The sequence below is a fragment of the Prunus avium genome, chromosome 1 (genome assembly GCF_965620075.1).
Source record: "Prunus avium chromosome 1, drPruAviu1.hap1.1, whole genome shotgun sequence".
In the NCBI taxonomy this organism is placed as follows: domain Eukaryota; kingdom Viridiplantae; phylum Streptophyta; class Magnoliopsida; order Rosales; family Rosaceae; genus Prunus; species Prunus avium.
Genome location: NC_142284.1, coordinates 8376850 through 8591844, shown reverse-complemented (window position 1 = coordinate 8591844; position 214995 = coordinate 8376850). Strand labels below are relative to the sequence as shown.

At 36.4% G+C, this 214995-nt stretch overlaps 21 protein-coding genes, 2 long non-coding RNA genes and 2 pseudogenes across 31 annotated transcripts; 12 read left to right on the top strand and 13 right to left on the bottom strand.

Moving 5' to 3' along the window:
- The first annotated feature begins 10278 nt into the window (after window positions 1-10278).
- On the top strand, window positions 10279-19661 carry LOC110763480 (autophagy-like protein). The gene is made up of 5 exons (XM_088245777.1): window positions 10279-12203; window positions 13923-15600; window positions 17901-18121; window positions 18478-18691; window positions 18998-19661. Exons 1-5 carry the CDS (start codon window positions 11260-11262, stop codon window positions 19385-19387), a joined length of 3447 nt encoding a protein of 1148 aa, XP_088101903.1. The 5' UTR covers window positions 10279-11259; the 3' UTR covers window positions 19388-19661.
- A 9910-nt stretch (window positions 19662-29571) lies between these two features.
- Window positions 29572-34450, bottom strand: LOC110763940 (ATP-dependent DNA helicase). The gene is made up of 6 exons (XM_021966840.1): window positions 34027-34450; window positions 33096-33377; window positions 32828-33001; window positions 32606-32712; window positions 31655-31986; window positions 29572-30555 (listed from the first exon to the last, which is right to left on the bottom strand). The coding sequence occupies exons 1-6, from the start codon at window positions 34168-34170 to the stop codon at window positions 29939-29941; spliced, it is 1656 nt and encodes a 551-aa protein (XP_021822532.1). The 5' UTR covers window positions 34171-34450; the 3' UTR covers window positions 29572-29938.
- Window positions 34451-39675: 5225 nt separating this feature from the next.
- On the bottom strand, window positions 39676-42045 carry PRPL35 (Ribosomal protein L35). Its single transcript, XM_021966091.2, has 3 exons — window positions 41674-42045; window positions 41010-41126; window positions 39676-39966 (listed from the first exon to the last, which is right to left on the bottom strand). The coding sequence occupies exons 1-3, from the start codon at window positions 41935-41937 to the stop codon at window positions 39889-39891; spliced, it is 459 nt and encodes a 152-aa protein (XP_021821783.1). The 5' UTR covers window positions 41938-42045; the 3' UTR covers window positions 39676-39888.
- Window positions 42046-42632: 587 nt separating this feature from the next.
- Window positions 42633-45900, bottom strand: LOC110763890 (Transducin/WD40 repeat-like superfamily protein). The gene is made up of 5 exons (XM_021966777.2): window positions 45269-45900; window positions 44181-44250; window positions 43390-43621; window positions 43168-43241; window positions 42633-43008 (listed from the first exon to the last, which is right to left on the bottom strand). The coding sequence occupies exons 1-5, from the start codon at window positions 45898-45900 to the stop codon at window positions 42955-42957; spliced, it is 1062 nt and encodes a 353-aa protein (XP_021822469.1). The 3' UTR covers window positions 42633-42954.
- A 219-nt stretch (window positions 45901-46119) lies between these two features.
- Window positions 46120-46719, top strand: LOC110763899 (DNA-directed RNA polymerase subunit beta). The gene is made up of 2 exons (XM_021966790.2): window positions 46120-46367; window positions 46460-46719. The coding sequence occupies exons 1-2, from the start codon at window positions 46120-46122 to the stop codon at window positions 46590-46592; spliced, it is 381 nt and encodes a 126-aa protein (XP_021822482.1). The 3' UTR covers window positions 46593-46719.
- A 6160-nt stretch (window positions 46720-52879) lies between these two features.
- Window positions 52880-65805, top strand: LOC110763961 (Tetratricopeptide repeat (TPR)-like superfamily protein). Its single transcript, XM_021966856.2, has 23 exons — window positions 52880-53631; window positions 53828-53889; window positions 54635-54727; window positions 55000-55072; window positions 56201-56533; window positions 56616-56680; window positions 56769-56900; window positions 56990-57031; window positions 57149-57673; window positions 57760-57917; window positions 58090-58594; window positions 58795-58857; window positions 58960-59061; window positions 59394-59708; window positions 59797-59889; window positions 59990-60091; window positions 60181-60285; window positions 60613-60746; window positions 61357-61540; window positions 62227-62358; window positions 62483-62595; window positions 63036-63114; window positions 63218-65805. The coding sequence occupies exons 1-23, from the start codon at window positions 53562-53564 to the stop codon at window positions 65315-65317; spliced, it is 5580 nt and encodes a 1859-aa protein (XP_021822548.1). The 5' UTR covers window positions 52880-53561; the 3' UTR covers window positions 65318-65805.
- Window positions 65806-65915: 110 nt separating this feature from the next.
- On the bottom strand, window positions 65916-68202 carry LOC110763968 (heptahelical transmembrane protein 2-like). 3 transcript variants are annotated; one of them, XM_021966865.2, is made up of 4 exons: window positions 67822-68202; window positions 67662-67754; window positions 67476-67551; window positions 65916-66834 (listed from the first exon to the last, which is right to left on the bottom strand). In XM_021966865.2, exons 1-4 carry the CDS (start codon window positions 68040-68042, stop codon window positions 66154-66156), a joined length of 1071 nt encoding a protein of 356 aa, XP_021822557.1. In that variant the 5' UTR covers window positions 68043-68202; the 3' UTR covers window positions 65916-66153. The 3 variants fall into 3 exon arrangements, with proteins under 3 accessions (XP_021822557.1, XP_021822564.1, XP_021822554.1); XM_021966872.2 differs by having other exon boundaries at window positions 67458-67551; window positions 67894-68202; XM_021966862.2 differs by having other exon boundaries at window positions 67458-67551; window positions 67822-68200.
- A 5989-nt stretch (window positions 68203-74191) lies between these two features.
- LOC148297230 (uncharacterized) lies at window positions 74192-75028 on the top strand (annotated as a pseudogene).
- Window positions 75029-81739: 6711 nt separating this feature from the next.
- Window positions 81740-84493, top strand: LOC110763992 (AP2-like ethylene-responsive transcription factor At1g16060). Its single transcript, XM_021966888.2, has 8 exons — window positions 81740-82170; window positions 82298-82380; window positions 82520-82528; window positions 82634-82722; window positions 82847-82920; window positions 83013-83063; window positions 83199-83275; window positions 83698-84493. The coding sequence occupies exons 1-8, from the start codon at window positions 82010-82012 to the stop codon at window positions 84222-84224; spliced, it is 1071 nt and encodes a 356-aa protein (XP_021822580.1). The 5' UTR covers window positions 81740-82009; the 3' UTR covers window positions 84225-84493.
- Window positions 84494-87692: 3199 nt separating this feature from the next.
- On the bottom strand, window positions 87693-91889 carry LOC110764134 (uncharacterized). Its single transcript, XR_002527858.2, has 2 exons — window positions 90720-91889; window positions 87693-89499 (listed from the first exon to the last, which is right to left on the bottom strand). It is a non-coding gene; the product is annotated as an uncharacterized LOC110764134 (long non-coding RNA).
- A 3413-nt stretch (window positions 91890-95302) lies between these two features.
- SDG4 (SET domain group 4) lies at window positions 95303-103004 on the top strand. Of its 3 annotated transcripts, none has more exons than XM_021966173.2 (11): window positions 95303-95790; window positions 96353-96499; window positions 97192-97356; window positions 98814-98840; window positions 99364-99478; window positions 99703-99796; window positions 100052-100145; window positions 100294-100372; window positions 101110-101281; window positions 101949-102029; window positions 102543-103004. In XM_021966173.2, the coding sequence occupies exons 1-11, from the start codon at window positions 95443-95445 to the stop codon at window positions 102697-102699; spliced, it is 1479 nt and encodes a 492-aa protein (XP_021821865.1). In that variant the 5' UTR covers window positions 95303-95442; the 3' UTR covers window positions 102700-103004. The 3 variants fall into 3 exon arrangements, with proteins under 3 accessions (XP_021821865.1, XP_021821873.1, XP_088108743.1); XM_021966181.2 differs by having other exon boundaries at window positions 95333-95790; window positions 99715-99796; XM_088252617.1 differs by lacking the exon at window positions 99364-99478 and having other exon boundaries at window positions 95333-95790; window positions 99699-99796.
- A 780-nt stretch (window positions 103005-103784) lies between these two features.
- On the bottom strand, window positions 103785-105428 carry LOC110764109 (gamma-glutamyl peptidase 5-like). The gene is made up of 2 exons (XM_021967030.2): window positions 104612-105428; window positions 103785-104416 (listed from the first exon to the last, which is right to left on the bottom strand). The coding sequence occupies exons 1-2, from the start codon at window positions 104927-104929 to the stop codon at window positions 103985-103987; spliced, it is 750 nt and encodes a 249-aa protein (XP_021822722.1). The 5' UTR covers window positions 104930-105428; the 3' UTR covers window positions 103785-103984.
- A 10827-nt stretch (window positions 105429-116255) lies between these two features.
- On the bottom strand, window positions 116256-116774 carry LOC110763688 (uncharacterized). The gene has a single exon (XM_021966531.1). The coding sequence runs from the start codon at window positions 116772-116774 to the stop codon at window positions 116256-116258; it is 519 nt and encodes a 172-aa protein (XP_021822223.1).
- A 9642-nt stretch (window positions 116775-126416) lies between these two features.
- Window positions 126417-128170, top strand: LOC110763367 (small ribosomal subunit protein mS33). The gene is made up of 2 exons (XM_021966139.2): window positions 126417-127420; window positions 127914-128170. Exons 1-2 carry the CDS (start codon window positions 127203-127205, stop codon window positions 128005-128007), a joined length of 312 nt encoding a protein of 103 aa, XP_021821831.2. The 5' UTR covers window positions 126417-127202; the 3' UTR covers window positions 128008-128170.
- A 314-nt stretch (window positions 128171-128484) lies between these two features.
- Window positions 128485-131505, bottom strand: OTP84 (Tetratricopeptide repeat (TPR)-like superfamily protein). Its single transcript, XM_021966130.2, has one exon. It carries the CDS (start codon window positions 131373-131375, stop codon window positions 128670-128672), a length of 2706 nt encoding a protein of 901 aa, XP_021821822.2. The 5' UTR covers window positions 131376-131505; the 3' UTR covers window positions 128485-128669.
- Window positions 131506-132486: 981 nt separating this feature from the next.
- On the top strand, window positions 132487-135670 carry LOC110763696 (Molybdenum cofactor sulfurase family protein). The gene is made up of 8 exons (XM_021966544.2): window positions 132487-132790; window positions 133284-133433; window positions 133927-134103; window positions 134234-134322; window positions 134410-134474; window positions 134698-134800; window positions 135045-135155; window positions 135252-135670. The coding sequence occupies exons 1-8, from the start codon at window positions 132676-132678 to the stop codon at window positions 135375-135377; spliced, it is 936 nt and encodes a 311-aa protein (XP_021822236.2). The 5' UTR covers window positions 132487-132675; the 3' UTR covers window positions 135378-135670.
- Window positions 135671-136387: 717 nt separating this feature from the next.
- LOC110763378 (uncharacterized) lies at window positions 136388-139286 on the top strand. Its single transcript, XR_002527718.2, has 2 exons — window positions 136388-136760; window positions 138762-139286. It is a non-coding gene; the product is annotated as an uncharacterized LOC110763378 (long non-coding RNA).
- A 7262-nt stretch (window positions 139287-146548) lies between these two features.
- On the bottom strand, window positions 146549-148113 carry LOC110763904 (GDP-L-fucose synthase 1). The gene is made up of 2 exons (XM_021966802.2): window positions 147883-148113; window positions 146549-147679 (listed from the first exon to the last, which is right to left on the bottom strand). The coding sequence occupies exons 1-2, from the start codon at window positions 147899-147901 to the stop codon at window positions 146724-146726; spliced, it is 975 nt and encodes a 324-aa protein (XP_021822494.2). The 5' UTR covers window positions 147902-148113; the 3' UTR covers window positions 146549-146723.
- Window positions 148114-165622: 17509 nt separating this feature from the next.
- On the top strand, window positions 165623-170561 carry LOC110760852 (protein CLAVATA3 INSENSITIVE RECEPTOR KINASE 2). The gene is made up of 11 exons (XM_021963193.2): window positions 165623-165971; window positions 166067-166199; window positions 166355-166426; window positions 166739-166882; window positions 167160-167231; window positions 167402-167461; window positions 167555-167655; window positions 167770-167901; window positions 167991-168335; window positions 168982-169361; window positions 169787-170561. Exons 1-11 carry the CDS (start codon window positions 165878-165880, stop codon window positions 170183-170185), a joined length of 1932 nt encoding a protein of 643 aa, XP_021818885.1. The 5' UTR covers window positions 165623-165877; the 3' UTR covers window positions 170186-170561.
- A 2487-nt stretch (window positions 170562-173048) lies between these two features.
- On the top strand, window positions 173049-178454 carry ATG18B (autophagy 18 B-like protein). 2 transcript variants are annotated; one of them, XM_021963195.2, is made up of 11 exons: window positions 173049-173192; window positions 173276-173349; window positions 173536-173609; window positions 173685-173794; window positions 174375-174466; window positions 174576-174688; window positions 175268-175387; window positions 175639-175784; window positions 176324-176437; window positions 177304-177369; window positions 177936-178454. In XM_021963195.2, exons 1-11 carry the CDS (start codon window positions 173131-173133, stop codon window positions 178075-178077), a joined length of 1113 nt encoding a protein of 370 aa, XP_021818887.1. In that variant the 5' UTR covers window positions 173049-173130; the 3' UTR covers window positions 178078-178454. The 2 variants fall into 2 exon arrangements, with proteins under 2 accessions (XP_021818887.1, XP_021818886.1); XM_021963194.2 differs by having other exon boundaries at window positions 176321-176437.
- Window positions 178455-187789: 9335 nt separating this feature from the next.
- On the bottom strand, window positions 187790-189199 carry LOC110760861 (uncharacterized). The gene is made up of 5 exons (XM_088255645.1): window positions 188868-189199; window positions 188287-188644; window positions 188141-188191; window positions 187959-188051; window positions 187790-187882 (listed from the first exon to the last, which is right to left on the bottom strand). The coding sequence occupies exons 1-5, from the start codon at window positions 189197-189199 to the stop codon at window positions 187790-187792; spliced, it is 927 nt and encodes a 308-aa protein (XP_088111771.1).
- A 4248-nt stretch (window positions 189200-193447) lies between these two features.
- LOC148297229 (uncharacterized) lies at window positions 193448-194628 on the bottom strand (annotated as a pseudogene). The gene is made up of 3 exons (XR_015833060.1): window positions 194095-194628; window positions 193876-194024; window positions 193448-193740 (listed from the first exon to the last, which is right to left on the bottom strand). The product of XR_015833060.1 is annotated as an uncharacterized LOC148297229 (transcript).
- A 6597-nt stretch (window positions 194629-201225) lies between these two features.
- Window positions 201226-205258, bottom strand: LOC110760835 (uncharacterized). 3 transcript variants are annotated; one of them, XM_021963167.2, is made up of 6 exons: window positions 205119-205258; window positions 203313-203414; window positions 203021-203214; window positions 202344-202428; window positions 201685-201750; window positions 201226-201599 (listed from the first exon to the last, which is right to left on the bottom strand). In XM_021963167.2, exons 2-6 carry the CDS (start codon window positions 203394-203396, stop codon window positions 201507-201509), a joined length of 522 nt encoding a protein of 173 aa, XP_021818859.1. In that variant the 5' UTR covers window positions 203397-203414; window positions 205119-205258; the 3' UTR covers window positions 201226-201506. The 3 variants fall into 3 exon arrangements, with proteins under 3 accessions (XP_021818859.1, XP_021818858.1, XP_021818860.1); XM_021963166.2 differs by having other exon boundaries at window positions 203313-203434; window positions 205119-205255; XM_021963168.2 differs by having other exon boundaries at window positions 203313-203426; window positions 205119-205246.
- Window positions 205259-205433: 175 nt separating this feature from the next.
- Window positions 205434-207661, top strand: EMB2394 (Ribosomal protein L6 family). The gene is made up of 3 exons (XM_021963165.2): window positions 205434-205605; window positions 206257-206565; window positions 207201-207661. The coding sequence occupies exons 1-3, from the start codon at window positions 205571-205573 to the stop codon at window positions 207535-207537; spliced, it is 681 nt and encodes a 226-aa protein (XP_021818857.1). The 5' UTR covers window positions 205434-205570; the 3' UTR covers window positions 207538-207661.
- Window positions 207662-208697: 1036 nt separating this feature from the next.
- On the bottom strand, window positions 208698-212858 carry LOC110760836 (protein AE7). The gene is made up of 6 exons (XM_021963169.2): window positions 212584-212858; window positions 211638-211769; window positions 211341-211446; window positions 211144-211243; window positions 209322-209367; window positions 208698-209179 (listed from the first exon to the last, which is right to left on the bottom strand). The coding sequence occupies exons 2-6, from the start codon at window positions 211762-211764 to the stop codon at window positions 209079-209081; spliced, it is 480 nt and encodes a 159-aa protein (XP_021818861.1). The 5' UTR covers window positions 211765-211769; window positions 212584-212858; the 3' UTR covers window positions 208698-209078.
- Between the last annotated feature and the right edge of the window lie 2137 nt (window positions 212859-214995).

Genomic DNA, 214995 nt, shown 5'->3' with positions numbered 1-214995 from the left:
GTCTTCAAAGATATCTTGTAGAATTACAAGCCTTTTCTTCTCTGGGAATTTATATGATGATCAATTGGTACTTGTGCATGAATTTCCTTTTGGATATTGGTTATAGATCACTAGTTTGCAAATGGTAGTTTATAACGATTATAAACTATAATGATCACCCAGGCCAAACAAAATATGATGACCTCATTATTCCAAATGACAGAAATAGATGCTGATATTTGAAGATGAAAGTACATAATCAGTTAATATGAAATTGCTGACATCTTACTTTCTAAAGGTAAATATTATGGGTGTTCTTATATGTCTCAGTTGCATGAAATTGCCTCATCATCAGTAGTCTCTTGTGCTATTGATGATGAGGCTTCTACAATACATGATCTGGATTTTTCTTCGTTGCGCTCCCAGTTAGGTCTTCTAGCTGCAGTAAGTGCTTAGAGTGTTAAGTCTATATCGAGCTCCTTCACAGTGGATTGCTGCAGGCACCTGATGGTGACGGTGGAGCAAGAGACTATGTGAGATTGATAGTGATACTGAGTCAGAAGTTGATGACATTGTTGGTAGCAGCAGTGTTTCAACAGCTTTACCAGACTCCAGTGGGCAAGATGGTGCAGCTACTGAACCTTGGGATGATTCTTCAAAATCTGACGTTGCGGAGCTTGACACTTCAGTTTTCCTTACTTTTGATTCGAGAAATGAAGAACCGTATGAGAAAGTCGTACAACGGTATTGTAGTTCGGTCTTGTTTCAAAATTCATTCAAATGGACAATTACTTGATCACTTCTTCAGTTGACTTCTATTGTTATCTTCTTTCGGTGTTCTGTATGAATGTTTGCTATACATTCTGGCATATTTACTTTGAATTCTAGGGTGGGACTCACATTGCTAAGTCAGTTTTTCGAATTGTACGATCAACTAAGATACATACTCAGAGATCTTCCACTAGAAATAAAGCTTGATCGTATGACTGGTTCTAGTGCTGAAAAAGCAATGGACTGACAGAAGACTTCTAAAAAATAAGGAAATTTATGAGAAAAATACTTTAGTTTCTATGGACTTTTATGCATAAATTATCTGGTTTTGGAGAGCATATTTATCTGGAATTGCCTCTTTTTTTTCTATTTTTTTTTAAGGGAAGGGAGGGTGTGTTATTGGCTGCAATTTTGTTCTTCTCTTGTTTGCTTTCCAGATAATTTTGTCATCATGCTTACAATTGAAGGTGGCATTCCTATTTCCAGTCACTGATTGCAGTCATTTAACAGATTGATAGATGAAGGAAAACTCATGGACGCTCTTGCACTTTCTGATCGCTTACGTAATGGAGCTTCAGATCAGTTACTCCTGCTAATCATTGAATGGTTAATTGACCAACCTCCGTCAAATCCAGCAGAGAGTATAATTAAGTCAGGAACCAAAATGTGGTCCCGAACTGCAAAATAGTCTGCGTCCCCACCCAGACCATTTTCCCTGGGGACATTAATGTTGTAACATGCTCCTGATCCTTCTCCAATCATAGTACAGAAACCGTCATCAATAGCTGGATAAAAGGCTTCCAAACTCATGCCCGAAAGTAGCACAGCTCCATACGGTCATCATCACTAGAACTTTGATCTTATGTGAGACAAGTCAAGCAAGCAAGTTACAAGCTAGAAGTTGATCTAATGAGAAAAGCTTTTGATAGAATGCAAAAACTTAGAAATTGTTGTCACAATAAAGAGTCTCTCAGTCGACTACAACCAAATTTTGATACCGTAGGCCAGAGATGGCTGCTTCCATGACATGGTGCGGGCCAACTTCCCCATCATTATCCAAGGACTTGAACAAATTATGGCCACCCGTGGTCGCTGATGACAACACACAGGCACCGTCTCGTAGGGGTCGAGATGCCAAAACACAATATGTGGCATTGCATCACCTTAGCCTTTCTCCTTAAGATTTTTTTGTAATGCCCCATAATCCGACTCCCAGCAACTACCACCAGCCCTATCAAAGTTTTCCAAACGGGTGAGCACAAACACCTTCTTGTCCATCTGATCCGGCCTCAAATTCCCATCCACAGCCACTTGGAGAATCATATCAAACACTTGGAGAAAATCAATTTCCATGCCGCAGACCATCCTCCCCACAGTGGTGCACTTGGACATAAGAGCAACATTGTTAATGTCATCCCCCAAATTATGCAGCTCAGGCTCTGCTCTGCTCAATGTCATGGGGATTGTGGATCCAACTTCCCCATGACATGGTGATGGCCAACTTCCCCATCGTTATCCAAGAAGGACTTGAACAAATTATTGGAGAAGGGCAACATAATTATGTTAGTTGCATCACCACATAACTCAAATATCAAAACCATGCAACCAGAAGACAGAAAAGAGCTCTCAATGTTTTCATCAGGAAAAAGTAAAGGGCAACATCTTCAAGGACGGGTCATCGTCTTGGAAGATCTCAGCCCAAAGATTGGATCGAGGAAACCAGTTAGCATTGAGGATGAGAGGCATTTTTTTTGTGAAAATGCATAGGCTTTAGGATGGACCTTACATGAAGGTCGTGCTTGGAACCCACCAATGAATTCTCCAGGTGTGGCTGCATCAAGGATGAAGCCTCCCCTAAAGAAAGAAACATCAATGAAGCTTTTGAGAGCACTTAATTAACTTGATATATGCAAATATGTAAAACAGCAGCCATGACGAAACAGTGCATTCAGAACATCAACATAGGATGCAAAAGCGATCCCACTAGAAGATTTAGTTGAAAAAAAAAAAAAAAAACCACACATATTCTCAAGCAACATTTTTCTGATGTTCTTCTAATACCAAACAATATATTAACTCTAATTCAAAATATTCACGAGATCTCTTTCTTCACTATCTGCATGATTATGTTCAACAACACAAGTGTTACCACATAAAGGAAGGAAGGTAGGTTCAATAAATGACAAGGCAACAAAATTACCAACCACAGTCACAACAGTGCTACAATTACGATGTTGCGAAGATATATACTCTTAACTTGTTAGGAAAGAATTGGACACCCAAAAATAACACCTAAATACATTACAAATTTTATTAAACTTAAAAGAAGACTTAAAGTATAACCAATAATGCAGTTCCAAAATAAATAAAATAATAATTTGTAAGTCATATCCCTTGCCTGGACTGGAAATAGGTGATGAGTGCCTCATTGTTGGACCTGTGCGTGGCTCCTTTACTATTTTGGACTCCATCTTCTTATAAGAAGTTTCGCCAATTAACTAAGACATCTGATAATTGCTTCTCCCCAATATGCTCATTTCCAGAAGCTACGGAAGTCTTTGTTTCTCCTATCACTGAGACAAGAAATCATAAGCATTGCACATATAGCATCCATTTACCATAGGAATAAATTGCTGTCTTCACACTTTAAATAACACATCCAAAATATTTTGAACAAAAAAAGCTGAGTAGATACAACAAGTCTGTCTCAACACATTTACTAACCAAATTCTATTGCATGAACTCTACAATAAGAGCAATTTATAATTTTTCTGATGATTTGACTTCAGTAGCAGGCAATGTTGCATCTACTAGATGGTCACTGGAACCGTATTCCTTTGAATTCTGCTAACCAAGAGGAGCCTTTGGTTCTAACGAAGACATAAGAGCATATCAAAACGCAAAAACTTTCACTATCTAGCATGTACTCAATCATCCATCTATACAAGGGGAGAATGGAGATGATGTGGCTCATAGAATCAAAGCACGATAGGTAAAATGGAGGGTTTTGTTAAGCATATATATAGTGTGATCATCATATTTTGCTAGAATTGAAAGCTAAGTTTATAGAACATCTGTTAGACCAGCCATGCTATATGGGACTGAATGCTGGACAGTTAGAAAACAGACATATTCATAGTTCCTGTAGGTACATATTAGCCAAATGTTACAACCAGCACAGTGATATGCACACCTCTATCTCTGTTTCTCTAACGGCATATTAACCAGTATTAGACACAAAATCTTAAGAGATCAGATTAAAATATTTGTCACCTTTTGAATCCTTCAAAATTGGAGATGTTTGCTGAATAATCTTTGCTACCCTTCAAAATTGAAGGGTCATTGCCTCAACCTCAAAAACCTGGTTGGGAGAGAGCCTAGAGAGAAGAGAATAAGGCGGGAAACAGGGAGAAGAATGGAATTAGATGAATTAAGAGTCTCATGATCTCTTCTTCTATGGACCTGACTTGTGCTTGCTTCGGCTTCCCAATCTCAATCTCAAGCTCAAATTTGCAACTAAACTTTTTCAATTTCGGGTTCAGACTTTCAGTCAATCGCAGTGTTCGAAAAATGGGCCTAGGCGGGCTGCAAGGCGGCTAGGCGGGCTGCTAGGCGGCTAGGCGGGTTGGGTCTTTTTTCGGTGCTGAACAGGGAGGACGAAGCAGCTGAAACCTTTTGAGTTGATGGAGAAGCGAAATGGCTGCGACTGCGTCTGCAAGCTCCGTCCTCTGCGAGTGCAAGCTTTGGGTTCGTTTCGAGTATATTTAACACGTATAGCCGTGCGGCTATACTATTAAAATATTCGAATATATTATATTTAACGAGTATAGCCGAACGGCTATACGTTTAAAATATCCGAATGTATTTAGAAAGTACAGCCGTGCGGCTATACGTTTTAAATATACAATTTTTTCATATCAATTTAGTGTTTAGGGCTAAAATACCACTTTAGCCCATTGGGCTAGAGTTATTTCTTCAATTATTTTATTTATAAAAGCGATATTAGGGAATGAGAATTTAAATTCTTTCTGATACCTCCCATTCTAATGATTTCGGCTATTTGCCCATTGGGCAAGAATAAAAAATAAAATTTTATTTATAACAAATAATACAGGTTAAACCCATAAATACCAACAACAACAAAAAAGATAAGGACCTGTCAACATTTTGTGGATCAGAGAATGTTGAATTTCATAGTATAAAATTACTTGTATAAGAATTTACTTTCTAAAATGTATCCATTGTAATTATGAACTAAACCCAATTACAACATTTTTTCTCATTCCACTTGACAACCATGCTCCTCTGCTATTAGAGATATTAGTTCATACGGTATTCTATGTAGATGAAAAATTGGATACAAAATAGTCTAACGAGACAACAAAGAGAAGTTTGCAACTATGTTTTGAAATTAATTGAAGGTATCATAGGTCATATGACATTGATATATGAATTATTCTAAATAAGAATTCAAATATGTGTTAGATGAGAAGTAGCATCTCATTCTTAAATATATAACATATTATTTCATTTGTCTACTGGTTGTGCCTGTTGTTAAGCTAGTGCAACCAACATTCTTTCACCAAGAAATTTTCAACCTCGAAGAAATTTAGCTAGGAAAACCTTTGGTGGGAAGGGAAAGTTAAGATCGATAGAAATAGAGGCAGAGGCAAGGTTGAAGAACAATCGCGAGCACATGTGATATTACAGAAAATGTAGCGAAGGAATTTAGAATGGCCATTTTCCAAATGAAGCACACATCTTATAATGAAATCGAGATAGGAACTTATAACAAGCCCTCATTGGACTACAATGTCCAAAAGCACAAGATGAACACCACACCACACCACACTCAACACACATAATTGCTCATTAGTGTTGTAAATATAAAAAAAAGATGAGATATCGCTTAATACAATCAAATAGTTCTTCATTCCTCGTCGCCCAAATCATTGAACGCATCGCGCAAATCATTGAGCATTTCATCCCATGTCTCCTCCACATGCAGATGAAATGAGTATCCATCAACCAGAACAAAATTGTCCATTCCACGAAGAAATTCAAGAAATTCAGAACCCTCGCACATAAATTTACTAATATGAGAAGCAAGCTTTGATATTTCATCGTCGTTCTCCTCAAAACCAGAACAATCTCTAGTGTCCAACATCACCAGATCTTTGCATCCGCGCAGCAACGTGACAAGACCATCCCGATTAACTTTTGCACCCTTCACCACTTAGCATTAGAACTATAACAGGCACGCTCAGCCTATCTTTTGGGTTATGTACACTGCACACATGAATTAATCTCACAACTTCATGTGGATCACCCAAGTCCCATATTGATGTATCAAGCACTTCAATGGACCTGCCTTCTGTGTATGGCATCCATGCCTAAAAGAATTTATCAAAAGTTCAAAACCATTGTGCTTATTTAAAAGCAGAAACAAAAACAAGCAATGATTAAATCCTATATTTCTCTTTCCCACTCACTATCTCTAGCACCAACACACCAAAATCATAGACATCGGATTTTATCGAGTAGAACCAATCAATTGCATATTCTGGGGACGTGTAACCACTGCATATTCTCGGCTATACTTGTTTTCACACGTGGGAACCTATGCGCCATGCCGGTCCTCTTTTGGTTTTTTTTTAAAAATAAATATTATAGCCGCGCGGCTATACACGAGCAATTTTTTTATTTAAAAAATAGTATAGCCGGCCGGCTATATGGGTTTTTTTTTTTTAACTCGGTAAAATATATTTGTTTTTTAAAAGCAAACATACAATACTTCTATTGTACACATACGTACGTATTTTTCATATTTAATACACATTGTTTTACAAAATTTTCAATAATACACACATAATTCATATACACATAATTTTCACATATTATTGCAAACATGTTTGAGTTGAAATTAGTCACACATTGGAAGTTGGAACACTAGAGTTCCTTGGAGGTCTTTATAAGACTTATCCTTGGAAATAGAATAGTTTGGATTGGCTGTGCAAGTGGCACAATTGAGTAGCTTATGGGTATGGCGTTTGGGTCAATGGTTAATTAATATATATTTAATTAATCAAAAGATGGGCCTTGGAACAGGTATCAGCCACTCTATTTAAACACAAATTTCGCCAGAAATCAAAGCCCTAGCGCAAGGACTTTAATTTAGATAGTTGTATCCTGGTGGGGCAAACACCTGCAGAACTACAAGCACTGAGTAGGGGTAAAATTTTGTTTCAAGGACATTGCAATTCTGCAAGCCTCTATCTGCAGGAACAGTCAGTTTTAATTCACTGCCATATTTAATTTCATTATTATATTTATTGTTTAATTAAATTATTAGAATAATATTGATTGTTGTTCCTCCAACAAGTTTCACTCGAGAGAACGAGTTAGACCAAATGCAAACATTTCCAAAAAAAGAATAAGAAAAAATTGAACTCTCACATTGATTTACTGTGAAATTTCTCTCTTCAATATCCACTTTGGATATGTTGAAACTAGGCCATTAATATCAATAAAGTATAAACTAATGCAACTAGAAGGGTTATTATTATTATTTTTTTAATAAACGGTATAGCCACCCGGCTATACTACGGTTTTTTTTTTACCGCGCGGGATTACTACAGTAATTTTTTTTATACAAAAATAGTATAGCCGCGCGGCTATACCCGGCTATACTTATTTTGACATGTAGGCTCCCAGCGCTAGGCTCTTTTTTTATGTTTAATAAATAGTATAGCCACGCGTCGATACTCTCGGGAATTTTTCAAAATAGTATAGCCGCAAGGCTATATGCGGGTATTTTTTATTTTTTAAAAATAGTATAGCCGGACGGCATGTAGAAGTATTTGGGTTAGCATAAATACCATAAGTAATTTATGAAAAATGAAAACTAAGCAGCAACATCAATTGGTTAGTTAATAGATAGGTGAATAAGAGGCTACACATTGGATTACTAGTGGTGAATTCATTGTCCGAATGCTTTCATTCATTTGAATTTATTTTCTTTGTGTGCTTTGATTTTTCTACTCATTTTGTCTTTTAATTTCGTTGTTTTAGTTTATGAAATCACTTGTTCAAATACTCCATATGTGTTTACGTGAGTATGATGCATGTTTAATTTATCGTTTAAATTAATTAGATTAGTTAAAGTGTTTTGTGAAGTAAATTTGGTTAAATTAATTCAAAGTTAAACCCAATCTTAGTGGGAAGGACCTCGTATTTGTCAAGCTAAATTACAATTGACCTTGTGCCCTTGTGAGTATAATTTGTTTTTGGAATAAAATATGTTTTCATGTTATCTCAAATTTACAATAGTCTATTGTTCTGTTAAGGTGGTTAAAGCTTTGGCTTCCGCCCATTTGTGAAGTAGTTAACATCTATGATGGCATGCTTTACTCCTCCATTTCCCTTAATTTAGGGCCTGATCAGATCGATCCCCTACTGGGCGAATGGCCAGGGCATGTTGATCGTCGTGAGTGGTTTGGGAGGTTAATAACGAACTGTCGCCACGATCTGGCATTTGTTGCACTTTCGGACAAATTCTTTAGCGTTGGTTTTCATGGTTGCCTAGAAGTGTCGTTGCCTTAAGGCTCAGTGCACAAGCGACCTTGCCCCTGAGTGCAATGCACATAGACCTTTGTGTAGCTCCTTTACGACCAAGTCTCCTATGCTAGGTGTTAAACATCTCTTAAATGGCGATAAGTACCCTCGCTTAGGTGGGATATTTAACCAAAGTAAGGGGCAAACTGACTCGGCCCATGGGTGTAGACTCTTTTCCTGTGAGTTCGACTAGAGTGGTAGCAACAAGCTTCATTACACTACTAAGGCCGTGCATATATGCTCATAAGCCTGGTAGAAGAGTAGGTTCAATGAGTTGCCGGTGTCAACGAGAATATGGCTAACATCGTAGTTTCCGATGGTCGTTGTGATGACCAAGGGATCATCATGTAGAGTTACTGCATCTCTTGCTTCCTCCTCTGTGAAGGTTATGGTTCCCTAACGTCGCTTTAGGTTTACAGGCAATGCCCTCTCCTAAGTATAAGACTTCTAACACTTGGTGCATGTCGTGGGCATATTTTCGCGCTCTATTGGAGTCCCCTACAAGGGTGTGGCCGCTAGAAATGGGTAGGATTGGGGCACCCGTTATGTTTATGGAGGTCAACCCTACCGTTGGTGGATCGATCCATTGTTGGGGGATTTATGCAAAATGGGAAATCTTGGGTTTCCCTTGGCAAACAAGTTGTTTGGAGGTCTTTCTCAACTCTTAGCATTCTTTTGTGGTGTGACCACTGTCACGGTGGTAAAAATAGAATTTCTTAGGATCTTTGGATTTTGTCCTCATGGGGAAGAGGTGGGAGTTCATTTTGCACTGCCAGAAACACTTCAACTCACAGGGTCAAACCCATTAGGCTTTCATTAAGATATGAATTTTATTTTGGTTTGATTTTATGATATGGGAAACTACACATTCCAATATTTCTAAAGCTATAAATTAAAGGGAAATAAGTTTATTTTTTTATTTTTTATTATTATTAAATATAAACTTCAACAATACAATCAAAGACATCAATAAGCCATTGAAAGTACCAATCCACAGAGAGCAACAAACTAACATGTTAAAAACAAAACTAAAGCAGACAAAAGTCGCACTAAAACTACAAACCCACATAACCACAATTAACCATAAGCCCAAACAAAGCCCACATAACCAACATAACCGAAACCCTAAACCAATCGATGAGCCTAAACGAACCTTGCCACCACCACTTGAAGAAGCGTCGTCGCTGCCACACCCACCACTGCATTCGTAATAGATTTTGGGAAAATATGGTTTACATCGATCTACCTGCGCATAAGAGCGAACAAATAAACGAAAACAACAATCTTGAAAAAGAACAATTGGGTGATTTTGCAGCAACCTCAATCAAAGACGATATAGATCTAAATTTAGAGAACATGAGCAATGTTAGAGAATGAGTGTTGGGAGAAGGATTTGTTTGAGAACGCCTAAAAGGGGTGATGGAGAACTTCAATCTAAGCATTACTCATAAGAAATCACCACATGGGGGCTTCTTATTCAAAACGCTCATCTCTGGAGTTTTTCTTTAGGACTCACAAAAGGAGAGAACGACTAGGATTTTTTTGTTCGTGTAATTTTAGGGAAATAAGTTAGGTTGTGGATGTAGGTTGTTATGATTGTTCAAAGATGAACGTGGCAATTTTCGTTGTTGATTTTAGTAAACGACTCATGTAATGATTTCCAATTGACCTAAAATTTGAGTATGTTGGATTTGTACATATCTAGTATTCAAATCACCCTCCCTAAATATCAACTTACTGAATGAATACACCATCTTAATACTCGAATATCACTTGTATTTAAAAGAAAAATAAAAAATTCAACGGAATACACCCCCTTAATAATTTCTATGGGATCGCTCTAAAAAAGAGAGAAATAAAAAAAACTCAATTCCTACGGGATATAAAACTGCTGTCTTTGCTTTTCTGTACTTCCATACTTATTGTGGAGAAGGAGAGAGCGACAGACATAGATAGAGAGAGAAAAAGAGAGAGTTAAGCTTACGCGGTGGTTACTTCCCGCAGAAGGTTCTCTGCGTTTGGTTATAAATAAATATTAGATATATTACAAAGAAAAGAGTTTTTAAAAAAATAAAAATTGCTGAAGAAGGAAGAGGGGGAGAAAACGTAGACGGCAGACTGCTATAATAATGAACGAAAAAATATATATCGCAAGGGGTTTCGTGGAAACCTTGTGCTGAGGCTACAGTATTCAAAAGCGCCTTTCTTGACGAAATCCCTTTCGATTACCTATCTTGGCCTCTCAGTTCAAGCTTTTCGCTTTAGCTCTTTTGTCAAAGTCGTCGAATCTTTAGTTGCTCGATATTTGGTTTGGGTTTTGGTTTCTGCTTGCGCGGACCGGTGGTGATCGTGAAGGATTTGAGGGCTTTCTCGAGAAGACTTCTGCTGGGATTTGGGCTGCTGTTGATGAATTTGGTGGTACGTCGGTGAAGAATTTGGGGTCTAATTTTTTGCGTGGGACACTTGGAATCGGGGCAATTTTGAGGAATTCATTATGGGTTCGTACTGATTAGGGTTTTGTAAGGATTGAAGTTGAGTGGTCGGTATTGCTGATGTAAAGTCTGCGTTTTACGTTGTCAATGCTGGGTACAATCATTGATTTTAATTTTTTTCCCGATAAAATCTTTTGTGGGTTGTTCAGAATTGGTCAAATTTGGAGGTGGGTTTGTGATAATTTGGGGTTTTATCGAGGCTTAAGATCTAAAAATTGGGAATTTCCACTTGGTTGCAGGTTATTTTGGAATAGTAGCTGAATTCAAACTCTTGGGGGTGTTTCATATCTGGTGGTGAGCTCTTATTCAACCATTTGGGCTTAGAAATTACTTGTGTGTATAAGGTGGTGTTGATTGTGTTGCTTGGGGCTTTGTGGTTGAGAGTCATTACTTTCTGGATAAGATGAGTTCTACTATCACTGAAGGTTCGGTTAATCTGGGCAAGCTTTTGGTGCATATTGCTGAGAATGGGCACTCATTTGAGCTCGATTGTGAGGACACCACACCGGTAGAGGCAGTTATGCGGTATATTGAATCTGTGGTGGGGATTAATCTCAATGACCAGCTTGTTCTGTGTTTGGATATGAAGCTTGAGCCACACCGGCCACTTTCAGATTATAAGCTTCCAGCTGATGATCGGGAAGTGTTTATATTCAATAAAGCAAGACTGCAAACTAATTCATCCCTCCCTTCGCCTGAGCAAGTTGATATTCTTGAGATTGCCGAACCCCAATCACCATCGGCTTCACATGACCCTCACCCTTTGGATGATGCTTTGGACCCTGCTTTGAAAGCTTTGCCTTCTTATGAAAGGCAATTTAGGTACCACTACCACAAGGGTCATGCAATTTACACTAGTACCCAATTGAAATATGAGAACTGCGAGCGGCTCTGGAGGGAGCAAAAGGTTCAAGAAAGGGCAGTGGAGGTTGCAAGGGGCAATTTGGATCAATACTATAGGATGATAAACCAAAACTACACAGAATTCATGAAGCGTTATTCTCAACAACATAGGATTCATTCTGATCTTTTGGTGAATCTTGGGAGGGATGTAGAAAAACTGAGATCCATCAAGCTTCACCCTGCATTACAGACTGCCACCCGTAAGTGCTTATCGGATTTTGTCAAGGAAGAGAACTTGAGGAAAGCGGGAGAGAGTTGTAGCAGTTCCCACAGGCAGTTTGAGAATAAGGTTTCACAGTTCAAGCTGATATTTGGTGAGGTGAAGCGAAAAGTCGAGGAATTGTTTTCTAATAGGGCTTCTTTGCCTATTAAGAATTTGGATCTGACGATTCAGGAGCACCAGCGATATATTACTGAACAAAAGAGTATAATGCAGTCTTTGAGGTTAGATTCCTTTCATTTGTTGTCATATTCATGTACAGTATATATATCTTGTTTGTTTGTCTGTCCAATTTCCTTTGCCTGAGTCCTTCTGGAATGGTTTGGAGTTTCCTTCTGAATGGGCTCATTTTATTTTTTACAACGAAAAGATGAAATTATTTTCCAGAAATTGGAATTCTTGGTGTGAAGCCCTTGGAGTGATTCCACACCTATCTTTATTGTTCTATTTTCTGTTTTTCATTGTTTTGCTACTTTAGCCTACAATTCACTCATATCCTACACCACTTAGCTTGAGTGCCCATATTTTTGGGGTATACAGTACCGGTAGATGGAGTTGAAAAGAAGGGAGTTAGTGTAAACGCTCATGCCGAGGAGCGGAAAATAAACTTGCGAGCATTTGTGTTTTTCTTTTTTCTTTAAGCAAACAATTGCCACTTAGGTAAGTGCTTAATGTAATTGAACTAGATGAATTAGGTTCCAAGTCATAAGTTTTCACAAGATAAACTTCCTTTTATACTTTAGCTTCAAAACTTTCTAAAGACTTACTGACAAGATTCCATCTGTTTTGTTTTCAATGTATGAACTACGTACATCAACCTACAAATAGGGATAGGAAAGTTGTGAAGATATGAGAGGAACTTTTTATTATTAGTGACTATCCTTTTGAGTATCATAACATTCAGGAAGTGATTATTCTTGTAAATTTTTATATGCTTGAACTTCTTTTTGGTGAGGACATTTGATGTGATGGTTTTAGCAATCTGAGGTAGTTGTTCACCTGTAACAGTGGAGCCCTATCATAATAGATAAGAAGTATACCAGTTCCTAAACCTCCAAGACTATTTAAAGTTTTCTGAATGTTGTGGTCTTTGGAACCAAGCTTCTCATTATGCTTGAGTTAAGCCAGTTGGTGATGTAGGATATGGGTGAATTGTAGGCTTAAGTAGAGTAGCGGAAGCAAAACAATGAAAAACAGAAAATAGAACAATAAAGATAGGTCTGGAATCACTCCAGGGGCTTCACACCAAGAATTCCAATCTCTGGAAAATAAACTTTTCTCATAACTCAACAACTCTAAACTCCATAATGAATTACATAGTAGGGGTATTTATAATAATCTAACCTTAGAGTGAAAAGGAAAATTAAACTTATTCTAGGAAAGAAATCCTAATCTAAATAAAATAGGAAACTTGGAAATCTTGAAAAATGAGAAATCCTACTGAAATCTGGAAACTTAGAAAACAAGTTAGAAACTAATCGCATGAATAAAAAATACAAATTTATAAATAAACCCAATCCTAGACATGTATTTATAAAAAAACCCAAACACTATTTAAACATAGAAACACACCCAAAATCAACAATTGTATATTTTTTGGGTGTGTTTATAAATGGGTTTTGAGTGTGTGTAATGATGGGTTTTGGGTGTTGGGTTTTTTTTATAATTTCAGCCCCCATTTTGGGTGTTTTAGTGAAACTCCCAATAAAAAATGGCCAGATTTAAAGACCAAATTAAATGATTTCCTCTTCCATCTCTTTCTTTTGTAAACCCTAATGGGTTTGACAAAGATGTCCTCATCAGTTGGAATACATGAGATTCTGGATAACACTTGTGTTTTATCTGCTGCACTTAGATATGTAATTTGCTGCCTTGAATTGTTGCATTAGTTATATTATTTTTAGAATATTACTAATGCAATCAACTGATTATAATTTATGCAGCAAAGATGTAAATACTGTCAAGAAACTCGTGGATGATTGCTTGTCTTGCCAATTGTCTTCGTCACTTCGTCCTCACGATGCAGTTTCAGCCTTGGGCCCTATGTATGATGTCCATGACAAAAATCATCTGCCTAGGATGCAGGATTGTGATCGTGCAATTTCCAAGCTGCTGGACTTCTGCAAGGATAAAAAGAATGAAATGAACATCTTTGTCCATAATTATATGCAAAAGATAACATATATTTCTTACATCATCAAAGATGCAAAGTTACAGTTTCCTGTTTTTAGAGAGGCAATGGTGCGTCAGGAGGATCTATTTTTGGACTTAAAGTTGGTTCGGGGGATCGGCCCTGCATATAGAGCCTGCTTAGCAGAAATAGTAAGAAGAAAGGCTTCCCTGAAGCTTTATATGGGGATGGCTGGACAGTTGGCTGAAAGGCTTGCGACAAAGAGGGAGGCTGAGGTTAGGAGACGGGAGGGGTTTCTGAAAGCTCACAGTTCGTACATACCCAGGGATGTATTAGCATCCATGGGATTATATGATACCCCCAATCAGTGTGATGTCAATATAGCTCCTTTTGATACTGGCTTGCTTGATATTGACATTTCAGACCTGGACCGTTATGCACCTGAGTTCTTGGCAGGATTGTCTTCCAAGGGTTCGTTTAGAGGTTCATATTCTATGTCTAATGAAAGTTGTCATTCAGCAGAGGTTGGGGAGATTGCATTGGATAACCTTGAGAAATATGACTCTGAGGAGCTACTTGAAGGCTGTGAGTTGGTAGAGATTGCTGGAACTAGTAAGATGGAAGTTGAGAATGCAAAATTGAAAGCCGAACTGGCTTCTGCAATAGCTGTGATTTGTTCATTCTGGCCTGAAGTAGACTTTGAATCATTGGATGATAGTAAAATGGATATTTTATTGAAGGATGCTGCAGAGAAGACAGCTGAAGCCTTGCACCTGAAAGATGAATATGGAAAGCATCTGCAATCTATGCTTAGGATGAAGCAGATGCAGTGTCTTTCATATGAGAAACGCATCCAAGAACTGGAACAGAGATTGTCTGATCAGTATTTGCAAGGCCAGAAGCTTTCAAATGATAAGGATGCCTCTGAATTTGCCCTTTTGTCTGATAAGGTTGATGATTGCAAGCAAGAAATGTTAGGTGGTAGAGAAGTCCATATGCCTTGCTTATCTAATACTGAGCCCATGGATGAGGTTTCTTGCATCTCAAATTCTCTGGATACAAAATTGGGTCTGTTCAATGCACAACCAGGAAAAATGCGAGATGGGGTAGATGAAAATATGATGGATTCTTCTGCAGTACAAAATCATCAAATGGATTCATCAATGCAAGAGCTACATCGTGAAGAACTGCTAGCCAGGGGTAAAGATGTGAAAGATAAGATGGTGGGGCAGCTGGGCATGTCACTGACAAACAGTTCTACTGCTGAAAGCATGCCTGAACCTCTGAATGTCTTACCATGTGAAACAGCAATTGAGCCAGGCTTGGACACCAAAGTCAGTACTGAACTGTTGTTGGAATTGGAAGGTGCACTTGCAGATAAGTCAAACCAGTTGAGTGAAACAGAAATTAAGCTTAAAGCTGCTGTGGAGGATGTTGCGATGCTTAAGAGGGAATTGGACACAAATCGGAAACTACTTGATGAATCTCAGGTACTAGTGGATCAACCAGATTTATTTTTTGGAGTGCTGCTATTTCCACCCACCTGTCCTATTCTCCATCCACTTTATTATCTCACCCTCTATTTAACTTCAAAACATTTTATAATCTCTTTTCACTCCCCATTATTTTGATAATACCCTTGAACCCCAAATAAAAAATAATGATAATTAAAGAAACAGTTTGTTAATCTTGAATGGCTACTACCCCATGACGTCATTCATGCCCAGGTTGTCATCCTTGATAGCGCTCCCATTTGAGGTTTTGCAACCTTGTGCTTTAATTTCTTCCTACAAAATCTGATATGGTTATGTGATGTTATGTGAAGAGTTCAAAGTCCCATTATTGTATCTTGTCCCTTGCAGCCATGAATTTCTTCAAGATCTCATACTTCTACAAATAGCCAGTTTCATAATTCTCAGCATCGAGTTATGCGCAATCATCTTCCCTTGCTTTTAAGGATATATCCTACCCTACAATTATGCGCAATCTACTAGCTGTAATATCTTAAGGGGTTGTCTTTTGATCGAGTGTTTTGGGTTTCTATGTTGAGTGGCCTTGTGTTTGTTTCACTGGCTAGTGCTTCTTTCTTGTTGTCTATGTTCTAAATGTCCTCTTTTTGGTCCTTTCAAATTTTGAATAAAAAGTGTTTCTATTCAAAAATAATAATAATTAGAACCTTTTTCAGTTGGGAGATCATATGACAACTATTGTTGAAAAGTGTTCTTTACAGTCTTTTCATCCTTTGTTGTCAATATTGGTTTTCATTCTCTGGTGCACCCGTCTATGGCAGCCTGCAGATCCCTATCCTTTTTTTTTCTTTCTTTAATTCTGAATAGTTCTTTTTTCAAAGACAAAATAAAAATGCGTAGATATGTCTATTTAAGTAATTTTATACAATGATAATATTGTAAATAAAATAAAATTAAAAAGGGGGTAGAAACAGTGTTCCTCTTTTTTTTTTATGTCTTACTTTCCAAGCCATTTGTCAGAAATTTTTAATTCATGCATCCAGCTATTCTTCATTTCTTTCCTTTACAAATTTGTTCTCTCTCTCTCTCTCTCTCTCTCACACACGTGTATCCATGTGTGGCACATATTCTGTAGCTGATGATGTGTGTTAAATCTCATGGCTTCTCTTCTTTAATATTTATATTTAGTTATTCTTAATCATTTGGGAACTTTAATGAAGTTTTTTTTTTTTTTTTTCCAATTAGCTTTGCTGGTTAGTTTGAATTACTTTTGAGGGATAAAGTATATTTTCATTTTTGTTATTCTTGATAGAAGTTAGTATTTAAAAATGCTAGATTATGATCCCTTGGCCTTTTGTTTTCCTTTCCTTACGAAGAATGGTTGGCTTTCATCCCCCTAGGGCTTTCTTCCTTTTTATTTAATTGTACGCAAATTTTTTATTTATTATGATTATGCTGTTTTCCCTATAAATCGGCACTAAACGAGAACGTTGTGATAGATATCAAATGCAACAATAGAAGAATGTCATCTGATTTATATTTTGGCTGACAAGATCTCACTAGGGTTTTAAGAGCATTTAATGTACTAGAATGATACAAAATCCTTAGAGTGTATGTTAGGGTTATGACCAGTAGGTTATCCATATATATTTATTGTAGCCCCCATATAAATATTTCAATTTATTTGGAATCTGTTTAACCCAGAATTGGACCAGCAGGGGCCCTAGCCCCCACTTTTTTGTTTTCTCTTTTTCGGCGGGCCGAGAGGGGGTTTGTTGTGGGGTGGTGGTTTATCTTTTTATATACATAGCTTTCTCATGACTTCTACCATTCTCTATTGTATAATATTCTTTTTATACCTCTCTTGTAGATGCTCTTTGCAGGTTGCTTCAATGTTGCTTTTATGTTTAGGGTTATGTAGTTTTACAATTTTTGGTCTTGTCAGTTAGCTGTTTAATGAAGCAACCTTCAAAAGTCAAGTTCTGGTATTGTCACTGTTAGAAGGGTTTATAGGGGTAAAAATAAAATAGTTGGCCAAAAAAGTGAAAAGAATTATTTATCATGATACGTCAATTCCTTGATGGTATCGTGAAAATTGTAGCCATTCGAGAAACTCAATAGTACTGCAGACATGAAAGTGTTTTAAAATCTCCAGTTCAACAGAAATGCAAGATAAATTGTGACTGACAGTGTCTCATCGAGTGACTGATGGCTGCATTAATTAAGCACTTCCACAGAACTGTGATTAGAGCATATATTTTGTTTTATTATTTGTTGACTTCTCTGTATTCTGATTGTATATTATGTTTTGTCCTTGCCAGATGAATTGTGCTCACTTGGAGAATTGTTTGCATGAAGCAAGAGAGGAAGCTCAAACCCATCTTTGTGCGTCTGATCGCAGGGCCTCAGAGTATAGTGCTCTGCGTGCTTCTGCTGTGAAAATGCGTGGCCATTTCGAAAGACTTCGGAGCTGTGTTTATGCTCAGGGTGGGGTGGCTAGTTTTGCTGAATCACTACGTACCTTAGCACAATCTCTGGGAAAGTAAGTTTGTTACGCCAGTCTTTGTTTTATCTGCCTTTACCAAAGTTTATTATTCTCATCGATGCTATATTTCCCACACTACATCTCGTGCAACCTTGATATCCTTTTAAAAGTTTGTTTTACATCAGTAGGACATTTCAATAAAATAACTAAAAGATTAACAAATGCATTGGAAAATAAAACTAATAAACATTATAATGGAGGGAAGGTTATCTATGTTTAGCGGATATTTTTATGGATACTTCCATCTCATGAATATTTGGTTACACTCACGTCAAAAGGGAAAACAAAACAGAGTATTTAGTTCTATTGTTGTTAATGGAGATGATAGTAGTTTTGGCTTTGATTTGTTTCAGTTCTATTAACGACAATGAAGATGATGGTACTGTTGAGTTTCGCAAATGCATTCGGGTCCTCGCTGATAGAGTTGGTTTCTTGTCAAGACACCGTGAAGAGCTACTGGACAAGTATCCGAAGGTTGAAGCTGCCAATGAACAACTTAGAAAAGAATTGGAAGATAAGAAGGATCTGGTTAAGACTTTGTATACAAAGCATCAACTTGAGAAGCAGGTAATTGATATTGGGATTTTTCGTTCAAAATATATATATTTGTTAGTAGTTTTCTTGACTTACCTGTTGTACAAGACACCTGTGCTTGTATCTTATTATGCTCTGTTGCATAATGGTCTTAATCTTTACCGGCAGATCTGGTAGTGAACACCTTAATGACTTAATTACTGTAAGATTTTGGATTTACAATTTTTCATCTGTTAACGGTTTAGTGAGTAGTGAACTTAGGCATCAACCATGACTGAATTCTGTTCTGGTTGAATGATCAATTAATAGGTTGTTATTGTACTTTAAATTTTGCTGCAGGCAAACAAGGAGAAGATATCTTTCGGCCGCTTGGAAGTTCACGAGATTGCCGCCTTTGTTCTTAACACAGCTGGGCATTACGAGGCAATCAATCGGAATTGCTCAAACTACTACCTCTCTGCTGAATCTGTGGCCTTGTTTACGGATCATCTCCCACATCAACCTAACTACATTGTTGGACAAATTGTGCATATCGAACGCCAGACTGTGAAGCCATTGGCTCCTACTTCAACCCGGTCTGAGCACGAGCTAACCTCTGACACAGGGACCGACCGATTGGCCTTGAATTCAGGATCGAACCCCTTTGGTCTCCCTTTTGGCTGTGAATTCTTCGTAGTGACAGTAGCAATGTTACCTGATACCACCATTCATTCACCACCTCCTTCCTGATCCCTGCTTTAGGCAGATTGACGTGATGGAAGAATTCCAAGTGTACATACGGATATTACTTTAAACAGTTATAATCCTTCTCGTGGGAGAATGGAACTTGATTTGCTCTCTGTACAGCTGATGATGCAATAGAATTTAATCTTCTCCTCCCACTGTGGGCTTTCTGTATATAATAGCCATTTCTATGAATATGTAAAAAATGTGAATATTAGTTCTCCTTTTTTTATTTTTTTGTTTATAGGGGTCTTTATCTACAAGTATGCTCGTTGGTTCACCCGGCTTCAAATCCAAAGCATTATTCAAGATAAGGTTATTTTCGGGGGCACGGCAAAGATGAAGTGTGTATATTTTCTTTTCTTTTTCTTTTTATATAATTTTAAGTGACGTCGTTTAGTTTCTCCACCTACTTTTCTACAAAATTACTTAAAAGGCCATACAACTTTCACTGTAAACATATGTTCACAGCTTTCTTAAAAGGGTTTTTGGCCCGAGGGGTTTTCTCACATATTGGTGTCGTAGGTGTTCGAATTTGAGACTACTAGTCTACATGTTAAGGCCCGTGTTGGCTTTTTTAAAGAGTTAATTACTCTGAAATTTTCACCGCATTAACACATTAGTATTTGAGTTTACAAATTTAAAATTTATAGAAAATCACCGAAATACCCCTTGAACTTGTACCCCAATTGAACTTAACTCCCTAAACTAAAAAATCAGCCAATTTACCCCTTGAACAAATTTATATCGCCAATTTTGCACTTGCCGTTAGATTTTGTGAGATTTCATCCAATCTCCCGTTAAACATGACCACGTATGAGATATTTCGTCCTTTTAAGCCCTTTCTCTCCCAAACCTCGTCCACCCTATTTCACACTTTTAGAAAACCCAAGAAGAAAAAGAAGAAGACGAAGAAGTGGGTCATCTCCTCAGTTGAAGGGCGACAAGAAGGAGACGAAGGAGAAGCTCCGGGAGATGGAGTTGGAGATCGAACGGAATGAGGCTCCAACAAGACTTGATCTCAGCGATGGTCGAAGGGGAGGAGGTGAATAACGAAGTTGCAAAGTTGAAAGCGTGTTTTGTATATAATTATTCTCATGCATAAAAGCAATACTAGTAATTTCTGAAATTTGAATGTTTGTATGAGGCTACACATCATCATGCCCAAATACATACGTGAATAAATTCTTTCATACAATTAATTGCAAAAGTTCTGATGAGGTTGTACTATAATGAGTTTTTTTAAGTTATTATTTTGGTCTTAAATAAGTATTGGAATACGTACAAATTAATACAAATATATTTTGATAATTTTATTTATGAAAAAATGGGTTGGTCAAAATATACGAGGACACATAATTTTTTATATACTCATGTACGTTCCACTGTGTTTCTTGGGTTTAACAGGACACTACATAAAATTCGTTAACACTGTGTTTGGATGAGGTACTTAGAAATGGGAAGTTCCATATGGTCAAACTAACCTGTTTCACAAATGTTTTTTGTTTTAGCAGAGATTCACATACGTTGACAGCAAAAGATGTTGGAATTTTAAAAGGTTTTAAAAATTTAACCGTTTTATTTAATTAATTATTTTGGCTGTTTTATTTGATTTATTGTGGGGGTTATAAATATTTAATATTCATGTTTTATTTCTGGTTGGTGAATGCCTTAATTTTTGGTTGGTGAACTTTTATGGTTGGTGAAGGTTACTTGTTTGGATGCCTATAAAAGGCCACTCCTCCTTCACATTTGAAACACACACATTACACCATCAGAATATCACATACCACAATCACCACCATAAACTGATTCTCTCCTTTTCTACTTTTATATATATTCTCTACTTTATATTATTATTTTGGCAATGGTTCTGTGACTTGGATACCCATATCCGTCTATGAACGTGCTCATAGCGGATCTTGAGTTTGTGTACAAGGGGTCGTATCTTGGAGTCTTGTAGACCGTCAGTACCTGCACGTAGGGAGGCTACAAAGGCTTTAGGACAGCGTCTTTGACGTGCTTCACCGTACCAAACTCACCTTCTTACTTATTATTTATTTTCCTTTTACTTACCTATTATTTTGTTTTCTTCAATTTCATTATACCTTAAAAGCTTTCCTATTTATTTATATGTTATTTATAATATAATTTTTTTTGTGTTTGGCTTTACGGAAAAGGAAAACTATATTTTGTATATTTTTTATAACAATCTAAAGCCTTTGTAGATTAAAACTACTTTTTTTCCGTACTGTTGTGAAGCCTCAATTGAATACTTGATTGATGAGATTACCACTTGCTGCTTGGTTCAAACTGTAGTAAACAAAGTATTATCTTACATGTATTTCGAATAAATCATATTTGTTAGGTTGTGTCTTTATCATAGCATAAGTTTGATTATATATGTGAAACCATATGTCTATTAAACCTTTGTATGTTAAAATCATTTTCTTTCCGTACTGCTATAGGTTCTTTGTAGTTTACAATTGTTGCAATTCAATATCTATATTTATAATATATATGTAAGCTCTGCACAGTTTAATTTTACAAAATATTTAAGTGTGTTTGGTAAAAGGCGTGCTGGTTTGAAAATATTAGTGTGATGATTTGAATTTATTGTTTGAACAACCAAATATGTTCTCAACCTTTTGCTCAAAGACTTGTTTATCCATAAGTTTCAAAGTTCTATCAAAATGTATTTTTATCAGTTTGTTGGTTAAACATAATTATTGGTTTGTATAATTTTGAGGAAAAATTATTTGTTTTGTTGCATCTTTGTCATGCTATATATATATTGCACAGTTCATTTTGTATACTTGAAACTTTGCACAGTTCATTCTGTTGTTTGGGTTTCGGCCTTTTTCAAAATTAAAAATTAAAACGCATTTGGCCGATTTATATCATACGATGCTATATACTTTGAATTATTGAAATTGTGACTCTTATGATTATGCTATTATTCCTCTAAATTTTTATTCAGACATTATTCCTCTGTATAAATTTTAGTTATATATTTAATTTGTGATTTGCAGTTGTAAGTTATTCAAAGAACACTTGTATTTTGAAATTGAGAGTTTGCCTTGATAAAATTTAAGAGCCTATTAATATATTTTCTTTAATTAATAATTTACATTACACTGACCATTCATTTGGATTGACTAATTGATATTTTGTAAAGTTCTGCAACTTATTTTATTAATATGTCTAATTAATGACCTTATTTCAATAGCGTTGGTATATTAATCATATTATTGCTGATTTTGGATATCAATTATCTTTAGTTTTTGGAAAATGGATCAAATTACGTTATGTGTGGTGTCTTTCGAGTATTTTATATAAATGTACATATATATTGCACTAACGATTGTGTTCAAGGTTTATCTTATTTATGGGAATAGAGATTTGCGTTATTTTCAATTTGGAGTTATGATGGAATCGGTATCAGGGGTCCAATATCATGTACCACAAGATAAGTTCTACCAATTAATACTTTATCTTATGCAAGTGTGAGCATTGCTATAAATTTATGTGATTCGAAGAAATTAACTTAGTTTGAATTTTGTGAATAAGACAATACAGAAACTTATCATTTGGCACTTGTTTAGTTTTGTCCAATTTTAAATAAATAACCTGAAATGGAAATGGAAAATGGAAATCTATTTCATGATCTTATCTACATGGTCCCTTTGTTCTTTACAAATCAGAGTGTGTATTGTGTTTGTTTATTGTTTTACTTAATCTAGAAACGCCAATCCATGAGAATACTTCTTCTTGATTGCATACACTTATACCTTTTCTTTTTTCTATGGAATTTCTTTATATTGGTGTGAATGCCCAATTTTGTCAAACCTTAATTTAGTGAGTTTTCTATGATTACTTGTTTTGAAACCAACTTCAATTTATTGAGAATTAGAATTTTTACATTTATGGAGAAATTAATTTTGACTATTCTATTTTGTGCATATGCATATGTTTTCAAAATTTTCATTACTCCCATATAATGTGCTATATTGAAATCTTAAATGTGGAACAATTTATTTTGGACGTTAGCTTTTGAGATCCATTGTTGTCATTAACCTTAATTAGAAGCTTTGCAACGGCCATTTCATTTATATAATTGTTTTGTACTTTGGTATTGCTTTAAATCATTATTTTAGTGGCTTCATTTCAATTGCTCTTTCAAATATGGGAATTTCTTAATGTGGTGATTATTTTGATTTGTTGAAAGTTGATTACAATTTTTTTTACTGAAGCAATCAAAGTTTTTTTTCTCCAACCGTGTAATATTCCAAGGAAATTCTTCATTCAACAAAATCTAATTGTTTCTGGTGAAGGAATTAATGGATTTTAATGGTGCTTCTCCATTACTTTTGTAAACATATAATTATACAATATTTCAGTGAGTATGAATTAGCATGCCTTCTTTATTTTGTCGAATTGAAAAGGCGTGCATGCATAATTAAATTTTTCCTAAATTCTTTTCTTTCTTAATTGTTATATTAATTCTTTTGTATTCAATTGCGTCAGTTTTGGTATTAATTGTTTGAATATAAAATCTAAGAGCCTTATTTTTGGCAGTTAAGTTGTTGATATTGTTAGGTGATTATTGCCTTTAATGTTCTGAACATTTATGCAATTAATTACATTTAGTTTAAACGTCTTGGATTCATTTTAAAGTTGCCAACGCCTATATGTTTCAATTGTGCAATCCTTCATATTAGTTACTTGAGTTAATCTTGATAAAATATATTAAGTGAACTAATGTTTTTTGAGTGTGAAGTCTTGATAGCTGCCACATTGAGTTAATTGCCAGGAAGTGTACTTTGTGAAACCTTCTGGAGAAAACTGACATAAATGATAAATTATATCACTGTAAGCGGCATTTAATTTTGAATTTTGGTGTAAGGTTTTCAACCCTTAAATCCTCTAAAGTATTTTGGCATATCTTATGAATTTAAAATTAAATATAAATTTAGTATAATCTTCATATATTTTGCAAATTCCCTTAAATTTGTGGGGGTTGAGTTTTCCTTAACTATGTAGGTATTTGTTGTAATTTTTGTGGGTATTTCAAATACAAAATTAATATCAATTTTTTTTTTTTATATAGATTTTGAGTGGTTTTAATTACCTCTTTAAAACTAAAGTTATGTTGTATACTTATTATAAAAGTTTTGCATTCTTAATTTATTTTATTTTAAAAACAGTGTAGACAATTTGTGCAAGTTGAACTTTTCTAAATGGGAACTTTATTGCTGTAATTTTATTTGTTACTATCATTAAGCAATTTTTGCTTTTATGCTGGAAAATATTAGATTCATTTATGTAGGCTTTCCTTTTCTCTTTCCCAAAATTTTGAGTGTGTTTTCAATCTTTATGCTCTCGTGGGAAAGATTCATTACATTCATTTAGTGACATAATAATTTTATATTTCCTTGGCAAACATGTTGTGTCCGTGTGAAATTTGTTTATATTATAAAATTTTATTATGAGACTAATTTGTCTTCAATTTTGATATGAAAATGTGTGCAACTAATGATTACCTTGGTATAAAATTTTGGTAGAGACTTCTTATTGTCTTATAGGTTCCTATTGAGAATCAAGAAGATACAATTTCAACCTGGATATGCGATCATGATTTCAGCCACTTTGAGTGCACAAAAGGGAGTAAGATGGTAGCAGGTGTACTCAAAGTTTCATGGACTTAAGAGGTACTCTTGATCATAAGATTTAATGTATGATGTTTTTTGTTATACTTAAATGTATACCAATCCGTATCTAATTTCCGATTATACTGAGGTGAAATCCACTAATCGTTTGTGTGCAAGATTGTGTAGGAAATATTTCCAATAACATGCAGGTTTAGAGCGCGCTAAAACGAAGAATAAAGATATGACCTACATTATATATGCCTTGTGAAGGCTAGTCTTGATATGCATGCCTCGTGGAGGAGGCTATTAATGCAAAATGTCGAGGGGGATGTGCTTAAGCCCATAAGGGAGTCACCTAGGGAGGTAACCCAACTTCTGTGATTGGAGATCCCATGAAGGAAGTTCAATGTGGTAGAAACAATCCATATTGCGTGACTCATATAGCACTCATAAAACTATGGAGATATCCTTGAGATATTCTTCTGCTCATCCCTAAGGCAAAAGTGCTATTTTATGTGACGTCAGGAAGGGATTTATCCCTGAATGAGTTTCGAGGCGGGCAAACTCCCGCAGGGTGCAGGTCACATGTACTCTTGGAGAACTCACCTAAGTGAGAGACGTCGTGAGGCCGCGACTATGAGAATTGGGCTATTCTCTAGTAACTCTCATGAGAATCAAGATGAGCGCATGGCCATAAATAGCGCTACCCCGCATCCAAGTCTCAACTAATACTATGTGTGGGATATGTTGAAGTTTGGTCAAAGGTGCCGAGTTCAATACTGTGTACACTCAGGTTCCTCAAATGGAGACTATCATCACTAAGTGAAGGTTCAAGCCCAGAAGGCACCTACACCTATTACATAGTATTATATTGCCATATATATTATATATTTTTCACTGTTTTTTTTGTCACGGTAAAATTTTAAAAACCTTGTGGGGGATTGTTGGAATTTTAAAAGGTTTTAAAAATTTAACCGTTTTATTTAATTAATTATTTTGGCTGTTTTATTTGATTTATTGTGGGGGTTATAAATATTTAATATTCATGTTTTATTTCTGGTTGGTGAATGCCTTAATTTTTGGTTGGTGAACTTTTATGGTTGGTGAAGGTTACTTGTTTGGATGCCTATAAAAGGCCACTCCTCCTTCACATTTGAAACACACACATTACACCATCAGAATATCACATACCACAATCACCACCATAAACTGATTCTCTCCTTTTCTACTTTTATATATATTCTCTACTTTATATTATTATTTTGGCAATGGTTCTGTGACTTGGATACCCATATCCGTCTATGAACGTGCTCATAGCGGATCTTGAGTTTGTGTACAAGGGGTCGTATCTTGGAGTCTTGTAGACCGTCAGTACCTGCACGTAGGGAGGCTACAAAGGCTTTAGGACAGCGTCTTTGACGTGCTTCACCGTACCAAACTCACCTTCTTACTTATTATTTATTTTCCTTTTACTTACCTATTATTTTGTTTTCTTCAATTTCATTATACCTTAAAAGCTTTCCTATTTATTTATATGTTATTTATAATATAATTTTTTTTGTGTTTGGCTTTACGGAAAAGGAAAACTATATTTTGTATATTTTTTATAACAAAAGAAACCACAATATAAGATTTATATCAAAGTTCATATATTAAGTTCAAGAATCGAACATATGATTAGCCCAAAAAAAAATTGAATAGACTATCTCCAAAGGAAAAAAAGAAGACAGAAACAGATGAAAAACGGGAGAGAGAAATTATATACTGAACAACAACAACAAAAAACTAATTTCATATTTATAAAAAATTACCCAATCAAATTTCATCAACAAAATAATTAGCCAAACAAGTGACTTTACTAATCCCATCACTTTGGAGTCTCCACACTTCAAAATCCCATTCAATTAGGATTTCAGAGTGTTTTGGTAGACTTTAATTAAACGATAAATTTTATGGATTTCTATATACTCATGTGCATTCCTCATGGACTTTGGAAGAATCCTATAGACTCCTACTACATTTTTTCATGGATTTGTATTGACTTTTTATTATAGACTTTGATGATTTTTTTTTACGTATAGGATGTGATGATTATGGTGGTGATAATAGTAGTGGTGGTGGTGGGGAGGGGCGGTGGTGGTGTTGGTGTTGGTTGTGGAGGTGGTAATTGGGAGGAGTGGTGGTGGTGGTGGTGGTGGTGGCTGGGCATTCAGACCGGTAACTTGGTCAAACCGCCCAAATCAAACCGATGGTATGGGTTGGTTTGATTTTTTTTCAATTTTTTTGGTCATTAGTTTGAATCCAAACCAAACTGAAATATATGGTTCGGTGTACGATTTGCAATATCCAAAACTACGGTTTAACCAAACCAAACCGATGGTATTAAAAATATATTATATATATATATAACACTCAACACACATGCATCTTGTCTTCCTTTTTTTTTTTCCCCTTTTCTTTTTCTTCTCTCTCCATCTCTCTGTCTGTCTTGTCTCCATCAGTCCCTCTCCCCATCTCCCTTTTTTTTTCCTTCTTATTCTTCTCTCTCTCTTCTTTTTCTCTTCTTCTTCTTCTTCTTCTTCTCTATCTCTCCCTATTTTTTTTCTTCTTGTCCTCTCCATCTCTCCCTCTCTCCATCGATTTTATTTCCTCTCTCTCTCTCTCTCTCTCTCTCTCTCTCTCTCTCTCTTAGAAAGCCAATAAAATCCAAACCAAACCAAACCAACCCACCAAGTTCGGTTAACCGAAGTGGTCGGTTTTCATCAATTATGATTTAGTTCTGGTTTCCAAAATAGCCAAACCGAGGCCTATAATTCAGTGTTCGAGTTGAGCCCAAAATCGAACCAACCCAAACCGAACCCACCACTAGTTGTGGTTGTGGTTGTGGTGGTGGGGAGTGGGGAGTGGTTGTGGGGGGAGGTTTGGCTTGAAATCCCTCTAAAGTCCACCATAATCTATTACTTTATGTACTTCGTTTATAGACTATTTAAAAATCCTAATTGAATACCCTGAATTTTTAAAAGAATTCCTTAAAGTCCAAATTGAATAAACCCCTGTAAAGTCAGCTGACTTCAAACTACCATCACTTTTGAAGTGAGGGGCCTCTTCCAAGGGTTTAGCGTGCAAAGTTCAAGTAAAGTCCAATGGACCTCCTCCTCAAGTTAAATTGGTCCATCCAAAATTATACATCAATTGGTTTGTCTTCTTTTGACACCAGAAAAGCCCAAATTCTCAAATGCTACAAAACCATTCCAAGGCCGAGTGGTACAAAACCACGTAAATTAAACCAACCAAACTGAGGACCTATGTCACATCTCGGGATCGGCTCCGCCGTAGAACGATATTGTCCATTTTGGGCCTCCCTCTCTGCCCTCGCGATTTTATTTTTGGAAGCTCACAAACAACTTCCCAGTGGGTCACCCATGCTAGGATTGCTCTAGCCCCAACTCGCTTAACTTCGGAGTTCCCATGACTCCGAAGCTAGTGAGCTCCCAAAAGGCCTCGTGCTAGATGGAGGCAGGCATGTACATATAAGGCACATCACCCCCTCTCCATTGGTCGATGTGGGATCTTACAACCTATGTCCGATTTACCCTAACCAAATTCACCCTCAAAAATTACAAATCTCCACCACAAAAAATCTCAAATCTTTCGAATTACGTTCGGATTGATCATGCCAAGGGTACATAGGCAATCTAGATGCAACCGCAAAAGCACAAAAACAAATTGAATCCCTAGTTCAACCACCTTCATCCAAATTCCATAATGGTGCATTTGGATAAGAGAAATAAACTTGGGATTTTGACAAAACTCAGAATTTTTAAATTGACATGAACCAATTCCCGTGTTTGGATTAAAAAAAACATAGAAATTTAGAAATTCCGCGTGGGAAAAAACATGGAATTTGGAGATCATAAATCCCAACTTTAAATTCTATCTAAAAGTTGTCATTTCTAAAATCCCAAGAGAAATTAAGTTTTTAAAAAAGACAACTTTACAAATAAAGGTTAAATTCCATGTTTTAAATCCATCACCCAAACAAAAAACTTTACAAATTCTAGAACATTAATTTCCGTCATTTTAAATTCCGTCATTTATGAAATCCTTTATACTTCTAAATTTCCTCATCAAAACGCACTGTAAATATTTTCCACACCACAAATTCTTTCAAGGAGTCATTCACTCCTTAAAAGTCCAATCAAATTCTCCAAAGAACTACGAGTGGCTTGATATCCCTCGAAAGGGATACATAGGCAACCTAGGGTACCTAGGAGCAGCCATAAACTTAAAAATACACATATACCTCAAATTAAATTTTGTCCATGTTGAAATCAAAGGGTGTTCTCTTCTTAATAAGATATTGTAATTTAGGGACACATTGTCTTGAATGAGTCGTACCTAAAATAATAAAACTCAAAGTTGTAAGGGACGAGAGTGAAATTATGTTGGGTGATGGTTCATACAAATAACTTATGCAATTTTTACCTGACATAATTCGCACAGGATAATCATATGATAATCATAAGAGAATACACTGAATAAGCACCAAAAGCGGCCACCTTAATTGGCATTTAATTGGTTAACAGAATTTACAAACAGAAATATATTTTACGCTGTTTATAGGTCATGGAGGGCAACAAACGAGTACAACACTACGCACAACACCTAATCGGTAGATTTTTACATTGGGCAGATTTTAGGATTCTTCATCAATATAAATTTCCGAATCCCGAAACTTCCCAAGATATAATGCAAAGCTTTGTGACAGCAAATAACATTAAACAGCCACCATATTTTCACCGCGGGTACATGTGCGAAAGACAGGGTTGAGAGAGGGAGGGAGAAGAAAAGTTCTCTATTCAGCTTGCTTGCTTGCTGCGGATTTCTGCAATGTTAACTAAGACATCTATCTGGCTTGGCTCTCGCAATCTTCTTCTGAAATGTTGAACAAGACTTTCGGAAGTGAGGGAAGCGAGGGAAGTGAGGCAATGCGAGGCAGATGAAACAGCAGTTCCCCAAAGGAGTCTTTCCTTGACATGCCTGTTGCCTTCTTCCCACCAGAAGCATCCTTCGTATCATCTTCAGGATCCCTTGTATTGGCTCCAGATTTATTATCAGGAGTATGATTAAGCTGAGCATCACTTCCACCATCTTGTCCTTCACCACTACTTTCCCCATCAACCATATTCTGAACTGAACCAGGGTCCTTCTGCAGAAGGCAACAAAGAGAATTGACCCTTGACATGACGGATTTCTCATCTGAGGCTGCTGTAAATTGATTGTCGTTGAGCAGGTATTGTGCAATGTCCTCAAGCATGTCCTGGTATTCTGACTGTTGGTCAGCAGAAGACGGATTTCCAGAAGTCATTTGTTCTGAAATACAGTTCCCAATGTGACTCATAAGATCACTCATCGACATCGATGGATGAAGCCCAGGCACTTTCATTTGTACACAATTTTTGGGCCCCCTGGAATCAACAGCTTCAGAACTTCCATTTCCTTCAATTGCACGAGCATCCATAACTAATATGAGAAAGCCAATCAGTGATTCAGTGATCAATGGGCAACAGTAAGTACCACATCTAGTCATACTTAAATCTGAAAAGAAAACTAATACCCCTCAAAGTACAAACATATTATAAAACAAAAGTTCATACTCGATGAACATAACATAATGATCCTTGAATTAGGGTTTACAAACCAAATCAGCTTGTAACCAAATTTCAAAGCAATGTTTGAATGAAAAACAACTTCACAACTCGAAAGGAAAAACTTTTTCCAAGTCTTGGTATTTCAAATTTAGATATCAAACTGAGTTTGAGTTGGTTATTGTCCTTTTATACACATTATACAGATTCTATTAACCTTCACACAATGTCCTCAGGAATTTCAGGCAATACAGATAATATACAAAGTGTGAGCTTAAGAATTTCACAATATAAACAACAAAGTAAGATACATTAAAATATTAAGCTGCATTAAAAAACGCAGGTCCTCAACAAACAAGTTTTCCGAAGACCTCTTTAAATTTGGCAACAATATTAACTGGTGTCAGTAATCATTCGGCCACACAGCTAATTGTAGCACTCATAGCCATGCAATGGATCTACTATGCAAATTACTTTGACTGCTGATGCCTCTAATGGCATACACTAGACATCAAAAATTTATATATGGACAATCATTTGAAAGATACGTATAACAAATCAAATAACCAGACTTTCATGGAAAACTATAGCCTGTAAATAGATGAGAAAATGAGCACGAAAAGAGTTGCTCCCTGCCTTATACTCATGAGTTTCCATTCTTCAAACAAGTTCCTTCGAGATTTAAGGGGTAATCTGGAAATCTAATACTTATGAATTCTACAATTTATGAATTAAAAGTGTCAACTAAGAAAGGGACATGCGTATGCTATTTAAGACATCCAATAAGCCTGCCCATTGTACCACTTAAGTCTAGATTTCCATCTCCGGGTGTCAAAAATAAAAAATAAAAACTCAGGTGCTGTTTAACATCATGGTACAAGAGGTGCAGAACAATTAAATTGAGAAGCAAATAAAACGAAAGGTGATCCTTATAATATTTTGCTAGAAATTAATGCCAAGTTCATTCATTATACCTGAGCTGGGGGAAGGCGCTTCTCTGGACTGATGTTCCAATGTCATAGAAGCTGTATCCTGCTGATCGATCTTCAAAGAAGATGATTGACTGGCAGATGGTGATGCTACATCTTGGAACCCAGAGATGGAGGAACCGTTACCATTTCCCAGTGGATCAAAACCATGGTCTTTGGATTCCGGATCTTCAAAAGAAGAAGACCGTGGTTCAAAACATGGTGATTCCAAAACAATTTCTGGCTGTCGGCTTAAGAAACACAGCCGCGTGTCGCACTGGATAAGCTTTTCAAAGTGTTTGTTTAACAGTCCTTGTGGACATTGCAGAAAATGTTGCCTATAAAACCACAATGCCAAAGTTTTTGCATAAATCTCACAGCATCAACTCAACATGCAGCTGATGCAGCTTCAAACAGATTGAAAACAAATGTCTCTTCACAACATGTCTCAAACATGCAATTTAATTATTTAAAAATCCATGTCAAGATAGAGTATTTTCAGTTACAACATCTCCCAGTTTAACAATTTAACAAGTATTTGGGAAAACATAGTTTATTTGTCAATAATAGGTGGAAAACCTGAGACATGAATAAAAACAGGGAAAAAAGTAACACAAAAGGCCAACGAATGCCAACGGCACTCAACAATTAGACACTAAAGAATATCACCAAGAAATCATTTCCTTTGTCTTCCCTAATTACTCCAAAAATGAGATAACCAACATCGCTGAGACCACTGACGGAAAAAAGAACATATCTGAGACCCAAAAAAATACATTTTTTAAAAAAAGTTTCAGGAGCAGGGGAGAAACAAAGTATGATTGCAAATGCATGACAAGAGAAAAGAAAAAAGGGTACTAAACTTTTAGCTTAACTATAAAATCAGTAAAACTAATATTCAGGCTTTCTTTCTAAAAGGAAATGTTAGAGTGATGGCAATCACCAATCGGATTTTACCTATGAATGCTCGCTTGTCCATCAGTAAAATCTGCTGTTGCCTGCCATAAGGTATGCTTTCTAGGCTGAGGGTTAGTCTCCCTGAAGAAAAGAGGTTGTCTAGCCAGCTGCAACACAGAAGGGGTCACCAGGTTGAAAACGTAGACACAACATAATCATGTTGCGAAACATACATACAAACATAAAAAAGACAAAATAGGAAAGCAAAGACATAGACATTACCACAACAGTCAAAGTACCAGGTCCATCATCCGGACAATTTGCTTTGAGAGCCATAATATCTGACCACTGGATTTCTATTTTACTCTTGAGACCACCTTCGAGAACTTCCCAAACAAGCTTATGCTTAGCAAAGTAACACTTCGCCACTAAATCTCCCTCATATCTTGATTTATACTGCCACCAAGTAAAGTAGTTTTAGAAACTTTTGGCACAAACATATTCACTCACAGTATCAAAATATAAATAACTTAAAAACTAGTGAAGATACCTCCCAACCCCCAATCCTTAAAAGTGAAGCTGGAAAATTTGAAGCCTTGAGCTTATCCGTAGTACCCACTGCAGCAGTTGCTTTACTTTCTTTTTTAACTGCAGAGCTAGCATTTTCACTTTGTACAGCTCCAGTTGTAGAAGCACCCCCCTGAGCGAGCTTCATTTGAATTAACTCCAATAGAGACGGGCTCTTTCTTAGCCTCAAACCCAAAGGGCTAGGCTCATCGAGTGGATTGTATTGTGAAGGTGGGACAGCAAATGCATTATCCCCAACACTCCTCTGCAGCTCAATCAACAAAACAAAGTAAGAGAAAATTTCAAAAAATAATCAAATTCAAAGTTATGCCCAAGTAAAACAATCCAACATTTCAACAAATGAAATTCCAAAATAATTGTAGTTCAAAACAAGCCGAATTCCTAATTATTCCAACCCAGTGCCAGAACAGGCAACACCCAAAAGTTAAGAGAACACACCTAATCTAAGGGAGCTCAAATTTGTATGTTAATAATATCCCATGTGATGGAAGCGAGATCTTAATAAACTTAATGAATAAATAAGTACAAGATCACAAATTTATACCCCTCCTCAAACCAAACAGACCGCAAATTTGTATGTCTTCAGAAACATTTTCAATCTTGAGTTATGACACAAAATCCAAAGATCTACTAAGCTATTGACAATCACATGAAAAAAAAAAAAAAAAAAAAAAAACCAAGATTAAATCTTCATTTCTCATCGAATAAATACATGCAAAATCAAAAAACAGAAAAAATTTCAAGCTGGTTCAGATTCCATAAGGAAATGACAAAAGCAAGAAAAATTTAATACGAAAATACGCTGTATCCAATTAAGTATTAGGTAATTTTTCTTTCCTAGCTATTTTCTCAGCAACCAAACGAAACAGAAAGAAAAGGACCGCAAACCGAACCTCTTGAAAAGCAGGGGAGGGTTTGGGACGCTTGTTGAGCGGGCCATGCTCGTCCTCCAAAGCGTCCTCCATCTCCAACTTCACCGGCACCTTTTCCGTACACGGCGTCGTTTGGAGATCTCCGGATTTCATCATATGCACCATCAATTCTTTTCCCCAAAACCCAAAAAAAAAAATCAGAGGAGAAATTCAAATTCCCAAAAGAAAATAAGGGGAATAAAATACAATAAATAAACTCCCTAGAAAATTAAGCGGTCTTTGATCTGAAGAAATCGGAAGATTGATTTCTGAAAACCCTAAGCAAGAAATCAGATTTTTGGAAAGTCTCAAGCTCTTAACGCTGTTAGGGACGAGAGGAGGAGGCAGGTCTTCGACGGCGATTCCCACGTGGTGTAATTAGGCTCGGCGCTACGTAGTTACTGAATTACCCTCGAAACATTTGCATATCTGGGTCTAGGAGTATGGGTATATTTATAATTTGGGTTGATGTTGTGCATGCGTGCGCTGGCAGACACGTATGAAATTAATGGATATAGTGCGGGGCCCACTCAACTTTAAATGACGGCGTTGGTTGTTTGTGTCCGATACGTGGCGGCAGATCCCGCTCTAGCTTGTCACACGCATGTTTCTTGTAGCCGACACGTAGACTGCTCTAATGGATTACGAATATGAAATAGAACTTCATTTTTGCTCATTTACTCCTCATGGTAACATCACCCACCTTCTCACAAGTTTGTCACGTGTGGATTACAATAACAAATTGTTTTTTTTTGCCAACAAATAACAAATTGATAACATCTTTTCAACAATTTATAAGCCATAGTTTAAAGGAGAACGTGCACGCGCACACTATTAATATATTATAGAAGTTCGAATTTAAAATAACTGGTTTGAAATCGATGTCTTTTTTTACTAGATTACATCTCATTCGCTAAATCTTTCACTTAATATCTTTAAAAAGTTTAATTTCTTAACTAGTACGTTACTCATTATTGCCGTTTACAATTTTCTTCTTTTGTCACTCGATTCAATTTCAATAATTGAAATTGCCCAATTCTATGAACACTGAAGAGAAAACTGCATGAAATGAAATACAAATGTACAACATCTTTTGTCTCATGAAAAATTCTTTCCTTGCACTGCTAAAGATTATGCCGCCAAATAGGACCCAACAAGCCTATTTCCCAATTCAATGTAATTAGACAAATTTCCAATCCCTGGAAAGTTTTCAATTTTCAGACCTACCAAACAAATAGGTAAAGTTCTTCTATAATCAATCCAGATGGATAGCCCAATGATTAAAGATATTTTTTTTTTACAAGCGATTGGAGGACGGGATTTACGCAAATACAAGATAGAGAGTTTCTCCGTCAATTGGAATATAGGTATTGCTTTTATAAATCTTTTTCACTAAGAATCGTAATCAAGGACTTCTTTGGACAAAACGTCTTGTCTTTATTATCCCAAATCAAAGAAATCTTCCTTGTCTTTATTATCCCAAATCAAAGACATCTTCCCCGTCCTTTCGACATTATTAGTACATTCGGTTGGGTACAATGATATCAAGACATTACGGAATGCATATCCTCCTCGTTGCAACTTGCTACTCTTAATATTGATTAGACTGACATATCAACTTACCTATTGACTAATCAACCTAATTTCGATATGGGGTAATATTTCACATCAACCCCTCGAGAAAACAATAAGACTTTCCACAAACAAAGGGGAATGCTAGCAACTTTCTCTCTAACCTTCTCCTTTGGACCTTCTCCATTTTTTACTTGACATGTGTCATTCTCTTTACACTTAAACACAATGTCATTAATATATTATACAAGCTAACTTTTGATTTCCAAATTTACCCTTATTAAATGTATTCAATTTATCCAAAAAAAATTCACAACTTTCTTACACCTCATTAATTTTTTTTACGTCAATTATTTTTTATTTAAAGAAAATGTCTACTTTAAAAAATAATTTAATTTAATTTAAAAAAAAAAAAAAAGGAAATGTCCTTTTTTTTTTTTAACACAAGGGGTTTAGATAGAAAAAAAAAGGTCTAAATTTGACGTTAAAAAAAAGGGACATCCTCTTTTTTTAAAAAGCATACATTTTCTTTTTAAAAAAAATAATTGAAGTTAAAAAAAAAATTAATAAGATGATAAGAAAGTTGTGAAATTTTTTTGGATAAATTGAATACATTTAATAAGGGTAAACTTGGAAAGCAAAAGTTAGCTTGTATAATATCTTAATTACATTGTTTTAAGTGTAAGGAGAATGACACATGTCAAGCAAAAAATGGAGAAGGTCTAAAGGAGAAGGTTAGAGAGAAGGTTGCTAGCATTCCCCTTCCACAAATAGGCTCATTCTAACATGATATATTATAAAATAAAATAGAAAAACACACCATTATAGGGCCTCTTTAGAGAAAAAGAAAAAAAGAAGGGAGATTCACTATTATATAGGAGCCTAAATTATGAAGAAAAAAAACCCTATATAAAATGGACTCTAGAAACACACTCAAAGCTCATTTACTACATAACAAAAAGACTTTTAACTTCTTTTAAATTACAAAACTGTCATTGATTTCTTAAAACAAACTCAGCCTCAAAACCTCATAAAAAAGCCCAAAACACTCAATAGGGCATCAAAGTAATTTAATAATCAAAATTAAATTCAATAGGGCCATCTGTCATTTTTTGGGTTTTTTTTTTTGTGTTTGTTTATAAAAATTAAATGGTGCAGGGTTTATCTATATTATTAGTGCTGAGAATAGGTATATGACTAAATATCTCAATAATAAAAATTAAAAAAAAACCAAAAACTAGCCACTTGTCATTTTCTAATTGATTCTTATAAAATTTTAACATACTAAGGGCTAGTTTGGCGTTGCTGTGCTTTAAAAAAAAATTTGTTTTTACTGTGTTGCGAAAATAATCAGCTGTGATAGGGATGGCAATAATACCCGTCGGGTCCCCGGCCCTAACGAGGGGAGTTTTCGGGGGGAATCGGGGCCGGGTATGGGCCAGGGATGGTATTGTTATCCCTGTCCCCGAACCTGGCCCGATAAGTAATATATTTATTTATAATTAATATAAAAAATATATATATTAATATAATATAATAAATGAATGATGATGATGATTTTGATATATTATGTTGGTGGAAATCCAATGGGATCAAATATCCTACTTTGCATGATATTGCTAGAGATATTTTGGCCATTCCTGTATCCACAGTTGCTTCAAAGTCTTGCTTTAGTACTAGTGGAAGGATTATAAGCCCTCATCGTAGCCGGCTTCATTCAAAAACAGTAGAGGCATTGATGTGCGCTCGTGATTAGTTATGGAGTGAGATAAGAGGTATTGAAATAATTTTGTAGTTATATTTTTCATATTTATTACTGTTTTCTGAATCTTTTTTTTTTTTTTTTTTTCTGTTAGCTTCAAGCTCTAATGAGAACGAAGCTAGAAGAGTCACCGTTCAAGATGAGGAAGTTGATAATGATGAGGAGGTAACATTCTTATATTTAATAGCTCTCTTTATTTTTTTAAATGGATTTTTCTTATACTGGCCAGTTTCTCATTTTCTTTTAAATAATTGTAATGTCTTTATCTTATTAAATTTTTTTTTTTTGTAGGAGTCTACCATTGAAACAGAGAACATCTCTTTGTTTTTTTATTAAAGCTATGAATGATGAAGCATAGGAGAGTTCATTGAAATTGTGAAGTTTTATTTGATGACATAATATTTCTTTGGTATTGGTTTTCTTATTTAAGACTAAATAGATTTGTTGTGCTTACTGAAAAAGTTTCTAAAGATTTGGATTGAGCAATTGTTGAGAAATTATTTTAACAAGAAATATCTTGTGGTGGCTCTTTTTAAAATTTTCACAATGATGTGATTGTGCTTTAGGAAATTATTTTAACAATAAATGTCTTATTAAAAACTGGGGATCGGGGAGGGTATGGGAGGCACTTCCCCGACGGGGACGAGGACGGGGATTTCCCGAAAAGCCTAAACCGGGGATGGGGAGTGGGGACGGGGATGGTATTGCCATACCCGGGCCCTAACCAGCCCGTTGCCATCCCTAACTGTGAAAAAAATCAATTGAGCATTTGGTAAACTATATTTGAAAAAGTGCTGTGAGTAATCAAAGAGTTTGGTAAATTTTTATCAAAAGTGCTTTTAGTGTGTATAATAACCAAAGAGGACATGATGATGGAATTATTTGTTTTTTTTCTTCATTCTTTTTCTACTTAAAAAAAACTTCGCTACATAATTTATTTATTTTTATTTATACAATACATGTGTTCCTCTCTTCTCAAAAAAGTAGATGCCTTTTGTTATCTATTCTATTGAATGCTAACCCAACGACACCAATTGGAAACCCAACACAACCCATCTCTCCACTTCAATTTTTCTCTTTCTACCATTTACAAGTTTCTTTCTTCATTCCTTCATCTAACCAAAAATATCTCATGTTTCCCCAGTTTTTTTTTTCTTTTAATATGTTTCCCCAATTGTTTTTAGTACTTTCGGGTAGGTGAGACTGAAAAAGGGAAAAATTGTATGTTGGGTTTATGTTTTGGTGTTCTTGCAATGGGAGATAACATAGTGGAGAAAGTAGCCATGGTGAAAATGCAGATTTCTGGGTTGCAGCCATGGAGATTTGAGATGGTTTATAGTGCTGTAGTGGGGGTAGTTGAGCCACCCCCTCCCCCCGGCGGGGAAGTTGGGACTACTGCATCAAGATCTTTCCACCCAAAACCAAGAACAAGAACAACAAACTTAGGTGGAACATGAAACTCATCACTCTCTTTGGTTTTCTCTCTTCTTCCTAAAACCTTCAACAAATAGAAAGCCCCAAGAAAAACCCCAAATTTGACAGAGAAAACCCTAGATGCAGAAAGTTTGAGAAATAGAAAACTGAAAAATCATAAATGTAATTAAGTTACTGATGAGTGGGCAACCTTCTTAGCAATTAATTTTCTCATGCGCACAATGAGAGTTCCAGCAGCAGCAGAGCAGAGAGTAAAGAAGAAAATGGAGTTCGTAGAATGGAGAAGAAAAAAGGGGTTTGTAAAATTGGAGGGACAAAAGACTATCAATTTGAAAAATAAGTGAAGGTATTAAGGGAAAGTCAAAAATTCATTAAAACCACCAGTTAAATTTTTTTTTGAAGCAGCTTTTAAAAGCTGGGTAGAGACAGCTTTGAAAAAACAGCGGTCATTGACCGCAATTTAAAAAAAAAACAGGATTCCTTATTGTTTACAAACACCCAACCCATGACAATTTTTTATTAAAGCTGCTTTTTAAAAAAATTAAGCACTACCAAACGCTACCTAAGAACCTATTAGACAATGACAAGTGGCTAGTTTTGGAGTTTTCTCTCCAAATAGGGTCTATGTGAGTTTTTGTATAATATATCATGCTAAGCAAACTCAAGGTCATACCTGGCTATCAGTTTCAATACCATTCTATTAGCAACTGGCAAGTATATCTCAAGTAGTTGAAATTTGACAGGGCAGCTCTTGTGCAATAGCCTGCTCCAAATTGAAGTAAATAAAATAAAATACATAACAAAATGTTATTGCCTGCAGTTTCTAGCATACTCAAGTTCAAGCATCTTCTGAAAGAGGAAACTGGTGGAAAATAAGTGCTGACATTATATATATCCGTACATTAGAAATTCCAGCGTAGGTAAATGTAATACCAACCACCCTCAATTGACTAGGAAACCAAAACAAAAAAACAAAAAATCATTGAAATTAATCAAGCACTTTCTTTCACAAAGATGTGAGAAATACAGGTGTGCATGTCAGAAACGCATTCTGCCTTCACGTTTAAAGATCACCTCTACTCTGCCTTTCTATTTACTTTCAGATATGGCAAGGCTCCAATCACATTGTTATAGTCACTTCGACTCACCTCATGCTGCACATAACAAAAGCCCAAAGTAACATAAGAAACCAAGGAGCAATACTAAATCTGAGAGATAAATAATAATATATCAGTATCTATGCATAAAGTTACGGGGACGTCTTGGCTTGAGATGTGAGCTGAGAGCTGGGTAACAGATGTGCTGCATGGGTTCTCCTTCACAGATTTTAAACAGTTCTCTCTTTCCAAATAGTAAAACTATTGACAAAAAGGGCAATTTATTGCCTTCTGGGATTGAGAATTATAACAGGCCAAATAAAAAAACAAAGCGCAATGAATAATGATAATTGCTATGTGTAGCTGAAGCAAACTACAAACGAGATAGCAAACTCAAATGGACAGTGGATGAGAACGCAATCAATTGTTTCTCTAGATAAAAAAACGTATCATAAATCCATTGAAAACTATCCACCACTTTTTTCACGCTATATTTGAGGAATTTATCTAGTTTATAGTGTCCAAGAAAAATGATATATTTGAGAAAAAAGACACAGCACAAATTCAATTAATCTGTACTGTATCAAGAGACTACAGACAGAACTTCAAGAACAAGGTGCTGAGAAGTGAGAAGAAGCCAATTTTTGCTCAAGTTTCACTTGAACCTCAGGTTTTAAAAGTAAGAAGCAAGTGTTTGGGTTCAGTATGAGCCCTTAAAAGCCTTCTTATTATTCAAAACAGCATGTAAAGAAGGACAAATATTCTTCACAATGCACTCATGGCAATATCAATATCATTAGATTCCAACCTCTTCCCATTATAAAATCCAACTCAAAAAACAAGTGCATCCACCATGCTTGTAGATCTGCCCCTAAAACAATTGTATCCAACCATACATTCCTAAACGGTAACTCACAGTCTGCATGTTTTAAACAGAATCATCCTATAACTTAACTATAGTAGATTGAAAACAGAAGGAAATACTGAATGGACATCTTTGATTCTCTAATATTGCTCCAAGTCCCTAATTAGAATGTCTTTTTTTGGACAGGAAAAGTTCATAGTTACTACAACTTGTAGATAAGGTTTAAGAAACGCACCATTTTGGATAGTCGAGTTCTCCTCTTGGCATTCTTCTTTACTAGTAAATGTTGCTTTCCAGCTCTCCTCCGAACTATTTTCCCTCTACCTGTCACCCTGAACCGCTTCGCCGAAGCCTATCAACACTTATTCAACATATAGTTAGATGATAAAACCAATAGGAGCTTATTTGAAGGCTAAAAATTAAATAACAGTAAATAAATGAAAAAGATTAGAACTGTCAAGTGTGTTCAATGGTCTACAATTGGATTTGATTGGGAATTCAAACTTCAAGCTTGTTTTTTTTTCCACAAAGTTCAAGCTTTCACTTAGGATTTTATTTTGTCAACTTAGAGTACATGATGTTAATTGCCATCACTCCATCATCTTGTTCAACTCCATCAAGCCTTAATCAACTCTACCAACCTCCATCAGTCTCCATTGCACTGTAATTTTGTTACTTGATTATGATTTATATTGTCTTTCATAAGTGTAATATATGCCTGTGCAACTCAATGAAAATATCAAACTATCATATTCCAATTACATCTCAAACAAATTAAAATTCAAAACTATTCCTTGTATGACCAATTTGGACCATTACCACATACTATTTCCCATTCTTTCTTTTCCAAAATTTTCTCAGTAACCAAACGGAAATAAACAAAACCCATGACGAAATACCTTGTGGGTCTTCATTTTGTAGCCTTTAGCAGAGACGATGGTGAGAGAGCGAGGCCTAAGAGGGCTTGAAGCAATAGTGCAGAGCCTGTGAGGAAGAAGCGAGGCCAACCCAGAAATGCTATGCGAGGAACTGAGTCTCAACGAGTTGGGCCTATTGAATTGAGCGAGTTGAACTGAGCCGCGAGAGAGCTGAGCCATGAAAGAGCATGATGGGGAATATCTCAGACCAAACGGAACCGCCGTGGCCATGGCTGCACAGGCCATTGTTAGTTTCTCTTCTTCTTCCGCTGAAAACTCACTCACTCAGAACAAGTTGTGGATAAAGTTTGAGCGCTTAATTGGAGTCCTCATATCCTTTTGCGTTGTTTACAATTACAGGCGAGGAAGGCGTGTGTCCATAGAGGGTGATGCGAACACAGCACATTTAATTGTTCGGCCCAGAAACAGTTAGGAGCCCAAGCCCAATTTGTGTTCTTGCTCCGGTACCACACTCATGCCCAGTGATGTAGAAGAGTTTGGAATTAGACTCAAATATTGCAGAAATTATTGTATGGTTTTGGAATATGGATCAAAAGGCGATAGTCAATTAAAGTAAGGTTGAAAAACTTAATGGTCGTCAAGACAGAGAATGAAGGCTAAACAGCATATTGAAAGAACTTTCTAAATGCTCTTATACAGCAAGTTTATTGATTTTATTTTTTTTCCGTCATTCACTAGGGAGGGGAAGGGAGAGGGAGAGGGAGGGAGAGGAAGAGGGGGAGTATTATATTCGGTTGCCTCAAGATTATCTCATACATGAATCAAATCCAGGTGCACTTGGGAATCCAAGATTCCGAATGTCATGTGATTTTGAAAACAATAATCAAATACAAGGATGATTTAATTGTTTGAAATGGTGAAATAACACCCTTTTTTTTTCTTGGTGAATGATAGAAAATACTTTAATCAATGTGAAAGGATGATTTAATTGTTGGCAGCCCCTCTTTTATCATTTGTGTATGCGGTTCAATGCTCGATGTTTTACAACAGATGCTGCTTAGAATGATTTTGTAGCCCTTAGTCCTACAATCTGGTTCATGCATGTTAAAGCATCAAACCTTATCAGGAAATGGGTCCGTACATCATTTTCGGGCATGAATTACAACTTCAGCACCAAGTGGTTTGGCGCCGTTCTATTTCTCAATTAACAGCTTCAGGAAATAGGTGAGTTTCAATTCGAAATTGAGCTCTGAACAAGATGGCTATGAATTGTCATGACCTTGTCAAGATGGCTATGAATTATCATGACCTTGTCAAGATGGCTATGGATTCCCACTCCAAACTACATATCACATCCTGTGCAACAAAATGTGGGGGCTGTTAAACAACAGGACTTTATGCTTCTTCAGGCATTCTTTTATACGATTAAACACATTAAAAAGTCACAGAAATCAGAAACATTTCATTTTGACTTTCACAGAGCACAAACTACAAATTGGTAGAATTTCTACTTACAGAAGGATATTGCCGGTCTATGTCAAAGCTGTTGATTGCACAAGGTTCAGCTAAGAGCTCAATGGGTTCTTCACCTAAACAGATTTGGACAATTTGAGATTCTTAATAAAGCATTTAAGTTTCAAGGATATTTTGTTTTACATATGCTCAGCCAATTAGCAAAAGAAACAGGCTACCAACCATGACAGTTGGCCATCGAAGAATTAGCAGAAAGGATCTTACCCTGTTCAACAACAGCAAGGATACCGTCTTCTGAACAGATCATAGTAGGTAAGATACGTGAAGAGACATTTCCCACATTTGAAGACTTTGCATAGTGGTCAAAGTGAACCTCCCAAACCTCACTTTCGCATGGTGAATGGGTTGTTTCACCTGCCCCAACACCAGAAAGAAGAATTGGTTGTTGTGGCCACCTAAGATCCCAGGCAAATACAGTACCTAAGGAGCCTCCTGCCTATAAGTACCAGAAATTTGTAAGAACAACATCAGATTCTTCTTTTTGAGTCTGTGACAACATAAGATTCAAGAAAACTAAAATCTGATCAATCAAGTGAGATATCTAACTCGTATATACTTAAAAGTCAAAATGGCAATATATTTTTTTATTTTACTTCACATTAGCATTACCGCATCTCCCGCAGCTTACAACATGCATAATGGAATAATATGTCAATACAATACTTAAAAAGTTGAAACAGGCTACTTGGCAAGGACTTTTAAGATGCTGAGAAATGCATAAGAAACAAAACAAAACAAAACAAAACAAAAACAAGACTAAGGAAGGGAGAGAGGACTAAGACGACAAGAAAACCAAATTCATGATTCAAGGTAAAGCTAAATTCAAATATTTCACAAACTGAAAGAAAAGAAAAGAAAATGGAATTTAACAATAAAACTGATGCTCTTATCTCTTTTATCAATTTCAAAACGACACACATAACAAATAGGTGAGTTGCAAAGATCACCAGTTAAATGCAAATCAAAGTATGGAATTTTTTACATATCAGCATTACCAGACAAGTGTGCTTTCGTGAAGGATGAATATCAATGGAATGTACGATCCCAGGAGTTGTTCTTTGAGACCTACAACATTTCCACCAAAAGCTCTGAAGATGAAATCACCAATATGCTGTGGAAATTCTTTTAAAGTTTAAGCAGTAATGAAAAAAAAAGCAAACAAATGGAAAGAGACAAATGATAAGCTCAAGGTCATTGAAAAGTTTCTGATTGTGCAATGCCTGCAAACGAAAAGCACGAATCAGACTCTAACACAAATGAAATATACGTTAGATTTAAACTCAGGATACCCACGTATCTCTGCAATTCATTGCTCGGATGTTATCGCCTCTGCCCCCACACGGGGCCTCACCCCTCCTACCTTTGCCTAGAAGATCACTCACATCCCATGGATTAGACTCTAACCAATCAACCTTTTAGTAGATCATGAGTGGGTCTGCCCGTCCTCCTAAAATCAATAGCATTTCGTTGGAATACATCCTGTCTCTACACCTTCCTAAAAGTAATATATTTCCTTACGGATGTATCGTGTCAATAGTTTGCAAATTTATTGTAGTTAATCCAAGTTTATTTATACCTAATATGAGCTAGGCATGTAATACATTTAAGCACATATGTATCTAGTTATGTATCCAAATACAAATTCCAGCTTCACAAGAAGCGTGTTCACGCCCTAAGAATGCACACTTCTTGAGCCTCTAACATCCTGCATTTCTAAGCTACCGAGTCTACATTTCTGGCATGTTAACGTCATTTACATCTTTTATTAGAGTTTTATTAAATTGCATGCAGTTCCAGCTCATAAATGAAAATTAATCATTCTGAAGAAGTCCTCTAACTAACAAATTCAAAATCAAACTATATTACATCCACCAAAGAATTTCTCTGAGCTATTTACTGATTTCATTAAGCAACAGTAAATTCTTAAACAATATGGAGATCAGTTATAACTCAGTTTATAGCAAGGAAATTGCAATATAGCATAATCACTGTAGCAAATAAGACAAAGATCAATGAAAGTTTATCATAAATTGAAGAATAAATTCAAACTTGAAAAGCAAAACAAATTCATATAAATGCTCACCAGCTACCCTTAAACTGAGACACCGCCGCACCAGGCTTTCTCTGATCCCACCACTGGAGACTAAATCCATATCCTCCAGTGGCAAACTCACTCGGGGAGGCCCATTTCGCCGTTGTAAACGAAACCAACCCGCTGCTATCGAAAATCCGTTGGTAGCTCAACTCAGACTCCCCAACAGACACCAAATTCACCCTCCCATCTTCCCCTACACTCACACACTCCACCCCACCATCCATTATATCCACACAAGAAATGGGTCCCTCATGCAATGCCTTTTCGGGCATCGAAAGCTCCGATTCGAGAGATGCCGGGTCCATCGAATCCCCAAACAAGATGTGAATGGAGCCCGCCAATGTTGCGGCGGCTACTAGGGGTTTGTGGTGGGATTGAGAGGTTTTGAGGGAGGAAATTCGTGAGGGCGAGAACCATTGAGATTGTTGAGTTAGATTTTCTGGGTCTGGAGCAAAAGAGTGGGTTTCTATGGCGGCAGAGTCGGAATCTGAGTCGAAAACAGCGATGACGGCCAAGCGGTCTAAGGCTGAGAGAGGAGGCAACCAGCGGACAGAGTCTATGTACTTGGATTGTCGGAGTCTGTGGATTTGGGGAGGTTCGGAGAGTGCCGTGATCGCCATTGTTTAGGGTTTAGGGTTTTACAGTGTTCTGCTCTCTCACTGGCTTGCTTGCTTTTGTTTCAATCAAAACTTTGAGGAAACTTTGAGGAAGAGGTTTTGGGGAAGGTGGGGATACGTTAGTAAAAAATGGGAATTTGCTCGGGTAAGTGTAGTAATATTGTGCATTGACTAATTTGCCCTCGTGATGGTCTAAGACTAAGACTGACATATGGAGAAGAAATGGAAGAGAAGGATGAGGGGAAAATGTTTGCCTCAGAAAAGAGCCTTATCTTTAACAAGCTCTCCCCTTATCTGTTTGTGAAGAAAAATGGCAGAGATTTTGGAACCATATCAGCTAAGAGGAGAGATTTACCTGAAGACCCTTCAACCCAGGAACAATTCATCTTCTCATTGAGGGTCAAAATTTCAAACCCAATTGTTGCTGGGTCTGTGGTTGCAGTGTTGGGATTAGGGTTCATTGATGCGGGGTAAGCTTTTTTTTGTTTTTTTGGGGGTCACTTCTCTTTCTGTTGCCATTTGATTTTGATCAGTTTAATGTGGAAAAATAATGAATTTTCAGGTACAGTGGAGACTGGTCAAGGATTGGAGTGATCTCAAAAGAGAGTGAGGACTTGCTAAAGGTTGCTGCCTTTGTAGTTGTTCCCTTGTGTGTTTTTCTCATAATTTCTTTTTTCAAAGAACAAGAAGATTGAATCTTGAGTTGGGCTATTTTATTGTATTTTGAATGTGATAATGATCAAATGAGGTCTGAATTGTAGAGTCTTTCATTCTTTAGTAATATTTTTTGGGTGGAAAGAAGAAGGTGAAGTTGTTGGGAAATTTTGAGAACTATTTTTACCCTACTTTGGATGAGGAAATTTAAAAATAACAAGGTATTCCAAAATGACGAAATTCAATCTCCAAAATGATTAAAACATGATGGATTTAAACATGCAGCTTAATATTTATTTCTTTAAGCATCAATCTATAAATGTGTGATGCTGTTGGTGGAACTGCTATTAGTAAGGTGATGGTGGCGGGGAAGATGTTGGTGATAGTCATGGCAAGGTGGTTTTAGTAGAGTTGGTAGTGGTGATGTTCTTTTCCTTAAAACTATCACTATTTTTTAATTTTTAAAATCACAACTATTTAGATAAAATTTAAAATTAGAATTTATAACTTTCAAATTATTTATAATAAAAAAATTCAAGTGAAAATTTTAAATTTCTTTGTTTATGAATTTAAACAAGGGAATTGATGCATGTGAATTTACAAATTTTGACTTTCATTCAACTTCTGAAGCATAGTTCGTTAAAATCTCTTTCCATTACAACTTTTCTCTTCCATGAAAATCGATAGGCTTAGAGAGAGCGAAGGAGAAATATGGAGAAAATAGAGAAGGAGAAATATGGAGAAAACAGAGAGGGAGAAAAAGAGATCTATAGTTGGCAGAAGGTGGCTGCCAAGGGTGCACCACACCTCAAAAATTTAGTGGCCCAATGGAAAAAAAAGTCTTGACTTGTAGACTAATGGTCTCAAGTTTGAACCTCCATGACACCTTGATAATGTGTGTGTGAGAAACCTTTCTCCTCTTGTAGTTTAGACTATCGCTTGTATTCAAAAAATTAGTTATTGGTTATTTTGAAAAAAATTATCATTGTCGTTAAAAAGCAAGAGTGCAAAACATTTAAAACTAGTCATTTTTTACCGTTAGTATTAAACAAATAATATTTAATGAGGTTCCAATGGCAATCATTGGATCAACATCGGTAATGTTGGCAGTGGTTGGATGAGGCGATACAGGCTTGCAAAAAAACATGTGTGGGGCTTGCATCGGTTTCATAGGCTGCAACTAGGGCTGGGTAATCCTTGGAACATGCTTTCAATCCTATTCAAATGTTCCACCAAAGTTGTTGAAGCTTGAATTGCTCTTGAAACCTCCACCTTGAAATGGCTTACCAAGTTACTAAAGAAAGTGACATTTAAGTCTCGTCACCAACAAGGTGTTTAGAACAAGATGGTGCGTTTTAGTGAGAAGATGGTGCTAGCAATCTCTCACCAAATGGACTAGATTTTTCTAAGAAAGATGGGAGAGCGAGGAACAAAGCCTAAACTCTCAACCTATCATCCAATTGCACAAAAACCTAAAGAGGTAAAGAGGCATAAGCTTCTTTAAATAGGAAACTCAAAAACAAGGGAGAGGGTGAGGCCTCTCCCTCCCATGCCATCCACCCTAGCATAGTGGGCCTCTTGGGCCTAAGTCACTTTAACTTATGTTATGAGCCCAATAGGCTTAGAATTCAAAATTCCATTTTAAGGCCCATTGTGACATCTCTTGTTCGTTAAATTAATTCCTTAAATAATTTTGACTTACCTATAATTAACTAAGCTTAATTAGTTTCCTTAATTCATCCTTAGAATTTCCCAAAAATCAAGTTTAATAGTGTGTGATCCATTAGGTTATAATTAGCACAACAACTCCTTTTTAATAAGGATCATTATGATTTATCCTTAGGGTTTCTACAAGCCTTGAGTGACTATGTCAAGGCTACCCAAGTTAAGTATAATAAGTAGAAAACTTATTCAATTGGAATTACAATGCAATCCGGTTCTTCTCTATTTCAATACTCTTAATCTCATTACAAGGGCATGGATAATTCATGTGAAGCCCCTAATGAGATTATCTTGTTTCCATATGATTTGTATTAGTATACTCAAACATATTTTCTAACTACTCTAATAAGAGATTTGCTTAATCATATCTTCCAAGCAATATGAAGGGAACACTTGGTCTAGGCAATTTCTAAAATCACATATAGGATAACAAGTTATCTAGCATGCATTTCAACTAAATACATATAAGCGGAAACATAATTTAAATTAGAAACTCATACAAATCATATTTAACCAAAGCATCTTTCTAGGCTTATGAAATGTTGCACCAAAGACTCTCTAAATCAACTATAAAGAGAGGGATTAGAGATGTAGTTACCCTTGGAGCAAATCTTGAACCCTAAGAAGGTGTTCAAGTATAGTACTTTTCTTCTTGCTTGATCCTCCACTATGGCTCTCCAATAGGTACAAAGGGATATACCTCACCAAAGCTCTTCACCAAGAAGGATGGAGATGAGAGAAAGGAAACTTGGGAGAGCACAAGAGTGATAGCCCTTGCGCTCCAAGTTGGTTGGTAGTGATTGAGAGAGAGGAGTGATGTTTTCTCTCCTCCAAATTCCCCACTTGAAAATCCTAAAATAAAATTGTGTTACGACATCAAATATATATAGACCCATATTGTGACACAAGTGGAGCTAAATCCACATGTGTGCCGCACTGTCCCCTTGGTAGTCTAATTTTGGGCCTTGTAGGTCCAATACATTTAACCTTTAATGTGTCACACAAGTCTAAAGTCATATGAGTCCTTTCTTAATTGTTTGAGTCATGTGGGACCTAACTAAGTTCTATAACTTTAATTGTTTAATTAAACTATTCTAATTAATTTAATGAGCTAATGACTTAAGTCATTAACTTGTTTTACAAGTATTGGTCCGAGTTAATTCTTGTTGACTATGTCAAGTGTCAAGTCAACAATTGACCTTTGACTTTGACTTTGGCCAAGGCGTAAAATCTTCCTCTCTTTTATTTCTCAATCCATTCTTTTGTCGTGTGCAATCTTTTAGGTTCTAACTAGTGAGGTATTGGGTAACTCTATTCCTCCTGAACCGAGCATGAATTGAATCCCATCATTCAATTCTCCTTATTGAAGAAAGCTAATTGTAATTAACCTTATAAGGCTTCCACAAGCCATGAGTGACACCTACCAGTATGTCATGGCTACTCAATCTAAATATAATTCATTGGAGAACCTATTTAGTTGTAATTGCAATGCAATCAGGTATTTCTCTAACAATACTCTATGTCACATTATTGGAATACAGTTAATTGTGTCAAATCCATAATGCGACATTACTAGGTTATATGATTCATATGGTTGAGATCAGGCACGGACCTTAGTGTAGCTTCACCTGGGCTACAGCCCGGGGGGCTTTAATTTTTTTACAGTCCAAAGTAAATTTTAGCCCGCCTACTCTTTAAAAAAATACCCACATGTCTTGGGCTAGGGCATAAATAGATAGGTTAAAGGAATAAAAAAATAACAAATGTTTGCCCTGGGCTTGGGCAGGCCGACACGCATGGGTAGTATAAAAATAAACAATACTATATATAATTGTTTGTTGGTAAAGAATACTTATATAATTTTATTATAACAGAGAACTAATGTTTTCGGTCAAAGCGAGAAATAGAGCTGATGAGAGAAAGTGTCTGTTTTTAATACTTTTTTTTTGTTTGTGTTGTATTTAGGCTTGTTTTTCTTTTTCATTTTTTGAAAAAAGGACGTTGCCTCTTCACAACAAATTTTTTTTAGTATTTAACATGTAAATTTTGCTTAGTTTAACATAAAATAAAATTAACTTATACCATTGAGTTGAACATAAATTTTTTTAATACCGTCGAGTTTAACATGTAAATTTTACTTACTCAACTTTCGACTCCAAGAGCCGTCATTGGTTTTGCTACTCCTGCAGACTCTGCTCCTCCTTCCTTGAAGATTTAGCCCGCCCTAATTTGAAATCCTATGTCCGTCCCTGGTTGAGATTGCAAACTTACTTTCACAAATCTATCTGCTACTTTGGCCAAAGATTTCACGAATTATATCTCTAGAGTATTCTACCTCTTTACTGAGAGTAAAGATTCATTGTTGTACATTCACATGCCTTTGTGAGCTTATCAAATATTTCAATGATCACCTTTGAGCCATATCTTTCAATACGACCGTATAGTATTCTCAAAGATAAACGACTCGTCCATAGGACAACTGTGATGTTTCAGGTCTAAGGACTAATTTGCATTATCGCAACTTAGAATTACTTATTTGACACTTGTGAATAAAACTACCATACAAGAATTCTTAGTCGATCGTGTTCAGTGAACTCTATCTCTATTAAGCACCTATAGACTTGTCTCAGTGTCTCTATATGAATGACTTGAGAGTAGTCATCCTGCCAATTGAGTAGACACAATGTGTGCTAGTCCTTATGGATCACCATTGTCCAATTAGTGATCCTATGACTATGAATAGTTTAGGATGAGATACGTCATAATGGAAAGGTCTCGTGAATGGAACATCTTTAGAGAGAATTTGGAGGTCATAAATTGAAGCTTTAAATTCTATCTAAATAGTTGTAATGTTTAAATCCCAAAAGAGAGAATTTTTAAAAAGAAAAACAACCATGTATGATGACACCACCAGCATATCTACTACCACCACATTGCCCTGGAAATGACACCACCATCATCCCTGTCGTTGCCACCATCTCCACCACCAACACTACCACCTTACCATGGTTATTTTCCCCACCCTCACTATCACTACATCCACCACCACCATCACCATCACCATCACCATCACCATCACTATCACTATCACCATCACCACATCACCGTAATTACCACCCTCACCACCTTCACCATCATCTTGATATGGGCCATCACCACCATCGCCGCCTCCACCACTTCGCCACCACCACCACCTCTATTATCACCACTTTTATGTGGCCATCAACACCATCACCGCCACAGCTACCATGTCGCCACCACCACCTGTACTACCACCATTTTTCCATGGCCATCACCACCACCACCATTTCCTCCCCCACCCTACTACCATTTGTACTATAACTGACAACCCCACCTCGCCACCACCCTACTATTAGCAACCCACCAAAATTTCACATATGATGGCACCACCACTGTGACTAGGCACGGACACCTGGGCTATAGCCCATGTTGAGTTTTTTTTAGGGAGATTCACTATTATATCCAATATAGGAGCCCAAATTATATAATAAAAAAGACCTATATGAAATGGACTTTAGAAACACACCCAAAGCTCATTTACAACATAACAAAAAGGCCTTTAACTTCTTCTAAATTACAAAACTACCATTGATTTCTTAAAACAAACCCAAACCCAAAACCTCATAAAAGAAACCCAAAACACTCAATAGAGCATCAAAGTAATTTAATAATCAAAATTAAATTCAGTAGGAACAACTGTCATTTTTCGGGTTTGTTTATAGAAATTAAATTGTGTAGAGTTTATCTATATTATTAGTGCTAAGAATGGGTATATGACTAATTATCTCCTTCTTCTATTTTCCTTATAGTTAGTGTTAATGTTAAGCCCATTTAGAGCATAAATATCAATTAAACTAATTGGATAATTGTAGTCTTACCTCTAGGTGCCGTGTGTCTATCCAACTCTATCTTTGTGATGATAAATTTTCATTTTTGAATTTTCTTTTCTCTTAATTCATTTTTGTTCATCATGGTAGACCTTAGCTGGCATTGTTGGTGTAAAATAGGCCTTTTAAACAAATAAAATAAAAATGATATGTTCTTAAATTAAAATTTTATATATATATGATCAATTCTGGGTTCGTCCCTGACTATGAGATAAATCTAGCCCACCCCATTTTGAAATCCTGGGTTCGTCCCTCTATGACAAGAAAATAAACTTAAATTCCGTGTTTAAACCTATTAGCCAAATATAAAAAACTTTACAAATTCTAGAACACCAATTTCCATCATTTATGGATTCCTTATTTAGTACTTTTAAATTTCCTCATCCAAACACAGAAGATATCTTGCTTGACAGTAAAATCCATTTACTTCTGACTTGCTAGTATCCACAGTAACAGATGGTAAACAATGTTTAGTCAGAAATTTTAATCCAATAGGGTCCAACCTAGGAAAAGTTGGGCCTTTGAATCTGCTGCTTCTTCAGGAAATCAGGGGAAGATGGACAGAGAGAGAAACAAAGAGAGGTGATGAGGTGTATGTAAATGGGGTAGAGGAGATAAATGAGAGGCCCGAAATCGCTAGCCTTACATTCTCTGTGTATGTGTTACGTGTGTATAAGGCACGACTTGGCTTACCTTATCCTATCCACCTCTCCCTCTCTCCCTCCTCCTCTCTCTATCTCTCTCTTTGTCACTTATATCTCCACTCTCTCTCTCTTCCTCTCTCTCTCTCTCTCTCATAATCTTAACCCTTCTTCTCATCTGTCCCCAGCTCTATATCACTTGTGCTAACAAATATCCCACTTCACTTCTTCAACCTCAATTCCCTCCCATTCTGCCATGTGAAGGCACCTTCTTAATTAGCGACCCTTCAAATCCCACACTCTCTAATTTTCCAGCAACCCATCATTTCTTTTTCAACCCAAAACAAAAAAACAAAAAAAAAGATGGGAAGAACATATAATTAAGCTCCAACTACAGCTATAGCTATTGACATTTCAATTTCTGTGCTCGGCAGATTAATTATGATTCTACTCAATGAAGCATTAACTTCTTCTGGGTCTATTTCATATTTTGTTATTTAATATTACCTTTGCAAGTTGGTTCTTAGCTTGAATTTCAGCTGATGATGCTGAGCTATATATATAAATATATATATTTCTGGTTACCCTACTTGTTAGTGTGTAAGTATTTGAGTTGATTGGTGGTGGTGGACGGAGATTTTGTGAAGTTTTGATTCGATACATTCAATTTTGAAGTCATAGTTATTATCGTTGAGATTAAAAAGAGCCTTTCAAAGCAGCCTGATAGTTTTGGTGCACAATGGCTCCCAAGACTGGGAAGGCGAAGCCACATAAAGCCAAGGGGGACAAGAAGAAAAAGGAAGAGAAAGGTTTTTTTCTTCTTCTTCTTCTTCTTCTTTATGTTATCTCTCTCCTGTGTGTAGCTTGTTTTGTTTGCTTGTTTGTTTTTGGTGTAACATTATCTCTGGTGTATAATTCAGCTGAAATCAGATGGCCATGGACATTACAATTTCTTAATTTTATGTTTGTGTTAATTAAATATTTAACTCCCATTACTAATTGCAGTTTTGCCTACCGTAATCGAGATTAGCATTGAAACACCAGAGGACTCGCAAGTCACCCTCAAGGTATGAATGAATTTGGTTTTTTCAGAAAGAAAAAAACTCAGTTTTTTTGCATATAATCTCATCGTATGCGGTTGTTTTTTCCATACATGCATGGTACAGTTTCAAAATTATCTAACATCTCTCTCTCTCTCTCTCTCTCTCTCTCTCAATGAGTAGTAGCAATGAATTTCCTTTTCCATCTTCCATATATCTGATTCGGATCGAAATGAGTCAAGAGATAATTGCATAAGTAGCAACGACATAGTGGTTGCTACTAATATAATCATATATACCCGCATTACTCATCTAATATAATGCATCAACTTGCTTGTAATTTTTATTTATTTATTTGTTATTCTAGTAATCAAGCTAATGACAAATATTCTCTAATGAGATATCAAGATGCAAGGGGCTTTGTAGAATCCGAGGTTCTAGTTTTGAATCCTCTCTTCCTTAATATCATTTGAATAAATTAAAAAAATATAATGAGACTGAAATCTAGAATATGAATTATTTTGTATGATCCAAATGTGCACTGGAAATAGAAAGCATTACTCTCAAATTTGAAGTTTTTTTAAAATTTTAGTCACAATAACCCATTTGATGATAAATATATTATTTCGTGTATGTTTGTTTATGTTATGAGACTATGAATTTGTTTTATTAATCAGAATGTGCGATTCAAATTCACATTGATTTGGGAATATAGCTCTTAATTTAATAATAGTAATGGTAATGGTGAATGGGACCTTCTCTTGCTATATAGGGTATCTCTACGGACAGGATCCTTGATGTGAGAAAGCTGCTGGCAGTGAACGTAGAGACATGTCATTTGACCAACTTCTCCTTATCGCACGAGGTAACCCTTTCCCGTCTGGGCGCCACTGGGCCCCAGCCCAATTCACCATGTTCCTCCATCTTCATTGATTGTGATTTGTGATTGTGATTTGTGATTTGTGATTTGTGAGATTTTAGGAGGAGCATAGCAGCAGCAGCATCATTTAATACCAGCCCACCTCTTTCATGCCTCTATATATTTTGATCATTAGTAGTGCCTAACTAAAACCATCTCTGCATCATGTGGTCCTCGTTTCGTCAATTGACATTTGATTTTGATGGGATCCTAATCAGGTACGGGGACCTAGACTCAAAGATTCCGTGGACATCCTCTCGCTCAAACCTTGCCACCTCACCATCGTCGAAGGTAAATGGTCCCAACTTAACTGCACCCAATTCTCCTCACCCTACACTCGTTGTACCGTATCACACCTTTTTTTTTTTTTTGTTGGTCTGAACCACAAGGTGGTTCTGGATGGGCCCCAACTATGGGTGGTACACAACCCAGACTAATCCCTGCTCATACCGGGTCGGCCCGTAAGGGGTAAAGTGCTGGGCAAAGTGGTGACTTCATACGAGAGTAGGGATTGAATCATTGACCTCTCTTAAGGAATGAGAGTGCCGAACCACTCACACCAACCACCTTGGTTATCACACATTTCATTTTTGGTCAATGTAGCTTCTTTTTTTTCTTTTTTTTTTTGATTCCGTACTTTAATTTTGTTAATTTTATCTGTGTGATTTTAAATCTCTTGTAATTCAAGGGCACGCTATAAGTTCCGTCAAGCTCCTTCCAATTCGGTCCAAAATAACCCATCCATGTCAGCAGGCATGTACATATTCTGTTGCAAAATTGGATGGAAATTTGGACGTGTTCTTGAATTATGAGAGCGTCAAACTGTATGATTAATTTTCCATAATTAAAATGACAAGGATTTATACATGGGCTTAGCCAAGTTAGCTACAGCAAATGTGCTCCGCACTTTGCACTCGAGTTCGAATCCCCCTTTTCGTAATTTAGATTATATTAAAACAGAATATCAATTGTATAAAAAATAATAATAATAACAACATGGACAAAAGTGAAAAGTCTATCCAACTATAGGCACAAAATTGACTTTTTGCCTTCTTTTTTTTGGGGGGAAATGTCACTTCTCATAGTTTGATGAAATTTTCACTTTCGTCCCTATGGTTTTAATTTTGGTAATTTAACTCCTATAATTTGATTGTATTGCAATTTAAAGACAAGTCTAAATTTCCGTCAAATTTCTTGACGGAATAAACACGTCTCTCTTACATGGAGGTGTATTTTGGAAGGAAATTTGCATGTGTCTTTGAATTGTTATAGAATCAAACTGTAGGGTTAAATTGATAAATTAAAATTAAAGGGACTAAAGTAGAAAAACCAGCAAACTATAGGGACCAAAGTAACTTTTTCCCTTCTTTTTTCATTAATTTTTAATTTTGTTAATTTGCTGGCACCGGGTACCGGCAGATGACTACACGGAAGAGCAAGCAGTGGTGCACATCCGGCGACTGGTGGACATCGTCGCCTGCACAACGTCGTTTGGCACTTCATCCGCTTCTTCACCCAAAACCCCCGGCTCCGGCCGGTCTAACTCCAAAGAATCCAGTTTAGAAGAGAGCGAGGCACCGCAGCCCCCAAACGTCGACGAGCCCAATGCCGATCCGAAGACCAAAGTTTCGGGTCCGGTTCCGATCGCCGGAGCTGACCCGGCTGCATCAACCGTGTCCATGTATCCTCCTCCGAAGCTCGGCCAGTTCTACGACTTCTTCTCCTTGTCTCACCTCACGCCTCCGCTCCACTGTACATTCTCTCTCTCTGTAGTTTCTACATTGAATTTGGTGATTCTGTATTGATGGTGGATTCAATTGGGGTGGTGTTGCAGACATTAGAAGATCTACTCGTCCGTTCCTGGAGGATAAGAAAGAAGACGACTTGTTTCAAATTGACGTACGTGACCCAAAAATATTGATTATTTATAAATGTATATAAATTCAATTGTTGCTTAAATTGATGTAAATGGTGTGTGTTTGTGCAGGTTCGGGTTTGTAGTGGGAAGCCGACGACAATCGTTGCTTCCAGAAAAGGGTTTTACCCTGCTGGAAAGCGTGGTCTTATCACTCACTCTTTGGTTGCTCTTCTTCAGCAGACTAGCAGGCCATTTGATGCTGTAAGTTCCAAACAATTTGTTTTCTTCTTTTCCCTTTTTCTGGTTTTTTTGCTTCTGTTATTAAAATCTTGCTTGCTTTCTGGATGCAGGCATACAATGCTGTTATGAAGGCTTTCACTGAGCACAATAAAGTAGGTGTTTAATTGTCACAATATATATACACACACACACACATACATATAGTCAAACTTAAATATGAATCAGACTAGACAATTTTACCAAACCATTTATTTTATAATTGATTTCAGTTTGGAAACCTTCCTTATGGTTTTCGGGCAAATACATGGGTTGTCCCTCCAGTAGTTGCTGATAACCCATCTGTTTTCCCACCACTTCCTCTGGAAGATGAAAACTGGGGAGGAAATGGAGGTGGCCAGGGAAGAGATGGTAAACATGATTACAGGCCATGGGCAAAAGAGTTTGCCATTCTGAAAGCAATGCCTTGCTCAACGGCAGAAGAGAGGCAAATTCGAGACCGAAATGCGTTTTTGCTTCACAGTTTATTTGTCGACATCTCAGTTCTTAAAGCTGTAGCAGCAGTTAAGCGTCTAGTTGAGAGCAATCAATGCTCCTTAAACGATCCCACTCTTTCTATTCTTCATGAGGAAAGAGTTGGAGATTTAATCATTAAGGTGACTAGAGATATGCCTGATGCAAGTATAAAGGTGGACTGCAAAAATGATGGCAGCCAAGTTCTTGGATTGTCGCAAGAAGAAGTTACTCAGAGAAACCTACTCAAAGGCATAACAGCTGACGAGAGTGCAACCGTTCATGTGAGTATATTCCTAGTTGCTTTATGGTCCTATAATTTGTTGACGCAGGAATAATCAACATATGAAAACAACTTTTGGTTTTGTAGGATACTGCTACTCTAGGTGTTGTAGTTGTTAGACATTGTGGGTTTACGGCTGTAGTGAAGGTTTCAAATGAGGTGAATTGGGAGGGGAAACATGTTCCTAAGGACATTGAAATCGAGGACCAGCCTGAAGGCGGTGCCAATGCATTGAATGTTAATAGGTAATGTCGTATATTTTGATTTTGGATTTTTTTTTTGAGGGGGATGGGTGAATGTCTTTTGATAAGTTATTGCCAGACTCTTAAGATATTACTATTTGGGCCAACATTTCTTTGTGCACAACTGAACCACAAGATACTAACAGATCTCTTTCCTTCAAAATTTTAATTGCAGCCTGAGACTGCTATTGCAACAGTCATCCCCGCCTCAGTCATCAAATACAGTTCCACGAACCCAGAGTACAGATTTTGAAAATTTGCGTTCTACTAGGTCTTTAGTAAAGAAAGTACTCGAAGAAAGTTTGTTAAGGTTGCAGGGAGGACCCACTAATCATACAAAGTCTATCAGATGGGAGCTAGGAGCATGTTGGGTGCAACATTTGCAAAATCAGGGTTCTGGGAAAACTGAGTCTAAGAAAACTGAAGAAGCTAAGACTGAGCCAGCTGTTAAGGGTCTTGGAAAGCAAGGTGGACTACTTAAGGAAATAAAGAAGAAAATGGATGTCAGAAGCAGCAAAACTGAACAGGGGAAGGAAGTGATTGGGACCAACAAAATTGACACCACTGGTCAGGAGGAATTAGAAAAGAGAGATGCAGAAAAGGAAATTATTTGGAGAAAGCTGCTTCCTGATGCATCATATTTGCGCCTCAAGGAATCAGATACTGGCCTTCACCTTCAGGTTTACCAGCTACTTTCCCTGATTGACTCTCAAATTTGACTTATGTAATTGTTTGGACTCGGGTAGCTAGGTCATATCATCACATAATAAGTTTCTGAGTACAGAGAGCCATCTTTCGTACATGCATTTTAAAATTTTCGTTGCCTGACATCATGTAGTCTTTATGTTTCATATTTGATAAACAATGCTCATGTTGGCAGTTACCCGATGAGTTGATTGAAATGGCACATAAATATTATGCAGACACTGCCCTTCCAAAACTGGTCAGTTTCTGAACTGTAGTTGTTCTCACCCTCTAATTCTACCCCTTTTCTTTTGTTTTGCTTAAGATATTTTGGTCTTAGTATCTTCTGTCATTGTACTAGGTGGCAGATTTTGGCTCCCTGGAGCTTTCACCAGTTGATGGAAGGACATTGACAGATTTTATGCATACCAGGGGTTTGCAAATGAATTCCCTAGGACGCGTGGTAATTTCTTTCTTCACAATGTTTTTGTACATGTCTGATTGGTTTTACTTGACTTTAATAGTTTGTAAATATTTGGCCCTAAAATAATATTATCCTTCTTAATCTTTGATTATAAAAATGGTGTTTATATTAGATGACAGTAATAGTCAAATGGAATGTAATTGCTGATTTTCATCCTAGATCAGATAGTGTTTAACTTGTCTCACTTTAGCAAATGGAATGTAATTACCTGTTTCACCTTTTTTTTCTTTTGCTTTTTCATTACGCTATGCAAAAGGTATAGCTGGTTTTGGAATATTTCGTAATTTCCTACTATCCTTTTGTTATGTTAGGTTGAACTTGCAGATAAGCTCCCTCATGTACAATCACTCTGTATCCATGAAATGGTTGTGCGAGCCTACAAACACATTCTTCAAGCTGTTGTAGCAGCAGTTGATAATGTTGCAGACTTGGCTGCATCTATAGCAGCATGTTTAAACATATTGCTAGGAACACCATCAACTGAAAATGGGGATGCCGACATTACTTATGATGATACATTAAAATGGAAGTGGGTGGAAACATTCCTTTTGAAGAGGTTTGGGTGGCAATGGAAACATGAAACTGTTATAAGGAAGTTTGCCATTCTTCGTGGATTGTCCCACAAGGTAATATGAGTTTACCTCTATCTGATGTCTTACTCTAAACTAAATACACTGCCTTTTCAATTTTTAAAACACAATCATCCTTCATCAGGTTGGACTTGAGCTTGTTCCTAGGGACTATGATATGGACACTGTATCTCCTTTTCGGAAATCTGATATAGTAAGCATGGTCCCTGTGTATAAGGTAAATACATATATACCTTCACTCTAGAAATTAAAAAACCGGACATCAGATTCCCTTGGGATTTTTTCAGTTTCCATGAATCTGTTTTTTCTTTGTACAGCATGTTGCATGCTCATCTGCTGATGGGCGTACACTGTTAGAATCATCCAAGACTTCCCTGGATAAGGGTAAACTGGAGGATGCTGTTAATTTTGGCACTAAGGTATGGAGCCACTTACCTTCTTTTGAAATAATTTCATGATTTTTCCGATAGCCACTAAACAATCCAAACTTTAATATCGGTTCCTGAAGGCACTTTCAAAACTTGTATCGGTATGTGGGCCTTATCATCGAATGACAGCAGGAGCATATAGTCTTCTTGCTGTAGTTTTGTACCACACTGGAGATTTTAACCAGGTATGTGCTTTAATATGCTTTCAAATGTTAAGTTTCTTTTTCTTGATGGCCACTGCACCAAGAATTGGGAAGTGCCACCAAGAAAAGGCAGACTACTAGAATAAACTCATGGATGACAAAACATAACTCAATTTTGAATTTTAAAACATTTCAAGTACATTATGAGTCAATAACATTTTATGCAGTGTAGTACCATCAGTTTTACATACTACATCATTGAATGCTATTTAAATTAACTTGGTAGTCAAAATTTGTCTATAGAATTTATGTTTGATGTATAATTTTTGTTAGTTATTTTAAAATACTGATCTTGTTTACTATACCCAGGCGACCATCTATCAGCAAAAAGCACTGGATATCAACGAGAGGGAGCTTGGACTTGATCATCCTGATACAATGAAAAGTTATGGGGATTTAGCTGTTTTCTATTATCGACTTCAACATACAGAGTTGGCCCTGAAGTATGCTTTTATCTTGACATGCCGATTCTTATATGATTAAATCATGATGGACATCCTTGAATTTATGCTTTGTGTGCTAATTTGATAATTTTATTTATGTAGTCACACTCTCCACTCTTGTTAAAACACCTGATGACCAGCTGTTTCAATTTCCCTTTAATAAATAAAAATATTGTTAAAGAAATAGGAAAACAATTCAGGGAAATTTAGACCGCTATATTTGGTTGTAGAGATGGGTTACAAATCTGAAATTTAGACCGCAATATTAAGTAATAATACAAACCCGTGGTGAGAATGTTCTTTCAGTACTTTCTCCCAAAGAGATTTGGTACATGAATCAATAGGTTACATATCTGGAGAGTGATAAGCTTGGTTGGGCCCAGAGTAGGGCAGTGATGTGTTGGTCTTTTCTTTCTTGTTTGGGCTTTGGCCCGCTTGTTAACAAAAAAAAAAGTTTAGTGGGGGAAAGCATTAGTCAATAGGTCACATAAAAATAGAGTCGAATCTGATTTACTAAACTATTTTCTTCAACTCTGAGGAATGCTGCAAATCCCAATAAGGCAATGACTAAAGTTGTATAGCTGATTTGTTTTCTTGTAACTTATTCTAGGTACGTCAATCGTGCACTCTATCTTTTGCACCTAACATGCGGACCGTCTCATCCAAACACGGCTGCCACCTATATTAATGTAGCAATGATGGAAGAAGGTTTGGGGAATGTCCATGTCGCTCTTCGGTACCTCCATGAAGCTCTAAAGTGCAATCAAAGGCTCCTTGGAGCTGATCATATACAGGTCTCTCTCTCTCTCTCTCTCTCTCTCTCATGTTCAACAAGATGAGATTATGTTGGTAGTTCTGTGATGTTTGCATGACCAGAAACAATGGAGTTAGACCACGATAGTAGGAAAACAATGGAGTTGGACCATGGCTTTAACAAGGAAAACAATGAGTAGAAACTGTTTTTTCCCTGCTGATTCATAGATTGTCCAGTTCACTATCTTATATACATTTGACACTGTGCTTATCTAACTTCGATGCTGTTATCTGATTTAAATTTTATTTTTGAGGCTTTTATTGACCAAACTAAAGTTGGTTAAGCATGTTGACCAAAAAAGAAAGTAGGTTAAACATTGGATTGGAGCTTGCACTAGAAGAAACTTGGGCAAGTCTCCAACCTTTCAAACCTTCATTGAACAATCTTAATAATCTGAGAAACTAAAATATGAAATTGCATGAAATTAGAGGGATTGTATCTCTCTCTCTCTCTCTCTCTCTCTCTCTCTCTCTCTCTCTCTCTCTCTCTCTCTCTCCTCAGTTCTTCAAGATATCTTCGATAATTGGTCAAACATTACCCAAGAGATTCATTGTTGTTCCATTCTGCTTCTACTTTGCGCATGAGTATCCTTGCTCACATTTGTTTGTATTTATAAACTTGCACTATGAAGAATTGGTGTTTAACTCATATTTCTCTTTACTTCAGACTGCTGCTAGCTATCATGCTATTGCTATCGCACTTTCTTTGATGGAAGCTTACACATTAAGCGTTCAGCATGAACAAACTACCTTACAGATACTGCAGGCAAAGCTTGGGTCCGAGGATCTACGCACACAGGTAATATTAGTTTTAATAGTTTTTAATTCAATCTCATATAATTTGGAGAACCTTTCTTTTTTACACACCTAGCCACACTATAATGTGATGATCCATATTTATTTTTGTATACTGAATATTTTAGGATGCGGCTGCATGGCTTGAGTATTTTGAGTCCAAGGCTTTGGAGCAGCAAGAAGCTGCACGTAATGGTACTCCAAAGCCAGATGCCTCAATCTCCAGCAAAGGTCATTTAAGGTAACTTTAAAAAATCAGAATCATACTACAAGTAATATTTTCACCTTTGGCGCTCTGGTTTAAGTATTGGTTTAAGTATTGAGGTCCATGCATTGCTGATTAGGACATACTTAATCCATAATTTTGTTTCATGGGTTCTTGTGTTTTTGTACTTTGTACTTGTGAAAAACTTGTATTTTTTTGATGTCGTCGTTGTCATTCCTTTGCTCCTTGTCATTCTTGTTTGTGAACCAAATACCTCTAAATGGGTATTACAAGTTAATCTGAGTTTCGTGTACAAGATTCGTTTGGTATAATTTGATAGCTTGTGTCTCTTAATTCCATAGAAGTTGGTCAGGGTTGCAAGTACAAGATTAATTTGGTATAATTTGATGGATTTTCTCTGAATTCCATGCGATATCAACATTTACACGCAATATGATTTTTCTTTCTTTGATCAGTGTATCAGACCTTTTGGATTATATAACACCAGATTCTGATATGAAAGCAAGGGAGGCCCAAAGGAAAGCTCGTGCAAAGGTCATAATTTCCTAACCTGCCTGGGGTTTTAGTCTCTTATGTTTGCTCTTTTTTCTTCTTCTCTTTTTCTTTTGTTTCCTGATAAGTTCTCTTTACAATGCAGGTCAAAGGAAAACCAGGACAAAACTGGGAGGTAGGCTCAGATGAGTACCAGAAGGATGAAATATTGTTACCAAGTCATCCTGTTGCAGAGAATTCAAGTGATAAAGAGAACCAGTCTGAACCACAATTTGCAGAACCTAGGAATGAGAAATCTGCTTCAAACCTACTGGATCAATCAATAATATTCAATACAAAAGATGATCTAGCAGAAGATGACACATCTGATGAAGGTTGGCAAGAAGCTGTTCCTAAAGGCCGTTTACCTATGGGTCGCAAATCTACTGTGTCGAGGAGGCCAAGCCTCGAAAAATTGAATACTAATTTTATAAATGCATCCCAGTCATCAAGATACCGAGGAAAGCCCAATAATTTCACATCCCCAAAAACGAGCCCAAATGAGGCTGCTGCTTCTACTGGACCTGCTCTTCCTATCTCAAAGAAATATGTCAAGAGTGCGAGCTTCAACCTTAAGCCAAACAACTCTAGCATATCAGCTAGTGGAGGACCAGAGAGACTGTCAAACCCAAAGTCAGCCCCAGCTACCCCAGCTTCTATTGATCAAGTTTCCAAGTCTGCTTCTGTGGCAAGTCCAATCAGTGTTCAGTCAGCTGGAAAACTTTTTTCCTACAAAGAAGTTGCGTTGGCTCCTCCTGGGACGATTGTGAAAGCAGTGGCAGAACAGTTACCAAAAGGAAGTCTCCCTATTGTACAAACTTCTCAGGTGGGACAGGAGACACCTGCTACAGATGTCACTATGGGTGAAGTGACAACAGTGAAAGATGTGGAGGAAGAGAAAAATCAGAAACGCACGGGAGAGAAACAGGTTTTGGCTTCTGAGAAAATCCCAGTTGATGTAGTACAAACAAAAGTGCAGAGTTCTGCGGTGAAGGAATCCCTGGAAGTTATAAAGCATGCTAGTGTTGGAGTACAAGTGGAAGCTGAGATCATAGAATGGAAAAACACTGTTTCTGAAGATGCTCAAGTAGAAAATGTAGCAGTTGCAAATTCGAAAGTTGAGAATTCTGATACTTCCCAAGGTCCAAATACTACTCTGGAAAGTGGGCGGTTGGAAGCACCAGTGCTACACAATTCCCTTGATTCAGAGCCTTCATCTGTTCTAGCTGAAAACACAGCTCAGTTGCTGGATAAAAATCCTATTAATTCGAAAATAAAGGTGGAAGGAGATAGAAAGTCAGATGATATACCCAATGATGACATAGTTAAGTCAGCGCCAACTGATGGAGAGAAGTTAGATGAACAAGAATCTGGGAAGGAGTCAACCAAGAAACTTTCTGCTGCCGCGCCTCCATTCAATCCATCCCTAATCCCAGTTTTTGGCTCAGTTCCAGTTGCAGGTTTCAAGGATCATGGAGGGATTTTGCCCCCGCCAGTAAATATTCCTCCTATGCTTGCAGTTAGTCCTGTCCGTAGATCACCTCATCAGTCAGCAACAGCAAGGGTTCCGTATGGTCCACGGTTGTCTGGTGGATATAACAGATCTGGAGGTCGGGTTTCACGCAATAAACATAACTTCCAAAATGGTGAACACACAGGGGATGGGAATCACTTCAGCCCTCCTAGAATCATGAACCCACATGCGGCGGAATTTGTACCTGGACAACCTTGGGTTCCCAATGGCTATCCAGTGTCTCCAAATGGTTCCCCAAATGGTTATCCCATGTCCCCAAATAGTATACCTGTATCACCAAATGGATATCCAGCATCACCGAATGATATTCCAGTGAATCAAAGCAGGTTTCCAACCTCTCCAATTAGTTCAGAAGATTCCTCGAATGTTGTAAATGCTGACCTTGGTGTTGAAACAAATATTGAAGGCGAAGCGAAGGAGAATGATGAGAATTCTTCAGTAGAAGTTGGCGCTGAGAAGAATAAAATCGATGGAGAGCTGCAGGAAGAACAGTCTGTAGATAATGTAAAGACTCATCCTGAAATTGAAGAAAATCCTATTTATACAGATACAGTTCCTGGTGGTATGGTTGTAGCAAAAGAGACTAGCAATTTAGTCGTCGAGGAAAACCCAAGCAAATGCTGGGGAGATTATAGTGACAGTGAAGCTGAGGTCATTGAGGTTGCTAGTTGAAGAAGGATCTTGAACTTTTCATATAAGAACTGGTCACAGCCTAGGGTTGGGGCTGAAGAAACAACAGAGTTGTGGTGGTCAGCTCTTGAGTGAATAAATTTTCCTGTGAAGCCTGTGGTATAACTAACTAAAATTCTGTAGAGTGTGAAGACTTTCTGATACAGTTGTCTTTGCTGCAGCTTGGAATGAGAATTTGACATTAGAATTGAGTTGATACACTGGCATGCGAAAGAAATATGCCATCACTGCGGAAGTATTTGTTGAGTAATTCATCGGTGGGTCATATTCTTTTCTTGTTCAATTATTACCTTTTTTTCCCTTCTGATATAACTGTTGTTAGCTGTCAAGTGAAAACAAACGAATAGAACCTTAGCTGTGAATTCTCATGCACTCTCAGGGGTGATGATTGCTTGGAAGTTCTAAGACAATAAAGTTCAAACTCTCCATTAATAATTTTGAGATATCTCAGATTTCCCGATTTTGACTTATTCATTCAATCTCATAACCTAGTTGCTGATATGAATGTTTTCTTTTGATGGTTATTTACTTGAAATTTTTACTCCATTGAAATCCAAACATCATGGAAACCAACTAGCGGTGATACGAAATGATATCACTAGTTCTTAATATGGTAGAATCAATTAAGGTGTAACTGACAGAAGTCTACAAATACAACATTTTCGGTACACATACGAAGACAAGCTTTTCATTTTAGGCAGAGTTTTACAACACAAGCTGAACAACAAGACAACGCAAAAACCCGGTGCCGGAATGATTGAAACCCTCACCAGTGTGATGCCTATGCTAACACTGCTAAACGTGTGATCGGAATGCGCCTAATACCCACAGGTTGGTGATCCCCGGCGAAAATCCATAACAACCAGTGTGGCAGCGCTGTGTGCAAGTGCTCCGAGGACAACAAAGACATGGAAGATCTGATGGCTGTGGCCTGCAAGATCAAATTTACCAGGCTTCCAGCGTTCTGGTATCCGACTAACGTAGAACGCAGCTCCTGAAGCATAAAAAATAGCCATGGCAAGCTCATATCCCAAAGCAACAAATATATGTTGATTACCCCAGTAGAGAACTAGGGCATGAACTGTCGGAATCACCCCAGAGAAGCCCATGGAGAGAAAAAGGGTAGCCCTGAATGACCGGAAACGGGGTGCAGAGAGACTAGGCGAAAGAAGGGTAATGATGGCAAGGATTCCAAGCACAGATATTGAAGAAAGATAGAAAAACCGAGAGTATGGATTGCAGGAGAAGCAATAGTAAATGGGAGCAAAGAAGGAACAGACTATCATAAGCGAAATCCCGGCATAGTCTAAGCGCCAGAAGAAAAAATTGAAGCGTTTGGAGTGACAAGCAAGGAGGTGGGAGAGGGAACTGCAAACTAAGCACCCCATAGCCCCACTTAAGAACACAAACCAAGGCCATCTTGGAATAGCATCATAAACATTTTCCTTGTTTGCATGAATTATTGATGATGCCTGTGAAATTTGCCTCAAATGTGAATCCTGCACACAAACATAGATATCAAGTTGCAAATCTTTTGTATTGGATGCAACAATCCATTCATAATTATCGATTAATAAACTTATTTTAGCTACTTGTTATATAATTACTACTGCCTTACAAATTAAAGATACTAAAAACAATGTCTGCATATGTTAATCCAAAATGTATTTCCTATTTATCAGGGAGAAGGAAAATATAGTCTTATTTTCATAAATATGTTGCCGTATCTGTCCAGAACCCTCTGTGATTGGGGTTGTCGCACGGAACTTGTAGCTCAAATGATAAAGAGCATTTATTCCTGATCCTAAAGGTCCATTTCCAGCCTCCGTATAAAAAGAAAATTTGTTTTAGTAAATATCCCGAAAATGGCTCTGTAAGCACGTGAATGACTGAATATATCCGGGACCCACCGGCCCCATTATAAATAGGTCAGGTGGCCCACCTAGCTAATTCGGCCCAAAATGTGTGGGACCCCACACGCAAAACCCATCCTCCTATTATTTATTTCATTCCGTCACCGCGTGACCGAAGGTGTAAATTCTATACTCCAAAATTTCAAATTAAAAAAATAAAAAGAAATAAAAAGGAATAAAAATATAAATTCGTAAAAATGTAAACTGACCGGAGGAGGAAATTGTACATTCTGAGTGGAGGAGACGTTGAGGTCCATCATCTTCATCGTGGTCATCGTCATCAACGGTCCAGAAACCGAAGCCCTACTTCCAGCGTTACACAAGCCAAGCAATAATGAGTCCAAAGTACGAAAATACCCACTAAGAAATACGTGAATGGCAAGCAAGTCCTAGTGTTTTCCTAGCCTTTTCACCTGGAGAAATTGCCGAGCAGACCTCCGAGCTCCGTGTCGTCCCTCAAGCTCATCACCGTTAGTCCCACAAATATCAAGAACCCCACCAAATGCCTGCACCGTTAATTGATTATCAATTAATTGAAGAAATGAGATTAAGGAGTTAATTAATCTCACTCACGTCCAGATGTTGAGGGTTTCGTTGTGCCAGGCGAAGACGCTGAAGACGACGTCATTCAATGGCCACTCGCACCTGTAATAGTCCAATATGAACTCGTTGTCCTTCATGTACTGCGGAAGGTCCTGGAACTTCATCAACGTCATCTTCTTCTTAACACTCTTCACCTTCTGTTGCTTCGTCGTCTTCGTCTCCGACTCCTCTCGCTTCCCGTGGTTGCACATCTCTCTTCGCGGTTCGCCGGAAAATTCCTTTCTCCGGCAAACCTTCCGGCAGATCTGGACCGTCCGAATTCCTGATCACTGATCAGACAAGTCTCTTTCTTTCTCCGTTTCCTTCCAATTTGTGGTCTCTCTGTTTTCTTATTTATTTATACACACACACCACGACGACGGCGTGTTTTTTCTTTTTAATTTTGAATTGTTAGCTACTGCCTTTTACACGTGTCGGTAATTCATTGGATGGAAAACTGAGAAAGCCAAAGGAAGGTGAGCTATGGAGATATGGAGGTGGGGGCACTGGAGTACTGCTCGCAGGACTCTTGGCTCATCTGGAATTTATTCCATTCAAAGATTCAAATTTGGCGTAAGGTGAGAAACGTAATTTAGGTGATGGGTATATATTCCCTTATTTAAGGATAAATTGGTCTTTTGGGTTTATTTTAACTCACCACTTTAACCCAAAGTGTACCTTCACCGTCCATCTCAACACTTGACACGTGTCCATTGACATAACCATAGTTAACTCTTGACTTTGTATTTATGCAACCGTGGTTATGTCAATAGACACGTATCAAATATTGAGATGGGTGGTGAGGGAATACCTTAGGTTAAAGTGGTAAGCAAAAATGCTCCATTAATCTTTCTAGCACAGTGGCCCACTTGTAGACCCATCTTTCTTGCATGTAATTGCTTTCTGGGTTTTTTTGGGGTTGGCAATGGGAGTTAACCTAAGTTAATTAGTAGTGGAGTTGTTGAGCAAGATCTCATCCGGTAGACGCAAGATAAATTTAGTTCATCCTTTAAGAAAACCACCATGACATTCCATCATTTGATGATATTGTGGCTTTCTTCACTAGTAGCATAATTATTACTTAAATGTGCATTGTCTTAACGAGACAAAATTCTTCTTAACGGTGAGAACATTGTCTTATCAAAATGACATTCCAAAAACAAGTGGTAAAGTACAAACACAACAAATGACGAAGCCACTCCTAGGCCTGGAGTGGCCCTAGCCCGCCATATTTTAATCTCTCCTCTATTATATTATATAAAACATATAGATTTTGTAATAAACAACTTATAATTTAAGTTATAGTTCCCTCTAAAATAAATTAGACATGACTAAATTATAAATATTTAATTCTAAACATGTAATTATTGAATACTTAGGTGTTTTATATATTTGTATTTTCTACTTCGGCCCCCCCTAACTTTACAATTCTAGCTCTGCCCTTGAACACAACTAAAACCTTTGTGAATTTCCAATTTGCATCAATGGTAAATTTGAATTTATTGATGGCAAATTTTTCAAAAAAAAAATATAAAGGTTAGTACAATAAATTGATAAGCATTGAAATAAAGAAGAGTTGTTCAGTCTCCTTGACCTATGTCAACTCCTCAAGCACACCACTTGAGAGTTGATTGAGTCTACTATGCTGAAAACTCCCCGCGAATGGAGTTCAAACCTTTACAGAGCTAGAGCCCACAACTCAATCTCACAAGGTGGATGACATCCTTCTCACCTCACAAGGCTCCACCAACCTTCTTTACAAGTTTGAATGAAGATTAAGAACAACAACTCTCTTTTATGAGAGAGAGATATGCAATTGAAGCTTCTCACACTATAACTCTTGCATGAATTGAACTAAAATAAGGTCAAGAGGAAGTGATAGTAAGCTGTTGGATTTGCGACTGTTTGTTTTGAAAAACCTGGTCAGATTAGTTGATATGCATCAGTTTTTCTATATGACCGTTTGAAATATATGATATGAATTTGAACTTCGAAGTTCTAGAACAGAATTGTATCTTTCAGGTTTGTGCTCAGACTACGTTTATTTCCATTGAAATTTTTGTAGTAAGGTGTAAATTTGGGATTTAAATTGTGGACTTGTTATTTGTTATTATTTTAAAGAATTAATTACATTTTACTCCCTGCAGACACTACTAAAAAAAGGCTCAAAAGGGACTGAGTGCTATCAGTGCCTTTTTGCTTCTTTAAGGACTGAAAACAGTGCCTATTGTAGTATTAGGGACTGATATATATCAGTGTCTTTTAAAGGGGTTCTATATTGATAAAATATCACTGATTATAAAAATCAGTGCCTAATGTTTGCAATGGGTCCCACATTCCTAGCACCCAATACACGTACATCAATTCCAAATACATCCGTGCCTAATATAATCAAAAGGCACAGAATGCCCATCAGTCCCTACTAAAATAGAAAAGCATTTTCATTATTTTGATATATTTATATTTATTTGGTGTTTTTTTTTTTATTATTTGTAATTTTCAATTTATCCACCATCCGTGCCTGTAAAATATATTCTTTTAAAAGTTTTCATATATTGAAATGGGCTCTGAAGTTTCAATTTTATCAATATGAGACCCAACCTTTTTAAATATGACCAACTTACGCACTCCATCAACTTCACCGTTTGATTTTCTGGTAGGCATGTAGGATAGTCACTTTTATGCTGATGTGTAAAAGAAAATAAAAAAGAAAATGGCAATGACGTGATTAATTTGACAACAATTTAATAGAAAATCAAATTGTGAAGTTGATGGAGTGCGTAACTCGGGCAATGGCCTAATAGTAATGGATAATACTCTAAACTACTTTTATTGATAAATGAAAATCAGGAAAAAATAATTATATATTTTTTTAAAAAAGATTGGAGTAGATATTTAAAGCGTATAGCAGCGCGGCTATACTCTTTTCAAAACAAAAACAAAAAACACATGCGCATCCTTTTAAGATATTTGAATAGTATAGCCGCCCGGCTATACTCGATAAATATTATTAATAGCTAAAACGTATAGCCGCGCGGCTATAGGCTTTAAATATTCAAATATATTTCAAAATTATTGCCGGCTATATTTTTGAAATATATTAATATCTAAAAAGTATTGCCAAACGGCTATACTCTTTAAATATATTTATTTATTTATTTATTCGAATATAAGTATTTTTATTTATTTACTTTTTTGAGTTTAATATTTATAATTAAGAAATAACTTAGCCTTATTTAATTACTTTATTTACTAATTATATTTCAATTATTATTTATTTAGTGAATAATTAGTATTTAAATATTTTAATTAATGTCATAAATAACTCAATATATAGTAATTCATTATTTTAATTTATTTTGTGGAATGTTTTTTAAATTGGACGTAACAATAAAATAAATTTGGAGATTTCATTTGATGCAATAATATATCTGCAGGCAGTGGTGGAGCCAGGATTGTATGTGTGGGAGGGCCAAACCGTAATACAAGTACAGAAAAAAAAAATTCAATCTTACATCAATAATATACAAATATATATATATATATATATATAAAAGAAAAAATGGACATTTTTTAGAACTTTGTACTCAATTTCATGTATCAAAACGGAAAAGTCTACTGATAAAATCTCATTTCCCTTTAAACTATTTATTTTCTATTCCCTTGGCTCATCAGTTTGATTATTAGAGGATTAATACTTCCTTTTTTTTTTTATGTCAGTTGTGTAATGGGCCCACAAACATTTTACATATAATTATAAATGAAGTTATTATGGATTGCAATTGGGGGGGCCATTAGAATGATTATATGGTTTGCATTGTTAAATATATGAACTAAAACCCAAGCTTTATTGTGTTAAGAACAAATTGTGGAGGGGCCAAGGCTACCTCAAGCCCTAGAGTACCTCCGCCCCTGTCTGCAAGGATACATAATAGTGCAAGTTCATCATTAGCAACTTGGTAACGCATGGAGTGTTAGATACTAGAGTAATTAGTTGAGAGGAGTGGGATGCAAGATTTTGTTGAATAAAAATAATGGATGAATGTAGCAAGTAAGAAACAACTTAAATAATGATCAATATCAAAGGGATATAATTCGAGAAGGTTATACATAAAGAAAGAAAAAGATATGACTTAAAGATATAATTTGAGAGGGATAGCCATGTGTCATGTGGACAACTTGTTTGTCTTTGAGAACACTATTCAGTTATACGAATAGATATGACTTAAAGGTGCTCATTGAGATATCCGACAAGTTCACAGAGGCATGTAAATGTACAACAAGGAATCTCTACTCTTAGTAAGAAGAGATAATACTCTAGAGATATGATTCGTTGAATCTTTGGCCAAAGTATAGGATGATAATTGAAACGAGAATGTTTGCAATCACATCCAAGTGAATCGTATAACCTAGAAATGTCGCATTAGGAATTTGACATGAGTTAACCGTATCCCAACAATGTGACATAAAGTATTGTATTAGAGAATGATTGAATGGAATTGCAATCACAAACTGACTAGGTTCTCCAATGAATTCTATTTAGCTTGGGTAGCCATGACATACTGCTAAGTGTCAATCATGGTTTTTGGAAGTCATGTAAGGCCTAATTATAATTAACCTTCACCAATAGGGAGAATAGTATGGAGAGATACAATTCATACTCGATTTAGAAGAAGTCGGACTTACCCACAACCTCGCTAATTAGAACCTATAAGATCGCACATCAAAAAGGGGTGGATTGAAATTTAGAAGAAAGAAAGAGATTTTGCGGCTTGGTCAAAGTCAAAGTCAAAGTCAAAGGTCAACTGTTGACTCGACACTTGACATGGTCAACTAAGGTTGACTGGGACCAATACTTTTTAGACAAGTTAGTGACTTAATTTATTAAGTCATTAACCAAATTAGAATAATTTAATTGTTTAATGTTGGATTCCCTTTATTATTTAATTAGATCAAATAATTGAATTAAGGATGATTATGGACTTAAGGCCCCAAAACCAAATTGAGCTATGTGATTGGCCATTATTCATTAGATGAATGGGTTTGATTGAATGGATGAGTTGTAACTAATTTTATTTTGAGGTTATTTAATTAGAAATTGCGCTTGTAAATTAAATATAGGCTTGTATGTCTATGCTCTCTTATTATCCAATGTAATTTATAACCCCCTTGAATTGTAATCCCCTCAAGGCCCATTGGGTTTTCAGTTTTCTATTCCAAATTAGTTAATGTAATTAGGAAGAGGGTGGCCTGAAGAAGAAGACAAAGGAGAAAGAAGATTAGTTAGGGATTCTAAGATTAGTATTGGGTCCAATGCCCACCAACCATGAATGTTTTAAAGTAGTTAAAACGCGTAAAAAAATCAATAACCAACTTAAGACCAACATCTTGGCTTGATGTTGAATTGAAAATTTTAAGTCCATAATCATCCATGAACCTATAGACAACTATATAACCATACTTAAGGAATGCAAAAGCATTTCGTTAATAGTAACACATATTCCCAATTTCAAAAGTAAAATAGTTTTATGAAATTGATTTAGTTTTTGAAACTAAATAGTGGGAGTATAGTGTAACTATTAATATGCTTTAAGGAGTAATAGTTGTCGTAGGACAATATGTTTTAATTTTAAATTGTTTAAACAAGATTAAAAGTTGAGACCTAAAACTCCCTCAATCAAAAGTGAATATTAAGTGTACAAACGAAAGACATTTTAATGTCCTTTGTGGGACCTTCCACCATAAGTAAAACTTCTAAATAAGTGTGACCAATGCATAAAGTCATGCACTTAGTTATGTGGGGCCCAAATCATAGGACGCTCACTTAAAAGAAGATTCACTTTATACATATGATGTTGCAATGGTAAATAACAAATATGGCCAATATTCTATTATGACAAGGCCATATTTGAAACTTAACACAAAGTAAGTATGGTGGGCTAAGACTTAACTAGTACAATGGTGTTTCACGATAACATTTGAAAGTTTACATTTGCTAGAGGCCCAATGAAACGGGTAATCACATCAAAATGTGAATAGGCAAAGCGCACCTTCTTTTTACTATCTCAGAAATCCCAAGAACCTATTATGGTGCGGTGATCCGATAACGGGGAGCCTCCCATCCCACTAAGAGTTTCAACCAAAACTCTCGGATTACATCTTGAGGGATATGAAATTTGCCAAAAATAGTAGGAGGTATTATTTGATTTAAAGACTTGAGTCAATAGTTAATCTAAAATCAACCTAACACTTAGCTATATATATTTGTAGATATGTCTAGAACAGCATTCGCCAATATCCTAGATAAGCATTGTCTAGAGGCCATAACTTTCCAACATGGTATCGCATTCTCAAGATATTTATGACTATTGATAAGATTGTGTACGTACTAGAGCAAGCTCCTGAAATAAAGCCCCCTACTGAGGACGCTTATGAGGAAGTGCGTGCTAAGTATGATAAGCAAGTTGATGATGATTGTCAGGCCAAGTACTACATTCTGGCCTCTATGAATGAGGAGCTTCAGAAACAACATGAGCATATGATCCATGTTTCTAACATAATATTCCATTTTCATTTGTGAGTGGGCTTTTGAAAACCAAGATGGTCAAGGGAGCACCAATTCACCAACATGGACTAAAGATGATTGGACTCATTGAGCAGCTAGAAAGTCTTAACATTTCATTTAACTGTAATTTGGCCACTAACATCTTCCTTGCTTCCCTTTCTGATTCCTTATCCCAGTTTGTCATGAACTACAATATGGGGAAGATGAAGCACACTTTCTCAGAGCTTCTGAATATGTGTGTGACTATTGAAAAGGACCTTCAAGAAAGAAGGAGAGAATGAGACGATAGCTGTATTTAAGAAGGGATCAACTTCTTCTACTAAGCCTAATCATAAAGGCAAAGGCAAATTCAAATCCAATGAGAAGAAGGGGAACCCTGCTCTTAAGCCCAAAGGAGGTGTAACAAAGAAATAGGAAGAAGATAAGGAGGCGAAGGGACCATGTTTCCATTGTGGCAAACCTTGACATTGAAAGAGGAACTGCCGGGCTTATTTGGCTAGCCCGAGAGGTGATAGAGCTGAAGGTACATATCACTTTGCTACTAAACTCTAAACAAATGATTATACTTTACTTGAGTCTAACAAACAATGATCTATTGTAGGTCATGTTTCTGTAGAGACTAGGAACAAGTAGGAAGCTCATGGGGGATGAATCATGCGAAGATTTGGATCATTAAGCATGTTTTCTTTTGTTCACTTCATGGAGGTATGTATAGTACCTATGAACTTATTTAGTTTATTTGGACATGTATAAAGTACTTATTTACTTTCTTCATGTTTTAGAAGATAGTCTTGTGTTTTGTATAACAAAACCACTAGATTGCTTTAATATATATGTGACTATTCGTATAGTGGTAATATGATGCTTAACTTATTTATGATTTATGAGATAAATGTATGAATATGTTCTTACATTAATTTTTGTGAATATTGATATGTAATTATATTAAGGATCAAAGTATTAGATAAATCTTATAATAAGATTGATTTCTAAAAGTTTAGACATCACAATCAAGACAATATTCATAGGGTAAACAATACATGGTTCTTTGAAAAGAAACTAATTCTTACCTATGAGTTGCATCTAAAGGTCGAGAAGTCCAAACATTTTAAGTTTAGAACTAGAATAGAAATCACAAACTTATATAAGATATATCTAAGCAATAATGGAATTGAATCCATTATATTTTCTATAGCATTCACCGATGATCGCTCTCGGTTAGACTAAACCAAGTTTGAAATCTGAAAGCTTTAGGATTTCAAGAAAGCAAAGAAAATGGGAAGATGTAGAGAGCATCAACACTCCTTGAAATGTTATGAGAGTTAATATTTGAATATAACATCTCAATGAATGAGCCTTATCACAAAAGATAATATAAGTATGATCTTTCATGATAAGTCATCCTCATGTCTTATGTCCAAGGAAAACAACATAAGTAAAGGATCTAAATGAACGGTAATAGGGTTGAAACTATTATCTCAAACATACGTTTATGACTTTATAGTTTGATAAACAATCTTGTGGGACATCCTAGATCACCTAAAGGATGTCACATCTATTAAAGATGTTAATAGATACTTGTTGGAAAACAATAAAAAGAAATGATTGAAAACCACAAGTGAATTGTCAAACAAAGTGACAGTCCAACCCCTTTTAACAACTCACCACATTTTAAGCTCCACAAAATTGATCATATATGGCATGTTACACCAACCATGTAATAATGATGAAAGTTAATAAGTAACTTTCTCGATCATAATAAGATCATATAATAATGATGATTCGAAATATGACTTTTGAGCATGGAGTTGGATTGTTCATATAAGATGAACTACATCCAAGATAATTGGTATTTTGAATAAGCATTTTAGAAATGGTTATATTCCAAAAGAAATATTGGAAGGCCGTTCACATTCAAAAGAAGAAATTCCCTTACCCAGTGAAATCTTCATAAGAAATCTAAAATATTATAAATGAAAAGTTCATGTGCTTATTAACAAGTAGACGATCATATATGATATGATCAAAGTACGGCAAAACAAGTTGCACTTAATATATGTGTATATATTAGGGACAACATTGTAACATCCCAGGATTGGAACCCTAGACAACTGATAAGTGTGCCCTTTTGAATTATAAAAACACAAATAGGCAAAAGGAAAAATAAGCAAAGAGAGTTATCTAGAGCAGCAGAGTGGAAACGTACACATGTATAAACTCTAATATGATCCTAATCACTGTGATATAGGACAAAATTCTAGAAATATGTTCTAGATAATCTTGGCTGTTGTGACACTAAGTAATCCACGACCAAAAACAATACATAGCTATGCAACATAAGTTGATATGTCAACTTTTTGGATGAGAAAGTAAATCTCCTTAACAAGAGTAGTTCCTACCATGAGTGATTAATGCTCTTAAAAGAAGAAAACACTTTTGGGGCAATAGCTCAAGCCAATGAACTTAGGACTCATCAGGTATCCAAAAGTTTTGAGAAGGCGTTACATAAATGAGCTGGTAACTCATGATGTCGATCGTCTCAAAGTTGCAAAGAAAGTTGATATAGCATTATTCACTAAAGCCTAGTATATGTCAGCTATGACTTGGTAAGCTTAACAAGTGCAAACACATTGTGTGGCTGATTGGCTTTACGTGCAAGTGAAAGATTGTTAAAAATATGCCGTAGAAGCCAATATATAAATGGAAATTCTTTTATTTATTTATTAAAAGCAACAGTAATTTTATTGATAACACATGAAAAAAGTACAAAGTAACCGCAATGCCAAATATGAGTACAACATCTCCAGTGACCAAACACAAAAATAAATTGGTTTGATCTGGATAGAATTACACATGCTAGAAAAATCTAAAACCTCTAATTCGGCAGACAAAAGCACCTGTACTCAGACCTACAATATAGATCCACCGTGCAACGGCAATAACGGCAAATCTGCATCGAAAAGTCGAACACTAAATACAAACATCAACAAACTCCTATTGAGTTTCTGCGAATTAATAGACTAAAATAAATACAGAAATAAGGACACTACACCACATCCTCTCCAACAAACCAAAGAGACTCGTAGCACCAAGCTAAACCTCCTATTTTGCAAAGGCAAAACCTAATCCCACACAAATCGGCAACAATCACTTTTCCAACTCCAAACACTGAACTGGAGCAAAATCCATGTGAGTGGACCAAAAGCGGCAACAAAATCATGGTGTCTACGGTGGATTGCAATACTTGCTTCAAAAACACAACGAAAAGCATAGAAAAAAGCTGGGTCGACAACACCACGCCGCAGCCATCCCAGTGACAGCAAGACACATCCAAGAACAACAAAAGTCACCAAGGACCTACAAACGAAAACACACAAACAAACAAACAAAAGACAAGATCTAGATAAATCTGGGCAAGAGGACCCAAATTCCAAATTAATCTAGGGAGAAAATAGGAGAGAGGAAGAAAACTAGGAAAGGAGAAAGGAAGATAAGGAGAGAGAGATGGAAGATGGGGAAGCCACCCACCCCAGGGGGGGGCAACTGCAGTGCAAGCTCACAGTTTCACCTTCAGAATAATAATGCATAACTATAATTAATAAGGTGTGAATGTTACTTTAGGAAACGTATATGCAAACATTAAAGTAACAAGTCCATGGATAATGATATAAATGGAAAGCCATCTAAGGATGTTAGATTCACGATACCTTTTCATAATGATATATCATATCCTAAAATATTCCTGGTTATAGGATCACCAATTGGACAATGGTGACCCGTAAATACTAGTACACATTGTGTATGCTCAATAGTGAGGATGACTAATCTCAAGTCATTCGTGTAGAGACATTGAGACATGTGTGTAAGTGCTCAATAGACTTTATGTTCACTGAACGCGATCAAACTACGAATTCTTGTATGGTAGTTTTATTCACAAGTGTCAAACAATTAATTCTAAGTTGCGATAATGCAAATTAGTCTTTAGACATGAGATATCACAGTTCTCTTATGCACGAGTTGTTTGTCTTTCAGAACACTATTCAGTCATATGAATAGATATGACTTAAAGGTGCTCATCGAGATATCCGACAAGTTCACAGAGGCATGTGAATGTACAACAAGGAATCTCTACTCTTAGTAAGAAGAGATAATACTCTAGAGATATGATTCGTTGAATCTTTGGCCAAAGTATAGGATGAGAATTGAAACAAGAATGTTTGCAATCACATCCAAGTGAATCGTTTAACCTAGAAATGTCGCATTAGGAATTTGACATGAGTTAACCGTATCCCAACAATGTGACATAGAATATTGTATTAGAGAAGGATCGAATTGCATTGCAATCACAAACTGACTAGGTTCTTCAATGAATTCTATTTAGCTTGGGCAGCCATGACATAATGCTAGGTGTCAATCATGGTTTGTGAAAGCCCTGTAAGGCCTAATTATAATTAGCCATGACATACTGCTAGGTGTCAATAGGGAGAATTGTATGGAGGGATACAATTCATACTCAATTTAGAAGAAGTAGGACTTACCCACGACCTCGCTAATTATAACCTATAAAATCGCACACCAAAAAGGGGTGGATTGAAATTAAGAAGAGAGAAAGATAATTTGCGGCTTGGTCAAAGTCAAAGTCAAAGGTCAACTGTTGACCCAACACGTGACACAGTCAACTAAGGTTGGTTGGGACCAATACTTGTTAGACAAGTTAGTGACTTAATTTATTAAGTCATTAAACAAATTAAACAAATTAGAATAGTTTAATTTATTCAATTAAAGTTATAGAACATTAATTGGGTCTCACATGATTTAAGAAATAGAGAACTGGATGATAGGACTTTAGAAACATGTGACACATTAAAGGATAAATGTGAAGGACTAAGATGGCCCAAAATTAGGCCACCAAGAGGGAGGTGCAGCACATATGTGGAAATAAGTCCACATGTGTTACATATGTGAGTCTATAAGATAGAAGCCATGACACCATTTTCTTTTAGGGTTTCAAGTTGGAAATTTAGAAGAGATGAAATATCAGACCTCTCCTTCAATAGCTCCTTGGTTGGCCACTTAGAGAACAAGGGCTAGCACTCTTGTGCTCTATGAAGTTATCTTTCTCTCATCTCAATCATCCTTGGCGAAGAGATTTGGGAAGGTGCACATCTTTGTACCTATTTGAAGAGTCATAGTGGAGAATCAACAAGAGAGAGACCAAGCACACTACTTTAACACCTTGTTAGGATTCAAGATTCACTTCAAGGGTAACCATATTTTTATCCCTCTTTTTAAAAGTAGATTAAAGAGTCAAAGGTTCAATTTTTGATAAACCTAAAAAGATTTGGGGCTAATAGGATGTGTATGAGTTTCTAGATTTTGTTTTTGCTTCCGCTACTTTAAATTTGAGATATGTTTATGCTAGATAATACATTATCCTATTTAAATGTATTTGAGAAATACCCAACACAAAGTTTTCCCTTTACAAACTTAATGATTTTCATAAATGGACGAACTTAGTCTTACCCGTTTATTAAATGGGCCTACTCTAAACGGTCGACAAGGCCCGTTTGACACTTCTAATTTAGCTTGCTTAATTCAGTGGCTCTGCCATGTGGGTCTTTTTAATGTTTCTTCTTCTTCACTATGATTATGATGGGTTCAAATCATTTTCCACACAGCTGTTAAAACGGGAAGGTCTCACTAGATATTTGTAATATTGTGTGTGTTTGTTGTCTCATCGGATCCTCTCTTCTTTTACATTCCAATCGTCGATCGGCAAAACAAGTGCCTTCAAATGGACACAAGGTTGCAGACTGTTGCTCTTGTTCACTCACATATATCATTTTCATGCTGCATTTTATATATCAAATATGTGATTTTGTCAAAACTCAAACACTCAAAAGTATGGCCACCAAAAAGTCGAGGACTAATTTGTCTCAAATATCCTCAAATTGTGATCCCAAAAGAGTACTCAGTAGAGGTGTTAAACGGACTAGGTAATTCGATTAAGTAAGTCCTGACATAGCACGATTCGTGTCTTTAGGCAGGCCAAGACAAGGTAATTCGGCCCATAGCCCATTTATAAAATTATATTTATTTTAGAGAAAAGTAATACATAATATTATTGTATTTATATATTCAATTCAAGTTTATTATTATTATTATTTTCTGATAATAGATTTTAAATTTTAAATTTTACTTTATTAATAAAATAATAATTTTAATTTTTAAAAGTTTAAAATTTTCAAACCCAAACAATAGTCTAGTCCTTTTGTATTTAAATGTACTTTAAATTTAATCATTGACCTATTTTTTAAACAAATAATAAATCTTGTTAGTATATACATAATTGTAACAATAGATTGAAATGAAATTGTTTATTAAAAAAAATATATATATACATAATTCAAGCTTGACTTAATGATTTTCATAAATGAAAAGACGCAAACCGTTTGAAAGCTCTACTTGTGATTAGGCAACAATTCTACAAATGTTAGGTACATTAATTAGTCCCCACCCGCCCACTTACCTGGGTTTATTTATTGGGTATGGAAACTGCCGCTATAATTCAACTGTTGGGCCCATGTAGTTGGACCAACACAGTATTTTTAGAGTACGGCAGCCTAAACCTAAAGGAAACGCTCCGATTTAGCCAGTTTCCGAAGGCCAAATCAAATCGAATCAAACTATTGCAATTTACTTTTTTTATTTTTTTATTTTATAAGAATTGCAATTTACTTTAGTTCGGTTCAATATTACACCTTTTCAATGTAAAGCAAAATTAAACCACTTAAATTGGTTTAGTTTAAATAATCGGAGAAATTATTGTATGGTACCAGAAAAAAGTCATGTGATATGGTATAATCTGTTCACTTATTATAACGTGGGTGGACGACATGATTAAAATTTCTCACTTTTATGATACAATATCAATAAATATATCAACTTAATATAACACATAAACAAGTTATACCACGTAGACGTCATAAACTTGTAGAATACTATAATCGGTTGAACTATTGGTGCAGTTTTTTGCCCACACCAAGTATTCTTGTTTCAACGTGCACTCCGCATTGGTAATTGGGTAATATAATATATATGCTAGAAATTCACCAAAAGAATAAGATCTTATATACATAATGTTAGAGAGAGAGAGAGAGAGAGAGGATTATCCTATTGATTAAGACAGAATTGTCTCCATCGTTTAGATTTTAATTAGTTAATATGATGGCAATAGAACATAACATATAAGTTAGGGGTAGGAGGGACAAGGTAGAAGATACGAGATAGGGCCGGTTAAAGACGGCCATAACAAACAATCTCCTCAGCCGGCAAACTCTGTGATGAATTGGCACAGCTCATCATCTCACTCCTCCAATCCGGCCCATCAATCTCTCTCTCTCTCTCTCTCTCTCTCTCTCTCTGCATGCTTATTTCCATTCCTTTATAACCCTCCTACTTTGAGGACTTAGTCATATCGACCCATCTCTCACTTTTAACTAATTGTCTCACCATTAATATTCCATTTCTCTCCTCCTACAGCTTTAGCTACCTCAAGATCTTCTCGTATTATTATTATTCTTTATTTTTCGACCGACGTGAAATACTGATTTCATGGCCAAGTTATCTAACCAGAAAAGCACTGCAAAAAATAACATTATTTCTAATGCTAATGCTGCTAATAACACCACAGTCACAAAGGTGAAACGAACCAGGAGAAGTGTCCCAAGAGACTCCCCTCCTCAACGTAGCTCGATTTATCGAGGGGTCACCAGGTGATTAATTAAGTACCTGCAGACAGCAAAAAATCAATTAAAACTGTTAATTTTATATGTGTGTTTTTGCTTAATTATTTGTATGTGTGTTTAATTTCTGGATCATTTTCTTTTTCCTTAAATTTAGGCATCGGTGGACCGGCCGATATGAGGCTCATTTGTGGGATAAGAATTGCTGGAATGAATCACAGAACAAGAAGGGCCGCCAAGGTTTACAATCTTCTCATCTATATTACTTCATTTATTTTCCATCTACTTGCAATTTACTGGTGTATATATCTGATACAATTTCTACTTTCCATCTCGGTTTTGTGCTGTGTGCTTGGAATGGAATTTTACTCAAATGCAGTTTACCTTGGTAAGTGTTTATTATTATTGCAACTAATTTTACGCGTGAATTTGAGAAAAATCATCATGTGTATATATACATAGATATATGTTAAAGCAAAATTTGGTATTTCAGGAGCATATGATGATGAAGAAGCTGCAGCACATGCTTATGACTTAGCAGCACTTAAATACTGGGGTCAAGATACCATTCTCAACTTTCCGGTAATTAATTTCTTTTGCTTAATGAAATTGTTCTGTTTTTGTAATTTTTTTTGTTGTTGTTGTTGAAGATCTTACAAAATGGAAATTAAGGAAGAAAGTAATTTTATCTACATAACGATTGTAGTTATCGACATATCCGAAAGAATTGAAAGAAATGGAGGGCCAGTCAAGAGAGGAATACATTGGATCATTGAGACGGTAAGTTTCTGCATCTTAAAAATTATTAAAATTAAGGAGAGAAAGAATTGGATTTATTGAGAATAAGATTAATTTGGTGATAAAATTTGCAGGAAGAGCAGTGGTTTTTCTCGGGGAGTTTCTAAATATAGAGGTGTTGCTAGGTATTTTTAGTCATCCCAATTTTGTTTCATTTTAAAGTACAAAATGTATGTATTTGTTTATGTAATATATGACGTGCATGTATAACTATAGCAAATTTCGGTTTCTAATTTTCTTTGTACTTCATCAATGAGCAGACATCATCACAATGGAAGATGGGAAGCTCGAATTGGACGAGTCTTCGGCAACAAGTATCTCTATCTCGGGACTTATGGTATGTTCAACAAAAATGGTTCAAATTAACCTTTTTATTCGCCCTAAACAATATCATATGCAATTTCGACATTACAAAAAATTAAATTACATATTTGCAACGTATTTATTGAGCACACATATATCGCAAGGGTCACAATCAAGTTGGTGTGGGATCTACACGTACACATAGAGTCTTGTCTTTATAAGAGGCGAAGTCAAGAACGGAGCCACCCTTAGATTAGAATAGGCTTTAACGTAAAATTAGGAATTTAATGTTAAATTTTAAGATATTCGCCTCTTATTTAGTGAAATATTATCGAGGCGAATTTCCTTAAAAGTTCAACCCTAATAGCAATTTGGTGGGCTAAATTCTTCCAAACTAACTACCACATGTTTTAATTGGACATTGTCCTTATTTAAAAATATCTTAAATTTTCTCAGCTACCCAAGAAGAAGCCGCAACAGCTTATGACATGGCGGCCATAGAGTACCGTGGGCTCAATGCTGTCACAAACTTCGACCTCAGCCGTTACATCAAATGGCTAAAGCCTAATGGCCCTAACAACGACATTTCTGGTCAGACTAACCCTAATGTGGAGGCTACATTGCCCAATGTGACCCAAAACCCTAATGATCAAGAACGTGGACTTGGTTTCTTCAACACCCTTGCATACAGCCCTGGAGAAACCATAGTGACCACTCAGCTGCCGAGACCAACAACTGCAACATCAGCCCTAGGCCTCCTGCTTCAGTCATCAAAGTTCAAGGAGATGATGGAAATGACGACGGCCACCGACACCATATCTTCGCAGCCGGAGCTGGACACACCGCAGTGCACGTTTCCCGATGACATACAGACGTACTTCGACTGCCAAGAATCGAGTAGCTACGGTGAGGGAGATGATCTTATCTTCAGTGAGCTCAATTCATTCATGCCAACCATGTTTCAGTGCGACTTCACCACTTAGAGGAGCATGTTTGGTGGTTTAATTTACTCTCTTTTGCAATCTTATTCACATTAGGGTTCTTCTTTTTAAAAATTTTTTTTCATGTGAATACGCATGGAAGGGACGTCCATGTCTAGAACAATGATGCACACAAAAGATACGATTCTTTTGCATAGTGAAAATTCACTATTGATCATCATCATGTGGGAGCAAGGGTAGGCTAATTATTATTTGGTTCATCAAAGTTCTTTTTAATTGTAAAGAAGAATAAAATTATTTCATCATTTTTTTTTATATCAATAAAAGTATCATTCTCTCTCCTTGGTGTAATCATTTTAATTTCATCAATAAAGTGTTCATTTTTTAAATTTTGTAATAATTTTGACCTCATTAGTGTAGTAATAGAGAGAATTGAATAATATACAGTTTTTTTTTACGGTAAATACAGTGCATGAATGTGTCAAACAAAGTATGGCAAATATTCAGTTATGCTCATATATGCTCAGATATGTCAGATTGTATTCTTCTTCAATATTGAGGTATTTATAAAGAAGTACAGAGATGTGTCTAAATAAAATATAAATTATAATAGGACTAAATAAATAGATAAGTAATCAAAATCCTAACATAGTAAGGAACCAAAATCCTAACTAAATAAGGACTCGCCAACAGAACTAACTTAATTATAATTATTGGGAGCTGATTTTCCCACTCATCTTTTGTTCACTTACACTCCCTTTATTGGAAATTATATGTTCCCACTTCTCTTTTGTCCACTTACACTCTTATGTATGTTATAGTAAAAAGTATTAAAAAAATAAAAGGGAATGTAAGTGGACAAAAAAGAGGGTGGGAAAATCAGCACCCTAATTATTTCACCTTGTTAAAGTTCAATATAAACATGATAGGGTGAACACACATATACGGGGTCGCTCTCTTGCACATGAGGAGAGACGAGCGGAAATATTAGGGCTACGGTTTTCTCTTCTCTCGTCAGCTTGCTACCATCATGACTCTATCAGACTCCAAGCGTTGGTCTCATTCCTCTCCAGTGATCATCATTGTTTATTCCTCCCTCTTCGTGTCTCGTCTAGTTCAGTTTTGCTTCGCAGTGGTTTTGGTTTGCTCCGACGATTTAGGGTTGACAACTAGGGTTTCTACATCCCCTGTCCTAGCATCACTGCTGCTGTCGTGTTGCGTTGCTCACTCTCCCTCTCGGTTGCATTTGGGTCTATAGCTTTTGGGTTCTCGTGCGATCGTGTGGTTGGCTTCCATCTATGACGTCTGTGTGTGAGTATTTTCTTTGTGATCGTGAGTGTTTATCTGGTCTTGTTATTCCCAGTGCCATGTCTACTCTGATTCACTATCGGGATGTAGTCGTTGATGTCATTGAGCTCTCATTTAGGAGTCGATTGGTTCTCATGCCAAGAGAACATGCTGGTGCGGTTATTGGTTCTTTGGCAATCTCTGATAGTTTTATTGGTTTTACCTATATAGCCTCATGGCTAAAGTCCTTACGAATCAACCTATCAACCGTGATGTATTTATCAAAATCTTTTCTCACTTATGGAAAGGAACTGAGGATGTCATAATCAAGGAAATAGACTCTAACAAGTTCTGATGCGCTTTGTTAGTGCTCGAGATCAGAGAAGAGTTCTTGACATGGAACCCTAGGCGTATCGACGTTATTTGATTTTGCTGGTGGAAGTATCGGATGATGGTAGTATGCACTCTATGCCTCTGACGAATGGCACTTTCTGGGTACAACTACATGATGTATATGGCTTTTGTATGATGGTAACAGTTTACCAGGCCATTGGTTCCACATTGGGGGATCTTTTTTGGGTGGATAACCATGATGGAACTAATCTTGTAGGCCAATTTATTCGCATTCGTGTGCAGTTTGATGTCACCATGCCTCTCATTCGTCAGACAACGATTACCTTTTCGGAGGTTGGAGAGAAATTGATTGAGTTCAAATGAGTACCTTCCTGAATATTGATTTGCATGCAGGAGAATTGGACATTCTACTCAGGTGTGTATTAAGAAATATAGAATCACCCATGGCTCTCTCACTCCGAGTTTGCTTGTTCAGTTTACTTCTGCTTTTGCTGATTTAGAAGGTGCCACAAATTTATGGGGTAAATTTATTGACACATCTGCACGTCGCCCCTCAGAGATTTTCCCTCCTTATAAGGATACGGGTAATCATCCACGCTAGGAGGGCTTCTGGAACAAAGATGGATCGAGTGATCAAGGTAGTTCTGATGATCGATCTTGGCGGTCTAATTCCCAAGATAGGAATGAACTGGAGGACTCTGTCTCCTCTTCATCCCTGCCATGCCGTCACCAAGTTGTGGGGGCAGTAGAGTCTCTTTGCCAACGTGTTGGGCTATCTAATGCCGATGATCGCTCCCTGGTACAATCTCCATCGATCACAGCAGTGTCAGAGTTAGGGGCCCTCCCCATGGATATCCCTCAAAGGGAGATTAGTATGCAAGAATCCCCAGCAGCTTTGGGTGCCCAAATTGTATTGCAGATGGAAGACAAATACTGACTTATTTGCTCCTTCCCGGAATACTGTGGACCTGACTCTATCTGATCCTTTTGATTTCATGCCTATTATCAAAAAGGCAAGCCAGCTAAGTAGCTCATGAGCTTCTTCTTCTTCCATTGGTTGCGCTCGATATATCTGGTCGACTTCAAGTGTATTTAGCTTTGGCTGTGCATCTCTTCTTGTTATAATTCTACTCCCTTGACCAAAGGTTTTACAGCTGAAGCGTCTAGCTGCTCCACACTATCAATATCGTCAACTATGAGAAGTACCTTTAAGCTTCCAAGCCTTTTTCCTATCACATTGATCCCTTCAACAACACCACTTACCTTTATCTTGGTTGATTTCAAGATATCAGAAAGAAGTTGTTTTTGCAGACCAACCAGTTGCTTTTTCCTCACCCTTTCAAGGAAACTTTTACCATCAATTGTTGTTTTAACCATTCCACCCATACCAGAAATTCCTATTATGCGAACATCATCGAATCCAACGCCCAAACATTCACTGATAGCTTGCACCCGAAAATCTATTCCAACTTGGTAGGGGGGCTACATGTATGGTAGCTGTTGTTCAATCGTCTAGTGATCTCGTTAATGATATTCCTGATAAAATTTGCTTCATGCCTGATATTATGTAAGTTCAAATTAAAGCAAAACTAGAATCGTTATACAACTACAATATTCCAATGAATAAACACATTTTCATTTCCCTCAGCCACTCTTTCTGTTTTCTGTTCTCTTATTTTTCACATGTCGACACATTCTTTTCATGCCTCATTGAATTGATGTTGTGACCAGCTAACAATTAGAAATCAAGTTACGTATAATCTATCTAACAAATGAATTTCAATTCCAAATATGAAGCATTAAATTTGAGGAAATGCATCATAATTTGATAAATAGACAGAACAGTGTGCGAGTCTCAATTTTGGCATGGAGAGAAAACCATAGCACAATTTTATTCCATTGAAGAGATTACACAAATACAATTCAATCCTTCATAATTGGTAAATGCAAGAATCAAATTCATTCCATCCAAATGCTTTAAGTATTTTCTTACAACTAAGTATCAGAATTTAGCTGTAATTTCAGAATAAAGGGAATGGGGCATGTGAAGTATCCATTTTGCAAGCAGGGAATGTGAAGTTGAGCCATTTAGGATCATCACGCCTTTTTTCACCCTCTTTCTAACCTTTTTTTTTTTCGGCTAAACAAAGAATAAATTCAATTTGTTGCAAACCCTACAAAATCTTTCAAACAACATTGCTCAGGAATCCCAAAAAAAATAACAATCATGTGTCAAATATAACCTTTCAGAAGAAATAATTTCAATTATAAATTTACTTTTGAGATGAAATCCCAACCAAAACAAGAGTAAGGAAGCAAGATATCACCTAACAAGAGTAAGAATACACCGACCTCTTTTTTCATACAAGAGAGCTTACAGTTTAATAAACATACAAGGAAAGACAGACAAGTTGTCCATACATAATCATCAATCAAGATAATTCATATGATCAGCTGAAAAACAACGTAAACCTGGTAGACCATCCAAGACTTATTTAAAATGCTTAGCCACCTTGAAAGATTTGGATGCATAAGTGTGATTTGCATTTCATAGCAAAATATAGATCAATATAAGTTCTAGAGAAACTTCCCTTGTATAGTGAGCACAGTACATGTTCGGAAATCCTGCACCAAGCACACAACCGATACCTGAAAGCCTCAAAAACTGAGATGAAAGCGAGAAGATCAGGAAAAGAGGAAAGGGGGAGGGGGATAAAGAGAGACCTAACAACAAGAACAATCAGGTAAACAAGACTTTCAATGCAGTGAACATAGTACATATACAGAAATGTTGCACCAAGCACATAACTGATATTTGATAGCCTCAAAAAGTGAGATGAAACTGAGAAGGTTGGGAGAAAAATAAATGAAGAGGGAGAGAGAGAGAGCAACAAGAACAGCCATGTAAAGAAAACTTAGAAACTTTTTTCTTTTTGAGGAAAAGAATCTCTATTTAATAGTGTACCAAAACCTAATACATTTTAGTGTTTCATATTTACTCTGGAAACCTAATGTAACTATTTTAGGGAAAAACTTCTGAAAAGTCTTGACACAAAGTTCTCATTCTTCTTCAACTAATGTTTTATTCTTTATTCCTGGTTCTGGTCAGATTAATTAATAAGTAGCCAAAAAGAAGGTGGTCAAAGTAGATAAGTTCACTGTTACTGAACATAAAAATAATAGGCTGGCATGGCGAACCAAATTTTTTTTAAAAAAAATATTATGCCTGAAGGATATAGAGCAGGATATGCTGGTTAGAAATCAAATTGTCAAAAGGTCAAGAAATATGCTATGCACTGCACCAATAGACATTTCATCCTCATTACTCTGTTGTTCATCGCTCTCCAAATGGACTCATGAGCTTAGGCTTGTCACTATTGGCTGCTATAAGAATTCAACGAGAGGTCCATGTGATATGTCTGATTGTGAGCTAAATATTCTCTTATCTTCAACCACATAATTTTGAATTTCGAGATTAGTTTTGGTTGCTTATAAGAATCTTACCTCATTTACAAGCAATGCTCTCCACCGGTGCTTCATTCTCATTTGCATTTTCTGAACGACCTCTTCACTGAGGCAGTGAACTGGTTGGCTCTTTTTTCTTCCTCGTTGCTCAAGAAAGGAAGTAGAAATCAGAACCACAGAGAAGAATTGCTCAAGAATTACAGAGGACTAGCTGCAGTTTCAGATATGACAATTAATCCAGTACTTCAAGTAATAATCAAAGGAAAGTTGAAGATTGGTTAGTGAAAGAGTTGAAAGAGTTGAAATTCACCACATACTATTCCAGAGCCTAAACATACAAATTTTCTGAGTGGAGGGACAGTTCTTCTACACGAGTAATGAGCATAATTGTACAAATTCACAGAGTGAAGGGAATTATACAAATTCACCACTTTCTATACTAGTGATGAGCTTAATTATACAGATTTTCTTATCCTAATTCCATAGAAAGGGTCAGCTCCATGGAAAGAGAACTAAAGCACTGTAACAAAGATATTCAGAGATAAGTCTAAGTTTTACAGAGGTTGAAGGATGAAAAGTCAACAACTTGTAATGATACTGAACAGTAAGAAGAACTAGCATCCTCTAAGGTGTTGGATGTTTGATTGATTGTAAACAGTGCATAGTCAAGAAGGATATGCTGTTTACACTTTACATTGCAAATTGACTAAAGGTTAAAAAATATGCTATTAACTGCACCAACAGACATTTCTTGCTCATGCCTCTATAGTTCCTCTCTCCAACTATAATCACTACAGAATCACCAAACAAATCATCCAATCTAGCTGAAAGTACTAAACAAGATGATCCAAGACTCAAAAGTTGATCCTTCATGAATATTGTATCATGTTTGTCAAAATTATACCCCAGTTAACCAAAATAGAGATTTTTGCATTGCTTAGATGTTTTTACTTTACCCAAAAAAACATGAAAGCCATGTGGGACACAATAACAAAAATGGACAATAGGTACCAACCACAAATATTAGCCACAGATTAAAAAATTGTGAGACAATAAAGAAGATAGCTCTTCTCTTCTCCTCCATAAGTAGAATGATGATATTAGCCAACCAAATAATTAGAAAATAACATATGCATAATCTAATTAAAAAAATTCAATTCCAAATATGAAGCATGAATTAATGAGGAAAAGGATATAAAAATGGACAGGCAGGACAAATGAAACTTGCCTCAATTTGAGTATGAACAGAACCCCATTGAAGATTCATTCCATTGAAGAGATAACATAATACAATTCAATGCTTTATACGAAAAGCAGAACAATTAAATTCAATCAACTATATATAATGATTTATAGTGTAATCAATTAATGAATTGGTTTCAGAAACAAGAAACCCAAAGAATCTCTATAACAAAAAACTAAAGACCTTACTCATTATATGTATGCACTAACAGTTTGAACAGGAAGGGGAGTTAAGCCGGAATGAGCAGAGCTTCATTGCATTCACTTTGGCAGCTTTCTTCTTGTGCATGCAAATGTCGTTGAATGGGAAGAGTGTGAAGTCAACAGTACCCTTCTCTGCCAAAACCCTTTCTAATTCTTGCATATCCTTTCTTATAAGTTGGATGGCGGAATCATGAGAATCAATTGGCAAGAAATCCCTTTTAGTCTTCTCCTCATATTGGACCTTTTCTTCCTCTGATGGATTGGGATGGAATCATGAGAATCAATTGGCAAGAAGGTTGTTTTTGCCAATTGATTCTCATGATTCCATCCCAATCCATCAGATACCAAGGAATAAAAGTTCCAATATGAGGAGGGCTAAAGGACTTTCTTGCGATTCTCATGATTCCGCCATCCAACTTATAAGAAAGACTACGCATATGCCTCTGAACGTGTTGGCTTTTTTCAACTCCATCAATTGATTGCTTGTAACTTGAAGCAACATATCCAAGGCGAATGATGATGATGATGAAACCTATTCGTTATTTTGACCGTGGCCTTGTCATAAACCAAATACCAATCAAACCAAAATCCCTGAAGTGGGTTGCAGCAGCTTCTCAAAGCCATGGCCATGGCCTTCTCAACATCTTCTTCCTCCCAATCTTTGACAACAACTGCAACCTCAGAGAGAAGATCCAAAGAATTTGAATTCGACCCAAACTGAAAATCACCTTCCATTTTCCCCTTCATTCCCAGAACCAAGAACAGAGAACACAACTCTTCAAATTCACATAAACAACAACGCAGAAAAAGAAAGAAGACAAATTGACGAAAGTGAAAAAGTGATCAATTCAAAAACGATTCGATCAGAATGAGATAGTGGGTGGGTGGATTTAGGGTTTCGCTGATTTTGATTTACTTAGTGAACTCAAACGCAACTGTGTTTCACTTTCACTTTCACAGAGAGAGAGAATGAAGAATGAAGAAGTTTGCAAATTGTGAAGAGAGAGAGAGGTTTGGAAATCAAATAATATTCGACTAAAGGTCAGCGCTATTCAAACTTCGAACATGATTTGGGAAAGTAATGGGCCTGAAGCAAACAATTACCAGGATTTTCTGACTGTCGCGAGATCTTAGAGCATTTTCACCCATGGCAAATGACAGGGGAGGCAATGAATGTTAATATTCAGTGAATAGTGCCAATCTTTGTAAAATGCTAGATGTGTTTCCATCTATTGTGATGGCAAAAGGTAAATGCTATTCGTTTTAATTTTTTTACTTAAACGATTCATTTAGATAAAATTTTCGGTTGTCACGTGGTAATATTTATTATAAAATTTACATCTTATATTTTTTATAAGATTTTCAATAATATAGCTATTTATTTAACACATTACATACATCAAAACATAGCATAATTCATTACAAAACACAAAGAAAACATAATTCATTACAAAACACAACCAAAGCATAATTCAAAACAAAATACAAACAAGGTATACATCAACACAAAGCATAATTAAAAACTAAGCATTAAACTTGACTTCATTGACCATCATTACCTCTCAGCACTGGTCCATCAAGTCAACTTGACGTCGTTCATGAACATAAGAAGATTGCATTTCCATATAACCCGTATAACGGTCAATCATACAGTTGTTGTAACGACCGTCTCTAATCAACGATTCGTGTTGCAGTGGTTGTCCATTTGCTCCCACGGGTCATTCATAAATTCTTGTCAATGTCGTGTTCATGGGATTGGGTTCGAACACCTCTAGTTCATCATAATCATACACATCCTTCACAATCATGTTATGAAGGATGATGCATGTCATCATAATGCTCTGAAACACCTATACAAGCAGCCCCCTTAATGATTGCTCACCGAGCTTGAAGTATACCAAAACACATTTCCACATCTTTCCTATAACCCTCTTGATAAGCAGCAAATGATTTTTCATTCTCCGATTGGAGATGTGGAATTGTTTTGACGAATATCTTCTACCTCGGGTAAATTCCGTCTGCTAGGTAGTACCCACCTGAGTAGACGGTATTGTTGATTTCATAGGTGATATGAGAGGTTTGACCTCTCAACAGTTCGTTGAACACCGAGGATTGACCAAGCACGTTTAGATTGTTTTGAGATCCCGCAACTCCTAAAAAGGGATGCCAAACCCATGTATCAAAGGATGTAATGGCTTCCAGAATGATACTTTTTTGGCCCTTCATATTCCCATAATCTCATTTTTAGGCAGTTGGACAATTCTTCCATTGCCAATGCATACAGTCGATGCTTCCAATCATACCTTGGAAACCTTGAGCCTTGGCTTTTTGTAGAAGCCTTTGGAGGTCCATAGGCAGAGGTTTGCGTAGATAATCCCTCGTGTAGAGAGTTTCGATTGCATTCCAGAATCTGACCAAGCTCTCTAGGATAGTGGATTTCCTCATCCTAACAATTTCATCCACCTGATGCGCTAAACACTAGCATTCTTAAAGAAGCTGTAAACTTTTGCTCCATAAGAAGCCCCAAAACCCCATAGCATCAAACTTCTGAATGAAGTATGCGTCGTAATTGCAAATATTATGCATGATTTTATTGAACAAATAGGATGCATTCTATATCGCCCTTGAAAATTAACAGTATAGTACAACGAATTTGGGATAAAGTAATTTTCCAAGAGATTCTTACCCTGAGAATGCCTACGTCTGTCCACGTTCGGGCCATGGCCGACTTATGAACCACGTTGTCCTTGGCTTGATTGATGGAGCATACCCACTGCCATAACAACTTGATCATCATCTTCTTCCTCTTCCCTTTCTTCTTCAGCTCGTTTGGGCTTTCTTTCTTCAATTTCTCGCTCTTGCCTTTCCAACAACCTCCTCATGTAAAACATTGGGAGCAACAAATGTGTTTTCTAAAATCTGAGAAATGAAAGGATAGAGAGGATATGGTGTAAGAGGTATGAGTTAGTGTGGAAAGTGAATAATATTGGAAAGAGAAGAAAATGTATGAAGATTTGGTGTGGAAAGTGAAGAATATTGGTGGGTATTTATAGAAAAAAAAAATCAGAATTTTTTTGATTGATTTTTTTTTTTCCAATTGTTTTTACAAAAAAATTGGCAGCCATTAGATTGGAGGAAAAATTAGGATCATAGACACCAAGGAACGACACGTGGCTTGTAGCTGTTGGCGGAAAGCAGGGCTGACCCCAAGCTGGGGTCAGCACACAGGATTTTGAAATTTTTTTACTGTTAGAGAGTGTACGCCACACGTTAACGGTAAAAAAAAATTGAATCGCTTGCGTTGACGACAACTTGATGTCACCAGCCCTCGAGCACAAGCTCTGACTCGAGGGTTTGGTGGCCCCCATCATCCCGAGCTACTACAACCCATTGGAAATGCGAAATGGGGCTTGGCCTCTTTTGCCCAGGATTATTAAAATAATAATAAATTGCGAGAAACATAATGAAATGAAGAACCATAGCATAAAATGTAAATGTGCTTGAATTTAAATAGAATTGAAAAGACTAGTACGGAAACTAAAAGTCCATAGAGTAAAGAATTTAAAGACATGTGCATAATTTAAATTGCGTAAAATAAATAATTGAAATACGAGTGTGTAAAGTAAACTAGATTAATAAGAACAATAAAGATTAAACAACGAATTGAATTGCAATGGAATTGAAAACAAAATGAACAACAATGTAAACTAGACTAGAGCGTTTTAAAATGTAAAGACATAGTTGAAATCTAAGGATACTAGAGCGGAAAAAATAAGAACTAAACTACGAGCTATATGACCGCTACTCCTACGATAGGAATCAAAGTGAATGTAAAATGACAAGTTGTGTGCTATGTCGATGGTTCTTCTTATCTTTAACAACTTGATATTTATAGGGGATTCAGTAAGTCTCAATTTAGTCTTCCATCAATTGGCCTTAAAATTCGTCAATCAGTATTAATTGTTCATTGATAAATAGTATTGACTTTGGTTGATTCCATCATTTCCCATGATTGACCCAAAATACCTTCAATCCTTTGACCCATGCATATGATTTAAAATGAGTAATAATACTTGATTTGATGTTTATTCCATCCTGAGTTTTTCCCATATTCACTTTGTGTTGACTATTTGATTGATGTGATTTCCTTTTATTTGTGGATTGTGACATGTGTAGAAAATCATCCTACCTACGGATCCATAGATAAGATTACTTCTCGACACTGGCTGCTTAAAGCATTGGGATGTATTTAGGCATTCGGTCGTAGTTAGGCATTAATCTGCTTTTAGACATTTGATTTCTATTTTAATGTAATTTAAACTACGGTGGAGATTCGAATTCTAGTACAGACTGGGGAGCTCTAATCAACTTGGCTAAGCCAATATATGCCAATCTTTAATCATTTTCAATATTTAAAACCACGAAGAAAAAAACTGGTCAATGTTACCAACCATTTAGCCACATGGCAGTCTCGCAAATTCCCGCCATAAGGAGCACCTTACTAGTAATTTCATTTGAACACCATCTCTACAACAATTTTGACAAATCTCAACTTTCCCGCCCAAAACCCCCGCTTCATTTCTCTCTCTCTCTCTCTCTCTCTCTCTCTCTCTCTCTTTTCGTCGGTAGTATTCTCTCTCTCTACAGATATACGCATTCAATTTTAACTTCTTTTTTTCCCTTCATTCTTCTTTTGTCTCTGCAAACAATGCCGGACCTCGGAAACCTCTCTCTCTCAGCTTCACTAACCCTCACGACCTCCCCTAACTTCAAATTGCTCACTGATTCACCCGAACAGAGCTTGGTCAAAACCCTAGGCCTTGACTGCGATTGGGACCAGAGGTTGAGGTTCGCGACTCTGCACAATGCCGAGGTCAGCACTGGCGCTGCAATCAGGGTTTTCCGGCGGAGCCGGCCATTGGTGGACAGATCGAAGAAGATCTCCAGCGGCAAGAGTTTGGAGGACAATGTGCGCGAATGGGTTTCCAACAGAGTGGAATTGGGCATTCCTGAGTCGCGGTGCTCGTTGCCGTTTCTTGACGGCGCAAAGAAATTGGTAAATTTACTTTTCGTTTTGAATTGCTGTTTGGTTGCTGGGAAAATGGAGGAAGAGAAGTAAAAGAGGGAAAAGTTTCAATCTTTTAGCTTTTTGATGTTTGCGATTTGACGAGAATGGGTATTTTTTATGTTCGGGTTTGGGGGCAAGAGTAGTTTCTTTGTTCGTTTTGGGATCTTATTTGGGTTCGATGAAGAATTACCATACATGGTATATCAGTCTTATTCCATATTGGAATATTTTTCTGACCAAGATTATTAGTTGAGATTAATTTCAATGACTGAGGCGGGGTTTTAAAGAGTAATCACATGAACTAATGGATATCCAAGTTGAGCATTGGGAGTTTCTTTTCACAAAGTTAACTAGTGAATAAGTTTTCCTTTTGATAGATGTATGGAAAGCCTTAATAATTTAAAGTATGGATGGCTCCTTGGGTATTCTTTAAAGTTCTTCTGATTATGATGCTTTTATTGCATTTTTTCCTACTTTATGTTTCACTCACAAAGTGTACTCATTTCTTTCTTTTTTTCCTTGTTCTTCTTTACTTTTGGTTTCATTTCAGGTTGAATGTCTTGTTTGCCATTATTATGTGTACCCTGGGGAGGAGGTGGTATGCTCTGTTCGTGGTTGTCAAGGAGTGTATCATGGGAAATGTGTGAAGGAAAGGCTTCGAATCTCTAATATGAAAAAGTTCAAGTGTCAGCAACATGTAAGATCTGACAAGAATAATCATACTGTTGGTTCTATTTATTTATTTATTTAATTTTGTGCCATGCTCTTTTGCTTTCTGCATGTTAAAGGTGCAAAAAGCAATTCTACAATAAATCATAATTATGTCAGCGTTTGGGAGAAAGAGGTTGCTCTTATTTTGTTCTGAGAGAGTACTGTGGACATTCTGTTCTTCATTGATTCTGATGTAAGCCTTACAATGACTATACTGATTACTAGGGTGTTGGCCTGGCTAATGTAGAGTTTATCCATCTCATACTGGTAACTGGTACACGGAGACCATCATATGAGTCTTATAAATGGAAATTTTCATTCATATATAAATGTTAGTATTTAATGGTGCAACATTAACGTTAAAATCATTTTAGGTATCATAATTATAGCGGATAAACTTTTGCACTCTTCCCGCAGATGTTAAGGAGTTGTAATTAAAAATTCTGAAAGTGTCTACTATTGCTTCAGATTTCTTCTATCCTTCACAATGTACTAAATCCTGTTTTACTTTTATAGAACAAAAATGTTTAAACATTCCTCTGTTGTCCTGTCATGTTATTCTTGATATCTGTTGAAGGATCTTTTTGTTTAAACACACACACACACACACACACACACACACACACACAAATTTGAATGTACAAAATTTCTTACAGAAGTTGCATCTTCATTGAGCAGGCATGCTTCATTTGCAGACAGAGGGTAGATTGGCGGTGTATGCGATGCCCTATAGCGTCACATGATAAATGTGCAGCTTGGCCGGATGAAGTGATTTACTTGAAAGACCGGCCAGGGAAGGCTGTTTGTTGGAGGCATCCTACAGATTGGCGGCAGGATAGGAAGGTCAATTTCTTCTTTCCTTAATCAGTAGTTTCTGATTCTGATTTAGTTTTCTGGTACATCTACACCACAATCTTTGTCTTTATTGTCTTTCACTTTAATGTGAATGTGCTACAAACAAAAGAAGGTACCTTTGTATAAGTGGATGAATTCTTCATCATATTCTCATATCTTGCTAAATTGATGGGGGTCCCCATGAGGATTTTTCATGTTTCTTTCTAACATGCATCCTCATGCAACTGAGTTAGAGACTCAGAGGATCATCCTTCATGTTTGTATATTTCTTTTTCCTTTCCTATAAAATCACTTTGTCACTTTTATTCTAATATTGTCAGTAAATGATTTATATGTAGTCATAAAATAGAACAAGAATTTCCTGCAGTTCCATTGCTTATACTATAGCCTTTTTGTTGTTGCATTCAATGGGAATGTAGAACTTCTGGAAGTGAAGCAAGGGGAACTAGTGACATAAGATGCGTATGTGTGCGCACGAGTCTGCATGCACATGATGGAACAAGAAGTCTCACCAGTTCATTTTCTTGTACCTCTTTTCTTGTACCTCTTTTCTTGATGCATTTGATCAGAATGCTAATTGAGGAATGGTTATGCATGAAATAGTTTAAATCACTAAAGTTTATATCCTTCTGCAGGAAGATTACAGTAAATAGAGTATATGATATGCGGAAACAGATCTGGTGTGAAAGATGGTTTCCTTTTGCCAAATTGACACCCCTTTTGCCTTTACCCAAGACATACGCCTTTTTCACCTAAGGGAAGGCCCTGAGGCTACATGAATTGTTGTCATCAAGTATTAGAGAAAGCAGAAAAATAATTGCAAAATTGGCACCTCTCTTGCCTTTACCTAAGACCTACTCCTTTTCCACCTAAGGGAAGGCTCATCTTCTATAATTTCGCATGTGAGGGGTTATTTCTTGGTTTCGTACAGTCATCTGAGGCTACATTAATTGTTGTCATCAAGTATAAAAGAAAGCAGAAAAACAAAGAGTTAAACTTTCTGCTCCGTTCTAATTAAGGTGGCACTGAGAAGTTCTTTAAGTTTTCAATTCAACATTTAAAACTATTTTTCCCTCTTTTAGGAACAGTATAAGTCAGCTATGTCAGTCACACATAGTGTGCCCGATAAGTCTGTGTCTACGTAAGTCTGCTTCTTGTAAGCTGGTTATCGTATTGCGTGTCTTGTTCTGATATATGAACTTTTTTTCATTTTCAAGTAAAGTTATGTGTTGAATTTAATCATGTGGACCAAGTGAGTTGTTATTTAGTATGTGATTTTGCAGTTTGTCAGAGGGAAGCAAATGATTTGAGGCTGACTTATATAGTTTGAGTTTGTTTAAAACTAGCATAGAATATCTTATATTTTTGTTGAAGTTTATTTCGTCATCTGTATTTTTCATTGATTAGGCTGGTTGACAGGACTGATCTATTTGTTGAATGAGCAGCATGTGGTTTCGACAAGCAGTATAGAGGTCAGACTTATGAAGAGCTTGTTAATCTTTAATATATACATATATGAAGTTACATCAACATGGCTAAATATGTGAAGTACTCGTGTCATGCATTATATTGCATCAGTTGCAGTATGCAATATTCAGATTGGTTACTGTCAGAAATTGTTTAACATAAGTTGTTTCATCGGTACAATAGAGAAAATTGTTGGATCTCTCTGAAAACTGAGCTTTGTTTTTGTCTCTTGAGATTTAAATCTAACAAATTAAGTTTTTTTTATGAAGTTCCATAACTGAATAATTTTTTTTTTCTACTTGTTACAATTTGTTTTTGATGTCTGGATTAACTGATATAGTGCGGATGTCTCATTTTTTTAAAGCTTACCATAAAGCCTCCTTTACAAATTATACCTAAATCCTAGACGTCCAGTGTAAGAAAAACTCAGAAAATGGGCTTAGCTTAGCCAGTTCTGGAACTATAATGTTTGACTAGTTCTTATAAATATGTGATATACACGACTAATTGACTCTCTTCAAAATTTAGGAGGTATTCTGTCGCTTGCCTCTGCCTTACACTGATGAGGAGTTCAAGATTGACTTGACTTGGAAAGATATGGATATTAAATTAGAGCCACCTCCATATGTGCACATCAGGCGTAGTATCCTATATATGCCCTTTGTTACATTGGATCAATTACTTGAGGTTGTTAAAGTTTTTGACTTAAATCTGTGTATGGAATTGTTTATGGAAAAATGTTGAGAACTGAGCATTTGATTCCTGATGAGAAACAGTTGTCATTCTGTTTTGGTTGGTAATTTTTATTTATTTAGAAGTATTTCTCAATATTATGACTACATTGGCATCTATCTTGACTGAAGTTAGATATTTACCTAGTCAAGAAGAAGCGTGATGGCATTGATGATGATGTTGGATGCACATGTCGCACTTCCATATGCTCCGAGGATTGTGTTTGCAGGTATTTTGAACTATCTTCCATATTTTGACTGATGAAGTATGTTATAGCTGTTAGGGTATATGTTGTCAATATTGTATCCTATTTTCCAAATTAATGTGCATCAACACTTCCCCATATTTCAAAATGCAGTAGTACCTGATATTTCACCCATATGTTTAAGTTAATCCTCACTGTTCAAGTGAAAACTCTCTGCATTTAAACTGAAAATTTCATGGATACCTCAGCCATATTTGTGACATATGAATTATCTGACAGGGGTCAATGCATAAGCTGCTCAAAGGCTTGCCATTGCTCAGAAAATTGCTCAAACCGACCATTTCGCAAGGAAAAGAAGATCAAAATCGTAAAGGTGAGAAATCGTATGTTTGAGGAGAATCAAGTCAACCTTCTATTTTCTTCAAGTAGAGTTTATTATATATTCTTGGTTACATTTTATGTACTGAGGCGAATTTTGTCCCCTGTATGGCTGTACGAAATAATGTTTGATTTCACCTCAGACTGAACACTGCGGTTGGGGAGCAGAGGCAGCTGAATCTATTAAGAAAGGCGATTTTATAATTGAGTACATCGGGGAAGGTTATTCTCTTCTCCTTACATTTTCTTAGAGTATATTGTAATCAACAACAGTGAAGGCTGCATTTTATGTTCATAATTTCTTCTCTTTGATTTTCAAGTTGCCTATGGTATTTTCAGAACAAAAAAAATGAGAAAAAAACTAAGCTCCTGTTCTTGACTGCATCTGTGTTTCTCATGCTTTCTTTTCTCATCAAGCATTTTATGTGTTTCTTTTTAGAGTATTGCCTGTTTATTTTTGGGGCGATGCTATGTATTCGAGTCATACAGTAAGAGTAAAGTGCTCACCTTTTGAAGCATTTTCTTAATTTCAATTTGATTCATCACATGCTTGTTGTTTTGCAGCTACAGAATTTTCTGTTTCCCTCATTGGGGTACTAGTCCCATTCAAAAAAGAGAATTCAGTGGTATCCATGCGTACTTAAAATATCCAATTTGGAGCGCTAATAAACTCTAGTTAAGTCTTAAAAGAAAAAAAAAGGGGAAAGGAAAGAAAATCTGGTTAGAACATTAAAATATGGTGACTTTCTTTTGAATTTTTAACTGTATGCAAACATTATTTTCTTTTTCGTCAATTTTGACAAACCATTACGTTTTCTTCTGCTTGGAATTTATAATCTCATTATGCAACTATAAATTTCAAACTGGATAACCGAATTTTATGGTTCTGAAGAGTGAATTCCCAATTTCAAACTGGATACCTGAATTTTATGGTTCTAAACTTATTTTCTCTGTTTCAGTTATTGATGATGCTTTGTGCGAACGAAGGCTTTGGGACATGAAGTACAAAGAGGTGCAGAATTTCTATATGTGTGAAATTCGAAAAGACTTTACAATTGATGCAACTTTCAAAGGAAATCCATCTCGATTTTTGAACCACGGCTGTGATCCCAACTGTGTCCTTGAAAAGTGGTTAGTATGTTTTAACGTTGTCTTTGAATTGCTTTGGAATTTGCGGACAGAGTTCACTTGCACATTCCATTAGGATTATGGTTCAGTTTCTCTTGGAATATTGTTTTGCATGTTATAGAACAATTACTATGTGCTTGTGTTTATCAACGAGTCTTGGCCTCTTTTGGGACACTGGGCTCCTGTTTAGTCTGTGATTTACTGATTTTATACATGTTTGTCAAAAAATTGTTGGTAGTCAATTCTCATGGTCAGACCAATAATCACATATAAAGACGGGTCCTATGGCCGTGGTGCATGTCAGATTCATTTACGCCCGAGTTCCATTGTGGAACCTACATGCATTAGACAAGATTTATGGACCTAAAGATCATCAATGTGTCTAAGTGAGCACAGTTGTTGCTAAGGAGTTGTAACTTTTAGACAAGAATTTGTGTTCCAGTTGTTAGTTGTAGGGTTAGTAATTGAGCTTCTTGATTTATGGGTGCAAGACAGTTTCTCTCCTTGGGGAAATCAAGAGTTAGCAATGATCCGATTAAGCAGTTCCCATTAGTTGCGTTAGCAATCCTTATTAATTATACAGATAAATGAATTCTCTTTCTTCTCATTAGGATAAAGCTTTCAGCATAGAATTAGGCTCCCAACCAATATTCAAGTCGTTTTCTTGCAGGCAAGTTGAGGGTGAAACACGGGTGGGTGTGTTTGCTGCAAGATCAATAGAAGTTGGAGAGGCATTAACATACGATTACAGGTACCTCCTGATCTTACTTGTACCAGGTTGTTTAGTTTCTGTTTGTTGATCCCATGTCTCAACATTTGTGTTTCCATGTTTATAATAAATTTCAAACTTTTATGTTGGAAAATAATATTTATTCTGTTCTTGACTGGTTTTCAAACAATTGTTGTTTGTCATGAACTTCAAATAATTTCTGATTTCCTTATGTCTCTGCTTTTGCTGCAAACCTTCTTCTGACGAAAGGGACAAATTTTGTTAAGAGAAAGGGTTATTTGTTATGGCTTCTAAAACAATTATTGCTTCCTGTAAACCTGTTTGAGTACCTGTTTAATTCAACAGTAAGATGCTCATTTTTCAAGTTTCTGGGACTCAACTTCTTTTTAGTTGTCTTTTCAATTAATTTCAAGCTTGATTTTTTTTTTTTGAAAAGTAGGATGAAGTTCTTTGACATCTGCAGATTAATGGGATTTGAGAATTTAGTAGAGCATTAGTTCCTAATATTTTGATTTTGAATATAATATTTTGTAGATTCGTGCAATTCGGACCCGAGGTGAAGTGCCATTGTGGTGCTCCAAATTGTCAAGGCTACCTTGGAAGCAAGAGAAAGATTAATAAGGTGGAACTTTGCTGGGGTTTAAAACGCAAAAGAACATCAACTGCTTGCCTAGCAATCATTACTCAATGATTTCTCCCACATAGACGTATTTTGTTGTATCTCCATCTGATGTTGTGGATTGCCCATATCAAGAAATGTGGGCAAATAGAAGAAAAAGAAAAATTAAAAAAACACAGATTAAATAATCACACCTTGTTATTGTTTGGATACAATCTAAGGAACATTTTGTCTTGTAAGATTGTAACGTTGTTCAATCCTCTGCAGCATTTGTATTGGCCGTAAAACAGTGCATTAGTAAAGCCTGTAATTGATTTGCCCATGTGGGGATATGTAGTTACATTTGATCAAAATAAGAAAATTGACCTTCTTGTTCATTCTTTCCATATTATCAAAGTCAATCTGTGATTATTATAGGCGTGCCACTTTTGGTACTGTAAAGCCCAGTTTCCAGTTCTTAAGATGTTGATGAGGCAAATCACTAGGGGTGGAAATTTTGGACACAACATGACAACACCACTAAAAAACAACATGAAGTTAACGATGCAGGATGCGGACACGAATATGGCACGACCCGCTAAACATGAATAATAAACAAGTCAAGTTAGTGTCAAACTTCGTAACCTGATTTTTATTCGATAGACTTTCCTCTTCTTAACAACTTGTAGAACTTAGGATCTACATTGAGGTGTTGATGAAACTTGGGTCAACTCTACATTAAAAAAAATTGCAATCCGGTTGCGATGTTCTTAGAAATTGAAATTCTCATGCGAAGGGTTTTGGTTTGGTTGGGTGGCGTCACCTCTGCCATATCCCAAGGATGATTTTTCATTTTCTTACTTTTATTTTCAAATTTTTATTTCTTGTAGGAATAGTCCTTGAACAAAATCCGCAGAAAAAAATTATCTGAATCATGAAATCATATGTTAAAATGATGATATGCTTAAGAGATGTAGTATTGTTTTCAGAATCAAACTTGACATGCACAATGAGAATAAAAAAGACTTTGGAATCCAGTTCAACTTTCCCACTAAAATTCCAAACACAAGTTCATCTGAAAACACTCCAACTTGGCTCGGAATCTCTGTGTTCCTTTAATGGCTTTCAAGGTTCCAAGGCATTCCAATGACAAAACACAACGAGTTTCACATCACAGCTAAGTAAAGTCATCATCTTTGATTGAACAGTAATATATACTACACTTTCAGTGAAAACGCAATGTGTTAGGCATGTTTATGCTGACAAATGTTGGGCCCTCCATCCAGTTACATAACAGAACAAAAAAGAAAAAAGAAAAAGAGAAAAAAAAACCCAAAAACACTGCCATTGATGAGGGAAAGAGGGCCGGCCAGTCAATCTATCTTCCCTTGAGAAAAATCTTGCAGATCTTCTCCCAGCTCTTCCTGTCTGGTTCAGCCAACTGCAGTGCAGACCTTGCGTTTTCAGCAAAACCTTTCTCTATGCAGTTGTTGTTGAGAAGGCGGTCGATGAGATCATAAAGGATGTCCTTGGAGTACTCAGGATGGCCTTGAATGCCAAGAACATGGCTTCCAATGGTGAACACTTCGACCCCCGTCTTGTCGGAGTATCCGATCACTTCAGCACCCAAAGGAACTTCCCAGACCTCATCTTGATGGCACTCGATGATCGAAAGGGCTGGTGGGATTTCATCCAAGCCGTCGAAGAAGCTGAATGGCGACAAGTCCTTCAATATCTTCACTTTCCTCAGCCCAATATCCCACCCTGTATAAGCCTTCCCAACCTTTCCTCCCAGTGCTCTGCATAAAATCTATTCAATTCAAGTAGCCATGGACACATTAGCAACTACTCAAAAAAAATTTATTTTTTTATTTTTATTTTTTAGTAACAGAAAGTGCATACAAAAAATTAGATCACATGTCGTAAAATAAAAAAAACGCGGGTAATATTCTCTTGTCAGATATTTAGTAAAAAGGTTGCTATATTTAGTGGAAAGCGTAGGTACCTGGTGACCAAAGCAAATGCCAAGGACTTTCTTCTCCATGGCATCCAAAGATTGCAAGAGAAAGCAAAGTCTGATGATCCAGTGGTCATTGCCATAAGCATCATAAGGGCTGCCACTGATCACAAAGCCATCATAGTTTTGAAGCTCACTCATGTCAGGAAACTCTCCCTCTACAACTCTGTACAAATCCCACCTCTCTCCTTCTGCGCCAAAAGCTGCTACAAACACATTGAAGTAGCCGCCATACACTTTCTTCACATACTCAGAGTCCCTTGCTGCTAGCAGAAGTGCATATCTAGCCTGTTTTTCAACCTTCATCTTAGGAGAGCAAAGAGCAGAAGAGTTTGAAAATAGATCAATCCAAAAATGAATATGGGCAAGTAGTGGTCAAGGGTATGAAGTAAGTTGAGATTCTGGTAGCTAAAATGCGGGACAAAATATTTGTGCCTAAGAGAAACAATTGGAGAGAGCTGAAGATGGCAGTTTTGGTATGTGAATTCATGTAGAGCAATAGGCCCTTTATATAGGGAAAGTTTGCTGGGCCCCTTTGTGCATAGAAAAATTCCAATAATATAATAACCAAAGAAATTTGGGAAAAATAAAAATAATAAAAAAACCTAGCACAGAATCAGATGAGAGTAACAAGTTGGAAGAAAATTGATTTACATATAGGAAAGTTTATAATGATGGAGATATATAGAGCATTGGCTTCCTTACAAAGATTACATAAAATAAATCTAACAAAAAAGAAAAGAAAAACGATTGCAAAAACCGTAATTTCAGAAACAAAGGTTACATATATTGTGGGAAACGATCAGAACGGATACGTTTTTGAGGAAGGGTTCATTTAGAAGCTAAAGAGAGAAAGAGTAGAGTTGATTGATGGAATTTGCTTTATAATCTATACTAGAGATTTCTATTCATGCTCTGCATGTGGGATTGAACGTCATTACTGAGGAAAGAAGAGAAAAACTAGGAAGAGTGGTGGAGAAAAACATGGGAGAAGTTTAGTTTATTTTTGTTTTTTAAATACTGTTTTACCCTCATTAAATAGTCTTTTTTTTTCTTTTAATGTCAGTGTGAGTAGGGATATAATATAAGTTTTTTTTTTTCAAAAATGTGGTTGATAAAATGGTTTTTCTTAAAAACTAGTATAGAGTTTTTAAATCATGATGGGAAAATACAAATAATAGCATATCAATCACGCCACGAGGTCTAACCTAGTGAAAAAAGGTCTTAACTTGCAGATCAGTAATCCCAAGTTCGAAATTCCATGACACCTTGGTAATGTGTATGAAAACCCCCCTCTCTCCTTATAATTTAGACTATCACTTATATTAAAATAATAATAATAATAATAATAATAATAATATCATATCACAACAGTACTGTTGTTCGTCACTAACTATATAATTTCAGTTGTTTTCAGTGACTAATTTAAATAATGGTCAGAAAATTTGGTCATTGAAAATTAAAAAATAGGGGTAAATTATTTTAGTGACCACGTAGTATTATTAGTCATTAAATTCACTGTATTTGTGACCATTATTCATGTGGTCACAAGGAAATTGGTCACTACTGACCTTTTTTCTTGTAGTGAGTGAATGGTTTATATATGTAGTTTAGACATTTTTAACAATTCGTTCACTTTATTTTTTCACTAAAAATACATTAGTTTTATGACTTTTAAAATTCGTAATCCAATACCCTCAAAATCAAGAATCAGATCAATTAGGGCGGGTAATTGATCCAATTCTAGTTTCTTAATTTATATATTCCAAGCTTCTCTGATTACGTGAGTACTCCATTTTTTAATAAGTAAACATGCCTATTAGTAATGGTAATCTACGGAAAATGACTAATCTTTGTTTGTAGTATATAGAGAATGGATGCATATCACTAATACATTACTGAAAGCAAAAGAAAAGCATATCTTGTTTAGCAAAAACAAAATAGACAAAAAGCATACCATTCACGTGAAACATGAGGACTTAATTTTTTAGTATAAAAACATCACAATCTACTGTTAATAGAAAGTTCATTTCATACACTACTGTTAACAGAAAGTTCATTTCACACAAATTTTTTTAATATATGGTTGGATTGGATTGGATTCTGTCCCACACAAAATTCATTTCACACTTATATGAACACAATCAACACATTCTTATATATTTCCAAAGCACCTTAAACGTGTCCATGTGTTGCGTATCTGTGTCGCCGTATCCATGTCCATACAACATAGGTCATGGGTTCAAGTCCCTATGCTACCCTTATGTGTGAGTTTTCCCCTTCTCCTTCCTAATTTTGGCAAATATAGATATATAAACTGACCGCTTTTCTATGGATTTGGAAAAGGGCCTTGACTTTCAGACCAAAGGTCTCAAGTTCGAATACCCACAACATCATAGTTGTGTCCGTGTGAGAAATCTCACTTCCTTGTAGTTTAGACTATAACTTGTATTAAATAAATTATGAATAATAATAAAATGTAACAAATGATAGTAAAATTTAATTTAATTAATTCTCGTTTTACCTTCGCACTTCCGGTCAAAGTTTGATTATCTCTTTCTTTTTTCCTTTTAGAAAAAGCAAAAATCAACCCTAAAAGTATTAGCCATTTTATATAAACGAAAAGCAATTTCCCTATATAAACTAACTTCTCAGTGAACCTAATAATTTCTTATGAGTCCAAAGAAATGCACTATAACAAATTAGGAAGGATTAAAACATTTTGAGTGATCATGACTAGATTATTGTTTTGGCTTGAGCCAAGAAAAATAAAAAGGGTTCAAAAGCTGCACCATATGATTATATCCTAGCTCTAGGACCCGTGCTTATGTTTTCTTACCGGTTGAAGGCCATGGCGTCTCTCAATTCTAGCCTTGGACTCTTCATTCTTGATAGGAAATTGACTCCATTCAACTCAATTATTAAATACGGACATATTATACTTTGATTGAATACAAAAAAGGGTTTTGTTTCTCAACTTGGCTATGAGACCTTTTCGATTTTTATGTTAAGAGACACTGGCGGATCCAGGAATTTTTAGGAGGAGGTGCAACATTTCAAAGACTAATTGTTCCACACCCAAAAAAAAAAAAACTTTGGAAATTTATAATTGAACTGATACTATTATTATTCATAATTTATAAAAGAAATAACATTTTCTAATTAATCAAAAAAAATTCATCAATGAATTTTTTATTTTTTGTTTTGAAAAACTTGCATGATGCACATTCATGATTTGAACATATTGATTAATTGGATTTACAATATTGTAATGTATATATGAACTAACAAAATTCGCTTGTCATAAATGTGCAATTTATATATTCAGGGAAAAGAAAAAAAGAAAAAAGAAAAGAAGAACTTGCAAGACGATTAAATTAACAAATAATTTCATTAATAATTCAACAGCATTTTTAAGTTCAATATGTGCTTTTATATATATATATATATAGTCCCGATCTCTTGGACCACAGGAGTCCAAGAGATTATGGTCACCCACCGTTGGATATTAATCTAATGGTTCAAAAAAGTTTCTTAAAAGGAATGCAATAGTAAGTGAACCGTTGAATTTACATCCAACGGTGAGTGACCACAAATTTCTTGGACTCCTGTGGTCCAAGAGATCAGGACTGTATATATATATATATAGGTTAAGCCCTCAAACTCTAATGACTACTCTACCCTCAAACTAAAGCTGCAGCATGATGTGGTCTTTAATATAACAAAATTCAACACGTGTATTGCACACAAAGATTTTAAAACATATTAATTGATCTGGTCCAAACGATTCGTTTTGGCCAGATTATTAAAGAGAAAAACAGATAGCGCTTGCAGCTGTTGCTCTTCACTCCAGCCTTTCCACGAACAGGTTGTGGGCATTCTTGCCCAGCCACCCAGCCGCCCAAGAGCTCAAAATGGCTGGCTTCTATGGCATTTTCAGGCGAGGGGAGGTGCACCTGCGCCTCTGTGGGTCCGCCACTGTTAAGAGAGGTTTGAATTTTGTCAAATATGTCAAGAGCATCCACAATCACGCTCTCTGAAAAAAAAAATATTAGGGAAAGCTTAGTTATCTTTTCACTATGAAAAAGATGTTTGATCTCATGAGTAAACATATATAAAGTCATCCTCTCTTTTAGTTTTCTCTTTTTGTTGGCTTTATTGTACTTATAATTTTGTATGATTGGATATGTTAGTTTTTCTTTTATGTCACTCTTATTTAGAGCATAACTAACGATTGGGCGTGTCAATACTATATTCTGGACTAACTAACTCATAGTCTAGTGATACGTCTCTTCGTAATAATATTGAAAAATATTCTTAATTCGAATATTAATTATCCTCTATTGATAAGAAAATATTAAAATAGTTTTGAGTGTGCTTTAAAGGAAGATGGGGAGTTTGGTGTCTTAGCAATGTCCAAATAGCAGATCATTTGAGAAATAAAGTAGTTAAAGTTGGCTCCCGATCATAGAGAATTTCTGGCTCACCAGATTCTATAAGAACATATTTTTACAGCAATATTAAAAGGTAATCTTTGAATATGGTCGTTTTTCTCGTTTGGGTTCTAGAAAGTTACATAAGCAATATGACAGAATTATAAATCCAAGATTGAACTCATATCTGAGACATATTCATCAAAACACATCCACGTTTCCAGGATGCTCTCTATCTGAAGCATTTGATTCTGATTCGTTATAGTGCTTGGATTTCTAACAAAGCTAGCCGTATATTTTGGAATTGTTTCTTGATAATTCTGATTCTTTAAACCATTTGCTCCAACACTAATAATTATCACCTTGTGCTGAAATTGAAAGTTCCATAATATAAATAAGCTTATTAATGGACGCATCAGTGTCTACTACAGAACATGCCGACAGAAAAACAATTTGTACAAAATTAAAAAAAAAAATTGTAATTTTTGCAAAGTAATTAAGCTGTTTACATCATTAAAGTGCATAATGAATAGAGGGAGATTCACTATTATACCACCCAATATAGGAGCCCAAATTATAAAAAAACCCTATATGAAATGGACTTTAGAAACACACCCAAAGTCCATTTACAACATAACAAAAATACTTTTAACTTCTTTTAAATTACAAAACTGTCATTGATTTCTTAAAACAAACCCAACCCCAAAACCTCATAAAAAAACTCAAAACACTCAGGGCATCAAAGTAATTTAATAATCAAAATTAAATTAAATATGGCCAGTTATCATTTTTTGGGTGTTTTTTGAGTTTGTTTATAGAAATTAAATGGTGTAGAGTTTATTTATAGTTTTAGTGCTAAAAATGGGTATATGACTAAATATCTTATGAAGGTCACTTCTAATGGACCCAGAAAGTGTTGGAAAGAAACTTAGGGCATCTCTCAGAGGCGTCTGCCAAGTGGGATCAATGTTGTTAATTAGGTTAACGATTCAAATGTATCATACATCTTCATCCCAGAGTGTCCATGCTCATTGCCAGTATAGTTTCGTAAATATGTTTTCAAGTCATCCATTCACATCATTCATGATTTGATTCATGTAGGGAATATATTCCATAGACATTTTTCTATTTACGTATATGTTCAGTTGTTAAAGTACCAAAGAAAGGGAGACTTTCTATCCATACGGAATTCGGAAAATAAAAATGCATTTCTATACTGTGGGAAATGAATCTCTCCGGTGGTCTAAAAGATTTTTGTACCTTGAAACTAAGAAGAAAAGGCAAGGTTACACATCCCACAAACCGCAACTCCACATAGATAGTGTTTCAGAAATGCTATAGAAAGATATAATAGGGTTTTGGGTTATACAAAACGCTATAATTAAAACCCCAAACTATACCTAGCGTTTTTGAAGTGCTATCAAAGATCCTTTTCCATTTCGTTAATGCTATTAAGGTGCTTTAATGTGTTAGAGTTTGTATAAGAAAACAATTTCACTATGTCCCCATTATAAGAGATTAGTTTCCACACATGATTTATAAGCACTCACTCACTCAAAACACTAAATAGGAAGTGGGGGCCTCACCTTTAGATTGGGCTTTTGGGGTATAATTCCTCAACTTCCTTCATGGTATCAGAACGGGTTGCTCACGTGTGAAAGCCCAACGGCCACACATGCTCCACATCACCCAATATGTGTTGTCCACGTGTTAAGCTTGAAAATTCGCCACACGTGCGGGGCGTATTCAAGTTCAAATTCAATTGAAAGGATATGACTTTTATTTGAATTTGACTAGTAAGAAATCCAAAAATAAAATAAAAATATTATTTTGTTTTCGGGCTGGGTGTCTTAAGTAATTCCCCATAGCCTAAGGCTCAAGTCTTGATTAATTAAATATCGTTATTAATTAGGCCCTACAGCTTAGATTGGACTTTTGGGGTGGAACCTTAACTTCCTTCATGGTATTAGAGCGGATTGTCCATGTGTGAAAGCCCAACGGCTATACGTCACCCAATATTATCCACATTTAGGCTTGAAAATTCGCCACACGTGTAGAGGCGTGTGAGAATGTGCATGTGAAATGTCCCACAATGGAAAGTTGAGACACGCAACAAGGGCTTTTAAGGAGTTGGGCTACTCCCCCTATTGCCAATTGTTTTTGGGATGGAACCTCAACTTCCTTCAATTTAATTGTGAAAGATTGGGCCTTGGGCTCTGTTGAATAATAATTTTTTAAAATTACTTAGAAATTCATTTTTTAGATAATATAATTATCTAAAATTCGAATTTTGTTTGAACTGTTATTACAACTGTTGGATGAAGATGTATCATACCTCTGTATAATAGACAATTCGTTCAAGACAAAAAGATATAGAATTTTGGAATCACATTATCACTTCTCCACAAATAATCACTTTCTGGGAGAAAAGCATATTATTGTTCGCTAGAAACCAAAGACATTGTGCTTAGGGTTTGATTTATGATAGTTTAATCATGGTGGGCAGTCTCCTATCGAAATAGAAGCACAAGAAGTAGAGGAGAAATATTTTTAAAGGACATTGAAACTCTGCAGGACTTTATCAACCAACTAAATTAGTTGTTTCTACTTAATTCTACTGTTGTATTGAACTCTGGTGTATTAATTTGATTTGTTGATATATATAGAATATATTTCGTGTTGTTTTTATTCTGTTATTCGGTTAATTGATGATTGTTTTCCAGCAATCTTTGGACAGTAACATGGAACAATCAGGAAGTAAGACCTCTTATGCCGAAAAGCCTGAGACATTCAAGGGTGCTGACTTCAAATGTTGGCAACATAAGATGTTGATCTATCTGACAACATTAAACCTAGCCCATATTCTGAGACAGGATGCCCTTGTGTCGAATGAGAATCATGCAACCAAAGAGATTGGGGCTGCAATTGATGCATGGAAACAATATGATTTTCTATGCAGGAACTATATCTTGAATGGGCTGGATGATACATTGTATGATGTTTATGTAGTGTTCAAGACGACTAAAGAAGTTTGGGAATCTCTTGAGAAAAAGTATAAAACTGAATATGCATGATCCAAGGAATTTGTTGTAGGTAGATTTCTGGACTTCAAGATGGTAGATTCTAAACTTGTTGTCAAACAAGTTGAAGACTTGCAAAAAATTATCCATGAGATTCTCATGAACATCAATGAATCTTTCTAAGTGACATCTTTAATTGAAAAACTTCCAACAAATTGGAAAGATATTAAGAGTTATGTGAAACACAAGAGAAAGGAGATGAGTATGGAGGATCTCATTGTAAGGCTTCAGATTTAGGAGGATAACAAAATAAGTGAGAACAAGAATTTGGTTTCAAACATGAATGCCAAGGAAAACATAATTGAGGGGAACTCATCAAAAGCTAGAACCCAATTCCAATAAAAAGAACAAGAAGAACTTTGTTCCTAGAGCAAAAAGGAAAGACTTCAAAAAGATTAAAGGAGCATGCTGGATTTGTGGGAAAGCGAGCCATATGGCTCAATATTGCAGGCATAGAAGAGATCAGAACCCTACAAATCCAAACAACAACAGATCTAGAAACAATGAGGCCAATGTGACTGAAGAAAACTTGGCTGCAATAATGTCAGAGACCAACATGGTTTCTAATGAAAATGGATGGTGGATTGATATTGGAGCCACCTACCATATCTGTGGTGATAAGAATGCATTTCTTACTTACCAAGAGATACATGGAGATGAGCAACGTTTATGGGAAACGCCACTGCATTTGTTGTTGTTGGAAAGGGAAAAATGCTCCGGAAATTCACCTATGGAAAGAAACTAACCCTCCTTGATGTATTGGATGGTCTTTCATGAAATCGACAGTAATTGTTTCAAGGGAATTACTTAATACAATAATTAACCATTATTTCACAACATTTTGTGCACAAAAAAGAAAGGTCTCTCAAACCCTTCAATTTATACATGTAAAAAGGATGTTGGGCAACAAGAACGATTCTTGTGATACAGCCTAACGAACGCGGAACATAAAAACTTTAGCCTTAATTGAAGCAGAACATGACGAACGCAGAGCCTCATGATGATTCCTGGGCTCTTTTTTTTATATTTTAATAATACTACTATTACCATATTTGTATTTTCCATAACACCTTATGTGGCAGATGAAATGAATAGTCACATTAATTAAAAAATGTCAATAAAGGAAAAATATAATATTTTGGGCTTATAAAAGAAACAAAATTCTACTCATGTATGATGGACTATACTCAAATTCCCGGAATGGGAGCTCCATGGTAGTCCTTCTTTACTTTGTGTTTTGTTCATTTTGGTGTTCCATTGGTTCTGACTCAGTGCATGATAAACAAATCTCGCATTGTACAAAGGACTATGTTTACATAAGAGACCTTCTTTCACATAACCTGAGAGGCGTTGATGTGCTCTTTAGATGGGTTTCTCTTAGCTTAAGTTTGTTACTTGTGTTTTGGTCATGTGGTTTGTTCGTTTTGGTGCTCCATTGGTTCTGACCCATTGTATGCTGAACAAATCTTGCACTGTAAAAAAAACTATGTTTACATAGGAGGCCTTCATTGACAGAACCTGAGAGGCATTGGTGTGCTCTTTCGATGGGTTATCTTAGCTTATGTTTGTTGGTTTCGTAGAATTGTTTTAGAGGTGACTTTTTGTGTTTGTTTTTTTTGTCTAGAGTCTTTTGTTAGTCTAGTGCATGTGTAGTGGTGGAGGCACATATAGACCAGTGCAGTAACAAGCCCCCATTGAAATTTTATTATAAAAAAATAAAGTATTAGTATGCAACCCAATTTCCTCTAAGCTAAAAGTCCTTTACCATATGGGCCGTATCCAGCAGACAAAAGTAGTATTCATCTAAACCTATATTACCACCTGGGCTCTACTGACTAGCCAAATTTCCTACAACCATACACTACCCATTCTCAAAAAGATTAGAATTATTATTATAATTATATATTGCCTTCTTGTATAAATCAATAAACCTAAGCCCTTTTCTCTTTTCTTAGGTCAGAAACACGACCAGACCGGGTAGTTGCTTGTGAATTTTTTTTTTCTTAAATTCTAATTATATTATCAAGTTTTTTATTTCAATTGATTTTAATGGGTCTTTCAATTTATGTGTAGATTACCAAAGGTGTATAAAATAACTCAAATTTCAAATATTAAGGAGTGAATAACTTGAAGGAGATGAAAAAAAAAATATTGTGAAACACAGAAGAAATACTCGTTTTCAGCGGCCCTAATAATTCACAAAATTGGGAGCGAATAAAAATGTACTGGATTAGTCACTTTGTGAAAAATTAGGTCTTCCAAAATGTTGGGTTAAAGTTATTAGTAACAGTGATTCCCTCCATGCTACTTGGATGTGGTCAAATTAGAAGAACTTTATAATAATAATAATAATAATAATAAAACTTTATTTAGAAAAGAATTAAAGAAGGAAATGGGCATTTCTTTTCGGTTAAGAACTTAAAAGAGGGAACCAACCAAGCGAGGCCCAAAATACCTATGCACATAAGGCTCTCCTTGTAAAAGCGACAAACTCAAGCTGCCTCTATTCCTTCCTATTTTTAGGTCTCTCTCTCTCTCTCTCTCTCTCTCTCTGTGTATACTGTTTCAGTTGATAACGAGAATGGTTTGCATATAACTATTTAATCCAAAAAACTAGTAAATATCATAGTGATGTGTGAGATTTTGAAATAGCGCTTTGTTATTTGCACGAGCATAGTAGGTGATCGAGTTGCACATGAGGTGTTTAGTAAAATGTCGAGGTCATTGGTGTTGATTGAGTTGCACACTAGGTGTTTGAAAAAAATGTCAATTTGCAATATAGGTAGTATCCTATATTTACGTTTCTAAGTGTTGATTAAGCCTAGGTTTGATTTCACTTTTGAAAAGTCAAAGTCTAATTTTAATTTTTGATTTGAACTTTCTGGCTGTACGGTTTGAACCTGGTTTTACGAAACTGGATTTTAGTTTCGGTGGATTACCACCGAATTGGTTACATTGCTTCAGTGGTAGTCCACCGAATTTGAACTTGATTTATACTAAAATTAGTTTTACTTTCGGTAGGTTACCACCGTAATCGTTACCTTTTTTTGGTGGTAGTCTACCGAATTTATTTCTATTTTTCAAGAGATGCCCACCGAATGCATTTCGGTTTTTCAGTAGTATTCCACCGAATATGTTTTCTTTTTTCAGTGATAGTCCACTGAATTGGTTTCCTTTTTTCAGTGATTATCTACTGAATCCATTACTGAATGTGTACTTAATATTGTTTTTTTAGATATGAAGAGGACTCGTAGAGGTACTACTGAGGCTTCATCATCTCGACCTGATAGATAGCGTCCCACGGCCTCAACGAGGAGACAGAGAGCAGCTCCCCCAAAATCACTTTGAGGATACTACAGAGGTTGCAGATGTAGCTCCTACTCATGATAGTAATGTTGATACAGAGGTTGAAGATGTAGCTGCTACTTATGATAGTAATGTTGAGGGACATGCCGAGCCTACTGAGCCACCTCGAGTAGGTCCCATTGATCCATCTTTACTTACGAGTTTTAAAACTCACATAGCAGCTGCAATTTGGAATAACCAGGTAAGTCGTTTTACTGTGACAATAGAAGGTAGAATATAAGTCTAGTTCATGGTAATTAACCTAAATTTTTTTATTTTTTTTTGTATTTAACTAGGAACGTGAGCCCCTTAGGTGCATGTCGAAGACATCTACCCTTCGTGAGTGGAATTGGTGGGGTAATCCAAATAATGGTATATTCAAAGGGTACATTCAGAGGTCTGGATTAAAGCAACTTGTTAGGTGTTCTTATCGGAATGCATATAAGATTGTGGTATCTACATTCGTTGAGAGGTGGCATCCCGAAACGAACACCTTTCACATGCCGTTTGGTGAGATGACCATCACATTGGATGATGTGTCATCTATTTTAGGCATTCATGTGTCTAGTGCAGCGATTGCTCCGCTTGAAGATGATAACGACATAAATTTCGAGTTGTTAGTTAATTACTTAGAAGTGACTGATGAAGAGGCTACTGAACAATTGCACCAATACAGTGATGACTATGTGAGTTTGTCATGGTTACGGGCGTGATTCTCCAACGTTCCAGACAGATTCAGAGGAGTACATCATGTATTCAGCTAAAGCATATTTGCTATATCTCTTGGGTAAGCAATTGTTGCATTTGGGTTCTCCCAGCAAAGTCTTTGGTTTTATTTTGGATCCTAGCATTGTATATTGTCTTCATAGTTGAAACATTCATTGCATCTCTATCCTTCAGAGTGACCAAAATATCTCTAAGTTTCACCAAACTCTTAGACATGTCCACCAACAATGCATTCTCCTCTTGAGAAAGTCGCCCCACAAATGAATGACCTTGAAGATACTCTGAAATAGGATGGTTGTGTACTCCACAAACCACTTCCAACTTCCAATCATCCTCATCACCAATATTGACACCTTTTAACAAGAATGGGCATCCACATTTCTTGATACCAGTGTCCCTAGCACATTTTTTCATATCACTATTTGCATCCGACCTTATATCAGTTGTCTCACTAGACTTGCAAGACTTATAGTTACCGCTCCTCTCATAAGCAAGTATTACTCGAGATCTTCTCTTGTCCTCACCTCCATAATCAGACCTTTTAATTACAATGACAATATTATTCATTTTTCCTTATGCACGAGCTCATCTAAATAATGCATTTCTACCATTGAATATCTACACATAAAACTCATGTTATTTAAAGAGAAAATTTGAAACATTAATGCCACATTAATGATACTAAAAATGATTTCAGACAAAAAAAAAACTCAAAATAATTACCGAATAAGTTGTGAATTGATCACTATAGTCCATTACACATTATGTTCTCACATTGTTGCCTTCAGTAGGGGCGTCACCTTGTTTTTGTTCCTTCAATGGGAGTAAGATCAAAATAACTTGCATTAAATTTGTGGTCGACAATAAGTTACAGAAAAAAGAAATAAATTTCGGTTTGTTGCCACTGAAACGCAGGTACAATTTCGGTAATAAACCACTGAACAAAGTTCCATATTACGGTGGATCTCCACCGAATATTAAGTTCATGATAGGTCAGACACGACCGAAATAGGTGCAACGTTTCGGTGGCATCACACTGTATTTACCTGTCGCGTTCGGTACTGATGTGCCGAATGCAACCAACGACCAACCCTAAACCCTAAACTTGCAAAACGCCAAAAAATAAACTCATACCTCCTTCGAAACCTCTCTAATTTCAATCTCACCCTTCATGAATAAATACAAGATATTTTTTCACGAATATAAACGTATAAATCTCGTTAGAGTTGTAAGAACATGATGGTTTGAGAAAAAAGTCAAACTAGGGTTGCATGAACATATGTGGGATATAACTAATAAAATAAATAAAATAAAAATTGATCTTGTGTTCTGGAATTGGAATCAAAGAAAGATATTTAAAACGGTGTGACTTGTAATAAATGTTTCTCTGTAAAGGAGGGGAATAGTAATTTATTCATTCCTAATTTATTCCTTTCCTATAGAACATCTAGGAACAAGAGGATTTAATCGGATATATCGACAGATTCCCGCGTAGTCCAAAGAAAAAAAAGATCAAATTTTATCTCTATCAAATTTTAATATCAGAATAGTGGATATAATTATGATGCAATGGGTTAGGTCCACTTACTTTTTCTTTTATTGATTTCTAATCGATTTAATTGGAAAATAGGAAAGGAATATTTTAAGATTCAAGAAGACGACTTATCCTTATTCATTATAATAGCAAATTTATAACCATACTATAATTCATTGTAGTGAGCAATTTTATTTTTAATTTTTTTGTCCTTAACGGTAATTATGTACAAAGGTAAAATAGGTTATTGATGTTTAAAATTAATATGGGGTGCCAATAGAATCTCCCTAATAATAATTATAAAAAAAATTATTTAGAAAAGAATTAAATAAGGAAATGGGCATTTCTTTTTGGTTAAGAACTTAAAAGAGGGAACCAACCAAGCGAGGTCCAAAATACCTATGCACATAAGGCTCTCCTCGTAAAAGCAACAAACTCGAGCTGCCTCTATTCCTTCATATTTTCAGGAATCTCTCTCTCTCTCTCTCTCTCTCTCTCTCTCTCTCTGTATACTGTTTCAGTTGATAACAAGAATGGTTTGCATATAACTGTTTAATCCAAAAAACTAGTAAATATCATAGTGATGTGTGGGATTTTGACATAGCACTTTGTTATTTGCACGAGCACAGTAGGTGATCGAGTTGCACATGAGGTGTTTGGTAAAATGTCGAGGTTTCTGGTGTTGATTGAGTTGCACACTAGGTGTTTGAAAAAAATGTCAATTTGCAATATGGGTAGTATCAAATGGCCTGACATTGTTTTGTAACTCTGTTTGGTGGGCTGGACTGGATGAGATTTTTTCAATTAAAATGGACATGGGTCCTATCCGTTGTTTGGTGGGCTTATTATGTATCATGGACTGGATGTGGTTATTGGACACCCGATATCCGAAAGTGCCGAAATTCGAAATTTCTGATAAAATTCGGATCGGAATCGGAATGTATTTGTAAATTTTGAAAATTCCTAATTTCCGATCCGAAAATTTCCGAAGTTCTCCAAACCCTTTCCGATCCGATTTTTCCGATTGTTTCCGAAATTTTCCGAATTTATAATAATATTTTATGATTTATAAGTTTAATTGCATTGTTTTTAGTTTATAGGTCATATATATGTTTAATTTCTTATTTTGTTATATTTAAGTGCCCACCAACATACAAATATTCATATATACATGTATACTAAACATAGGAGTATATATTACTTTAACACTGTATTTTTTGCTAACATTTTTGTTTGAATATTACAAAAATTCATATGTGTGATTATCATATCCAAATATACTATATAACAACAATGCATGTATACTTAAGTATTATATGTGTATCTATTTTTTGTTATAATGTACGTGTATATATAAAACAAACATACATGTATGCATCATAATTATACACATGCCTATATATACTTAAGTTTATTATATATACATATATGTGCATGCATATCACTTTAAGATTATGTATTTTTTACTATACTATATAACAAAAATGCATATGTGTGCTTGTTATCTATGAATCATGATAGGAGTATATGTGTGCTTATCTAGAGCAATACTAAATTATTTTTCCATTAAATTGTCATTAGCTAATACCACGTGAAATACTTTTATTTGGTTTTAGATGTACATGTATATCTATTTTTTTGTTACAATGTATATGTATACATTAAACATAAAAGATTTCCCAAGTTACATTTATACAAACCAAGATTAAACATACATTTAATTATATCAAACATAAACTATCTTTTGTTATAAAACTAGATTGGGAAAATATGGAGAGAAATGATATGCTAAGGATAAAGTTTCACCATGTTTATCGTTCTTAATCTTTGGTAGAACCACCTATTTATAGGCTTACAAGATAGGAGATTGAATACCATCATTTACAATATACTTATAGGTTACAAGCACTAATTACAAATACTTAGTGCATAGGTTACATAAAATCCAACGGTGGAATACTAAGAGGTATGGTGGTCATCCACCAACTTATGCATTTGTAACACTTCCCTTTGGATGTCCACCATACAATAACATAGTTCCCTCATTAAAAACCTTGCTTGGTGTTTGTGCCTGATAAATCACGGCCATAGGCTGGCCGAAGAAGCCCCTTCTCTCGGCCCTGGCACTTGTTCGTAAAAACTGAAACGCAACGTTTCGCCAGGGTACTTCGCCTTCCTAAAGACAAAAGAAGAAATGCTAAGGCATGATCATCTCGGCCTCAAGCGCAGGCCGAGGCCGAGGCCGAACAAAATCACGGCCCAGGCATTAAAGGCAAATCATCACGTGACAGCAGGGTCCTAGGCTTCATTTAATGAAGTAGTGCCTGTTTAATGCAGCAAACTCATTGGCCACAAAGAAGCATTTAATGCATGAGGGAAGGTGGGAAGTGACTGAAGTCAGGATTTGGTGATAAGGATCAGAGTGATTAGACGTGGACATTCTCACAAGAATTCTGACAGCCTGAGATATTGGTTCACCAGCTATCCAGGCCATAAATGCGTCTCCACGGCCAGAAGCTCAGAACCCACGATCAAGAGCGGCGGTCGAGATTCACCGGGATTTCTGGGGTCACACCACCATACTTCACGATCCCAAATGTAGATTGGACACCCACTTGCGCTAATCAGACTCCACTATGCGTAAATTCAGCCTCGATTACTCCTTCAGAGACTCTTCCTATAAATACAAGACTCGAGCTACATTCCAAGGGTTCAACACAAAAAAGAAAGCCTCCCACGGAGCAACTTATTTTTTCCTGTAATGCACTTTCAATATCTTTACTTGCTCTCCTAGGAGTAGTGTTAGATTGTAAGGAAAATCCATTCATCAATATATCATACGACCCTTGATTTTCAAGGCACCGGAGCACCATCCTTGTTGTTCGTTCACTCACCCCATATATCACACGACCGTCGCTCCCTGAGCAGCGCGCCGGAGCACCGCCCAAAACCCACCACCAACACCATCACTCAACGGCCTTGTAGTTCAGGCCGTGAACCTAACAGCCGAGACCAGTTCCTCTCTCGGCTACAATCGTTTGATTAGGAAGACAGTTCAAACAGGCGCACCACTTATCCATCCAACACTCATCAACACATCGACGCACGGTAGACCGTGCTGGCACGCCCGCGCACAACCGCACCGCACCCAAAAGCAGGAAACCGCGTGTTAACGCACATCCCCTCGGCCCGGAACTCCAGGCCGTGAGATTTGCGCGGCAGACACTTGGAAAACCCAGTGGGACAAAACCAAAGCGAAGGGAAAAAGAGTGAAACTTTATTCTGGATCATTGATATGGTGTTGGACAGTGGCGAAGCCAGGATTTCATGAGTCTGGGGGCCTCTCACAAAATATAAATAATAAAAACTTTGAACTCACAAAACATCAAAACATCAAAAATCATATTGTCTATAGTGTCTATTCATTACAATCATAATTGTCCAAGTTAACTTCCGTAGTTTGGTTTGAACTACTTTCATTTTTCTTTTGACTCTTTGTAGGTGATGACTCCACTAACTTAGACTTTGATTTTCTTTTGAAAAATCAAAATCTTTCCATAACTGAAACACATATATGAACTAAATTTAAATTGAAACAATTCTGAACATCTTCTCAAACTTATAAACCAAAGCAAATTGAGCATTCAATTCAAAGCAATATATTAATCAAATCAATAGAGAATCATATATATAGAAATTTATAAATTAAAATTAAAATTTCACCAACACAAGTTCACAACTACATTAAAGGGATAAACAATTACATACTACGCAAGAAAAATTACAAGGGATAGACAAATACATACTTGGAGTTGAATAGTGATTTACTAAATATCTCCAAAGCTTTTTCCCTTTGGTAATCTTTACATAAATTGAAAGACCCATTAAAATCAATAGAAATAAAAAAAAAACTTGATAATATAATTAGAATTTGAGAAGGAAAAAAACTCATAAGCACCTGGCTGGTCTGGTCGTGTTTCTGACTCGGGAAAAGAGAAAAGGGTTTAGGTTTATTGATTTATACAATAAGTCAATATATAATAATAATAATAATTCTAATCCTTTTAGGAATAGGTAATGTATGATTTTAGGTTTTTAGGAATAGGTAATGTATGATTTTAGGTTATTTGGCTTGGCTGGTAATAGGGCCCACGTTGAAATCACTTTTGGCTGAAATCTACTTTGCTGCTGGACCACGCCACTATGGCTTAACTTTGGCTGAAATCTTCTTTGGCCCATATGGCTTCTAAATATGTAGCCAAACTCCAGAATACTAGTACTAATTTTTTTTAAAATAAAATTTCAGTGGGGGCCAGTGACTACACTGGTCCCCATGTGCCTCCGCCACTGGTGTTGGATGCGCTTATGTTGCCTCATTAAAACCTTGCTATGAAAAATCCAGTTGGACAAAAACCTAATATAAGGGAAAAGAGTACAACAAGCACATGTGTTGTATGTGGTAGAACTAGGATACTCCCCCTGATTGATATCTCCCATTGATTTTCAATAACTTTTGGCATATAGATTTCGGAAAAGCTTTGGTAAAAAGGTTCGCCATATTATCTTGTGAACAAATTTGTTTGACTCAAATCTCTTGACTTTTTTCTAAAACTGTCACCTTTGATGAACCCTTCTCTGATTTGAGCAATACAAGAAACATTGTCTTCATACATGATCGTTTATCACACTATTCGACTTGTCTTTCACTTTTCAAATGATTGAACTCTTTAGTAGCATCAACAACTAATCTAATAGTTAGAAAATGTTACAACAATATTAAATTTGAATTCAAAATACTCAAACTCTTAGTGTTAACTCTTAATCAAGAATATCGTGGTACTTTATATCCTTCAAGGGGTTGCTTCATGCGATATATCTCAAATATTTCATGAGCTTTGAGGATCTCCATGTACCATACAGTCTTAATAAATATGCATTTAACACATGCTATAAGTTTTGCCTTAAAATAACAAATGTACTTATAGAAATGTGGATGCATCTACGATAAGATGGGAGACTAAAGCCATGTCTCTACCAGGAAACCTTATGTCATATTAGTGATCTTATTTCACTTCACAAACACCAATCCGTAATCTTCATACTTAACATTTGTAATTTGGTGTTTGAGTTATAGGTTCAATATCCCACCTTTCATATTTAGTGATAAATGGAATTGCCTATTTCCATTTTTGGCCAATCACTTAACTTGTCGACATTCATAAGGCAAGATTTAATATAATCATAGCCCTTGATGATTGTAGTAGCTACTAATAAACCAAATGTATCATCAATTCGTGATCCCATAATTCTCATGTGCATGCGCATGCATAATTTATAAGCATCTCATTGCTTTGGGGTACCAATGCCTCTTCAGAGGCTTATGTTGTCACTTATGGGACAAACATCTCTTTTACGATGAATTATTTAGAATATGTGGATCATAACCTCTTATATAGCGTTATTTTTTTTATAGGGCATGAATTTTTCAAATAATCTCCACTTCTGAGAGATAAGTCTTTAGAACCTATATTTCTGTCATGCTCCAAGCATGCATTATATATATAGTTATCATGTTAATGGATTGTGATACGAGAATATCAATCCATGTTAGCATATGTATAACTTATATATGCATTAACCTTTGATGAGACAAAAGCGGACCGATTCAACACTATTTCACGACGTTCTTCAGGAACTGCCATTACTCCCCCTAACGGCGGGAAAATTGTTTCAAAATTTAGGAAAATAAACTCATCATTATTATCAAGTCAAATTGACTGGATTGGATAATGTGGGAGTTGTGCTCATAAGCATCTTGACAAGAGACAAATATGTGACCATTTTAGTAAGCACATTCAATAAAATTGGTGAAGTGATCCATAATTAAATATTGTATGGGCTCACAAATATCCCGTTGAATTATTTAAGGAAAGAGGGCTCAAAGTCAATTTTTGACTGAGATGATTTTATGACAGCTTTTATTTGTGAACATTCTTTGTAATGATATTTGTTGGACAAAACAATAGTTTGAGTCTTTAAACGATGTCCTTACAAATTTATAAAAATCTTATGTATCATTGTAGAACATGGATTGCCAAGATAGTCATGCCACAACATAAAAGTTATCCGATCAATGAACTTCTGGTTTATGACATCATAATGTTCAACTACTGTAATAATTGTGTAATATTGGGGTCTCATGAACTTCTAGTTCATAACATCATAAACTTCCTACCCACAAAAGAAAGTAGCAAGTTTCTCCAATAGACGCATCTGACTGTCAATATTGGGGCGGTAATACAAGACATTACCATTGTAAAACAAAATTAACTAATAACCCAACATAAATAAAATGAGTAAAGTGGTATAAACGAGGAATAAATTAAATAAATTAAAGACTATGAAATTCCAAAATAATCCAATATTAATGTGGATTCAATATGTAGATAAAACTACAAGTTTAAGAATTGGATTTCCAACCAATTCAGGTTCATGTAGGCACAAATAAGTAATGAATTTTAGGTTCATATTTAGGATCCATGAAAAACTATAAACTTCAGGTTCATATCAACATATATTCGAAACTTCAGGTTTCAATGCGTAGATCTAAATAAATTGAATTAATAGTTGTGCTTTGAACTTCATACTCAAATCGATGTATATGCACTCAAAACTTCTGGTTCAGGTTCTTGACATATGTAGGCCTCATAGAATATTTGATTTTGATTAATACAAAATCAAGGAGTTTCATGTCCTTATGTGCTCTTTAAATTCGCGGAATTTCACGCCCTCAATGATTTGGAATCAAAGAACTTTAGGTTCTGATTCAATCAAAAGGACTCGAGGTCCTAATCTAGTTATATAATGAGGATCGAGGAACTTCGGGCCCTGATCTTTTGTATAATACAAACTCATCGTAACATATTGTAATGAATTAAAAACATGCTTAAAATTGGTAAACAAGCCAATTAAATAAAATATGCATAAAGGATAAAAATAAATCAATACATTTATTTATAATTTATACCTGTCAACTACAAATAATAACATGCAATCAATTTTGTTGATTAATCATACACGCATACAAGTAAACTAAAAGGCCATCATATCTTTTTTTATTTATATTGTAATTGCCACATAATTTCCATTAGTATGAAAAGGACAAAAGAAAAAGAAAAAGAAAATGAAACAAGCATTGTAGGAAACGTGAGTACATATTAAAAAACAATAATAACAATAACTCTTGACTATATCATGTCAGGTACATGATTCATAAAGTAAACGCCATCATTGAGTTTCTTATATTTGCAATAAAAGAAATTAAAGAGAAAAAAAAAACTTCAATATGATCTATGCTAATTATAGGGTTATTCGCAGCAATGGTCCCTCAACTATACCCCAAGTTACACTTTGGTCACTCAACTCAAATATTAGTTGCACAGGTCACTCAATTAGGTGTTTTGTTGCACCGTTAGTCCTACCGTCAAGTCTGTTACTTTTTCTGTTTAAAATGATGACGTGGCAAGCATCTCTTAGATTATTGATGGGCAAATGTGACTTTTCAGTTAAGATTATTTGTAGCAATGATCCCTCAACTATACTCGGAGTTACATTTTGGTCACTTAATTAGGTGTTGTGTTGCACCATTAGTCTCTATCGTTAGAGAGACTTGACGGTAGGACTAACAGTGCAACAAAACACCTAATTGAGTGACCTGTGCAACTAATATTTGAGTTGAGTGACCAAAGTGTAACTTGAGGTATAGTTGAGGGACCATTGCTGCGAATAATCCCTAATTATATGATCTGCACAAGGGTTAGCCAAACAAAATTTAACATAGTAAACTAAAGCGTGAAACATATCATGAAACAATAATAAAAATATGTATATATGATACCCACATCGTACACTGGTATTTTATAAATGCGCAACTGCATCGTCCAAGTTGTACATATCATTGTGGTGTAAGAAAGGAGAAAATATTGAGCAGTCGTGCTGATAACGTGTTATAAAACTAGATGGGGAAAATATGGAGAGAAATGATATGCTAAGGATAAAGTTTCACCATGTTTATCGTTCTTAATCTTTGATAGAACCACCTATTTATAGGCTTACAAGATAGGAGATTGAATACCATCATTTACAATATACATATAGGTTACAAGTACTAATTACAAATACTTAGTGCATAGGTTACATAAAATCCAACGGTGGAATACTAAGAGGTATGGTGGTCATCCACCAACTCATGCATTTATAATATCTCTCCCTATATAAATTAAATATACATATAATTATAAGTAATGTTGTTATCTACTATACTACTATTTCCCTTAAAATGTTCATAAATTTTTTTTAAAGATGAAATAAGATTTAATAAATAAAAGTTACATAAAAACAAAATCATAATTTAAACAAGTGCATTCATTGTTAGTTAATATTAACATATTAAAAATTATATAACATTTTTAGTTGGGTCACACATTTTTAATCGTGCAACTCTTATTCATGATAAGGTTTATATAACATTTCCAACAAAAACTAAAAAACAAAAAAGTTTAATATGCCAGCAGCCCAGTTACTTTTATCCCAGCCCATTTCGCAGCAGCCCAAATGCCAAATCCCAACCCTAACCTAATCCCCTATTTCTTTATATCTCCACCGCCGTTTATTTTCTTATTATTGTTTCTGTCTTCTCTCTTCTTACGTCCCCCCACCTTCTCTTTTCCTGTGTCTCCAAAACCCACCCAAATCACCTCTCTTTTTCTCTCCGTTTTTCTATCTTCCTCCCAAGTTCTCTGGTTCTCACTCTTTCTCCCTCTAGTTCTCTATCTTTGGCTCTCTCTCCCTCCCTATCTTTCTCTATTTTCCCCTTCAAAGTCGCAGATCTTCATCCCCTTCAATTGGGTTCAATTGTGTTTAATGTGGAGGTTCTATTTGGTTTGACAGTGTTGGTTCAATTGGGTTTGACGTGGTGGTTCAATTGGGTGGTGGGTGTGGTGCTCGCCTGAAAACACAGATCCTGAAAATATAGAAAACGACTTTTGTGTGTTTTCAGTCATGAAGGCATAAATTTGGAGTAGTGTTTTTTTTTCTGGTATGAAACTGGAATTCCATTAAAACGCCACAGAAAAAGCTAGAGCGGATTCAGATTACAAGTGTATTCCGAAAAGTTCCGATTTTTCCGATATATCCGAAATTTTGGAATCGGAATAAGATTTGAAATTCCGAAATTTTTCGGATTGGAATTCGGAACACTAGTTTCCGATCCGTTCCGTTCCGATCCGTTCCGGCCGAATTACAGGCCTATGTTTATTGCACCAAACAACTGCTTCAAATCCAGTCATATCTAAACCAGTCCAGTCTAGCCTACCAAACGGGGCCGCCTTGTGGCTGGTCTTGGAGGCATTTTTTTGTCAACAACTGAAAGTGTATTCTTTGAATTAGAGAGGTGAAGTGAGATGGCCACTGGTGGTCTAAAGAACCTGTTGTCCACGGCAATCACTACTGGGGTGACTGAGGCTAGGGCGAGGATATTCGGGCACATACTCAACCCAACAGGCCAGAAATCTGCCCATAAGATTTTACGCAAGAAGTTGATTGGTGAGAAAGTTGCCCAGTGGTACCCATATGACATCAAGAAAGATGACCCCCAAATCATGGCTATGGAAGAACAAGAGTACACTCTCTTCCCCTCCCTCCCTCTAATGTCTACTGACCGTCTGCTTTTTATGTTTTGCTGTTGTATTCTTTCATCAATACGGAACTTGCAAATTCCGAAGAATATCATGATATTTCCTTAGTTGTGAAAATTACATATCGGAAGGTCAGCACTTTTGTATTTTATTCATAGAATATGGAAGCAGAAGAGTAATATTACAATGTTACTTCCTTAGTTGGCTGCTCTGTCTGTACAAATGAGTGAACATCTTAGTAAGGCATGCTTCATAGGCAACTGAATACTTATTATGAAATTAGAACAGCTTCCTTTTCTGCCTCTCATTTGAGTCTTGCAGGCTAGTTTTTGATCTAGTGTAGTTTCATCATGACTGCTTTGCTACATTAAGTAACCAGAATATAGCTTGTGATGGTTTCATGATTTGTATAATCACAACTGTAAGTAGTTTTTGGTGACTGTATTCCTGATGCATCTCTACTTGGCATCTTTCTAGGCGATTATCCAAGCTTGAAATGTTGAAGCGTCGAGGAAAAGGACCACCCAAGAAGGGTCACGGAAGGCGTGCTGCCAAGCGTAACAAAAAGTAGTATTTTGACATGCCAAATTGGTTCTTGAGTAGTGTTTTGAATAAAAAGACTACTAGTATGGACGTTCTGTAACTTTTTGTTCTTTTAAGTTCCTTTCATTTTTCTTGCCTCACTTTGTAAAGATGATATTATTCTATCCATGGGAATATTTTGTTTAGCAAAACATTTGGCATTCAACACTTTCCAGGCTTCAGCTGATGTAAGCAGGTTTGAGATTTCAACTTATTTTGGTTTGTCAACAATCCTTGAGCAATGGATTTAGTACTGAAATCATATGCAGTTGATTTTTTACGTTTCTATGATGTTATCCAAACCGGGAATTATTGCTCAAGCAGGGGAAAATTGACACAAACCGAAACTCAGATGTCACGAAGACCGTAAAGAGGATTCCTCGAGCATAAAGCTTGACATGTATACCAGAGCTTTTGGAAACTTATAATCTAATGAATGCGACACAAATACCATATCCCATCCAACTATTAGAAGCTCAACGGTGTGTCCTGCCAGTATAAATTTTCCTTGTACCACATACTTCACAGCTTCAAAACAATGTGAAATTTTAAAAAAAAATTACAATTTTTCTTGTTACAGAGTTTGAATGGAGAAACATATGATCATGGTACCAAATCTTGAAGAAGGATTAAATTTTAGGTACCTTTCTTTTACCAATAATCTCCACATGAACAAGTTCCATTTTTAAAATGATGGAACCTTCTTACATCTCTTAAGATGATCTCCCTGTCGAGTATCTTTGAGATATACTTTGACGCCATGTGGCAGTCGTTACAGACTCTAAGGTTCTTGGCAACTCTAATGGTAGTCCCAGGACGGGTATTGAGAATGCCGAATGCTAGTGCCAGTTTTTCACTGTGCCCACAGAGTAGAGTTTCTTTCTCCTCCTCATCAACATTGTGAAGTACACAAGAAGTATCAGGCACATAACCCTCCCTTTTCATCTTCTCTGACAGGGTTTCGAGAAATTCATGGAGCTGTTCACTTTGTGGATGTGACAAATCTCCAGCCAAAAACTTATGAACCTTATCTCCAAACTCAATCCAACTACAACCAGGCTCTTTCTTCACTCCCATTTCCTTCATCTTTCTCCGAACATCCATTGCCTTATCCCAAAGCCCAGAGGATGAGTATATATTTGAGAGTAGAACATAGTGACTAGCCACACTAGGCTCCAACTCCAGGAGTTGATTAGCTGCAATTTCCCCAATCTCTACATTCTGATGAATTCGACAAGCGCCAAGCAAGCTACTCCAGGCACCTGCTTTATCAAGCTCAGAAGGCATGGTGTTGACAAGTTGATATGCTTCCTCCACACTACCTGCCCGGCCAAGCAAATCCACAACACAAGCATAATGATCTGTTGCGGGTTCAACCCCATGGTCACTTTTCATTTTGTGGAACAAATTTAATCCTTCATCTACCATCCCAGAATGGCTACATGCTGCAAACAGTGCAATGAAAGTAACTTCATTAGGTCTTACCTCTTTATTCCGACTTCCATCATCCACCATATTCTTAAATAGTTCTAAGGCTTCCTCCCCTCTCCCATGCATCCCATAAGCCATGATAAGTACATTCCAGGTGATCACATTCTTTATTGGTATCTGATTAAACACAGCTCTAGCTAAATCTATGCAGCCACATTTGGCATACATGTCAACCAGTGCACTTCCTACTGCAACATCAAATGCCAACAAATGTTTAATAGCATAAGAATGAATCTCTTTGCCCTTAGCAAGTGCTGCCAATGCAGCACAACCTGGAAGAATTGTCATGAATGTTATAGAATTTGGCTTAAGAGGAACCCTTCCTTCATCATCATAAGCATTATCATTCATGTTCGTTTTCTCTTTCACTCTCTGCATGTCATATATCAGATTAAGTGCATCACCATGGCGTCCACAGATAACATAACCAGTGATCATGGTGTTCCAAGACACTATGTCTCTTACCTCCATGCTGTTAAATATAGTTTCTGAAATTTGTGTCTTCCCCATCCTGGAGTACATGTCCATAAGTGCATTTTGCACATACCTGTTCTCCTCCAGACCCCTCTTTATTACATAACCGTGGATACTTTCTTTATCAGAGAATGCTTCACACCGCACGCTGGCTGGCACAATACTTGACATTGTGGTAGAATTTGGAGAAAGCCCAGAGGCAGCATACATTTCAAGGAACAGGTTCAAGGCCTCCTTGTCGTACTCATTTTGTGCATAACCAGTAATCATTGCATTCCAAAGTGCAATTTTCCTCTCCAAGACAGCATTAAAAACACGACGACCACTTGAAACTTGTCGGCAATTGCAATACATGTCAACTAAAGCACTACCCACATAAGAATTCTCAATCAATTCATTGGTTCTCAAGGCATAAGCATGTATTTCCTTCCCTGTGTCTAACATCTCCAGATGAGAACAGGCAGGAAGAACACTTGCAACTGTGACCCCATCAGGTTTAAATCCTGCAAGAACCATAAGGCGGAAGAACTCTAATGCTTCCATAAACTGGTCATTCTGAGATAATGAACTTATCATCGTGTTCCATGAAACCATGTCACAGTCCTCATACAACTCAAACAAAGCTCTCGAGTATTCAGCTTCTCCTAATTTAGAATACATTGCCAATAAAGCATTGATTGTAAATGTTTTGCACTCACTCATTCTCACACTATACGCATGAACTTGCTTTCCAAGCCGCAAACCATCACGCTTGAGCAAATTAGAACAAGCAAGTGCCACACTCACCAAAGTAAAGGAGCTAGGCTCCATATTCTCCATTAACATCGACCTAAACGACTCAAGAGCGAGTTCCCATTCCTCAAACCGACACAAAGCAGCAATCATCGAATTCCAAGAAACTTGATCTCTCTCAATTATTCCATCGAACACTTTGCATGCATCTCCTATATCTCCACATTTGCCATACACATTTACAAGTGTATTAGCCACGGTCACTGAAGATGATCCATACCCAAATTTCACGACATGGGCATGAATCTGCTTCCCCAAATTCAAGTCCTGAAGGCTTGTAACGGCCTTGAGAACTGCCGGGAAAGCAAAGTTGTCGGGTGCTATACCCGAAAGAGTCATTTCGATGTACGTTAAAATGGCTTCTTGGAAATGATTGGACCGGGTTTGGGAACGAAGGGTTTCGATCCATGAGGCCGGAGTGCCAGAATGGGATATGAGTTTTGGCGGAGAGGTGGTGGTGGTGGGTTGGTTGAGTATAGAAGATTGCTTGAAAGTGTTTCTTTTCAGAGTTGTGGGTTGTTGGATTTGGAGGGAAGAAAGTGTTTGTGAATAAGGTAAGGGTCCAGAGAGAGGTGAGAGCAGTTGAGTGTAGGAGGACATTTGGTAGTTATTACAGTTGGAGCAGCTACAGGATTAGATAGGAGTTCTAAAAGAAAAATAGTTCTATAGTTGTTCATGTTTTGAACAAGTGATAGGGGTTGGGCCCACTGACTGGATATTCTATCTTCTCTCTTCATCATCTTTTTTTCATGTGATTAAATTTTAAGAAATTCTCAAATTTTATTTTGTTGTTTTGTGTTTCATTTCTGAGTTTTCTACTGAGATGAGATTCATAAATCAAAGAGAGAGAGACCTTAAGTTATGCTTTTGCTTGCTCACTTGCTTTCCCAGAATTTTGTTCTCTCTCATCACCATTTGATGAATTCATACTTATAATCATCAGTGCTTGATCATTTCTTCCAACCAGTTGCTTCATCAATCATTCAAAGATAGAGAAACAACTCTTGACATGAATTAGATGAAAAAGAAATGATCTGTCAAGATAGGCAATTGAGGTTTCCAATGAATGGGTCTGTAAATTTTTGAGCTTCCAAGGGTAGATTACATTACATTACATATGAGAAAAAGTACAAAGGGCCTGCCAAACTGGATACAATTGAAAAAGAACTTAAAGAGGGGATCCTTGACTTCATAAACTCTTGCTTTAATTGAAGTGAAACACATTGAACATGCAGAACCATTCTTTCACATGTGGCTGCATACTTTTAACAGAGAGCTGCATATTTTTAACGTGTGGCTTCATATTTTAAAGGTGCACTCTTATGTAACCTTATGTCAAATGCTTTGCCCACCCTTTAATGGCCCCCACCCTACTGTAAGGATTTTTTTTATAAAAAAAATATAAAAAATAGTCTAAACTACACGGATGATGGAGTTTCTCACACATACACTCATCAAGGTGTTATATGGGTTCAAACTTGAGATCACTAATTAATAAATAAATGTCATTTTTCATTGGACTATACGCACAAATATGAAATTGAAGCGGCAAAATTTGGCCTTTTCCCCCAATAGATAAATATAAATATTTGAGTAAAAACTTTAAGTTGACGCGGTAAATAATGGCTAACAGCACATCAGCCTGTCATATTCACACTTGCAGGGAGGAGAAGAATGAATTGCTTAACTTTGTCTGTTTAGTTGAGAGATACAATGAACAAAACTGAATAAATTTTCAACCTTTCGTTATCTTGCTTTTCAAAGGTTTGGGCTTGCAGGTCTATACGGCCATTTCCAGGATAAAAACAAATTGGGTAGGTTCATTTTCTGAATTTAAAGCATGGCTCTCGCTCTTTCCAGTCCAGAAGGCCATTGAGAGAGAGAGAGAGAGAGAGAGAGGATGGAGCAGCTACCATCAGAATCAGATGCCATAGCCAAAGTCTCATCGATATTCATATACCCAATAAAATCATGCCGTGGAATTTCAGTTTCTCAAGCATCGGTCACTCCTACAGGTATGACCAATTCATCACTACTTGTACTTCCATTGATGATGATATTCATTTTGTTTCTTTCTTGAGGCCCCTAGAAAAATTGCAAATTTAGTATTTAAGTCAGATTATTCAATTATATTTGTTTTCATATTTGAGTTGCCCAGTTGAGTTTTCTCCCTCTAATTTTTTTTGTTTTTAATTATACATGAAATTCATTCATTTCTACAGGATTGTACCTCTGTATCCTTGAGTTGCAATTCTAATCCTTCAGTTTTGTTGGAATAAAAAGTGTAGGATAAAAACAGTGCAATCACGGTTGTTTTTTTATTTTTGCACAAGTTTACTTTTTTACCTTAATTTGTCAAACTACTCTGCTTTATTACATTATTGATGGACTCTCCTATAATTTAGTGACAAGGAATACTTGTAATTTTTAAAATTAAAATTGTTGGTTAGACTGCAAATTGCAGCCATATTCTGTTTTTCTTTTTTTTCTCTTTTTTGGAATGTACAGGATTTCGATGGGATCGGCAATGGTTAGTTGTAAACTACAAGGGGAGGGCGTATACTCAAAGGGTTGAACCAAAGCTTTCTTTGGTTCAGGTAGAGCTGCCGGATGAGGCATTCATAGAGTGTTGGGAACCTTCTAAAAGCTCTTATCTAGGTAAAAATATTCATTTTCTTCTATATAAAGTTTGTCTTTCCCTCTTTTAGATGCCATTTAACTGTGCTTTCTGCAGTAGAAAACTTATCATTGAGCAGGAGACGTGTGACCATCCGATTGACTCCGACTTCTTTCTCCTTTTCTAATTATCACTTTGCCACATGTGGATTTGTTTCTGGAGTTATTATGCCTAGTTGGATGTTGAAATGGAGCTTTACTCTTTTCTTTTTCTTTATTTTCCTTCTTATGATTAAAAGTGCTCACATTGTTTTGTATTCGATCTTTTATTGTCACTGTTTCTTTTCCCCTAGAGAATTTAGTTCAAAATCCAATCACCTTTTGTAGAACCTGTCACTGTAGTAAAAAGAATCACTCTGATGCAGCACTACTTCCAAACAAAGTTGTCCTCCATAATTTTGCTTAATGTTTCGGCATTCAGAGAGTTCTGGTGACTTTATTTTCTGTTAACTTAATAACGACCTTCACTTTGCAGTACTAAAAGCACCTGGCATGGATGCACTTAAGGTTTCTTTGATTGCACCTCTAGAAGTATCAAATGGGGTTTCAGTATGGGAGTGGTCTGGTTCCGCATTAGATGAGGGAGCTGATGCATCAAAATGGTTTTCAGATTATCTTGGGAAACCCAGTCGACTTGTTCGCTTTAATACAGGTAGAGTTTTTGTGTTCTGTAAAAGGTCATTATATAGGACTTCAATAGGAAGATGCAATAGCATCCAATGTGGTGCACGTATTTCCAAACTCAAAACTAATTAATCTGGTTGCATTGTGTTCTGATGCAGCTTCAGAAACTAGGCCTGTGGAACCTGAATATGCTCGAGGACACAAAATCATGTTCTCCGACATGTACCCATACATGCTATTATCTCAGGTTAGTCAAGTTGCAACGTGAAAATGTAACTTCTTTTGCTTTCAAATAGAAGCTCCAACTTGGTTCTTGTCATTACATAATTTGCAGGGATCAATGGATGCACTAAATAACGTTTTGAAGGAACCCATACCAGTTAACCGGTTTAGACCCAAGTAATTTCTTTATTTAGTTTTCCTGTTGTATTTTTTTTCTTCTTTAATAAGCATCCAAATTCTTCAATACCATGTTTCCTGCACTTCTTATTTTCAGCAACTTGGCATTAATAATCTTCTCCAGGAACCAATACTACTCTGTACCAAAATTTTATCAGCAATGTATGTAAATAGATAATATGAATAGTTTTAAATCTTGCAAACTTTTACTTGGATGTCGCAGCATTCTTGTTGAAGGTTGTGAACCATTTTCTGAGGACTTGTGGACAGAGATCAGAATAGACAAGCTTACATTCCTGGGTGTCAAGCTTTGCTCCCGCTGTAAGGTTAAGAGTTTTACCCTTTCTGCAATTTTTGCCTACGTGGTGACAGTCAAGCTAATTTTCATAGGAACATCAATGTAATACTTGTCTCGAAATCATATATTGTAGTAGTTCCATTTTAAAATGTATACTTTGTTTAACTAAACAGTGTCCGGTGGAGCAAACGTTGTTGGCAGCGAGCCACTTGGTAGACAAATGGGTCTTTTAACAGGCACCAAAGCTAACCTGGAACTTTCATGTCTTCCAGGTACCAACGATCAATCAAGAGACTGGCATCGCAGGAGCTGAGCCAAATGAAACTCTTAGGAAAATCCGGTCTGATAGTGTCTTGCGTCCAACTCAAAAACAGCGAGGAAAGGTGAGTAAGTAACAATTATAGGCTTTCAACCGTATTCTACCCTCCATGTCCATGCAGTGATTTACATTACATACAACATGTTAAATGGATTTCCAGGTCTACTTTGGGCAGAATCTAGTTTTCAAAGGCTCTCTTACTGGGAAAAAGGGAGATGTCTTAAAGGTTGGAGATCTTGTTTATGTTCTCAAGAAGGTCTCCTGTACTGATGAAGCAGCAGCTTGAATTTTGTAGAATATCTACTTTATCTTTGCTGTTACATGGATAATAGTATAAGAACTGCTGTCTAGTGTACAATAAATAACAAGTGAAGTGAGTTGCTTGTTAATGCTGGTTTCTTGCTTTTTGTCTGCCAAATTATGAGGAGGGTGTGTAGGGGTGAGAGTTCCAGCTATTTCAATTCAATGTATGAGAACCAAAGTCTCCATGAATGATATATGTGTTATGTAGCCGCTTTCATATATAACAAGTAACAGATAAAAAGAACCAGGAATGCTTAGTGGATTCCTTTTTACTTATTTAAGACTCAAATGGGAGTGCATTACTTGAATGCTTAGTGGATTCCTTTTTACTTTTTCTTTTTTTTCAAAATAACAAAATTTCTGATAAGATAGCACTATTAAACCTATGATTCCTATGAAGGTTTTAACGAGGTTCATGTAATTGTGCCGGTCTTTGTATGTCTTTTATGGTTTATGAATGAAATCTTCTTCTCAAAAAAAAAAAAACCTATGACCAATCAAACAAAATTATCACACAATACTACTAGACTATGCATGTCTTCATGGAAAATAGTTGTGCTCGTTACTTTTATTATTTTATGGCATCAATTCATGATAATTTTTCCCAAAAAAAAAAAAAATTCACATTAGATGATGTGAGGCCTTAGTTTAAGAGTGTAAAATCTCAGGACTGGTCAAGTACCTCACTTCTGCAAACGGGTTAAAGTGAGATTTGTTCTCAGTCGACTCTAGTTAAAGTTAAATGCTCAGTCCATTTTGAAATTGGGCTTGCATAAGTTGGGGCCAGATATCTCCCTTGGTTGGATATATGGTGGCATTGTTTGTAGTTTTTCCGGACATAAGGGTTCATTTGTTTTGATTCAATCAAGGTTTCTGAACTGTATCCGTGGAGACTTAAAAATATAGCTAGGTGGATAAAGCAACAGTCTCACCTGCTTTCTGTAAACTTTACCATTTCTTTATGATTTTATTATCATCCTTCACCTTCACAGACTGCGCTTTACAGAAAACAAAGAAAAAGATAAGATAAATGCTAATTATATATATATATATTTAAAAGGATTTGATGCACTTCTCAGAGAGTCAGAGTTTTGATTTTCGACTGTAAAGAGAAGCTCCAAGACCCCTTTGGCTCTTTTTTTCAATACTTTGAAAAAGAAAGTTTCAATGTTGTTTCATTACAATATTATTACTCTTCTTAAAGATGGAATGGATATGGTTTTGGATAACCCTCTCTCTCTCTCTCTCTCTCTCTCTCTCTCTCTCTCTGTGGAGCCTCTTCTGTTCACAAATGCAGTCTCTGAAAACAACAATTCTGGGCTCTTGAAGCAGAATTTTCTTGGATTTTTTCTGGAAGAGAAATAAGGTATGTACCATTTTCACTTATCTAGAGGAAACTTTATTTGTACAATTTTGTTGCATACCAACATGTGTCACTGTCATCAATGTTTCATTGGTACCCCAAGAAAAATGGCTGTGTGCAAAGCGTTTGCTATTTTTTATGTTCATCTAGGTCGAAAGCATTTCTAGTTTGGTGAGGACACCCAAAATCATCAATTATTGCACCAAAAAACAAAACCCTTTGGATTTAGCTGCTCAGCTTATAGCTTCTTCTCTTTCCTTTTTATTGAGTTAACAAAAGTTTCTTTTTCTTCATTGCTCTCTGATGAGAGATTCCTGATTCATCTTTGTCTTGGTTTTTGGAGCTCTCTCTCTCTCTCTCTCTCTCTCTCTCTCATATTTTCTCCTTTCTTTCTTTGTTGCCCTGAAAAATTCATTGCTCTTTCCAGCATTGCCAAGAAGAAAACTGAGCTACCCTTAACCAGCATTGCCAATTATGCACCCTACTTCCATCATCGTACAGGGCCCATCTCATCATATTAATCTCAAACTATGCTAATAAGCGTACCCTTTTATCTTTGTCCAGTACAAATGCCTGCATTCACTCTGCAAGACCCAACAGTTACTTCTCTGTAACTTTCAGATGCCCAGAGAAGCCATAAGCATGTGCTCGCTACTGCCACCTATATTTTTTATTTATTTTATTTATAGTTTATTTTTTATATTTTTACCTCATTTCAATATGAATATTGTTCACCCATGCAAATTATCTAGAAACCCAAAAGGGAAAATTCACACCGCATTTTCTAAGCCGCAGCGACACACTTTTCCGTTAACATGATACGTAAAATCCGGGGTACTTTTTTTTTTTTTTAACCCATCTAAGTGTTGCAAAATGACCAAAGTACCCCTATAAGGGTCCCCCAGTGTACATATTATTATGACCAAAGCAAAGGGTCAAACTTAAACCCCCATTTTCTTGAAGAAAGAGGCTATATTTTGTGTAGGCCTTGTTAGCTGCTTTGGTCTAAGCAATGACACTCCCTAGAATCCACAAACGAATGTTAGACCAAGAACCACTGTTTTGTGTAGGGTTTGGTGTTCTTCTCGAAAAAAATGTAACCTCGGCTTTGGTGCTTGTTTGGTCAGGCAAGCTCTGAGGCTCCTAATGTAAATTCAATTAAAAACTCTTTTAAAAATTGAAGCAATTTGAAATTGGAAAACTGTATCAAGGGTAAAAGGGTATATATGTGTATGCATATGAAGTTGGGGTTTTCTACATTATTTGAGGGATATAAGTGGGGTTTTGGTAGTGGATTAAGGGTATAAATGGAAACCAGAAGAGGACAGAGGTTGCTTGCGCAAATCTAGCTAATATGGGGCTTCTGTAGCAAGCAAAGGTGGAAAGGGTGTTGTTGACGAGGAACACTTACATGAAACGTTTGCTATCCTCGGTTAATCACGGTATGTCATGCGTAATCACTTTTATACGTGGTAGTTTGTGATTAGATGGAGACAGCAAAACAATATCATTTCCGTTTCATACAAGTTTTTTTGAGGCCGCAGAGATGAGCGTGTGAGAGAGAGAGAGATGGGGGGGTTAAGTTTAAGGCAAAGGGAAAACAACATTTCCATGCTCAAAATCGTACAAAGCAGAAACCCTTCTTTAATTTTTCTCTTTTCTTTCTTTCTTTCCCTTTCTCACATTTATTTGGCCTCATTATGTTTAGACAGACGGAAACAGCAGAAGGACACAACACAAATCCAAGGCAACAACCCACCCCACCCCCCACCCCTCTTTCATAATTTGCTCCTCAGCTTCTTCTTTTATTTTATACAATTCATGGTCTTTTTTTTTTGGACAAACAATTCATGGTCATTGTTTTGGCATTTACTCACCTACCCACAAGTTCTTTTTCAAAATGCTCATAAACCCAATTTTTATTTTTGGCCACATACTTTAAAAAAAGGGGGCACCTTTTATCTCATTGTGGTTTTGTGTGTGTGTTATTGCCTATAATCTTAGGCTTCTTCTGGTGCTGACAGCAAGTTTGGTGGTGGAGCATGGGGGGGGCTATGGCTGCAATTTCCTGGAACGTTGAAGAATCATGCTTTCAAGTGTTTTTGCTGAGAAAGTTTGTGGAGAAAGTTGTTTTCTTGGACTCAAAATGTGAGGGGTGGACTGGTAGAGGAAATCCCATTTCCAAATTCCACCACTTGTTGCAGCAAGTTCTGATCTCCTTCCTCATGATCTGCTTCTTTGGCTTTTGATGGTGTTGGTGGTGTTCGTGATATTGGCTGGACGGCTCAATCTTTCTGTATTTTTTTAGGATTTAATAATTTGTTTTATTTTCCTTTATTTTGCTTTATTTTCACTCATTAATTAAGTTTTTGGCTCCTCATTCTGTTTATATGGAAAGGGTATTAATCAAATTCCATTTATTATGTGATTTGAGGAAATTTGGGAATTATCAGATTGGTGATGGTGCTGGTGAGTAACTTAAAAGTTTTAATTTTCATGTCCATAATAGTATGCAGAAAGTTCAATGCATGAGCACTACTGTTTTTATAACCAGTTCAAATTTACTATCAGTCTTCGCTTCTGCCACTCAATTTTATTATGGGGTTTTCTTGGGGTATGTGGGGGCTTTGGTAGTGCATGTTCACATGTTCAAATACACTTCCCTGGATTTACATTTTAATTTGGCTTAATTGTTGTGGTTCTTAAACTTTGACCTCCCAACGATTGACCCCAAAAAAAACATGGCAAGAAAAAAGAGAGAGAGGGGAGATGGGCAATGAGCCGCTCAATAGCAAAGGGGTAGGGGGGGGAAGGGGATATCGAGGGATGTAACTTGAGGGTTTTGTAAAAGTGAGTAATTGGGGTTTGAAGTCAACAATTGCAGCTTTGCCCAACTTGATTTCTCTTCCATAGTTGTCTTGGACACCAAAAATTTAAAGTTGATTGATGGTGTGTGTTTCTTTTAGTTTGGATTTATAAACATGGGAACTTAAAGGACTCGTTTAATAATCATTTTATTTTCACTTTTTTGAATAATTGAAAATTGAAAACATGTCATGTTCGATAAATATATATCCCATTTTAGTCGCAAAACTCAACATTTGGAACCTCCCAGTTGGGACTAGGCCGCGTGACTCTTGCGTTTGGCCATAGGCCAAGTTTGACTTTCTAGATCTCTAAATCCAAAATTCACTTAAAAGTTCATCTAAATAGTAAAAAAATCAACGAAAATATGGCAAACTCCTTGTGACATGCAGTTTCATTCTATAAATCTCAAATTCACAATTTGATCTCAAGAAAAATCTAATTTCTAAGGTATACTTCGAAGTTTGAGAACAACTTAGCCAAGTCAAAAGTGAAATTGTAATTTTGGACTCGCCACCTTAAGCAATCGGACCTACACAGTACCCATCGACCCCGGAAATAACAAAAACAAAAACTGAAAAAGTGGAAACAATTACCAAGTAACTTTTAAATAGTTCTTAGTTAGAAGACAATTAGAGTACAATTAAGCCTTTTTTATTTTCGGAAAATCATCTTCCATATTCAATGATAATATTATTATTATTATGAAAAAATTGCACAAATGCCACTTGGATTTCTGGGAGGGTTGGTTGTAATCTTCTTAGTTTGGATGGATGCAATTTTCCCATTATTTATCAACTTTCTCAATTTTGGTTTGAGACTGAGAGAGAGAGAGAGAGTGTGGTGGCTTTGTAAATGCTTGTATGGGTTGGATAGTGAGGTGACAACGCAACAAGTGGAGTCCAGAGAAACACTGAAACTGGGGTCTAGGGCTCCTAGGCTTAGGCACTATCTATCTTACAGGCATAGGTAAACAACCACTGAGAGAGAGAGAGAGAGAGAGAAACAAACAAAGGCAAAGACAAATAAAGTTTGGAAGGCCCTCATATTCATAGTCCATGGAAGTGTCCTATCAATTGTGTGCACTGCAATTTGGGATTTTCTTGGTTTTTGGTTTTTTATGCACGTGAAAATACAAATCTATTTTATTTGATAAAAGGCTAATTTATAGAATTCCCCTTTGAACTTGTATCTAATTATTAATTTACAATCAGATATTTTTAAAAAAAAAATTAAGGACTCAAATTAATTTTTATTATCAATGTTACCCATACTGTCTAAATCATCAACATTTCATTCAAACTTCACTCTAAAAAAAATTAAAAACATAAAATAGAGGGGGAAACAAAAAAGGGGATTAATCCCTTCACACCTGGAGCAACCCCTTCCCACCGAGTGCAGTTTTCTTGTTACCATTTTTCCTATGCCTACCTGTTACCCATCTAACTTTTTGACATCTGTTCTTTCATTTCACTCGAAGTTAACAGTGTTAAGTTTAATTAAATTAAAAAATGAAAACTGAAAATTGAAGGGAAAAAAAGACCCAAGAGCGAACTCCCTCCCACCACCCCTAGCCGGCAGCAACCCCATCTCCTTCTCACCGCCAGCAAAGCCTCCTTTTCTCTACCTCTGCCCCCCTTCTCTCTCTCTCTCTCTCTCTCTCTCTCTCCCCTTTGATTTCTCTGCTTCCCTCTCGATCTCCCTCTCTTTAAAAAAAAGAGCAGTGCTCGATTGACGTTTCCTTGACCTTATCACCATCCAATTTTCTATCCATTTTTAAGTGTATTTTAGTTTTTCCATTTTCAAGGGTATTTTTGCATTTTTAAAATACCCTTGAAAATGAAAAGACTAAAATATCCTTAAAAATGGATGGTATTTAGGGATGGCAACGGGCCGGGTATGACAATACCATTCCCGTCCTCGCTCTCCATCCCCGAACCAATCCCCGTTTAATAGGTTTCGGGGAATCCCCGTCCCTGTCCCCGTCGGGGGACTATCCCCCATACCCGCCCCGAATCCCCCATTTTTTTTTGCATAAAAAATATTTATCATACATTTTAACATTAAGTTTTATATTAAATTATCATTCAACACATTCAAATTAATTATAAAGTTCAACTCAACTATTCAAAATCACATCAATATGAAAATTCAGAGAATATTAGGAAGAATTAGGATAGGGAGGTTAACTTAGGGTTAAACATAAATATTATAATTATATATTTATTTATTTAAATATAAACATATATATTTTCGGGTCGGGTTCGGGGATGGGGACGCCAATACCATCTCCTCCCCATATCCGTCGGGGATTTTTCAAGTTCGGGGATCCCCGTACCCGTTACCCGTTTGGCCCCGAAATCTCCCCTTGTTAGGGTCAGGGACTCGCCCTCGTGGGGATTTTTGCCATCCCATTGGTATTAAAGTCAGATGACAAATAATGAATTTTGAAAAATTAAGGTGATATTTCTATTAAATTTTTCTTTAAGGTGACAAATTGAAACTGATGTATAAATTCAAGTGATATTTCTACCCAAAAAAAACCCAATTTTCTATAAATAAATAAAAAAAAGTCATTGGGTAAATTGATAATTAGGTACAAATTCATGGTACAATTCGGCAAAATACCCTTGATAAAACACATAAGCTTTCAAATCTTTTCAGTGGGACCTAGGAATTTCGTAATTTCGTGGAAATTAACGATTTTTGGCATTTTTATGCTTTAAATCCAATGGTGATATCATGCCCCCATAATGTTTCTCAATTGTCGGTTTTTTCTTTGGGTTCCTTTTTCTTTTCTTATTTTTATTTTATTTTTGGTTCTACAAAAAGAGGGTAAAGGTAAGAAGTGTTCGAACCTGACTTCAAATATGGTTTTATTCATTTTATTTATTTATTACGGGAAGTGTCTAAAATTTGGTGCAATAAGTTAGGCCCATTGTCATGACCAGCTGACTTAACATTAGACCTGTAAATGGATCAGAGATAGAGCAGAGGACCTGAATCTGACACAACTGGATTTCAACACAATTCGATTCGAAAATCCGATGGAACTTTCACAACTACATCCATATTCGATTTGTTGAATTATCTTATATCAGATCAGATAACCAATTCTGAATTCTTTAAATTACAAATAGTTTTAAAATATTGTTATTTATTTGCAAAAAAGAAATTTACAATATTATTACACATGCATATATATATATATATATATATATATATATATATTAAGTAAGTAAAATAAAATACATATTAGATGAAATTAAATTGGATTAGATAAGATCCAAATTAACTTTATGAATAAACGAATTCAGAACATAATCGAGTTATCGAATTATGCCACCAAATCCATCCGTTAAAATATTACTTTGGAGTTAGAATATTGAATCAAAAAATAAAATCCCCAACACCCAACTACCTTTCCCAAGTCCCAAGACATGGGATGAAAAAAGTTGCGGGCAGCTGACAACAGCAAGCAGGGGACTGTGCCTTATTGGACTTTTTGGTCACGACTGTTCCTCTCGAAACCCCAACTGAATGAAGGGGGTAATCAGCAAATGTAATCCAAATAACCGAAACCAGTTGAAAGCAACTGGTCTAAAACTGTTCTCAACAAGCTATATCTTTTGTTTTGGTTTTTTACTTGTTTTTAGATAAACAGAGCAACTAAACCAAGCTATACTTTAATTGTCAAATTGTTTCAAACATACTCTTTAATAGTAAAAGTCACTCATTTCATTCATCCCCCCGATGAAAAAAAAGAAGAATAAAGTGTTCAATTACTTCGAATGGAAGCTAGTTGTAACATTCTTGATCAAATTACTATCAGACCTCTATCATGTTCTATGGTTTTACATCAACAGATTATTAAATAATAAGCCATTTGCCTTCCACCAATAAAAAAAATGGTTCTGTCGAGGAAGCAGTTCCCTAGGTTTAGCTTTTTCGCATATAATCTACTTTTCTATTAAAGATGCTTAAATTTGAGAAATCTACTAAGAACCCCTTAAATATGTCAGGATTATCAGGATTGTGCAACCTACGCCAATTGTCCAGGCAATCCTATAGGCAAATAATCCCCACCCAAACCATGGAAAAGATGAACATCGGGAAACATTAGTTTACCTAATTTGGATTTCAAACCCATTAAGATTCCAAAGGACAAGGGTGCACCATTCGTATTGACTAAGAAGGAACACCTATTTGGTTATCACAATGCACCTTGCTAAGAACCATACCAGGTTCTTTTATTAGACTAAGGCTGCATTTGTGCAGGCAAGAAAAAGAGTCTGGGAGCTGATTTTCCACTTCTCTTTTCTGCACTTACACTCCCTTTTGCGTTTTAATCAATTTTGTTTCTTTTTATTATTTCTCTTTCTTATTCTACCCTTTTGATCCAAAAACAAGAAAGAGAGAAAAGAAAAAAAAATGACGCAAAGAAAAGCCTGCAGGTCAGCCACACCACCACCCCCACCAGCCCACACGCCAACCACCACACTCATCCCCATCTCCCCAACCCAGTAATTAATGTAGGTAAGGGTAGAATAGGAAAGAGAGTGAACAAAAATGAACAAAATTGATTAAAAAGTATTAAAAAGCAAAAGGGAGTGTAAGTGGAGAAAATGGATTATTTTGTTTCAAATACCATAAAGTCCTCGTGCTTTGTAGAGAACAAGTCTTCTAGAGCCAGAACTAATATACCACCAAAAAAAAAACCCCCACTTGATCCAGAATCGAAACCAAGACAACCCAGAATGATGCATCATTTCAATTGTAACCCACAATAACAGTTTATCCTGGCCCAAACTTAGGACGAATCTCTCACAACATGACTTCTGCAAGAGTTCAAAGTTCTACTCGTGATTTCCACATGTTGCATATATGACTCCTCTATGCAGAGGCTTTACACAGACTTCAACCAAAACATTTTTTATTTCACCCCACCAATTTACTAGAGACATTATTCCTCACAGTTAGATGTCAATAACGAATCACTTTCTTCATCATTACACATAATGTAAAAATCCTTTCCATCTAATAATTTCACACCAGAAACAATTTCAAACCAGAATGATTATAACCTCTCCATATATCATATTACTTAAGCTCTCTATTTCTGGTTTATTGAGCTAGAATAGTTTACAAGACTACGAATACCAAAAATAATGTCAAAAGCTACATATTAGAATGCATATCCAATGCTTTTTTCTTTTTCGGATAAGAAGTATACAATGTGATGATGCTTTTCTCATAAATTTCAGATAAAGGAAACCCCTAGGCTGAAACACAAGCCAAGCCGTGTATCTTAATACAGACAGAGAATTCATAAGAAACAGTTTTCTCAACAGAAAGAAACGAAACAAAACAAAAGTGCACCAATATGCTATCGTGATGTTACAAAACAGAAACAATGATGTGGAACATAAGTGGCAGCTGCCATTAGAAGCTTATCCCAGGCGTAATAAAGAGAGCGTTAAGTCTCAAACCCTAATCATGTTGGATAATGTTGGGTCTATTTGAGATATTACATAATTGGATTTGAGTTGAGGTTACTTCATTATGGTGTTTTTTATATATGTTAATGTATCCAAGGTTTCTCTTATGCTTTTTCTGGACTCTTTTGATTTTAGCGTTATGTGAGTTAGGGGCATTTTAGTACTGTCATCACCTAGGGTTTTTCTTAGCTTTAGAGAGAGTTTGATGATTGAATAATCTTCTCAGAGCTTTGCTTCTCTCTAGGTTTGTGTGATGCAACCCGACCCTAGGTGTGATGCGTAAGGCCTCTAGGATAGGAGTGATTCCTATAACCCTGCTTTTATTTATAATTTTCTCTCCTTGTTCCATAGAGTTTCCCTATTGATCTTACTCTCCACAATCTTACAGCAATCAAAGAATTGACTTTGAACATGCATCAATCTTTTCTACATATTCTCTCCCACTTGTCCTGCATCAAACAATTGTTCAATGTTTTACAACACCAACGCTAGCATATAACATGAGATAAAGAAAGACTATCCTTCTCTAGTCAATGGAGAGACAAGAACTTAATAAGCACATAAGGAACTCTAATTATTCAGTACTAAGGACATTGATGAGAAAATAATTTGCACAGAATGTGGAAAGCATGAGCATGATTGTAAAGGTTTCACTATATTCCACTTCAAAGTAGCCCAAGGCCTGCGATGATAAGATACTAGGTGAAAATAAATAGCCAAAAATAAGGTTGATGACAGAAGAAACCATATTGATGTGTTTCAGACCACAGTCAAAGGCCCATGTGGTGAATAAGTAATAAGTGAATAATTAGATGGCATACAAGTAGCAATTAAGAGACTCTCTAGCCTACACTTATGTTATGAAATGATCCCATACAGTCTGGCATCACAGGATTCCACAGTAATTTCCATCCATGTGTATTTAGCCAACATGGAAATTCAGAAAAACAACAGCAAAGCCAATAAGCAAGCATTGATCAACATCAATTTTATATAATAAAAATTGGTAAAGAGTTGGATCATCAAAGTAAATAACCATCCGACTTGAAATGACCACAAAATCAAATAATTTTATTTATTTAATTAAATTTCTCTCTCTAATTTGCGTTCCATGGTTGTTCCTTCCTAGTTTTCTTTTTCTTCTTGTTTTTACATAGAATATGCATTTGGGGGGTAAGTCTATGACCCCTGAAATCACATCCTGACTATGGGGTGTAAAGAATTTACATGGTAAATCCAGATTTGAAAAATTCAAGCAAGCAACACTGGGAACAATTGAAAACACAGAAAAATTGTTGTCAATCACCATATTGTGAAAACAAGCAAGCATTAACCAAAACCAATTTTATATAATAAAAGCACTAAAACAACATTTAGTAACCTAAAATAGTTCTGTTATATAGAACCAAATAACAATAGCTCACTCAGTTCTAAAACAACAAATTCACAGATAATTTATTCCACATAAATGATACATAATGAACATCCAAGTAGGCTCCTGATGTTAATGTAACAACAATAACAAGTTCAGGATGATGACATAACAAGAACTAATAGTGCATGATAAATAAAAAAATCACAACCAATGCAATCACCTGCATTATCATTGCTTGACATTCTCCAAGTACCACTTATAGGTATCAACTAGACCATCCTTGAGAGAGATCTTTGGGGTCCAACCCAACCCCGCCAGCTTTGAGCTATCCATGAGCTTCCTCGGAGTTCCATCAGGCTTGGAAGAGTCCCAAACAAGCTCACCCTCAAACCCAACCACTTCCTTCACCAACTCAGCCAACTCCTTGATAGTCACCTCCTTGCCACTACCCACATTGACATGCTCTAGCCCACCATAATTCTCCATCAAGAACACAACCCCATCCGCTAAGTCGTCAACGTGCAAAAACTCCCTCAAGGGGCTTCCAGACCCCCACACCACCACCTCCTTCGCACCCTTTACCTTTGCCTCGTGAAACCGCCTCATCAATGCCGGCAAAACATGGGAATTCTCGGGGTGAAAGTTGTCATGTGGCCCATACAAATTGGTGGGCATCCCCGAAATCGCATCCCAATTGTACTGAATCCGGTAAGCCTGGCACATCTTGATCCCGGCGATCTTGGCAATCGCATACCACTCATTTGTGGGCTCCAGAGGGCCCGTTAACAATGCGCTTTCGGGGATAGGCTGTGGAGCGAACTTGGGGTAAATACAAGAGGAGCCGAGAAACAAGAGCTTCTTCACTCCGAATCGGTACGAGGCGTCGATCACATTGGTCTGGATCTGGAGATTGACGGCGATGAAATCTGCCGGGTATGTGTTGTTGGCGTGAATGCCGCCAACTTTTGCCGCGGCGAGGATGACGAATTGGGGCTTTTCGACTGTGAAGAAGGACTCGACGTCGTTTTGGCGAGTGAGGTCCAGCTCGGCATGGCCGCGGAGGACGAGGTTGGTGAACCCTAGGGCTTGGAGCTTGCGGACGATGGCGGAGCCGACAAGTCCGCGGTGACCGGCGACGAAGATCTTCGCCGATTTGTCAGAGAGGGCGGAAGGCGAGGTGGCATCTGCAGAGAGAAGGAGAAAGAGATATTGCAGTTTGCAGTACGGAAATTTGATTGAAGTGTGTTTAGTTTGTTTGGCTGCTGAGAAAATGCGCATGGGAAGAAATAAATTTGTTCAAGTGTATTAGATTAGTTTTTCTCAGCGACCAAACAGAATGCTAGGAGAGAGAGAGAGAGAGAGAGAGAGAGAGAGAGAGAGAGAGTACCGTTAATGGCGCCACTCATATTGTGAGATGTATTGCCTCAGTACTGCAGCAACTCTGGAAGAAAACGCTACCTAACAGAGAACTAGGCCGACGTCGTAGAAGAAAAGTGAACTGATCCCAACTTTATTGTTTCCTATTTTATTTGTGAGATTGTTATGAAGGGCCGCTTGGTTGATGGGAAATTGGGTTTGGGAAATTTCATAGGAGATGAGATGGTTGCCTCGTTGGTACACGGACAAAATAGGGGGAAATTTCATTTTACCTTGGAAACTAAGGCAACAAAAAATGCATATTTTTCATGATCATTTTGTCCTACTAACAATTTAGAATGAGTGCTCCTATTTCTAATTTCTGTCCTATTTTCCCGCTCACCATGTAAATTTGAAAAACAACAATTCTATCTTTCCACCCACAATTATTCATAAAATACTTTTAATTATTAGGAAAATTCACTATTATACCCAATATAGGAGCCCAAATTATAAAAAAAAAACCTATATGAAATGGACTTTGGAAACACACCCAAAGCCCATTTGCAACATAACAAAAAGGCTTTTAACTTTTTTTAAATTACAAAACTGCCATTGATTTCTTAAAACAAACTCAATCCCAAAACCTCATACAAAATCTCAAAACACTCAATAGGACATCAAAGTAATTTAATAATCAAAATTAAATTCAATAGGGCCAGCTGTCATTTTTTGGGTTTTTTTGGGTATGTTTATAGAAATTAAATGGTGTATGGTTTATTTATGGTTTTAGTGCTAAGAATGGGTATATGACTAAATATCTCTAATTATTAATTCAAGTAAATTCTCCACCCAATCACTTATGGACAACTGTCAATCAATTTGAGACTTAAAAAAATACAAAATTTCACCTCAGCAGCTCTTCTCCGTGTCCCTTGCCCCTCCAACTCAAACCCCTGTCATTCACTCTTATATCTCCCTTATTTCTCTATCTTTTCACCATCTCTCCATTTCTTCCCCTGCAACTCAAATCATCTATTTTTCTCTCTCTACTCAACGACCCTCTCTCTCATCTCTCCCCCTCTTTCTCTTTATTGGCGCCATCAACGATGGAGGACAACAAGGTCACGGGCCTCAAGATATGATATCAGACACCTCAGAGTTGAAGGCTGACAAGGTTGCCGAGCTCTATCGTTGCCAACACAGAAGAGAGAATATATATATATATATATATATATGTCAAATTGTAGAATAGGTGAGTTGTGTGAGTTTAGGGTTTTTACCCTAAGTCCTTAGAAGTCATTTTTCGACGGGGTAAATTTGTCTTTAAAATTTTGAAGATAAGGTGGATGGGGAAATAGAACAGAGGGTGGAAATAGCAGTACTCTTTAGAATTTCAATATAGCATTAAATACATTCTTTATTATATTTTATCTAATATGGGTATAATTAGAAAATTAAACAAGCTTTGTTTTACATTCATACGCAAGCCAAACATGGGGAAGAAAATAAAGTGGTATTTTCTGGTTATTTTCCAATAATACCAAACATAAGAAATGAATCTTCCATTTCCCAAAGATGGAAAATTATTTTCCATCAAATCTTTTCTGCAAACCAAATAGGGCCTTTGAGTTTGTGCCCAAATTGTACCTGCGGGCCCGCTACCGTGCCTGTGATGACAATAGCATCTCCAACAATTGCCAAGTTGTTTTTGTTTGGCTTAATTGTTGTAAGGCTTATTTACTGTAGTACCCCCTGAAACTTCGGTCAAATCTCACTTTACCCCCCCAAAGTTAAAATGGCCCACTTAACCCCCTTGACCGTGGTTTCGTGTTCCACTTTACCCCCTACCGTTATCTCCGTTAATAACTCTGTCAGTTTTGATGACGTGGCATGGCTATTTTAGACTTTTTACAACAAGTGATGATGTGTCATATAAAGGGCCCACTTTTTTTGCTTAAGTGGAATAAAATATATTATATAATAATATAATTACTTGTTTAGTTAAAAAAAATATAAAAATTGAAAAAATTAATACATAAAAATCTTCTTCTCCATCTCTCTCCCTTGAACTCTCCCTCCCTTAACTTCATAACCCAAAGCCACCCTCACCATCGCATGGTCGAGACTGACTTCATAACCCAAAGCCACCCTCACCATCACATGGTCGAGACTGACTTTCCACCATCGCCACCGCCGAAACAACAACGCCTCCAAACGACGCCGGCGAAACCTAAAGCGTTGTGCCGACGAGGATCTGTTTGGTTTTGGAGTTCTGAGGGTCTATTTGGTCGAAGAGGGTCTGTTACAATCTGTTTTATGTCACTACTACTTAAATAACAAAATTAAATTAAAAAGAAAAAAACCAACCAACAGAAAATAATCAAAGCTCCAACCTCTCCACGCACCCCCAGCCACCTCCTCACCCATCCACAGCCCGATCCCTCTACCAGCCACCTCCTCGCCGATTAGCCCAGACAATGGGCAAGTATTCTATCATTAACCCCAACAAGGGCTTTCCTATACTTGATCTCAGTGGAGAAGTTCTCTTTATTCAAAAACCCTTGGGATGACTCGTTGTAGAGAAAATAGGGTCTGGGTGTTGCCCAAATAGTGAAGAAATTGGGTTTGGGTTTCGAGTTGGACCGATTGGGTCTGGGTGTAGAGGAGGCTTTCTTCTTCCTTCATTCTTGGAAGTGGTTGTTTTGTTTGCCCTGCTTCTTGGATGGTGTGGCGATGGTGATGGTGGCGAGAGAGAGGTCTGAAGTTGGGTTGGTGGGGTGGATATGGCTGGGGTAGGTGGGTTAAGGGGTTAGTGTGGCTGAGGAGGGGGATGGGTGTGGGTGGGATCTGGGTAGAGGATTGGAGTAAGTTAATGGTTTTCGAGGAAAAATTTCACTCAGGGAGCTCTAGTACCTTGATCTTCAAAACAATTCCTTAAATTTTTCAATCCTCTATGATGGATATGGTGATTTAGATGGTAGGTTTGATGTTTGGGTATGTGGGTATGGTGGTGCTGGTGGTTTATACGGTGGTTGCTGGGGAAGAGAGAAAGATGGAGAAGAAGAGAATTTTTTGATATTAATTTTTCAATTTTTTAATTAAATTAGTATTTAAAATAATATTTTAATTTTAATTAATATTTTTTTTCCATACTAATACTTTAATTTTTAAAATTTTTGTTTCTTTTTTCTTTTGGATTTTTTAATTTTTATTGTTGTATCTTTTACCATAATGACCCTGCCACGTCAGTTTTTTTGACGGTCTTTTGGATGGCATGGGGGGAAAGTGGAACACAAAACCACGGTCAAGGGGGTTAAGTGGGTCATTTTAACTTTGGGGGGGTAAAGTGAGATTTGACCGAAGTTTCAGGGGGTGCTACAATAAATAAGCCTTGTTGTAATGGGCCCTAACTATCCCTCATGTTACAATTTCGTCTATGTCCAATTAGATTGTGAGTTGCACTACTGGTCCTTTTTGTCAACTCTATTAACTTTTTTGTTAAATTAAAAAATGGCTTGCACAAATTTTAAAATGAATAAAATAAAATACAATGCACATGGGGTGGCACTATAGTGGAAAACTAGGCCAAACTCTTCCCCTCCCCTCAAGTGCACACGGGCTTGATTCATGTAGGAGACAATCTTGAGGCAACCTCATATAATACTCCCCCCTCCCCTCCCCCTGCCTCTCCTTAACAAAAGACCCAAAAAAAAAGAAGATATTTAATGAAAAAATTTATATATTGGGGCTGAATATTTCTCTCATGGGTATGGGTATGGGTAACTAATGAATATGAGGGATTTTTGCCTTGAGCATGAATGGGGTTAGGGGTAGAGAGAGAGAGTCAACTTGAAGGAGAAAGCACGAATCCAGAATAATCACGCAGTTTTTTTTATTTTATGGTTTTATGGTTTTGTGGTTACCTGGAGATATATTGGTTTAAAATTAATAATTTTACAAAAGGTCTTCTGTCCATTTCCCTCTCTCTCTTTCTCCAGAAATCGTTTTAAAGTACGAAATCCCAAAATTAATGAGGCCCAATATTCTCTTCTTCTTCAACGAGCCACACCCCCAACTTCTTTCTTAAAAAGGAGAATGAAAGAGAAAAAGAGAGAAATGTGGGGATTATGGTTGGGATGAGAGATTGGGAAGTCAGCAGCCATGGCTACTGTTGTATCCAAAATGTCTCTTGGGCCTACCTTTCAGAGCAGATTTAAGCCCAGTTCACTTAATGAAGTGACTTGCCCTCTCAAAAAACCCAAACACAACCTCTCCTAGGATTTCCTATGCTCGATCTAGACAAGTCCATGCCGCACATGTCCATGTAACGACCAAACCGAGGCCTCACGCTTTCGCGTCTTGGGAAAGGCCTAAACATGAGCAGCGAGGCCCACCGAGCACGATCCCAAGAGGTGTGCTGATCCCATAGCCAAAGTAACCATGTGCCAGGATCTCATCGACCGTCCAATCTAAAGATGCCACATCATCATAGGTGCAAGAGTCCCACATTGAAAGAGAACGAAAAGAGGGCACCTCATTTCCAATATAAAAAAGAGTACATTACACCAAAATGGTAATTGGAAATCTCTTTAGACTTAAGTACAACACCTTTTGATCCTTCTTAGGGAAAGATCTGACTTAGTCATCGGGAAAACAACTCATTTTCTAATTATGCAGCAATCACATTTGAGGAGGCTCTGGGTTTTAATGAAATTTACAAACTTCTGAAAATACCCCAATCTATTTTCACACCCTATCTCCAAGTAATATCATAGCCTTATTTATTTTATTTAATTAGTATTTATTTAGTGAATAATTAGTATTAAATATTTTAATTAACTCCACAAATTATATTACTTAATAAATAGCTTTTTATTTTTTTATTTTTTTATTTAATAAAATATTTAAATACTAATTATTCACTAAGTAAATAATAATTAAAACATAACTACTAATTAAAGTAATTTAAAAAGAGAAATCCATTGTTTTCTATTTAACGGGTATAGCCGCTCGGCTATACTTTTAAAATATTCTATTTAAAGATTTCTACAGTTTCTTTTGCTTGTCGTACCATTATTAATCATGTGTGTGCCTCTAGTACTTTGGCCAAGGGTCATATATCAAACAAGGTGCGTGACTTGTGTACTATTCGTTCCTTTGGGGTGCATTGTAGACCCAGCCCCAATCCCAAAATTATTGAGGTTACGTGGCATCCCCCTTGCTTTGATTTGGTCAAAATTAATACTGATGGCACTCGCAAAAGTGACTTTAGTAAAACAGGTAGTGGTGGTGTCAGTGGCAGAGCCACAGTGGGTTCATTGGGATCGCACGACCTTTTGGAAGCCATGGAAATAGGCTTAGAGGTCCATTGGAGCTGCTGGTGCGACCTCTTGGAGCTGCACACCATATGGTCAACGAAATGTCTGAAAGAATGATGGGTTGCAGGCTGAAGAAGAAGGCTGGCGTGCGCCAGTTTTTTTTCTTAAAACGACCTGGCCAAAACGACGTCGTTTTGGGCCAGGTTTGAAAAAATTGGAAAAGACCAGCGTATCCTCTCCAGCCACTGCTTCTCCACAACACAACTTGACGGAATTTTTCCTTAAGCCAAAGTTCAAATGTATTTTACATATTCTTGGCCGCACAGAAGACTTTGCTCCTAAGCATGTGAGACACTATAATTGAAGTCAAAGCAAAATGGCAAATTGCTATCTATTGGCCTATGGACCATCACAAAGCATTCTTGCCCCCAATATAACAAAGTTTATATTTTTAATATCCATCTGAAGCTGCAACTTCTACCACTCTTGCGCCTCAGCCTGTGCATGCCATTCTAATTTTTTTTTTTAAATTTAAAACTTAGGCAGCAGTTTAATTAAGGAATTTAGGGTAACTACATAATCTCCTCTCTCCTCCCTCCTCCCTCCTCCCTCTTTTCCTTATTTTATAATTAATTCGGTGGAAAAGATGTCCAATTTGCGGAGGAAAGATATCCAACATGTTTTCGTGTTTCATGAGCTTTGGAAGAGGTTTAGTGAAAATGTCTACCCATTGAAAGTCTGTACTAATAAATTATAGTTATATGTTTCCCTTTTCTATGTGATCTCGAATAAAATGATGTCTCGAGTTTATGTGTTTAGTGCGTAAGTGAAGTATGAGATTCTTAGAGATGTTTATCGCACTAATTTCCAGTAACAATGTGAGTTTTTATTTTCATTTTTTTTGCATATGTAGAATATATATGTTGATGCTATCCTAAATTTTTTTTTTTTGGACTTTTACACTAAGACCCCTTGTGTTTCGATTCCTGGCTCCGCCACTAGGTGGTGTGTTTCGAGATTATCATGGTTGTGTACTTAGGGCATTTTGCTCCAATTTAGATGTCCCTAGTGCAGTACATGTTGAGGTTTTAGATGTCATCAAGGCCATTAAGCTTGCTTGGCTTCATGCTTGGCATAATATTTGGATTGAAACTAATTCGTTGTTAGTTACTCAATTCTTTCGCTCTCCTCATTTGGTCCCTTGCCACTTGCGGGTTTATTGGCAGAATTGCTTGCATCGTCTCCAGCACATGTTGTTTAAGATTTCTCATATATTTCGCAAGGGTAATCATGGAGTTGACGCTTTGGCAAATCATGATGTTCAGGGCTCTGGTTTCACATGGTGGGATACTACACCTTCATTTATTTTGTCTTCGTCATCGGGACCAGATGGGCATGCCCAGTTACCGTTTTACTTAGTCTCTTTTTGTTTACTCCTTCAGAGTTTTGGTTTCTTGGGTCCGCATGTTGCTGTGCCTTTATGTCACTGTCTCTCTTTTCTGCTGGGTTTTGGTTTGGTCCCCCTGCTGTACTTGTTTTCTTTATATGTTTCTTTTATATTAATAAAATTATGAACAAGGGGATGGGCAGGGGGCTCCCTGAATGTGTTGGTCCCTTCTTTGAGGGTTGTGGATGTTTGTGCATTCGATGACTGATACCGAAGAGCTAATCTCATCTAATCTCTTGTTCTATATATATATATTAAAAAAATACTACCACCTCTTACTACTATACTCATACATCTTTGTTTGAAATTGTTGTTCTGATTGACAAAGAGATTTCGAAAGTTCACCATCTTGCATTTTTGTTACAACAAGAAATAATCTTAGCCTCTCACATTCTCTCATAGTTAGTAAAATACAGAACGGGAAAAATACATATGTGATTTATTCGGAAATTTTTTTGCAAGTTACAACTAAAAAGTTCAGCCACTATATAATATTTTAATATATATTATTTTTATTCAATAATATGTGAAACTTTTGTTAAAAAACACATGTATTAAACATGAATAATATATATGTACATGTACAATACGTGTATTGTATGTTTGCTTTAAAATATATATATATGTATTTTACCGAGTCTTTAAGACGTGTACGGAAAATGAAAGTATTATTGAAAAATACGTACTTACGTGTATAATACAAGTATTAAATTGGAAAATGCTAAATTATTTATATGGGTAAATAAGTAACAAAACCAAATCAGGGAAAATATATATTTTTTTAAAGGCGTACAGCCACGCGGCTCTACTCTTTAAATATATTATTTAAGGCGTACAGCCGCACGGCTATACCTTTTAAATAAATAATATATTTGAAGGGTATAGCCGCACGGCTATACTGTTTATTAAAATAAAATAAAAAAAGAACCCGCCTAGCCCGCCTAGGTGGCCGATTTTTCGAAAACTTGAATGTCGTTTTTTTTAAAGATTTCTTTTTTCCTGGCGGGTCTATCATCTCTGCAAATACTCAAAAATGGAGATCATCCCTCTTGTTGGTGATATGAGATATGAATCATTCTTGGACAGATCAAAGCAGGACATAGGCTCTTCTTCAGGGTTGGTGCTGGGAAGGTCATTGTTCATCAGCTCTAAGCCACTCCTTGGTTTCCATAAATTAGGGTGAACCTTGGGAGTTTCCTGCATTCAATCAACATCATCAGAATCAAATGATAAACTGTTGCTTCGGTTTCAATTCGAAAGGAAAGAGAGGAGAAATCTAATAGGAAAGAATTATAAAGCGTGTCATTCTTTACCACTCCACTAGAATTAAGGTCCTGTAGCCATTTCCAGAGAAAATGAATGCCATTTGATGCTAACACCAAAATGCATCACCTCCATTTGTGTAGACCAGCCTCGATATCTGAATTGCCAGAGACAAAGTTAATGAGAAGCTGAGAAATTGCAATTGAAAATCAGTATTTTCCATTTTCTGTTTTGGTTTATGTTATGTTTGGTTGCTAGGAAGCTGATGATGAACAAATATTCTCTTACCTAAATATTCAGTTTCATGTTCCTCGAGTTGTTTTGATTGTTTACAAACTGAGTTAGTCGCGTTAACTGACCCAAAAGGAGTATGCTGCTTTCTGGGGCTCCAATTGTTGAGTCATCCCTTCTTTTGAATTTTTTCTTTTTAAATTTCATCTTTGTCAATTCTCAGTAATATAATCTGGGTGAAATGCAGCTTTTGGATCCATAAGATGGGCAAAAAGAGTAAATCAAAAACTCCCAGAGAGAAGCAAGATAATATAGCTGCTGTAGAAGAGGAAAAACTCTCATCTTCGGCCAAGAAATTGCTGAATCATTGGTTGAGATTCAGTTCAGGTTTACCATGCATATATTTTGGTTTTAATTTATGTTTCAATTACTGAAGCCTCATCTGATCCTACTTTCTGCAACAGGAACACTTGGAGAGCAATGAGGGTGATCCTGAGCTACTTGTTTACATTCCGTGAGTATCCACTTTTGTTGTTTTATGTGTTATCTTCAGGACATGAGTTAAAGAATGCATAAACATGAAATGGATGGGGACAGGGAGATCCATTGGTTGACTAGTGTTGTACCCATTTTTCCATATTTTCATTCAATTTGAGTGGTAACATGTTTTGTTAGATCTCCATAGTCGGATCTGTATGAGTTTGAGTATGGGATTCAACCTTAGTAGCATCTCTAGGTTCACCTAAAACAAACATAACACTTAATTTGTTCTTGTGCTCATATGCTATATCTGATGTTAAACATAGCTGTACTTATTTCTGAAACATTTGTGTTGCATCTTGAGAAATTTGTGTTTCTTGGTGTTGGGAAGGTCATTGTTCATCAGCTCTAAGCCACTCCTTGGTTTCCATAAATTAGGGTGAACCTTGGGAGTTGCCTGCATTTAATCAATATCATCATAATCAAATGACCAACTAGCGCTCCAATTTCAATTTTGAAAGGAAAGAGAGGAGAAATCTAAGTTACAAGCAGTAAGATTTACTCTTTTTTTTCTCCTATTTTTTAGCTGGCATGTATGTTTCTTAGATGTGTTAATAAAATATTAAACATGTCTTTATTCATAATTTTGTCTTTTGGCAGTATAGGTGTTTCTTAATTGAAAATAGGTCCCTCTGTAGTTGAGGTGTTGGTAGTCAGTTTATGTGACTTCCGATCTCATGAGTTTGATAAGAGTAGAAATTTCCCTGCTTTACTAATGCCGGTTACGAGAAGTTAATCCTATAGACCAAAGAAATACTGTTTGAGGTTTAGCAAGATTTAATTTTGAAACTAGTTATTTCTGCTAAATCCTTTGATTGGCTTTTCAATGCAATTAGTCGTATGGCATACAGTTCATATTCAAATTACATAGGTATTTTATCCAAGTATATACATTTGGAATTATATGAACTTGTCTACAAAACAAATATTTGAAGCAGATTTTGGGATCCTTTTGGATAAACAAATATACAAACTGAAATTTGGTGCAACCTTAATGGAGACTTGAGAATAAACTTAAAGTTAAAACTGGTGAGACTAATGTGATATAATGATGAACCGAAATCAGTAATGGAATTTTAATACTGACCTAATCTGTAAAGAGCCAAATGTATGTAATAACTTAGGAATGCTGCAGCCATTTGACAACCAAAACAAATAAGCTAATGTTTTGTTAGATGCATCCATGGACCTTGTCTTTTGCTGATTTCATTTACTTTTTGCCTTGCTTTGCATGCCAAATTATTTGATATTTACATCTGATATGCAAGTTAATCACATGATGTATGCATTTTGCAGCTTCAGCAGTAGGACCTTTCTACAAGGAGATCCGTTTCTTGGAATTTTCAAGACTCTTGATCTTTTATCTCCTCGGTTGGTTACATTGATGGTTCATTTTCTCTATGCAAAGGAGAATTTGCAAGGCATACAGAAACACCACAGCACAATGATGTGCCATGCTCAGTTTTGTTTTGGCGAGGATGGTAGAGTGCCCATGTGAAAAGTTTGACACAACAGGTTCCTTATGCAACAACACATATAAAAGTGAATCAGGAGATGATTGCAGGTCAAAGCCAAAAAGGTGGCAGGCCTCTAATCTCTGTTTTACATTTGTGATGTCACAACTACCGGACGGTCATTCCTAAGGGAAAACCTCCTAGAGATAGTGTGACCACTTGAAGAATACTTAGCTTGCAAAATTTTCAAAAAGAACCTTATCTTTCTTGAAATCAATGGTAAAATATGCAGACTCTTTTTGAGCATTTGCAATGCAAGGCAAAGAAAAAATTGATACACAATTTGTATAGGTTAGTATCATATGCTTGTGAAGGGGCGGTGACTACATCTTTATATGAAAAAAAAAAAAAAAAAAATCATGGTGAATCATTGAGTGACCTGATCCCTTTTTGGGTGCCTTGTGTTTTTAATCCCAAAGTGAAGAATTAAAAAGCTAAATAGTTCCTCAAATAGGCTTTGGTATGCCCTGACCTTGGGATGGGGTAGCCTCCCGTCCCCCTAAACACATGCTAGTTCTCTCACTTCATACACTGCGAGGTGAGTCTTGTTTATGGCAAGGAGGTGCAGCTCATTCTGGTGAATTTGGATGTAAGTATCTGACAATGATCTCAACTCCTTCCCATCTGGAATCTGAAACAATTTGCTTCTGTGTTTTTCCCACCCAACAGCACCCCACACAAAAATCTGCAGGGCCAAAACGACGTTGATCGTTAAATAACAGAAGTCGCATTAGAGTATAAGCCATGTCTGAAAGTAATATTGTAGTTTCCAATATGCATCAGCACCAGAAGAAATTAGTACATTCAGAGCGTTCGAGAAGGCAAGGCTAGTGACTCTTTTGGCGTGACCCTCAAGCTTCCTTGTAACTTGCAAAATATATAAATCAAGGCAAAGACAAACTTTTCGGGTTTGATTCATCACAACATTGAACATGATTTGTAATTTTTTTTCTACAAGAACAAACAAACTACCTCGTCTGAGCGGAGATTGTATATTACAATGGTGGAATTGTCCATGCCAATAGCAACTATACAGTCATCTTGGGGTTGAAAAGCAAGACATGTTGCCGCAGGTGGCAGTGGCATGACTTTCTTCATCGTTTGCGTTTTTACGCAACAGATTTTTATGAGTACAATGAGTTAGATCATGAGAAATTTGCAAACAGAGCCTAAGCATATTGACAAACAAGATTTGGGAAGTCTTGGCTGGGAAAAGAAAATTTCAAGAATACTATTTGTGTAGGGTTTACCTCAAATGTTTTCATGCCAAAAATGGAGATCATCCCTCTTGTTGCTGATTTGAGATATGAATCATTCTTGGACAAATTAAAGTAGGACATAGAGTCTTCAGGGTTGGTGCTGGGAAGGTCATTGTTCATCAGCTCGAAGCCCTCCTTGGTTTTCATAAATTAGGGTGAATATTGGGAGTTGCCTGCATTCAATCAATATCATTAGAATCAAATGACCAACTATTGCTCTGATTGGGGAAATCTAATAGGAAAGAATTATAAAGCATGTCATTCTTTACCACTCAACTAGAATTAAGGTCCTGTGGCCATTTACAGAGAAAATGAATGTCATTTGATACTAACACCAAAATGGCATCAGTTTTAGAAAAAATAAATAGTATAGCCGCGCGGCTATACTATTTACTTTGAAAAAAAAATTAAATAAAAAAAACCGCCTAGCCCGCCTAGGCGGCCGATTTTTAGAAAACTTGAAAGGTGTTTTTCTTTTTTCAGATTTCTTTTTTCCTGGTGGGTCATCTCTGCAAATACATTTTTGTCAATTCTTAGTAATGTAATCTGGGTGAAATGCAGGTTTTGGATCCATAAGATGGGCAAAAAGAGTAAATCAAAAACTCCCAGAGAGATGCAAGATAATACAGCTGCTGTAGAAGAGGAAAAACCCTCATCTTCGGCCAAGAAATTGCTGAATCATTTGTTGAGATTCAGTTCAGGTTTACCATGCATATATTTTGGTTTTAATTTATGTTTCAATTACTAGGCATATGAAGCCTCATCTAATCCTACTTTCTGCAACAGGAACACTTGGAGAGCAATGAGGGTGATCCTGAGCTACTTGTTTACATTCCGTGAGTATCCACTTTTGTTGTTTTATGTGTTATCTTCAGGACATGAGTTAAAGAATGCATAAACCTGAAATGGATGGGGACAGGGAAATCCATTGGTTGACTAGTGTTGTACCCATTTTTCCATATTTTCATTCAATTTGAGTGGTAACATGTTTTGTTAGATCTCCATACTCGGATCTGTATGAGTTTGAGTATGGGATTCAACCTTAGTAGCATCTCCAGGTTCACCTAAAACAAACATAACACTTAATTTGTGTGTCATTTATAATTATCTTTTGTTATTCTTGTGCTCATCTGCTATATCTGATGCTAAACATAGCTGTACTTATTTCTGAAACATTTGTGTTGCATCTTGAGAAATTTTATTAAAACCTACCATTCTAAGACCAAGTTAGCTCTGATTAAGTTATATTTTGTTCATTTATTTCTGATAGATTTACATAAGATGTCAAGATCAATAGCATTTCAATTATTGGTGGTGCTGATGGAACAAGTCCTTCCAAGATGAGGGCGTAAGTTCGAACTTTAATATGTTCTTTCTGCTCCTTCATTTTAGGACCTACTTGATTGGAACAATGAGATTGTCTGTGTTCATGAGTTTATTACAGTGGCATAGTTCTTGAAGGAGGTATGCATTCATCTGTTAAAGACATATAGAGAAGCATTTTCTATTTGATACAGCGCATAGGATTTTAGAACATGGCATGCTTTTGCTTATGCTTTCAAATTTTCTTTGTGTTTATGTTTTTAAAGCAATCTAATTCTGGACTCATACCCACCCATGTCACTGCTGCATCAGCCAACTAAATGCCTGGCCCATGGCTACACTGTGCAAGATCAATTCCATTCCCATTCATGCCCACTTGAGTTTTTGGGCCTCGCATCAGAATCGGATGGCATAGTTTGTGTATAGGCAAGACATATAAAAAGGCAAACGTAAAGAAAAAGGCAAAAAGGCAAACCCTTTACCTTTAAGAATATAATATTAAGTGTATTAAATTATTAATTAGCTTTCCAGGCACACATATACTGTTGTGAGCCACACCAAAAGCTGAAGAAGGGTAAGGCACGGGTGCCTCACCTTTCGCCTTTCCTTTTTTCTCTTCCCCAATATTCTCAAAAGAAAGGCTGTAATGTAATGTGAGCTTGCTTTTCTTGCCACTTTGATATGTACTGAGATATTCTTGAACAAATAAAAGACAAACGCAAACGGGTCTAGTGCAATCGAAAAAGAATTTTAATATATAGATAAGTGGTCTCAGGTTCAAACACTCATGGTATTTTGATAGTATGTGTGTGAAAAATCCCGAAGCCCGTTTGGTTCGCGAAATTGAACTTCTTGGGAATGAACTTCCCATGTCTAATCTCATAAGATGGGAATGGAAGATGTTCATTCCCATGTTTGGTTTGTGTAATATTAGGAATGAAAAATTGTTCAGTTTTCTAACAATACCCATAACTTTTTTTTTTATTAAAAAGAAAGAAATACAATGAGTTTTTCTATGAGTAAAACATGGTAAGTTAGTTATATAAAATCCCATTAAATGATTTCCCAAATAAGGAGAAAAAATTATGAAGCTTAACTAAGGGTATAAAATTCCCTCTACATGAGAAGTTCATACCTATAAGTCCAGAATTACATTCTCGAGAGTGCACTTATCAAATATAGGAATACAATTTCAAATCTATAACCAAGCTCATGAACTTTGAACCAAACAGAAATAATAAAAAACAAGCCTCGTGGAAGCATTAGTTCCAATCGCATGAAAGAATAAAACGCTCACTCCAACGAAGATTTTGGTTTTGGAGGGTGCGGATTCCCATACTTTATTGGATGTTACAAATTTAGAATGGGTACTAGTTTACTACACTACACGCTTCTCCATAGGATAAAGGGTTGGATTTTCGAATTTTGCAAAGCTTCTTCATATATATTTCTTTTTTCTTGCTTTATTTTTTTAATTATTTTAGGTTCTCTTTGGGGATGGATGGTGTTCAATGTTCCATGCACATATGCCATTGGGTGCATTATTCTCTTAAGTTGTTTGAAAAGTTGCAAAACTATATTCAATATATATACTTTCTTTTCTCAAATTATCAAATTCAAATTTTAAGAAACTAAAGTGCTTAGAAGCAATTACCTCTACATCTAAAGTTTTGTGTTCGATTCACTCTTCTTCAATATCGCTTGTATCAAACCATAAATCCAATTCTTTCTTATTTGAATTATCCTCAGAGTATACTAACTCCATACTCGTTAATTTATAGAGAATGAAATATGAAATGAGCGCAATGAAAATATTGAATATGGCCATTGAAAAATATTCATGCATGCATTTAATTTTCCTATTTTTCTTCTACATTTAATTGTTCAAGGTTGTGACTTTTTATGCTCATATAATAAAAAGAAAAAAGAAAAAAAAAAGTGACGGTGGCCATCAACAACATTTGCAAGAGAAGGGTATAAACTAATGAAGTCATCCATTGCAACTCTTTTGAATTGAAACTCAAAAGGTGGAGAAGAGATGAGGTGATACTTTATTTGGTGGGTAGAAGTGGATAGAGATAGAGGAGGCGTGGCCCAAGAATATAGATGAAATAGAATTTTCCTTGGAAAAGTTGGTAATTTCAGCCTTTTTCTATGTTCGTAGGGGTCCCTGAAGAAATCAAGCATCTTTGACATAAAATTTACTTCTTTATTAGTTTGCTTTGGTTCTGTGATCATTGCTTTATACATCACCAATCTATAATAATATTTTCATTTGTTAATCCCAGGACCTTCCACCTTACCTTAGACCAACTATATGGGGACATTCTCAATTGCATGATAGTCCATTAAAACCTTTTTTCAAATTAAATATTTTTTTTGGCAAATTAAAATCTATTCATGCCATCATGCTCGTTAGAAATATTGTACTTTAAGTATCCCAAAAACACGTTAAACTTTTTTTGTTTGAATAAAATCGAATTAGATTAGAGTTTTATCGACAACAGAAAGCAAAAACCAAAAAATTTAAATAAATATTTACATTACACCAACTCACAAGGTTATAAATTTGTTCTACAATACCCTTATTTTAGTTTACGTAAATAGCATATCAAAAACTCAATCCTAAGAGATAATGGTTCGCAACAAGGTTAGAAAAGAGATGTCTTGACCTATAAAAAATGAACATCAAGTAGGGAAAGGTCAATGTCAATTGGTATGTGATCTACCAAAAGTAGGGGCGAGTATTATATACGTTCATTTGCTTAACATGAGGGCAAATGGTTACAATATTAGAACTTAAGGTGGATCTTTGAAAGTTTTTAAAAATGTATATGGAGAATATATTTGAAGGTGGAGCAAGTAGCTTTGTGCAATCTAGAACTAGAAGATTGATGATATGGGTTCCTATTAGTGTCGCATTAGGATGGAAGATTGGCAATGTGAAGGAGCAAAATTTGCTACACAAGTGAAGTATCCAGACAAATTGGTACAATGAGAGTCCTTAAATGGAAGCAAATTTGAAAGAAATGTAGCAAACACTCAAATTTGTGGATAAATTCATGTGTGAATGTTGTTAAGAGTGAATCGCCTCAAATTCTTGCATATTTTTGGGGTTGTTGTTTACTATCTTTGGTTTGTTTCGAATTAAGTGTGCACGATCTTGAGCTAGCAACTCGAGTACGAAATTCCGATTACCAAATTTGTTCATAAATCATCTTGTGTTAGGAAGAACACACATATTTTGTGAACTAAAATTTATAACTATAGGATCCTGTTATTTCTAAAGAAAAAATGTCACTCATGCACTCCTTATAGAACAAAAACTCACTTGATCTTTATATTTGCCCAAAAAAAAAAGAAGAAGATCCTATAACTTCCTTGATGTATGTGTAATCAAAAGATATTAAATCATGTGTAGCAGAGTGGAAAATGACCTTAACTTGATAAACTCCCATAACACCTTAGTAGTGTGAGTGTGTGTGTGTGAGAGAGACCCTCTTCTCCTTGTAGATTGCTTTTATTAAAAAATCATAGTCATTTTGTTCATATGGTAAATTATACGAGATCTCTTGTTTCTGGGTTTAAAATTCAAATATAAGTTCTCTTGTTAGAAATGAGTTATCTGTATGAACACCACATTGACTTCTTTCTTGTAAGCAATTATTCCTCCTCATCTACATATCTAAAACAATAACTTGTGAAAAGTGAGAAAACATAATAAAATTTATGCACATATGTCAAATTGCGATTTAGAGAAATGACACCATATTGAATGCAAACATTCTCCTATATATGTGTCACTAATTTGATCTTATCATGTAATAATAAATCATATTTTAACTTTTTGTTGGGTTTAGGACAAAATCTGGCTACAACCCTCCTTTTTCGTTTCGGGGTTGAATTTGCCGCTCAATTGTGTGTAACTGTCCCATATTTATAAAATGAATCTCCATCATTGTCGTAAAAGAAATCGAAAAAAAGAATAAAATTTATGCACAGATGTCGAATTGCGATATTTTCTGAAATGAGGATTGGCTCAATAAAGGACGTGAACATTCTCCTATATGTATGTGTCACTAATTTGATCTTATCATGTCGGGCTAGGGACGTGCTTGAAAATCATCTCTAAACAAAAACAAATTCACATTTGTTTGTTTTCTCATTTGCCCCTCCAATCGTACAACTTTGACAAAATAATATTATATTCCCATTTAGCTTTACCATGCAGCTAAAGCCCCCTATTGGGTTTGGGTCAGTCATCCAATCCAACAAAACATAAAGTATAAACACCATCCCATCCAACAAAACTCAAAATAAAAATAAAAGCAGAAAATAAGTTAAAATATAGATTTAACAATGTCCCACAATTGCTTATATATTTATAAATAAATTTAAAAACGAAAAAGAAAAAGAAAAAACTCTATAATTCTGAGGCAGATGGGCACCTAGCTAGCTTGTAGGTAGCCCTCCAAAAGACAGGAGTGCAAGCTTTCACGAAACCAAACCCCCTACCTTATTTGGTATTTTGATGTCCTCTTGACCCCTCACTATCTCTGTGCTTTTTGTCCGGAACAAGCAAATAAATAGAAAGGGCGCATCTTGGCCACTACTTTAGTCTTAAGTACTAATGAGTCATACTCATAGTCCAGTCCAGTCCAAGTCCAACCCAGTCCAGCTCCAGCTTGGCTACAAAATCACTCTCTCTCTACGGCCTACCCACTCCCCATCCGTCTCTCAGTTTCTGCACACAACAGAGAACAGACTCACACCATTTCCCTGACAACTCGTATACCCCACGTAATATCTTTTTTCTATTTTTTATTTATTTTTAAAAAAATAGAAAGAAAAAAAGACTAAGTCTCTCTGTTTCTTTTTCTTTTCCCCTGAATATTTGTAAAGTAGGGGGAGAGAGAGAGGGGGTGGTGGACTGAAAAAGAGAGTTAGAGAGAGAGATACTGAAAACTCTGAAAGGGTACCAAGAAAAGAGAGAGCGCCATCAACTCATTCAGAGAGAGAGAGAGAGAGAGAGAGAGATTGAAATTTGCCTTAACTCTGCTGCATTCTCATGGTCTTTGTGTGAGATATTATGTTCCTCATCACCATTTCCATAACTTGATTATTAACCATGGTTCTTCTCAAGCTCTTCTGCTTCTTCACTCTTGCCTTCTTCTTCTCTTCTGCTTCCCTCTGTCTCTCCTACGAGCCTCGCAACCATGAAGGTATATACACCAAAGCGGACAACCTCACAAACAATTTCACTGCTTTTTTTCAAAAAAGTTACTGACTTTGTTATTTGGGTTTCGATTTCTTGCAGTGGAGGCTTTGATAAGTTTAAGGCTAGCTTTGAATGATCCCCATGGAGTTTTAAACAACTGGGATGAAGACTCTGTGGACCCATGTAGCTGGGCCATGATCACTTGCTCACCTGAAAATGTTGTTATAGGCCTGTGAGTTTCATTTTTGTATTTTCTTCTGTAAAAACATTTCATTGTTGTCTTTCTCAATTGTTGTTGTTTTTTTTTATTTTTTGTGCTTTTCTGAGATTGTTTTTCTGGTTTATTTATACTAAAGCAGACATGGCCTTTCTTTCTTGGTTTTCTAGGGGAGCTCCGAGCCAGTCTCTGTCTGGAACTTTATCTGGGGCTGTTGGAAATCTCACAAATCTTCGACAAGTGTAAGAAAAATGACCATTTTCAGCCGTTCAAATTGCAAATTTCCACAAACCCGTTTGTTTTCTTCCTTCAATTCTTATTTCATTTCCCTTTTGCCTTCTGTTTGTTTGCTGAGAGAACAAATGAAAGGCATGAAGCCTAATGTTAAAGTTGGTGTTAAGAACGCTTTTCCTTTTCTTCCACTTTCTCTTCAATCAAGCAGACCAAAAAGAATTAAAATTCTGTTCATGTTTATCTGCTTTACAAAACACCCAATTGATTTTTTTTTTCTTTAATTTAAATTTGCTCACGATTTTTTCATTGTGAATTTGAAGATTAATGCAAAACAACAATATATCTGGCAAACTCCCACCGGAGCTTGGTACTCTTCCGAAGCTTCAGACCTTGGATCTCTCCAACAACCGATTCTCCGGTTTCGTCCCAGACTCTCTGGGTCAGTTGAATAGTCTCCAATACCTGTAAGTGTTTCCTTTTTTGCGTTTGTAATTCACCCGTTAGACTTTGTTTGGTTGCCAAGAAACAGGAGGAAAAACAAAATTGAACTCAGTTAATTCTTATGTTACTAATTGATTAAAGAATAACTTTTTTAATTTTTTTAAAATTTGTTCTTAGGTTGATTGGAGTTTTCTTCGTAGCAACCCAATGTTGTTTTTTTTTGTGTATTTATTCTTTTTAAGGTAAATCATTTGTATAATTTTTTTTTAATGTGTGATTGCCGTCATGTAATGAGAGCAGGAGGCTGAACAACAATAGCTTGTCTGGGGCTTTTCCCGTGTCTTTAGCCAAAATCCCTGAGCTTGCTTTCTTGTGAGTATGGGTTTTCACAGTTTCTCTCATTACTTTATTGGTTTGTTTTTTTGCGTCTCGGTATCTTGAAATCTGAAACAACTTGCAACATGTTGAGGAATTTCTGATTAGTAAACACTTTTCTCAATATCTGATCATTGGGTTCTTTTTATGATAAATCTGGTCACCAGGGACTTGTCTTATAACAATCTCAGTGGACGAATACCCAAATTCCCAGCCAGAACATTCAAGTATGCTCTCGCTCTCTCCCTCTCTCTCTCTGTGGTCCTTCTTTTATTATTCCTTATGCTTTACTGTTTTAATTTTTTCTTTTTTATACCTAGTGTTGTGGGAAATCCACTGATTTGTGGAAGCAGCTCCACTGAAGGATGCTCTGGATCAGCCACTCCTGTCCCTCTTTCATTATCACTGAAATCATCACCTGGTAACCATTCTTTAAACTTCCCTTTTTACTCTCTAAAACCATATATCTCTCTCTCTCTCTCTCTCTCTATTTTTTTGTTTTTTGTATAAATTTTTATCTTTTTCCCCGTCTAAGGAAAACACAACTCCAAGACTGTAGCAATTGCACTGGGGGTCAGCCTCAGTTGTGCACTTCTCATAGTCCTTTCACTTGGAATTGTCTGGTACAGAAAGAAGCAAAAAAGCCAATCCATTTTGAACATAAGTGGTCAGTAACATCATGGTCCCATCTCATAAATGAACAATGTAAATGGAAATATATAACTGATATCAAATGTGTCTTTTTCTTTACTGCAGACATTCAAGAAGAGGGACTTGTGAGCTTAGGAAACCTCAGAAACTTCACTTTCAAAGAGCTTCAACTCGCAACGGACCATTTTAGCTCCAAGAACATACTTGGTGCTGGAGGTTTTGGCAATGTTTACAAGGGAAAGCTAGGAGATGGGACTGTGGTGGCAGTGAAACGGCTTAAGGATGTAACAGGAACAGCTGGAGAATCACAATTTCGGACAGAACTGGAGATGATAAGCCTTGCAGTACATCGGAATTTGCTTCGGTTAATTGGATATTGTGCTACCTCTAATGAGAGACTTCTGGTATACCCTTACATGTCTAATGGCAGTGTGGCTGCCAGGCTTAGAGGTTGGTCTATATTTGCTGCAAAGACACTCACATTTTTTCGGTTACAAAGCACACCCACATTTCATGGTGAGGGTGGGCATGATTATTTACTGTGTGATTTTGTTGGTGTGATATACTAACCACCAACAATATAGTACTTACCTAAATATTATCTTGGCATGGACCACAATCGGTTGGGAGTTTTGGAGATTTTTAATTCAAACTTTCAACATTAAAGCTGGGACCATCAATGTTTAGTCACTCCTTAATATGGAACATTTAGAAGAAAAAAAAAGGCTTCCAAAAGAAGTTCTTTGTGCATATATTAAATATGCAAACCATGTGAGCCTGTGATCTATTGTTGATTTGATTTCCTTGATAAGATTCCCATGTACTATTGGTTTTTAAACTGCACTCACCTTAAAGTTACCGTTTGGAATTATGTGTTGATGATCATAGCTTCACTGTCTACAGTTGATACATTCTGTTCTCTTGTTTTTGGTCAATTACATTCTGTTCTTGGTTAAACGTGAAATGTCTGAGTAAATTTGGCTTGAAAACTGCATCAAGTGTTGTTTGAAAGAAATTAGCGTATCCATTCATACAATGAAGCCTGAAGCCACCATCCATAATAATGAGCCCTGATATTTTGTTCTGAACACAACAGGAAAACCGGCACTAGATTGGAACACAAGGAAGAAGATAGCAATAGGAGCTGCAAGAGGTCTTCTGTATCTACATGAACAATGTGATCCGAAGATAATACACAGGGATGTAAAGGCTGCAAATGTGCTCCTGGATGACTACTGTGAAGCTATTGTTGGAGATTTTGGCCTTGCGAAGCTCCTTGACCATGCTGATTCTCATGTCACCACTGCCGTCCGTGGGACTGTTGGGCACATTGCACCAGAATACCTTTCCACTGGTCAATCATCTGAAAAGACTGATGTTTTTGGATTTGGAATTCTCTTGATAGAGCTCATAACCGGACTGAGAGCTCTAGAGTTTGGCAAAACAGTTAATCAGAAAGGAGCCATGCTTGAGTGGGTAAGTTTTTATCTAACTCGGAGAAGCTATAATAGGTTTCTAAGTGTAGTACCAATTCGTATATGATTTTTTCAGATTATATGGTTATTATATAAACAATTCAACAATGTAGTGTGTGTCGAATAACAGCAACCAATTTCCACTCAGTCAGGGCTGCAGTTCCACACATTTAGCTGTAGTGATTAAAATTAGTATGCACGGTTATTTTTTTGCAATCTTCACCTTTTTCATTCATTTGTATCTCAAACAATCAGAACTGGATAAACAGCTTCCTATTCTTTCTGTATCATTGTAATATTCTCTTATGTTTCAAAGGAACGATCATTTAATAACGTTCTTCAAGAAAATTATTAAAAGCCCTGAGAAGCATAATGGTTGCATGTTGAAAGCTAATGAGCACATCATATCCATGCTGCTGGTCACAGGTGAAGAAAATACAACAAGAGAAGAAAGTGGAAGTGTTGGTGGACAGAGAGCTAGGAAACATTTACGACCGGATTGAGGTGGGGGAAATGCTGCAAGTGGCTCTGCTGTGCACTCAGTACCTACCAGCCCACCGCCCCAAGATGTCGGAAGTGGTCCGGATGCTTGAAGGCGATGGGCTAGCCGAGAAGTGGGCAGCATCGCATAATCATTGTAATTCCAGCATGGACCTCTTTCATACTCACAACAGTAACAGAAGTAACACCCACCCTAGTATCATTGGATCAAAACATGATGACAATGAACGTGATCGGGCAAGCATGTTTGGCACCTCTGTGGATGAGGATGATGATGAGCATTCTTTGGATTCCTATGCCATGGAACTCTCTGGTCCAAGATAGAAAAGAAAGTACAGAGAAATAGAAAAAGAATTAGATTTTATTTCCTGCATTCTTTATAAGAAAAAAAATATGAAGTTAGTTCTAAGAAAGATAGGTGGTGATTCTGTTTGGGAAACCAACTTTTCTCATTCCAGCTTTGTGGGTTATGTAAATATGACTTTATAATCTTTTTTTTTTTTTTTTTCTGACTGTATTTTGGTATTTTAGGGGTGAAGAAAGTAAAAGGGGGCAAAGTGGATGTGGATTTTGTATAGGGGCATGGCATAGATATATAGGAGAACATCATCAGATGCTCTGCTCTGCTGCCCCCTAGTGTTGAGACAGATCATTTCCCAGAATATTTTTTGACTAAAGAGTTGGTGTGAAATTTGCTTCTGATATTTTCTAGCTGTTTGATGGTGAAAGAAACTGTCAAAGTGAGTTGAGAATTGAGAGGTGAGCTGTGTTTGTGCAGAGGTCGTTCTCTTTATACCGCTTTTTGCAGTATCACGCGCCTCTTTCTGCTCTCAGCTACTTTGCTTCTTTTAATTCAACGAGTCTTTCAAGTCCTCTCAGGGTTTTCTCAAACTTCCTCCACATCTTCATAGTTATTGCTTTTTTTTTTTGTTTGGTTCGCCATCTAGTTTTGTTTGGTTCCACATCCTCAAAGAATGCTCATCCGTTCCTTAACTAATCCTTAACACAAATGCTTAATGAAGATGCTCCCAGTATTAAAATACCCTACGATATTAGAATAGTGTTTCGATACTATTTGATAGAGTATTACAGACACTTGTAGAGTGTCTGTAATACTCTATCACTATTCACCTCAGTCCACCTTACCTTTGGTAGGGGGAAGTGTACTGGACTATTTCAATTGAAATTGACAATATTCTGAGCGGTATTTGGTGTGCTGAGACTAGACTCATTGAATTGGACAACAGTCCAACATATTGTGTCTTACAAGTCCCATATAGAGGGGTGGGACTCCTATCTTCTCCATCTACTCCTTTGTAGCCATGTTAATTTCAATTGAAATCCCCAGTTCTTAACCTCAACTATCTGTTCTTCCATTATTTTCCAGAAGCACCCAAACTATCTCGTACTTTAGGTCAATTTTGATAGGAGTTGTTGTACAAAGTCAATTTTGTCAATCTAAGGCTGACTTCATAATTTTACTTTTTTTGGTCATAACTTCATAATTTTACTAACGTTTACTTAATGGGTTTATGCACAGTAATTTTAAAACTTGAATGAGTGTTTGTGTAATTTCTAGAATTTCAAGGAGTTGCGTGTCTTCACGAACCTCAAGGGGTACTAGTTATTAAGTTTCGATTGGGTTCAGTATTATTTTAGAGAGCTGCTATTTCCACCCACCTGTCCTATTTTCCCACCCACCTTATCTTCCCACCCACCATATAAATTTTAAAAAACACGATCCTATTTTTCCACCCACAAATATTCCTAAAATACCATTTTAATTATTACCTCATTCCTCTTTCCTTTTATTCACTCTGCTCATTTCTTCTCTTTCTTTGACGGCCCACATATCTCTCTCTCATTTTTGATGTATCTTATTTTCCATCTCTCATGCTCCATCTCTCTCTGTCTCACATGTTTACTATACATCTCTCTCTACCTCAATCGAAACCACACCATCTCTCAAATCAAACTTCCTCTGGTACAACAAGACCTTGTTCTTCTTCATCAAATATTCCACCATGTATTTCACTCTTCATCACATTTTCATGCAAACAATAGGGTTCGTGAGAACTTAAGAAGTCTACATCTTTCTTCTTTTTTTTATCTTTTTTTTTTTCTTTAAGTCCTTTAAAGTTATTTTACAATAGGGTTAAATTTGTCTTTAAAAGTTTAAAGATAAGGTGGGTGAAAAAATAGGACAGGTGGGTGGAAATAGCATCACTCTTATTTTAATACATTTTTTTAGTAAGGTGATTGGCCAAAGGCCCAAATATTATTTGACTACATTACTAATGCAAAGATTGAGCCCAAATAATTCTTTTTTTTTTATATTTAAATTTTTATAAAAATAAAAGAATTTATTTTACTACATTACGAACACAAAAGTACTTTGGTCCTTCTCTAAGTTGAATGCCTAGGCATGCTACCACCAAAATACATCACATGTTGTGTAAATGGTGTGCGTATGAAATTTGATTTTAAATCAAATGACTGAACTACAGAGTGAATAAGGGCTTAAGTTCTTTCATTTCCTTAAGGTAAAGGATGGTTAGATTTTTTATTTGATCTTTTTGGGTTAGGTCCTGTAGATACAAAATTATGTAATTAGATACAAAATTATCTATTTTGAAACATGAATTAAAATAGTAAATCTTTAACTCCTTATCGCGGTGGAGAAAAAATAGGACGCAATGAAATGAAGTGCTAGGAAGTATATAGCAAGAAAGTAAAGTGCTTGAATTAAAGAGGCCAAAATAAAGATAAAGAAAAATGCCAATAACAAATAAGATAAATAATTTCAATAAAACTTAAAGCCAAATAAAAACTCAATTAAAGGTGCTAAAACTGAAGAACACCAAAATTTATGAAGGTTGAAAGTGCTGGAAAGATAAATAGACAGAAAGATAAAGTGATGGAAATGCAAATCCATATAAATGAAAGTTTGGTAGTAAAAGTTAAACTTGGTAAATCTAGGGGTAGTAAAATGTAATTTACCCTTTTAGCATTTTATTTCTGAATAACTAGATGCACTGAAAATCCTTACATTACAGCACACTTTTTTATTTATTAATGGGCTCAGGGTCCACCCAAAGGACAACAATGGCCCACCCACGGGCCACGGTCACAGTGGGACCGTCTTCGCCAATATCTTCTTTGTCTCCCTTGTTTTGAACTCAAGTTTTTACTTTATAAACTCCCAAAGCTTTATACAAATTGGACTGAAGCTTTCAACTTGTAAGCTTCAGAACCCAGGAATTCCTCTAATGGCCAATCAGTCCTCCTCTTCGTACCCAATCCTTTGCGCTTCCTTCAATCAAGACACCAGGTAAACTGAAAGTTCACATATTTTTTTCTTTCCAATTTATTTATTTTTCTGGTGGAAATTTGTAATTCTTTCGAATTTGTCAGTTGCTTTGCAATTGGGACAAAGGATGGCTTCAAAATATTCGATTCCAATACAGGGAGGCTCTGTTACGAACGAGGCAAGTTATCGAATTCATTTATTGCTTCCCAGAATCAAACTAAGAAAAAAAAAAGCACTACACAAAATTTCAATTTTTGTTTATATGGAAAATTATGCTGCAGGGTTTTTTTTTTTGAAATGATTTCTGTAGTGGGCTGTTTCCATTTCTTTTAATATTTACTTATTTTATTTTGTTTTTGGTTAGCTATTGGAGCTTTCGTTATTGTTGAAATGCTATTTAGCTCTAGTCTTCTTGCCATTGTTGGAGCTGGTGAAGAGGTATGTAATGTAATCAGTTAATAGTTAGTATTGGATTCTAGCATGATAAATTTACTAACATTCTGACTGCCACAGCCATCTTTATCGCCACGGCGTCTTTGTTTGTTCAACACCACAACAGGAACTGCTCTTCGAGAATTAAATTTTTTGACTTCAATACTTGCTGTTCGCATGAATAAGAAAAGGTAACACGAAATTAGTCATCATGAGCTTGTGCTACGAATTTGTCTTGGTTAATTATCATAATAATCTTTAATTCGATGTTTCAAGCTGGTATATGATATATCATTTCATTTGTTAACAAAATTTTCGAGCCTAGATACGATAGCAAAGACAATTGGCATATTTGGCACTTGTAGACACTTGTTAAGACAGTTATCGAGGTTCTGTACTATATAGTGAGATTTTACAAAATTATCATGTGATAATGCTCCCCCATTTTAAAGTACCGAATTATTTCGAAGTTCTACTTTGTTTAACCCTTTTCGGTTCTTCTGCATGCATCTATGCAATGCAATCATATAGGTATGTATGGGTACTGCAAAAGTTTGTACAAATACTTGGAAGTGCATAGATTTAATGTTCTATATACATTGTTTTCCAATTAAAAAAACTATAAATGCTTTATTTTTTTGATACTTTTGTAAAATCATTTAAGTGGTGCAGAACTCACTCAGCCCATTGGAGACGGTTGTTAATCCATTAAGTGAACTTCAATTCTTTCTCCTTGTTGAGGATTTTGATATGCTTTTTTGGGAAATGCAGACTTGTTGTCATTTTACAGGACAAAACATATGTATATGACATAAATAGTCTTGGAATCTTGGACACTATTGATACTATACCAAATTTAAAAGGTGAAATTGGGTCACATTTCTTCTTGTACCAGTATGTGGATTCACACTGTTCAACCAGCAATCTGCCTCAAAACCTATTCTTATAACTATCTTTTTTCATTCTCCTCAGGGCTCTGTGCATTCTCTCCAAGTTTGGAAGGGTGCTTCTTGGCTCTTCCTGCTAGCATCTCCAAGGGATCTGTGTTGTTGTACAATGTCATGGACCTGCATTTACATTGTGAGGTTATGGAATATGATATTCTTTTTCATACATGACACAAAGATGGTAAAATAAGTATGACGTCACTTCATTTTGTTATCTAGATGAATTAATACTTCTGAAAAATGTTTTTCAACATGAATTTAGAGCTTTTGTTTTAATAAGCCTTAGTGTTCTTTTTTACCAGTAATGTGGAAGATTTGTGGTTTTGTTCCTCTTCTATCTTGTTGGTCAATTTTCATGGTTCTGTTTCATCTACACAGCCAAATGTAGAGGAAGCACACAAATTAGAAAAATAGATGTTTCTTTTAATTTTTCGGAAGACATTAAAAGTAAAATGGTGTAAGGTGGATCCTGCAGTATGCTTCTTTAGATGCCTGCTTTCAAATCCTCAAGAATCAGGATGCTTTGCAACTGCATTTTGAAAATATGTAGTCATATTTCAAGAGTATCTGAATTGATTTTTTTATTTTAAAAATAAAGGATCAATCTTCATGGAATTTTATGCCTTTATTTAGTTGTATTAGATATGCAGCAAAAGATACTTCTCTTTCCTTCTTCTAATTTTATGTATATTTATGTTTCTTGAATTTGAACTACAGATAGATGCTCATCGAGCCCCCCTTGCTGCAATGGCTCTTTCTTCCAATGGGACGTACATAGCAACAGCATCTGAACAGGGGACCATTATACGAGTCCATCTAGTCTCGGAAGCAACTAAGGTGAAGAATAGCAAAAGAATTTCTTTTATCAAATTGAAGGGCAGTAGTTCCTTTTATCAAATCCAAGTAATATTTGTTGACCAGCACCTTGGATCTCAAACATATGTGTATATTTATATACTGCATAAGAATTACTGTTCCATCATCTCCTTTCCTGACCTACAGCCACTGAAGCAAGTTGTGGCAGTACTTTTAATTGACTGTACTTTATTACAAGTAATATGGAGGTCTAATTAATCCTTCTTTGGCAGTCTTATAGCTTTCGAAGAGGGACATATCCGTCAACTATATTTTCTTTGTCATTTGGGCCATCTATGCAACTGCCAGATATTCTTGTGGGCACAAGTTCTTCAGGTTCTGTTCATGCTTTCTCTCTGGGGTTCTCTATGTATCAAAGGTGAGAACTAAAACTGAACATTTCCTTTCCTAACAACTGAACATTCTTAAGTTAGCACATTGATGTTGCACGTACCACATTAAGTCTAAATATATTAGGAAACTGACTCACGTATTTGCTTAATGTTGTTGCACTTTTCTCATGTCTTTAGATATGTAAAGCTCTAGGCCTTCAGTGGCATTTGCTTAATCTTTTATTTGCTATTTATCTTCCTTCTGCTAGTTGCAATAGCAGTTGCCCTAAAAGAGAAAGGAGAAGCTGTATTAATAAAATTATGTTCTGACAAATGCTTAATCCTTATTTTAATTGTTGCATAAGTCTTGCTGTTCAATCTTCATGTCGAATAAACTTATAAAAGAGTCTGTTCAAAAAAGTGAATTTACAAAAGAAAAAGATAAAGAGGCAGTTCCTTTCAAATCCTTGTTGTTCACAATGTTCATGCAGTACACTTCTTTATGTTTTCCAATGTTAGAGAATATTTTTTCATCCTTCTAATTTTCATTTGTAAATTCAAATATCTTATTTTTCTCTCTTAGCAGAAGCAAAAGATCAGGAAGTTTTCTTGGATCAATTATACCTGGCTCTGTTACGGATGCATTGGATCCAGCCCATCATGATGTACTTCATAATGCTGCACCAGCAGGAGTCAAAAGGTGGACCAGTTTATAACTTACAATACTGTATGCATTAGTACATTTTTACCACTGGTCTACTGACAACACAGCACCATAGGTATGGCATATCGTGTGAATAGGATGAGACTTATCTGGCAGTCTGGCTCAGACTCTAAAAAGTCAGTTGACTACTGGTTGTTTCAAACTCTATTTTCTACTTCTAGGGGAAGTATTGCGCCTTTATGGTTTCTCCTGTAAACTGAGTGCAGTCTTTGTCTACGTAACTGAACATCTCTTTGATATTAAATTATGATATAGGCGCTTTTGTCAGACCTTGTGGAAACAATTCTGGATGAATACACCTTAGTTTCTGGCCAGCCTTGTCTTTTGTTGCTTATTCTAAGTTCCATAGAAGATTAAGTTTGTTATTAAATCTTTTGGTTATTGGCTTTTTGGTATATTTAAGGGTGAATTTCAAAAACATTGTGGTGTGTTGCACAATGTGCACCGTATACTTTTGGAATATAATACAGACCAGAGTTACAGATTGAGATTTAAGAAACAACAATATGTTTGACTGCTATGTAATTATGAACTGCTTTCCAGCTAAGTAAGAGAAGTTGTTGATAAGAATCCATTTTACATTATGATTATTGTGTTGTTGCTGTGGAATTGTGAACTTTCCAGTTAAGCAAGGGAGTTTGTTTATAAGAGTGGGTCTTTATTCTTTCAACTGGCCCATGGATTAAGATTTTGGTCATAGGCCATACCTGGGTTGTGGACATTTGGCAATTCAGATTTTACTTCTGATATAATATCCATTCTTGCTATTGTTTTCTCTTTAGCCCATTAATTCCTGAAGTTAAGTTTAGTGTTTTATAAATATATTTTAAATTTTTTAACAGCTATGCCGTGATTCGAAAGGTTGACAAGGTTGCTGATACATCAACTTCAGAAATTGTGGCTTGCAGGTTTGTTACCGGTTGTTGTCTGTACTCTTATAAAGTTTAAGTATCTTCTTTGGTTTTCCTTTGTTGACCCTCCCCATTCTCAATCCCTTTCTACAACTTAGGGTTCTGAATTAGCCAGTTGAATAGTGTTCTCAACAGTAAATAATGTACAAAGCATTTTTATGCAAAACGTTTTTCACATGCCCAACAGGAGTGGCTTTCATTGGGCCGTGAACTACTGCTGGATTTCCATGAATGATTAAAAAGTTTGAAGTACCAACTCTCATGTTTAAATTTCTAGTTCATGATCGACTGGTTTTCATTGATGACCACATAAACTTGATGTGCCATCTCTCTGAGTTATAAGTAAAAGTATATTATTTAAATATGCACTCTTGGGGAAGATGTGGAGGCAACAAATTCCTCGCACCTCTTTGCAGTGTAGGTTTTGAATACTGTTTGAATAAAGCTACTTAATAATCTTTTCTTTATTGAGGTTTGTCTGCTTATGTCTTATTGATTACAGTTGTCGATTATTTCTACCTTCTTATTGGCTTGAATTCTTCCTGTTTGGACTTTCATTTCAGGGCAACTATTTCCATTATAACATACAATGGGTACTTCCAGGAGTACAACTTAAGCATCAACAATCAGAACGAGTTCTCGTGGAGTTTGGAGCGTGAATTCAAGCTACTGACTGTCATCTCAGACGATGCCATCAGCTCCTGATGAAAGTGTTGGAATGGATCATCTCCGAAACTCGGGGAAGTGCACGCTATTATTCAAGCCCAGCAGACAGAATTGTGCTAGTATGCTTGAGGTCTAGTGACTAGCCTTGAAGGATCATGTAAATTGGGGGCGGTAATTGTCGACATGACACGGTAACAGTAGGTTAGTATTGGGCATATTTCGTGTCAGGATCTCGTCCCAGCTAACATATGATAAGTTAACAGTTTATGTGGTGTGCATAAAAGTGGAGATTTCTACATATATACTTGTGAATAGTTGAAGCCTTTAACCCTTACCAAAATATGTATCTCTAAATTGATCATAACGAGCGGGTACAGCTTTTCAATAAAAGAAGTAATTATTTGGTTGGTCATAAATGCTTTTGTATCGTTTATGTAATGGTCATCAATTGTAAGTGCCCTCCATTGTTAGCGTGCGTGTTTCCATCGGATCAAGAGCAATGACATTGTGTTCCAGCAGCACAATTGTTTTTGTATTGAAGCTCTCATAACGTGGGAGGGGTAATTTTCCAAAAGTTCAAAATTAATTCAAACCATTTTAGGGCTTAAGTTTACATACACACCATAGGTAAAATTAGGGGTAGGCATGGTCCAAATTGAATTGGTTTCGCTTCAAAACTACAGTCGAATCAGTTACAATATAATGGTTTGGATCGGTTTGATTTTGATAAAAGTCATGAAGAAAACTGAACCAAATCAAACCAATTTAAGACATTTAGTTCGATTTGGTTTGGCCGGTTTCGGCCTAAATCCCAATTCTCATTCCTTTTGCATTTTTTCAACATTGTTAGCCCAATTACAACCAATAAATTCACAGCTTGCTCCATACTTAAATCATTTTCCAGGAAGAGAGTCACTTCTTTGGTTCTCTCTTGCTTTTAGGCATTCTTTTTTCATTTGGCTTGGCTTGCTTCCTGGTTGGAGGCTTTTTTTTGTTTGGTCATGTAACACCCCGACCCTAGTTTAATTATCCATTCAATTATTTAATTAAATTTAAATATGAATTTACAATTTTGCCCTTGGGATAGGCGTAATTTGGTCACTTTTTAATCCAGAATGATTTTGGGGAAATGAGTGGCGCTTTTGCATAGATCGTACCGAGATGAGTCCGTAGACACGTAGTGGGCTCGAATCGGAGTTGTAATGAAAAATATACGATCAAATTTCACTCAGTGGCACAATCGTATTTTTTTTTTGAAAAGAGTTAATTAAAATATGAATTTTTTCTTCTCTCTCTCTCTCTCCCCCGCGCAACCCCCCCCCTCGTTTTTTTGAAGCAGCTGGTGGCTCTTCGGCCACGGGGCCGGACCCAAAAGAACCGGGCCACTCTCCTCTTCTAGTCCCAGCCCAGCCCAACTGCCACCGCCACCGGTTTTGGCTGGAAAAACGAGAAAAAGTGGCTGGTTTTTGTGAGTTTTTTCTCAAGCTCGTTCGAATGATTTCGGGCACCAAATCTTGCAATCCAGGTATGCTTTCTCATCCTCTCAAGGTGTTCTAACTGCTGGTTGTGTAATTTAGGAGAAATTTCTGCGTTTTGAGACATAAATAAGCGATAGAAGTTTTGGCCTGTTTCGGCCTCCAATTCTGGCCACTTTCGGTGACTTTTTGGGATAGTTCCAAGAACAAAAGTTGCTCCACTCTATGTGCTGATCATGTAGGTATAAGTTTTGACTGGCAGTTTGGAGATTTCCAATCACCGGAATCGCTTTGGACATCCACGCGTTGCTGGCATGTGTGGCGGCGCGTGGGCCACTTTTTGGCCAGTCCTTGAGTCTTAAAATCATCCTCATGTCATCTCGTGCACGACGGTACGCTCGGATATGAATTTGGTTACCGTTTGATCGTCGATCAGATATCGCATATTAGGCGTTGTTCGGGTTCGATATGTTCGGACCGTTGGATCGACTTCATTTCAATATATGTTGATCTAGGCATCCCTAGAATCGTGTAGGAATTCGCGCATTGTGAATCGGAGCCCCGGATGTTCCAATTCAATAACTTAAAGTTTGCGTTAAACGATAACCGTCCGATCGTGCGATCGCGAGCGATCCAACCGTCCGATCTAGACCAAACTTGCAGGATGTGTATCCTAAATCTTGTGGAGCCCATAGGAACTCTTGGATCCTAAAACGGAGGTCGTGGGTCCCAAGGGCCCGGTTAGCCAAGTTGGGGCAGTTTGACCCCTCAGTTGACCGTGAGTCTTCCGAGGTAGTTTCACCATTCGAGGAGTACTAGAACGACCTTATTAACGCGTCTTGACCATTATTTGAGTTGTGTTGACTATGTTGGGATTTTGAGATTTGTTTTATAATATCGTATGAATTCTTGGATTATTAGTTTGATAATTGAAGTTATGGAAGGGATGAATATGAGATACTTGATCGATGAGTTATGAAAGTGAGTCTTGGGTCTCGGCTATGACTATTAGTAAATAAATGGATGTTGGATTTTAAGTGTACTTTGTTCTTCTAATATGGAATTTCTTGTATAATGAGTTTTGTATTGAAAATTGATTTAATACGGGTTAATGAGGACATGGGATCTCTAAAGATTATTATTTATCATTAATATTAATATTATTACTATTATTATTGGTGCCACTAATATTATTTATAAAGGATTATGTGACTTTGTGTATACGGTATTTTGGATTTATGTTTGAGAAATTGCGATTCACATTATGATGAAGTAATTGGGCAAAAGATTTATATGAGTTCAAGATACCTTGTGATGGTGATGTGAATATGTGAATGCACTATGTTAAGTAACCTCCCCTGGTTGTTGTACTCACACATGGCGTTGGATGATTCCGGCTTGTGGGCATACATGGTTTGTTGTTAGTTCATCACATGTGGCGTTGGATGATCCGGCGTTTGATGAAGTTGTCTACGCACATAGAATATGGTTTGGTTGGGCCACACATGGCGTTGGATGTTCCGGCGTGTGTGCTCATTGGGACACTAGTTACTTTACCACACGTGGCGTTGGATTATCCGGCGTGTGGTAAAAGATTTGTACACTTGGGTTACCGTTACTTTACTACGCGTGGCGTTGGACCTTTAGGCGTGTAGTAAAGTAACAGGGAGAGGAAAAAGAGATTATTATACTATGTCGGGGAAAGATTAATGTTTAAAAAGGATTATAATGGGTATGACGTGATTTAAATTAAGGGGAAAGGGATAATTCTAGAATTTACTTATTAGTATCGCTGAAAATGATTATATGTTATTTGAACCGTGATTTTAGTATTAAGAACTACGCGTGGCTTGATCCCTCACCAAGGGGTACGTAGGTAGCCTATGGTCTCACCTAGGTGCAGCCACGAAATAAACTATATTTAAAAGGTTTGGCCGATTTTGAGTATGTGAATGGATTTTGATGTGGTTATTGAATTTGAATCCTAATTATTATTACTGTTGGGGTTCGGTTTTGAATTTGTTGGTACGCCTGAAGCCCGATTTAAACTTGAGCGAGATTAAATGCTTGTTTATTTCTCAGTTATCACTCGAATGGATTTTAATAAATAGTGTATGTGGTTCTGACAGGTCTGAGACCCATTTCGAAATAAATGATTGGTTTTAGGTTTGATTATATTGTATAATGGGACCGAGGCCCTTAGAACTGTTGGTGATAGTTCATAGTTGGTAGTTGTTGCATGTTGAAAATTGGTGGAAAGTACTATATTGCCTTTCTGCAGGTTGAAAATTTGAGAAGTTATTTTATGTTGATTACAGTGGTATTCGTAAAATTATTTGAGTTCATTAATTGCATTGTTAATGTATAATTTGACTTAAGAGCATTGCTGGTGGTGCTGCTTCGAATTATTTGAAGGCCGGAGGCCATCTATGTCAATTGGATGAATTTATCTTGTGCATGCTGCTGGTTGGTAATATTAAACTGTGTTTTGACAGGTTGGAAAATTTGGTAATGTTTGTTTTTCAGGAGAGACTATGCCGAAATTTCGGCAGAAAGTCTTGTGCCCATTTTCCTTAAATTGGAAAAGAGGCTATAGATTTGAGTGGGCCCGGCATTGGCGTGATGTCAGAATTTTCCACAGGATTTGTCTCGGGTTCCGAGGAATTCGGGGCGGTCTTGTCAGGTAAGATGGTTGGAGGCTTTTGTTCTTTTACGGTGTACTTATATCACAGGATGTACTCAGTTAATTTTAGGGTTCGTTTAACAACAACCAAATATTTTGAACAAAAAAGTTGAATACAGACAAAAGCTAGCTCTGTTCATTGTAATTTGTATTCCATATTTATTAACCTTATTGGAGATACACGCTTTATGCAAAAACCATGGAAAATGTTTCTTATCTTTTTAAACACTGATGTTTAAACCACAAACTATGACTTTTTTGCCTGCACTTCATTGATCTACTCCATTATCTTTACAAGAAAATTCTAAGAACGAACATTTTATTAACAATAGCAAAGTTATGGGCACATGAATCTACAACTACCATTCTTTATACTGAATGCTGGACATGGTGGTGCAAGCTTTTTCACCCTCTCTTTTCTGCACCATCATTGGTCCATCATCAGAAAACTCATCGTATGAGACCTCATATCAAGTTAGTTGAGGCGAATTCCTCCAATGCCCTAAGAACTTGGCAGACATGTGACCTCTTTGACGACAACTCAGTAGCCTGATTGAAACTGCTCTCTCCTCCATAACAAACATCCGCCACATCCAGTCTTTTGGCCTGCAGATGCTCAAATGCATTCTTAATGGTTTTGCTGAAATCCAAACTCTTCATAAAGCTTTCTTTCCATATAGTGTCAAAAGACAACTTCAATTTTCAAAGTGAAGCAACCATTTCTTCATCTTCTTCTTCACATGTGATAATTTCCTACCCCGTCCTCCAGATATATGAGCTAAGGGCTTGTCTTAGTGATTCAAGAGCATTGACTCTTGAGAAAAGAGTGTACATCCTTTGAACGTCTTCAATGCAACTCCCATCCATTAGTATTGTGAACCCCCTATATATATATATTACAGAAACAATAATTAATTAAATTCAATACATAAGGGGAGAAATGATTAAGGACGCAATCGTAACTAGCTAAAAACCTTGTCCAGGATGGCGGATATACGGCAATCCAAAAGCTGCTTTTCTGCAATTCCAACTAATGAATTTTTTGTACTTACATCCAGATAGTGTAAACATCTTTCATGCTCTTCACACAACCTTGTTTGCAATATGTCACACAAAAATTACAAAGGTAGGCATAACTCATCTTAGGAGAATGGGTTAAAAAAGGGCAGGCAAATCCGAATAATCGCTATGTCATAAAAACAATTCGAAGAGAGAGAGAGAGAGAGAGAGAGAGAGAGAGAGAGTGAGAGATTACTCACGTCCACATGCTTCAAGTAATCTGGAACATCGAAATGTTGCATGTATTTCACACCTTCAGTAGCAGAAAATTCAGAAGTCCATTCAAGATAAGGCGTTTTGAAGCTTTCTGAGTAAATTTCTAAAGCTTTAAACATATTCAGAAGACGGCTAAGGAGAGTCTTATCCATATCTTCACATGATCTGGAAAACCAAAACCACAAAGTTGCAGATTAATTAGTTGCAAAAAAGTAAACCTAAAAATTCAATAGAAGGCTTGTAATTTGTTAACAGATCAACGTTCAAGTCTCACATCTTGACGCACCTCATTGGAAAATCCTATAGAAACATGGGTAAAGAGGACATGGTGGAACCTAAATGCACAAACGTGAGGAAACATGTTTATGTCTAACTTTATTGAAAAAAGGGGTTGGGGATGGGGTTGGGGGAGAGAGAGAGATCAAGGCTGTAAATTACTAGCATAAGAACTAGAGATCAGGATGTTGAAAGGGGTGTGGAAATGTCATATGTGACTATGATCGGGAGCCTCATATCCAACTATGGATGAGTTGCTGTTTTCATAGAAAGCCTCGGCCACCATTCAAAGACCAAAAGAATCACTATCTATTCTATAAGAACTTGTAAACAGATGTCGCAATATTTCCCACAACAAAGAATCTTTTTCATTGGCTAAATGTTGGAATACAGTTTACCTTTATTTATCGACCATCATTAAAAGGCTAGTGAAAAAGTAAAGTAAAATAAGTGCTTGGTCCTTGCAAAGTAACCAGGCCTCTTGTCTAACCAACGTCGAGGTTCGCGTCAAAAAGCTTTGATCTTGTACACATTTTTCCTCTTTGTAGCATAGATGACTCGGGTTAGTACATCCTAGGGGTGCTTTAACACCCATTGTCTTAAAGTCAACTGACTTGAGCACATTGATTTAACACCCGTTACATAGGTCTTGTAGAAAGCTTGATAAAGTTAGCATTAAAAAAAAAAAAAGAGGTGAAAGTGGTGACCTCTGTATGCATTTTGTAGGTGTTTATTCTATGTTCTTGGCTTGTTCTTGGTTGGACTTTTTCTTTGTTATTAAGCAAGTTTAGTCACATAACACGAGATTGAGCTTTAATATTTGCTCATTTGAAGGACTTTATTTCTTACAAATACTTTTGATTCTCCATTGTTTAAACCTTGTGTTTGATTAAACTTTTGTGATTTGATGTGCCTTAGATCCTGAAAGGCTTTGCTTCAAATGCTTCTAGACATATATTGGTATTGACTTTGCTTGTCTATCCATATGCATAGTGTTGGCACGTACTCATGAATTTTTTTTTTTGACATGTATGAAGGAGGAGGAGTCTTGGTACAATGTTGAGCATAGTCGTTGGTGTTTAAGTATGGTCTTTTTATTTTTGTATTTCAGTTTATACTCCTATTTTTCATCTTCTTTTGTTTTGGGTGCTATAATTGTCTTCATCCTTGGCATATATTTAGGGGGAGAATTATTGTTCAAGTGCACAAGATGATATGATCATGTTTATTATTTTTCTTTCGGTGGTAGCTTTTAGTTTTTGTTTAAGTCCTTTAAAAAAAAAAAAAAATCTTTTGTTTTCAAACATAGTGTCGTTTTATGCTTCTTGTTTAATTGGGCATCTAGGCTCTGCTTCATGTTGCATCTCAAGCTTCGCATGAATATCAGAATTACTAAGACAAACACATGATAAACTGAATCTGAGGATTGCAGTGTCATTATCAATCTTGTCAATTACAAACCCATAGCACATGTTCGCAAGAACATTTCCTTGGAACTATGTATGACAGAATGAAGAGCAGAAGACAAGCAAACAAAGAGGTAAGTATCATGTATTATGTTTATATAATTGAACGTAAAATTGTTTATGTTGTTCTTCTAGGTGATGAATGGATATTGGCTATGAAAGATGAGACTTTTGCACCTGTTGCACATTTGGAGTTGGTGAGGTTATTGCTCGTTGCCAAATGGACATCAAAAGTGCCTTCCTTAGTAGTGCTTTCAAGTCGCCCCACATGTTGAGCAACCTACAGTCACGACAAGATAAAGCCCATTAAGTGCTTCATTGGTTAATCTCTATGTCTTTATATGTTGGGATTGCAAACTGATTTTTTCCACTTATTTTTGCTATTATATATGCTCACTTATGTTCTTTCCTTGCCCTTTGAATTTCCTGACAAAAAAAGGGAGAGATGATTGTGTGAAATTATGATAAAAAGGAGGAGAGATTGTGTTGTAGAATTAAGGGGGAGTGATGTTGTAATTTTGCTTTGAATTACATTTCTTCTCCTACATGCTTCATTGGTTTTGTTGTTTCTTAATGTGCAGGGATTCAGAGATTTGAGTTTAGAGTAGGATTTCATTTGTTAAATCCCATGCAATTTCTTTTGAGTTGTAATAGGTGTTTTGTCTAGGAAGTGCCAAAGGGGGGGATTGTTAGTATGAAAATTGTATTGTCATTTCCTAGACTCTAGCATAGGTTGAGAATTAGTGTGTGAATATCATTTACTGGAAGTTTTGGTGCAAAACATTCAATTTCGAATTTTTGAAGTATGACATGATCAATATGAGGAACTTGATTTCAGGTAAATCATGACATAATCATGCATTCATTATAGGATTCCTAGTTGTAGTTATTTTCACTCAAGCAATTTTATGTTAGCCCTATTTTGAATAGGATTAGATTTTATCTCTTGAGATTACTTTCCTAGTTGGACTCTATTTTGATTTAAGTTAAAATATTATCTTTTCCTAGTTGGTCTAATTAATTTGTTTTAGGAGATAATTGTTCTTCATAAAAAGTGGCTATTTGGTGTCATCACTTAGAGTCCTTTTTGAATCAAAATTAATATTCATAATTGAATAGTAGTGTGTCTTTTGTTTTGGCATCTTGGTCAAGAGACCAGATTGGATCAGGTTTGAGAGTCATAGTTGAAGAGAATTAGTGGTCACTTGGGTTTCTCTCTTTTGAGAGAAAACCTGTCTTGAATAAAATGTGGGGGGTTTTTCTTTTCAAAGATACAGCTTTCGACATATTGGTTTTTGAGCATATTGAATTTTTAAGAGAAAGCTGTTGTGCATATTGTTCAGATAAGTCATAAAGTGTTCCTTGTTTACTTGTTGATTTATCAAATCCTTTCATCATTCATACTGCATTCATATGCATGTTGGTGACTCATACGGTTGAGGGCACCAAGACCATGGTGGCGGTTTTCCTCCGGCGAGCTTGAAGCAATCGTGACCAGTATTGCATTCAACATAAGGAGTGTCAAAGATCATCTCGTGACAGAAGTTGAGTTATGAAGAAGTCGGTAAACATTATCTAGAATTTGTCTAGGATAAGTGTGTGAGTACTTCTTGTAATCATCGTTCTATAGTGGATTTGTGTTAGATTGAGGAGTCCCGTGGATTTTCCCTAGAGGTGAGGTTTTACCACGTAAAATAATTCTCTGCTTGTTCTTTTATTTTCTGCCCAGCACGTTTCAGAATTGATAAGTCATATCAATCCTGCTACCGAAGTTCATTTTTTGTTTATTGATTTTTTTTTTTTTTGATCAAATAGAAAGATTCATTCAACCGTAGCACCAACAAATGATAACGTTTACAAATGAACGGAGAGCGTTAGTGTGGCCTCATTAAAACCTTGCCATCCAAAACCCCCAATGGGGGAAAATCCGGTCAAGGAAAAAGAGTACCACCGCATCTCAAAAACAAACAATGAATTACACCATAGCTATATCCTTATCTAAAAGAATGCTTAACCATGGAGGAGCACGGTCTTTCCAAAAAAGGCGAGATCTCACTCTCAACCCATGCTGAGCTAGACTATGTGCCACCCCATTACCCTGCCAGTGTTGGTAGAACACTCCAGCCACCTCTCGATCAACCATTAACCGACGAACATCCTCCACCACATTACCAATATTACTCCACCAATCCAAACCATCTTTAAGCATAGAAACACAGCTTCTTGAGAATCAAGACCAATATAATCTTAAATTGGCCTAGTCATCCTCCTCTAGGCATTTTTAGTCATCCTACAGGTAATTACAGTTACCTCAATCAAGAGCTAGTCGAAGGAGATGAACTTGATTGGCCATGCGGTTGTACTGAGAACTACATCTTCAATAAGAAAAAATTCACGTGTTGATGGAGCAATTTGAATGCCAAATAAGAATTGCATTCTTATTTTCTTCTTCTATTTTTTTCTAAAATGAAAGATCCAAATATTGATGGAGCAATTTGAATGCCAAATTCAATCAAGTGACTAGTAGAATGAACTACAAAGGAATGGATTTGTCTATACCACTGCATTTGCAACTTCTATTCGTTTAAAAATCCACCAGATTTCCTTGTATGCTCGCGAATCCATACATCTCCTCTTGTTATGCTATCAGGCGATGTACTTGCTTTTCTCTACAAAGAAACCAATTACCAAGCAATAAGATACTGCAATCAGGTGATGTACTTGTTAAGAAAAAATTAATTTTACCATCTCATCTTCGAGGCAAGCATAGCCTTTACGACTCATTGTGTGTAGCATTGTTTGCTTTGTCCTCATCTTCTTGAATCTCTCACTTATCTCCTATAAATATAAGTTATAAATCATCATCATTTAATGGATAAGCAAGCTCTCTTTATAGACTTCTCTTGATTCAGCTGCCTAATGAAGACATCGGTTAGAGCAAAGTCGCTAAGAAAAGTAGCCACCAAAAGACGGAAAGCCTACGATAAGTAACAACACAAGAATCATCAACAATTAAAAAGGGAGAAGGGTGCAGTAAAAAGGGCAACGTGAAAATTGTAAATAATCAATTCACCTCCTCCTCGCCAACCTCAACAGTTTCCTCCTTTATGTCAGTGAAAGGTACCTTCAATTCATTTATAATCGAAAAGCGAAAGAAGGGAGATGCAGGCCTTATGATCAGCTTGTCAGTTACCATGAACGCCGTTGATGCTTTCAAATACCCTTGAGTACTTTTATCATGCTTCAATTTGAGTGGAAGTGTCACTGCATTCAAAGCGATGGGTGTTTTATCAGTAGCCAGTATATCCCGCCAACATCCATCCACCGGCCAATGTGCATAATAATATGAGGCCCTCGGGCCATCCTCAATTCCTAAAAGACAGTTCTCGTAGCAAAAACCAGGATAAATCTTAGGACTCAGTGGAATTTCCCTGTGGTAATCTGACTTCAGGTGATGCTCATCAAGATCTTTGACACATTTGTGCTAGTGCAACTGATAAATGCACCCTTTGAAAGAGGTATCCCTCATATGCTTTAATATGAAACCAAGTGGAACAGCTTAAAAACTGAAGAGCAAATTAACAAAATCCTCCCCTGCTTCGGCATAACAAACAATATTCAAAGTTGCATTGCCAACTATCACACACAAAGTACCTTGTCGGCTCATCATTGTCAATTTTCAGTTTGAGGTTTTTGCAATGAGATTCAGCCCCATTGTGGGGACATAGCAACATCTCTTTACATGCTTCAGTCTGGAAATGCCGAACATCGATATTCGCAACACTGGCGTACAAATTGCTCATGCAACCTATTTCCAACGGTACTGAATGTTTACCGGCACGCTTAACAATTCCCATTGGTATTGTCAAGAAACTGAAGAGAACATCAATAAAATCATTATTAGACTCTATGAAGATAATTGTGTTGCTCCCCTTGTCCACCAAGGCATTCAAGCTTATAACATTCTTCACAGTTTTACCAGCCATTGATACCGTAAGAAAGTACAAACTCAGTTGTTTCCCTACTTAAACAAATCAACTACGGTGAAAGAGAGAAAATTTTACAGCATTAATAGCTTGTAAAACAGGGCAGAGCTTGAGCAGATAACAAGTACATGAAAAAGGAGACCAATATTTTTATGAAGAGGAATATTTGGGGAAAAATTCATCAAATATAATCAATCTTTCTCAATAAATTTGCAGATTGGTTTCTTTTGTGAAGTGAAATTATTGTCATGCTTTTCCATTCTTTTCTTGATCTAATCCATCTTCTCTAATTAAAGTGAAATTAATTTTTGTACGTAGGGTGCATGGTTTCTTCACATTAACTAGTAGGAAAAGAAAAATAGGCAGCATTAACGTATTGATCTATAGGTTCTGCTGTGCAGGAAATGAAAAGTCCTCCCCCATGTTCAATTTTAAAGGTAGCTATGTTCTTTTTTCTTTATACGAAAGTGGTGGGTGAAAGGCCGTATGGATCATTCAAACCGGCCAAACCAAACCACATTTTTTTTGGACAAAAAACCAAACCACTTATGGCAGTTTTGTTTGGTTATTACACTAAAAAAATGTAATCTGAAATAGGTTCGAAAAATCGGCCTAGGCGGCGCCTAGGCTCTAGGCGGGAGGACACCGCCCCGATTTCACCCTAATGATCAGGGGTAGGCGCCAGGGAGTTAGGCCGCGCTTGGGCGCCCGCCTAGTATGGGCGGGCGTTTTGCCGTTGATGCGCAAACGAAGGGCGGTTGAAGCGCGCAGGAGTCGCTACTTGTTAGGAAGAAAGACGGAGAGGGATAGAGATCGAGATAGAGAGATGAAATCGAAACAGAGAGAGGGAGGAGAAGGCGATGCTGGGAAGAAGAAGATATCTGACCTAATTTTTACTATAACTTACAGTCTGGGTTTTGTAAAATGGCCTTAAACATTGTATTAAAATGGTCCTATTTTTACTTTTTTTTTTTGCAGTTTTTTTTAAATATCAAGGTTACTGAAAATACAAAAATAAAAGTCAGATAATATCAAGGTTAGAAAATATTAAAGTTTTCTTTTATATATCTTATTATTTAGCATGATTTTGGTATAAATTTATAATTTATAATACAAAATAATTATTAAAAAAAAAGGTGCCTAAGCCCCGATTACTCTTCTAGGCTCTAGGGTCTGGGCTCTAGGCCCATGCTTGCAACCCACCTACCGCCTACGGATTTTTTGAACATATATTAAAAAAAGACAAGCATATATATGAAAATGGTCCTTTTCCAAATAAAGCCCACACCCTTAAGACACCTGAATGCAGAATTGAATGCCTAATTGTGACTCCTAGTTGAGTTATGAGAAAGATGGAACTTTAAGAAAGAAAAAAATAAAAATAAAATAGGATGTCTAGAAACAGTAATGGCACAAAGAGTAAACCATAAAATCCCATATCAATATTTTTGCATATAATCAGTCAAAACAGCTCAACATCGTAAGTACATTTAGAAAAAAAGAAAAAGATACCTGGAATTCGAAGTTTAAACCTTTTCGGGTAAAACTGCCGAAGTAATAGATGAAGCTAATGAAAACACAAAGGCTTAAACAAAGGGCCTGCAGAACGTAATATAAGTAGGAAAGGATCATGAGTCTGGAGAGATATTATAGCGTGGAGAGATATTATGACCCTCCATGCTTTGCTTTTGAAAAGGGAAGCATTCATTACTAGACTAGGAAGAAATCTCCAGCAAATAGCCTACATAAGATGCATCAGGTCAATCATGAAGCAAAATTCCATTAAAATATCATAATAAAGAAACATCCACCTCCACTAGCACTTGAACTGGTGAGTAATATCCGTAGCACAGAGATTTAGAAACACATAATAAACCATATATTGGAGTTCCAGTTTGTAGAAACAGGAAAAACATCATCATCTCTATACAGAGTTTATTGTTTTTGCACTGGCTGCCTAATGAAGACATCAGATAGAGCAAAGTCGCTAAGGAAAGAAGCCACCAAAAGACCAAAAGCTTGAAACAATTAAAGGTATAGCCGTGCGGCTATACCTGTTTTGACACGTGGGAACCCAGGCGCTAGACGGGTCTCTTTTTCTCTATAAATAATATAGCTGCGCAGCTTTACTATGGAGTTTTAAAAAAAAAAAACAAATAGCCACGCGGCTATACCTGTTTTGACACGTGGTCACCCAGGCGCTAGGCGGGTCATTTTTTTTCTTTCTATAAATCGTAACGCCGCGCGGCTATGCTCTTGGATTTTTTTGAAAATAGTATAGCTGTGCGGCTTTACAATGGTATTTTTTTACTAAATAAATAGTATAGCCACTTGGCTAGGCGGGTCCCCTTTTTTTCTAAAATATTCTATTTGTTGTTTAATTAAATTATTAGAATAATATTGATTGATGTTCCTCAAACAAGTTTCACTCTAGAGAATGAGCTAGATCAAAAGCAAACATACTCACAAAAAATGAAGAAAAAATTGAACTCTCAAATTGATTTACTCTGAAATTTCTCTCTTCAATATCTGCACGGGATATGTTGAAACTAGCCAATTAATTTTAATAAAGTATAAACTAACGCAACTAGGAGGGTACTTTTGTTATTATTATTTTTTAAATAAAAGGTATATAATATATTTAAAATACATACGTACATGTACAATACGAGTATTAAAAGTGAAAATGCTAAATTCTTTATATGTGTAATAACTCTGAAAAGGTGAAAACTCAAAAGGGGACAATAAAGACTCGGGTAATGGTCTAATAGTAATGGATAATGCTCTATACTATCACTAAAAACAAAAATCGGGGAAAAACACGAGGACCTAGCATGAGAGCCATGTTGTTTCTTCAATCATAATTACGCAATAGCAATTACTTTTGTCCTAGCAAAGAGAATTAACCATGTTTGGTCGCCGAGAAACACTTGCTCCTAGAAGAAGAAGAATGACAATAGGGCAGAGACTAAGAAGCATCCATGCCCTCATCATGTTATCCTTCCTTGGGATGACCTTTGTAGCAATGTTGTGTCTAATTTTCGGATTAGTTCATTCTATGATTTTTACCTAATGGATGGTGAGCAAAAGTATGTTTAGGTCCTCTACCTTTTCGTATTGTCACTCAGCAGAGAGTTTATTTGATCTTCGAGAATAAAGTCTCATGTTGAAAATTCAGGGTTTAGGGTTTAGATATCTCCTCTCTTTAATTTTGGAGGCTGGTATTTCTTCCTTGTGGTTGGTTCGGCTTCTGCATTGGCGGGTGTAATTTTACTTTCAATTTTTAGTTTTGTTAGTTTTAATTGTAGCTCTATAGGTCCTGATAACTTGTTGGACCTTTTATTATTTTCTCCAAATTTTGTTATCACTCTGTTGTTATGCCAATGTAAAAACTTTATTAGAATATGAAATTACTTGGTTTTCAAATACACAATTTTGTTCTTGGAGTTTTTGGCCTCAGAAACTAGAACTGCCGGCAGCTAGTTTTGAACAGAGTGAAATGCAGGTTTAAAAACAGTACCGCAATCGGTATTCTGATCATTCCAAACATTAAGGTTGAGTTTTTTAAAGTCAGAAAATACGTTTGGTTTGAAGGGAAAAGAAAACCTATTCAGCAACTCCAAATGCTTATACGAACAAAACAAATACAACAGAGAGACAGAGGAAAACAATCTTTCTGAAATCAGCTAGTTCTCTGAAGCTCAAAAAAATACCACAACTGTTTCTCAATTCAATAACTTCATGGTTTGAAAACTTTGAAAACCAAATCGCCAACGACGTTTACAGAAAGTACAGAAGAAAATTGAAGAGGATAAATTTATATTTGTAAAGTATCAAACTTAATGAATATGAAGTTCAATTTTATTTTAAAGCTGGGTACCATATATATAAATCAAAGATATTCAAACAAAAATACGCCTGACACTGTCATGGAACAAAATTGACAAACTAAACTAATAATAATTCCAGTTACGAATGACAAAAATAGTCTACCAGACAAAACCCACACATCATAACATTCTCTCTTGCTACACCAATTTTCCTCCTCATCCCCAACTCAAGGAAACAAAAGACATTGGTAAACCAAAAAAAAGCAAAATAGACTATGAAAACGTCTTTAGAATTTTAAAGAGGTAAATTACCGGTATACTCCAAGCCACTTTGTGAAGTTGTCAAACTCTGTGTAGTCGCTGTCTGAGATCATCGTTTGGTACCATCGTTTGGTAAAGAGAAATAGACAACAAAGAAATACATTATTACACAAGCCCCGATCACATAAAACAGTGCAAAAGATTAAGAACAGTACTAATGAATTCAACTGATTTCACTTGTTTATGAGAGTGGATGAGGGTGGTATCAATGGCCAGCTGATACGAGGCTTCCTCTATTCCCAAAGGATGGTTCTTATAGCCAAATCCAGGGAGAAGCTTGGGACTCACTAGCATTTTCTTATGGTTATTTGACTTCAAGCATTGCTCATCAAGATCCTGGACACTTTTGTACAACTGACCAATGCATCCTTCCATAGAGTTATCCTGCATCTGTTTCACAATAAACCCGAGTGGGAGAGTCAAGAAACTGAAGAGTAAATTAACAAACTCCTCCCCTGCTTCTGCATAACAAACCATCTCCTAGATTTGCTAACTATGAGCTTAATAGAAATCTTTTCTTCTTACTCATTTGTGGCGTCTCCTAACATTCGAGATTCAACATCTATTTCTTGATCAACATTTTCATTGCTCAATTCTGGGAGGGGTTCATGCTTCAGCAGAGTTTCAGTCAAAGGCATCTTTGATACTAATGAGCACATAAGCAACTTCAAAACCTGAAGAAAGTGAAAAGATCATCAGAAACTAGCATTTCATTTCTTACTAGAAAATTAACAGATCATTTACCTCATCAACTCCTACATTGACTGTCAACTCCTCAATACTATTCCATCCCGTGAATCCGAGGTTCTTAACTAAAGAAGAGCTTGTAGAAGTAAATGGGGGCATCACTTGTAAATCATCACTAATTATAAATCTGGCTGGCCGTTTTACAAAGACCTCACCATCTTCAGCACCAGACACTGGAAGGGTGGTCTCCGTGTCCATTAGACGCTTACAACGATGACAACGAACCGTTTGGTAATAACTAAAAACAAGACTGTTCCGAAAATTTCTGCAGTGTGGATTAGAACACGTAAAGTACCGCGTGGGTACCGCAATCATCAAATTTCAGTTTGATGTTGTCCAAGAGATGTTCTGTCCTATTGCGGGGACATAACGGCATGGCTCTACATTCTTTAGTTCGGAAAAGCTGTGAGTCAAAACTCTCCACACTTCCATATATGTTGTCCTTGCAACCAATTCCCAAGGGTTGTGAACGATGGGAGTTAGGCGGCGCCTAGGCGGGTCTAGGCGGCCCGGGGGGGCCTAGGCGGGTCTAGGCGGGTCTAGGCGAACGAAGGGCGGTTGAAGCGCGCAGGAGGCGCTGCTTGTTAGAAAGAAAGACGGAGAGAGAGAGAGAGAGAGAGAGAGAGAGAGAGAGAGAGATGAAATCAAAATAGAGAGAGGAAGGAGAAGGCGACGCTGGGAAGAAGAAGATATCTGACCACCAACGGGAGTTGGTCCAAGTGGAAGGGGCTTGGATCCTTTAAACAAGAGGTCCTGGGTTCGATCCCAGGCGCTTGTGAATAGAGCAGACTTTGTTGGGAGAGGTCCCCGCTTTGCGCCCGACAGTACCTCGAAGGTTAGTCCCCGCAATCGCGCGGGGGATACCTTGGTTTTCACCAAAAAAAAAAAAAAAAAAAAGAAGAAGATATCTGACCTAATTTTTAATATAACTAACGGGTTGGGTTTTGTAATGGCCTTAAACATTGTATTAAAATGGGCCTATTTTTACTTTTTTTTGCAGTTTTTTTAAAATATCAAGGTTACTGAAAATACAAAAATAAAAATAAGATAATATCAAGGTTGGAAAATATTAAAGTTTTCTTTTATATATCTTATTATTTTGCATGATTTTGGTTATAACACAAAATAATTATTATAAATAAAAAAAAAGGGTGCCTAGGCCCCGATTACTCCTCTAGGCTCCAGGCCCATGCCTACCGCCCACCTACTGCCTACAGATTTTTTGAACATATATTAAAAAAAGACAAGCATATATACGAAAATGGTGTACCATAAAATACAAATGGGAGATATAAAAATATTTTATTTTTATGAAATATTTTCATGTTTTATGTGTATTGGATGGTACACCACACAGTAGGGGCATAGCTATAACAAGGCATGTCATGGCCTGGGTCCCCATTTAATTTTCAATCTATTGTAATATATTATAAAATATATGATATAGATATACAATTATTGCAATTAGATTTGTGTTGACCCTCTCAGTTGAAGATGAAAAGCCTATGTGGAAGTGACTTTGAAATTTTGGCCCCTCCATGCTAAGAATCCTAGCTCCACCACTGCCAGACAATTGGTGTACCTAAACATAAAAATATTTCTCCTCTCCCTCCCCCTTTCTAACTATGATAAAAAATTAAAAAAAAAAAATAATAATAACTACGAAGAAATCTATGGCCCCACTATGACATGAAGATTCTAATCGTTGGAATTAAATATAGAACTCTGACCTTTTTTTTTATTCGATCGATATTCTATTCTAATTGGAGGGGGCACCCACAATGGGATTCAAATTGATGCCATGGAGTTTGTTGAATTATGACCTTTTTTTTTTTTTTTTTTTTTTTTTATTCCATCGATATTCTATTCAAAGGGGAGGGGGAGAGGGAATTATATTCTAAGGGGAGGGCGCACCCACAATGGGTTTCAAACTGATGTCATAGAGATTGCAAACATAGACCTCAACCACTGAGGTAAACACCCACTGGCAAATATAGAATTATGACTTTAAACTTCACCTAATGAGGTGTCAATACAATCTCCAAAGGACTTTGTTTTTTTCTGAAAAAAATCCAAAGGAGACATTTTTTTTTTTGAGTTACAACGATATGCTAATTCTAAGGGGGAGGAGGATGTGGTGATGCTCGAACCCCGCTCGAACCCAGGACCTCCTGGGTGGTAAGGGTAGTTCCCAACCAACTGGGCTAACACCTTACCGGCCTAAAGCCCTTGGTTCTACTGTTAAAAAGATCTTGGTCTCTGGTGTGCTGTGTATGGTATTTGGAAAGAGATTTCATCCCCATACATTTCATCCTTAAAGAACTCATAGTTTTTTACAACTTCACTCCTTTCTTCTTCTTTTTTTTCTTTTTTTTTTTTCTATAGAAGAAAAACAAAGCCTGCATTATTATTACATACAGCAGGTCATTCATGAAACAAACGTTCACTAAATACTCTGCATAAAGAAATCTCTACTAGCAATTGAACCCATGACTATGAGTCTGCTACAAGTATTAGTATGCAAGCATTAGCATTATCCATAAGGAAGTGCAAACACAGTATCATCCATACTGGAGTTCCAGTTTGTATAAAGGAGAAGAATCATTGTTCGATGTTATTGTAATAGAATGGAAATATTGAAAATAAAATTGCTCTATGTGAAATAATGAAATAGTTTTACCTTGTATTTTGGACCCAAACGTTTCTTGATGAAATTTTGCCATTCTTCCGTACTCTTTATATTATCAGGCTTCAGTTGCCTTGTAGCGTGTTTAATACCAACAAGCTCTCCTCGTTTATGCACTTCTTTTAGTAATTTACATCTATGATCTCGCCAAAGCTTTGCCATCTTTTGTAATGCATACTTCTTATGACACTCATCAACAATAAATTTATTCTAAAACAGAAAAATTGAAATGATTAGAAACATATACATAGCTTATTTAGACAACAAAAACAGAAAGAAAACATAGCTAATTGAAATTACATGAGCGTGCTCCCACAACTAATACTTGAAGTCCTCAGAAATATCTTTCCAATTCTCTAATGTTATAGGCACCAACTCCCTTGCTGTGGCACCAAGGAGAGAAGCAAACTTAGCTGCATTTTCCCCATGTGGCTGGCCTCGAGGATTGAATTCAACTAGGAGCTTCTTTCCTTCGCTAAGATATTGCAATCGTGCTTGACACCTAGGTTTCCTGTTTTCTTCACCAAACTTGCGTTTCCCTTTTGTCTCAGATTCACCAACCTTGACTAGAGTCTAGCCATAGAGAACATGTGTACATATTGGACATGCTACTCTACCCTTTGTGGGATGCCCAGATAAATTTTCATAGGCAGGATAATCACTTATGGTCCACATCAAAATAGCTTTCAAATTGAACATGGATTTACTAAATGAATCGTACACCTCAACCCCATTGTTCCAAAGCTATTTTAAATCATCAATTAGTCGCTCTAAATATACATCCGTATCATTTCCTGGCTGCTTGGGGCCCGAGATTAATAATGACAATATCATATTATTTTTCGACATGCATAACGAAGGGGGAAGATTGTAAGTAACTAGCATCGCCGGCCAACAACTATATCTAGAACTAAGATCACCAAAGAGATTAAACCCATAAGTTGAAAGGACCAATCTAAAATTGCGTGGATCCAATGCAAAACTAGGATACTTACGATCTATTTGTTCCCATGCAAGTGAATCAACCAGATGTCTCATGTTGCCATCCTGACTTTTATGATTGGAATGCCATAGTAACTGTTCATGGATTTTGAAAAATTAAGGTGACATTTCTCTAAATTTTTTTTAAGGTGACAAATTGAAACTGAGGTATAAGTTCATGTGACATTTCGACAATTATCCCTTTATTTTTTGGCACTGTGAGTTTTTGCACTTAATGTCAACTGTCATTGAGTCGCATGGCAGAGCTTCGAAACGAAAGGCTAGAAGGTTCTATGTCACACTCAGACATTGGATCTTTTTGGTAAACTTATTCTTTTACCCATATGTTACTGTTCGGTTTTCGTCTGAATATATTGACGACATCGTTGGTTAGTTTAGGATATAGATATACATATAGTACGAGAGCAGTGAAATGTTGGCCCAATTAAGAAACAAATTCTCTCCATTTTTTTTTTCTTTGCTATTGATCGATCGAATCATTTGTCCAAAAGTGAATCATATTTAAATGAAATAAAATGACAATTATATTTGCATTCAGACCAAAAAAAACAGGAACCTAATAATACAAAGGATAATATTGAACATCAAATAGGCCTAATAATAAACCAATTCTATGTCGCATCTTTCAGAAATCAGAAAATCCACGAGATGGAACCTCTTTCGCAATCACAACATCGTACTCCGGATCGAAGAAGTTTTCAACTCCATGAATAATGAGTCGTCCATTGTTGAAGAGAACCCAGTCAGTGACTTTGACTTGGTTAAGAGAAGGGTATGATGCACCGGTGCCGGGTAAGGAAGTAACAGCGAGAGGATGACCCGGGAGAAGAGTTTCGACCTTGGAACCATGATGAAAAGATGCCTCCATGGTATGTGGGTCGATCTTGAATGGCACAATATGGTACTTGAGGAGTGTCAATGGAGGAGGCTGAGGATACTTGGAGTTAAAGAAAGCTTGGTCTTGAGGGCAAAATAGGGTAAGAGTGGTGCTGTGGTTGATGAATTGGGTTCGGATCAAAGGCTCAAGAACAGTTTCTAGGGTTAGTGCCATGGCATGATAGCGTTTGTGAGAGAGTACAGCTGATACCCAACCAAGATTTATGGCTGATGATTTGGGTTGGTGTATTTGTTGATACGGGTGGGCACCTTGAATGGTAATAAAGAGAGTTGAAGATGCAAGTAGAAGGAGAAAACATGATATCGCAAACTTGGAAGCCATGGGAGAAGAAAACAAGGAAGGCAAAGCTGCTAGGTTGCTATATATAATTGCTTGCGTCTGTAGGATCTGAGTGTGTGAAACGAAACGTGAAGGGTGAGGCTATATATATATACTGATTGCTATCCTAATCCCAATCCCAATCCCATAGAGATTTCTATTCCTTTTTCTTTTCAGACAAATATTAATTTACATATGTGTTTATCTCAATATCAATATGAACCTTCTACGAAACCAACGTACGTTGTGTAGTAGTTTTTTCTTTTTAATTTTTTTTTTCCAATATGGGGAGATGCCACAAATTTTAAAACCCTCCAAATTGATTAAAATTAAAAAATTATATATATATTAATGATTCAACATAATGTGTTTAAACTTGGACATTTTTTTATATTGTTTTTATCGAATCTTTCATATTGACAGGGGCAATAGTATACTAAACTCACACGCACTATAGGGATACTAAGACTTGAATTGAACCCAGGACCTTATCCAATGGAGCAATTGCTCCAAACCACTAAAGTTGTCTGGGAGATTAGGTTGTAAATTTAGGTTTCTTTTGGAAAATAAATAATAATTAATAGAACAAGGACAAGTACCAAAATTAGGTTGTAGAATTGTATGTCGTTTAGGACTTCTAATAATATTTTGATAAACGAATGTATTTCGTTTTCCGAAAGAAAATGAAATCCTTTTACGATTTTGATTAAACCAGGATAGAATTTGGAAGACCGCCTTATTAGTATGTACATATATATATGCTTCACCCTCGTCAGGTTTTGTTTTACCAACAAATCCCTCACAACACTTAACTATTGTGTTGCACGCAAACAGCTACCAATGGCTTCCAACATTGCATTCTGTTATCTTCTTCTACTTCTCTCTTCAACTCTCTTCATAACCATTCGAGCTGCCCGACCCTACGAACAACCAAACCAACCCAAACCATCAGGAGGAATCAGCGTTGATTTGGTATCAAGCGTGCTCTCTGACAAAGGGTATCATGCCATGTCACTAACCCTAGAAGCCGTTCTTGAGGCTTTGATGCCAACCCATTTCATAAACCACAACACCACTCTTACCCTCTTTTGCCCTCAAGACCAAGCTTTCTTGAACTCCAAGTATCCTCGGCCTCCATTGACACTTCTCAAGTACCATGTTGTGCCATTCAAGATCGACAAAGATACCATGGAGGCAACTTTTCATCATGGTTCCATGGTTGACACTCTTCTGCCTGGTCATCCTCTCGTTGTTACTTCCTCACCCGGCACCGGAGGATATGCTTCTCTTAACCTAGTAAAAGTCACTGAATGGGAACTTTACAATGATGGACGACTGATTATTCATGGGGTTGAGGACTTCTTCGACCCGGCTTTCCAAATACTGAGATATCCAATATACGACGTGATTAACATTCAAGAAAATCCTCGAGAAGGATTTTCTACGCTGAAAGATGCACTAGAGATTATTAGCTTGTTTATCTTGCTAGCACTGGTGGCTGCTTTCACTTATGTACTAATTCGTTCATTTATTTTTCCTCAGAAACCAAGGGATGGAGAATATGCACTTCTGTATTAAGGGTCTTGTTGTTTGAGTTTTATTTGTCCCTTGGTTTCTTCTTATAATTCCTTATGCGTTGACGGTTCTAAGTCTTATATTATTTTCGAAGTTGTAACATAATCAATAAGTTAATCTTTTGGAATAGTCTACTATTGCACCGGAAGTTATGCGTTCAAATTTTCCCCCAATATCGCCTCCGTCATTCTTCACCCAATATCGCTTGTATCATTTGTAATTTTTTCAGTCGTTTTGCATTAGGTCAAAAATTCACTGTTCTCTTGGGTTACAACAAAATTTGAAGCTTTTATCCTCCTCAATCCATTGTTGTTTCGAATCTTATTTTGTGATAACCTACGAACATATGAAATGCTTCAGATCATGGGTATAAATTATAACATGGACTCTGAAAGCTTGGAACATTTTTCTACGTATATCTTCTTTTTCGAATGCATAGCTCTACCATATCTCCTGTCCAAATGCCAATAATTTATTTTTTGGCCTTCAGCCTCGACCTGCAAACCAGAGGATGAATTATTTATAGGGCATGTATTCTCTTTCTATGATGTATTCGTGTGTATCGTACAAATTTTAAATTTATATCAATCGATCTTCGAGAACTCTTTCATTTATGTCCAGTAATCGTAAGTTTCATTAGTAAGAAGTATTGAAAAACGAAAAGATCAGGAGTTACAATTAGAACCCATTCTTCACCTATAGATTTGTAGCAGTCTTGCCCAAATGTGAAGCTGCATCTCTATCCATTGGCTAAAACAAATCCGATTTCGAATGCCTAGAGTAAGAAACAAGCAGAGCATGGGCATCCAAGACACATATCTTGGCTATCCAAGTCAGAATTATACAGTTCATGTACTCAGCCAAGGTACTACAACTCAGCAAAAAGAAACTGGTTTAGAGCAATAGCTGGTGACTCATTCTGAAAGTAGATTATCTAGTTCTTGTCTTGACAAACTGGCCTCTTGAAGCTTTCTTCTCCATCTTTTCCCTCTTCTTCCGAGTCTTTTCATCCTCGACACCTCCCTAATTCACACATAAATGATACCAAATTACACACAATTTCAAATATAATATTGTGTCATGCAAATACACAAGCAAGAGAGAGTACCTCTGAGCCTTGGGACATAAATCCTTTAATGAAACCCCATGATTTGTATACTCCAAAACCTGGGATCTGGAAACCAACAAAAGAAAGTGTAAAACCACCTATTTCTGTCCCTCTTACAGAAGTTATTCTGAAAATTTTCTAAGGAAAAAAAAACAGAAAAAAAAGACCTTATCTTATAGCCATATTTGTCTGGTATCTCTAATCCTTAAATGTTATTATACATATGTCGAGTAGTCAAATTATGAGAATCTTCTAGTGACACCTTCTAAACCCATCAGATGAATTTCCTATAACAATACAGTTGCCAACGACAAACTTTTGTGTTACTCATACAACAGCCTACTGCCCCTACCGACAAATGATAAAAATACAGTAAAAAGGCCCAGGTTAGAAGGGTCATTTTAACCCCTCAAGGACCAAGTGACAGTGCCGCATGGGAGATAAGTCCAATTAAACCAGAGCAATTTTTCCTTCTGAGTCAAAGCTAATATAGCGACTACTCTTATTCATGGCCCTTTTACCAAGAAGATTCTAGTTCACCTGGGGGTAGCCTCCCTTCATGGGTGATGAATGCCCACCTATTTGGAAAATATACAAGCAAGGTTCTATTGCAGGCATGTATGAATGCATGACAAGTAAAAACGTTAATCACATCTTACCAGCAGATATGTGTACCAAAATTTTCCAGAGATTATGGACATGACTTGCACAAAGCTTGTGATGTAAATTACATCATGCATATACCTGCAAGACATGACCAACCAAAAGCCAAGATTTTATCATAAACCAAATATGTTTGTGCATAGGCAAGCATGCTTATGTGCACTTGCATGCGTGTGTGTTTGTATTAATACCACAAGAATACATGCTACGTTCTTACAGCATTTAAAAGTGCCAGGGATACTAGAGTCAATAAAGTAGCATAGAACAGAGTCACAGTTGTTGAAATATAGAATTGTATGGTTTAACTTATTCATTTGTCTCTGTGTTTCGAAAGAAGAGAAACACACTGTACTCCAACTGTTGCCACACTGCAAATCCTATAACTTCTAAATAAAGTCTAACAGCTCTTAACAATGGATATAAAGAGATTTTTCATTTTTAGTACTTCAAATGAACATAAATTACATAATTGAGTACCATACTTAATTAAGGACCCCAAGAGAGCACATAACACAAGGGTCAAAAATAGTTACAAGGGTATGCCTATAATTCGATAAGCGTCCAAAATTCAAACCCTTGGTATTATCCTATCTAAAGCATTGTCTGAAAGGAAATGAACAAGAAATGAAGGTCCTGCAAATAATAAGAAATATCACTGAAAATAAAGACATACCCACACACTCCACCAGTGGTCATATCAAAGCCACCATCTAGAAGTTCCCCATCATCGCCATAAGAAGGAGTTGCCATCTGGGCAAGTTGTTTATAGGGGATGTAATAAGCCAGGGATGTCAGAAGCAAAGCAATCCAATTTTTCCAGGTGAAAGTAGAATGGAAAATGAGCATCCTTAGCAACACATAAATAACCTACATCAAGTCATAACATCAACATCACTATGCTCAATGGGTTTTGAAATAGAAATTATAATTACCAAATACACCCAGCGACGGAGTATCAATCATACATTACAGGCCACAATCAGGCGACGAAGATTCGCCATGTGCCGGGCGTTCTCTTCTTTACGCTTCTTTGCACCTTGATTTGCCATTGCTCTCTAATCTACTCTCTGTAAGTAAGACTGTAACCCTATCAAAATTGAGAATCCTAATTAAGAAGAAGAAGAGGAAAGCAGATAAAGTTATGTAATGGACGAATTTGACCCTTAACAGGTTGAGTGAGCAGGTTAATATGTAATCCATTTTGAAAGTAGGGCCCAGGACTCACCCCAGAAACCCAATAAAAATGGAAACAAAGCAAATAAGAGCTCCATGTCATCAGAAGAAACACAATAAAAATCACCAGAGCTGCAAGTACACGGAAATTCCCAATTTCTCAAAAATCCTCAGCACAACTAACCTAATTACCAAAATTAAATAATCATCTTCATCATAAATCAATCAAAACAACTATTAACAGAAAGAACCACAATTGGCAAAGAGAAACTTAAATATTTTTCAAAAATCAACAATTTCAACTCCAAACCCAATTTGGTTCTACTTTGACGTATATATGCAAATATATGTATGTATCTATATAATATGTATTAAATAGAAAGGTGTAATTAAAATGACATGGGTACATATAAAACATGAACAGATCTGTTTTTCCAAATTCAAAACAAAAAACCCAATTTAATATGTAATAAAACTAATGGAATACAACAGGGGAAGCAAAATTAAGCAATTCCATCTTCCTTCTTCCTCTAACCTACTAAAGAACCCAACAATATATTCTTCAGAAAGAAAACTACAATCACAACTAATATCACAAAGAACATACATTAATCAATAAGGTCACCACATGGTCCAAGCAATATTTAATATCAAGCGCACTTGAGGAAGACATACACTTTAGCATGAGGCCCCCTATATTCACCATCTTTTCATTCGTGTATAACTGAGAGTTGAAAAGACTTGCCGAAAATTAGAAAGCAATGTGCTAGGAGTTTGTACATATATTGACTTTCGTAGTGTTTTGATGTAGGTTTGGTAAATGAACCAAGCTAATTCACATTTGTCATCTAGCTTACTTAATTCTTATCCACCGTGATATACCAAACAGTACAATTAGAAAATTAATTTTTTCTGATTATTCATACAATTATACAGGATACTGATGCCTTCACATTTACTACATTGCAATTTACTTCATGCTCAGGTAATATCTAAAACTTCAACCTATATGCTAAACAGACTTAAGAAAATCAAGATTATATAATTTGTCCCTTTTTCAATCATTCAAAGTTACAAATGAACCAAATTTTTTTTAAAGAGAAATATGAACATTTCACTACTCCCAACTATTTTCTCTTGTACTTGAGGAATTTTTCACAGGATATCCCAATTAAATTTAAGAAAAAGCAGACCATGAGAGGACTCAAAAATCACAATAGATGATGGCAAATATCCAGATTCAAGAATTGAAACCCACATTCAAGATTACAGGAACATTGAAAACCAAACATACAAATTCAGATTCAAGATTAAAAAACTCAGAAAAGTTAAATAAATAAATAAATAAAGCACTAATTGAATTGACATAAACAAAAAACTCAAAATTCAACCCAGAGTGATTCAAGCCATAAAAATTGGTAGAAACCCACATAAAAAGAGCAAAAAAATTCCCCAACATATAGTCGAATATCCCAAACAACAAAGAAGTATGTTTTCGAACAAGTCAAGCCATCAAAATACAGAATTTTTTTAAATAAAAAACCAACATATCAATCTGCAAAAAATGGAACCCACGATGGTCCAGTAGAGAGAACTACCTGGGTTCGGCTGAGAGGGATGGGACAATTGATAAGAAGTTAAGCTGATATTGGAGGAAGACTACCAGAGCAAGGGTGGAGACCGTAGAGTAGTTGTGATGGTCGGCTGTTGGAGACTGCGGGTTCTTGTTTTTTTTAATTTTATTTAGTGAGAGGACAGCTGTCAGAAGAATAAGGAGGGAATATGGAGGGCAAAGAGAAAATGGCCACAGGAGAATTGAACCAGTTACCGATTCATTCATTTTCAGCCATAGGATTGAAACATTGAATTCCAGCCGTTGACAAAGTGACTGCACCGGTGTATCCACTGTACCACATAATCGTCTAATCTTTAACCCCTCCTCTCCTCATTCTGACGCTGCACAGTTAGTAGCTCCTCTCTGCTCTCAGGTTCTATCCCTATCTCTCTCTTTCACTCTCTCTCTCAGGCTGATGCTATCAAGCTCTTAAGAATGGCTTCCTCAATTACCTCATCTTTGCAAACCAGGTCAGTTTCAAACCCTACTGGGAATTTCATGTTTGCTTGTACTTTTCTCTTCAATAATTCAAGCATTGTTTCAGTTCTTCTCTTTTTGGGCCTTATGGCATTGAACCCTTTTCTTGTTATGGCATATGGGTTACAATGCGTGGTAATAATTTGCAAAGTTAGAATCTTTTTTTACCATTTGAAGCCTTTTTCAAGCAGCTTGTAATGGCATAATGATGGGTTTTGTGTAAGGGGGCATAGCAGGATTTGGTTTTAGGGTTGGCTAAACCATTTCCAGTTAATTTTGTTTATTAAGTATAATTCTTTTTTTAGCAAAAAAACACACATTTACGGGCTAGAGGGACATAGCCAGCTAAAACCTTATCCTCATGAGTCATATGTAAATGCATATTAATAAAGAAACACACAAGTTGAGAAAAAGAAAGGAAAATTGACGAAAAGATAAGAAACAAATATGCAATGCAAATACAGAGTTAGAGAAATGAGTGTTTAGATTGTGTTCTTATATTTTGTAAGTTTTCATTACTTTCAGTAGCTAGTATTGGAATTTGTTTGCCTGACTTTCAGCATTTTCTGATTTAATGGTAAATTCACCAATTAGATTGGAATATTTCTGATTTAGTGAAGAGCTCTTTTCCTATCATGTTTCAGCAATTTGCGGTCTGCCTTTTTGGGCGAGAGAAATGGATTCTCTGTTTGTAGTGTTTCTGTAACTCAGGTTGGGTTTTTGAAAAAGACTATAGAATGTAAGGAATCCCGAATTGGAAAGCAACCTATTGAAGTGCCATCCAATGTGTCAATCAAATTGGAAGGTCAGGCTTTGGAAGTAAAGGGACCATTGGGGCAACTTTCGATGACTTACCCACGAGAAGTGCTGGTTCAAAAGGAGGATTCTGGGATTTTAAGGGTCAGAAAGGCATTAGAGACTAGAAGGGCCAATCAAATGCATGGGCTTTTCAGGTAAGTTTCTTCCATCTTTCAGCCATACACTTTGAACAAAAATCAGTCTTCTTTATTCTTCATGGTTTGTTCTTTCAATTATGTTTTCTGGTGATGTCTTAGAGCTCCAAGTATCATGATAATGGGTCTTATAGAAGAATAAGTATAACGAGATTGGGAATTGAAAAGGGTTTGCGGTTAATGGTTATTATGATATTCTGTATTGTGATTGGATGTCTGTTTTCACATGCCATAGGTAGAATGAGTACTTGACCAAGGGGCGAGTGGTTATATTGCTTTCTTTCTTTTCTGTGAAAAAACAAAGAAAAAAATAGCAGAGAAATTTTTCATTGAATTTGCATCTAAAGCAGGCATTAGTATGATCAAGAAACCTCTCTCTGTCTCTCTCTCTCTCATGTGCCATGTTGTTATGATGCTTTTATTCCCAAAATATTCTTTATTTTTTATTTACTGTACAACATGAATGCTGGTGGTTTGGCCATGTAAGAGGAACATGTACAAGTCTCACTTGAGATTTACAGAATCCGGCTGACCCTTAGGATAGTTACAGACACCATGGTGGTTGAGATTTACGAAAAGCTATTGAGCCCTCTTTCAACTGGCCCTTATGTTCCTATTTGAATACTTTTTCTTAGGACACTGACGGACAATATGGTGGTGGGAGTGTCAAAAGGATTTGAGAAGAGGCTGCAACTAGTTGGCGTCGGTTATCGAGCAACCCTAGAAGGGAGGATCTTGGTATTAAGTCTTGGGTTTTCCCATCCAGTTAGGATGGATATTCCTGATGGCATACAGGTGAAGGTGGAAGAGAATACCAGAGTCATTGTCAGTGGATATGACAAGAGCGCTATCGGCCAGTTTGCTGCTTCAATCAGGAAATGGAGACCCCCAGAACCATACAAAGGCAAGGGTGTGAAATATGCGGATGAAATTATAAGAAGAAAGGAGGGAAAAGCAGGAAAGAAGAAGTAATACCCTTACATTGTTTCATTTTTGTATTCTCACATTTGTGCTTGTCAAATATGCGTCAGAATTCTCGAATGTACTGACATACTGTAAGCAATTTATCGTTAGTTTGTGTTTAATTTTTCCAGTATTCTGTTTACTTGGATCCATTCCAGTTCTCTAGTAGCAAATAAAAGCTAGGCAGACTGGAACAAGAAGGATACTCGCGCACCCAAATTCAAATGAATCACAAAAGAAACTGCCATGGTGAATTTGAATGAAGACAACATGAGGAAATGAAGTAAATAATGACAAACCAACTCGCTTAGAAAAACACAACCGACACCATTAAATTGAAGTTTAATTATTCGTTATCTGAGAAACCCATTTTTTAAAGCCAATTACAAAGTTTGATACTGTTACCCGAAATCTGCCGGTCATTTAGAGATTGGCTATTGAGATTTATGTGATTGCAAGCTGAATCAAACCTCAACAGAATAATTAAATTGAGCGCCAACAGAATGAGAGTGTAACTATTAAATTGAGCGCCAAAAACTGAATCAAACAACCGTGAATTGAGTGGGGAACTGAACAAAAATATAAGTTCTTTTCCATGCCTCAAGCAAAATGAGGACTTCAATATTTCCCTAGTACAAATAGTAAAAACCAAAGCAAGCCAGAACAAATATGAAGTAAAATAAACAGTCAATATAAGTGAAATGAAAGTAAAGCGGATAATGAAGATTTCTCGATTCAAACTAACATAATTTAGATCGGACAGCAAACAATCACAGTACAACAGTGTGGGAGTTTTGGGTGTTGAAACATAGTCCTTACTAATCAAAACTGAGCTGTAACATCATGAGGGCATCATAAACTTATATTTTCTACAACTGGAAGCAATTGACTCATACAACGGAATAGACGAACGGTAAAAACAGAATGAAACTATGAGGACGAAAGTGAAAATTTGTGTTAAACTATTGGTCTATATTGAATGCTCTATTGATCAACAACTGGTCACCGAACACACAGGGATGTTCAGTAGCTAATAACAAAACACAACAATTTTCTGTGTTTTTGCTTATACAGGGGTTTAAAACCTTACTTCCAAATATTAAGTTAATCAGCTGGTAAGTGTGCAGTCCTTGTGCACCAAACACATCATGATTGCAGTGTAAAACATATACCAAACAAATGAAATGGTTTTGGCTATAGCAATAGGTCACCTGGTGAGTAAAATAATGTCCTCAACTGTCAATATGCATAAAGGTAAAAGCAAAGAAAGTAAAATTCACAAAAACTAATGCTATGATGTGGTAATACAGCACAAACTTCATTGGACAGGAAAACAATGCTCAAATCTAAACAATGGACAAAATTTCTTTTAATCCATATAATCCCATTTAACTGGCCACTCAAATTATAAAAACACAAGCGGCCACAAGATGTATGAATCACATGGGAGAAAGATAGTATACTGATGACTGGACCAGCCGGTCATTCCAGATATTGCTCATCGAGATTACAAACCTAACTCCATCATATACACGAGTGACGCAACTCATTCACTCATATGAAGGAGAAAGGCATTCATCAACCATATCCAGAAGGCCTGGGTTTTCCAATGCCGCTGCCACCCGTTCTTTATCGTTCAGTTGCTTATTAACTGCACACACAGTAGAAATTAAAAGCATGAATGTTATACTAAAATTTATGAATTTTTTTACTAAGAATACCAATGCTTCAAAACATCCACAACGTTAGTGTACGAGACACAGAGAGAGAGAGAGAGAGAGAGAGAGAGAGACCAGCAGCTTCAGTTGCATGAGATCCGGGGGCCACCCTAATATCCACCTAACCACAGGAAAAAAAAAAAAGGTTAGAAAATAAGCATTATGTTTCCAGAAAACAGAATCTCTGGATTTTCTTTTGAAAGGCTGAGACTTTAACCAGTACAGCGAGCAATGCAACCAACAAATAATAAAGAATTTAAAAATCAATTACACGCACCAGAGAGAAGAAACAAAAAAAAATATTGGGAGAGGGGGGCCAATGACCCTTCTAACGGAAAACAGCAAGCAAAGGCTAACATGAAGTCAACAAAGGGTCATGAATCACAGGTAGCAAACAATACTGACTGACAACTTGAGATGATAGAGCTATTCCAATATTTGGAACAAAAGGTTTGTAAAAGAATCCTCTCTGAATGGCATCGTAAGAGTCTGAGAAAATGATGGACTAGTTCACAATACACGAAAGTTGAAGGAGGCTTAGTTAACTACTTGTTTTTTGTCACAATTCACTTTCGATATCAAGTGGTTGTTGTAAAAAATATCTTGAGTGTGCATTTGGATGCCTACATGTCCGATAACATATATTCTTAGAGGTGCACATACCCAGAGTAAGCTTCGGTGTCCATTTTCAATAATCTCATGATACATCACAAAAAGCACACCTACTTGTATGTCGAGAGTGGACAAATCAGAAGATACAGCCATTACAGCTACCAATTACCACTTCTAACACTAATGCTTTTTTAACAGAGCTAGCTCCAAAAGGCCCTTAAAGGCTCACTTTCCCTAGAAAACACCTATACGAATAATGTTTTTAAAAGATCTTCAGAATGTCTTTAACATTTTATCAAAACAGTAAATAAGATAACTGGACACAAAAACAGCCTCAAAGAGCAAGATGCAATGGAATTGTTAATGACTTTCAACAAAATTTGAGAACCTATGCAGTTCTGCCAACTTCTAGGCATTAATTAGAGATGCTATACTGGCCTTGAGGTCAATCCACCATATCCAGAGTCTATATCTACGATATTTTTGCTACAATTTTTATTTATTTGCGCTATAGTACCTAAAAGGTCAGTTAACCAGTCAAGCATCAAAAAAGAAAATAAACAAAATAACAACACAAGAAAGGTTTGTCAAAATATTATACTATTGTAGAGCAGCACATCAGGAGCAACGTTTTCGCTTCTTCCTCACTAATTAATTCACACAAGTTAAGAAATGGTGCATAACTCTTTTACACTTATGTTCAAACAGTTGATTTCTTACCAAGTCATACAATAATCTTGTGGCAAAACTTTCTGCCAATGCATTTTAGTGTTTCCCTTTAAGATTAAGACTACTCCAAATGTCATTTTCTTTGATAGTTCAGTTCAGTTTGTTGAAAGCAAAGCTGTAGTGCAGAAAAAGTATAAAGAGAAACACATGCTTGAGATGAAAATATTGGAAATCCACAGTAGAAAAGAAATGCAAAATATTCATACAAAATATCAAGCAAAGGAAAGTGCTGGAAAAGAAAAGACCAATCTCAACTCAGGCACTAAGTGTCCAAAAATGATCTGGAATATTACTCCCCCCATACTAATCACATAGCGCATAATAATACGGCTCTCCAAACAAACCTCTCTAGTTTTACCCCAAGTCTCATAAATTCAACTGACAGCTACCTTTTTCTCTCAACTCAACAGCTTAAAGAACAGTAACACAGTGCGGTCAGAATTCAAATGAAAATATTTGACGTAGTCCTAATATGCACTCCCAGTTTCACCTATATTAAATGGTACATTAAGAATATTGTAAAACAAAGTCAATCACAAGAAGATAAAGGTCATACCTTGTAACGAGAAGGCAGGCTCCTCAAGAGTTTAACACGTAAGCAAAGACCAATAACTGTTGCCATACTACAATGTTCCACAGTAGGAGTAAATGTGACTCTGAAGAAAACAATTAGCATTTATTCCATAAGGTTTAAAACGAAACATTAATTAGGAAAAAAACTGTTCAAAATGAGCATACAATTTTTTTTTCTACCTGACAGAGCCACGACTATCATCTACTTCAATTGCATCTTCTGTAATTACTTTGAGCTCTTCCAAAGAGTAAGGGTGTTCCGGGTCTTTTATATCTCTAATATGATTTAAGAATCGTTAAGAAAGACTAAATTCATCCAGGCATACAAGTCAAAATACAAAACTACTTTCAAGCCTAAGTCATAGGTTAAGCCGATGAAGAGCTTAATATTCATTCATAAAAGGCATCAGAACATAACTAGATTCTGCATGTACATATACAGTTACATGCATGCGTGCAACTATACAGAAAGGATATCAAAAATTTCTTGTTGGTCAATGGGTTCAACAGCGTATTCATCTGCAGCAGCACTTGGGACACTACGAACCCGACGCTCTTTCTTTTCGTAGATGACTGGATTTGCATTTATTAACCCAGATACCATTTTCCCTGGAGAAAACAAATAAATAAAGTAACAAACGTAGAAACAAAAATGAACCAATCAGTGAAAAACATGGATATGAGACAGCTGAAATTTCAAAGAATAAATTATATAGATCTATCATACGAGCTGCTTGATGACACTTAGTCTATCATAAGATCAGGATCTTACTCAGAATAAATTGTCATGATGACATTTTGTATCTCATCATACGATGCTATTTTCTTACTGTCCTAGAACAGAACCAAGAGCCATACGACCCAGCAAAACAGAGACAATGGGGAAGACATTTAAGTACAATCAATAAGATCCCCAAACAAAACTACTATCACAAAATCTATATTCATGAGATTTTTTATAGTCACTCAACTAACTGAACTTAATGATCAATTGAAATAGCTTCAAAATCCAACCCTGTACACCAGCATGACATGCCTCCAATATCAAACATGGAAGCACAGAGCGAGAAAATCACCGTATGGAATGAAACTAGAAAACCAGATGAACCAACAATATTGAACACCTAGAATAAACTCAACAAGGGTTCAACCAGAAAATTAAAAAGAAAAGTTGAGAACTACTAATAGAGAAAACCATCACCGATTAATACTTGTACAGTCAAAAATAAAATGAAACTACAAAGCAATTGAAAATACCAGTAATAAAATGCATTAACATGAGGAAAAGAATGCATAACTTTCTTTCTTCTGCGGGATTTACATACCAGTACTAAAAACCCCAAAATAAGAAGATTGCAAAATAAAATTCGAGAACTATCTACTGTTTCAAAAGGTGAACGTAGATACAAAAGAGATAGATTACCTGAAAAGGTAGATTCTTCGAAACACTTCAGAGAGCAGGAGAGGAGAGTGACTAGAGGACCCTTGCCAGAAACAAAAAACTGAGATTTTGTAAGAGGAGAGAGATTGGAAGACAGAGAGAAAAGGCGAGGCGTGAACGTCGGGGAAGAAATAGAGAAGAGGGAATCGAGGAGAGAGGCCGGGAGGAAGAAACTGAGGGAGAGAGGTCGGAGCGAAATAAAGAGAGAGAAAGGCCGTTGGTGGCTGCGGGTTGAGAGAAGTGGCGCCCACCTTGATCCCTTTACAAATTTACTTAATTAAGAGCATGTACGATGGTAAATACCCGTGGTTATTCCTGCGACTTCGGAAAAAAAAATTAATTAATTTTAGTAAACTCAAATTGAAGGGGACCGGTTCTATTAATTTATTATATCTTTTTTAAAATATCTCATCCTTTCGTTAGTCCAACTCTCATAAACCCAAGTAATTAGTCTAATTTCAAAGCCAATATTCTTTATATATTAGAGCATTGTTCGGTTCATTTTTTACACATGATTTTTCATGTTATTCACCCACTATTTTGAGTTAGTTCTTGACATTTTATAGCTTTTTACTTCTTTTTTGTGTTTTCTTAGATTTTACCTTGGTTGTGATGAAAATGAGCTAAAAGTGCATTATTAGTTATAAATTCTGTTTTTGTTCATTTTCGTAGGTCAACTTCTTGGCCTGGGATCAACATGCTCTGGTGCTCGGATGAGGTCATGATCTTCATGAGACTTGTTCCAATGGATGTTAACTACAACATATCCAAATTTGAGCTCCATTGGACAAGTATTGCCTATCCAACCAATCCAGCATGTTACCACAGCTCTGGAAATCCGGATTTGGCCAGCTTTTACCTCCTTTGTGTCATCTTAATTTCTTGTTACCATAACTCTTGGTAACAAGGAATTACCTTTGTAAATGAGATATTTTCTGAAGCTTTTGGCATCTTTGTGAGGACAAAGCTTCATCATGGCAAGGGGACAAGGGCAAAGGCTTTAAGGAAAGTATGAGTTTTATATTATATTTGTGAGCTGGAAATTGATGGGCAATGGAAAGGAAAGTGCAATCAGATTTTGGGAGAGGTTTTGAACGTGGGTAGCCAATTCATTCTATGATTCTACACATTGAGAGCAGATTTTGGAGAGTTTGGAGCTAGGAGAAGCCAAGGTGCAGCCAAGCAAAGTGGAGAAGAAGGCTTCCACCATTGATGACCTTGAAGCTTTCATCATTTTCTCAAAATCTGTAAACTCTTTCTAATTTTATTTTGAATTTGTATTTGGAATAAGTATGAGCAACTAAACTCCATAGCTAGGGCTTAGGTTGAAGCCCTAAACATGATTACCTTATTGTTTTGATACTTGAGTGTATGAATTTCTAGATATTGTTGATGAATTCCAATTCACCAAATTAATCTATCCTTGATGTGTGTTTTTCCTTGGTTGGCCATCTTTGAAAGCATGCTTCTTGAGATTGTTGGGATTATGTGTATCTTCATGTTATCCTAAGCAATAAATGGATGAAGTAAGAATCATCCATGTGAATTGGTTTCTTGAATACCTAATGTAAACACCATGCTATTAGGATTCTTGTGATGTTCATATTCTCTTTGAACTTAATGGGTTCTCCTTGTAATTGAATCGAAGTACGAACCATACCTAGGTTCGGTTATGGGGAGGGCACAAGTATTGTAGCACGAACCATGCACTTTACGTATATTAGAGAGAATCAATGCGTCTTGAGCCACGACCCATGGTCTTGATTGCGAACATCTTCATCAACACATTTAGAGTTCATCACTTGAGTATTCATGAACTTTGGTAGAATTGTTTAGGGTGGATTCCGAAACCCTAGTGTTTGTTACATTTTAATTTCACAATTTGATAATTCATCTCTGCTATTCTCATTTAAATTCAAAGTCCATTTACTTTCATGCAATAGAAATAGGTCACTTGAACCAAACCAAAACCCCTCCCCCCCAATGTGTGTGTGAGTTGTGTGTTTGATACGTTGTGTGTCTTGTTTACTGAATTCTGTTTATTTTAGTAACTGTTTTGGACTTTTGGTCCGCGTTGTGTTCTTCCATTTTCTGTGCTGATTCCAACCGTATAAAGAACGTGAAATTTGGATAAACGGTTGGAAAGTTATAGGCAAAACACTGGACAGAGGTCGAAACTGGAAAAATAGAAAAACGAATCTGTCCAAATGGTGATAAAAGGGTGATAGAAAGTGCTGTTTGTGTTTTTCTCTAGTTTTCTTGTATTGTTTCATTTCTTTTACACTTCTTTACTCATTTTTAGTTTCCATTTTGCATTTGTGGTGTGTCAATTAAGTGTTCTTTACGTACTCAAATTAGAACTTATAGGAAGCCGACAAGTTCTTCGTGGGATCG

Coding starts and splice junctions, on each gene's coding strand:
- LOC110760861 (XM_088255645.1), bottom strand. CDS start 189,199: ATGGCTGGTAAAACTGTGAAGAATGTTATAAGCTTGAATGCCTTGGTG. Junction 188,192..188,286: donor TTGAGGTTGGCGAGGAGGAG/GTGAATTGATTA, acceptor TACTTATCGTAG/GCTTTCCGTCTTTTGGTGGC. Junction 188,052..188,140: donor GCGACTTTGCTCTAACCGAT/GTCTTCATTAGG, acceptor TTATATTTATAG/GAGATAAGTGAGAGATTCAA.
- LOC110763968 (XM_021966862.2), bottom strand. CDS start 68,042: ATGTGCAACCACGGGAAGCGAGAGGAGTCGGAGACGAAGACGACGAAG. Junction 67,755..67,821: donor GAAACCCTCAACATCTGGAC/GTGAGTGAGATT, acceptor TTAACGGTGCAG/GCATTTGGTGGGGTTCTTGA. Junction 66,835..67,457: donor ATGTACAATTTCCTCCTCCG/GTCAGTTTACAT, acceptor GTTTGTGTGCAG/GATTCACATTTGAGGCAAAT.
- LOC110763992 (XM_021966888.2), top strand. CDS start 82,010: ATGGCCAAGTTATCTAACCAGAAAAGCACTGCAAAAAATAACATTATT. Junction 82,723..82,846: donor ATACCATTCTCAACTTTCCG/GTAATTAATTTC, acceptor TAACGATTGTAG/TTATCGACATATCCGAAAGA. Junction 83,276..83,697: donor TCTCTATCTCGGGACTTATG/GTATGTTCAACA, acceptor AAATTTTCTCAG/CTACCCAAGAAGAAGCCGCA.
- LOC110763890 (XM_021966777.2), bottom strand. CDS start 45,900: ATGGCGATCACGGCACTCTCCGAACCTCCCCAAATCCACAGACTCCGA. Junction 44,251..45,268: donor TCTCAGTTTAAGGGTAGCTG/GTGAGCATTTAT, acceptor GAAATGTTGTAG/GTCTCAAAGAACAACTCCTG. Junction 43,009..43,167: donor TAGACCGGCAATATCCTTCT/GTAAGTAGAAAT, acceptor TTTGTTGCACAG/GATGTGATATGTAGTTTGGA.
- LOC110763688 (XM_021966531.1), bottom strand. CDS start 116,774: ATGAATAATATTGTCATTGTAATTAAAAGGTCTGATTATGGAGGTGAG.
- LOC110763696 (XM_021966544.2), top strand. CDS start 132,676: ATGGAGCAGCTACCATCAGAATCAGATGCCATAGCCAAAGTCTCATCG. Junction 132,791..133,283: donor AGCATCGGTCACTCCTACAG/GTATGACCAATT, acceptor TGGAATGTACAG/GATTTCGATGGGATCGGCAA. Junction 134,323..134,409: donor CATACATGCTATTATCTCAG/GTTAGTCAAGTT, acceptor CATAATTTGCAG/GGATCAATGGATGCACTAAA.
- LOC110763899 (XM_021966790.2), top strand. CDS start 46,120: ATGGAAGAGAAGGATGAGGGGAAAATGTTTGCCTCAGAAAAGAGCCTT. Junction 46,368..46,459: donor TTAGGGTTCATTGATGCGGG/GTAAGCTTTTTT, acceptor ATGAATTTTCAG/GTACAGTGGAGACTGGTCAA.
- LOC110763480 (XM_088245777.1), top strand. CDS start 11,260: ATGAGTTCTACTATCACTGAAGGTTCGGTTAATCTGGGCAAGCTTTTG. Junction 18,122..18,477: donor TTAGCACAATCTCTGGGAAA/GTAAGTTTGTTA, acceptor GATTTGTTTCAG/TTCTATTAACGACAATGAAG. Junction 18,692..18,997: donor AGCATCAACTTGAGAAGCAG/GTAATTGATATT, acceptor ATTTTGCTGCAG/GCAAACAAGGAGAAGATATC.
- LOC110764109 (XM_021967030.2), bottom strand. CDS start 104,929: ATGAAGGTTGAAAAACAGGCTAGATATGCACTTCTGCTAGCAGCAAGG. Junction 104,417..104,611: donor GCATTTGCTTTGGTCACCAG/GTACCTACGCTT, acceptor TGAATTGAATAG/ATTTTATGCAGAGCACTGGG.
- OTP84 (XM_021966130.2), bottom strand. CDS start 131,375: ATGTCCTCCTACACTCAACTGCTCTCACCTCTCTCTGGACCCTTACCT.
- LOC110760852 (XM_021963193.2), top strand. CDS start 165,878: ATGGTTCTTCTCAAGCTCTTCTGCTTCTTCACTCTTGCCTTCTTCTTC. Junction 166,200..166,354: donor GAAAATGTTGTTATAGGCCT/GTGAGTTTCATT, acceptor TTGGTTTTCTAG/GGGAGCTCCGAGCCAGTCTC. Junction 167,462..167,554: donor TTCCCAGCCAGAACATTCAA/GTATGCTCTCGC, acceptor TTTTATACCTAG/TGTTGTGGGAAATCCACTGA.
- LOC110763940 (XM_021966840.1), bottom strand. CDS start 34,170: ATGGTGCATATGATGAAATCCGGAGATCTCCAAACGACGCCGTGTACG. Junction 31,987..32,605: donor GGACAAGCGAGCATTCATAG/GTAAAATCCGAT, acceptor GTGGTTTTATAG/GCAACATTTTCTGCAATGTC. Junction 30,556..31,654: donor AGCGCCTTCCCCCAGCTCAG/GTATAATGAATG, acceptor TTCTCATATTAG/TTATGGATGCTCGTGCAATT.
- SDG4 (XM_021966173.2), top strand. CDS start 95,443: ATGCCGGACCTCGGAAACCTCTCTCTCTCAGCTTCACTAACCCTCACG. Junction 95,791..96,352: donor TTGACGGCGCAAAGAAATTG/GTAAATTTACTT, acceptor GTTTCATTTCAG/GTTGAATGTCTTGTTTGCCA. Junction 97,357..98,813: donor ATTGGCGGCAGGATAGGAAG/GTCAATTTCTTC, acceptor TTGAATGAGCAG/CATGTGGTTTCGACAAGCAG.
- EMB2394 (XM_021963165.2), top strand. CDS start 205,571: ATGGCTTCCTCAATTACCTCATCTTTGCAAACCAG. Junction 205,606..206,256: donor ACCTCATCTTTGCAAACCAG/GTCAGTTTCAAA, acceptor ATCATGTTTCAG/CAATTTGCGGTCTGCCTTTT. Junction 206,566..207,200: donor CAAATGCATGGGCTTTTCAG/GTAAGTTTCTTC, acceptor ACTTTTTCTTAG/GACACTGACGGACAATATGG.
- ATG18B (XM_021963194.2), top strand. CDS start 173,131: ATGGCCAATCAGTCCTCCTCTTCGTACCCAATCCTTTGCGCTTCCTTC. Junction 173,610..173,684: donor TTGTTGGAGCTGGTGAAGAG/GTATGTAATGTA, acceptor TGACTGCCACAG/CCATCTTTATCGCCACGGCG. Junction 177,370..177,935: donor TCAGAAATTGTGGCTTGCAG/GTTTGTTACCGG, acceptor CTTTCATTTCAG/GGCAACTATTTCCATTATAA.
- LOC110760836 (XM_021963169.2), bottom strand. CDS start 211,764: ATGGTATCTGGGTTAATAAATGCAAATCCAGTCATCTACGAAAAGAAA. Junction 211,244..211,340: donor GATAGTCGTGGCTCTGTCAG/GTAGAAAAAAAA, acceptor TGTTTTCTTCAG/AGTCACATTTACTCCTACTG. Junction 209,368..211,143: donor GCCTGCCTTCTCGTTACAAG/GTATGACCTTTA, acceptor TCCTGTGGTTAG/GTGGATATTAGGGTGGCCCC.
- PRPL35 (XM_021966091.2), bottom strand. CDS start 41,937: ATGGCCTGTGCAGCCATGGCCACGGCGGTTCCGTTTGGTCTGAGATAT. Junction 41,127..41,673: donor ACAAAATGAAGACCCACAAG/GTATTTCGTCAT, acceptor AAGTGTTGATAG/GCTTCGGCGAAGCGGTTCAG. Junction 39,967..41,009: donor GAACTCGACTATCCAAAATG/GTGCGTTTCTTA, acceptor TGTTATGTGCAG/CATGAGGTGAGTCGAAGTGA.
- LOC110763367 (XM_021966139.2), top strand. CDS start 127,203: ATGGCCACTGGTGGTCTAAAGAACCTGTTGTCCACGGCAATCACTACT. Junction 127,421..127,913: donor ATGGCTATGGAAGAACAAGA/GTACACTCTCTT, acceptor GCATCTTTCTAG/GCGATTATCCAAGCTTGAAA.
- LOC110760835 (XM_021963167.2), bottom strand. CDS start 203,396: ATGGCAAATCAAGGTGCAAAGAAGCGTAAAGAAGAGAACGCCCGGCAC. Junction 201,751..202,343: donor TTTGGTACACATATCTGCTG/GTAAGATGTGAT, acceptor GTTGGTTTCCAG/ATCCCAGGTTTTGGAGTATA. Junction 201,600..201,684: donor TTATGTCCCAAGGCTCAGAG/GTACTCTCTCTT, acceptor TGTGTGAATTAG/GGAGGTGTCGAGGATGAAAA.
- LOC110763961 (XM_021966856.2), top strand. CDS start 53,562: ATGGCTCCCAAGACTGGGAAGGCGAAGCCACATAAAGCCAAGGGGGAC. Junction 53,632..53,827: donor GAAGAAAAAGGAAGAGAAAG/GTTTTTTTCTTC, acceptor TACTAATTGCAG/TTTTGCCTACCGTAATCGAG. Junction 60,286..60,612: donor ACACTGGAGATTTTAACCAG/GTATGTGCTTTA, acceptor TACTATACCCAG/GCGACCATCTATCAGCAAAA.